Source organism: Theropithecus gelada, chromosome 8 (assembly GCF_003255815.1).
Source record: "Theropithecus gelada isolate Dixy chromosome 8, Tgel_1.0, whole genome shotgun sequence".
In the NCBI taxonomy this organism is placed as follows: domain Eukaryota; kingdom Metazoa; phylum Chordata; class Mammalia; order Primates; family Cercopithecidae; genus Theropithecus; species Theropithecus gelada.
This window is the reverse complement of record NC_037676.1, coordinates 132081984-132370341: the sequence shown is the minus strand read 5'-3', so window position 1 is coordinate 132370341 and position 288358 is coordinate 132081984. Positions and strand designations below refer to the sequence as shown.

The following is a 288358-nucleotide window of genomic DNA, read 5'->3' as shown; positions in this document are numbered from 1 at the left end:
AGTGTGAAAGCAGCCATAGACAATGTGTAAACAAGCAAGTGTGGTTGTATTCCAATAAAGCTTTATTACTTTATTTATAAAAACAGACAGTGAACCAGATATGGCCTACAGGCTGTAGTTTGCCATCCCTTGGCCTTTATAAATGTAAAATTATGTCTGTATGCAAAAATCTGCTGCACAGATTGGACACATTTCCTAACCGTTAGGAGACGTTAAAAGAGAGAAGACTTAACAGCACAGGTCAACCAGATTTGTAAGTTTTCATTGTTCATAAATTCGTAAGACAGCAGCAATGTGTGTGGCTGGATCAGTAGCTCATTCAAGTTTGGGATATACTGATGGGAGTATAAGAGTGAACATAGGAAGTTTGGACTTGCTGGATTGTTTATTCTTTATCTGTTCTGTAAGCAACAGATTATGAGAAGGAACTAGAGCTCATCCAAAGAAGATGATCAAAATAGTGAGGGGATTTGAACCCATGTAGGAAGAGTGGTACATAGACACAAGCCAAATTGTATAAAAGTCCAGGTTTCTTCCTCAGAGACAATATAGCATAGTGGCTCAAAGCATTGGCTCCAGAGACAGATTACCTGTGTTCAGATATCTCTGCTTCACCATCCCTATCTTAAAAATCTTGAAAGCAAGCACTTCAGCCTCTCTGCGCTTCAGGTTTTTCTATCTGTAAAACAGGTTATTATTAGTACTTACCCCATCAGATGGTTGTAAAGATTCAATGAACTAATACATGCAAACGTTAAGAAACAGTGTCTGTCCCATAGTACCTGGCACTCTGAATAAATGCTGGCTGTTATCACTGTATTGCTTATAAATCTAGGTTAGAAACATCATAATTTTCTCTTATTATAATAATTAGGTCTCAAATTTGACTCAGTCGTCAGCACAAAAATAAGTGGCTAATCTATAGTTTTAAGTTATAGAGTAAGTCATTTTTTTTCTAATAATCATCTAATTTTTCAGTGGGAACCTGGATAAGCAGACGGCCCTGGGAAATACAGTTCTACACTACTGTAGTATGTACAGTAAACCTGAGTGTTTGAAGCTTTTGCTCAGGAGCAAGCCCACTGTGGATATAGGTGAGAGTGTGTCCCAGTGTCTTCATGACTGTATTAAAAGCATGTGTTGTGTGTTACATCGTAATTTGATTATTGTTCCTTGCCTTCTTAAGGTGTTTCCTAGATAATTATGCAAATTAATTTTTTCCCTGTTTCAGTTAACCAGGCTGGAGAAACTGCCCTAGACATAGCAAAGAGACTAAAAGCTACCCAGTGTGAAGATCTGGTAAGCAAAAATGGATGTGGGAGATTTATTAGACTTTGGCTGCCTTAAAAGTGTCATTCTGAGAAGCTAGAATTGAATATTTAAAATGCATATTTTTTTTTAACATTGGCTAAAGAAAATCAGATAAGCAATGTGCTACATTAGAAAAAGTGGTAAATTGATAAATTTGTCATCCACATGTTTTTGGAATGCAGTTAAAGGAGATGAAAGGCATTACAGAAGTATTATTACCAGATCAGCTTGTGGATTGAGGTCATGCTTTTTATTTCCCAGACCCATAAGACTTTCTTTGCAGCTTAACAGTAAAGAATTATTTGAGAAGCTGCTCCAAAAATTGGGCAAGTAAAGCTCAGAGTGCAGTGGTCTTCAAAATGTTAACACACTGTTCTCCCAGCCCCTCCCCTTCCTGTGCACACTCACCTTTTTTGACCCCACTAGTTCTTGCTTAGCAAGTCAGGGCCTTCACATTAGTGTGATTCTCTTGAGTTTCTGCTAAGTGCCAGGTTCCAGGCTCACCAGTTGGGCCTTTTTATTCTTAAAGAATCCTTTGAGACCATTATCCCTGCTCCCATTTTATGAATGAGAAAATGGAGCCACAGATTGGACTGGGACCTTAAAAGCCTACCTCTTAAACTTCAAAGACTCATTTTGCCGTTCAGCCAGGAATTTGCAAGTTTGAAGCCCATTTAATAAGAAGAAAGCTTTTAATTTTGGAGACAAGTCATCAAAATAAAGAAGGCTCTGCCTCCAATTGTTTGCATTTCTTCTTGAGCCTGTCACATAGCAGTGCAGCTTGTCTAATCAGAGTGTTGCCTGTAGTACACCCAGATGATTCATTGAAAACTAGGAATAAGGTGGGATTTGCTCAGTGTTTGTGTAATATTGGGATGTTTCAGCATTTAAATTAAAATGGTGCACATTTGCTGTTCCTTCCAGCTTTCCCAGGCTAAATCTGGAAAGTTCAATCCACATGTCCATGTAGAATATGAGTGGAATCTTCGACAGGAGGAGATGGATGAAAGCGATGATGATCTGGATGACAAAGTGAGTATAAATTATGTCCTCAAATTCCTTAACACTTACCCCAACTTTTCTACTCTGTATAGACAAGATCCATTTTTGGTGAGATTGATTGATTGTGGTTTTATGATCCGATGTACCAGGGCCATTTTTGTTGTTCAGTCCTTATTGGGCACCATTTAACAGCTATGTTAAGGTTGTCCAGAAACAGAGCCAACAGGATAGGGAGAGAGAAAGAGAATTTTTTTTTTAAGGAATTCTCTCACATGATTGAAGGGGCTGTCAAATTCAAAATGCATAGGGCAGGCCAGCAGGCTGGAAATCCCAGCAGGAGTTAATGTTGCAGTCTTCAGGCTAAAGACAGTCTGGAGGCAGCATTCCTTCCTCTTTGGGGGACCTCAGTCTTTTCTCTTAAGGCCTTTCTTTGACCGATTAGGTGAGGCACACCCGTATCATGAAGGGTAGTTCCCTTGACTTGAAATCTACTCATTTAAATGATAATTGCATCTAAAAAATTACTGTAACATCCAGACTAGTGTTTTACCAAACACCAGGACACTGTAGCCTGTAGACACATAAAATTGACCATGAGGCTGGGCATGGTGGTTTATGCCTGTAATCCCAGCGCTTTGGGAGGCCAAGGCAGAACTATTGCTTGAGGCCAGGAATTTGAGACCAACCTAAGCAAAATGGTGAGACCCTGTCTCTATAAAGTAAATGGATCAATCAATAAAACGTGATGGTGCTACTGGAGAAGCTGAGGCAGGAGGATTGCTTGAGCCCAGGAGTTTGAGGCTGCAATGAGCTATGATCATTGCACTCTGGCCTGAATGACAGAGCAAGACCCTTTATCTAAAAAAAAAAGTAAACAAAAAATTAACCTTCAAAACAAGTAATTAGTAAGTAAATAACAGTTGTTATTTATTGAACATAATCGCGCACCATATAATGTTTCGGCTCACAACACACTACGTACTCAATGGGGATCCCTGTAAGATTAAAATGGAACTGAAAAATAGCCATCACTTAGTGATGCCATAGATGTCGTAATACCATAGTGCAACGCATTCCTCATATGGTTGTGGGGATGTTGGTATAAACCAGCCTACTGCACTGAGTTGTATAAAAATGTACGATAATATCCTAGGCCTTCACTCACACCCGGAGCAGCTTCCAGTCCTTCAAGCTCCATTCATGGAAAGTGTCCTACATAGATGTACCATTTTTTAATCTCATATACCATATTTTTATTTTACCTCTTCTATGTTTAGATACACAAGTAATTACTATTGTGTTACAGTCATTTACAGTGTTTAGTATAGTAACATGCTGTACAGGTTTTAGCCTGGGAGCAATAGGCTATACCATATAGCCTAGGTGTGTAGTAGGCTCTACCATCTAGGTTTGTGTAAGTATACTCTTATGATGTTTGCATAAGAATGAAATCACCTAACACATTTCTCAGAATGTATGCCCGTCATTAAGGAATTATGTTCATTAAATATGGATTAGACGGTTTTAAGTGCTTATGTTATCTCAGATCGTCTTTATTGAAAGTCCATAACCAGGTGCGGTGGCTCACACCTGTAATTCCAGCACTTTGGGAGTGTGAGACAGGTGGATTGCTTGAGCCCAGAAGCTTGAGACCAGCCTGGGCAACATAGCAAAACCCTCTCTCTACAAAAAATACAAAAATTAGCTGGCCGTGGTGGTGTGCACCTGTGGTCCCAGCTGCTCGGGAGGCAGAGGTGGGAGAATCACTGGAGCCCGGGAACTCAAGGCTTTGGTGAGCCAAGATCGTGCCACTGCACTCCAGCCTGGGTGTGGGTGTTTGAGTAAGACCCTATCTCAGAGAAAAAAAAAAAAAAAAATAGTACATAAGGGACATTGTTATCCCCATTCTACAGAAGAGAAAACTTACAAAGAGAATTTAGCAATTTGTCTAAAGTCTCTCAGCTAGTAAACACAGTTTGGAGGATTAAACCCAGTTCTCACTGAGTTTTCCTTATAGGCAGTTAACTACCTCTGAAAGTTCATTCATGCATTAATTGATTGCCTATGTATTGGACTTTTCCTCTATCCCAGGCAGGATGTAAGGAATAGCCAAAGAGGTCCTCAAAGCCTTAACAACTTTAAGAGGAAATAAATTATAATACAATGTGATAATCATTATAAGAGTTTGGAAAAATTCCTGAGAAGTATTCAGAGGACCAAGCAGCCGCGTCAGTCTACCTTCTCAAGGACATTGGAGACCGGTTTCTAAGGATAGGTAGAAGCTTGCCCGGGAAAGAAGTGGGGTGGAATGCATCATTCCAGAACACCATGTGCCAAGGGAAGGAGTCGTGGTAGAGCCTGGATGTCTGAGGAATGGAGAGAACCACTTTGTGTGAGACACATTCACCTGGCTGGCTGGGGAGAGGCAGGCAGCTGCCTTGTAGAGTCAGGCAAACCAGATCAGGATAACTTTGTGGGCCAAGTTTGGCCTTTGGGTTTTTGTGCAAGCAGTCAGAAGCCCACAGAGGTTTATTGTCTAAAGAGCAAGGTTTCCCACCAGCTCTCGCTGCAGTGTGGAAAATGGACTGGGGGAAGGAAACTGGAGAAGGGGCCATTCCAGAGGCTAGAGCTACAGTGGGAGCTGGTGAGCACCTGCACTAGGAGTGGCTTCCAGGGGTGTTTCCAAGGTGAATACAGGAACCAGGGACTCCAGGTGACACTGAGGTTTCTAACTTGGGCAGTTGAATGGATCCTAATGCTATCACCACAAGCGCAAATACCAGAGACACCTCATGGGCCATTGGTTTGGAACACAAGTCATTGGGGTTGGATTTACAGATCTGTAAGTCATTATTGTGTAGGGGGCAGTGGGTGTGAATCTGTTCACTTTGCAGGGGATATAAAATGAGAAAAGAGGCAAAGAATGAGAACTTCAACATTAAAGTGTTGAGCAGAGAAGAAAACTTAATGTAGCAAATTAGAAATAGGTGGAAATACTATTCAAATGTTGCTAAAAAAAAAAAAAAAAAGTCCTGCATTCTGAAAGTGTTTGCTAATTAAAGGTTAAATCTACCTGTGACCTTACTGTGCTTCTGACACTGCTGCTGATCCTAACCAGTGTTGCACTAGTGTGATTATTCATAGTGGTGAAAGATATAAAAGTGTGGTATCTAGATCCTCCCCTTGTACTGTGTCACCACCATGAGGCTCGTTGTGGCCGACCTCATAAAGCTCAGAGAGCCACAAGAACCCAGATTCCCACCTGCACCTGCCCTGCAGAGGCCCTCTGTACACCTGAAGGGTGGTCCTTGATTATTATTTCACCTTCTTATTTCATCTGCCAGCCAAGCCCCATCAAGAAAGAGCGCTCCCCCAGACCTCAGAGCTTCTGCCACTCCTCCAGCATCTCCCCCCAGGACAAGCCGGCACTGCCAGGATTCAGCACTCCAAGGGACAAACAGCGGCTCTCCTACGGAGCCTTCACCAACCAGATCTTCGTCTCCACAAGCACAGACTCACCCACATCACCAACCACAGAGGCTCCCCCTCTGCCTCCTAGAAACGCCGGGAAAGGTATGGGCTTTGAGAAGGGCTTGTGACTCCATTCTCAGAGCTGGTAGTCTAGCCAGCTTTGAGGTAAGAATTGCAAGTTACATTTGAGTGGCATGGATCGTGTTGTCAGGAGCAGCTTGCAATAGGGACCATGCCATTTGCCAGGCACCAAGAGCAGGACAGGCAGTGCTGTGGGCACTCATTGTGCATTATTTGTGTTAACCTCACAACAACCCTGTGAAGTATGTGCTTTTGTGCCCATTTTACAGAAGAGGAAACTAAGGCTCAGTGAGGTACACTGACTTGCCCAAGGTCACACCACTGGTAAGAGGTAAAGTTGAAATTCAATCTGAGGTCCACGTGGCTCCAGAACCTGTACTTTTTATATTGTGGAGTGGAATTTCAGTTCTCTGGAAAGTTACTTTTCTCTGCGTTAAAATGCCTCTCTTTTGAAGATGCTAGTAATACTAGTGGTAGTTAATAGTTATGAAGCACTTGCCTGTGAGAGGCTCTACGCCTAGTACTTCTCATGTAGTGGTCTCAAAATGAGATAGGTACTATTATGTAATTACTGGCATCATGTAGATTAGGGGATTTGTTCAGAGATACTGAGTAATTGACCTATAGTTCTCAGCTACTGGGGATTCTAACCCAGGTTCTGTGTGACCAAAGCCCATTCTCTTGTACTCTCTAATGAGGATCATTTTTCCAGAGACAGTACTTGGAGAGGAATTTCTTTTCCCTTGAGACAGGTCTTGCTCAGTCGCCTCCATCTCCGGGGCTCAAGTGATCCTGATCCTCCCACCTCAGCCTCCCAAATAGCTGGAACCACAGGTGCGTGGCACCATGCCCAGCTTTTTTTTTTCTTTTTTTTTTTTTTTTTTTTGGTAGAGACAAGGTCTTGCTATGTTGCCCAGGCTGGTCTTGAATTCCTGTACTCAACTGATCCTCCCACCTTGACACCCCAAGGTGCTGGGATTACAGGCATGAGCCACTGCGCCCAGACGAGGAATCCTACTCAGAGGAGGGTTGTTGTGCTGTGTGTTGTCAAATGTCTCACAGGGCTGGCGCCTCAGGCTAACATTAAAGTGTTACCCTAGCCAGTAGGGATAATTGAGAGGTACCCAGAGCTATAGCTTCAAGTTTGGTCTTCGCCAGTGAATCCAAATGCAGGGTTCTCCCTGTGTTCTCAGCTCATGCTCCCACAGGTTTCAAGGCCTCTCGCTACACAATGCCATGCCTATTTGAATCACACTAGGGCTATTTTCTGGGAAATGTGAGCTTTATTCAAAACAGTGTTTTTTCAGAGCTTATTCTCTATTGAAATAGTGTTATAAATGGGAGCTGTGTTCTTAGAGAGACCCCAAATGGCCTCATAGATCATAATGTAACGGAGAAAAGTTAAAATAACGCTTTGCCATGAACAGCTATACTCAAACATAACCAGTGGCCACACAGTAATAGTGCATGTAAGCCAAAGGTCTAACCCACTAGTGTTTGCTTACCATTCCATGCATTGTACTAAAATGTATGTTTTTAAATCACTCACATATCAAGCTGCAGGTCTGTAGTATAAGAATGCTGTGTTGCTGCTTAGCTGTGGGTAATGGCATTCCCCATCAGGGTAGCAGTCTGACGTAGAGCAGAGATTCTCTTTCTACACCCTACAGAGGACTGTGAGAAGCCTCCAGACCAAATACAGTAATGAAAAAAGTGACTGAAAGATTTCATATCCCCTGAGTGTGGTTACCAACATAGCAATGGGGACCTGTCTAGACAGGCACAGCCTATGCCTGTTCAGAGAGCCTCTAGGTCATTGAGAGTCCTGAAAATTGTTTATAGAAGAAAATGACACCAGAGTCCTAGGGGGCAAGAGACCCCCTCACTTCCCTCCACTCCCTTCTGTCATTTTATCTCAAGGGGGACACAGAAACTCATAATATATACTGTCTGACTTCGTGCCAAGCATATCTCTCATGCCTTGAATAAATTCTAACCAGCTCTTTACCAAAGACCCAGAAGACAAAGACTAAATTTATTTAGTGTTCCAGCTGCTAAAACAAGTGTTTCAGACTTGGCCACAGCAACCATGGTCATCTAAGGATAGAGTACTTTCCCCACTTCCCCCACAAAAAGCCCATAATTGAAAATAGAAATCCTCCCTACAAAAACCAAGAGTGTTCTTCATGGCTGTTTAGGACATCAAATTCAGAGATTTGGCCTGTCTGCTGTTATGACGTAGGGAGTACAGCCTTCTCATGACTTTTATGAGGGATTTGAAATGTGCAATATCCCATAGCTAGCTCAGCTCACATGCGCTTACATTTGGAAAACTGATAATGTTTAGAATGGAGCTCTTAGAAGACATTGTTAAAGATCAGCTGATGCTCTCTGTGCAGAGATAATTCTTCTCTGTTTTTTGGCCCCTATTTTTTTTCATTTCCTTCTGTTGAACTGATAGAACCATTTGCATGAAAACAAGGATGTCTTGGATCTCTCATTTGAGTTCCTTGTTCTCCATGACAAATAAAGCAGAGGTCTCTATTTGCAGCAGAAGTCATTTCCTCAACTGTGAATTTAGTCTTCCGGTGAGACAGAAACAGACACTTGAGATAAAGTCCCCACAAAGGGGAAGAGGAGAAAGAATTATTCTGAATCTAGCTGAGGAATATTTTCAAGAAACTCCAGCTGCCTCATCAAAATTCAAGGAAGCTTGACCTAAATTACCATCAAGCAAAGCCCCCTTGTGCTTATACGTGAGCAGTGCCCCATAGTCTCAGAGGAGCTCAGTAGCTCAGAATCCCAAAATCACTGTCCTCAAGCCCCATACAGAAACATTTCGCTGCCTAACCCCTCTTCAGATGTGGGATCCAGAGAGACTAAATCAAAGCTATAAAATTAATTTAAGTGTGAGGCAGTTTCTCGTTTGTGATCGGTAGCTTCCCCCTGCCCCCACCCCACTTCTACCGTACGTTTATTAACTGTGGCTCTTGGTCTGGGTGCGGTGGCTCATGCCTATAATCCCAACACTTAGGGAGGCCGAGGTGGGCGGATCACCTGAGGTCGGGAGTTCGAGACCACCCTGACCAACATGGAGAAACCCCGTCTCTACTAAAAATACAAAATTAGCCAGATGTGGTGGTGCCTGCCTGTAATCCCAGCTACTCGGGAGGCTGAGGCAGGAGAATCGCTTGAACCTGGGAGGCAAGAATGGAACTCCATCTCAAAAAAAAAAAAAAAAAAAAAAAAAACCAAAAACCGGTTCTTGAGGCTTGCCAAGATTAGTTTCTTTTTAATGTTTAATTAAAATAGTATCACAGAACCTAGGTTTATTTATTTTTTAGAAGTGGAGGCTTGCCCTGTTCCCGAGGCTGGAGTACGGTGGTATAATCATAGCTCACTGCACCCTTGAACTTCTGATCTTGAGCAATCCTGCTGTCTTTTTGACACAACGTCTCACTCTATTGCCCAGGCTAGAGTGCAGTGGCGCAATCTTGGCTCACTGCAACCTCCACCTCCCTGTTTTCAAGCGATTCTCTTGCCTCAGCCTCCCAAGTAGCTGGGATTACAGGCGCCCGCCACCATGCCCAGTTAATTTTTGTATTTTTAGTAGAGACAGGGTTTCACCACATTGGCCAGGCTGGTCACGAACTCCTGACCTCAGGTGATCCACCTGCTTTGGCCTCCGAAAGTGCCGGGATTACAGGGGTGAGCCACCATGCCCAGCCAAGACTGTTAAATTAACAAATGCTCTGGATAATGAGACTGGGCACTTGGTAGGCATCTTAACTCAGAGAAAGGATGTGTTAAGTAAAAGAATGATAATTCCAATCTCAAGAAGCTTCTTTAACATGCTTAAAAGAACTAACCTTTTAAGCTTTTAGAAAGGCAAATGACTGATATACTAATTACAGTTCATTTCCATCTATTCCTGAAGCCAGGCCTCTAGAATCAGGCGTTATATAGCCCTTCTCAATAGCATGTGAATACCTGTAAGTATTAATTCTGCATTTCATACATATTTGCTATAATGTAGACTTCCTACCTTAGACAGGCTCTGGCTTGGAACTAATAAACTAGCAGATAACCTGTGCAAAAATAACATGGTGCCTGGCATACTGAGAGCCTCAATAGATGCTTGTTGATGAAGGGTTGGTGCCACAGAGAAAATTGAATCAGTTGCTACCTTGCCAACAGCTAGGTGAAGAAAGAGACTAACTACTCTCATTAATGAAAGTATGTGCAGTAGTTTGAGAGTAACAAACTGAGGCAGAGCAGTCTGTGTCAAGCCAAACCATGGCTGCCTGGACAGCTGTGAACTCCTGAAAAGCCTTTCAAGCATCACCTTCTCCTCTTCCAAGAAGCCTTCTTTTCTCTGCCATACAAAAGAGACTGTGGTCGGGTGTGGTGTCTCATAACTGTAATCCCAGCACTGTGGGAGACCAAGGCAGGCAGATCACCTGAGGTCAGGAGTTCGAGACCAGCCTGGCCAATATGGTGAAACCCCGTCTCTACTAAAAATACACAGAATTAGCCAGGCGCTGTGGCCTGTGCCTGTAATCCGAGCTACTCAGGATTCTGAGGCAGGAGAATTGCTTGAACCCAGGAGGCAGAGGTTGCTGTGAACCAAGATCACACCACGACACTTCAGCCTGGGCTACAGAATGAGACTCCATCTCAAAAATACATACATACATACTTCTTAAAAAAAGAGAGAAGAGGGTGCCCAAGATGGCCGAATAGGAACAGCCCCAGCCTCCAGCTCCCAGCGTGAACGACACAGAAGACAGGTTATTTCTGCATTTTCAACCGAGGTGCCGGGTTCATCTCACTGGGGCGTGTCAGACAGTCGGTGCTGGTCAGTGGGTGCAGCCCAACCAGCGAGAGCTGAAGCAAGGCGAAGCATCACCTCACCTAGGAAGCACAAGAGGGAAGGGAATTCCTTTTCCTAGCCAAGGGAAACTGAGACATGCAACACCTGGAAAATCGGATAACTCCCTCTCTAATACTGCACTTTACCAAGGGTCTTAGAAAACGGCACACCAGGAGATTTATATCCCACACCTGGCCCAGAGGGTCCCACACCCATGGAGCCTCCCTCATTGCTAGCACAGCAGTCTGAGATCTAACTGCAAGGCAGTGCATCTCCCCCTCCAAAGGAATGCAGCTCATTGCCAGCAACGGAACAAAGCTGGACAGAGAATGACTTCCACGAGTTGAGAGAAGAAGGCTTCAGTCGATCAGACTTCTCAGAGCTAAAGGAGGAACTGCGTAACCAGCGCTAAGAAACTAAAAACCTTGAAAAAAGAATGGATGAATGGATAACTAGAATAATCAATGCAGAGAAGACCTTAAAAGAACTGATAGAGATGAAAACCATGACACGAGAACTACGTGACAAATGCATAAGCTTCAGTAACTGACTCTATCAACTGGAAGAAAGAGTATCAGTGATTGAAGATCAAATGAATGAAATGAAGTGAGAAGAGAAGTGTAGAGAAAGAAGAGTAAAAAGAAATGAACAAAGCCTCCAAGAAATATGGGATTATGTAAAAAGACCAAATCTAGGTCTGATTGGTGTGCCTGAAAGTAGCGGGGAATATGGAACCAAGTTGGAAAGCACTCTGCAGGATATCATCCAGGAGAACTTCCCCAATCTAGCAAGGCAGGCCACCATTCAAATTCAGGAAATACAGAGAACGCCACAAAGATACTCCTCAAGAAGAGCAACTCCAAGACGCATAATTGTCAGATTCACCAAAGTTGAAATGAAGGAAAAAATGTTAAGGGCAGCCAAAGAGAAAGGTCGGGTTACCCACAAAGGGAAGCCCATCAGACTAACAGCAGATCTCTGGGCAGAAACTCTACAAGCCAGAAGAGAGTGGGGGCCAATATTCAACATTCTTAAAGAAAAAACTTTCAACCCAGAATTATCCAGCCAAACTAAGTTTCATAAGTGAAGGAGAAATAAAATCCTTTACAGACAAGCAAATGCTTAAAGATTTTGTCACCACCAGGCCTGCCCTACAAGAGATCCTGAAGGAAGCGCTAAACATGGAAAGGAACAGCCGGTACCAGCCATTGCAAAAACATGTCAAAATGTAAAGTCCATCGATGCTAGGAAGAAATTGCATCAACTAATGAGCAAAATAAGCAGCTAATACCATAATGACAGGATCAAGTTCACACATAACAATATTAACCTTAAATGTAAATGGACTAAATGGTCCAATTAAAAGACACAGACTGGCAAATTGGATAAAGAGTCAAGACCCATCAGTTTGCTGTATTCAGGAGACCCATCTCACATGCAGAGACACACATAGGCTCAAAATAAAGGAATGGAGGAAGATCTACCAAGCAAATGGAAAAAAAAAAAAAAAAAGCAGGGGCTGCAATCCTAGTCTGATAAAACAGACTTTAAACCATCAAAGATCAAAAGAGACAAAGAAGGGCATTACATAATGGTAAAGGGATCAATTCATCAGGAAGAGCTAACTATCCTAAATATATATGCACCCAATACAGGAGCACCCAGATTCACAAATCAAGTTCTTAGAGACTTACAAAGAGACTTAGACTCCCATACAATAATAATGGGAGACTTTAACACCCCCACTGTCAACACTGGACAGATCAACGAGACAGAAAGTTAACAAGGATATCCAGGAATTGAACTCAACTCTGCACCAGGTGGACCTAATAGACATCTACAGAACTCTCCACCCCAAATCAACAGAATATACATTCTTCTCAGCACCACATCACACTTATTTCAAAATTGACCACATAGTTGGAAGTAAAGCACTCCTCAGCAAATGTACAAGAACAGAAGTTATAACAAACTGTCTCTCAGACCACAGTGCAATCAAACTAGAACTCAGGACTAAGAAACTCAATCAAAACCACTCAACTGCAAGGAAACTGAACAACCTGCTCCTGAATGACTACTGCATACATAGCGAAATGAAGGCAGAAATAAAGATGTTCTTTGAAACCAATGAGAACAAAGATACAACATACCAGAATCTCTGGGACACATTTAAAGCAGTGTGTAGAGGGAAATTTATAGCACTAAATGCCCACAAGAGAAAGCAGGAAAGATCTAAAGATCTAAAATTGACACCCTAACATCACAATTAAAAGAACTAGAGAAGCAAGAGCAAACACATTCAAAAGCTAGCAGAAGGCAAGAAATAACTAAGATCAGAGCAGAACTGAAGGAGATAGAGACACAAAAAACCCTCCAAAAACTCCATGAATCCAGGAGTTGGTTTTTTGAAAAGATCAACAAAATTGATAGACCACTAGCAAGACTAATAAAGAAGAAAAGAGAGAAGAATCAAATAGATGCAATAAAAAGTGATAAAGGAGATATCACCACTGACCCCACAGAAATACAAACTACCATCAGGTGTTTACCATTTGCTGTAAACACCTCTACGCAAATAAACTAGAAAACCTAGAAGAAATGGATAATTTCCTGGACACTTACACTCTCCCAAGACTAAACCAGGAAGAGGTTGAATCCCTGAATAGACCAATAGCAGACTCTGAAATTGAGGCAATAATTAATAGCCTACCAACCAAAAAAAGTCCAGGACCAGACAGATTCACAGCCAAATTCTACCAGAGGTACAAGGAGGAGCTGGTACCATTCCTTCTGAAACTATTCCGATCAATAGAAAAAGAGGGAATCCTCCCTAACTCACTTTATGAGGCCAACATCATCCTGATACCAAAGCCTGGCAGAGACACAACAAAAAAAGAGAATTTTAGACCAATATCCCTGATGAACACCAATGCAGAAATCCTCAATAAAATACTGGCAAACCAAATCCAGCAGCACATCAAAAAACTTATCCACCATGATCAAGTGGGCTTCATCCCTGGGATGCAAGGCTGGTTCAACATACGCAAATCAATAAACGTAATCCAGCATATAAACAGAACCGAAGACAAAAACCACATGATTATCTCAATAGATGCAGAAAAGGCCTTCGACAAAATTCAACAGCCCTTCATGCTAAAAAAAACTCAATAAATTTGGTATTGATGGAACATATCTCAAAATAATAAGAGCTATTTATGACACACCCACAGCCAATATCATACTGAATGGGCACAAACTGGAAGCATTCCCTTTGAAAACTGGCACAAGACAGGGATGCCCTCTCTCACCACTCCTATTCAACATAGTGTTGGAAGTTCTGGCCAGGGCAGTCAGGCAAGAGAAAGAAATCAAGGGTATTCAGTTAGGAAAAGAAGAAGTCAAATTGTCCCTGTTTGCAGATGACATGATTGTATATTTAGAAAACCCCATCATCTCAGCCCAAAATCTCCTTAAGCTGATAAGCAACTTCAGCAAAGTCTCAGGATACAAAATGTGCAAAAATCACAAGCGTTCTTATACACCAGTAACAGACAAACAGAGAGCCAAATCATGAATGAACTCCCATTCACAATAGCTTCAAAGAGAGTAAAATACCTAGGAATCCAACTTACAAGGGATGCAAAGGACCTATTCAAGGAGAACTACAAACCACTGCTCAGTGAAATAAAAGAGGACACAAACAAATGGAAGAACATACCATACCCATGGATAGGAAGAATCAATATAGTGAAAATGACCATACTGCCCAAGGTAATTTATAGATTCAGTGCAATCCCCATTAAGCTACCAATGAGTTTCTTCACAGAATTGGAAAAAACTACTTTGAAGTTCATATGGAACCAAAAACCCTCATTGCCAAGACAATCCTAAGCCCAAAGAACAAAGCTGGAGGCATCAGACTACCTGACTTCAAACTATACTACAAGGCTACAGTAACCAAAACAGCATGGTACTGGTACCAAAACAGAGATATAGACCAATGGAACAGAGCGGAGCCCTCAGAAATAATACCACACATCTACAGCCATCTGATCTTTGACAAACCTGAGAAAAACAAGAAATGGGGAAAGGATTCCCTATTTCATGAATGGTGCTGGGAAAATTGGCTAGCCGTAAGTAGAAAGCTGAAACTGGATCCTTTCCTTACTCCTTATGCAAAAATTAATTCAAGATGGATTAGAGACTTAAATGTTAGACCTAAAACCATAAAAACCCTAGAAGAAAACCTAGGTAATACCATTCAGGACATAGGCATGGGCAAGGACTTCATGTCTAAAACACCAAAAGCAATGGCAGCAAAATCCAAAATTGACAAATGGGATCTAATTAAACTAAAGAGCTTCCGCACAGCAAAAGAAACTACCATCAGAGTGAACAGGCAACCTACAGAATGGGAGAAAATTTTTGCAATCTACTCATCTGACAAAGAGCTAATATCCATAACCTACAAAGAACTCAAATTTACAAGAAAAAAACAAACAACCCCATCAAAAAGTGGGTAAAGTATATGAGCAGACACTTCTCAAAAGAAGACATTCATAATACAGCCAACAAACACATGAGAAAAGGCTCATCATCACTTGCCATCAGAGAAATGCAAATCAAAACCATAATGAGATACCATCTCACACCAGTTAAAATGACAATCATTAAAAAATCAGGAAACAACAGGTGCTGGAGAGGAGGTGGAGAAATAGGAACACTTTTACACTGTTGGTGGGACTGTAAACTAGTTCAACCATTGTGGAAAACATTGTGGCAATTCCTCAAAGATCTAGACCTAGAAATACCATTTGACCCAGCCATCCCATTACTGGGTATGTACCCAAAGGATTATAAATCATGCTGCTATAAAGACACATGCACATATATGTTTATTGCAGCACTATTCCCAATAGCAAAGACTTGGAATCAACCCAAATGTCTATCAGTGACAGACTGGATTAAGAAAGTGTGGCACATATACACCATGGAATACTATGCAGCCATAAAAAAGGATGAGTTTGTGTCCTTTGTAGGGACATGGATGCAGCTGGAAACCATCATTCTCAGCAAACTATCGCAAGAACAGAAAACCAATCACTGCATGTTCTCACTCATAGGTGGGAATTGAGCAATGAGATCACTTGGACACAGGAAGGGGAACATCACACACCGGGTCCTATTGTGGGGAGGGGACAGGGGGAAGGGATAGCATTAGGAGATATACCTAATGTAAATGACGAGTTAATGGGTGCAGCACACCAACATGGCACATGTATACATATGTAACAAACCTGCACATTGTGCACATGTACCCTAGAACTTAAAGTATAATAAAAAATAAATAATAAATAATAAAATTTAAAAAGAGAAACTATGGGCTCGGCATGGTGGCTCACACCTGTTATCCCAGCACTTTGGGAGGCCGAGGCGGGCGGATCACGAGGTCAGGAGATCGAGACCATCCTGGCTAACACGGTGAAACCCTGTCTCTACTAAAAATCCAAAAAAAAAATTAGCCAGGTTTGGTGGAAGGCGCCTGTACTCCCAGGTACTCAGGAGGCTGAGGCAGGAGAGTGGCATGAACCTGGAGGCAGAGCTTGCAGTGAGCCGAGATTATGCCACTTCTCTCCAACCTGGGCCACAGGGCAGACTCCCCTATGGTTTCTTCCTCATAAGGCCCAATCCTGCTCCGTACTTGTCTCATCCTAACATTGAGCCAATCTTTCTGATTTTCAGAGTCTTCAACTGAAAAATAAGGATTAGATGTCTACCTTGTTTAGAGTGCATGAAATAATGTCTGTGAAGTGACTGGCACATAGTGAGCATTCAGTAAATACAAGTTTGTTCAATCCTCTTGCATGTGTTCAGGTTAACAAACATTCTGGGCACTGGAAATGTAAAGAAGGAAGAAGTACCTCCCACTCTTAGGGCTCCAGGGAAAGAGGACACAGTAGAATATGCCCCTGGGGCCAGTTAGGGAGCATTCCTGGAGGAACAGGAAAGAGAAGTGCTGTTCACAGCTTCAGAGAGAGGGTTAGGGAAGTCTTCAATGCACTCTTCCAGTTAGGAGTAGAACTCCTCAAGGACAAAGGCTGTGAATGAGCTGCCTTTGCATCCCTGGTACAGAGTAGGATGCTCATTATTGCTCGTCGAATGCATAAACAACAGCAGAAAGAATCAGTGAAAGCGTGTACAGCAATAGGTGGCCAGGGTAAGGAGGGGACACTTGTAAAACTAAACCAGATGTCCATGGGTATTATAGTTGACTTGCTGAAAATCTAATAAATGTTTGCAGCAGTTGTGTCCACACACAGCTGTGTGTGCATTTTAGACATTTCTCCAACTTTCCTTGGAGATCGGTGGCAGTAGATAGGAAAAAGAGTAGAAAGGGTGAAGACTTGCTCAGTGTATGACAGCGCCTGCCACCATGAAAGCGCACTACTGCATGATTCAGACTCGCATGGGAAATATTTTCCTATCAGTGGTATTATTCATATATTGATGACTTTACAGTTTCCTGCGGTTTTTTATCTCATGGGAAGACAGTCATTTGAGTGGCTTGATATTAAAGCTTACCATAGGCTGTCACCCTTGATTTGTGTTTTGTTTTAGGGTGTTTTTTTTTTTGTTTGGGTTTGGTTTGCATTTGGGTTTTTGGCCTTTTTAAATCTTTTCCCCCTGTCCTTCGAAAGACATTGCACGTGAATCACCTAGTGCTGACCCAGAGTATCGTCTGTGATTTTTGCCCTGAATATTGACCTTGACTGAGGCTCTCTAGCTAAGTTACCTGACTGCCAGGGTGTGGAAAGGGAAGCAGAGGAAATCCTTGTTGTGCCTCTGGCATTCAGGGGTGGGTGAGTAATTGTTAAAGAATCAGCCATAAGTCTCTTGAATCCCAGTACTTTCTTCTTTTTTTTTTTTTTTTTTTTTTTGAGACGGAGTCTCGCTCTGTTGCCCAGGCTGGAGTGCAGTGGCCGGATCTCAGCTCACTGCAAGCTCCGCCTCCCGGGTTCACGCCATTCTCCGGCCTCAGCCTCCCGAGTAGCTGGGACTACAGGCGCCCGCCACCTCGCCCGGCTAGTTTTTTGTATTTCTTAATAGAGACGGGGTTTCACCGTGTTAGCCAGAATGGTCTCGATCTCCTGACCTCGTGATCCGCCCGTCTCAGCCTCCCAAAGTGCTGGGATTACAGGCTTGAGCCACCGCACCCGGCCCTTTCTTCTTAATTATCAGTGTCATAGAAGGAGGTGGAAGGGACAGATGGATAGCTAATGCTGTTTCCTGTGTGGAAATCAGTTGACAGAGCAGTGTGGCACATATCATGGACACCAGCCTGTCCTGTAATCCTGGCCAGCCCTGCTGACTTACTCTAGTGTTCCAGCACACACTACTCCACCATGGCTGTTTCTCCATCTGAATGTGGAGATAACAGCTCCTCCCTTCTACACTGAGTCTTTCTTTGTATAAATATAAGGTTAATTACTTTTTAAAGTAATTAACATAAGCTTTCCACTCTTTTAAGCTTTATGCTATGAAAACCATTAGATCAGTTAGGAGGAATAAGTTCAAAAGATCTGTTATACAACCTGGTGACTCTAGTTAATAATGTACTGTATTCTTGAAAATTGCTAAGAGAGTAGATTTTAAATGTTCTTGCTACAAACAAAAAGATACATACGTGAAGTAGTTCATCTGTTAATTAGCTCAATTTAGCCATTTCACAATGTACAGTTACCTCATCCCATGCCAAAACTCCAGGAATGCTCAAGTCCCTTATATAAAATGGTGTAGTATTTGCATATAACCTATACACATTCTCCTGTGTACTTTAAATCATCTCTAGATTACTTCTTATACCTACTACAATGTAAATGCTATGTAAATGCTTGCTATACTATATTGTTTGTTTTTTGTTGTTGTTGGATTATTCTTTATTGTGGGGTTTTTTTTTCCTGAATATATTTAATCCAGGGTTGGTTGAACCTGCAGATGTAGAACTCCCAGATGCAAAGGTCCAACTGTATACTTATTTCAAAACGATGTGTTACACGTAATAAATATATATGTTATCAATTAAAAATAAATTTAAAAAGAAAACTATAAGAAAGTGATAAAATCTTCATGTGTTTTGTCCCAAGTTGGATAGATATAACTTTTGTCATTACCCTTCCTATGTGGCAGTTTAGAATGTGTAAATTATATTTCTACAGACAACTTTTTCAGAAACTGTCAAGGTAATTTTTAAGCCATCTTCTAGGTCTTTTCTTTTCTTTGAAACTTCAGTTATACTTTTATTTGGTCTCCCAGTGTAAGAAACCTTTGGTTTTTCTGTGTGTAACTAAAAACCAGATATACAAGGATATTGAAAAAACATCTTCCTGACTTACACCATGAATTATCTTTATAGTCGTTATTTGAAATGCTTATTTCCCAGTGCTAAAGAAATAGCACTTGAACATAAATTTAATTTTTTCAGGAAGGCCCTTTTTGTATTTTCTGTAGAAAGCGTACACTTGCCAGCAGTTTTGCCACGAGAATACACCAAACAAATGAGACAGGGTCATTTATAACCTGACATGTCCATCCTATTGCTGTGTCCAGTTTCCACTGGCTGGAACGGGACCTCATATTTTGTATTTGTCCTAATTGTCTAGTAACTTAGAACTTTTTAAAAGAGGCAAAGGCAGAGAAGAACAAAGGAAGGAGGAAGTAACTTGTGGAATGCTGAGAAAGGTAAAAACACCTTCAAATAAGGAAGAGGAACAGGCCATGACGTGATGCTTGCTTAAACCAGTATAAGCATGCCAGGGCAAATTTTCAGGCTAAATTGTGGGAGCTAAGAACATAAAGTTCATTGATTTCTTTATTATGGCTAGTAGATATTTAAGAATGTTAGCACAGGTCTTTGAATAAATTTTGCTTCTAAGAGAAGTTACTATTTATTCCTAATTAGACAGGGAGGAAAGTCTTTGAAGAAGAACCTCTACTGTACTTTTTCAGTCGTATACTGAGTACCCAGAACGTGCCGGGCCCTGGCATGAGAGCTGTGGAGATAATACAGATCATGCCCTGTGGAAGCACACAATCTGGAAAGGAAGAGAAATTGTAGCTGTAATGTATAGTAGAGAATATCTAGTGCCATTAAGCCCTGGAAGCTCGGAGATAGAGCAGGTGTTCCATGGAAGAGGGGATGGATTAGAGAAGGATTCTGGATGAGGTTACATTTGAACTGACCCTTAAAAAACGAAGATGTATCCAAAATCTGTGGGATACAGTAAAAGCAATACTAAAAAGGAAGTTTATAGCAGTAAATGCCTACATGGAAAAAGAAAAACATCACTGGGTGTAGTGGCTTATGCCTGTAATCCCAGCACTTTGGGAGGCCGAGGCGGGTGGATCACCTGAGGGAGGTTGGGAATTCGAGACCAGCCTGGCCAACATGGTGGAACCCCGTCTCTACTAAAACTACAAAAATTAGCTGGGCGTGGTGGCACACGCCTGTAATCCCAGCTCCTTAGGAGGCTGAGGCAGAAGAATCACTTGAACCCGGGAGGCGGAGGTTGTAGTGAGCCGAGATCGCGTCACTGCACTCCAGCCTGGGTGACAAGAGCGAAACTCCATCTCAAAAAAATAAAAAAATAAGAATGTCAAATAAACAGCCTAATGACGCACCTCAGGGAACTAGAAAAGCAAGGACAAACCAAATCCAAAATTAGTAAAAGGAAAGAAAAAAGATCAGAGCAGAAATAAATAAAGTTGCAACTGAAAAGACAATACAGAAAAGCAACAACTGTTGTGTTTTTTTGAAAAGATGAAAAAAATTGACAAGCCTTTAGCTAGAAAAGAAAAAAAAGAAGACCCAAATAAATAATACTAGAAATGAAAAAAGAGGCTGATACCACAAAAATACAAAGGTCATTGTAGGAGACTATTATAAATAATGATAGGCCAGCAAATTAGGAAACCTAGAGGAAATGGACAAATTCCTGGAAACAACCACCAAGATTGAAGCAGGAAGAAATAGAAAACCTGAACAGATTAATAATAAGTAACAACATGGAATCGGTAATAAAAAGCCTCCCAGCAAAGAAAACCCCAGGACCAGATGGCTTTATTACTTGAATTCTGCCAAATCTTTAAAATTTAAACAACTAGGCCGGATATGGTGGCTCATGCCTGTAATCCCAATGCTTTGGGAGACTGAGTTAGGAGGATCACTTGAGGCCAGGAGTTTGAGACCAGTCTGCGCAATGTGGTGAGACCCTGTCTCTACAAAAAATATAAATAAAAAATTAGTTGGGCATGGTGGCACCTACCTGTGATGCTAACTACACAGGAGACTGAAGCAAGATGATCACTTGAGCCCAGGAGGTCAAAGCTGCAGTAAGTCAAGATCACACCACTGCACTCCAGCCTGGGTGACAGAGCAAGACCCTGTCTCAATCAATAAATAAGTAGTAAAGAAAAACTAGCACCAGTTCTTAAACTATTCCAAAAAATTGAAGGCAAAGGAATTTTTTCCTAACTCATCCTATGAGGCCAGCATTGCCCTGATACCAAAACCAGACAAGGACACAACAAAGAAAACTACAGGCCAATATCCTTGTTGAACATAGATGCAAAAAATCCTAACCAAATACTAACAAACTGAATCCAACAACACATCAAAAGATAATACACCATGATAAAGTGTGATATATCCCAGGGATGCAAGGATGGTTCGACATCACTAATCAATAAATGTGACATACCACATCAACAGAATGAAGGACAAAAGCCATATGATGATCTAAATGGATGCAGAAAAAGTATTTGATAAAATTCAACATCCCTTCCTAATAAAAACCTTCAATAAATTAGGTATAGAAGGAACATACCTCAAAATAATTAAAGGCCATATGTGACAGACTCACAGCTAAATCATCCTGAATGGGGGAAAGCTGAAAGCTTTTTCTCTAAGAACTAGAAGAAGACAAGGATGCCCACTTTCACCATTCCTGCTCAGATAGTACTGGAAGTAGTCCTAGCTAGAGCAGTCAGGCAAGAGAATGCAATAAAGGGCATCCAAACTGGAAAAGAGGAAGTCAGATTGTTCCTCTTTTCAGATGACATGATCTTCTATATAGAAAAACCTAAAGACGCCACCAAAAACACACTTAAAACTGATGAATAAATTCATTAAAGTGACAGGATACAAAATCAACATGCAAAAATCAGTAACGTTTCTATACACCAGTAACAAACTAGCTTAAAAAGAAATCAACAAAAAGTCGGGTGTGATGTCCCACACCTATAATCCCAGCACTTTAGGAGGACGAGGTGGGTGCACTGCTTGAGCTTAGGAGTTTGAGACCAGCCTGGGCAACATGGTGAAACCCTATCACTACAAAAAAAAAAAATATATATATATATATATGTGTGTGTGTGTGTGTGTGTATACACACACACACATACACACATATACACACACACAAAGAAATTAACCAGGTGCGGTGGCACATGCCTGTAGTCCCCAGCTAGTAGGGAGGCTGAAGTGAGAAGATCACTTGAGCACGGGAGGCTGCAGTGAGCTGTGATCACTGTAACTGCACTCCAGCCTGGGTGACAGAGAAAGACCCTGTCTCATTAAAAAAGAAAAAAAAAAGAACGAAAAATTGAGAAAGCAATCCCTTTTATGATAGCTACCCCCCCAAAAAAAACAAAAACCTAGGAATAAATCTAACCAAGGAGGTGAAAGAGCTCTCCAATGAAACCTTAAAAAACAGTGGTAAAAGAAATTGAAGGGGACAGTTAAAAATGGAAAGACATCATATGCTCATGATTGGAAGAATTAATGTAGTTAAAATGATCATACTACCCAGAGCAATCTACAGATTCGATACAATCCCTTTCAAAATACTAATGATGTTCCTCATAGAAATAGAAAAAAGCAATCCTAAAATTCATATGGAAGCACAAAAGACTTCATATAGCCAAAGTAATACTAAGCAAAAAGAAAAAAACTGGAGTCAATACACTATTAACTTCAAAATATACTACAAAGCTATAGTAACCAGAACAGCTTTGTATTGGTGTAAAAATAAACCCATAGACCAGTGGAAGAGAACATAGAACCCAGAAATAAATCCACATATTTATAGCCAACTGATTTTTGATAAAGGTGCAAAGAACATACATTGGGGAAAGGATCCTTCTTTAATTTGCTGAGAAAACTGGGTATCTGTCAACTGAAGATGAAGTAAAGACTTAAACATAAGACCCAAAACTATAAAACTACTAGAAGACAACATAAGGGAAACACTTCAGGACATTAGTCTTGGCAAAAATTATATGTGTAACACATCAAAAGCACAGGCAACAAAAAAATAGACAAAGCAGACTATATCAAACTAAAAAAGCTGCTGCACAGCAAAAGAAACAATCAGAGCAAAGAGACGACCTGTTGAATGCAGAAACTGTTTGCAAACTATTCATCTTACAAGGGACTTTTATATCCAGAATATACAAGGGACTCAATTCAGCAGCAAAATAATAATGATAATGTGATTTTAAAATGGGCAAAGGATCTGAATAGACATTTCTCAAAAGAAGAAGTAGAGGCCGGATGTGGTGGTTCATGCCTATAATCCCAGCACGTAGGGAGGCCGAGGCGGGTGGATCACCTGACGTCAGGGCTTCGAGACCAGCCTGGCCAACATGGTGAAACCCCATCTCTACTAAAAATACAAAATTAGCTGGGTGTGGTAGCATACACCTGTAATCCCAGTTACTCAGGAGGCTGAGGCAGCAGAATCGCCTGAACCCGGAGGCGGAGGTTGCAAGGAGCTGAGATCACGTCATTGCACTCCAGCCTGGGCAACAAGAGTGAAACTCTGTCTCAAAAAAAAAGAAAGAAAAAAAGAAAAGAAGATATATAAATGGCTAATAAGTATATGAAAAAATGCTCAACATCACTAATCATGAGAGAAATGTAAATCAAAACCACAATGAGATATTATCTATTTCCAGTTAAAATGGCTATCATCAAAAAGACAAGAAATCAAATCCTGATGAGGATGCAGAGAAAGGGGAATTCTTATATACTGTTGGTTGGAACATAAATTAGTACTAATGACAAACCATATGGAGGTTTCTCACAAAACTAAAAATAACACTATCATACTACTGAGGAATTCTGCTACTGGATAGTTATCCAATGGAAAGGAAATCAGTATATTAAAGGGATACCTGCACCCCACGTTTACTGCAGTGCTATTTACAGCAGCCAAGATATGGAATCAGTCTAAATGTCAATCAACAGATGAATGGATGAAGAAAATGTGGTGTATATATACATATGGAATATTATTCCCGTAAAAATGAATGAAATCCTGTAGGCTGGACACAGTGGCTCACACGTGTAATCCCAGCACTTTGGGAGGCTGAGGTGGATGGATCACCTGAGGTCAGGTTGCAGTGAGCCAAGATCATGCCACTGCATTCCAGCCTGGATGACAGAGCAAGACTCTGTCTCCAAAAAAAAAAAGAAAAAAGAAAAAAGAATGAAATCCTTTCATGTGCTGCAACATGTATGAGCCTGAAGGACATTATTTTAAGTGAAATAAGCCAGGCACAGAAAGATAAATACTGCATGTTCTCACTCATGTGGGAGCTAAAACAAAACAAAACAAAAAAGCTCAAGCCTGGACAACATAGTGAGACCCCATCTCTACAAAAAGTTTTTCTTAAAAAATTAGCTGGGCCTGGCCGGGCGCAGTGGCTCACACCTGTAATCCCAGCACTTTGGGAGGCCGCAGCGGGCGGATCACGAGGTCAGGAGATCAAGACCATCCTGGCTAACATGGTGAAACCCCGTCTCTACTAAAAATACAAAAAAAATTAGCTGGACGTGGTGGTGGGTGCCTGTATTCCCAGCCACTCGGGAGGCTGAGGCAGGAGAATGGTGTGAACCCAGGAGTCGGAGCTTGCAAGTGAGCCGAGATGGTGCCACCGCACTCCAGCCTGGGCAACAGAGCGAGACTCAGTCCCCCCCTGCAAAAAAAGAAAATTAGCTAGGCCTGGTGGCATGCACGTGTAGTCCCAGCTACTGGGCAGACTGAGGTAGGAGCATCACTTGAGCCCTGGAAGTTGAGGCTGCTGTGAACTGTGATCATACTGCTGCATTCCAGCCTGGGCAACAGAGTGAGACTCCGTCTCAAAAAAAAAAAAAAAAAAAAAAAGAGCTTATGTTAGTAGAGAGTGTAAGAGAGGTTATTAGAGTCTGGGAAGGGGTTGAGCAGAGGACGGGCCAGATTAATGGATACAAAATTACAGTTAGATGGGAAGGATAAGTTCCTGTGTTCTGTAACACTGTAGGGTGACTGGTTAAAAGTAATTTAGTGTGTATTTTCAAAAAGCTACAAGTGAGGATATTTGAATGTTCACAACACAAAGAAATGATAAATCTTTGAGATGATGGATATTAGCTACCCTGATTTGATCATTACACGTTGTACACATGTATTGAAATATCACTATGTATCCTATAAATACGTACAGTTGTGTCAACTAAAAATTTTTTAGGCCTGACACGGTGGCTCACACCTGTAATCACAGCATGTTGGGAGGCCCAGGCAGGCAGATCATGAGGTCAGGGGTTCGAGACCAGCCTGGCCAACATGGTGAAACCTTGTCTCTACTAAAAAAATACAAAAATTAGCTGGAAGTGGTGGTGGGCACCTGTAATCCCAGCTACTTGGGAGGCTGAGACAGGAGAATCACTTGAACCCGGGAGCTAGACATTGCAGTGAGCCAAGATCATGCCACTGCACTCCAGCCTGGGCAACAAAGAGCAAAACTTCATCTCAAAAAATAATAATAATAATTGTTTAAAGATGAGAATGTGGAAGTGAAGTGATAACCGGTTATGTCCCTGAAAGTTCTAGCCAGAAAGGATATGATGCCATTTAGAGAAAGGGAAGCAAGCTGTTGTCAAGGCTGAGAGTCTGGTCTTGCTTGAGTCAGACAGAACAGGGTTCTGCCTGAACAGAGCTGCTCATTTGCTGTGACTCGCTAAGTTCCTAAACCCTCTGAGCCTTGGGTCTTTTTATCCTTCAGATGGATAATAATGATGACAATAATGATAATTATATTTTACAATATAAATTTTAAATACTGTGTTTTAGCTCAAGCACATAATACTCAGTAAATGGTAGCTCCAGAAAATGCAAGATGAGGAGGAAGAGATTTGAAAAGCATGCTGATTATGATTTTAGGAATGAATTTTCGTTTTTTAAGGTATATATATTTAGGTATAGGTGAATGATTTCCAGGAGATTTTTTTCCGGGCTAAGTGGAGAGATTGCCTTGTTGTTGAGTACTGTTTGGGGAGATATTCTCAAACCACCTTCATAGTTTAAGAATGTATCGATTTCCCATAAGGGAGCTTCAGTGAGAAGAGAATGTCATTTCCTGGGAGAGTCTCAGGAGATAGCTGCCACCTTGTGAGAGACTAAATTGCTGGGCCCAGGAATGTGGGACAAGAGCTTTGGCCTGAAAACTGCCTGTGGGCCTGCTAGAGTGAGCATAGTCACTTCTGCAATGCACTGCCTGGGTGCACTTCCTGAACCCTGGCCGTATGCCGGGCACACTTCTGACATAGACCTCAGTCAGAGGCATCCCCGAGGCTGACATTGAGGTGCTCTGGCAGCACATCAGGTAGGTTCAGTGGCGACCACTTGAGTTGAAGGCACAGCAGAATGTCCAAATGGAGTGACCAAGAGGCTGTTGGAGATGTGGGAAGAGACCCAGGCATAGCCAGGGTCAGGGCTGAGGATGCTGTCTGTGCAGGGAGGGCCATTAACAAGGGAGGACGGTGAAGAACAGATCAGAAGACACATTTAGAACTCCTAGAGAACAGGGCGGGTGAGGAGAGAAGCCACAGAACAGAGTGCCTTGAGGACAGGCCTGTGTCCAGAGCACAGCACCTGACACCCAAAAGAGGACCCAGAAGTGCCTCAAGGATGAAGGGTGGTGAAAACAGGCACCAGTAGGTGTCCACAAAAGGACTTTTTTTTTTCAAGGACTTTTTTTTGTTTTTTTTTTTTGAGATGAACTGTCGCTCTGTCGCCCAGGCTGGGGTGCAATGGCATGATCTTGGCTCACTGCAACCTCCACCTCCCAGGTTCAAGCGATTCTCCTGCCTCAGCCTCCCAAGTAGCTGGGATTACAGGTGTGTGCCACCGTGCCCAGCTAATTTTGTATTTTTTAGTGGAGACAGGGTTTCATTATGTTGGCCAGGCTGGTCTCAAGCTCCTGGCCTCAAGTGATCCTCATGCCTCAGCCTCCCAAAGTGCTGGGATTGCAGATGTAAGCCACCATGCCCGGCCTCAAAGACTTTTTCTGATCATGGATTATTTAAAAATAAATATGTGGCTTGCCTTCTCACCCTGCAGAACACTAGTCCTGTCATCCACCTCTGTTTAAGGGCGGGGGATGCTTTCTCATGGAAAATACATGCTCCTAGATGATTCAGCTTCTTTGAATGTGACAGCTGACGCTAAACTAACATGTAAACCCTCAGGAAGAATGAGGTGTACTCTGTCTCCTCTTAGAAGACCTTCTAATTATTTAACCTCAGATTTATTCATAGAAGCTTTGGAAGACTAGACCCATGTTTTTAAGAAGATATAGACAGTTATTTCACATGGTAGCCAATATTAGTGGCAAATGAGGTTTGGGGCACTTTCTTCTTAACTTCCACAGGCCTCTGGCAGAGTTCAGGAGAGAAAATTGCCTCTTAGTCACCTCTACATCTCCGTCACCACTCACTAATCTTGCCTCCCCACCCTTTTTTGTGTTGCATTTGATGCTGTGTTCCATTTTATTTTGTTTCCACTTTCTTTATCTTACCAGAATTGCTTTTTTCCTGACTGAAACAGTACTCAGATTTATTTTGCATAAAAGATCCCTTTTAATGCTGTGGGACTGGTTACTAATTTTGGAAGTCTTCTGAGCTCTTTAAGTCTTCAAACATTTTTTAAGTCTGCGTTTCTGGGGTTTTATATATAGTGTTTTTCAACCTTATTTTAACTCATGCCTTGCCAGCGAAGATTTTGTAGCATCTTCCTTTCTGTAGCTTCTACTACAAAACAATAGATAGGTCTGTGTGTTTGTTTTCCAGGTGTAAGATTATAAAATTGAATATCCCTTTTCACACTTAACACTGTTCCTTCCTGCTAATTCTCCCCACTTGTTTCTGATCAGTCACCCTAAGTGAAACGTATTGGCCTCCTTAAGAATTACTGGCCTGGCCAGGCACTGTGGCTCATGTCTGTAATCCCAGTACTTTGGGAGTTGGAGGTGGGTGGATCACCTGAGGTCAGGAGTTCAAGACCAGCCTGGCCAACATGGTGAAACCTTGTCTTTTCAAAAAATACAAAAATTAGCCAGGCATGGTGGCACACACCTGTAGTCCCAGCTACTACTTGGGAGGCTGAGGCAGGAGAATCACTTGAACCCGGGATGGGGAGGTCACGGTGAGCCAAGATCACACCACTACACTCCACCCTGGGCGACAGAGTGAAACTCCATCTCAAAAAATAAAAATAAAAAAATCACTGGCCTAAAAAGATGGAAGTAGTGGTTGAGTCATCTACACAAAACCAGAGAAAAGCCTAGCACTAATAGAACTCTCCCAGTCTTGTGGGAGAGTCAGGTAACAAATAAGTAAACAAAGACTTAAATAGTTAGAGATTATAATTAGCAATATGAAGGAAGTCAGAAGTATATAATGGCATAGGACGCACTAATTCCTTAATTTTTGAAATGATTCAGGAGGTTGGATTTTGCGTCGTTTATGGTTACAGGATGCCTCTTTGGTCTAATATCTCCTGGAGTCTCATACATATATAATGCAGTGTTGCTCAGAGACATGGCTCCAATAGCGTTTTGTCTTTGACAATTTTTGTTTCCTGGAAGGGAACTGCATCTGCTTCAGAAAGTCCCTAGATGGCGATAAAGATGAAATTGCTAGAGAACCTCACCATTGTCTATTATCTATTATCCATTTATTTCCAAAAGGAAAGTTACACTTCCTGATACTGAGCATTTGTTGTTGTTTTCCTCATGTGCCAAGCACAGGAAATGCTGCCCTGGCTTTCAGGAACCAGCAGCATCATTTGATGGGGTGAGTGCCTCGCCAATCCTGGACACCTGCCTTATCCCAGCTCTGCCCCTCATGGCTTGTGACTTTAATCATGCTTCTGAGTTCTTGGCTGCAAAATTAGGGCAATACTGTCTGACCCACATACTTCACAGAGTTGGTATGAAAATCAAGAGGTACAACTATTAGTATCCATAAACATTTTTTTTTTTTTAATTTAGACTAGGTGTGGTGACTCACGCCTGTAATTCCAGCACTTTGGGAGGGTCGCTTGAGCTCAGGAGTTCAAGGCCAGCCTGGACCACAGAGTGAGACTCTGTCTCTACAAAAGATTTAAAAATTTTTTTAAATTATCCAGATATTGTGATACACACCTGTAGTCCCAGCTACTGAGGAGGCTGAGGAGGGAAGATTGCTTGAGCCCAGGAGATCAGGGCTGCAGTGAGCTGTGATCGTGCCACTGCACTCCAAGCAGGATGACAAAGCAAAACCTTGTCTCAAAAAAAAATTGCTTTAATGATAAACCTAGGAAAAAAGTCGAGAAATAGCATATATAAACACATTTTGAAAACTACAAAGCATTAGGCAGATGCAAGGCCATAATAACAATCTTTGTATTGTTATAAAAGTAAAATAGTATCTGAAAGCTGCTGTGCCTGATACTCTAATTAAGTGTTGATTTGGGGCAAGCATCAGGCTTCCATTGTGTATCACATCAGTGGGACAAAGAAGCAAATTATATAGCCTGGCAATTTAAACCTAAAGCAGATGATAATTTTACTGAGATTAACAGTATTTACTTTCAGAACTAGCCTATCTTAGAGAAATGATGGTTTAAGTCAATATGGTAGGGACTAGTAGTTGACAGTGGGAAATACGAAAGCTTACTTTATACCAAGGAAGGAGACCAGCAGCTAATTAGATTTTTTTTTTTTTTAGTACAAAGAATGTATAAAGCTCTTTTGGAGCCCTTCTGGATTACTAGATATCTACTAATCTGTGTTAAACATTCAGTATGACAGTCTTCTTAGCTTTTTTTTGTTTTTGTTTTTTTTGAGACAGTGTCTCACTGCGATGCCCAGGCAGGAATGCAGTGGCATGATCTTGGCTCATTGCAACCTCCACTTCCTGGGTTCAAGCGATTCTCCTGCCTCAGCCTCCCGAGCAGCTGGGACTACAGGCGTGCGCCACCACATCTGGCTAATTTTTGTATTTTTAGTAGAGATGGAGTTTCACCATGTTGGCCAGGCTGGTCTTGAACTCCTGACCTCAAGTGATCTGCCCACCTCAGCCTCTCAAAGTGCTGGAGTTACAGGTGTGAGCCACCGTGCCTGGTCCTAGCTTTTTTTTCTTAATGTTTGCAGAAGCAGTTTTGCCATGAACACAGTTAAACCATACACCTTAAATAAAGCAATGGTAGTGAAAGTGCCCAGCACAGAATACCTGGCACACACCAACCACTTCATTGTCACTTTGAATAAAGAAAATTAAGATCAAATACACTACTCCCTTAACAGCTTTTAAAAACAAACCCCATTTTTGTGTGTATGTGGAATATTACTATCATTTCTGCTGTCTTGTCTTTAGCTCTGGAGAAAGTTGAGTCTTTTTTTTTAGTTTATAAAAATCAGTGTCTAATTTATATAAATGTTGTTCAGGCTTCCAATATAACAGATGGTTTGGTTTCTAGAGCAAAGGGTTTTTGGATTTCTCTTTTTTCCAGGTAACGCTGTACGTCCAGTTCTTTCTTCATTATTTAGAAAAGCCTTTTTTTTTTTTTTAAAGAAAAACTTAAGGCAGTTTGCTGACTAAAAGAAAAAGTTGTAGGGAGAAAAATTCTATTATATGAACCATTTCATGTTTCAGCTTGTGGCCCAGTGAAGGCTTAGCCTGTACCCTGTTCTTTCTCTGTTGATTTTGCTGGTAGTGATGTGTGATTTCTCCCTCAGTAGATTTTGTGATGATTCTAAGGAGTTACTGTTTTAAGATGTGCGTGTGTGTTTATTTTTCCCATTGTACCTAAATGATCTAAACCCAGTAGCATTGTGTTGACTGGCATTTTGTTCCTTAAAGCACACACTCCTCTTACCTTTGTTGTAAATTTTTCTCTCTGTTGCCTAGGCTGGAGTGCAGTGGCACAATCATAGCTTGGTGTATCCTCGAACTCCTGACTTCAAGTGATCCTCCTACCTCAGTCTCCCAAGTAGCTGAGACTACAAGCACACACCACCACGCCCGGCTAATTTTTTAGATTTTTGTAGAGACGGAGTCTTGCTATGTTACCCAGGCTGGTCTCAAACTCTTGGCCTCAAGCAATCCTCCCACCTCAGCTTTCTACAGTACTGGGATTACAGGCATGAGCCATTGCACCTGGCCATTTTTTTTTTTAACCAAATTTTTAAAACCCTATTTGTGAGTTATTAGATTGATGGACTTAGCCATATCCAGCCTTTTGCTTTTGTCTTTGTGTATCATACCACATTTTGATGTGTGGAAGTGATTGCATACTGGCTGTTTTGTATCTGTGAGACTGGGATTAATCTTCCTGCCCCCATTCAATTTCCTTTCTAGGTCCAACTGGCCCACCTTCAACACTCCCTCTAAGCACCCAGACCTCTAGTGGCAGCTCCACCCTATCCAAGAAGAGGCCTCCTCCCCCACCACCAGGACACAAGAGAACCCTATCCGACCCTCCCAGCCCACTACCTCACGGGCCCCCAAACAAAGGCGCAGTTCCTTGGGGTAAGTTATCCTAAAGTCAGGGCCAAAGCTGCTGGGGCCAGGCAGCATGTGGGGTTCCACTGGGCAGTGGCCCGTTAAGCACATACATGCTGGGTGCTGACTCGGGTATATATGACATGATTCTACCTGTCTCTTAAGGCAAAGTAACATTTTGAAAACTATTTAGGCCAATAAAAGCTAAAAGGTGCTGAGCACTTCCTAAATCTTACTCAATTATAATAGCAACTCTGTGAGGTAGGTATTATTAGTCTCTCTTATATATAAGGAAACAGAGGCTCAGAAAAGCAAAATAATCCATTTTCCTCACAACAGCCAGAATGGTTTTCTTATATAATATAAATCAGATCATCGTCACTCTTCTCCTTAACACCCTTTTAAGATTTCCTCCTGAGCTTCAGATAAATGCAAGCTCCCTATACCAAGGCCCACAGGGCCCTGCACGATCGGACTCATCTCCGAGACCCTCTCCTGCCACTCTGTCTTGAGGGCTGGCTGCCTTTCACTTCTTGGATACACCATCCTCTGCCTCCTGAGGGCCCTCCCACTCCCTGGAACTCTGTCATGCTTTCTGAACAGCTGCCTCCCTTTCATCCTTGAGTTCTCAGCTGGCATGTCTGTCTCCCTGACCCTCCTCTCCAACGCAGCTCCCTCCCTACCTGTTTTCTCCCAAACACCTTATCACAGAATGTAAGCTGCCCCACTAAAATGTAAGCTCCATGAGAGCCAGAACCTTGTCTGTCTTGTTCTCACCTGTGTTTACTGGAACCGTGCCTGACACATAGTGAATATTCAGTAATCACTTGAGAATGAATAAATTTGCCCAGAGTCAGCTTGTTAATCACTTCAGTGACATTGATTGCACATGACAAATTCCCGTCTACAAGGGACATAATTTCCATCTTTACTACTGGCCTGCTAGCGACTTAGGGGTCACCCGATCACCAAACAGGGTCTTGGCCCATGACAGACAGACACAGAAGCTTTGCTGAATAAATATGTTAGTTTGTGTGTCTCACCTCTTCCTGCTGTGGAGTTTCATTGTGGCTTTCTTCATATTTTTTGTGTTTCGAGTTTTGGGGGAAAGTTACATTGTGTGGTTGCTGATTGTCACCTGTTCACCATCTGGTCCAGACACCCTGGGTTATGTGTGTGGCAAGCATGTGTGTGCATTTAGCCATTCATTCTCTGAGTCTGTTTGCTTCCTTGAGGCACTTACTATGCCCCTTGCTTGGGCCTTCTCAGTCCATATGCTCATGGAGCTCATGGTCTAATGCAGTACACATGTGGGTAAATCATTAGAGCACATGTTCTTTACTATCAGGATAGACGTGTTGTCTAAACACTGGAAATGCTGGAAAACTGAGTGTCAGACTTTGGAGGAAAGCCAGGGAAGGTTTAGAGAGGAGGAGACATTGGAGTTTGGTGTTAATGAATGAGTTCCCACAAGCCAGGCAAGAACAATTGAGGTATGTTAGCACGTGTGTACATAAAGACTAAGGATGTCCTTGACATTTTCAGAGGCTGCTGTGTAAGGCCTTCAGGATCCCCAGATTTCGTCAGAAAGGCCTTTCCCCCAAATAACATTCCATGAAAGTCACAAGTTTCACATGCAGATTTTCATATCACAAATTAACCTCCTTTCCAATTTTCTCTAAATTTTAATCCTCTTGTTTAAGTGGTTTTATTTCTTGTAAGCTTTAAAGTGCCTTTTTTCACGTTGTATAGACTCAAACATTCGTCAAATAAATGTACCAAATTTCTGCTTTCCGGCTTGAAAATCATCACTTTTTTAGATTTTCACATCACTCAAGAGCAAGACTAGCAGCTGGCCGCTTTTCCCCCCATTGTTGGTGGGTCAGGGAGCATTTTTTATTAAACAAAATTTACTTTGTAAGCATACCTGACAGTGAGCTGGGGGCATTAGAACCTTTTCCAGATGAGGACGCTGTTCTGTCTGTCAGTTTGTCACCAGCTCAGAGCCTCTCACCTACAACCAGCCTTGAAGGACAAAAATCATCATCTGTCCTCAGCCACAGTGACAGTTTGCCACGTGGCATGGACTTTTGATTTTTGAAATCAAAATTTTAAATTTAAAAAACAATTTAATTTTTATTTTAAATTTTGATTTTAGAAAGCATATGTTGGTGTACATGCATGTATGTGAGATATACTATCTACAGACGCAGGTCAGTAATGGGCCTGTATGGGTACGTTCATACACAGCTGGACTTCTCCTTAGAAAGGTTATAGTTGCTCTGATCCTGGTGCTTGCAGTCTGCGTTGTATTATTACTGCTTGGTTTTATCCCTCCCCGCCTCCTGCTGACATTGTATTCTAGAAGCCAAAGGCAGGGCCCGACAGGTCATCAGCAAGGCATTTAGGGGATCAGCCTCCTAGACAACCTTCCTCTCTGATGCCTGCAGCTTCCCTCTGTGGATGCACCTTTCTAGCGCTCTTATGTTCCCCTAAACCTCCCATCTCTTCTCAGCCCGTGAGGATCAGGGCCTTTGAACTGTGAGAGATCAGGACTGGGGAGTAGACACCAGGCATGAGCAGGTAGTGAAAGAACAGACCCTTAGCTCTCACCAGGCCTTCCTTCTCCACCCCCAAAGCTGAACATGCCCACCACCTTGAGGTACACCACATTCCCCAAAGTTCTATTTTTTTCTCTCAGATCTGAGCCTCACAGTATGCCCTCAACCTAGAATCTTCTTCCCTCTACTTCTTTATGTTAATGTTTAGTCATCTTTCAAGACCTGCTCTCCTGGGATCTACTTAAAAGGCCTTCCACAGTCCAATAAAACTCCCCACTCCCACCCTTTGCCCCCACTGGTGTAGTGGGTATCACAGTGGCTGTTTCCTTGCCTGTCTTTCCCAGTACATGAACTCCTTCTGAGGGCATGTGCTGCTTCTCTCAGCAAAGTGCTCTAAGGTGGACTCAAGCGTCATGCTCTCTGGATTCTCATTCCATCTCTACTACTCAATAGCCTTGTGATTTTCAGCAAGTATCTTTGAATTTTTCAGTGCCAAAGCTTCTCTAACCATAATATGGGGCTAGTAATAGTGTCTGTATTGCATGTGGAGTTATCATGAAGATTAAATGAGAAGAACACATGAAAAACAACCAAAACATAGGCAGCACCCAATAAATGTTAGCTACTGTTACCCTTATTCTCAGCCTAGCATTTTGCTGGATAGCTGGAGAAACCTGCATTAGTTTCCTGAGGCTCCTGTAACACATACCGCAAACTGGATGTTGTAAAGTAACAAATTTATTCTCTCAGTATTAGAAGCTAGAGGTCCAAAATCCAGCAGGGGGTTGCTCCTTCCAGAGGCCCTGTGGGAAGAATCTGTTCCTTGCCTCTCTCAGCTTCTGGTGACTCCAGGTGTTCCGTGGAGTGGTGCAGCCCCTGCCTTCATAGTCATCTCCCCACTGCCGCCGCCTCTCTGTGTTCTCAGAACTGCCTTTGCCTCTCTCCCATAAATGTACATGTGATTGTATTCAGGACCCACCTGAATTTTCTGTGATAATCTCCTTGTCTCGGGAGGCCGAGGTGAGCGGATCACTTGAGGTCTGGAGTTCAAGACCAGCCTGACCAACATGGAGAAACCCCATCTCTACTAAAAATACAAAATTAGCTGAGCGTGGTGGCACATGCCTGTAATCCCAGCTACTCGGGAGGTTAAGACAGGAGAAACGCTTGAACCCAGGAGGCAGAGGTTGTGGTGAGCCAAGATCGCACCATTGCACTCCAGCCTGGGCAACAAGAGTAAATCAACTCCATCTCAAAAAAAAAAAGATAATCTCCTTGTCTCCCTTTTTCCTAGTCAGGTGACATTTACAAATTCCAGAGATCAGGATTCGATATCTTTGGGTGGCCATTTTTCAGCTTACCACAGCTTGTCCTTTGACCCCCAAAGAGTCACATCCAACCCACGTGCAAAATATGTTCACCCATACCAACAACCTCAAAAGTCTCAAATCCCTGTCTTGGCCATTGTTTTTTCTAGTCTTCTCTGAAGACTAGAAAAAGCTGTCATGTAACTGCCAGATGTACTCCTCTCCCCACTGTGCCCAGGATTTCTTCCTCCAGATTCACAGGGGAGATTTGGGGGTTATGGTTATTGTCAGCAGCTCTCCATTCTGTAGATCAATGGGTTCATGCTGATCGCTTGCCTAACATTAAATACAGAATCAAACTTGTAAACTAGGCAAGACTCGAGGCCTCCTGTCCCAATCTGTTTTAGGCCACCTGTTCACACCACCACTCTGTTGTACCCACTAGTCTCACTAGCCATCCATACAGCAGCACTAGCATCACTCCCATGACCTCTGCCTGCTTCACAGCAGCCTCTTTCCTCAGCCAGGAGGAGGTTTCTACCTGTCAAGTTCTCTCTCTTGTTTTTTTGGGTTTTGTTGTTGTTGTTGTTGTTGTTGTTGTTACCCAGGCTGGAATGCGGTGGTGCAGTCCCAGCTCACTGCAACCTCCACCTCATGGGTTCAAGCAATTCTCCTGCTTCAGTCTCCCAAATAGCTGGGATTGCAGGCACCTGCCACCACGTCCAGCTAATTTTTGTATTTTTAGTAGAGATGGGATTTCACCATGTTGGCCAGGCTGGTCTTGAACTCCTGACCTCAAGTGATCCACCCATCTCGACCTCTCAAAGTGCTGGGATTATAGTTTTGAGCCACTGAACTCGGCCCACCTGTCAAGTCTGAAGCCTGTACCCTTGGTTGGTTCCCCGCTATTTGTGTTTCTGGTCTCGGGGCACCTCTGACATTCAGCTTCTTTGCAGAGTAGCCATGACTGACAGGTCTTGGCTCCGCTGATGATCACACTTTCTATGCTGATGATTAGCCCCACCCAATCCTCCATGTTGACCTTTAAGAAGGAGGTAGAAGGTGGTTTAAGAAGGAAATAGATCTTGCATTTGGCCTTGGAAGATGAGTGGAATAGGCAGGAGGAAATAAGCAAGGCAGCTGATGTTGAGACTTTTGTGAGACCGAGGACCAGAGATTGTAACCTTTAATGCATCTACTTCACAGAAGGCCACACTTCCTTCATTACAAAGAGTCTATCTTTCCCCCTCTCAAATTCCATTTCGTGCCTTCATAAACTCCTTTTTCTTTGTGTTTGAGACAGGGTCTTGTTCTGTCACCCAGGCTGGAGTGCAGTGGCGTGATCATAGCTCACTGCAGCCTCCACCTCACAGGCTCAAGCTATCTTCCCACCTCAGTCTCCTGAGTAGCTGGGAGTACAGGTGTGCACCACCACGCCCAGCTAATTTTTGTATTTTTTGTGGAAACGGGGTTTCACCATGTTGCCCAGGCTGGTCTCAAACTCCTGAGTTATGTGATCTACCTGCCTTGGCCTCCCAAACCGGAGACTACCGGCATAAGCCACCACACCCAGCCCATAAATTCTTAATACAGGTTTATGGCTTGTAAGACAAAAGAAAATGACAATTCTTCATTATTTTAGAATCTTTGGATAAAACACTGCATACGTAATATTTTATAAGACCATCACTTGTAAGCGCCTCACAGAGTGCTAGGCATTGTGTTGAGCACTTTGCATGTGTTAACATACCTCATTCTTAACCATAGTTACACAGAGAGAAAATGCTATTATCTGAACTTCAGGGCGCAGAAAGGTTAAGTGATTTACACTCTTTCTCACAGCTAGTACCTGTGGGCCAGGATTCACCTGCAGCCTGTGTGGCTAAGAGCCGGCCCTCCTCACCCTCCCCACGCACCACTCTGTGCTCGCAAAATGCAGGCCCACCATCCCTTTCTCCTCACAGCAATGGTTTCTGTGCCCATGAAACTGAGGTGTGGAGAAGGCGATCAACTTAGCATGGTTCACCTGGCAAGCAGCACAAGCTCTGCTAGCTGTGCCTCCTCATCCATCTGCAGCATGGCACTCTGGTATGCCATTCCCATGCTGTCCAGGCAGGGAGGGCCACCCCAGGCTTTTTCCCTGCCAGAACCACAACATCCACAATGCCCAAAATAGCCCCAGCATTACATTACTGAAGTCCTGCTTCTGTGATGAATCCAGCCATCTGTCTCAGGAGACTTCTAACGCAGGCTTTTGATAGCAAAACAAATAGTCCTGTGGACAGATTTGGGGTTTGTAGGGACTTTATGATTTTTGAAGTTGCATTTCATTGAACCTCTTTTTTCTTTTTCTTTCTTTCTTTTTTTTTTTTTTTAAGACAGCATCTTGTTCTGTTGCTTCAGCTAGAATATAGTGGCACAATCACGGCTCGTTGTAGCGTCAACCTCCGGGGCCCAAGTGATCCTCCCATCTCAGCCTCCCAAGTAACTTGGGACTCTAGGAGCATCACACTATACCCAGCTAGTTTTTAATTTTTGTAGAGACAAGGTCTTACTATGTTGCCCAGACTGGTCTCGAACTCCTGGGCTTAAGTGATCCTCCTGCCTTGGCCTCCTAAAGTGCTGGGATTACAGGTGTGAGCCTCCTCACCCAGCCTTCCTCTTTTTTTTATAACCTACTTTATAACAGACTCACATATTTTAACACAATTTAAATAATAAGAAATGAGGACGAAGGGAGAATAAGGGTAGCAGAGTAAGGTGAATTCCAGGAGTGTGATTTCTCCACAAAGTGAGTAATAAAAAGTCACATACAGTGTGTGGAAGTAAGCCATGGATTTGACCCTAAGATTCTTACAGGCAAGAGCAAAGAAAGAAATACAACTAATTGTTAGGTTCATGATAGCCTGAAGACTAACGCTATTCTCACACTTGAGACTCTTGTAATTAACACCTGAGAGCAATTTCCCCCCTCCCCCTGGCCCTCCATCCTTTGGCATTTAGAGAAGTGTCTGCAGTGCACGTGGGAAACCATAACATGCACTGAAAGAACATTCCAGAAGCCCAAGTTCTGATCCAGGTTCTACCAGTCCTTGACAAAGTGACCTCTGGGAATCACTCACATTCCTCATCTTTGGTCACTGGGAGTTAGAATTGTATTTTTATTTAATATAGAGCAAATAATGGATGAAAAACTATACCAAAAATTGGTTTGCTGCTTATATTGCAGGCCTGGGACTTCCAGGTAAAAAAGCTCAATATTTGAAATGTCTGAGACATGGATATTTACTTCTTTTTTTTTTTTTTTTTTTTTTGCTTTTTTGGTTTTTGCTTTTTTGGTTTTTCTTGTTGTTTGTTTTATTACATATCTACTTTTTGGAAGTGGGACTGTCATTGTCCCAGTTACTGATGAGGAAATTAGGCACAGAGAAGTCAAATGGCTTGCATAAGATCGCAAATCCAGGAACTGCAGAACTGAGATTTGAACCCATTTCCAGCTCCAAGGCCTGTATAGTAATTCACTATTCCAGAATACTCCTGTAACAACCAGGCCATTCGCTGCCCCCTCTCTTTCCACAAACTGTTCTCCTGTAGCTTTGAAGCTATAGTAGGTGACCAGGAGTCTTGGCCACACTTTCTTCCATTGCCTGTCCAGGATGTATCTCCAGGTCTCTCTTAAACACATCTGTATGATACACTAAAATCGTTTTCCAAATTGCACAGAGAGAAAAAAGGGATTGAGTTGCTTCCATATTTTTGCTCCTCATTGTTCTCTTTTCAGTACTATTTTATTTTCAGAATATTTTCTAAGCCATACTTTTCTTCTCAAGCGCAGCAGGTAGCCTTTGCATAGCTATGAGAGTGACAGGATTCTTGTCAACCAGACGCTGGCAGGGACTGTTGACTGCTCTGTGCCAGACATTGTGTTAAAAAGTGGTGTTATCGGCCAGGCGCAGTGACTCACCCCTGTAATCCCAGTACTTTGAGAGACTGAGGCAGGTGGATCACTTGAGGTCAGGAGTTCAAGACCAGCCTGGCCAACATAGCGAAACCCCGCCTCTACTAAAAATACAAAAATTAGCCAGATGTGGTGGCACATGCTTATAATCCCAGCTACTTGGGAGGCTGAAGCAGGAGAATCAGTGAACCCAGGAGGCAGAGGTTGCGGTGAGCTGAGATCGCGCGCCATTGCACTGCAGTCTGGGCAATAAGAGCAAAACTCCGTCTCAGACAAACAACAAAAAAAGTGGTGTTACAAAGACATAGAAAGCAGGGTCCATTCTTTGAAGTGACCACTCATTGAGTTATATTAGCATCATTTCTGTTTCATGCCATTGAAGAGCTTTGAATAATATTACCTTGTGTCAGGCTTCCTGTGGTCTAGCACTGTGTCCCATACTTCATAGTTTATTTCCTTTAATACTCATATCCATATAGTGTAGTAGGTACCATGGTTGTTCCCAGTTTATGTATGAGGGAATTGAGGTTTAGCAGAATAAGAAGTCGCCCAAACTCATACCCACTGGTCAGCAGTACAGCTAGAATTCAAAGCCACACTTGTCTAGGTCCAAAATCTGCACCCCTAATTAACCACTCCTGGTAAGAAGCTGGTTACAAGGGTTGGTCAAGTCAGCTATGGAAAAATTCCCAGAAAGTGACTCTAAAGGTGTTCTTTGAAAGTTGTATAGGAATTCACCAAAACTGGAAGGAGACAGGCCTTCCTTGCAGGGGAAAGGAACGTAAGGGGCAAGGTGACAGAGACATAAAAACTCACACCATCTTTGGAAAATGGAGACTCATTTTGAGAAGCCAAAGAGTAAGGTTAAATGAGGACTCTGGACATTTGGGCCTGTGCGCATTAGGCAGCAGCCCCTGACATGATGACTCATCTGTGCGACAGCAGAGTGAATGACCACAGCAGAGCCAGAGGGCCTCTGCAGCCCTGTTGGTCTCAAATTTACTCATGTATAGCTCATGCAACCTGCATTAGTAATCACTTGTTTGGAATGTTTTCTACCTGGAAAGGGAATTAGTGGATGCAACAGTTCGTTCCCCAAACATAAAATTGACCTTGACGTTTTGATTGTTACAGCTCATTTAAGTGGGAAAGTGTAAGATTTGATATCTAGCCCTGAAGACTCAGCATTGAGCACAGTGCTAGAAAGAAATGCCTACCAGGCCAGGTGCAGTGGCTCACACCTGTAATCCCAGCACTTTGGGAGGTCAAGACAGGAGGATCACTTGAAGCCAAGTATTTGAGACCAGCCTGGGAAATACAATGAGACCTTGTCTCTACAAAAAAAAAAAAAATTAAAATTAAAATTAACCAGGCGTGGTGGTGCATGCCTGTAGTCCTAGCTACTTGGGAGGCTGAGGCGGGAAGATCAGTTGAGCCCAGGAGTTTAAGGCTGCAGTGAGCTATGATTATGCCACTGCACTCTCACCTGGGCAATAGAGCAAGACCTTGTCTCTTTAAAAAAAAAAAAAAAAAAGGCCCATGTGTGGTGGCTTACACCTGTAATCCTAACACTTTGGGAGGCCAAGGTGGGAGGATCAGTTGGTCTCAGGAGTCCAAAACCAGCCTGGGCAACTTAGAACTTAGTGAGACCCCATCTTGAAAAAATAAATAAATAAAAAATAAAGAAGAAAATAAATGCCTACCTTAAAGAACATCACAGCTCAGAGGATTTTATAAGAGTTACCAAAGAAGTCCTTAAATATTAAGTTATATGGGCTCATGGCCATATACTGATGGTTAGTTTAATTAAAATTAAATAAAACTAAATGTGAAAGCCTTTGGTTCTTCTGGTAATGCCAGTTTATCTCATTTCTTCTTGTATCAATATCATAGAATTACAGCACATTCTGTCCAGGAGGTAAGCCAGCCTCTCCATCTTCAGTAGGTGCAGTCGGACCAGGAGGCGATAGGTGCTAGAGTGTGGTGATTCACAGTACAGACCCTGGAAGAGGGCTGCTGGCTTTCCATTCCAGCTTTGACCCTTACCAGTGACCTAACCTTGGGCAATTGACTTTACTTCTCTGTGTGCTGCTTCATATATAAAATGAGGGGTGATTATACTATTTACCTCATAAGCATAATTACTGTGAGTATGTAGCATAGTACCTTGCTCACAGTAAGTGCTCAGTAAACGATCGTTGCTGTTAATGTTACTATCAGGGCGTCTTGATGGATAATGAAGAGCACATTGATTTGTGGTCAGGACTCCCAGGTACACCACTTCCCCATGGGACCTGCAGCCATTTATTCATTTAGTCTCATTTCCTTATCTTTGGAAAAGGAGTAATGATGGCAGCCTCATGCTGTGAGGAAGGAAGGCTGGATGAATATAAAAGCATGTGGGCAATCGGGCGGTGCTGTTGAGCAGATTCATGGTGTAGTGAGGATCAGTTAGTTTTTTTTCAGTCCTGCCCTCTTCATCTGCCCTCCTGTTGCTCACCCTCCTCAGCCAGCCCATTCCCAGTGCCACCTAGGCAGTGTTATAGTCTTCTAGGCAGAGGAGGAGAGGAGGCTGCTGAAGGAAGAGAGCAAGAGTTTCCAGAGCAGTCACAGGAAGAAAGGGCAAGGAAATGAACTAGAACCCCAGAGACAGGGTGCCCATGCAGGGTCCCAGGGAATCCTCCTGGGTGCCCGCAGCTTGGGGCTCCACAACTGCGCTGCACTCCTCCCACCACGAAATGAATCATAGAAGAGCCCTCATTTATTGTCTTGTGACCCTCTCCTGGACATAGCACACTTACCTCCACCTGTGTGCCTCTGGTTTTGCTGCTCACCCACTAGAAAGTTCTTCACCTGTCCAGATGCTGTGTCTTCCCCAGACGGCATTCCCTACTCCCTCTCCCCCGTTCCTGCCAGCAGTCAGAGTTTAGAAAGTATTTTCTCCTCAATTGACAGCAACTGATGTTCATCTCATTACACATTGTTAGTATATTTCCTATGTGTAAATCTCACAGGCCAGAGCATAAGCTCTGTGAGAGCAGTGACGTTTTATTTGTTTTTGTGCCTTCTGCTTCACATTTATGCCTTGCACATAGTAAATGCTTAATACATCTTAATACTTGGCCGGGTGTGGTGGCTCACGCCTGTAATCCCAGCACTTTGGGAGGCCGAGGCAGGTGGATCACTTGAGGCCAGGAGTTTGAGACCAGCCTGGCCAAGATGGTGAAACCCCGTTTCTACTAAAAATACAAAAATTAGCTGGGCATGGTGGTGTACACCTGTAGTCCCAGCTACTCAGGAGGCTGAGGCAGGAGAATCGCTTGAACCTGGGAGGCAGACGCTGCAGTGAGCTGAGATTGCACCATTACATTCCAGTCTAGGCAACAGAGCGAGACTCCATCTCAAAAAAAAAAAAAAAAAAAAAAAAGGTTAATATTTGAATGAATGCCCTGTAGTCCCAGTTACTTGGGATGCTGGGCAGGAAGAACATTTGAATCCAGGAGTTCAAGGCTACAGTGAGCCCTGATTGTATCACTGCACTCCAGCCTGGGTGACAGAGTAAGACCCTGTCTCGGGGAGCGGGGGAAGGGGAAAGAGGAAAAGAGAATGAATGATGAGTCAGTAAGTGCCTGAGGGCTTGGGCCAGCAGATGACCCCTTATCCACCACCCTGCTAATGGTGTTCACACACACACTCCACTTGTGAGTTGTGTGTTTCTTCTGAATCTGGATACTAGGGGGTGGTCTCCTAGCATGTGGACCTCTTGGTGAACCTGAAATGTATTCTTCTTTCTCTACCCTCAAACTAAGGACAGGATCCTGAGCCAGTGGGAGCATCACCAAGTTTCTATGCTGTTTGAGGTCTTGCCACAGAGCAGCTGCTCACCTCTTTGATACACTCCTTTACCAGAAATAAAAAACCGCAAAGCCCAAAACAGTGCTCAATTTTGTTTTGGTCTTATGCCAGAAATGCATACTGTTTTGGCTTGGGTCTTTTAAATGCCATTCTGGAACTTGAGCAATGCCTGTCTATAGGCCAACCCCATATATTCTCATACTGCATTTCCCCATCTAAAGACATACCTTTTCACATTAAATTTTCCTTGTAGGTAACGATGGGGGTCCATCCTCTTCAAGTAAGACCACAAACAAGTTTGAGGGACTATCCCAGCAGTCAAGGTAAGCCATCTCAGTGCTTCCTTTCCCCTGTTGGATCCATTGATGCAATGGACAGAATTCTAGAAATGAGTTTTCATGGATTTCCCAGCGCTGCTCAAAGCTGTGGTCAGCCAAGTGGGGCTGGCCACGACGAGAAACCAGACATTCACTCTTGGTTTGCGTGAACATCTTGTGGCTGGACTGGACACAGGTCTGCAGACCATTCTCTAAGCAACACCGCTGTCTACCCAGTTCACAGACAGGAGCTAACCTCACTTCCCGGTGGTCACAGGGTTGTGCAATGGTCTTGAACAAAATTCCTGTCAGAATGAGTTTTTATTTTTGATATTTTAATCAAGTAACTTTGTTACTTTCCCTCTTGACTCTTTTTGCAGATTTGGAAATGAAAAGATAATCCTTAGGGAAATCTGATTGCCCAGAGATTTTCAAACATAAAAATATCACTGTTTCAAGTTCTGTTTCTAAGATTTTTTTTTTTAGGCTAGGCTGACAGCAATGTTCTTTTCTTCCCTTTTTTCACTGAAATTGTATACTTGAGGAGATCTCTTACGGGCAGTTTTTATCCAGCCTTACCCTAAAGTGTTTTCTCTGGAGGTGCCATCCAAGAAAAGGATAGAGAGCCACTTCCAGACCCCAACTTCAGGGAAAAAGAGTCAGCTCTTTTCCAGAGTTTCTGAAAGGTGAAAAAACAAAATCTCTCTTTTTTTGAGATAGGGCCTTGCTCTGTCACCCAGACTGGCGTGCAGTGGTATGAGCACAGCTCACTGTAACCTCAACCTCCTGGGCTCAAGAGATCGTCCTGCCTCAGCCTCCCGAGTAGCTGGAACCAGAGGCATGCAACACCATACTCAGCTGATTTTTTTTAATTTTTTTGTAGAGACGAGGTCTCAGCATGTTGCCCAAGCTGGTCTTGAACTTATGGGCTCAAGCAGTCCTCCTGCTTCAGCCTGCCAAAGTGCTAGAATTTCAAATGCAAGCCACCATATCCATGCTTTTAATACCACTATCTTACGTGCTGTTTATAACCCTGTGAGATAGGCCCAATTACTACTATCCTCAGTTTTGCAGGTAAGGAGAGCGAGGCCCAGAGTGGTTAGGTGGTAGGCGCAGATGTCAGAGCCAGCTCTCTGGCCTGCTTGTTCTCCTGACTCCACATTCCACGCCCCTTCCTTGCCCTTGTTCCCCGCCTTTCATTCCTCACTCACCTTCCTTCAGTCCTAATTTGGGGACCCTGTAGAACTAAAGTTCTGGTGTTCTTTTTCCAGAATGAGGAGAATATCTGACACTCCAAAAGCACTCATAAAATATTTTTAAAGGCCGGACACAGTGGCTCACCTGTAATCCCAGCACTTCGGGAGGCCAAGGTGGGAGGACTGCTTGAGCCCAGGAGTTTGAGACCAGCCTGGGCAACATAGCAAGACCTTGTCTCCTAAAAATAAAAAAAAAATCAGCCGGGCATGGTAGTACATGCCTGTAGTCTCAGCTATACGGGAGGCTGAGGCAAGAGGACCACCTGAGCCCGGGAAATTGAGGCTACAGTGAGTCATGATCGCACCTCTGCACTCCAGCCGGGGCGACAGCAAGACCCTGTCTCAAAAAAAAAGTTTTGGCTGGGCACAGTGGCTCCCGCCTATAATCCCAGCACTTTTGAGAGGCCAAAGCAGGTGGATCACTTGAGGTCAGGGGTTTGAGACCAGCCTGGCCAACGTGATGAAACCCCATCTCTACGAAAAATACAAAAATTAGCTGGGCATGGTGGGGTGCGCCTGTAGTCCCAGCTACTCAGGAGGCTAAGGCAGGAGAATTGCTTGAACCTGGGAAGTGGAGATTGTAGTGAACCGAGATCACACCACTGCACTCCAGCCTAGGTGACAGCGAGACTTCGTCTCAAAAAAAAAAAAAAAATAGTTTTTAAACAAAATCAAGCTGATTGTGAACTAGAGCCTTTGGCAACTCATTAAGTTTGTTTGTTTGTCTGTTTTTGAGATGGAGTCTCTTTCACCCAGGCTGGAGTGCAGTGGTGCGATCTCGGCTCACTGCAACCTCTGTCTCCCAGGTTCAAGCAATTCTCCTGCCTCAGCCTCCCATTAGCTGGGACTACAGGGCACACCACGATGCCTGGCTAACTTTCTGTGTTTTTAGTAGAGACAGAGTTTCACCGTGTTGGCCAGGCTGGTCTTGAACTCCTGACCTCAGATGATTGGCCTGCCTCAGCCTCCCAAAGTGCTGGGATTACAGGCGTGAGCCACCGCGTCCAGCCAACTCATGAAGGTTTCAGTACCCTTTCTCACTGCACACAGCACCACCAACAGAAGGGTCCTGTGTTCATTTCTGATAGGAACAAGCCCAGGTTCCGCAACATTGCACAGGAGCTTGTGCAAAAGAAGCGTCTGAGCCTCTAGACTTTGGCCTCAGTAGTGTGGGCAGGAACAGTCATCGCCCACACACCGGTAATGGGCAGCTGGGCTTGCCTAGGAAGATGCTGAGGCATAGCACAAGAAAAATGCACCCCAAAAATGGCAGAAGCAAAGCCCTCTCATGTTTACTGTTTCTTGTTTAGTGGTGGCTTTATCTCAGCAATATCCCCCAGTTGCCCAGAGGCAGGAGGATTTCAAGTGAGCTGAGGAAAGAGCAGTGAAGACCAAGGGTGTCTAAGAGCCAGGACAGAAAGGAACACACACTTTTCATCTTCTTTCTTTGACTACTTTTTGTTTCATCGGTTGGTTTGGCTTTTGCTTTTCTTTTAAATGCAGTTAGCTGAGGCACAAGAATCACTTGAACCCGGGAGGCGGAGGTTGCAGTGAGCCGAGATCGCGCCTCTGCACTCCAGCCTGGTGACAAAGCAAGACTCTGTCTCAAAAAAAAAAGAAGAAGAAGAAGCAGCAGCAGCAACCAACTCTTAGGACATCAGGGCACAGAAATGGAGAGATGAGATAATAAAGGGGTTCTTGGCAGATGGGGCTCAGGCACTTGGCTGCTGCTGCTTCTCAGGCATGCAGGCCTCCTGGTGTCCTCTGAGAATCGCCAGAACCTCTTGTTAAAGAAAAATAGTGGCTTCCACCTAATGCAGACCACTGACGGTACTGGGGTTTCAGTTGCAGAGATTACGTTTGATGATTCAGACAATGTGGTGTGGACCTGTATTCCGGGGACTTGGGCCTTTGTCACCCTCATTTACCTGTCCCCCAAAAGGAGGGCAAGGCTTAGGAGAGCCTGGAGGCCCAAGAACCAATCTCTTTGCTATAGTGGAAGAAGTGAGGGCTCTGGAGGCCAAGGGAGGTAGGGCCGAATTTCCACTTCTACCTCTGACCCATGCGGGACCTTCTGCCGGCCACCAACACCCCCATTCCCTTCCATTTCCTTGTCTAGAAACACAGAGCTGCTTTGTGGGATAGGTGGGAAGAGTTACTTCTGTGCACTACATTGGGGTCACCACTTAGTATGTGCCAGGTGCCTTCATAAATGCTTTGAAGTGGAGGAGTCGGGCTTTATCATTAAGTGGGACTTTTTTTCATCCTTTTACTGTGCCTCCTCAGCCAGGCAAACCGAAATATGGAAAATAGACTATAATCTTTTGTTAAAGACATTTTGAGGCTGGACACTGTGGCTCATGCCTGTAATCCCAGCACTTTGGAAGGCTAAGGTGGGTGGATCACGAGGTCAGGAGTACAAGACCAGCTTGGCCAAGATGGTGAAACCCCATTCCTACTAAAAATACAAAAATTAGCCGGACTTGGTGATGGGCGCCTGTAGTCCCAGCTGCTCAGGAGGCTGAGGAAGAATTGCTTGAACCCGGGAGGCAGAGACTGCAGTGAGCCAAGATCGCGCCACTGCACTCCAGCCTAGGCGACAGAAGGAGACTCCGTCTCAAAAAAAAAAAAGAAATTTTGAAAGGATTCTTTAGATGATTATGTAAATGCCTTTGATTTGATTTCCTTGAATAATATTTCACTATTGATATTCTAGCACTTTTAGATACTAAATGATTCTTATTTGTTAATTAGCACCAGTTCCGCAAAGACTGCCCTTGGCCCAAGAGTTCTTCCTAAACTACCTCAGAAAGGTAAGATCTATCATTTTCACATTTACATGTAATTAAAGCGTCACTACCTGCTCCAAGGGGCCCAAGGTTTTTATCTCCCTTGTTCATTGATCCATCCCGAATGCCTAGAGCAGCACCTGGCATGTAGTGGATGCCTAGTAAATAAACATTAAATGACGAAAGGTATTTATAAACTCAAATTTGGTGATTAGCAAAGCACCATACTTTTCCAGAATACGTAATACTTTTGTAGACATCACATTATTATAATCCCCAGATACCATTCTTTCTCCCCTTATAAACATAATCAGAGAGACCTCGGAACCAATAGCACCTCTACCACTTAGTAGCTGTGTGGGCTTGGGCAGGTGATGTAGTAGCTTCACTAAACCTGAGATTCCTCGTCTGTAAAATGGGGGAAATAATACTTACTTTGTGAGGTTTTGTAAGGACAAAATGAAGTCATATTTCAGAAAGTCCCTAGCAAGTGGGTGGCAAAGGAATCCTTCCCTGGGATGGCATCTGTCATGCAGAGTAGAGATACCCATGCTCTGCAAAGTACAAGAAAGCAGTGTCTATAAATACTGTTTGTTTGCCAAGCTAAGACACTCAGCTCTTTGACCGAGTCTTCTTTCATGCTGACAAGCTTTTCATTTGTAGAACCAAAATTTCAGTCTTATTACAACACAAGTGATAGTTCTGCCTTTTTTGTTACCATACCTTACCTTAGAGCTGCAAAATACCTTTAGGGGCATCTAGATCATTCCATCCTTATATAAGCCTGCAAGGCCAGCAGGGCCCACCTTGGATACAGACGGAAGCTCAGAGGAGCTCAAGGCCTGCTCCTTGGATTTTCAGTGCCAGCAGCAAGACTTGTGACCCCAGTCTAGTGCTGCATTGCCTAGTTTGAACAGAAGTCAAACTGGGGGTTAGTATCGGGAAGCTGAAATTCACCACTCTCTAGAGTTCTTCAGTGAAGTAACACACTTTGAAGAGCACTGACTGGTCAGGCCAGGCTCCTGTGTAGTAAGATGAGGGGACTCCCAAATGACTGCTGATTCACCCTCCATAGAACAGATACAAGACTTCCCCTGGGTTTGCTGAATCTTTATCTAGGATTGGTTTTTGTTGTCTTTTATTTTTAAACTCTGCCCAAGGGGCTGTTTTGATCTCAAAGGAGTTTGAAACAAGTTTCTCAGGCATGTAACCCCATTTACAATGTGCCCAGACTCTATCCCAGATCACTCACATATCACCCCTTGCCTCTCCAGCCTGATTCCTCTAGCAGCAGACCTCAGCACTTCTCAGTGCCCATAGGACTTTACCGCAACTGCCTTCAGCTCTTCGCTGCGCCCATCCCCTCTGTGCCCTCCCTTCCCTCGCAGCATGGCGTCAGCCCATCACCAAAGTCACTCCCTGATGTGCTCCCTCAGCTCCTGCCCCTCCTGTGCTGGGTTCTGCCACTCAACTGACTTCTGAGAGGCATAGTCAGGATGGTGGTTTGGCTGTCTCTATGACTGCTGACCTCACATGGTCATCTGGGGCTGCCCAGCAGTCCCAGCACCGTGACCTTTCAGCCCACTCCCCCACACTGTCTCTCCTCTCCTTAGGAGCACCTTGTTTCTGTTCCTCATTGAGTCAGCACAGGAGTCCACCCCTACCACCACCTGCCTGGTATGGTGGCCGTGGTCCTAAGGTAGACCTTGTACCCTCCCACCCGCTCAGGGACAGACTCCAGCAGGTGTCCCTCCCTCTTTTGCACTGCTGTTTCCTTCCATCTGACAGGTCTGCTGTCAATACCCATCAAGACCTGTGTCCCTCCCACTACCACCCCCTTGCTGTACTCCCATTCTTTTTCTGTCTTTCGCACTCTCGCGCTCGCTCGCTCTCTCTCTCTCTCTCTCTCTCTGTCTCTGTGTGTGTGTGTGTGTGTGTGTATGTGTGTTTACTATTTGGAATTTCCCATAATAAACATACACAGAAATACAAAAAAAGACATAGAATAGTATCCTACAGCCTCCTCTACCACACCCACATACTTATCACCCATTCCAGCACTTAACAGTTTATACCTGATCTTGTTTCATTTAGTTCCATACCCAGCTACTCTCAGTAATTCTGTAGCAAATCCCAGCCAATTTCATACATATGCAATTCTATTACATCAAAAAATTTCATCATGTCTAAAAAATCAAAAATTTCTTAATATCATCAAACACCCAATGTTAACATATCCAGCTGTCTCACAATTGCCCTTTTTTTAAAAAAAAAAAAAAATTGTTTATTTGAGTAAGGATTAAAATAAAGTCCACACAGTAGAGTTGATTGATTTGTCTGTAAGTGTCTTAGGCTAAAGTTTCCCCTTCATCTCTCTCTTTATTTGTTGAAGAAACTGTGTTATTCTTCCTATAGATTTCTCCAGTCTGGATTCCATCCCCTCATGTTTGTTCATCTAACATGTTCCCCTGTCTGTCGTATTTCCTATTAATTGGAAGTTGATTCCAGAAACCTGATCAGATAGATTGAGGCTTTGGCAAAACCACTTCATAGGTGGTAGTGTGTTCTATCATGAGGTGTACACCATCGGATTGTCTCTGTGTGTGAACTTCACAGCTGTTAATGCTCAGAGCCAAGATTCATCCGTCCGTCCTCTCTTCCTATCCCTCTACAAGCTGATGGGCCAGTGGTTAATCTTCAGCCCTGTCTTCCTTGGCCGTCTGCAGCTCATGGCACCGTCACTGCTTCTCTCCTGCCTGGAACATTATGCATTTGTGTTCTGGACGCCACCTGTCCACTCTCGCTGCACTGTCAGTTCCTTCCCGACCCCCTTAGCTGCTTTCTCATATCCTCCACCTCTGCGTGTTGGGCACCACGGGCCGTGCTCATGAACTGCTTCTGTTCTGCATCTTCCCTTACTCCTTAACTCATCCAAACAGTCCCACAGTTTTACACCCATCTGGAAAGCTCCACATTTCTATCTCCTGCCAAAGTATTCATCCATAATCCGAATTCAGCAACAACAGCCTATTTCACACTGCCACTTGATGCCTGTGGGGGAAAATTCTCTGTGTTTTTCCTCTGCTCTCACATCACAACAATCATCAACACAGAAGACTTCTGTGACAAACGTGTGGGGATTTTTCCCCACGCATCAAGCGACAGACACCAGCTGGGTGTCCTGTAATTTAGTTCCGACACTGTCTACCTGGAGATAGTGCCAGTCCCACCGGGTGAGAGCTCAGTCCCCAAAACTGCCCCCCCGCCACACACACATACCAGTTGCAAGTCCAGGCCTTCAGAACTTCTAACTGACTGGCTACAAGTTGGGGTTCCTACAACTCCCTGTTTGGATTCATTTAATTTGCTGGAGCAGCTCACAGAACTCAAGGAAATGCATTTACCGTTTTATCATAAAGGATATTGCAAAGGATACAGATAAAGAAATGTGTAGAGCGAAGTATGGGGGAAGGGGTGCTGTATTAGTCTGTTTTCACACTGCTGATAAAGACATACCTGAGACGGGGTAATTTATAAAGAAAAAGGTTTAATGGACTCACAGTTCCATGTGGCAGGGGAGGCCTCACAATAATGGCAGAAGGCGAAAGGCACGTCTTACATGGCAGCAGGCAAGAGAAAAATGAGAGCCAAGCAAAAGGGGAAACCCCTTATAAAACCATCAGATCTTGTGAGACTTACTACCATGAGAACAGTGTGGGGGAAACCGCCCCCATGATTCAATTATCTCCCACCAGGTCCCTCCCACAACATGTGGGAATTACGGGAACTACAATTCAAGGTGAAATTTGGGTGGGGACACAGCCAAGCCATATCAGGTGCAGAGCTTCCAAGCCCTTTCTGGAAACTCCAGGAGCCTCCACATGGTCAGCTCTCCAGAAGCTCACTGAACCCTGTCCTCTTGGCTTTTTATGAAAGCTTCATGATGTCAGCATTCCTTCCCCCAGGGTATAGGGTAGAATCCTCTCATGGAAGGTGCTTAAGACCCACAATAGGATTAGAGTCCTGCCTTGGGATAGGTAGTAAGAGGGCAAGAGAAGGTCAGAGGCTGGCCCCTGAGGCCTGACATACCCAACATTGTAACAGAAGTCTATAACAAGGGTTATAAGCCAGGAACCGTGGACGAAAACTAATACATTTAACACCACAGCCTACTCCCTGGTTTTCTGCTGTGGATCCTTTACATCAAAAAACATATATGTACACAATCATTAGTAATCAGTCCCGTCCATCATAGTGTATGAATACCTCCCAGGATGATGAGGACACTCAGGTTTGCAGGCTTCCTCTCAATATTGTCAGGTTCCACAAGCAGGAGTGGCCTGGGTAAATACACAGCTTCACCCTCTCAGGCATCTGGAATCATTGAGCTAAAGGCAATGTCATCTCTTGCCCTGAGACTCTTGAGTTGTTTTGAATTTTCCTCAATTACCCATTTATTTGTTTACACTCAGCTACTATTTCTCCTTCTCTCCATTAATCTCCAAACTTTTTTGAAGGGACATTAGAATCACCATGTGCTGGTCTAGATTATAGGCAGCAATACAAGTCTGGCAAGTAGCTTCTCAGTCCACTCCCAGATAGGGTGAGGCTACATAGATGTAGAAATAATGAGCTATTTTTGCCACCAGCCATATTCATTGTTAGCCCCAGTTTTGCTAGAAGGGGTGAAGGCACATCTCACCCCCATCATGCCCTCAGGAATTTTGACATAAGGTTTAAAAAGATGGTTACAGTTTTTTACTTAGCATTCCTGCTAAAAATGTTTTGAAGTGTTGGGCGCAGTGGCTCATACCTGTGATCTAAGCTCTGTGGCAGGATGGGAGGATGGATTTAAGTCGGGAGTTAGAGACCAGCCTAGGCAATACAGTGAGACCCCCTAGCTAAAACACAAAAATCATCTTTGCTGTCCCAGCAACTCCTATCCTAGGATCACTGCATCAGGTAAGGGAGAAGAAATACGTTTTTTTCTTAGATGATTTGGGAAAACTGCTCCAGAGTATCTCTTCCTTGCCTTCCTCAGGTAGCATGATCCTCTATAAACCATTTCCATTTTATTGTGGAACTCTTCTAGGCTCTGCCACCCCCATTAGAATGTTCTCGGACATCACCTGAGACAGCATGGGTATTTCAGATGTCATAGGGGTAACTTCAAGTAACATTTCATAGCAAGGTCCCTTAAGTGAACATTCTCTATTCCAAAGTCCCAGTAGTTGTTGCTGAGAGGTGCTCAAACACTTTTGCCATAAGCCCCAGGAACTGCTCCACAGGGGTTATCAAGTGGAGAGTTTGTCCCTGCCAGCACTCTAGCTTCTACTCTGCACTCTGCGGACTTGGACGTGTCCAATTAATATTGCTTGGAGAGCAGATTTACATGCCTTCTGGTTTATAGTACCAGGTAGGGGAAACATTCTCCGGTGTGATACTATGTTCATTACCATGATACAATCAGATAAAAGAGATGCAGTCGGCCTGGCGCAGTGGCTCACGCCTGTAATCCCAGCACTTTGGGAGGCCGCGGTGGGCGGATAACAAGGTCAGGAGATCAAGACCATCCTGGCTAATACCGTGAAACCCCATTTCTACTAGAAATACAAAAAAAGTAGCTGGGCGAGGTGGCGGGCGCCTGTAGTCCCAGCTACTCAGGAGGCTGAGGCAGGAGAATGGCCTGAACCTGGGAGGCGGAGCTTGCAGTGAGCTGAGATCGCGCCACTGCCCTCCAGCCTGGGTGACAGAGCGAGACTCCGTCTCAAAAAAACTAAAAGAGATACAGTCACTTCACATAAAGTGTGTTCAAATATACCAACTTTCATCATCCTATCAACCCTTACATTTTTTATATTCTAGTTTCAGGAACTTCTTTACCCCCAGACCATTTTACTCTGTTTTGTGCAAAAAGCTTTGGGTCTTCTGCCAAGGGTTGAGCCAAAGGACCCTGGACCTTTTGTCAGTCTTTATTTTGATTAGTCTGCCCCACTTTTGCCCCAGGCAATTTCAGATCATACGTTTCATTGTAATCTCTACCTTGCAATTTTTAAAATTCCTTCAAACTGTGAGAAATACAGTAAACTGGGTTGGGGCCCTTTAATGTTGGGAGAGCAGAGGGGCTCCCTTTGGTCCACCCACCGTACGATGATGTTGTATTAGGACCTTGGTTTTGCTCACTTCGGCAGCACATATACTAAAATTGGAACCATACACAGAAGATCAGCATGGCCACTGCTCATGGATGACACGTTATTTTTTTAACAACAGCAAAAAAAGACCTTTGTTTTGGTAAGCATGGTGGCTCACGCCTGTAATCCCAGCACTTTGGGAGGCCAAGGCGAGTGGATTGTTTGAGCTCAGGAGTTTGAGACCAGCCTGGACAGCATGGAAGAACCCTGTTTCTACATAAAATACACAAAATCACCCAGGCATGGTGGCACATACCTGTAGTCCCAGCTACTCAGGAGGCCGAAGTGGGAGGATTGCATGAGCCTGGGAGGCAAGAGATTGCAGTGAGCCGAGATCACGCCACTGCACTCCAGCCTGGGTCACAGAGCAAGACCCTGCCTCAAAACACAAAGACCTTTGTTTTAACTCTATCAACTTCCATTTTATTCATTCCGTTTCTTAACCATCTAAAGAGATCCACCCTGCTGGGATGAGTCCCATGACTCTCCCCTTTTTCTTCTTCGTTTTATCCTATCAGTGTTTTCTTTTTTTCACCTTATTTGTTAATAACCATTTTAAAATTTCCACCTTCCTGGGAGGAGTCCTTTGGCTCTCACTTTTGCCTTTACCTGTTCTCTTGTTAATTAATCTAATATTTTTATTAGCATCTATAAGACCCATGAAGGGAAGCTGAGACAGCAAATTTGATAAGGCTTCTCGAACTGTTCATTTCTGTAGGAGTAATATCACATGGGGTGCCCATGTAGAAGGGCCCTCTTAACCACACATTTACCATGACTTGGGGAACAGGCATGTTCAGTGTGTGAATAGTCCTGTCATCATAAAGCCAGTCCCACATGCATACAGAGCATGTCAGCTACTGCATCTGGGGTGTCCCACTTGGCATTTGTAGGTAGAGCTGGACAGTCCCCCTTCTCAGGGTGAACAGACCTTACAGTGGCTTTTATCTATTCCACCAGGCTGGCAGTTACCACAGGAATAACCTCCTGTGTATCTGGATCTTATATACCCATATGCAGTTGTTCAATAGTGAGGTGTGGGTCCCATCAATCCAAAATGTACTTATACTCTGTAGTGTTTAAAACCAAAGATACTGCCCCTAAATTAGTCACTCTTATAATCCATTTTAGTAAAGGTTCCTCAGGAAGCTGATGATACTGATCTACAGAATGAAACAGTTCCTTCACACTCTACCCTCTAGTTTCCATAGTTACTTAGTTTTGCCCGTTCTTCACATTGACTACCTTCTTGGTAACCACAGGTCTCAGAGGTACTTTCTGTTGTCCCTGCATGGTTTTCTCCTTTGTGGGTAACTTAAAGGCTAGTGGACTGAGCTCAGGCAGACCCACATCTGAGCTTAGTCCAGCCTCAAGTCCTGACCCAGCACCCTCTTTTATTTTAGCCATTATGGACAACAATAACCAAGGTATTAAATATTTCACTTTTTTCTTAGCTTGTATCTCTTTATGCATCCAGTGCACCAACTCCCAGGGAGTTGGATCCATCTCTGAATTCCACTGGTAACTTTTACCTTTAGTAACTTATCTCAACACAGCTGTGGCTTCATACCCCGAGTGACCACATGGCCACATAGGAATCCAAAGATTCCTGATCCCCCACCCTTTTATCCTTTCTCGTCTCAAACCACATGTTTCTGTGAGTCAGAGCTGTTCCAACAAATCCTGCTTCACTGATACCAAATGTGTGCTCCCAGCAGACTGATTTTTATGTCACTATCAATATAAACCTTGATCAGATGCTTAGAAAGATATTTGGGTATAAAGGACAAAATGTAATGGTAGCATACACAACATGCCATAGTGTGCTATGTACACTCTTATCACCCTTTTGTGTATGAAAAGCTCTTAAGCAGAATAGGGGAAAACATTGGGTTCTTAATGAGATTAAAGCAGTGGGGCTGGGCACAGTGGCTCACACCTGTAATCCAAGCACTTTGGGAGGCCCAAGCTGGAGGATCACCTGAGTCCAGAATTTTGAGACCAGCCTGGGCAACAGGGTGAGATGAGACCTTGCCTCTACAGAAATTTGAAAAATTAGCAGAGTGTGGTGGTATGCACCTGTGGTCCCAGCTACATGGGAAGCTGAGGCAGGAGGATCTCTTGAACCCAAGAGGTCGAGGTAGTAGTGAGCCATGTTTGCACCATTGCACTCCAGCCTGGGTGACAGAGTGAGACACTGTCAATCAATCAATAAAACAGTGGGCACCACATAGTGGATCTGAGTTCCTTTAGGGAATGGTCCCAACCTGACACAAGGAAAGCTGTAGGAGGCCTTGTGGCAGACTCACACTAAACTACATGTAGGTGTGACCACCACTCATCTAACTCTAGTATGGGGCACCCAACATTTCTGGGTGCAAAACATGTATCCTAACTGTACTCAGGCCTTTAGTACGCACTGCAGCAACATGCATGTTGCGTTAAACAACACTAACCCACCAGACAGAAAAGGGCCTTATAGGAGATAGGTGCAGGTCTGGGTATCCTGGAATAAGCTGAGTTTGCTTTCAATGAGGAGCAGAATTCAGAGGAAAATGCAGATTAGAGGGAGTTCTCTTCCAGGAGGAAGGCAAAAGGATAGGAGTCAGCCTGGAAAGATAAGGAGGTTTTGGCAGAGTGAGCCAGGCCGACTCAATAAACAGTGCTGAAGAGAATGCTAAGATGCAGCTTTGGGAAAGGGCCTGTACCCAGACCCAACAGGTCTTCACAATTTTAACACAAATAGAGGCTGAAGTGGCCATGGGGCAGTGACCCTCAGTCTTGGCTGCTGAGGCTCAGGGGCACACCTGTGGGACTCTTACGGCCTTCTGAATTTATGGAAGTTGTCTGAGGGCACTTGCAGTTTACATCAATGTACTATGACTGCCCGTGCCTTTAGATTAGGGCAAAGTAAAACATGTTCTGCAGTGTCGTCGGTAGGTATAGGAACTATTCTAAACACCCATCGAATGAATGAAAGAAAAGAAGGAAGGAAGAAAGGAAAGGAAGGAAGGAAGCCAGGTATTGTGGCTCCAGCCTTTAATCCTAGCACTTTGGGAGGCTGAAGTGGGAGGATCACTTGAGCCCAGGAGTTCAAGACCAGCCTGGGCAATGAAGTGAGACCCTGTCTCTGTTTAATTAGTAAAATTAACACCACCCATGTCCTGCCTGCAGGAGGCAGGTGGGCTGTGCTGTAACTAATAGCACCCAGTGGAAACTAGTCTCAGTACAATCCTGTGAGATGAGACATAGTGATTGGCTCTGCCTCTAATTAACTTTGAATCCAGAAATGACTGAGTCATGGCCATTGTTAACAACACCTGTCCTTAATAACATTTGTTATATGGCCAAGGGGAGATTTTATTGGGAAGGCAAAGGAAATACCTCTGTCATTCTTACTAATCTGTAATGAAGCTAAATTGTACCATGATTGTACCACAATATGGTGTAATACTGGAGCCGTTGGTAAGGTTCAGCTTCCTCGTGTAAATAAGCCTTATGATAATACTGATACGATCAGATGTATTGGGAGGTTGAGTTGAAGCCCCCTCAGGATGGAATGCCTGTGGAAAATGGCCCAAGAAGGAACTGGATCTAGCTAACCATCAGCTGATCTCTGTGCGAAACAGCTCTGCACAAGTTTATCCTAAGGTCCAATAGCCGTAGAACAAGGCAGGAAAGAACAATGAGGACCAAGGCAGGAAAGAACAGTGAGGTTAGTACACAATTATGAAAGTGTTTGTATGACTTCATAGGACAAATTAGTTATTTCTTTAAATCCATCCCTACCCACACTGACTTCTCCAGATTTTAGGTGGCAGCATTTTTGTAACTGTTTTATAAATGCTACAACAAATGTTCTGATAGACACATTTGTTTTGGTATAAGGGATCTGTGGTTGAAAACCAAGGAGCAGCCTATGGTGTTTTATATATATATATATATATTTGGAGCTGTAGGTATATATGTATTGGTATTCATCCACAGTTCCTAGTTCATAATGTCCACATCCCTTGTTACAGTCTTTTGTTGTAATGCTGGATGTGTTAGGCCTCAGGAAACAGAAACTCTCCTGCCCTCCTTTATGTGCCCAAGGCAGGACTGTAATCTTTTCCCATCTTGCCGATTGTGGGTTTGAGATCCTTCCCTAAGAGAGTCCTACCCTATACCCTGGGGGAAGGAATGCTGACGTCATGAAGCTACCATTAAAAACCCTAGAGGACTGGGTTCAGGGAGCTTCTAGAAAGCTAAACCCGTGGAGGCCAACAGGAAAGTGAAGAAGAACTCGTCCGCGTGCTGGGAGGGCGGCACGCCCCCAAATCCACAGGTTCAGAAGCTCCTGTGCTCAAGACCCTTCCAGACCTCACCCTGTGTATCTGTTCATCCGGCTGTGTATTCTTTAAAATATCCTTCTTAGGGCCAGGAGCTGTGGCCCTGAGAAGCCTCACACCTGTAATCCCAGCACTTAGGGAGGCCAAGGTGGGTGGATCACTTGAGCCCAGGAGTTGGAGACCAGCCGGGTAACATAATGAGACCTTGTGTCTACAGATAATAATAAAAAACAGAAATAGCTGGGCATGGTGACACGGGCCTGTAGTCCTAGCTGCTTGGGAGGCTGAGGTGGGAGGATAGCTTGAGCCTGGGAGACCAAGGCTGCAGTGAACCATGATTCTCACACACACACACACACACACTTCTTAGTAAACTGATAAACTTAGGTAAGTGTTTCTCTGAGTTCTGTGAGCCACTCTAGCAAATCAGTCGAACCCCAGCTGAAGCCAACTGGTCAGAAATTCCAGAGACCTGGGCTTGCGACTGGGCAGGAAGGTGGGAACATTCTGGGGAACTGAGCCTCAAGCTATGGGATCTAATGCTGTCTCCAGGTAGATGGTGTCAGAATTGGATTAGAGGACACCTGGCTGGTGTCCACTGCTTAGTGATGGGGTGAGACCCCCACACATTTGGTCACAGAAGTTTTCTTCTGTGTTGATGATCGTTGTGGTGTGAGAGTGGAGGAAAAAGCACGGTTAGAGGAGCGAGCTTTTCCCCACACAATGTCTCACAGGCTTCTCGACTTAAAACTGGAATACGGACTCTGATTCCACTCCAGACTGTTTCTCCCTCAGTGTCCCCGTCTGTTAAAGGCAGTGTCATTCTTCCAGATGTTCAGGCCTTAAAGCCTGACAGAGGTGCTTAATTAACTCTTTTTCTCTCACACACCACATCCTGTGCTTGCACAAATACTGTTTATTCCCCCTTCCACATCTATTTAAAACCCAGTCACTTCTCACCATCTCCACCGTTGTCACCCAGGATCAAATGAGTATCATCTCTTGTCTGGACAGTTGGAGCCTCCTACCCTGTCTGCCTGGAACCTTCTAACCTGGTCCTGCAGTCTGTTCTCAGCAGAATACTGGAGCCTTCCACATTCAATCACGTCACTCCTCTGTCCTGAGCCATCCGGTGGTTCTTCTCCCAACCCCCACCAGATATCAACATGGCTGATGTCCAGACCTCCTGCACATTTTTGACCTATTCTTGCAGTATCAGAGTGGCCTTCCCTGACCACACCCTCCTTGGTGGTCACTCTCTTCCTCCACACCCAGCCAGCACTCTGTTCTCCCTTCCCCTGCTTACCTGCCCTCACCCTCTGGTAACTGCATGTTTACTTGTCACCCTCTCGCAGAGTGTGAGCTCCCAGCAGGCAGGGGCCTAGTCCTTTCCATCTGCTGTGTCCCAAGTGCCTGAAATGGTGCGGGGCACAGCATATGCCCAGCAAATAGGGGTTGAATGGTAACCCTTTTCCTGTAAGTCTGAACTATCATTGGGCTAGGAATCAACCATCCCTTACTCACTTTGTGACTTGGGAGGCTCCACGGCCTCCCTCGGTATCTTGGAAGATGGAGATGATGGTGATATCCACATCACGGGGCTGTTAAGAAGGTGAAGCTGCGTCATGCAGCACATCTCAAGGCCAGTCTCCTCTCCTTCCCTGCCCTGTGGTCCCATCTCTCTCCTGCCCAGAGTTGTATCACCTGGGCCAGTGTGCATTGAGGCCCTGACCAGCCTTGCCTCTTCCCTTCAAGGGTCTCAGACTGGTGCCAGCAGTCACATTGTCACACCAAAGCCAGGAGTGTGGAGAGAGGATGTGGGACAGGGTCTAGATACCTGAAGCTGGGGACAGCATGGCCATGTACATCTCTACTAAAAAATTAAAAATTAGCTGAAGTGTGGTGGCACATACCTGTGGTCCTAGCTACTCAGGAGGCTGAGACACGAATATCACTTGGAGACTGGGAGGTCAAGGTTGCAGTGAGCCCTGATTGCACCACTGCACTCTAGCCTCAGTAACAGAGGAAGACCCTGTCTCAATAGAACTAAAAAGAAAAATAAAAACTACCTGAAGTCTTACCACCCAAGATAACTGATGAATTAGTGTATATCTTTGGTCTTTTTTTCTCTGCTATTTTTTAAAGTTTCTGTTTAATATTTTTGACATAATAAAAACATTTTTCATGCTATTAATTACACAACAATATAATCTTTATTGGCTACATATCATTGTCGTTTGTTGGTTTGCTTTTTAAGACGGTCTCACTCTGTCACCCAGGCTGGAGTGCAATGGCACCGTCATAGTTCACTGCAGCCTTGGACTCCTGGGCTCAAGCGATCCTCCAGTCTTAGTCTCCTGAGTAGCTAGGACTACAGGCATGTACCACCACACCTGACTAATTTTTATTTATTGTCCATACAATCCTCTGCATTGAGATGGGTGGCATTTTTTTCGTTATAAGCAGTACTGTGCCAAACACTGTAGCACAGACATCTGTGTATGACTTTGATCACTGTTTTAGGATAAATTCCTAGAGTTGGTGCTGCAGGTGAAGAGGCTGGGATATTTTGAAGATTTTCCATGCCTAGCACTTACAGTTTCTCTTGCCCCATCAGTGTGACTCACAGCCAAGGCCTTTCTAGCCCCACCACCGCAGGGATTCCCCCTAGCTTTTTCCCTCTTGACTGCCTGGCTCAGATTGTTTCTTAGCCAATTTCAGGCTTCCAAGAGAAGAATGCGATTGATGTAAATTTACTATTAGAGCCAAACCACCTCAGCTGAAGCTTAGGAACCAGCCCGTGAGCAGGGTGCCCCTTGATTTTGATTTTTTTAGAGATACAACTAGACAGGTCATGGGCAGAAACAGCCCCAGTACAGCCTGTGACATTTACAACATGAGGTTTATCTGTTTCTTCTCCTTCTTTAAGAATGTCTTTCTGAATACATTATATTTTTAGGATCAAATTCCTAGTGTGAGTCACTCAGTGTGCCTTAGTCAGCTGTTTCCTCCCTGAGAGCATGGTATGTGCTTGGCCCCTATGCCAGGAGCCAAAGTTACAAAAATGAGTGAAACAGGAATGTAATACTGTAATAGGGCCTTAAAGAACCCTAACAGTGATGGTAGTGCTACTACATAATGCTTACAGCGTGCCAGGACCTGTCAGTAAATTCTTTGCATATATTAACCCATGTAATCTGCATGCCAACCCTTTGAAGTAGGGTTTTAAGAGATGAGTAAATTGCAGCACAGAGAGGTTGTGTAATTTGCCTAAATTCACACAGCTAGTAAGCGGTAGAACTAGAATTGGAGACATGTCCATAGTTTTCTAAGTACCAAGAGCTGTGCAAAGAGCTATGGGAATGGGTCAACAAATTGATACATTTCCTAAGCTGTGCATACTATGCAGCCATTAAACAGAACAAAAAAGAACTGATTTGGAACTCTCCTAAACATATTAAGTGGGAGAAAAGCAAAGTTTCAGACAAAGTATGTATCCCTTGTATGGTTTTTAAAAGACATAGCACATGCATGTGTATCACCAAAATGTAACCGAAGTTAAGAGACAGGGGCACAGAGAGAGAGAAGCCTTTTGCTGCTTCTCTTACATACTGCATGAATCATGTAAAATGGGGAGAAATCATAATAAATTATGATACAGCTGTAGAATGGAATAGAATATACCATTCAAAATTATATGTGACTAGTAAATAATTTTTAGTAACATGACAAATACTGTTGCTAAAATAGTATTAGATAAAAGCAAGTAACAGTTGTATCTATAGAAAATATATAGGAAAATTAAAAGGAACTATATAAAATAATTTTAAATGGCTACATTTAGGTGTTAGGCTTAAGAACTCTGTACTTTCCGATTCTCTGCAATCTGTTTCTGCGTATTTTTTTAAATTCTGGATAAATGTAGACATCTTGTTCTTACATGATTGAAGCCTGAAGTCTTGAATTGTAGCGCTTTCCAGGCTTACAGACACTGTCTTTGTGAAGCGCCTGGGGGACCTGGCCCCTGAGTCCATCCATTTCAAGTGCTCACTGTAGGCCAGTTCCCTTCGTGATGATGGCGCCTCTTTTAGGTGACTGACAGGAAAGCAGCCCTTCCCACCAATGACCTCCCTGTTTTTGATTGCTTCCACAGTGGCACTAAGGAAAACAGATCATCTCTCCCTAGACAAATCCAACATCCCGCCCGAAATCTTTCAGAAATCATCACAGTTGGCAGAGTTGCCACAAAAACCACCACCTGGAGACCTGCCCCCGAAGCCCACAGAACTGGCCCCCAGGCCCCAAGTTGGAGATTTGCCACCCAAGCCAGGAGAACTGCCCCCCAAACCACAGCTGGGGGACCTGCCACCCAAACCCCAGCTCTCAGACTTACCTCCCAAACCACAGATGAAGGACCTGCCCCCCAAACCACAGCTGGGAGACCTGCTAGCAAAATCCCAGACTGGAGATGTCTCACCCAAGGCTCAGCAACCCTCTGAGGTCACACCGAAGTCACACCCATTGGATCTGTCCCCAAATGTGCAGTCCAGAGACGCCATCCAAAAGCAAGCATCTGAAGACTCCAATGACCTCACACCTACTCTGCCAGAGACGCCTGTACCACTGCCCAGAAAAATCAATACGGTGGGTGGGACCAGTGTTCGGGCCCTTAGGAACCCTATGCCGCACTTTGCAAGTTGGTGGGAGGGCGAGTGCTCCAGCTTACACAAGAAAAAGCGAGAGCTTGCTCACCTGACCCTTATGTGCTCTGGTTCAAGCATGATGGTGGATTGGAGCCTGTGGGTTACAAACTCAGGCTTTAGGCTCCAGCAGACGGCTTCAAGTCCTGGCTTCAGTGCCTAACATAGCTGTACAACCTTGGCAAGTTACTTTCTCTGAGCCTTACTTTCTTCACATACAAAAAGGAGCTAATATAACATCTGAGCTCATAGATGATTAAATACAGTGACAAATGAGTAGCACTTGGCTGGCACCTAGACCACTCAGCAAGTAGTCACTCTTATCTAGGAACCTTGAGGATGAAACTTTTCTTTTCCTGAGGGTCGTGAGAAAGCAATTTCCCTCTCAGATGTCTGGGTATTTTCTTTTTTTTTTTTTTTTTTTTTTTTTTTTTGAGAAGGGTTTGCTCTGTCTCCCAGGCTAGAGTGCAGTGGTGCGATCACAGCTCACTGCAGCCTCAATCTACTAGGCTCAGGTGATCCTCTTACCTCAACCTCTTGGGGAGCTGGGACCACAGGTGCGCATCACCACACCTGGCTTTTTTTTATATTTTTGATAGAGATGGGGTTTTGCCATGTTGCCCAGGCTGGTCTTGAACTCCTGGGCTCAAGCAATCCTCCCACCTTGGTCTCTCAAAGTGCTGAGATTACAGGCGTGAGCCACTGCGCCTGGCTCCCTGAGTATCTGCTGAGTCAGACCTTCTCACTGCCTCTTCCTAAAGGAATTGGAGATAGAGCTCTCGATATGATAGAATAGCATAGAATTTTGTAGAAATCTCATATTCTGTCATTTTCATGAAGTGTTTCCTACTGTGTATCAATTTTATTTTAATATAAGTGATTTTATTCCTCACATTCTTTGTGGAGATGTGGTACTCCAGGAAGATGTCACATGCTTTTTATCTGGAACATAGCTGCCCTCCCACCAGGGCACCAGCTCCCCAGGAGGGGGAACACAGTCAACAGGGAAACCAAAAGTTCTCCCACTGCACATGGCAGTTCTACCCCCCTCACATTCTGTTATACACAGTACCCAGCACTTTGGGAAGAGGTAAGTGAATTGCTTGAGGCCAGGAGTTCAGTGATCACACCACTACACTCCAGCCTAGGTGACAGTACAAGACCCTGTCTCAAAAAAATTAAAACGAGGCTGGGTGCAGTGGCTCACTTCTGTAATTTCAGCACTTTGGGAGGCCAAAGTAGGAGGTTCCCTTGAGCCCAGGATTCATGAGCAGCCTGGGCAACATACAGAGAACCCATTTCTTTAAAAAATAAAAATTAATTAGCTGGGCATGGTGGCACATGCCTGCTATCCCAGCTACTTGGGAGGCTGAGGCGGGAAGATTGCTTGAGCCCTGGAGATCAAGGCTGCAGTGAGCGTGATCATGCCACTGCACTCTAGCCTGGGCAACAGAGTGAAACCCCTTCTCAAAAAAAAAAAAGTTACAATAAAAGTATGTCATATCAATACTTAAATTAAGAAAAATAAAACCCATCTTCCTGTAGGTTGGAGGCTGCCGTGTCTGATGGTAGATACTTCTAGTATTCAAAAGGGAACTCTTCATGACTCCCAAGCACCACTTACGCAAAATTTTCATTTCATGCTACACACTATACAGTTTTATTATGTCATTTAATCTCCGCGTTATAAATTAACACACTACAGGCCTCTCAGTTGCTCACGCAGTCACTGCCATGGTTCTGCCAGGCTTCTCCAACCCACTCGCACAGGCCCTGAAGGGAGCTCAGAAAGCAGCTGGAACTATCAGGGTGATTAAAGGAGAAACCAGGGGACAGAGAGGAAGAGTCACTCCACCCAAAACATTTAAACAGACAGCTTGCTTTTTTTTAAATTGCCAATTAGCCGGGTGCAAAACAAACAACCCATCGCTTAGAAGGTGACACCTCTATTTTTACTTTTCTGTTTGCAAAGAACTGGAAGTTCAACAAATAAATGCTCAAATCAAAACTGATCAAAAATTAAAACTGTTTTAGGAACTACATAGACTTCTCCTAGCCCCAGGCCGATCCTGCTGTGTTTAACCAGCATGTACTGACTTGCTGTTTTGCATGAGGGGACTGACAAATTTGTTTATGCTGCACATTCAGTATGCCGAAGCTGCACATTTTGCTTTACGTCATGTTTCCTAAAAACATTTTTAGACTCTGCTGTCATTCTGCAAGCTGATGTGGGTTGGGGGGGTACCGAGTGCTTGATGTTTTTTGGTGAAGCTGAATTTTGATCCCTACCCATAGTGTTTGCTTTCTGGTGAAAATAACTTGTTGATGCCCAATCACCAATGCAGGGCCACACTGATGATGAGGGGAGAGGAAGGGCCTGTGGTTCCTGAAGAGCACACAGTATACCGGGCACCTGGCAGGCATTCTTCTTCCCGCCCTTCAAGGGTGAGGAAATCAAGGCTCAGCGAGGTTAAGTTACTTGCCCAAGGTCAACCATTTTACAAAGAACCGCTGCTCTTTTTTTCCATTCAGGCCATTCTTTCAATTAAAACCCAGTTTCTTTCTTTAAGGGGAAAAATAAAGTGAGGCGGGTGAAGACCATTTATGACTGCCAGGCGGACAACGATGACGAGCTCACATTCATCGAGGGAGAAGTGATTATCGTCACAGGGGAAGAGGACCAGGAGTGGTGGGTACGTACGAATCCATCCACTTCATTGGTACATTCATACAGCATGCCTTGGCAGGCACCACATGGGAGCCGACAAACAGTGCAGTAAAAGAGGGCCCTTGAGCTGCATCACTCACCCAACAGCCATTGAATGCAGTATTCTCAATTGTATTTTCTGTGTCACACACTATTACATGCTAGAAAAACAGCCATGGAGCTGGCCGGGCACGGTGGCTCACACCTGTAACTCCAGCACTTTGGGAGGCCAAGGCAGATGGATCACGAGGTCAGGAGTTCGAGACCAGCCTGGCCAGCAGGTGAAACCCCGTCTCTACTAAAAATAAAAAAAATTCGCCAGGCATGATGGCGTGCGCCTGTAGTCCCAGCTACTCGGGAGGCCAAGGCAGGAGAATTGCTTGAACCCGGGAGGCAGAGGTTGCACTACACTACAGCCTGGGCAACAGAGTAAGACTCCGTCTGAAAAAAAAAAAAAAACAGCCATGGGGCTTTGAAGACAGGTCAAGAGAATTCACATTTGTATGTGCTTTACCCACAGTATCATGTAACCTTGTGAATTGTAGGCATTTTCTGATTTTTCAGATAAAAAACTAAAGCAGAAAAAAGTTGAGCATGTTGCCTGTGCTCCCTCAACCAGTAAGCAGGCTAAGTCAAGATTCTGGATCAGCCCTGACCCCAAAGCCTATATGCTTTGCTCACCATTCCACACTGTCCCCAGGCTGGGAATCAGAAGGCCGGAGTTCCTGCTCAGGCTCAGCAGTTGACAAGTCCTCAGGCTCCATTCTTAATCCAGTCTGCAGTTCTTTCTTTGTCAAATAGGCCAAGACACCTTCTCCATGTAATGTTAGGAAAAGATTAAATGAAAATATCTATGAAAACTCCTTTTACATTAAAACCTGCAGCCCAGGCATCAGGAGGGAAAGACATCAGCATCCTCATAGGCCTTGCTGGGTACTCAGGCTATCAGTGACCTGTGAGGGCAGTCCGCACATCTGTTAATTTTCAGGTTGCCAGGGAGTAAGTCCCGATGGGAACTGCTAGTCCAAGGTACAGTGAACAAGCCCCCTCTTCTGCTTTCCTTGTTGATCATTTCCTGCCATCAGGCTGAAAATTCCCCTTCCTTGGCAGCCTGAGCCCCCTACTGCCAAGAGGGATTCAGTTTTGTCTGCCAGGAAGGGACCTGAGGCTCGCTGTTGAGCCAGCAGTACCTAAGAATGCCCAGAAATACATGTGTATATAATGTGTGCACACACCCATATGCATGGACACACATTCACCTTGACTTTTCTTCCTTCAGGCCTAAACAGTGATGTCAGATTTTTTTTTTTTTTTTTTTTTTTTTGAGACGGAGTCTCGCTCTGTCACCCAGGCTAGAGTGCAGTGGCTGGATCTCAGCTCACTGCAAGCTCCGCCTCCCGGGTTTATGCTATTCTCCTGCCTCAGCCTCCCGAGTAGCTGGGACTACAGGCGCCCGCCACCTCACCCGGCTAGTTTTTTTTTTTTTTTGTATTTTTAGTAGAGACGGGGTTTCACCATGTTAGCCAGGATGGTCTCGATCTCCTGACCTCGTGATCCGCCCGTCTCAGCCTCCCAACGTGCTGGGATTACAGGCTTGAGCCACCGCGCCCGGCCCAGATTCTTAATCACAGCTCTAAGGATTTTGTTTGGACTCACCTGGGGCAATTTTGCCCTCCAGGACATTTACAACATCTGGAAATATTGTCAGGACCAAGGAAGGGGGTTGCTACCAACACCTAGTAGACGGAAGCCAGGGATGCCACTAAACATCCTCCAGTACTCAAGGAGCCCGCACAAGCAAGGATGCCAGTAGCACCGTGGTTGAGAAACCCTGAACTGAAGGGATCAGCCTAGGGGGGCCCAGGGGGTGCCTTCAGCCTCTGTCAGCAGAGTGGGGCCTGCCCCTGGCATGAAGCCTGTCAGAGAGCCCATTTAGTCTCATGACGAGGAGGTGGGCTCTGAAGCCCCCCGCGTGAATCAGTTACAAGCTCTGTGGGCCTTGGATAAATAAAGCATGTCCCTTCTGTAAGCCTCACTTTCCCTCTGAAAAATGGGACATGATTATTCATTTCTCACAAGGATGTTGAGGAACTCACTTTGTAATCTGTTAATATTATTAGAATCAGGCAGTGATCATGTTCTTTGCTAAGCAACTGATGACTACAGCAGAGATACCTGAGGGCAGTCGGAAGCTGTCATTGGTGTCCCTAGCATCATTCCTAGGGGACATTGTGTGTGCCACCATTACATGCCTCGCCAGACGTAAAGATGGTGCCACACACATCCTAACTGTGATGTGAAATTCACAAAGACCTCACACATGCACGATGCCAACTAAGACCACATGTGGTAGGTAGGCAGGCCTTCAGGAGAGCTGGGCGGGCCTGGTTGACTCTGTTCCACTCTTAAAACCACCTTCCTCTCTATCGATTTGGCATTGGAAGCCAATGTGCATGATTTTGTTTCTTCTGTTGAAGGCCCATTACGTGATTTTCTTTAGTGCAATCAATACTGATCTAATTGAAGTAATTAGAAAATTTTTACAGGTAACTGTGGCTTACAGGCCAATGCAGCAGACAATAAGATTGCCATTGGCCACCATCAGTCTCAAACTTTCACAGTATTCTTCCTCCACAGTAACCGGAAAACAAGTGATATTACATAGCGGCCTTTTCATATGTTTTTTTTTTTCTTTTTTAAATGTATCACACAAGCCTGGAAAGAAGGGATTTTTGTAGCTCCACTTTACAGAGAAGAGACTTAGCAAGGTGTGTCTGAGGTCACCCAGCTGTAAAGGCAGCCAGGCACCCTGGTTCAGAGCAAGGACTCTAGAGCCCCATGCCTGTGGGAGAGCATGTCACCTCTCTGGGCCACTGTCCCTTCATCTATAAAATGAAGATTGTAAACTGTGTAAGAAATATCCACCTCTGGGAGTTGCTGTGTGGGTGCAGCAAGATCCACATAGAATGCTGAGCATATTGGAAGTTCTGTCGTTTGCTGTTTCCTTATGTAGTTTATGACCGTTAAGCTCTCTGTAGTTCACTGAAGGGTGGGAAGAAGGGTAAGCCTGGGATTCCACCCCCAGGTCTGTGGGCAGACTGGGCTGGGCTCTTACCCATTGGGCTTGTCATGGGGCCACTGCCTGCTGCCTCCATCCTGACCACTGTCTTTTCTCCCTGCAGATTGGCCACATCGAAGGACAGCCTGAAAGGAAGGGGGTCTTTCCAGTGTCCTTTGTTCATATCCTGTCTGACTAGCAAAAAGCAGAACCTTAAGATTGTCCACATCCTTCATGCAAGACTGCTGTCTCCATGTAACCCTGGGCACAGTGTGTATATAGCTGCTGTTACAGAGTAAGAAACTCATGGAAGGGCCACCTCAGGAGGGGGATATAGTGTGTGTTGTAAATATCCTGTGGTCTTCTGCCTTCGCCAGTATGAGGGTAGCCTCGGACCCGGCGCGCCTTACTGGTTTGCCAAAGCCATCCTTGGCATCTAGCACTTGCATCTCTCTATGCTGTTTTACAAGCAAACAAACAAAAATAGGAGTATAGGAACTGCTGACTTTGCAAATAGAAGTGGTCTCAAGCAACCGTTGAAAGGCATAGAATTGACTCTGTGTTCCTAACAATGCAGTATTCTCAATTGTGTTACTGAAAATGCAACATTAGCAAAGAGGTGGGTTCTGTTTTCCAGGTGAAACTTTTAGCTCCATGACAGACCAGCCTGTAGTTATCTGTGTACACAGTTTACAGCTACAAAAACCTACTTTGGTATTTATTACAGAAAAGTGCTCAGTTAAATGTAAGTATTATTCCTTCAGCAAAATATTCACTGACCCAAAACTCTTTGTGGCATTTTACAATGCACACAGCCTCATGCAAGTTTAGACAAGTGGATTTATACTGTCTTATGAGTGCCCGCCCCTGATATATTACCTCATTATGCAAAAATAACATATCTTTCATGACTATTTTGACAAAAGTTTAAAACACATATGAAGTTCAACTTTCAGGAACCAAGGACTGCCAGAAAATATTAGCCTCTACATTATGCATGCATTTAGAAGCTTACCTGAAATCTGCCTTTTATAAAGGAATAGTATGGATAAGTGGAATTGTACATTTTTTAAACTTGATTGCCATTAAAGCAGAAATTATAAGGTTGCAACAATATTTGTTTCTAGTCATTGGCTTTCTCAAGAGTATGGATTGACATTGTGTTATGAATGCACATCCCTCAGATGTGTTGAAGCATCCATTGCATCCATTTTCTATTATTTCTTTAGTTTTGTTCTTGGACAAATTTAAACTTTTAAAAGATTCTTGAAGATGAATTTAAAAGTCAACCCTTCACACAGTTTCCCTACTGTATGTAGAATCCAGGTGCTGAAACCAAGTGTTTCTTTTCCCATGCTCTTTGTTAAACCCCAATTATAGATAATTTTTCCAGTCTTAAGCTCTGTCCACCTTCAAGTCAATTCATAACCAAGTTTTTGAACGCTGCTATGAATTGCACTGTGAAAAGCACTCTTCGCTCTCAGTTTTCTTTTCATCTCAGCCATGTTTATCAGATCCTTAAGAACACTGTATTTCAGTCTTTTACATCAGTCTGAATTTTGGAAAAGAACACAATAGTTGTACTCCACAGTCAGTGAAACTGTTCCCCGAGTCCGAGGCTCATGTGTCATTCTGGCACTACATTTGCTTAAATTGCTATTTTGGCAACAGCACAGAAAACTAATATTTTTAAGCAGAGAATCTTGGCAATGAGTGAGAGATGTTAATTTCACAGAAGCACAACTCCCAACCCAACCCTTAGGAAAAGCCGTCTTCCATCGTTACAGTGCTTAGTGAATATTAATTTAGTTCTGCTTAAGTGGTTGCTATACAAACTTTGAATAGCCACCTAATAAATAAACCTTGCATGACAAACCTGCAAAATATTTTATCAGCTGTTATTGGAAAGTGATTTTAAGCAATTGCTTCCTCAGTGTCAGGGCACATGTGAATTTCCACACCAAACTGAGAGCATGAGGAACCAGTTGACATGCTGGGGTGACTGGCAGCTTTAGCAGCCTCGGTACTGAAGCCACACCAGTGTCAGGATGGAAGTCAGAATCTGAGGTTGCTCAGTGTCCCGGTCATTCATTTACACATTTTAACTTGCATTAAAGAGCTCTTCATTTTTGTGGCCTAGACTCTTTTCACTGATCTCAAAATAAACTTTTTTTTTTTTTTTAAAGAAAAAAAACACACATACACAAAAGCTGCATGTCTAAAATTACATGGAGTTAGTGTCTATTCTTTTTCCCCTTTTGCAGCAACTTACACAGCATTTTTAATACATTTTTTTTCTAGTTTTTTTGTTCGGTTTTGTTTTCCATCAGGAATTTGAGTTCTCTCTAACCCAGCTTACTGTGGGACATGTGGGACATAGGAAAACTCGGTAGATATACCTTTGGTGATCTTGTTGAGTTTAAGTCTGATCTTGATCTTAAACTCAGTAAGCCACTATCTGCAATTTTGTACATTATATAGTATTTTGAAGATATGGAACCTTATGAAAAAAAATAGCAAATTAGTTCTTTTTCCCCCAGAGGGGAAAGTTATGTTCTGCAAATAGTGTGTATCTTATTTTACTGTTGAACAGCAATTGCTATTTATTTTTTTATTGCCTAGAACTTCAACATGTTGTATAGGAATCCTGTAGTGCCACTAGGTAAATGCCGAATTCTCATCTGGATGTTACCATCAAACATCAGTACACTTGTCATTTCACATGTGTTCAATGTGACAGTTTTTCAGTACTGTATGTGTTAATTTCTACTTTTTTTAATATTTAAAATTGCTTTTAAATAAACATATTCTCAGTTGATCCCAAACTTCTGAAATCAGGCCATTTTGTGAGTTTTTCACTACCCTGCTGACAGGAGAGAATCAAGGCTTCCTCTGGCTGTGCTTTCGGGTGTATACATAACACAGCAAACACACGGCAGTGTGTGTGTGTCACTCCAACCCTTGTCAGCAATCACTCTGGATACATAAAAGTTTGTGGTACTTGCCCCAGCTTACAAACTGTGGGCCTTCGGACCCTTTCTGTCCTCCACCTTCCGCCTTCCGCCTCCACCACGTCCACTTCTGTGCCTGTCCATGTGAACAGAGCAGGAAGAAGGTGGAGGGGCACGAGGTTTACATGTTGCCATGTGGACAGCACTTAGACTGAGCGCCATGTGTTTGCTTCTGTCACATAGCTGTCACGGCTAGTGCTGCCACGCAGTGGAGCAGACCTGGTCCAGCCACTCTGCCTGCATTAACCCCCTGAATCCTTTGCAAGCCAGGAGAGGCGTGAACCCCTCAGCTTTACAGAACTTACAAATGAGGCTCAGAGACAATTCATTCACACACAAGAGACGTGTGGCTTGTAAATCACTAAGGCGGGAGTGCACACAGGTGGTTCTGGCGCCAAGGCCATACTCGGGATTCCCACTGCCCGGAAGACCCTCTCTGTTATGGAGAACCACTGTGGCATGGAGGACCCCGAAGTTCTGGTCTCGGCATTCCTTCTATCGTCTTTCATGAAAGTTGGTAGACGTGGCTGGGCGTGGTGGCTGACGCCTGTGTTCCCAGCACTTTGGGAGGCCAAGACAGGTGGATCAGCTGAGGTTGGGAGTTCGAGACCAGCCTGGCCAACATAGCAAAACCCCATCGCTACTAAAAATACAAAAAGTTAGCTGGGTGTGGTGGCTCACACCTGTGATTCCCAGCTACTCGGGAGGTTGAGGTGGGAGAATCGCTTGAACCCGGGAGGCAGAGTTTGCAGTGAGTGAAGATCATGCCACTACACTCCATTCTGGACGACAGCAAGACGCTGTCAAAAAAAAAAAAAAAAAAAAGTTGGTAGACATAATGTGCCTATTCACAGTCCAAGACAAACCCTTCAAACACGTGCTACCAGGGGAAATGGGCTTGGGCATGGAAGCCAGCGGCTTTCTATCGGGATATTTCTGGGAAAAGCTAACATAGTGACCTGGATAATCCAGGGAGAGGCGAAGCCAGCTTTTTCATCTGATGACAAAACGTTCCTTCACGTCGGTTGTGTGGTTTTAAGCCTGAAACAGTGTCTGTTTGGAACTGGCGTCCTCCCTCGCCACCCGCTGAGTCTGTTGAAAGCAGCCCCTGCCTTATCCACCAGCTCCAAGGTGAGGCCTGGAACTGGAGGCCTACCCCTGTCTCCACCTCAGGTCCTTGGAGGGCTTACTGTGCTTGGGCTCATGTTTCCTTTACATGCGTTTAGTCTTTGGCCGGGCGCGTGACACCATTAGGCACATTCCCACAGTTGAGTGATGGGCAGCCATGTGGACCCAGGTCCTTGTGGCCCCAGCCACAGCCCCCTACTCTCCACACCCTCTTTCTTCTCCCCTCCCCTAACCCTGTGCCCACTTCTATTGGTTTTTTTCCTTTTTGTAGACAGGGTCTTACTTTGTTGCCCAGTCAGGTCTTAAACTCCTGGGCTCACATCATCTTCCCACCTGAGTCTCCCAAAGTGCTGGGATTACAGGCATGAGCCACCATGCCCAGCCCCAGCCCCCTGCTGGGTACTGTTGCAGGCTTGAATGTGTGTGTGTGGCAGGGGTGCAGTGGTGGTGGCAGCAATGATCATTACTGAGATCATTCAACCTGTTCTCCTCTGCCCCCCGTGTGTTCTCTGCCCCCCGTGTGTTCTCTTCTGCCCCCCGTGTGTTCTCTGGCCCCCGCCCCGTGTGTTCTCCTCTGCCCCCACCCCTCCCCTCCGTGTGTTCTCCTCCGACCCCATGGAAATCTTTTATTCTCCCCGTAATGCACTATGTGGGTAATTTGGAGTGAATGGGCTCACATCTCTAGCAGGGGTGTCTGAGCATGTGTCCCTCCCACAGAGGAGTGGCCTCTCCAGCCAGTTGCCTGGGATGGAGGTGAAGTCCACTAAATTAGGTCACCTTACTGTTACACACCTGAGGCTCGCATATTCCACAAGCATTCCATTTTTGTCTAGACAGTGCCAGGCCTTTGATTGCAAAGACAGCCCCATATTCTGTCCCTGAGAAGTGGAGAGAGACAGGTAAGTAATGACTATAGAGTTCACCTGGCAGGGAGCTGCCTGGAGAAAGGGGCGTAGCTCATCCTAGGGGCCTGCACACATTGAGCTCCTGCAAAGCTGCTGGGACAATGTGGCATCCCTGCAACAGATGGAGCAGACAGGAGAAGGAAACGGCGGACTAAAGGCAGGCAGGCCCAGCCCCAAAGTCCCTGTGCTGTACTGAGGAGCACTCCATGGAGGCAGATCCATGGACCAGCAGTGGCTCATCCTACTGAGGGGTCCACGGGGGCTGAGCACCAGGCCAAGAGCTTTAGCAGCACGATTGCAGTTCTCAGCAGCACTGTGAGGCAGGAACGATTACTCTCCCCGTTCACAGATTAGGAGACTGATGCTCAGAGCAGCTGAGTCGTGACTTGCCAAAAAGTCAAGTCACTCATGAAGGGTGGAGGCAAGAATTTTGAGCCCTGACATCAGGGTTCAGCCATGCAGCTCCTGGCCACAACCCTGTGCTGCCTCTTGGCTGCTGCTGGTCAAAGCTGGCCTGTCCCGGCCCTCTACCATTAGGTCAGCACCAGGGAGGGGTGAACCATGAAGTGTAATGAAGTTCCAGACTCGGAAATTAAGGCGTTTCTCACAACATGTCATGGACAGCCACTGGGCACTTGGGAGCTAGAGGTGGAGCTGGCACACAGGGTGACCTGGTGCACGCACAATGTGAGTGACTGAGAAGAAAGCAGAGTGTGCGTGTCTGTGTGTGAGCACAGCAGCCCATACAGAAACACTTGAGCTCCTGAAAACAGGAATTAAAGCTCAGATAAACAGCTGTTTTGCAAACTCTTACCACACAGCAAACCCTAGTCTGAGGCTCAGGAGGCCAAAACTTTGACCTTCTGCAAAACCGCCAGGGGAGAAGCCTTATTTGGCTTCACACTTCAACAGAATTTAAAGCTTTATAGCTCTGAGAAAATTTGAGGGCACAAGATGGCAAATGTGTCACATGCACACTGGCCTAAAATATATTAGGGCCAGGTTTTCACATTTTGGCAGCATCGCCTGAGGTCCCCAGTGCCGGCAGATTCCTAGTCTCAGGAAGGGCTCGAGAATTTGCATTTAGTCAGCATCCCTGGGTGGGGACTCAGGTCGCTCCTGGCCCACCTTGAAGTCCCTGAGACTCTGGAACTGACATCACAAGGGAGGATTACCTGGAATCCATACGGGGCCCCTTCTAATAGTGGAGAGAACCCTCATCCTGGGTTCAGTGCTTATAGAACTACAGCTGTCTTTTTCCTGCTTTGTTAAGATGCAGTGAAAAGAACAGAGAAGCCGGGTAAAGTGGCTCATGCGTGTAATCCCAGCACTTTGGGAAGCTGAGGCGGGAGGATCACTTGACCCCAGCATTCAAGACCAGCCTAGGCAACATGGTGAGACCTCATCTCTATGGAAAAGTTTTAAAATTAGCCGACCTGGTGGTGCACACCTGTGATCCCAGCTACTCAGGAGGCTGAGGTGGGAGGATTGCTTGAGCCTAGGAAGTCAAGGCTGCAGTGAGCCATGATCGCACCACTGCACTCCAGCCTGGGCAACAGAGCAAGACCCTGTCTCAAAAAAAGAAAAGGACACACAATTTGGAGTTTGACAGACCTAGTTCACCTTCTGCTTTGGTCACTTACCAGCAAATGTGCGCAACAGATACTTATTGAGACGTCCACGTGTGAACAGCCATCTCTGTAACCTCCGGCACATGGCTTAAGCTCTGAGCCTCAAGCTCCCTTAGATGTGACACTCAGCTTGGGAGTCTGTGGGCTGCAAGTGGAACAGTGCTCAGTGACCCGCGCAGTGCTGTGTGACCATCTGTACAAAGCTAGACACACGCTGTCCATGCCTGGCCACTGGCTTCTCCGTGGAGTGTGAACTGGATGCTGGGCCTGCGGCCTTTCATCGCCAGCAGCATAGCTTCTGTTCATCCCTAAGTGTGGCAGCTTGGTAGCCTGGCTGGGCCAGCCACAGCCATTTGTTACCTGGGTCCAGAGGGATTGGATCAGGGGAGGGTAAGAGTCTGGACTATGAAATCAGAAAACAATGCGCTCAGCCTTAACCTCTTCAAGCCTCAGCATTTTTCCTTTGCCCCAATGGGATAATGGTAGTCTTAGTATCATAGAATTAGTGTGATAAATGACATCAGTTATGGGATGCTGCATGTAACCTGCTTGTCCTAGTGCCTAACACAGTAGCACAGAATACTAATCCTTAGCACTCACCACTTCAGAAATGATGAGAACTTGCACACTGACCACCATGTGCAAAATAAAAAGAATAAAATGACTAGAGCTTTGAAAACGCCTCACCTTCCCCAGTGACAAGTGAGAAATTACAGACATAAACCTCCTCCCTGCTTGACCTGCAGTTGGTGAGTATTTCTTGAATGAGTGAGTACAGGAAACCAGTCAGAAATAACGAGCAGAGCGCCCGCTGTTGAAAGGGGTGGAGTCTGGGAAGTCACGTTAGCTACTCTTTCAAAGGCATGGGCAGCACCCGCCCCTAACCGAGGGCCAAAGCCGGGGAGCCTCTGAGCCACATTGGCTCTACCCACTTAGGCTGCATATTGCTGACTCCCACCCAGGAAACAGGCTGCTTGACAATGGACCTCTTTTTATGGTGCATTAAGCCACTGAACAAAGATTCACAAGAATACATTGTCTGAATGTGCAAGCCCGGTTCCTGCTCAGCTGGAAGCACTTAGAAACGTCAGACACCGAGACTACCCTGGCTGGCTCCACCTCCAGTTACCAGATACTTCCCTATCTGAAGCTCCTTTTATGGCTCTGCCACCCTAAATGAGCTCTGAAGATGGAGGAACAGCGGTGCCCCCAGGGTTACCCATCAACTAGTTCCAGTGGCCTGGGGTTTACTTTCCCACGCAAAACCCAGGCCCAGTCTGGTCTGCACCAGAGTGGAAGATGCCAGGGTGGTGACCCCGCTTGCTTGCAAGGAGAGGGAAGTTAAGGGCATGGAACAGGAGACAGAACAGGAACAGAGTCACAGTGAAGTCAGCTACATAGCTACTCAAGCTGAACATACTCGTGTTCTGTGACCCATAGATTCATGAGTGGAAATGTGACATACATTGGCCAAAGACGTGCACTAGAATGTCCGTAGCAGTCCTGTTTGCAACAGTAAAACCTGCAGGTTACTCGAATATCCACCCACAGTGAAATATATAAATATATATAAATTGGGGACTATTCATACAATGTATTCAGTAACGAGAATGAGCACTCTCTAACCACATGCAGTGACGTGGATGAATTTCCTAACATTGCATGCAAGAAGTCAGACTCAAAAGAATTCCCTCTTCGATTCCACTTAATGTGGAAAAATAAGCCATCTGTGCAGTTACAAGTCAGAACAGACCGGACGCAGTAACTCACACCTGTAATCCCAGCACTTTGGGAGGCCGAGGCGGGTGGATCACCTGAGGTTAGGAGTTCGAGACCAGGCTGGCCGACATGGCAAAATCCCGTCTCTACCAGAAATACAAAAAATTAGCCGGGCGTGGTGGCGGGCACCTGTAATCCCAGCTACTGGGGAGGCTGAGGAAGGACAATAACTTGAACCCGGGAGGCAGAGGTTGCAGTGAGCTGAGGTTGCATCCTTGCACTCCAGCCTGGGCAACAAGAGTAAAACTCCATCTCGAAAAAGAAAAATAATAAAGTCAGAACAGTTGTTACCTTTGGGTAAACACTAGAAGAGGACACTGGAGGAAGGGTTTGGGGGTGAAGACACTGTTCTCTTTCTTTGGGTGCTGGTCACAAAGGTCAGTTTGTGAAAATTCATCAAGCCATTCACTGCTAATACATGCGCTTTTCTCTACCTGTGTTATCCCCACAGATAAGCTGGTAAATGTTTAACTCTGAAACAAAATGTGTTTTAATTAAAAAGCCCTTAATTGTAGCCTTTGTCAATTCCTGTGGTGTAAATAGTTCTACCATGGTTGGTTGCATGCTGCCAATGTGGTGTCAATTCTGAGTTGGGCAAAGAGACATATGATTGGTTCTTGCAAGTTCAGTTGAGCCAGCTCCAGGAGACGACTGGTTATACTTCAACAAAGAGATCTTTTGTAAAGTCAAGTCTTCGAAAATGAGAGGTGAAATAGTGCTGGACGGGGTATGTTACTTCTTGCTTGGTACCCTACTAGCACACCCATCACCTACTTCCCCACCTCCCTTTACTCTTAAAAAAAAAAAGCTTACCTTTATTGAGATAGAATTCATATATCATACATTTACTCATTTAAAGTGTTTCTTTTGTTTGTTTATTTTTGAGATAGGGTCTCTCTCTCTCCCAGACTGGAGTACAGTGGCACGATCACTGCTCACTGCAGCCTCAACCTCCTAGGCTCCAGCGATCCTCCCACCTCAGCCTCCCCAGTAGCTGGGATTAGAGGCAGGCAGCACCATACGAGGCTAATGTTTAAAATTTGTGTAGATACAGGGTCTCACTATGTTGCCCAGGCTGGTCTCAAACTCCTGGGCTCAAGGGATCCTCCCATCTCAGCCTCCAAAAGTGCTGGGATTACAGGCGTGAGTCACCACACCAGGCCTAAAGTGTACATTTAATGCTTTTTGCTATACATGCAGAATTGTGCAATCATCACCATAATTTTAGAACATTTTCATCACCCCAAAATAAGACCCCTACGCATCTCACTCCCCATCTTCCCCAACCCCTGGCGATCACTAATCTCCTTCCTGTTTCTGTAGATTCATCTCTTTTGGAGACGATTCCTAGAAATGGAATCAGATGATAGGTGGGCCTCTGTGACCAGCCTCTTTCACTCACCATAATGTTTTCAAGGTTTTTCCATGTTGTAGCATTTATCGGTATTTTATTTCTTTTTTTTTCTTCCTCAAATCATGAGACAGTATTTCATTTCTTTTTAGTACCAGATAGTATTTTGTTGTATGCATATACTACATTTTGTTTTTCCACTGATGGACATTTGGGCTGCTTCCACCTTTTTTGACTATTAGGAATAATGCTGCTATGAAATTTGTGTACATATTTTTTGTGCGGATGTTGGTTTTCATTTCTTTTTGGTTGGTTGGTTGGTTGGTTGTAATGGAGTCTCACTCTGTCGCTCAGGCTGGAGTGCAATGGCACAGTCTCGGCTCACTGCAACCTCTGCCTCCCGGGTTCAGGCGATTCTCCTGCCTCAGCCTCCCAAGTAGCTGGGATTACAGGTGTGCACCACCACACCCAGCTAATTTTTGTATTTTTAGTAGAAATGGGGTTTTGCCACATTGACCAGGCTGGTCTCAAACTCCTGACCTCAGGCGATCTGCCTGCCTGGGCCTCCCCAAGCGTTGGGATTACAGGTGTGAGTCACTGCGCCCTGCCGGTTTTCATTTCTTACATACACATTTTAGTAGTGGAATTGCTGGGTTATAGATAATTCTATGTGTAACCTTCTGAGGAACTGCCAGACTATTTTCCAAAGTGGCGACACTATTTTCCCAGCACTTTGGGAAGCTTCCCAAGAAGAGAAATCTTTCCCAAAGTGCTGAGATTACAGGCACGAGCCACTGCACCTGACCCAGAGCATTCTCAATGGCTTATAACTGCTTTTTTTTTTTTTTTTTTTTTCACTTTTTTGATCATAACTGCTTTTAGTAGAGGAAGGCTGAAACTGCTGTCTCTTAGGGCAATGGAGAGAGAGAAAGGGCAAAATATCACTGCTTTTGCTTTTATTGTTACTAAAGCAGAGATAAGCAGAAGTGATTCTCAGCCTGCTGGGCCAGTAAGAAGTTTGCCAAAAGCTGAAAGCAGGAGGAGGTGTCCTTTATTTGTCTCCTCTCTAGGGGAAACAGCCTTTTGACCCCAGTAAGGGGTTTCAGTCTCCCCCAAGGCATCGCGTCTGCCACCCGCCAGCCTGATGGGGAGTGCTGCCTGGATAGATGTGCCTGGAGCCTTTGGGCCCGGTCTGCTCCGGGTTCTGCCACTCCGATGACACCCACAGCCATGTTTTGCTTCCAAAGGCAGGTTACACAGTGGCCTGGGGGAGAAGAAAGGGCCAGGCTGGTGTTAGGTTCTAGAACAGTGGGTCTGGCACAAGGCCCAAGGGTGAACTGTGGGTTTAAAAATAAAAATGAAACTGTTCTGGAAGTTCCTCATTATTTCCCCTCAGGCCCTAACAGTAAAGTCACTCCCTTCCATGAGTCAGGCTGAGAAATGCTGATACCACGATAACGCATCACCTCTACTCAGAATCCTCCCTGCGAGGCAGGATTCCTGGGGCTCAGACACACCCCGGCTGGCAAGGTGTCTGCTCCTCCTTGTTCCCATGATGCCCCAGAGGAGCCAAGCCCAGAGCAGGTACCCTGATGCTGCCCTTCCGCCTCTGCCAAGCAGACCCATTGGTCCCTGCCAAATCTCTGAGTCTTTGCTTTTCCTATTACTTCACCCGTAGGTCTCGAACTTGAGTGCTAACAATGCAAACCCTGCACCTCGCTCTCAGAGACTGAGTCAGCAGGTCGGGTGGAGCTGGCAGAGGCCCAGGATTCTGTCTCTGCAGATTCCCCCAGGTGATTCTGACGTGGGTGGTCACAGACTGTCCTTTGAAAAATGACATTTGCACATTTTGATTTTTTTTTTTCCTTAAAGCAATATGTGGATATTAAAGCAAAAAAAAAAGGGGGGCTTAGATGGAAATGGGCTGGATTCTGGCCTGGCCTCTACACATCGAGTCCTGCGAGGTCATCAGGCCATGTTTTCCTCACTTGCTTTAGCCTTTCCCTCATCCCTGAGGCATCTCCTGCACAAGCCACTCTCCTTGTTCCAGCCACACTCCATCAGCACCTTGTGTAACCTCCGGCGAGTTGTGGGGCTTGGGCCATGACCAGATGTTGAGCTTGCTGGGCATGGCCTGTGTCTGCCCGTCTTACACTCTCTGCAGTGATAGGCACAGTGGCTCCTCAGCATCTTTAAAACCTGACCCCATGGCTGGGCGCGGTGGCTCACGCCTGTAATCCCAGCACTTTGGGAGGCCGAGGCGGGCATATCACTTAGGAGTTTGAGACCAGCCTGGCCAACATGGTGAAACCCCATCTCTACTAAAAATACACAGATTAGCCGGGTGTGGTGGCGCACGCCTGTAATCCTAGCTACTCAGAAGGCTGAGGCAGGAGAATCGAGAATCACTTGAACCTGGGAGGCAGAGGTTGCTGTGAGTCAGGACTGCGCCATTGCACTCCAGCCTGGGTGACAGAGTGAAACTCCTTCTCAAAAAAAAGATAAACAAAAACCTGACCCCATCCTACCAAAAATACACTGAGAGAAAAGGTGAGAATCACAGAAGCCATTCTCTTTCCTTCTGGCCTAGGAGAGGACGTCCAAAAACAACTGATACCTCACCCAATTGGTGTTGCTATCAGTATAATCCTATTTGTGCTTGCACCCAATTAGAAGGGGAGGAAGGAATGAGGAGGGGCAGCCCTGCAGGACAGCAGTGGCAGGAGACAAACTGGAACCTGACTGCTGGGATCACCCACCCCCAGGACTGCTGAACCAAGATGTGGGGGATGCGGCCCGGGCTGTGGCCCTTGCTGGGTGCCTATAGCCAACTGGATGACCTTGAGCAAGCCTTTTCCCCTCTAAGTTTGAGTTTCTTCATCTGGAAAACAGAAATTACATAGTTCTGCCTAGATCCTGGCACTGTTGGGAGCATGTGTGAGTGTGCATGTACATGCATAGATGTTCTTACATGTGTGTGCACATGTGCATATATATATGTATGTAAGCTTTTTATTTATTTATTTATTTATTTTTTGAGATGCAGTCTCGCTCTGTCACCCAGGATGGAGTGCAGTGGCATGATCTCAGCTCACTGCAAGCTCTCCCTCCCAGGTTTACACCATTCTGCCTCAGCCTCCCAAGTAGCTGGGACTACAGGTGCACACCGCCATGCCCAGCTAATTTTGGTATTTTTAGTAGAGACGAGGTTTCACCATGTTGGCCAGGCTTAGTCTCAAACTCCTGACCTCAGGTGATTTGCCTGCCACGGCCTCCCAAAGTGCTGGGATTACAGGCATGAGCCACCGCACCCGGCCCACTTTTTTTTTTTTTTTTTTAAAGACAGAGTCTCTCTCTTGTTGCCCAGGTTGGAGTGCTGTGGCACGATCTCAGCTCACTGCAACATCTGCCTCAAGGGTTCAAGCAATTCTCTTGCCTCAGCCTCCTGAGTAGCTGGGATTACAGGTGCCCGCCACCATACCCGGCTTATTTTTGTATTTTTAGTAGAGACAGGTTTTCACCATGTTGGCCAGGCTGGTCTCAAACTCCTGACCTCAGTGATCCTCACACCTTGGCCTCCCAAAGTGCCGGGATTACAGACATGAGCCACCGCACCCAGCCTGTGTGTAAGCTTTGAACATGGTAAATCACTATTCTATTAATGAGCTGATTCCTCTTCCCTGACCTTCGGGAAGCATTGCTTTCCCGGCTGCTTGGCTGTATGTGATCAGCACTGCAGAAAAGTTAGGAGCAAGGGGGCTTTCGTCTCCACACCAACGAACCCATTAACTCCCCTCTGATGCCCTGGGAATGCTGGGTCAGGCTTTCAGGACACAGCGCTCCCCCATGATGCAGAGAGATACCCATCCTGGCACCTTCCTATGGCTTATCTGACTGACAGCTCAGGTACCTGCTAAAGAGGAGGGCAACAGAAGGATCTGCTGGTCCTGGGAGACCAGAGGCGGCCACGGCCCCTGAGAACATGCAGTCAGGAGGAGCCCTTCCTGAACTTGGGGGTCTCTGGGTCCAGAGAGCATGAGTGACCTGCCCAAGTGTTTGTTAAATGCTATTTTCTAGGCACTCTTCTAAACATTTCAAATACCTTAATGTGTGTAAATCACAAAGCAGCTGCACTAAACAGGTTCCAGTAGCATCTCCACTTTACAGATGAGGCCTCGGGGCTCAGAGGCTGTCATTTCCTACAACAAATTACTGCGAACTTCGTTGTTTAGAATAACACAGATTTATTCTCTTCTTCTTCTGGAGGTCAGAAGTCTAAAACCAAGGTGTTGGCAGGGCTGTGTTCCTTCTGGAGGCTCCAGGCGAGGTTTACTTTCTTGGCTTTTCCATTTTCTAGAGGCTTCCCACATTCCTTGGCTTGTGGCACCTTTCCTCTATCTTCAAAACGTATCACTCCAACCTCTGGCTGCCTGGTTTCCTCTCCTTTTTCTGACTTTGACCCTTTCATTCCCCTTCATAAGGACCCCGTGATTACACTGGGTCCACCTGGGTAATTCACGATAATCTCCCCATTTGAAGATCCCTCAATTTCCCAAAGTCACACAGCTACAGCGTATGTCTCGGGCAAGTGTCACCCAGGTGGCTTGGTCCCTCAAACCCCTTGTGACTACAAGCTTGTGAGCTGTGAGCTCCATCCTGGTCTCACACCCGGCAGCTTCCAGGAGCTGCCTGTTGCAGGCTGGCTCCTGGCTCCTGGCTCTGCCCTTGGCTGGTTTCCCTACCCCACACTCCCCAGCTAGGGACAGGGGCAGCCCAGCCAGCTGACTGCCTGCAGCAGGAATGGATAAGAAGGCAGGCCCAGGTGGCCCCAGGTAGCCCCCAGGAATCACAGCCTTGCCCTCACCACCAGCTCTGGGTCTCTAACCAACTTAGTCTTGAAGCAACCTGTCCTTATACCTGGAGGCCCATCTTTATAGTAGACTGATAGCCATTTATCCTCTGAGAGCCATTTTTTCTTTAATTTTCAGAGATAGAGTCTTGTTCTATTGCTCAGGCTGGAGTGCAGTGGCATGGTCATAGTTTCCTGTAGCCTCGAATTCCTAGGCGCAAGTGATCCTCCTGCCTCAGCATCATTAAGAGCTGGGTCTGTAGGTGTTCCCCACCATGCCCAGCTAATTGTTTATTTTATTTTATTTTATTTTATTTTTATTATTTTTTTTGAGACAGAGTCTTGCTCTGTGCCCAGGTTGGAGTGCAGTGACATGATCTCAGCTCACTGCAATCTCTGCCTCCCAGGTTCAAGCAACTCTCCCGCCTCAGCCTCCCAAGTAGCTGGGACTACAGGTGCACACCGCCACGCCCAGCTAATTTTGGTATTTTTAGTAGAGACGGGATTTCACCATGTCGGCCAGGCTAGTCTCAAACTTCTGACCTCAAGTGATTTGCCCACCACCACCTCCCAAAGTGCTGGGATTACAGGCACGAGCCACTGCGCCTGGCCCCCATTTTTTTCTTTTAACTGTGTACATACTATGTGCCAGGTTCCATTCACAGAAAATAATCAACACAGCACTGCCTATGTGGAGACTCAGAGTCAAGTCAGCAAAATAAATGCATATAAGCTGGGCACCGTGGCTCATACCTATAATCCCAGCACTTTGGGAGGCCAAGGAAGGACGATCACTTGAGGCCAGGAATTGGAGACCAGCTTGTGCAACATAGTGAGACCTCATCTCAAAAAAACAAAACAGAAAAAACAACAAAATGCACACAATACTTAAGTGAAGCAGTTTTCCAGGCAAGAGACAATCCAAATTATAATAATATTTTTGGCAATACATAATAAGCATAAAACGTATTAATACACTGACCAAAAATTTAATTATTGGGGAATTTCCTAAGAAAAATAAAACATTTATTTTATGCAGTTATTTTAAAAATATATGAGTAGTTAATTTTGATAGAGCCACCAATAAAATAATATGTGACCACAAAAAATAGAAGCACAGAACATGCAAACATGCTGAACACACGATGTTTCAGAGCAGAACCCAACATCCACCAACAGAAAACTAATTTGCAAAAGTCAGGTGACTCTTGACAATGGAACACTAACAGCCGGCAAAAAGAAAGAGATGGAAATTCTCGATGTGTCAAACAATAACATACCTGTTTTTTATATGGAAAAAAATTCTGAAAGGATTTGAGTGCCCTGGTTCTGAGGTCAGACTTTTTACTTACTCTCAGTATAACCAGTTTAGAAAGCAGATAGTAATATTTAATAAATTTGAAGCTGCACATAGCTACCTATTACTCAGCTAATCCATCCTCAAGTACATAAAAATTCTGTCCTACACGTGCAAAAGGAGACATGGGAAACATTCCTGCAAAAGTACTGTTTAAATTAGCAAAATACCAGCCTGACCAACATGGCAAAACCCTGTCTCTATTTAAAAAATACAAAAATTAGCCAGGCCTGGTGACACGTGCCTGTGATTCCAACTACTTGGGCGATTGACACACAAGAATCACTTGTACCCAGAGGGCAGAGGTTGCGTGAGTCAAGATCATGCCACTGCACTCCAGCCTGGACAACAGAGCAAGAATGTCTCAAAATAACTAACTAAATAAATAAATAAATAAGCAAAATATTGGAGTAATGAAAGTGTCATCCATGGGAGAATGAGCAAAACAATTGAGCTACATTTGAATGGTGCGATACTATACAGCTTTGATTAATTATTGGAACGAATTAACCAGTTTTTCATGTTACATTATGTGCTACATACTGTTCTAGTACCTAGAAAATAATCTTTGCTCTCACAGAGCTGGCTGTCTTATGGAGGAAGGTAGGTAGTAAGAGTTGGATAGGCAGGAAGACTCGGTGGTTCACGGTGTTCATAAGCGCCATGAATCGCTAAGTGAATAGACCAGGACTACATGTAACAATATGAATGAATAGTGCTGAGTGAAAAAGAAAGTTACCGAAGGATTCATACCAAATGAAACCATTTCTCTGACTTTTTAAGATCTGCAAAAAAATTTTTTTTGAGAATTTCGCTCTTGTTGCCCAGGTTAGAGTGCAATGGTGCAATCTCAGCTCACTGCAACCTCCACTTCCCGAGTTCAAGTGATTCTCCTGCCTCAGCCTCCCCAAGTAACTGGGACTACAGGCATGCATCACCATGCACAGCTAGTTTTTTTTATATTTAGTAGAGACGGAGTTTCAAAATGTTGGTCAGGCCGGTCTCGAACTCCTGACCTCAGGAGATCTGCCCGCCTCGGCCTCCCAAAGTGCTGGATTACAGGTGTGAGCCACCACGAGCAGCCAAGATCTGCAAATTTTTACGTATTGTTTATGGAAACATTGGGATGATTAACTACAAACTCAGGAGACTGGTTATCTCAGAGGAGGGAGGGAGAGCCGTGGGTACCAGGGGACACAGGGTTTCCCTCACCAAATAAAGAAAACAAAGAAAGAAGAAGATCTGATGCAAGCATGGCTAAATGTTAAGATCAGAGAGAGTATGTGGGGAAGGTAGACTGGAGTTGGCCGTAGACAAACAGGAGGCGCCAGGGAGGAGAGAGCCTTCCAGGAGGGAGGGGCTGTCTGAAGTGACCATGTTGTTTACATCATTGTGCTGAAACATTCAGCACTTTAAAGAAAAACCAGGCCAGGCACGGTGGCTCACGCCTGTAATCCCAACACTTCAGGAGGCCGAGGCGGGCGGATCACCTGAGGCCAGAAGTTTGAGACCAGCTGGTCAACACGGCGAAACCCCTTATCTACTAAAAATACAAAAATTAGCCTGGTGGGGTGGTGGGCGCCTGTAATCCCAGCTGCTCAAGAGACTGAGGCAGGAGAATCACTTGAACCCGGGAGGCAGAGCTTGCAGTGAGCCGAGATCATGCCTCTGCACTCCAGCCTGGGTGACAGAGCGAGACTCCGTCTCAAAAAATAAAAATAAAGAAATGAAAATCCAGAATGGTTTTGTTTCCCTGGATATAAGCTATCGGCCTGATGGCCTCCTTTCTGTCCTCCAGACCAGGCCCAACCTCACCTCGGTTCATTTGTTCATTTTTGTCTTTGGTGTCCCCACCTTCTTGTGAAATTTCAGCCAGAGATTGGTAAGAAAGTATTTGGGCAAGGTGCAGTGGCTCACACCTATAATCCCAGCATTTTTTTGGGAGGCCAAGGCAGGAGGATCGCTCGACCCCAGGAGTTAGAGACCAGCCTGGGCAACATGGCAAGACCCCTGTCTCTACAAAAAAAAAAATTGTTTAAGAAAAAAGAAATAATAATTTTAAAAAGTATCTGGATCTCGCCTTTAAAACACAGGCTGCTCCCCTCTGCGTGCAAACGGCAGCAGCCGTGGAGCTGAGGAAGGTCTCATGTTGTCTGACTTCTTTCAGGGCACATTCCCAGAGCCCCTGCTGGGCAGCTGTTCTGGTACTTGGAATCCCACAGGGAATCCAAAGTCCAGGTTTTCCTGGCACTCGCATTCCAAGGGAGAAAACAAAATAGACACAAGTAAAACAAATAAGAGAAGAGCCGATAAGTGTCATGGAGAAATCAAACAAGAAAACTCGATAGTGACTGGTGTCACTTGGTAATGCCAAAGTAATTTAGAGGCTTCTTATTTTTTTCTCAAAAATGTTTAAAATAAACTTTCTCAATTAAAAAACCTGTTTTAGCATTATGATCCTCTTTTTCTTAAAAAAAAAAAAAAAAAGTGGGGGGGTATTCAAGTTAAAACAGTGCCATTTTTCCCAACTGTTAGTTGTTGGAAGGAATCGCTTTACTCTTTCCATCCCTCTCAAATACCTTCGATGTGCCAAGAATGTGGCTTTTACGAGCTGTATTCTCCCGATGATAATGTCTGTTCTTGCCGCAAAAAGTTCGCAACAACTATTGTCGGCAGAAAAGCCAGTTCTTTCTCTCATCAGTCAGGCGGCTTATCCAAAGATCCACTTATTTAAACTGCAAAACAAAGATATCAAGGCAGGGCCAGGCGCGGTGGCTCACGCCTGTAATCCCAGCACTTTGGGAGGCCGAGGTGGGCGGATCATGAGGTCAGGAGATCGAGACCATCCTGGCTAACACGGGGAAACCGTGTCTCTACTAAAAATACAAAAAAATTAGCTGGGTGTGGTGGCAGGCGCCTGTAGTCCCAGTTACTCAGGAGGCTAAGGCAGGAGAATGGCATGAACCTGGGAGACAGAGCTTGCAGTGAGCCAAGATCGTGCCACTGCACTCCAGCCTGGGCGAAAGAATGAGACTCTGTCTAAAAAACAAACAAACAAAAAATCAAGGGCGTGTGTGTATGATTTATCTCGCGCTTTCTTTTTTATTGTAATTGTTTTTCTTTTTCTTTTTTTGAGACAGAGCCTCACTCTGTCACCCAGGCTGGAGTGCAGTGGCATGATCTTGGCTCACTGCAACCTCCGCCTCCTGGGTTCAAGCAAGTCTCATGCCTCAGCCTCCTGAGTAACTGGGATTACAAGTGCGCACCACCATGCCCGGCTAATTTTTGTATTTTTAGTAGAGGCGGGGTTTTGCTATGTTGGCCAGGTTGGTCTTGAACCCCTGACCTCAGGTGATTCACCTGACTCGGCCTCCCAAAGTACTGGTATTACAAGCATGAGCCGCCACACCCGGCCTGTTTTTCCTTTTCATGATAAACGGCATGGAAAGTATCGTTGCTCCTTCTTTCCAGAAACGTTTTATGAGCACCGATCTGTGAAGTGTCGGTTCTCTGATGTGCGGTGATGGCAGGTGCCCTCCCGTGCTCCAGAGGCCTGGCCATCAGACACCAACAGCCATGCTGGACGACATACGATGGCACAAGTTGAAAGAGAGGCTTCACTGGAGACTTCAGGGCAGAACAGGGACTCCTTCCAGCAGGGAACTGGGGGCCATTCATGGCACTTGTGGCATTAAGGTGGCTTTGAAGGAAGGGATTTCCAGATGAGGAGCAGAGGCTGGGAGTGGCCTTTATTCTGTCTCAGGAATCACCACCCTTGCTGTCTGCTGTCCTGTGTTTGAAAACAGTGGTTTCATTTTTTTCCCAGTTTTTGAGGCTAGAGGATAAATTCAGTCCTTGTTACCACATCTTGAATTGAAGTCTCCCCACATGTGTTTTTCCTGGGGAGACAGTCTCTTCCTCCTGGTAATCCCCACTATCACCTTCATGTGGTCACCCAGCATCAACCTAAATAGCAAACAGAGAGGCTCTCCAAAAGAGAAGATGTTTATTTGGGAATAGACCATGACAATGGGCATACGTGGGCCATTGTAAACTAGGTGCATATTCAGGGAGGTAAAGGAAGACAAAGGTTTTTAAATGAAAAATGAAGAGGTTTATACAATTGTTTTAAGATGATCATCCTTGGCTACAAAGATCAATAACAAGGGTGACGCCAGTTTGAGATTGGACAGGCAGTTGCCGGGCAGATGTCCTTGTAGAAATGTTTGTGTAAGGTTGTGATGGCTTTCGTGCAAAGCTGTGATTTTAGTAGAGTCTTTTTTTTTTTTTTTTTTGAGATGGAGTTTCGCTCTTGTTGCCCAGGCTGGTGTGCAATGGTGCGATCTGAGCTCACCGCAACCTCTGCCTCCCGGGTTCAAGCGATTCTCCTGCGTCAGCTTCCCGAGTAACTGGGATTACAGGCATGCACCACCATGCCTGGTTAGTTTTGTATTTTTAGTAGAGACGGGGTTTCTCCATGTTGGTCAGTCTGGTCTTGAACTGTGGACCTCAGATGATCCACCCATCTCGGCCTCCCAAAGTGCTGGGATTACAGGCATGAGCCAATGTGCCTGGCCGAGTCTTTTTCATTTTAAGGCATACAAGCCTGAGAACCCGCTCTTCATGGCCTTCTCCTCCTCCGTTAGAGTTTTCTTAATTTTTTTTTTCCTTTTTGAGACAAGGTCTTGCTCTGTCACGCAGGCTGGAGTGCAGTGATGCAATCATAGCTCTCTGCAGCCTCAACATCCCAGGCTCAGATGATCCTCCCACCTTAGCCTTCCAAGCAGCTGGGAGTACAGACGCACACCCCCATGCCTGGCTAAGTTTTTGTATTTTTTGTAGAAACCACGTTTTGCCGTGTTGCCCAGCCTGGTCTCAAACTTCTGGGCTCAGGCAGTCCTCCCACCTGGCTTCCCAAAGTTTCGGGATTACAGGCATGAGCCACCATGCCTGGCCAGAGTTTTCTTAACCTTAGTGACTCCATTTTGATTCTGCCAACTTTCACGCCAGTGACTTGGTTACTGTGTATCCAAGAGCGAATTGGAATCCTGGAGTCAGTTCTTGCCATGGGGCTTAGAGTTTGGAAACAGGGTTCAAGCCCAGCTTCTACTACTAAATAGATGATGGGCCAGGTGCTGTGGCTCACACCTATAATATCAGCGCTCTGGGAGGCTGAGGATGGGCGGATCACTTGAGGTCAGGAGTTTGAGAGCCTGGCCAACATGGTAAAACCCCGTCTCTACTAAAACTACAAAAATTAGCTGGGTGTGGTGGTGGGCACCTGTAGTCCCAGTTACTCAGGAGGCTGAGGCAGGGGAATCGCCTGAACCCGGGAGGCAGAGGTTGCAGTGAGTTGAGATTGCACCACTGCACTGCAGCCTGGGTGACAGAGCAACACTCCAACTCAAAAAAAGGAAAAAAAAAAAGAGAGAATGTGTGTAAAATCCCTGTGTAAACTCCAGAGCACCATATCATTGTAAGGTCTTTTCATTAGCCATTTTTACAGGCCCCTTGCTTCTAATCAACCAAACACAGCTAGTGCTCAAGGAATACTTTGATAGTAACTTAAGAAATGTATAATTATAAATGAAAATGAAACACAGGTATAATATTTTGGAAAAATCATAATGTGTTTCAAAGAAAAATGCAAATTGTACATATATGTGGAATTAGTGTTTTCGGGATAATATGTAGGTGCCATTGCCACCTCTCAGTCTTCATTTGTATTTACAACCTAAACTACAGGGGCTTTGCCTTTTGCATGAGTATGACCCAAGAATAGTTCTTTTTTTTAAGAGAGTCTTGCTCTGTTGCCCAGGCTGGAGTGCAGTGACACTATCTCGGCTCACTGCAACCTCTCCCTCCCAGATTCAAGCGATTCTCCTGCCTCAGCCTCCCAAGTAGCTGGGATTACAGGCACCCACCATCACGTCCAGTTAATGTTTGTACTTTTAGTAGAGATGGGGTTTCACCACGTTGGCCAGGCTGGTCTCAAACTCCTGACCTCAAGTGATCTGCCCGCCTCAGCCTCCCAAAGTGCTGGGATTACAGGTGTGAGCCACCGTGCCCGGCCAGAATAATTTTTATATCTGTGCCTCTCCCTACAAATAGTGACAATAAAAGAAGAATGACAGTCACTAACATCATTGGCAGCTTCTCGTGTGCCGTGTGTTACATTAAGCACCTGGGCTGTGTTATCTCATTGAATCTTCACTGCAACCCCATGTTGTGGGACTGTGATCAGCCTCATTTTACTGATGAGTCAACTGAGACATGGAGAATTTGGAGAATGAAGTGGCAGTTCCTGTCTCCAAAACCTTTAACAATGAAAGCAAATCAAGTGAGATTCTAAATAGCCACAATATTTCCAATTAGAGCTTTCAACTAACTTTGTGTGTGTGTATGTGTTTTCAGGCTCAATAGACTTCAAGCCAAAAGAAGCAAGTGACCATAGAAACTTATTTTAAGAATTCTGGCTGGGCGCGGTGGCTCAAGCCTGTAGTCCTAGCACTTTGGGAGGCCGAGACGGGTGGATCACGAGGTCAGGAGATTGAGACCATCCTGGCTAACACGGTGAAACCCCGTCTCTACTAAAAAATACAAAAAAAAAAAAAAAACAAAAAACAAAAAACAAAACTAGCCAGGCAAGATGGCGGGCGCCTGTAGTCCCAGCTACTCGGGAGGCTGAGGCAGGAGAATGACGTAAACCCGGGAGGCGGAGCTTGCAGTGAGCTGAGATCCGGCCACTGCACTCCAGCCTGGGCGACAGAGGGAGGCTCCATCTCAAAAAAAAAAAAAAAAAAAAAAAAAAAAAAGAATTCTTCCCTCACCTGCCTTTTTAAATTTAGAGACAGAGTTTTGCTTGGTTGGCCAGGCTCTTCTTGAGCTCCTGGCTCAACCAGTCCTTCCGCCTCAGTCTCCTAAGAAACTGGCACTACAGGTGTGAACCACCATGCCCAGCTCACCCATTTTTTAAATACAGCTTGAGGGATTATGCTGGAGCCTTTTTACACCAGTGGTCCTACGAAATTCACTTCTGTTCATTCATTCATTCATTTGGCTCATTTACTTCGCACTTACTGACTCCCAGCCACTATGCCAAAGACACAAAAACAACATTCTAAAAAATGACTTTTAGAAAAAAAATATGCTAAAGTGGCATATAAAAGTGACTTTTATGGCTGGGCATGGTGGGTTATGCCTGTAATCCCAGCATTTTGGGAGGCTAAGGCAGGAGGATCACCTGAGCTCAGGAGTTCAAGACCAGCCTGGGCAATGTATCAAACCCCTATCTCAATTTTTAAAATATATAAATATGGAAATAAAAAGAAAAAAAAAGACTTGTAGGGGAAGGCAGCATTAAACTGTGGTGAAGAGCACACGTTCAGGCATCTGTTTGCCTGCTGTGACCCTTGGAAAAATCATTTAGGCCCTCTGCGTTTCAGAGTCTTCATTTGTAAGATGGGGATAATAGCAGTGCCTACTGTTAAATAAGGTCGTGTATGTGAAGCACTCAGCCAGGTGCTGGGCACTTAGTAAATCTTGCTTAAATGTGGCTTTTTTTTTTCCTTTCTTTTTTTTTTTTTCGAGACAGAGTCTTGTTCTGTCAGCCAGGCTGGAATGCAGTAGCTCAATCTCAGCTCACTGCAACCTCCTCCTCCCAGGTTCAAGCAATTCTTGTGTGTCAGCCTCCCAAGTAGCTGGGATTACAGGTGCATGCCATCATGCCTGGCTAATTTTTGTATTTTTAGTAGAGACAGGGTTTCACATGTTGGTCAGGCTGGTCTGGAAGTCTTTCTGACCTCAAGTGATCTGCCCGCCTAGGCCTCCCCAAAGTGCTGGAATTTCAGGTATGAGCCACCATGCCTTGCTAGGAATCTTTATTTTTTTTTTTTTTTTTTTTTTTTGAGACAGAGTCTCGCTGTGTCGCTCAGGCTGGAGTGCAGTGGCCGGATCTCAGCTCACTGCAAGCTCTGCCTCCCGGGTTCCCGCCATTCTCCTGCCTCAGCCTCCCGAGTAGCTGGGACTACAGGCGCCTGCCACCTCGCCCGGCTAGTTTTTTGTATTTTTTTTTAGTAGAGACGGGGTTTCACCATGTTAGCCAGGATGGTCTCGATCTCCTGACCTCGTGATCCGCCTGTCTCGGCCTCCCAAAGTGCTGGGATTACAGGCTTGAGCCACCGTGCCCGGCCCCCAGGAATCTGTATTTTAAACAGGTACTCCAGGGGGTTCTGATGTAAGTGGCTCTGGGATCATGTTCTAGGAAAACTTAGTTTTCTCATCTGTAAAATGAGAATAACAATAAAACTCCAAAGTGTTGTTAGAAGCAATAAATGTAATTAATTTCATAATACACGTTAGAGAGAACATAGAATTGAGGGTCTGGACCGGAGAGCTTTAGTCCTAAATCTGTCTCTAACTTGCTCTGTGACCTTCCGGAAGGCACTGAACCTTTCTGTGATTCAATTTCCTTACGTGTAAATGGAAGGGAATGTCGCTGCTTTATCTCTATCATGCGATTGTTAGGCAAAAGCGCTGAAGACAATGGCTGTGGAACTCCTTTGAGGAGTAGGAAGTGCTAAGCTTATGAAACACAGTCCCACGGAAAATTCGGCAGGCAGGAAAGCAGAGACACATGAAACCCACTCAACAGGTATTTAGGATTTCAGGGAGAACTGGAGACCAGGCGGTCGTGACATGGCGAAGCCAGGGAACATCCTTGGGGAGCTGGGGAACCTTCCTCCACATGGAAGAGAAGAGCCAATGGGCTGGGCACGGTGGGAAGAGCCAATGGGCTGGGCGCGGTGGCTCACGCCTGTAATCCCAGCACTTTGGGAGGCTGAAGTGGGCGGATCACCTGAGATCGGGAGTTTGAGACCGGCCTGGCCAACACGGTGAAACCCCATCTCTACTAAAAACACAAAAATTAGCCAGGTGTGGTGGCGGGTGCCTGTAATCCCAGCTACTCGGGAGGCTGAGGCAGAAGAATCGCTTGAACAGGGGAGGCACAGGTTACAGTGAGCTGAGATCACACCACTGCACTCCAGCCTGGGCTACAGAGCGAGACTTCATCTCAACAACAACAACAAAGGCACTTGAAGAACTTCAAGATTTTCTGAAGCCTGAGCCCGTATTGGAGGTGGAAGAAGTGCCCCAGGTGTTGCTGGAACGTCAGCTGCATTAGAACCACCTGGAATGCTTGTGAAACCCCAGAGTGCTGGGTCCCAGCCCCAGGGCTGCCGACTCCAAAGGTTTTGCTTTTCTAAGCAGTTCCCAGATGCTGTTGATGCTGCTGGTCCAAGGACTGTGCTTTGAGGACACTGCTGTCAGTGCTGCAAGCTTGCAACCTGCAGACAGGAACCTGCTGTGATGAGCACAGGGTTTTGTAAAAGTTTGAATGTGAATATGCCTAAAGACGGGTCACATCTCCTCTTTGCCCCAGTCCCCACTGCTCCCTATTGTACAGTTGGGGCACCTCACTCATTTGTTTCTTGCCTGGCCTTGATGGTGTTTGGGTTTTTGAGTTTGCTGCCCTGGCAAACTCACAGAATGCTGGAGCTGGGGCTGAAGCTGGAATGAAACCCTTTTTTTTTTTTTTTTTTTTTGGAGATGGAGTCTTGCTCTGTCTCCCAGGCTGGAGTGCAGTGGTGCAATCTCGGCTCACTGCGAGCTCCGCCTTCTGGGTTCACGCCATTCTCCTGCTTCAGCCTCCCGAGTAGCTAGGACTACAGGTGCCGCCACCATGCCCGGCTAATTTTTTGTATTTTTTTTTTAGTAGAGACAGCGTTTCACCGTGTTAGGATGGTCTTGATCTCCTAACCTTGTGATCCGGCTGCCTCGGCCTCCGAAAGTGCTGGGATTACAGGCGTGAGCCACCATGCCCGGCCTTTTTTTTTTTTTTTTNCAGGTATACAATTATAGTTCACTGCAGCCTAGACCTATGGGGCTCAAGCAATCCGTCAACCTCAGCTTCCTGAGTAGCTAGGGCCACAGGCATGAGCCACTACACCCGGTTAATTTTTTATTTTTGTAGAGATGTTGCCCAGGCTGGTCTTGAACTCCTGGGTTCAAGCAATCCTCCTGCTTTGGCCTCCCAAAATGTTGGGATTATAGGTGTGAGCCACCATGACCAGCCTGGAATTAACCTTTGAAATCTTTCTAGCAAAGCTCTTTGTTGAATGTGGGGAAACTGCAAAATGTGATTAATTGTCCATAGACATTAACAACAATATGTATAATGAAAGCTATATCAATGGAACTATTCTCTAGCTGTGAGAATAGGACCAAATGCCTTTGCTATTCAATGCATATGTTTTGTTTTTTTTTTGAGATGGAGTCTCACTCTGTCACCCAGGTTGGAGTGCAGTGGTTCAATCTCCGCTCACCGCAACCTCTGCCTCCTGGGTTCAAGCGATTTTCCTGCCTCAGCCTCCCAAGTAGTTGGGACTACAGGCACGCACCGGTCTGGGCTATTTTTGTATTTTTAGGAGAGACAGGGTTTTGCCATGTTGGCCAAGCTGGTCTCAAACTCCTGACCTCAGATGATCCACTGGCCCCCGCCTCCCACACTGCTGGGACTACAGGTGTGACCCCTGCACCCGGCTCAATGCATATGATTTTAATTCTCTTGTATCAGGTGTAGAGGAGGGGGAAATGGCTTCCTTCCACCCTTCTAGGTTCTTTGGCTGGGCTACAAACTAAATTGACATAAGACAGACTAGCAGGAGAAAAATTATTTGAATTAACATGCATACACACGGGAGTCCCACAAAACATGAGTCTCCAAGAAGGGTCAGATGATTGAAGCTTATATAGTATCCTGAGCTGCAGAAAGGAATAGGGCTTGGGGTTTCTCAAGGGGGCTTTGACACAAGTTATGGGAGGGTGATGGGAAGAAATGTATGGTGAATAAAGGTTGTCTTGTTACACAGATAAACAGCCTCTGTAGCCAGGCTCAGTGGCATGTGCCTGTAGTCCCAGCTACTCGGGTGGCCGAAGCGGGAGGACTGCTTGAGCCCAGAAGTTTGAGACAGTAGTGCATGATGATCGTGCATGTGAGTAGCCGCTGCACTCCAGCTTGGGCAGTGTAGCGCAATTTCATCTCTAAAAAAATTCCCTCAGGTAATAGAAGCTGTCTGGAGCAGCCCGCTTCCTGATACAGATAGTTTGACTAATGTAGATTTCCTTCATAGATGTAAATTTATTTTACAAAAGGACAGCTTTTCAGAGCTACTCCTGTGTCTGCAGTTTCTCAGAATAACCAGCTCAAAATACACCAAAGAAGTATATTTTGGGTTGGCATATTCTGGTCTCCTACAGTTATATTTTGGGGTGGTGTGTCCTGAGCCCCACCACAGGATTAAATTCAATAATAAAACAAATTAGGACAGTTCACATTTTGGGGGTTCTGCCCAGTTCTGCCCCTTACTAGCTGTGTGAGCAGAGGACTTAACCTTCCTGATCTGTTGCTTCACTCATGAAACCTCCTTGCCTGAATTACAAATGATCCCTGGTGGTCAGGCGCGGTGGCTCATGCCTGTAATCCCAGCACTTTGGGAGGCCACAGTGGGCAGATCACCTGAGGTCAGGTGTTCGAGACCAGCCTGGCCAGCATGGTGAAACCCCGTCTCTACTAAAAATACAAAAATTAGCTGGGCATGGTGGTGGGCGTCTGTAATCCCAGCTACTCGGGAGGCTGAGGCAGGATAATTGCTTGAAGCCAGGAGGTGGAGGTTGCAGTGAGCCGAGATCACGCCTCTACACTCCAGCCTGGGTGACAGAGCAAGACTTCATCTCAAAGAAAAGACAAAAAAACCAAATGATCCCTGGTAGGCCCTCATTACCCGGCATAGACAGAACCATGATAAATGGCACTGAGTCTGGGGTTATTTCAACTTTACCCAGCCTGGAATCTTCCCCATCTAACCTAATGTTATTTATACCTTCATCCCTTCTCTTCGAGAAGCAACATGGCAAAGTTGCAAGAAACAAGGCTTTAGCATCAGACAGACCAGGGTTCCATTCTGACTCTTCTGTTTGGCTTTGAACATGTTCGACTAGAAGTTGAATGTCAGTGCTTGAGGTACCAATAGGAAGCCCAAGTAGATGGAGGTTTCATGTAATAACATAGGGAGTCTGGGAGCCTCATACAATTGAAGAATATGTGCCCTAATGTATTCAGATGTTCCAAACTTCCTAGTGCTGTGCTGGCAAAAAGAAAGCCATTTATGGGCCCTTTTTCCCTTTAGTAGCCAGTTTCTGTCCCTATGGTAGGTGCTTGCTAAATATTGGTTCTCAGGCGTAGTGGCTCATGCCTGTAATCCCAGCACTTTGGGAGGCTGAGGCAGGTGGATCACCTGAGGTCAGGAGTTCAAAACCAGCCTGGCCAACATGGTGAAACCATCTCTACTAAAAATACAAAAATTAGCTAGGCCACACTCGCACTTGTAATCCCAGCTACTCAGGAGGCTGAGGCAGGAGAATCACTTGAACCCAGGAAGTGGAGAGTGCAGTGAGCCGAGAAGGTGCCACTGCACTCCAGCCTGGGTGACAGGTCGAGACTCTGTCTCAAAAAACAAACAAGCAAAAAAACAAAAACCACAATATTGGTTCTCTCCCACCCTCCTTGGGACGCAATAGGTCTGTGGGCAGCTTCCTGTTCTTAAGCTCTCCTGAGGGGTTGCAGGAGATTGCAGGAGCACTCCTGAGGTTGCTGCAAAACTTAGCTCCTCACTTTTATTTTCCACCAGCATTTCTCTCCCCCGTGAGATGGGGAACTCCTGGCAAGTTAATTGCACACACTGTTTTTATCAGCCCAACTGAGGCAGGTTGCAGGCTTACCAAATCATTGCTGATGGCTCAATAAACAACAATGACAAGTTCCAGCTTTACTCGGATCACAGACAGTCTCCAGGCCAGAATTTCTCAAAGCAGAAACCGCCATCAGCTTGCGGGGCGGGGCAGTGCGGGGGAGGCGGGGGTAGAATGGATAGGAAAGGCAGCTCTCCCAGCCCTATGCTGCAGCTAGTAATCAGACTGTGCCAGAGAGTCTCCACTTTTTCCTGGAGATTCTATGATCGCTCCCTGGGTGATTTTTTTTTCTTTCTTTTTTTTTTTTTTTTTTTTGAGATGGAGTCTCACTCTGCCGCCCAGGTTGAAGTGCAGTGGCGCGATCTTGGCTCACTGCAACCTCCATTGCCCAGGTTCAAGCGATTCTCTTGCCTCAGCCTCCCAAGTAGCTGGGACTATAGGCACATGCCACCACAGCTGGCTAAATTTTGTATTTTTAGTAGAGACAGGGTTTCACTATGTTGGCCAGGCTGGTCTTGAACTCCTGGCCTCAGGTAATCCACCCGCCTCAGCCTCCCAAAGTGCTGGGATTACAGGTATGAGCCACCACGCCTGGCCTCTGGGTAATTCTTACACATCAGAGTTTGAGAAGCACTGACTGACTTTAGCACCTTCTGGCTGGGCTCTAGAACGAGGTGATTGCGAAATTAAATCCTCAAACAGGCAGATTTCTCTGCACGAAGGGTGAGAGCCTGCAGAGGAGACCTGTGGCTGGACCTGTCAGGCAAGGTTGGTGGCCCTTTTATCATTGACATTGTATCTTCTCCCCATTCATCCACCCATTCATGAATATATGAAATTTTGACTTAGCATCTCTATGTTTCTGGTACAGGACTAAGGTCTGAATAAGATAGTGGCAGCCCTGGAGGAAATTACCCTGAAGAGGAAAACAGCAGTTTCTCTCTCACACTCTTCTTCCCCGCCTGGGTTTTGGGCTGCGAGTGGCCTTGCAGTGTACTATTTAAAAAACATATGGCTGGGCACGGTGGCTCATGCCTGTAATCCCAGTACCTTGGGAGGCCGAGGCGGGCGGATCACAAGGTCAGGAGTTTGAGACCAGCCTGTCCAGCATGGTGAAACCCCGTCTCTACTAAAAATACAAAAAATTAGCTGGGCATGGTGGCGTGTGCCTGTAGTTCCAGCTACTCAGGAGGCTGAGGCAGGGGAATTGCTTGAACCCGGGAGGCGGAGGTTGCAGTGAGCCGAGATCGTGCCACTGCACTCCAGCCTGGGCAACAGAGTGAGACTCTGTCTCAAAACAAAACAAAAAAACATGTCAGATTAGCATCCTCACCTATATGTGCATCAAACCGTGGGATTCCACATGTGTACACAGTGTGATGGCAACTGTGTTAAAATGCATTCCCCAAATACCAGAAGATAAGAAGTTAAATGTTAAGAAGGAATGGCTAGGCCGGGCGCGGTGGCTTAAGCCTGTAATCCCAGCACTTTGGGAGGCCGAGACGGGCGGATCATGAGGTCAGGAGATCGAGACCATCCTGGCTGACACGGTGAAACCCCGTCTCTACTAAAAAATACGAAAACTTAGCCGGGCGAGGTGGCGGGCGCCTGTAGTCCCAGCTACTCGGGAGGCTGAGGCAGGAGAATGGCGTAAACCCGAGAGGTGGAGCTTGCAGTGAGCTGAGATCCGGCCACTGCACTCCAGCCTGGGCGACAGAGCGAGACTCCGTCTCAAAAAAAAAAAAAAAAAAAAGAAAGAATGGCTGGCCCTGGAGCATTATGGGTGAGTTTTGCTTTCTTTCTTATACTTTACTCTTCCTCTGTTTTCTTTCTTTCTTTCTTTCTTTCTTCCTTCCTTCCCTTCCTTCCTTTTCTTCCTTTGTTTCTGTTTTCTTTTTTCTTTTTTTTTTGAGACAGTGGTCCAGGCTGGAGTGCAGTGGTGCAATCTTGGCTCACTGCAGCCTCCGCTTCCCAGGCACAGGTGATTCCTGTGCCTCAGCCTCCCGAGTAGCTGGGACTACAGGTGCCCGCCACCATGCCCGACTAATTTTTTGTTGTATTTTTGTAGAGAAGGAGCTTCACTATGTTGCCCAGGCTGGTCTCGAACTCCAAGCTCAAGCAATCCACCCAATTCGTCCTCTGAAAGTGCTGAGATTACAGGCGTGAGCCACCACACCCAGCCTCCTCTCTTGATTTTTCTATGATTAACATGGGTTACTTTCAGAATTAGAAAAAGTAACTCACATAAACATTGTCTTCTTCCTGTGAGTATGCACGTGGGCGTGCATGCATGTGTGTGTGCACACGCCTATGCTTGTGGACCAGGATACAGAGATGTTTTATGCTTAGAGAAATGATTCATATTAAGTGTAGGGGGTGGTTTTATTTCACTGTGATCAGAGGGAGATAACTCCTATTTCTTATCACATAGGGCCATTTGATGTCTCATTCATCGTCGCTGACACAGGATGCCAGCAACACCTCGGTGGGGAATAAGGTACCCCCGACCTCCAAAAGTGAGTTTATCTGGACAACAAAAGTTAAACTAGTTACGCAATTCTTCTCTCTGTAAGTGACCATTTAACAGGCTGGGTGTGGTGGCTCACACCTGTAATCCCAGCACTTTGGGAGGCTGAGGCAGGTGGACTGCTTGAACTCATGAGTTTGAGACCAGCCTGGGCAACATGATGAAACCCTGTCTGTACAAAAATACAAAAATTAGCCAGGTGTGGTGGGGTGTGCCTGTAACCCCAGCTACTTGGGAGACTGAGGTGGGAGGATGGTTTGAGTCCAAGAGGCAGAGGTCGCAGTGACCCATTTATTTTGCCACTGCCGCCAAACTGGGTGACACAGTCAGACTGTCTCAAAAAAAAAAAAAAAAAAAAAAAAAAAAAAAAAGTTAAGCATTTAACAGCAGTGTCTCCAAAACAAATCACGTTTCCCAGCTTTTCTTGAGGATTTAGGCTCTTGGTGGAGTATGAAGGGCTAGGGGCTCTCCCACTGAGCCATCCCAGGGAGTTGGCAGTGTTTCTGTTTGCTTCCTTGCTCTTACTGGTAGCTGTCACCTTGTAACATACCAGTAACATGCCGGACATCCTCTTCTCAGCTCGTGTCCACAGAGGCTGTGAGGAGCTGACAGGGAGAGGAGGTTGCTGCAGCTGCTTCAGCCATGTCACCACCATCTACCATGTGTGCTCTGTGCCAGCACGGGTGTGGGGAAATACCTCTCAGAAACGTTCTGCGTCCCATCAGTAACTGTAGCGTGTACAGTTCCAAGTCACTAGGCTGTAGATAGCAATTTCTGAAGTTACCCTGAGATGAATTGAATGTGTCCCCCGACAATTTGTAAGTTGAAATCCTAACCCCCACTGTGATGGTATTAGGAGGTGGGGCCTTTGGGAGGTGATGAGGTCATGAAGGTGGGGCCCTCATGAGTACACAGTGTCCTCATAAAAGATACCCCGAGAGCTCCTCTGGCCCTTCCACCACTTGAGGACGCAGCGAGGAGGCAGAAATCTGCACCTGGGAAGAGGACCCCCCACCATAATCTGACCATGCCGGCACCCCAATCTTGGACTTCCAGCCTCCAGAACTGTGAGAAAGAAACTTCTGTCCTTCATAAGCCATGCCGTCTGTGGTGCTTTGTCATAGCAGCCCTAATGGACTAAGATGTACCCGGTTTTTCCCATGGGGCCGTGTTCTGAAAGATTTTCTATACCGTATAGTAACAACAACGATAGCGACAATGACAACAAAAACAATAGCTGCCACTGATGAGGCACCTTCCGGGTGAATGTCACCTATGCTATCCCACCCAGTCCCCACCACAGGCCTTTGATGATGGTGATGCAGCATCTCCGCCCCATTTTACCTGATGAGGAAACACAAGGCACAGAGAGGCTCAACGCTTTTCCAAGCCCCTGCAGCAATAGGAACTAAAGGCAGGATTTGAATTCAGCTTTCTCTAAATTGAGCCTGGTTTTTCCACTGTGTTATACTCTTCTTCAGAAACACAAATTAGTGAGCGGGCTGTGGTGGCTCATGCCTGTAATCCCACCACTTTGGGAGTCTGAGGCAGGAGGATTGCTTGAGGTCAGGAATTCGAGACCAACCTGGGCAACATATTGAAACCCTGTCTCTACCAAAAACAAACAGACAGACAAAAAAACCCTCAAAAAACAAAGAAAAGCACAAATTAAGTTATAATAATAACAATAATACCCAAACTGCATTATTCAATACCAAATCCTTTTACTTTCCATCGTGAAAGGATTAGTTACATAAACCGGCTGCTCTGAAGTAGTTACTGCGCTCTGTTGCTATGATTCTGACATATTGGTTCATTTCTGCAATGCTATTGTGGATATATTGAAATACCAAAAATACAGTTAAGGTTCTGCTCACTAGCTTTTTATCCCTCAAGTTATTCTTTCCTTAAAATTCAGGTGAAATTCATATAACACATAGCTAACCATTTTAAACTGAACAACTGGGTGGCATGTGGTACATTCACTAATATGCAACTACCACATTTGATTGAATTCCAAAATATTTTTGTCACCCCCAAAAGAAACCCCATATCCATTAAGCAGTTACTCCCCATTCTCCCCTCCTCCCAGCCCCTGGAAACAATCACTTATCAGCCTTTGAAGCCCATCTCCCATAAAGACCCTGTTCCAACTTGAGGGTGAGCTCTGTGTGTCATGGGGAGTCACTCCACCTCACTAAGTGGGATTCCCAGCCTAACGGGGCTAGATGAGTGAAGCGTCTTCCAAGGGCTGTGCTCCAGTGCGGGATGGCATTCCCTAGTGGGCTTGGGGGTGGTTTTCCCTTTTGGTTCCCAATGGCCGGAGGTGTGAGGAGACTGCAAAGCACTAAGCCTAATGCCACTGAGTGTGCTTTTATCGCGATGGGATGTGGAGTGGGCTTAATTGCAAAATACTAACAGTAGGACAAACGCGGAGTCTCTCTGTGTCTCCTGACTTTACCTTCTGTTACCTTCTACACACAATAGCACTCTTGCAAACGCTCAGCAGGGAAATGCATTTTGGAGGAATATTTTTGAGGGGCATAGCACATATGAAGGAAATAGCTATTTTTTGCTTGAAAGATGTGTGGACCACATGTGCTATGAAAGCACAAGCTTCTTTTTTCATTTTTCATTTTCAAAATCTTGGTTTTTCCAGATTCTTTGCTTGGCCAATGAAAGCACCGGATTCTAATGTTGAAAGTAAAACGTGCATGCTGCTTTCCAGTTATAAAGCATGAAAAATTAATTTTCTTATAGTCCTCACAACAACAGAAGATAACATTATTATTCCCACTTTACAGATAAGAACATTCCAGAAGGCAGAGGTTAAGTGACTTGCCCAGAATTGCACAGATGAAAATGGCAGGCAGGCCTTCCCAAATCCAAAGACAGTGCTCTCTATAGGATGCGGGACTTCTGCCTACCATTGTCAGGGCTGACACCCCGGGGAAACAGAGCAGTCACTACAGAATGGCCAGAGGTTTCCCTGGGTATTATTTCCAGGTTCCCACTGGCTTGAGTTGGTCAAACCTATCAGGATCAGAGTGAGCCTAGGCTCATTCTCCTCAACCTCACTGTATCCAGTGAATGGACACTTTCCCCTCTGAGACACACACATCTGAGTTAGACTCCCGATCCCAGGTATTTCAGAATTCAGTGGAGTGCAGGCTAGCAGGGATCCAGGCTCTGCTCTTACCTACACCTATTCTGCCCTGCTTCCTGGACCCCCAAATTTGCACTCCATGTTAGTCACATCAACTATTTACAGATCCCGAGCTTGCCTGAAAGTTCCTTACCTCATGCCTTTAAATAATTTTTTTTTTTTTTTTTTTGAGGCAGAGTCTCGTTCTGCCGCCTAGCCTGGAGTGCAGCGGCGGGATCTCGGCTCACTGCAAGCTCCGCCTCCCGGGTTCACGCCATTCTCCTGCCTCAGCCTCCCGAGTAGCTGGGACTACAGGCGCCCGCCACCACGCCTGGCTAATTTTTTGTATTTTTAGTAGAGATGGGGTTTCCCCGTGTTAGCCAGGATGGTCTCCATCTCCTGACTTCATGATCCGCCCACCTTGGCCTCTCAGAGTGCTGGGATTACAGGTGTGAGCCACTGCGCCCCGCCGCCTTTAAATATTATTACGGTAGGCCAGGCGCAGTGGTTCAAGCCTGTAATCCTAGCACTTTGGGAGGCCAAGGCAGGTGGTGAACACTTGAGCTCAGGAGTTTGAGACCAGCCTGGGCAACATAGCAAAACCCCTTCACCACAGAACAATACAAAAATTAGGCTGGGCACGGTTTTTGGGAGGTTGAGGCGAGCGGATCACCTGAGGTTGGGAGTTCGAGACCAGCCTGGCCAACATGGTGAAACCCCCACCTCTACTAAAAATATAAAAATTAGCCAGGCGTGGTGGTGCACATCTGTAATCCTAGCTCCTTGGGAGGCTGAGGCACGAGAATTGCTTGAACCCGGGAGGCAGAGAGTGCAGTGAGCCAAAATCGCACCACTGCATTCCAGCCTGGGTGAGAAAATGAGACCCTGTCTCAAAAAAAAAAAAAAAAAAAAGGAAAGAAAATTTTAACAGTTATGATAATAATAACAATAATGGTGATTGCTTTCTCCTGGGTCCTATCCATATTAGGTTCTATATACGTGCTATTCGATTTAACCCTCACCATAGCTTAATGAAGTCATTATTATCCATTCCATTTCACAGATGAACAAACTGAGGCTCAGAGTGGCTAAGTGCTCGGGCTCTGGAGTCAGACAATCGAGGTACATACCCGGCTCCACCGCTGTCTAATCAGTGTGACCTTGGGCAAATCTCATCTCTCTTTTAGCTGCAGTATCTTCATGTATGATACTGGGCCATGATAAACCTGCTTCATGGGCCTGAGCACATTTGGCACCTGGTTAGTACTTTATAAACGTTCAGAATTGTTAACGCTCATTTTATAAGCAGCTCAGCTCTGCCTGCTTCCAGACTCTTTTCCTGCTTCTCCTCAAGGTCATAGTTCAGGACCCAGTGGTTTCCCACCTGCTTCTCAGTCCCCACAGCAAGGTGGACATTAGTTCCCTTCCTTTAGGAATGAGGGCACTGGCGCTCAGATAAGATTAGAGAGCAGCCCAGGGAGTCCTGCTAAAATGGCACCATCTCAGTGCCCCCAGCTCCGAGCACTGGGCCTGGCCAAGAGAAGGCTCAAGGCACCTTTGTTAAAGAATTGGCGGGCTGGGTGCGGAGGCTTATGCCTGTAATCCCCACACTTGGAGAGGCTGAGGCAGGGAGGATCCCTTGAGCCCAGGAGAAAGAAGCCAGCCTGGGCAACACAGGGTGACCCACCTCTACAAAAATTTTTAAAAGTTAGCCAAGCGTGGTGGTGCATACCCGTGGTCCCAGCTCCTCAGGAGGCTGAGGTGGGAGGACAGCTTGAGCCCAGGAATTCGAGGCTGCAGTGAGCTATCGCATCACTGCACTACTTAGCCTGGCCAACAGGGCAAAATTCTGTCTCAGACAAAAAAAAAAAAAAAAAAAAAAAGGAACAACTGGCTCCTAATCAGGTAACTCAGCACTGAGTATGATGGGCGCGCACCCCAACTCCCCCATAGCTGGAAGTGGAGGTGGAAAGACAATGGAAGCTTTTGATGTAACCCTTTTGATACGCTGCTAGAGGAGAGCAGAAAGATACTTGAGAGAACATTGTCTATCTTCCTGAGAAATTTCTGGCTGAATGTCAAGATGATAGGATGGGTTTCTGGGCCAGGGGAGCAAGGCAGAGGGAAGGAGAGTATCAGTTTCCTAGGCACGTCCTGTTACAGGGAGAAAAACACAGTATTCTCCATTCTAGACCAGGGGAAAGATGAGGTCTCCCATAACACCTGAAACTGGAATTACGGTGAGGAGCTTTTTATGTGGGAATTTCTGTACTAAATTTAAAGTCCTTGGAGAACCGCTTAGGGTAGCACTGACAGCCCACACCCTCCCCTCACCCCGCTTTATTTTTCCTCTGGCATAGCACTTAGCACCATCAGACCCATCAGATATTTACGGCCTATCCCTGCTGCCCCTCCCGGGCAGGGATTTTGTCTTGGTTCGCATCTGCAGCTCCAGGGCCTAGAGCAGCCCGGGCACTTAGTAGGCCCAGTGAGTATCTGCGGGAGGGCTGAATGGGTGCGTGGACAACATTCCTCTTACTGACCCCCCTGCGAGGTGAGCCAGCCAGGGACTGTCACCATTCCTGAAGTCCAGGTGAGGGGGAAGCGACCCAGGGCCAGGAACCTGGCCGGTCCGAAGGTCTGGAGACCGGGACTCGAGCCCAAGCCCTGCCTGACAGGCCGTGACCTTGGGGGCCACCCCTGCCCCTCTGAGGGCCGGGTTTCCTCCTCGCACAATGAGGGCAATGACCCCCAACCGCAGCGCGCCCCGCGGTGACTTGCCCAAGGTCACCACCATCCCGGGCCCGTGGCGCCCCGGCTCGGGAGGACATGGGCCAGGCGGGCGCGGGGTTCTGGGGTGGGGGCCGGCGCAGGGCGGTCCCGGGGCGCGGCGCGCGCTGACGCCGGGGCCCCGCGATGCGGCGGGGACTGGGCGCGGGGGGAGGCGCGTCGCGAGGCGAGCGTCCTCCTTTTGTGCGAGCGCCGGCGGCTCGGCTTCTCGAAGGTAAACAGCGCTTCCTCTTCCTCTTCGCCGCGCCTCTTCCTTTTATAGTTATTTCTCGCCTGGCACTCGCCCGGGCCGCTGCTGCTGCTGCTGCCGCCGCGGCGGGGGCAGCTCGCAAACCTGTGGCGGTGACGTGAGCCCCGCCAACCCGGAAACGGCGGCGGCGGCACCGGAGGCTCCGAGTCTCCTGCGCTCCCGCGCCGCGCTCCCCTCGTCCGCCCGGGCCGCCAGGTACGTGGCGGGGCTCTGAAGGCGCCGCCGCCCGGCCAGCCCGCGCGCGCGCCCCTGGAGCCGATTTGCTCCTGGAGAGGGCGCGGGGTGCGGGGCGCGCGCGTGATGGGTGCAGGGAGAGGCTGGGGTGCAATCCGGGCCGCCGGGCCGGGCGCTGCGGCGGGTGGACAGGGGGCGCCGCCGGGGTGGGGGCGTCCGGGCCGGCGGGCGCGGGGGTCCCGGGGGAGGCTTCTTGAGTGCGCGGGGGGTGGCGGGCGGACGCGAGAGGAGCGCGCAGCGGGGCCGCCGCCCGGGTTCACCCAGCTGCGGGGCCGGCGCCTGGTGCGCCTCGAGGCAGGGGGCGCTCAGGTCGGGGTGGCTGGTCCTGGGCAGACCCTTCCTGCGAGCCAGGTGTCGGCGCGGGGACTGACCCAGGCAGCAGCGCTGGCCCCCGGCCACCACCCATCAGGGGCTTGGAAGGCCAGTGGCATTCGATTTGAGGAACTAGAGGGGGTGAACAAAATCTCCATTGGCCTCAAGACTTCCTCCTGGGGTGGCCACCCGCCTATGTTTAAAGAGCACTTCCTCTTCGTCTTTTATCTTTTCATCATCTTTCTTTTTAAATGGAAGTTCAGTGTTAACGGGTGGGTACCCTTGCAGCCTGCAGGGCTTTCGTGGGGCTGTGTACACATACACTGGGGGTGGGAGAAACCTGTGTGCCCTTTGAAACGTGTGTCCTGTGTCGGGGTGGAAGGAAGGAGGTCTTCCCATGCTGGAGCTTCTTGGGGTGTGTTTTTGCTACCCACCCTGCTGCGTGAGGTGGAGGGGTGCGGAGGGATAGAGTGGGAAGCTGGGGCTGCGGAGGAGTGTCACGTGCACTTTGCACCCATATTTAATTCCTGGCCCTGCCGTTTACTAGCTGTGTGACCTTGGGCAAGTCGCTTACCCTCTCTGAGGGTCCCGTCTGTAAAATGGGCTGCTGCGAGTAGGGCCTTGAGAAAACCAGCGTAGATTTCCTGGCCTGGAGGGGGCGCAGTGATAGAAAGTGTCATTGCCAGTCACCTTGAATTTCTGCATCCCCAGCACCTAGAAAGGGTGCCTTGGAGCACGTGGGAAGCACCCCATGGATAATTGTGAGATGAACGGGTGGGTGGTGAATTTTGAGAGGTGAGCCAGTGTGCTTCCACATTTTGGCTTCCTTGCCCTGTAACTTCCATCCACCATCCCCAGGGAGCAGTTTTGCCATGGGAGTTGGATGGACTCCTCCCCTCTCTGAGGAAGACCATCTTGTGAAAATATATTGACTCCCTTGTGAAAAAGGGCTTAAACTCTGACTTTGAGATTCTCCCATTCTTGGAAGATTGCATTGGGGGAAAAATAAAAAGAAGGCGTCATTTTGATTGCCACTGCCAGATGACTGACTGAGGCCAGCAGCCAAGGCTGAGCCAGGGCTGACGGCTGGGATGGTTTCCCAGGCCTGGGGTTCCTGTAATGTGGGGGAAGCCCGGAAGAGGTGGCTTTTCTACCTTGGTCGGCATGCAGAAGTGGTCAGCTGGCTTGAGTTTTCTTCCTGGGGAGACACGTTGGAATTTGCACTCTAGATCCTTGTTGGGCTCACAGCACGGAGAAGGGCAGAGTGTGTGATGCAGGAGGCTGCCGTGGGTTCTAGCACAGGGAGACTTGGAAATGGTTTTCAAATAAAGGCCGATATATGTTTCTACCCTTCACTTTGGGATATTTTCAAGTAATTTTGCTCTCTCTGACAGCCACCCCTTCTCCTTTCTCAGCTCCCAAAGTCTTCTGTGTACCTCTCTTAGGATCCTTAGCTATGTGGGTCCCCCAACTCCCGAGCCCTGTAAGTGCTACTATTATTTTTAAGAGACAATAGCAACGTCCTGCAGTTTGAGCCTGTGCAGATTCATTTTGTTTGTGTTTTGGAGAAAGGGTCTCACGGTATTGTTGAGGTTGAAGTCGTGCGGTGGTGTGATCATGTCTTACTGCACCCTTGACCTCTCCGGCTCAAGCCATCCTCCTACCTCAGCCTCCCAAGTAGCTGCGACCACAGGTGTGCGCCACCATGCCCAACTAATTTTTTAATGTTTTGTAGAGACGGGGTCTCCCTGTGTTGCCCAAACTCCTGGGCTCAAGGGATCCTCCCTGCCTTAGCCTCCCAAAGTGCTGGGATTACAGGCGTGAGCCAGTGTGCCCGGCCCAGGTTCATTTTTAATGACTGAACTGTGGAGTGGTCAGGGTTACCTGTAAAGGAGAGCTAGGGTTCTCATTTTCCTGAGACTTAGAGAGAGTGCAGGACTTGACCCAAGACCTTCAGTCAGGAAGGGGCAGATTGAGGGTCCTCACCTAAGTCTTCGGCCTGCAGAGCTCACGTTTCTTCTTGCAGACCCTGAGTGATCTTTGTGCTTCCTCTGGCACCTGACTTGCTGCCTGGCACATGCAGGAAACGGTATGTGTCTTTGACAGAATGAGCAGAAGAATGATGGGTTCCCCTTTGCTCTTTGAGGATGGACATTCGTTTTCCATCTCAAGGTCAGCACACTGGCCTGCAGTTGACCTTGAAATGGTTCTCCTGTGGTTCCTCCCTGTGTGGAATCCTGGTCCCTGACAGCTCTTCTATCAGGATCCAGAGACCCATGCACAGGAAGCACAGGAAGGACGCCCGAGGGATGCCGGTGCCAGGAGGTTGTGGCCTCACCCGTGCTCAGCATTACTGCCATCTCGTTAATTGAAGAGACCACCATTCATGTGGCTTTGGCGGTCTGGGACTTGGCTGTCTTCAGCAAAATCATCCACCACTGAGCATTGTAAAGGAAAATTCATTTTAATCTGAATTTTCACTATCTCTTGGCCGTGCAGCCTTCGAGAGGTCACTATACTCTCGGCACCCTCTTTTCCTCATCTCTAAACAGGCGAAAGAATCCCCATCGGTTTCCCAGGGCTCCTGAGTAAGACAGTAAGATCCAAATTCATACCTCGGTTTTCTTTCTCACTGCTCGTGTGCATGGAACCAGGTTTGTTCCCTTCTTGGAGCCTCAGTGTTCTCATCTGTAAAACGGACACATATGTCATGGGGTTGTGTTGCTCCTGGCAGTAACGTAAGCGAAGCCCTTAGCGTAGGCCCCTGTTCCCATTGCATAATAGTGGTCCCCATCCATGATTTTTGTTAACAACAGTAATAATCACTGTTTCCTCAGCAAGCATATGGGCATCTCAAAGGCCAGATTCATCTCTCTGTTTTAGCTTGAATTGGAGCTTCTTTTTTTTTTTTTTTTTTTTTGAGACAGAGTCTCGCTCTGTCGCCCAGGCTGGAGTGCAGTGGCTGGATCTCAGCTCACTGCAAGCTCCGCCTCCCGGGTTCCCGCCATTCTCCTGCCTCAGCCTCCCGAGTAGCTGGGACTACAGGCGCCCGCCACCTCGCCCGGCTAGTTTTTTCGTATTTTTAGTAGAGACAGGGTTTCACCGTGTTAGCCAGGATGGTCTCAATCTCCTGACCTCGTGATCCACCCGTCTCGGCCTCCCAAAGTGCTGGGATTACAGGCTTGAGCCACCGCGCCCGGCCGAATTGGAGCTTCTTGAAAGAAAGAAATTCGGGTGGGAGGAGTGAAGGGTTGATTTTTTTTTTTTCTCTTCCCTAAAGGGGATACTTGATAAAGGCCTGTTGAAGACAGACTCCTTCTGATCTTGTTTTTCATTCATTTCTCAGGGTAAGGGCTGTCCCCCGTCCCTGTTTTTCTGTCTCTCTTGTAAAGTCCCCTCTTTATGTGTCTGTGACACTCATTTCCTATCTTCTCATAACCTTTGCATCGACTTCTTCCTGCATTCGGTTGAGACTTTCCTTCTCTGGGCTCTCAAATGGACCAGGTCCTTTTGCTTCAGTAGAACTTTGGCAATTAAGTCTTTGATAGTCTTAAAACAGGTGATTGGCCGCCCCAGGCTGAAAGAAAGGCCTAGGATGCACGAGGTTAAGAGCAATTTTTTTTCCTCTCCTCCTTTTCTCCTTCTAGAGGCAGTGAAGGTTTGGGGGCCCTGCAGCCTGTGTTCACATCCTGGCTCTGCCACTCACTAGCTCTGTGGCCTTGGCCAAGCGACTTCCTTTCTCTTTGTCTTTCTCTTCATCTTTCAAATGAGGACTAACAGTCGCCACCTGGAAGTGTTGTTGTGAAGATCAACCCAGAGGTTGTATGGACAGTGCCCAGCAGAGAGCATGGCACCTAGTAGGTGCTCAGCAGTGTCTGTTTCTTCCCTCGGCCCCTGGTGCTCTTTCTGTCCCTCCCCTGGTCCCATCATCTGTCCCCACATCCATCGTCTTGCCGTCCCCGGACAGAGCTTCAGTTTCCTTTGGGAATAGAGCCTTTGGCTGGCAGGTCATTCCTAGATTAAAGTTGGAACCTCCAAGCTTTATGAAGTCCAAGTGTGCTATTTTAAACCAATTGTGGACTTTTGTGTGGTGCTTCTGCTGAATGGAAAGATAATTGTACCAGAGCTTGTCGAGAAGAGTAAATGGGCGAGTCGTGGAGCTTACATTCTGTCCCATTGATTTTTTTTTTTTCCTTCTTTTGGAGGACTTACTAGCTGCCATCTGCTCCTTGAACATCGTGTTCATAAATATATAAATAATCGAAGTTGATGAGGAGGTTTGCTTAAAGAAGTGTTGCTGAGAGTGATTTTTATAAATATTTAAGATAATCTGAAATCATTAAAGGAATTGCGGGGTTTATTAAGAAACTGAAGACGTGTTTTGGAAAGGATCCTTTTCTTTACAAGCTGAATAAATGTCAAGAGTAGAGAAATGAGGGAAGAGAGCTTTCTGAGCGTGGACATGAGACCCATGCTGGTGAGTGGGCAGCCAGTCTGTCTGACTCTGCCAGGCCTCAGCGTTCTTTTTTTTTTTTTAATTTTTTTTAATTTTAATTTTAATTTTTGAGATGGAGTCTCGTTCTGTCGCCCAGGCTGGAGTGCAGTGGCACAATCTTGGCTCACTGCAAGCTCCGCCTCCTGGGTTCACGCGATTCTCCTGCCTCAGTCTCCCGAGTAGCTGGGACTACAGGTGCCCGCCACCGCGCCCGGCTCATTTTTTTTTTTTTTTTTTTTGTATTTTTAATAGAGATGGGGTTTCACCGTGTTAGAGACAGTGTTTCTCCATATTGGCCAGGCTGGTCTCGAACTCCTGATCTCAGGTGATCCACTCGCCTCAGCCTCCCAATGTACTGGGATTACAGGTGTGAGCCACTGCGCCTGGCCGCCTCAGCATTCTTGAAAGCTGCTTGGGCTTCCTTGAGGGTTGGAGAGGGCCAGTGATCAATGTGTGCCAGGAGTCCCCCCGGGGAGCACACATTTCATATTCTGCTTGTGAGAGTCAGTGGCGGGCTTCTAGAAGGTTCTTAAGGCACATCTCCTTTGGTTAATGATGGGCTGTGTTTTAGTAAGACCTACTAAGGCCCACAGTTCTGGAGGCTTCTAGGTGGTAGAAGCAAGGGAGGGAGGAGTTGGAGGATAACTTTCCAAACTTGAGTGTGCTGTGCATCACATAGGGATTGCCTTGGAGGTTCTGAGCAGGGACTGGGGCGGGCCGAGATGCTGCATTTTGAACACTTTTGCACATAGTGTGATGCCTCTGGATTGTAGACCATACTTTGAGTGCAGTGGGCCAGGAAATCATCCAGCCTGACCTGCTCCCCCTCATTCATTCGGGACCCGGGCTGGTGCTGATGGTGCAAATCTGTATATGACCCTGGCGGTTCCCGAGGTAGCTTAATGGAGGAGGCAGGCATGCGAAAACACATACGATAAAGTGATGAAGGCCTAGGACGGCCCTCAAGACAGGCGACAGTGGGAGCAGGAAGGGGTGGTAGAGAGACCGCCTCTGCCTGCCAGCAGGTGCTGAATAAGCCCAGGGGGGCCTAGATGCTGTGAGCCATTGAGATGGGGCTGCCTTCAGGGAGGGGAGGAGGAGAGGCAGTGTGAGCTGAACATCTCCTCCACGTGATGGTGGCCTGTGAGGACTGAGCAGAAGAAACCCCATTCTCAGAGTTTCAGGCCTAAGCATCCAGTACATCCACACAAGGGAACTGGGACTCCCCAGGGGGAGGCATCTTGACCAGGAGGCACAGTCAGGACTGGAACCTAGGCCACCGACTTCTGAGCCTGGTTTTTGCTCACCGCTCCACAGTGCCGCCGTCTGCATCCACTGCTGTGTTTAGCAGTAAGGCTGTGAGAGCAGGAGGATGCTGAGGACCGGAGTCTTTCCCTAGTTCAAAATGTACCGCTGTCCTTGACCTTCCTTCAGCGGGGGACCAGACACTTAAATCCATGGTGAAAAAGAAGGCCCAACGTGGGAAAAGTGACAGCTTTGAAATCAACATAAACTGTGCCAGAGACTAATCTTCGTTCTGTCTTTTCCCCTTCCCGGCACCAGCATCCTTTGATAAGAAGGTGGGGGAAGGACAGTGAGGGCCCCGTTGTGCAGAGGAGTTAAGGATGGGAAAGGCTTGGGCGGCAGGAGGAAGAAAAGTGCCATTCTTTCCTCATCTGCTTAATAGAGTCTCCTGCCACTGGCTCTGTCTGGCCGATTTGAGTTCTTTGAAATTTACATCCAGTGCTCACTCAACGAAGCCTATTGCGTGGCAGGGCTGATGGAGCCCTGGCCCTGCTTCTCAGTGCTGCATGACCTTGGACAAATCACATCCCACTGCAGAACCAGAATTGTCATTGATGAAACTGGCCTACTATCACCTGCTTCCCTGGAATGTTTGGAGGATTGAGTGTGATAATGTGTATCAAAGCATCTAGCATAGTCTCTAGCAGAAACCCTCCATATATACATCCTTCCTCCCATGGGACGTAGTCACGGCTGGGTGGGAGCTGTATGATTTGTCCAGGCCTATCCTTCTGGCAGAGATGGGATCTGAATTTAATGCAGGGGGGAAGTTCTTCAAGATGCTTTTGGGCCGGGCACAGTGGCTCACATGTGTAATCTCTGCACTTTGGGAGACCAAGGCGCATGGATCACCTGAGGTCAGGAGTTCAACACCAGCCTGGCCAACATGGTGAAACCTTGTCTCTGCTAAAAATACAAAAATTAGCTGGGCGTGGTGGCGGGCGCCTGTAATCCCAGCTACTCAGGAGGCTGAGGCAGGAGAATTGCTTGAACCTGGGAGGCAGAGTTTGCAGTGAGCCAAGATTGTGCCATTGCACTCCAGCCTGGGCGACAAAAGGGAAACTCCGTCTCAAAACAAAACAAAACAAAACAAAGATGCTTTTGAACTCCTCAGGTGGCTTTATGAAAAATGAAACACTGCCATGTTAGTGGTTGGCACCTTTGAAAAAGGACAGTGGCAGGTTGAGAAGCAAGGACCTTGGAACCAAGGAGGTCTTTGATTCAGACCTGATTCCCTGTGAAGTCTTTTGCACATTGCATAACTTCTCTTGGCATCTTAGTGTCTGTTTCCCCGCTTGTTGTGGCTGTTAGGTCAGAAAATGTCTGAATGTACCTGGCATAGGGTCTGGCATCAGTGGATGCTCAGTACTTTGAGTTCCTGGTCGGAAGAGCCTCAGTGCTGGGACTCGGGGAGAGGAACATGTAGACTAAGGGAAGTTTCTTTACCAGCCCCAGCTTTGCTCAAAACCAGAGTTGAAGTAGAATGCAGGAGACGACGTGGAAGTGAAACTTGGGCAATAACTTCCTAAAATGTCTGCTTTGCTCCCCTGAACTCTGGTTTTGTGTATTGCCCTCTGCTCCTGGGACACCAGAGACCAACCAGTGTGTAGACAGATCAAACAGGCGTGCAAATGAAAGAATCAAATGGAGATTTCTGTTTTCTGAAAAGTGGTATTTTACAGTCATTCCTAAACATGCCTTCATAACTCTCAAGTTTTCAGGTCTTGAGGGAGCAGTGAGATTCATCCTGCCATTCAACAACAGAACAGTCACTGAGTGAGCACCTACTGTGTGCTAGGCCCTGTGACGGATCCACGTGGGGAATGATACTGTGTGCCCCACAGCCACCCGACACACGTCCCTGAGGCCTGAGCAGCCTGGAGAGTGAAGGAGTTTGGGTTTATTTCTTTGGGTTAACTTAAACTCAGCCCTTCTAGGCCCATTCTTCTCACTCAGGAATTGGAGAAGTTTTTCTGAGGGGTTTGGAATGGGATGGCAGGGAGAGTCACCAGACACCATGAATGACAGGCCAGTGGGTTGATGGTGGCGAGTGGAGCAGGAGCTAGGGGGTGAGGTCACATTTCTAGACTATGTGTGCAGGCAGCTATGGACCTGGCAGAAAGCCCCTCTATTTTTATTTTATTTATTTATTTTTTTTGAGACAGAGTCTCGCTCTGTCACCCAGGCTGGAGTACAGTGGCACGATCTCAGCTTACTGCAACCTCTGCCTCCTTGGGTTCAAGCAATTATCCTGCCTCAGTCTCCTGAGTAGCTGGGACTACAGGCACCTGCAACCATACCTGGCTAATTTTTGTACTTTTAGTAGAGACGAGGTTTCACCATGTTGGCCAGGCTGGCTTCGAACACCTGACCTCAGGTGATCTGGCTGCCTTGGCCTCCTAAAGTGCTGGGATTACAGGTGTGAGCCACCATGCCTGGCCTGAAAGCCCCTCATAACAGGGCTCCCATCAGGATCACATTGTGGGTTTCTGTGATTTTTTGGTCTCCTTTATGGCAATATTAACTTTCTTTTATGGAGCATGGAGCAGGTGTCCTATACTTTGTTTTTGTTGTTGTTGTTTTTTGGAGACAGAGTTTCGCTCTTGTTGCCCAGGCTGGAGTGCAGTGATGCAATCTTGGCTCACTGCAACCTCTACCTTCCGGGTTCAAGCAATTCTCCTGCCTCAGCCTCTCAAGTAGCTGGGATTATAGGCATGTGCCAACACGCCGGCTAATTTTGTATTTTTAGTAGAGACAGGGTTTCACCATGTTGGGCAGACTGATCTCGAACTCATGACCTCAGGAAATCCATCTGCCTCGGCCTCCCAAAGTGCTGGGATTACAGGCGTGAGCCACTGCGCCTGGCTGTGTCATGTACTTTGAATATTTTATTTCTTACTTTCATGGTAACTCTTGTGAGGCAGGTCATATTATTCCCATTTTACAGATGAGAAAACTGAGAAAACCTGGAGGCTAATAAAAAGCAGAGCTGGAATTCAAATGTGCCAGGCCAGCTTCAGTGCCCACCTCCTGTGTTTGCTACCTCCTTTGGGTGAACCTTGAATGTAACTGGAAAAGTCTATGAATGGAGTTGTGTAGCCAAGAGCAGACACTGCTCCTGCTGGACCCTGCTGGGAGAGGGCGGTGGGTTTCTCAGTGGGCATCTCATAACAACGGGCATTTCAGCAGCCCTCAGGGCCAAGAACCACCTACTGCAAACTTGTCAGCCAAGGAAGCTCAGAATTTATAATTGCGGTTGTAAGTAGATTACTTGAGCTAATTTGAGCGGTGAGGTTTTTGGTAAAGTTAGTGTGAAACTGACTCATACTAATAATCTACTTCTTGATGCATTTGGTGTTGGGATTTGTAGCACTTTGCATTGTCTGCATATATGCATCCGCACAAGAAAAGATTTGGGGGAAAGAAAGGTCCTGAGACCTTACACTCTGGGGGATTGAATTTGAAAGGAAAATTTCAATGTTTGGATACTGGTCCATGTAGACTTGAGCAAATAAGGTGCACATGGGAGTTAGACCTCTGCTTTCAAGTTCCCCCACCCATTTTCTATTTGTGACCTTGCCAGCATACTCTGTGCACGTGTTCCCTCTTCTGCAGGATTTCTTTAATCTGCTCATACCTTGGGTGTTCTTATGCTTCCTGGGTGGGAGGGTCTATATATATATATGTGTGTGTGTGTGTGTGTGTGTGTGTGTGTGTGTATATATATATATATTTGTGTTTTAGTAGAGATGGGGTTTTACCATGTTGGCCAGGCTGATCTCAAACTCCTGACTTCAGGTGATCCACCTGCCTCAGCCTTTCAAATGAATAAATATATATATTTATATATATATGTGTGTGTGTATGTGTAAATCTCTCTCTATATATATTTATTTTATTTTATTTTATTTTTTTGAGATGAGAGTCTTGCTACGTTGCTCAAACTGGACTCACTCTCCTGGGTTCCAGTGATCCTCCCACTTCAGCCTCCCAAGTAGATGGGACTCTAGGTGCCACACCACTGTACCTGGCAAGCCAGGGTCTTTGTGTTCTTTTCTTTTTCTTTTTTTTTTTTTGAGGCACAGTGTTGCTTTGTCACTCAAGCTGGAGTACAGTGGCGCGATCTCAGCTCACTGCAACCTCCGCTTCCTGGGTTCAAGCGATTCTCATACCTCAGCCTCCCGAGTAGCTGGAATCACAGGTGTGGACTGCCACGCCCAGCTAATTTTTGTATTTTTAGTAGAGACAGGATTTTATCATGTTGGCCAGGCGGGTCTCAAACTCCTGACCTCAAGTGATCTGCCTGCCTCGGCCTCCCAAAGTGCTGGGATTACAGGTTCCCAGCTTTTAATTTTTAAGGCACAGTTGGAGCCGTGAAAGAGGAAGCATCTCCCAGCTAGAGGTGACCCACCCAGGGGCCCCATCAGCCTAGATGCTGAGGAGGTCAGTATCTCACACAATGTAATCTCTTGTTAGAATCTCGCTTTGGGGGCTCTGATTCCAGCCGAAGGTGGAAGACTGTTCGGAGGCAATGGAGGCCCAGAGAGGTGATGTGTGTTGTCCAGTATCACACAGGAGTGTGACAATCATCTAGGCCAGTCTTTGTTTAAAGAAGGAGGGACCAGGCCAGGCATGTGAAAGCCCGCTAAGGGACCCAGCAGTGAAGAGGGCGAGTTCTCTTGACCAGACAGCCTGCCCCTGGGAGGCGGGTTGTGAAGCCACAAGGCCCTGCCCTGGCACCCGCCAGCCTGGGTCCTGGTTTCCTGTTCTGATCTGAGCTGGGCTGGTTTTCTGCTAGTTCCTGACAGACAGACACATGCCCCCAAGACCTAAAAGCACCCAAGGAGAAGAAACTCTGCTGAACAGAGTCACATCTTCACGGTGAAGTTCAGAAGTCAGCACAGTAGGCAAAAAAAAAAATAAATAAATAAATCCTGGCTGGCCGTGGTGGCTCATGCCTGTAATCCCAGCACTTTGGGAGGCCGAGGCAGGTGGATCATGAGGTCAGGAATTTGAGAACAGCCTGACCGACGTGGTGAAACCTTGTTTCTACTAAAAATACAAAAATTAGCCGGATGTGGTGGCACGCGCCTGTAATCCCAGCTACTCGGGAGGCTGAGGCAGGAGGAACTCTTGAACTGGGGAGGCAGAGGTTGCAGTGAGCTGAGATTTTGCCACTGCACTCCAGCCTGGACAACAAAGGCGAGACTCTGTCTCAGAAAAAAAAAATTCCTGACAATCTCCCGAGTTGCTCCTGAAGGCTGGTTTTCCATGCACTGGTTTTGTGTGTCGGGTGCTGTACTGAAACATCAATGAGTCAGTGCATAATAGAAACAGCAGTAGACAATCTACAATAAAGTACAATGCACAATATACAAAAAATGGGAAGCAGAGTGCTATAGCTCTTTTAGAATTTGTCCAGCAGGCTTTCCAGTTTCCCTACACTAAAAAACAAAACACAAAAAAACCCGTAGAAACAAATACAAACAAATACAATAGGCAAAATACACTTTTATATTATTTAAAGTTTTTAAAATTGAAAAAGAAAAGCATTTGGCCCTTTGAGTATAGCTGAATTCGGCTCAGTGAAATGAGGGTATGGCTGGGTGGCACACGTCTGCCGTCCCAGCTACTCAGGAGGCTCAGGTGGGAGGATCGATTGAGGCCAGGAGTTTGAGACCAACCTGGGCAACAAAGGGAGACCCCTGTCTCTAAACAAACAAACAAAATAAAAGAGGGTACAGTAGAATCCCACTGTATGTTTGATGCACTGAGGACATCTTCAGAATGTGCAAAGTTGTCTTGATACCCAACGGGGGTGTTATCTGTGTAGGTGTGATTATCCCAGGGTCTCTCATGCCTGAGTGTGATAACCTTGGAGAGAGTTTTTGGATATCTAGTTGTCTGATGTGAGAGACAGAGTGGACAGGGGGAGACAGCCTTTCCTGACCTGGTGAGGCCTAAATAAATAAACAAACAAATAAATGAATAAATAAATAAAGCAGAGTCTCTTTGGTTACCGCAGCCCCTAGATTTAGGCCCCTTCTGACTTTGTCATTGTTCCTGCACGTTTCAAGTCTGCAGTTGAAGGCCCCATCCAGGAGTTGATGTGAAAGGGCTTCGGCCTCCTGGGTCTTTGGATTTGATCCCACAGTCCCTGAGGCCCTGCCTGAGTGGACCTGTCTCAAAATAAATGAGTAATAAACGAGGTGTGACCTGTGAATGTCCCCCCACGGTCCTCCATGATCGATGTGGTTGGAAAATGCTTCTCTCTAGATAAACGAATCATTGGCTCAACACCTTGGACACCTAAAACCAAAAGAAGAGGAACCTGATTTTTCGTTTTCTCTGATCATCCCCAAATAGCTGCTGGGTGAGGAGGGAGCATTTGATTCCACCGTGGAGCTTATTCTCGAGTGCATTGTGGAGCTCTCATTCAGCAGGGCAGAGCTGAAAAGCACCTGAGATTGTGCAGCCGATGTGCAGAGACCAGAATGTTCCATAAGCGCTTACTCCAGAGAAAACCCAACAGGTGTCCCTGACCCTGCCCTGTGGTGACTGTGAAAGGTGTCACCCCAGTGAAGGTACATGCATTTTCTTGCTGGTGGCCAACCAGGTGACCTTTTGAGTCACCCTTCTGGGCAACTATTGCAATTGATGTCAAGAGCCATGAACATCTTCATAACCTTTGGCCCAGGGAACCCACTTTGGGAATCTTTCCTAAGAAAAACAGTAAAAAATATGGACAAAATGTTGCATAAATATTTTTAGCTCAGCTTTATGTTATTGTTGTTAAGACAGGGTCTCACTCTGTCAACTAGGCTGGAGTGTAGTGGCATGATCACGACGCAGCCTTGACCTCCAGGGTTCAAGCAGTCCTCCCACCTCAGCCTCCCAAGTACCTCAGTTTTCAATTCAGTTGGGAACAGCAGTGGTTCCCTAATCTGATTCCATAGGCTTCTTCAGAATCCCCTGTAATAACTACAGATACTCACATAGATTGGCAAGCGTCATCTCTAGAGGCAGAAGCTGGGACCACAGGTGCCCGCCACCATGCCTGGCTAATTTTTTTATTTTTAGTAGAGATGAGGTCTCACTGTGTTGCCCACACTGGTCTCAAATTCAAGCTGAAGCCACCCTCCCTGCTTGGCTTCTCAGAGTGTTGGGATTACAGGCGTGAGCCATCGCACCTGGCCAGCTCAGCTATTTACAGTAACAAAATAAATGGGAAATAATCTAAGTGTCTGACAGTAACCACCTACTTAAGTTATGCTTTAGCCGCGTGGTGGAATATTACACGGCCACGCAAAGTCAGGGCCATGGAGGCTGTGAGAAGACTTAGAAAACCATCTGTCATTTATAGGAAACAAGACTTTGAGTAAATAGACCAAAATGGTGTCAGAAGTTGTGTTAGGGAGATAAGAATATGGAGATATTCTTTCCCTTTCTCTCATTTGCACATTTTTTTTTGGAATGTGATTATGTTACTTTTATTGTAAGAAAACCTCCCCTTCTCCCCTTCTTTTTTCCTCTCCACTAAGAGTCTCCTCTTCCTTTCTTCTCTTCTGTTGCCCAGGTTGGAGTGCTGCGGTGTGATCACAGCTCACTGCAGCCTCGACCTCCCTGCCTCAGGTGATCCTCCTGCCTCAGCCTCCTGAGCAGCTGGGACCACAGGTGCATGCCACTACATCTGATTAATTTTTAAATTATTTGTAGAGGTGGGGTCTCCCTATGTTACCCAGGCTAGTCTAGAACTTCTGGGCTGAAACAGTCCTCCTGCCTTGGCCTCCCAAAGTGCTGGAATTACAGATGTGAGCCACTGAGCTTGGCCTCTTTTCTTCTTCTCTAAGAAACCTAGAATACTACTGCTTTCAGGAAAACAGAGAAAACCAAAGTTTAGATTACTTCATAAAAGATATAAAACAAAACAGTTCAATTAATAAAACTTAGGCCCAGGCATCCCTGAGGTAGAATACTGACAGGTCTGATTAAAGAAAAACAGCTAGCAATTCTTGAATATATCAGCCACCATGGACCATCTCCTAGATCTATGCAGAAGACATTATTGTTGCCATTTTATAAATGAGGAAACCTGGCGTCAGAGGGAGGTCACAAGATTTTTCTAGATTTTTCTAGAATCTCATCATTCCTTCCAGTCAAGCAGCTGATAGGATGAAGGAATCTAGAGACACCCCCATAGCAGTAACCGTCTTCAGGTCCTATAGAAATTATTTGCAGGGCCAGGTGTGGTGGCTTGCGCCTGTAATCCCAACACTTTTGGAGGTCGAGGTGGGCAGATCACTTGAGGTCAGGAGTTTGAAACCAGCCTGGCCAACGTGGTGAAACCCCACCTCTCCTAACAATACAAAAATTAGCCAGGCGTGATGGCGCACATGTAGTCCCAGCTACTCGGGAGGCTGAGGCAGGAGAATTGCTTGAACCCGGGAGGCGGAGGTTGCAGTGAGCCAAGATTGTGCCATTGCATTCCAGCCTGGGTGACAGAGTGAGACTCTGTCTCAAAAAAAAAAAAAAATTATTTTCAGGGAAAGGTAAGATGAATGAGAGCCACTAATGAACAGTTGCCAAGCGTTTTCTGTTTGGGGACTTTATGTAATTCCAAAGCAAAGTGAACTTTGGTTCAGGCGGTGGGAGCTGTGTTCTGTGTGTTCTCAACGGAAGATGAGTGACCTTATGGCGCCAAGCACCTGACCAGTCTCTCCGCTCCTGCCTCCTGGACGTCTGGGAGCAAGGGTGCAGAGGGTGTGCGCAACCTCTCTTGGGGAGAGGGGCCACTTTTCAGAACCCTCTTCCTGTGCTCTGTGATGGGAGGCAGGGGCAGAAGAAAAGGACGCGTCTGCCTCTGAGAAGCCCATACGGAGCAGACAGGAGCAGACAGACGAAGGCACCCCAGCGGGTGGCTGAGCTATAACCGTTTATGGGATTGCAAATTTCGAGACAGACTCTTAGGGTGTGTGATGCAGCCCACTTGTCATCTTTGCCTGTGTTTTGGAAGGGTTAGGATTCAATGCTCCTCAGCCATTTTTTAAAGGGAGGCACCAAATAGAGAAAGTACCTGGTAGGTAGGTACCAAACATATGTTTGATGAATGAGTATATGAGTTAATTTTCTACTTTGGGTGGACGGTTATATTTTTGGGTGGACAATTTTTTATTATTAGATTTTTTTTTCTTTTAGAAACAGGGTCTTGCTCTGTTGTCTAGGTGCAAGCATGGCGCACTCCAGCCTCTAACTCCTGAGCTCCAGGGATCCTCCCACCTTGGCCTCCCAAAGACCTGGGACGACAGGCTCTCTCCACTGTGCCTGGCTGATAATTTACATTGACATCTTCATTTATTTATTATTTTATTTTGAGACAGAGTCTTGCTCTGTCACCCAGGCTGGAGTGCAGTGGTGCAGTCTTGGCTCACTGCAACCTCAATCTCTTGGGTTTAAGTGATCCTAGTGCCTCAGCCTCTGAGTAGCTGGGACTATAGGCTTTGAGCCACCATGGCTGGCTAATTTTTGTGTTTTTAGTAGAGATGGGGTTTCACTATGTTGGCCAGGCTGGTCTTGAACTCCTGGCCTCAGGTGATCTGCCCACCTCAGCCTCCCAAAGTGCTGGGATTACAGACGTGAGCCACTGTGCCTGGCTTAAATTGGCATCTTTAAAAATATTCATTTCATGCCCAGGATTTATCATTTTGATGTGTGTATGTAAGTATTTCTGTGATTAGATGCAAAAGGGGGACATGTCTTAGCATCTCAAATAGGCATTTATTGAATGTCCAGAAAAAAATCGTAGGTTTGCCCATTGTCTTCCCTGTCTGTATCCCCTACCCCACCTTTCTCTTGTCCTCACATCTGGGCTCTCTGCTCCTCAGAACCTGGGAAAGGAAGTGATAATTAAGTCAGCTGCTGTGGCTGAAGGAGTGAAGAATGAACCCAACTACTTGCTGAGCTGGGCCCTGGGCTCACCAAGCTGAGTCATGCCGAGTCATGCAGGCTCCTTGTCCTTACAGTTTCGAGGGTCAGAGGAAGAAAATGAAGGACTAAAACACAAGGGGAACACGGTGACAGTAGAGGTTTCTGCTGAGTGTACATCATCTCATTTAATCCTCATCAAAACCTTATGGGAGGCTGGGTGCAGTGGCTGATGCCTGTAATCCCAACACTTTGGGAGGTAGAGGCAGGAGGATCGCTTGAGCCCAAGAGTTCCAGAGCAGCCTGGGCAACATCAGGAAGCCCCCATCTCTACAAAAAAATAAAAATATTATCTGGGCATGGTAGCATTCACCAGTAGTCCCAGCTGTTCGGGAGGCTGAAGTGGGAGGATTGCATGAGCCGGGAGGTCGAGGCTTCAGGGAGCTGTGATTGTGCCACTATACTCCATCCTGGGCAACAGAGTGAGACTGTCTCCAGCATATTAAAAATACAAAAGCACAAAACCTTGTGGGAGATTCCATTCAACTTAGCCAATCGTTGGGGGTGCCCACCAGGCAGGAAGCAATTCTGGTTAAAGGTTTAGTCCTGGGAGGAGCTGGGGCCTGTGGCAGTTCCAAGCTTTTCATCATCTGAGGTGTCAATTGCATCTGCTCCTTGGCTGCTTGGTGCACATGGGCCTGTGGGTGCTTGGTGCTCATGGCCTGGCCTCTGCATCGTGTCACCAGCCCTGCCATTTGCTCACTCTGTGTTGCTGGCGGGTCATGTCACTTGTCTGAGCCTCCCTTTCCTTCCCTGTGGACAGCAGTCCTGAGACGGGCCTGGTGAGTGCAGTTCAGCATGTTTGTTGCAGGCCCTGGTGTGTTGTGGGCCCTGGTGACTAAGGTCGGCTCCTCCCCACTGGCCATACCTGGAGGGCGCTGTCACCTTGCTGCTCTCTCAGAGGAGTATGGCTGCCTACTGGGAAGCAGCTGGGGTCTCCTAGTCTGTCCCTGCTCCTCTGCCCCTTCTGCCTCCCACCCTGCCCCATGTTATTCTCAGAGCATGGGACAATTCCTCTGTTAGGGTGAATAATTGAGCGTTAACTCTAGGAACAGACGGCTATGAATAGATGTGAGGGAAGAAAGCGTTTTGCCAAGTTTGAGCTGAGCTGAGGATTGTCGGCGCTGAATTAAAGATGAGTTTCCTGGCTCTCTGTTCTACTTAGCATTGATCAAGCACCATGTCTTGAATTTTCAAAAAAAGAAGGAGAAGAAAAAAGTCAGAAAGGGGTTTAGATATTTCACCTGAGGTCAGGAGTTCGAGACCACCTTGGCCAACATGGCGAAACCCCGTCTCTACTAAAAATCCAGAAAGTAGCCAGGCAGGGTGGCACATGCCTATAATCCCAGCTACTTGGGAGGCTGAGGCACAAGAGTTACTTGAACCTGGGAGGCAGAGGTTGCAGTGAGCTGAGATCATGCCACTGCACTCCACCCTGGACGACAGAGCAAGACTTCATCTAAAAAAAAAAAAAAGAGAGAGATGAGTTTCCTTGAAGACACTGCAAAGCCAACAACTCCCGGGGAGCCAGATTAAAGCACCAATGGGAAATTTCATCAGCAGTGCTTCATCAAAGGCTTTCATTGTTTTCTGGGCCTCACTGGTTCCTCTCCCATTGTTGTCCTTAATTGTGGGAACTTGTTCATTAGGGTTTCATTAAGGCTGGCCCTGGCTGTCACCCCTCCTTTGCTCTCTTTGATCACTGCAAAGTCATCCACTTCCTTGTGGAATCCTCAGGGTTCCTCAACATCTTTGCCACTCATGTTCAAATTCAGACCAGACCTTCATATATTTCAGAACAGGGTCCTCCTCTGCACCCAGGTACCTGCTTGGAAGGACCTAGTGTGTGAGAAGCTATTATTGGGAGGAACCTTAGCCCGTATCTGGTGCAGTGGCCAGATGTGGACACTGAGGTCCTGAGAGGAGCTGACAGTGAGTGCTCTGGAAGGGGCAGCCTCAGTTTCTGAGGTTTGGTTTTTTTTTTTTTTTTTTTTTTTTGAGACAGAGTCTGACTCTGTCAGCAGGCTGGAGTGCAGTGGAGCAATCTCAGCTCACTGCAGCCTCTGTCTCCCGAGTTCAGACAACGATTCTCTTGCCTCAGCCCCCTGAGTAGCTGGGACTACAGGTGCGTGCTATCATGCCCAACTAATTTTTGTATTTGTATTAGAGATAGGGTTTCACCATGTTGGCTAGGATAGTCTCGATCTCTTGACCTTATGATCCGCCCGCCTTGGCCTCCCAAAGTGCTGGGACTACAGGCGTGAGCCACCGTGCCTGGCCTGTTTCTGAGCTTCTTTAGGTGCCTCTTGTAATTTGAGCACAGTTTCTTCCTCCAAAGGCTGTCCCCAAGGAACCTGCAAATCCACAGGATTTTAAATGCAGTCTTGACAGGCTGTGTGGCAACCTAGTGGCAGGGGGGGGAGGGGACCCACATTAGCTGCATCGTGATTCTCTGGCTCTGTCCAGAGGAACTTAGCACGTATCTCCCACCAGGGACCAATTAATTCTGCAGGAAGTTATGGTTTACATTTTCCCCTGGAAGCTCAGGCCCTGCACACATTTATGTGCCTTGGCCCTCAGAGCATCCTCCTGCAAGTTTTGTTTAATCACAGTGATGATTGAAAACGCACAGCATTTTCCGTGATTTTATTACTAGTCCTTACCCACATTTCATCTGCTTTCCCTTAAACACTTTTTTGGGTCTGTGTTTATAGACCCTGAATAAACACAAATCCTTGACTTTAATTAGGAAGCCAGCAATGGCCAAAAAAGGAGGCTTATTCTGTCTGTTTCTCTTCTACTGTGGATATTGAAAGGAAAGTGAATGACGACAGGGGATCCTGCAGTAGACAATAGAGTGGTCTTGGGGTGAAGGATTGTTGGCGTCTCCTCATCCCCAGTAGACCATGTTCCCTGGGTCAGCTTAAGTGACATCTTGAATAGATCACTTGGTCTCCCTCCCTCCTTCCCTCCCTTCCTCCCTCCCTCCCTTCTTTCTTTCCTTCCTTCCTTCTTTCATGAAGGCATACCAGCTTTTCATAACACCATTTCATGATGGTATCTTAGAGGGCAGTGATTTTTGCCTGTGTTCACGCTGGTATCTCTGCACTTAGAATAGAACATACTCTAGGTGTTCAGTAAATATTTGTTTAATGAATAAGTGAGTACCTGCCATTCCATCATTAGGAATCCTTTTCTTTCTTTTAATCCCAGGCTTCTATCTTCAGGGTATCTTAAAAAAAATACCCCGGAGGGAGGGTACAGAATACATTAGATCCCAAACAGTAAGTTGGTCACAGGAAGAGAGATGGAATTCTACGGGCTGCGGGGGAGGGAGGACTCAAAGCTGTCTGATATGTAGAGAGTTGGTTTGGAAATTGGTATAAAGAGAGTGAGAGTAGAGGTCCAGCTAGTTTACTGGCAGTAATATTGTGGGCAAGTCACCCAAGCTCTCTGAGATAAATGTCCTAATCCACAAATGAGGAGGGAATGATAATGCCAGATTCTTACCTTGAGTCTCCCCTGCCCTTTCCCACTTGGCTTCTGTTTCCCCATGGCCCGTCTGTCCTCCTGGGTCTTCCCACTCGCACTTCCTCAGGACATCCGTTCTGCTTCACTGTGTGCCAGGCACTGTACTAGGCTCAGGGACTGCAGTGGTGGATGGAGTAGATGAGTCATCCCAGGACCTCAGTGTCCACATCTCGCCACTGCACCAGAGACTGGCTAAGGTACCTCCCAATAATAGCTCCTCACACACTAGGTCCTTCCAAGCAGGTACCTGGGTGCAGAGGAGGACCCTGTTCTGAAATATATGAGGGTCTGGTCTGAATTTGAACATGAGTGGCAAAGATGTTGAGGAACCCTTTTGCATCTAAACCAGGAAGTTTAGATAGAAAGAGACCCAGGGCTGATACAGGGAGCTGTGATCTAGGAAAGTCTGGGCTACCGTGGGCCTGTGGGGTGTGAGGTAGGGGTTGGGGGACATTGATCCCAACCTGATAGGTTAAGGAGGGCTTCCCATAGGAAGTGACAACCAATTGGGTAGCAGCTGTGTTTAATTACTGTTTAGATTATTAGCTCTAAGCAAAGTGCCTTGGTGTTCAATGAATGAATGAAGGAGTGGATGCCTGTAAAAGTGTCTTATAAACTGGAGTGTGCAGTGCAAATGGTAAGCACTGGTATTATGATTGTGGAGGGTGGAGCAGGGGCACCTAAAACAAGCTTCATCTCCCAGTTTCCTGAGGACCAGCTGCTGACAGAGAGCTAAGGTCTGCCCAAGAGCACAGCCAACTGGCATGTTGGGGTCAGCCTCTGTCTCTTGTCTCCCACCCAGGGAAGCAGATTGCCATCTACCATGTTGACATCTTTAGCCTACCCAGTAGCCCGCAGCCCTTCCTAAGAGGACCTAGGTTTGCACATCAAGGCCTAGTCCTCTGGACTATGGTCCTAGGATTGGTGGCTGACTAAGGAGGTAACTGACTGGAAGGGTGTGTGTGTGTATGTGTGTGTTTAGAAATGTGTGATGCCCAGCAAATGCTAAAAAACATCTGGAACGTATATTCACATCACTAACCCTCCATGACAGTTGCCATCCCCAGCGAAGCCTTCCCTGTTGTCCTCTCCTCCAGCTTACTGAACTTGTGGTCAGGGATGGCAACTCATTCATCTTTGTAACTCCAGTGTCCAGCATGAGGCCAGGCACATCTGGGTCTTGGGACAGTTTGCTGAATGAATGAACAAGCTTCAGATAATGTTATTCAGAATGTAGCTGATGCTGAATGGCTTCTAGGGTAGGGGAAGAGGGATGTTTCTGGAAATGACCTTTTGCTACTACTTTAGATGTTTTGCAATAGCAGATGCTTGAAATTCTGCTTCACACTTGTTCTCTGTGGTGAGAGATGAAGAAACACTTCCTTTGTTCACACTTGGCTCTGAGGCTGTGTAGACATGCAGAGGCCTCTCCCTCACTTCCGCCACCCTGGGAGCCCGAGTCCATTCTGTAGGACTCTGTAGGACTCTGTCATGGCGTGTTGGCGCTCAGGGGTCTACCTTTACTGAATTCTGCAGCTTTGTGGGTTGGTGGGTCTTATGGGTACTTTTTATATTTTGGGGTGCTCAGCCTCCCACCCACCTTCCTTGTTGGGGGTATCCTCAGTGTGTAAGTCTTGGAGGGAGGCAGAGCCTCTTCTGCCAGTATGGAAGCTGAGGTGGACAAGACATTCTTTTTCGCAGCCTGTGGCCTGCTGAGGCTCTGCCATGTGACCTCAGCTTGGCCACATGACCGCTGCTACCTTCAGCTCTGACCCTGGGCTAAGTACTGCACAGATGCAGGGGCAGGAAGAGGTTGTTTAGAGTCAAGGCCCAGTAGGAGTGGCAGTGTCTGCAGCAGACGTCCCCTGACGTGGCCTTGGCCACATTCTCCCCCTGCACAGTATCCGTGGTCCTTTGAGCATGGCTCTGCACTTTGCCTGTTGGTTCTGGGAGTTTCTCATATCTTCTCATCAAAATCCTCTTTTCCATAAAATAGTCATATCTGATTTCTGTTGTCGATGTTCCATAGCCTTGACTGGCGTATGCCACCAGGCTGTAGCAAGGCGCCCTGTGCCTGCTGTGGGCCTTGGTGACATGGTGAGACGGGGAGCTTGGGTGCCTCTCTGCACCTGCCTCCCATTCTGGGAGGTAGATAGCCCCCCAGCCTGATGCCGTGCCTTGAACACCCAGGCTTCTGTGGTTCAGTTCCATAGAGGTGAACCCATCTTCTGTGTGGCAGGCACTGTGCTAAGCACAGGCATGCAAAGATAAAGAAACCTGTATCAGCTTCCCAGGGCTGCTTTAGCCATCTCACAAACTGGGGACTCAACAGACATCTAGTGTCTGAGAGCTGTTCTGGAGGCTGGCAGTCCAAGGGGAAGGTGCCAGTAGGGTTGGTTCCCTCTTGGGGATGTGTGGGAGAGTCCGTTCCATGCCACCCCCCCAACTTCTGGAGTTTTGGGGCAGTGTTTGGCGTACCTTGGCTTGTAGGTGTGACACCCTCTGCCTTCGTGTGCACGTGGCCTTCTCCCTGTGTGTGTCTGTGTCTTCACGTGCGTATCATCTTACTGGGGCCCACCCTACTCTTCTGTGATCTCATGCTAACTCATTACATCTGCAAAGATCCTAAATCCAAATAAGGTTACATTCTTTGACATTAGGGGTCAAGACTTCAGTGTATGAATTTTGGGGGACACAATTCACTATATAGCCAAGAAGTAATCCTGGACTTTAAGGAGCTTACAGTCCAGAGGTGGAGACAGACACACAATTGGATGATGGCGTCCAGATGGTGGGAGAATTGAGGGAGGTAGGCAGAGGTGCTGTGGGGGCACAAGGACTCCTTTTATTTTTGAGACAGGGTCTGGTTTTGTCTCCCAGGCTAGAGTGCAGTGGTGCGATCTCAGCTCACTGCAGCTTCCATTTCTTGGGTTCAAGTGCTTCTCCCACCTCAGCCTCATGAGTAGCTGGGACTACAGGTGTGAACCACCACATCCGGCTAATTTTTTTTTTTTTGAGAGAGTTTTGCCCTGTCGCCCAAGCTGCAGTGCAGTGGCGTGATCTTGGCTCACTGCAAACTCCACCTCCTGGGTTCCAGCGATTCTCCTGCCTCAGCCTCCTGAGTAGCTGGGACTACAGGTGCCTGCCACCACACCTGGCTAATCTTTGTATTTTTAGTAGAGCCTGGGTTTCCATGTGTTGTCCAGTCCGGTCTCAAACGCCTGACCTCAAGTGATCTGCCTGCCTTGCCCTCCCAAAGTGCTGGGATTACAGGCGTGAGCCACTGTGTTCAGCCAGAGTTCTTTTTTTTTTCATTTTTTTTTGAGACAAAGTCTTGGTCTGTCACCCAGGCTGGAGTGTAGTGGTGTGATCTCGGCCCTCTACAACCTCTGCCTTCTGGGTTCAAGTGATTCTCCTGCCTCAGCCTCCCAAGTAGCTGGGATTACAGGTGCGTATCACCACACCTGGCTAATTTTTGTATTTTCAGTAGAGACAGGGTTTCACTATGTTTGCCAAGCTGGTCTGGAACTCCTGACCTCAAGTGATCCGGCCGCCTTGGACTCCCAAAGTGCTGGGATTACAAGTGTAAGCCACCACGCCCGGAGGGGAAGATGTTAAGTTCTATAATGAACAAGATGAATGAGAGGGTGTTTGCACCCACGGTTACCCTGGTGACCCCAGCCTTGCCCATCCACAGTAAGCCCTACCTTTGTTTTGTAGAATTTAAAGGTAGCCAGGAAACGCTGTGTTACCAGAGAGGAAAGGTTGCTCTTCCTTCTTGCCGTGTATTCCTTTCGGCCCTGGCTGCCAGGAAGCTCAGAGCCGAATTTGTGCTTGGTCACAGCAGCTGTCACCAGCCTGCAGGTTCAGGCCATTTGCTTTGTCAGGAAAATACTGTCATATTTTCTTCTGTTTGTAATCCTCGCGGGTTCTTTTCTTGTTGTAAGCGATCTCAACTGTCTCTTGGAAAGAGGCAAGGTATAATGAACATACACATGATAAAGAAAGGTGGAGATACGGACAATGGGTGATCAGGGCTCCGGAGCTCTGCTGTCTTCCAAAAGTATTGGTCTGAGTTAAATGCTTCTCTGGAAAGACTGGCTGATCTTGGAGATTAGGGATTTTAGGCTCTTGGAAAACAAGGCCTGTGTGTCCTTCATCTCAGGGTCTCCAGCATTTATCACAGTGCCTCACAGTGTTCGTTAAAGAGCGATGAAAAACAGTGAACTAATAGTGATGGCTGAAACCATGTTATCTTTCTGAGCACTGTTCTGAGAGGGGGTGGCAGTACGGTCATTTCTTGCTCTGACAATTGGCAGGGTCCCGACGGGACATTTTCCCCACTTCCAATTCATTTTCAGATTGTATCAGATTTTTAAAAAATGTTTTCATTTCATTTCATTTCATTTATTTATTTTATTTTATTTTTAAGGCGGGGTCTTACTCTGTTGCCCAGGCTGGAGTGCCTTGACTGTCTGAACTCAAGCAATCCTCCCACTTCAGCCTTCTGAGTAGCTGGGACCACAGGCATGCATCACCACACCTATCCAATTTTTCTATTATTTGTAGATACAGAGTCTCACTATGTTGCCCAGGCTGGTCTCCAACTCCTTGGCTCATGCACTGTGCGTGCCTCAGCCTGGCCTCCCAAAGTGCTGGGATTACAGGCGTGAACCACCATGCCCGGCCTAAAAATTATTACTCGGATCATACCATCCCTCTGCTTAAAACCTTCCTTAATAGCTTCCTGATGTCTTTTTTTTTTTTTTTTTTTTTTTTTTTTTTTTTGAGACAGGGTCTTACTCTGTTGCCCAGGCTGGAGTGCAGTAGTGCAATCTCAGCTCAGTGCAGCCTCCGCCTCCCAGGTTCAAGCGATTCTCCTACCTTAGCCTCCCAAGTAGCTGGGACTAAAGGTGTGTGCCACCACACCCAGCTAATTTTTGTAGTTTTTGGTAGAGACAAGGTTTCACCATGTTGGCTAGGTTGGTCTCAAACTCCTGGCCTCAAGTGATCTGCCCACCTCGGCCTCCCAAAGTGCTGGGATTACAGGCATGAGCCACTGTGCTCGGCCAGAAATTTATTTCTTACAGTTCTGGAGGCTGAGAAGTCCCAGGTGGAGGGGCTGTGTCTGGTGAGTCTTTTTGCTGGTGGGGATTCTCTGCAGAGTCCTGAGGATAAATTAAAAAAATTAGCCATTACACCTGGCTGATTTCCTTTTTATTTTTTTTAGAGACAGGGTCTCACTATGTTGCCCAGGCTTGTCATGAACTCATAGCCTCAAGCAGTCCTCCCACCTCAGCCTCCCAAGGTGCTAGGATTACAGTTGTGAGCCACTGTGCCCAGCCAAGACATGGTTTAAAGGTACAACAAGGCCAGGCATGGTGTCTCACACCTGTAATCCTAGCACTTTGGGGGGCCAAGGCGGGCAGATCACTTGAGATCAGGAGTTCAAGACCAGCCTGGCCAACATGGCGAAACCCCATCTCTACTAAAAATATAAAAAATTAGGCAGGTGCAGTGGTGGCCGCCTGTAATCCCAGCTACTCGGGAGGCTGAGGCAGGAGAATCGCTTGAGCCCCTATTTCTACTAAAAGTACAAAAACTTAGCCAGGTGCAGTGGCAGGCACCTGTAATCCCAGCTACTCGGGAGGCTGAGACAGGAGGATCGCTTGAGCCTGGGAGGTCGAGGCTGCAGGGAGCCATGATCCTGCCACTACACTCTAGCCTGACAGAGTGTAACCCTGTCTTGGGGAATTAAAAAAAAAAAAAAATATATATATATATATATACACACACACACACACACAAACACACACACACGCATGCACGCATGGACACACACACACATACACTGTATTGTTCTTTACCTATTCATTTGCTCAGCAGCATGAAATGTTATACATATTATGTATATACCCGTCATTTACTGAACACCTATTATGTGTTATAGATAAAACATACTTTATCTAGATATATAGAGCATGCATATACATGTATGTGTTATGACTACATAAAACAAGCATTTATCGAATGCCAACTATATGCTACAAATAAGTTTGTATGTATAAAACATGCATATACAGTATATACATATATGTATATTCATGTGTTTATGGAGCACCTACTTGGTGCCCACACCGTGCTGGGCACCAGGGAGAGCACAGCCTAGTGGAAGAGATGGAGAAGAAAACTGTGCCTTCGTAGATGGGGAAGTACCCTAAAACTGAGGACGACTTGGAGAGGTGGCCCTCTTACTGCCTCGGAAAGTCAACGATATGAAATAAGAAAGGGCATCAGGCCTGCGAGGTCCTGAACACGTCCTGAGGCTGGGGTGGGAGTGAGTTCTGGTTGCGCTGCTCTGCTGCCTTGATGAGGACCCTCTCTGGTCATGCACCTGCTACCTACACCGCGGTCCCTGCAGAGGGAACGACTCAGAGTGCCCCTTATGTGCTGATTTAGGTGCTTGCCAAAATCAGAGATTGTCTGAGGAGTAACTTAATTTGAGTTCCTTCAAAACAATCAGTGAGATAGAAACTTGAGAAGAGCCTCGGTAGGCTTTGGGAAGTAGAGACCGCCTTTCACTGCTCAGTGGGCAGCTGCTATCTGTGCTGCTGGTGTTGGCAATGTTTACGGGTAGGAGAGAGGGTGAGAGACCACAGGAGGTCTAAGGCCTGCAAGGCTCCAGTCGTCCTGCCAGTAAACAGAGACCCCATTTTCCAGAGACGCACTGAGAGGTGGTGCAAAGAGCAGAAAACACATATGCTTCTCTGTGGCTTCCAGTCTTAAGTGAGTGTGTGATGAGTGTTATGATAATGAAAAGTGAAAATGAAGATGCTGTTATTAATACATGTTATGGGGAAAAGACAGAACCTGGTGTTTGTCCTGGCAGGTCAGCCTCCTAGCTGTGTGATGCTGGGCTGTGATTTCACTTCTTGAAATTTCAGTTTCCACTTCTGTAAAATGGGCAGGTTGTACTAGAAGATCTCCAGAGTCTATTTTGAAACGAACTCTCCCAACGTTGCAATGATAAGTGCTCTCAGTTCATGTGCAGTGTTGAGAGAAGTTTTCTTCGTAGACTTTTTCTCTGGGCTCTTGCTGAAATGTACACATCTGGCTGTTTTTCAATTAAATCGAGGAAAAAAACCCCCATCCACCATACTTTACGTAACAAAGACATATTGAACTCTGCCTGTTTCTGTCCCAGTGTGGGTGTTAGACAGCTTGCGGGGTTATGGGCCTTGGTAATCAGGGAGGGGAAGAAGCTGTGTTTATGAGGTCCTTTCAATATTTATCCAACGCCCACAGGGAGCGGAGGCTTTGACCTCAGTGGACTGGATGTGGGTTAGAGAACATGAGGGGTTACCCTCATCCTCAGAGAGCTTATGGTATAAAGTGGGCTTGCTAAGACTCCTAAACATTTGGAAACACTGTTCCTGTCAGGTGACGCATGCAAATGCCTGGAGATGGGAAGGATCTCAGCATAGTCAAAGAACATTCACAGGTCCACGTGGCTGAATTAGAGGGTTCCTGAGTGTAAGATTCCCCCCCGGGCCTGAAAACTTAAGGAGATGAATAACTCCTTCCTTCTCAGGCCCAGTCCCTGGGTGCAAGGCCACTTGGGTCAGCAGCGTGCCTCAGCAAGATAGCAGAATCAGAAACAGAGCCAGCCGGAAGACACCTACCCTGGCCGGAAGACAGGTACCCCTGAAGATCAAGAAAGAGGCCATCCGGGTACAACGTAGCAGTTACTTCCGACTAGGAGACTTCCTGTTACAGGAGACTATGAAACCTTTGCTCCGTCCTCACTTGGGGCCGACGCCATTTTAGGCTTCAGCCCGCCTGCACCCAGGCGCTGATTAAAACAGCATGTTGCACCACACTGCCTCATGTTGTCTATTGGTGCACTCTTGGGGTTCCAACCGATACAAACACCTTACATCGAAGACATCAGGGTCAGGTGATGGTGGCTTTGTAAGCTGTGTTAAAGGGACTTGCGTCCCAATCTGTAGGCCGTGGGAGCCAGTGGAGGATTTGTGTACTAGAAACGGTGGGGCTGGGCACGATGGCTCACGCCTGTAATCCCAGCACTTTGGGAAGCCGAGGCAGGCGGATCACTTGAGGCCAGAAGTTCCAGACCAGCCTGGCCAACATGGTGAAACCCCATCCCTACTCAAAATACAAAAATTAGCTGGGCGAGGTGGCGCCTGCCTGCGGAATCCCAGCTAGTCAGGAGGCTGAGGCAGGAGAATCGCTTGAACCTAGGAGGTGGAGGTTGCAGTGAGCCAAGATCGTGCCACTGCACTCCAGCCTGGGCGACAGAGCAAGACTCAGTCTCATAAAAAAGAAAAGAGCCGGGCGCGGTGACTCACGCCTATAATCCCAGCGGGCGGATCATGAGGTCAGGAGATTGAAACCATCCTGGCTAACACGGTGAAACCCTGTCTCTACTAAAAATACAAAAAAAAAAAAAAAAAAAAAAAAAAAAATCATCCAGGCATGGTGGCGGACGCCTGTAGTCCCAGCTACTAGGGAGGCCTGCGGCAGGAGAATGGCGTGAACCCAGGAGGCGGAGCTTGCAGTGAGCGGAGATTGCACCATTGAACTTCAGCGTAGGCGACAGAGCGAGACTCCATCTCAAAAAAAAAAAAAAAGAAAAGGTGGGAGGTGGCAGATGAGAGACTGGAGTCTGGGGCCCACAATGAGAGAGGAATGTTGTGTTTGCACCAATGGAGGGCTTGGGGGACCTAGCCCAGCCTCCCAGGTGCCATCAGTAAGCCACAGTCAGACCTGAAATGGTAGCCAGCGTAGGAAGTGGGGCCTAGGAGCAACCAGCAGCCTGTCATTAACCCACAGAGCATTGTGTCAGTCAGCGCTGTGTTGCAAGTGACAGTAACCAAACTCAAGCTAGCTGAAATCTAGAAAAGATCATTTATTGTGTCAAGTCACTACCCGGTTGGGCATGGCTGATCCAGGGACCCCAACTGTGTGGGCCAGGTTTGGCCTCCTGTGTCCTGGCTGTGGTTTTCTTTCTTGTTTCTCAAGCTGTCTCTCCTTTCAAGATGGCAAGAGGCCATCAGCTTGGATTCAGGTTTCTATCCACTCATGTTTGCAACCCTGTAGGGTAGGGGGAAGGTACCCCTTTCCTAGTGGCTTCAGCCAAGGTATGAGAGAAGTCTCTTATTGTCCATTTAGGGGCACATGGCTGCGTTTGAGCTGTCTATTGGTTCTGGAGGTTCCATGCTTTGACTGTCCTCCTCTAGGTAATGTGCCACCCCTGGAGCATGAGGGGAGGGTTAGGGGATACCCTAGAGGAAAGCAGTGCCATTACCAGAAGGGGCTTGGAGGCTGGCATGCAGTGCTGGGTTTGCTTTTGCCTGGTGTCTTTGTCCATTTTCTGTTGCTTACAACAGAATACCTGAAACTGAGTAACTTATAAAGAAAAGGAAACTATTTCTTACAGTTCTGGAGGCTGAGATGTCCATTGTTGAGGGGTTGCATCTGGTGAGGGCCTTCTTGCTGGTGGGGACTCTGCAAATTCCCGAGGCTGTGCAGAGCATCCCATGGTAAGGGGCTGAGAGAGCTCATGTGCTAGCTCAGGTCTCTCTTCCTCTTATAAAGCCACCAGTCCCACTCCCAAGATAACCCATTAATCCATTGACCTATTAATCCATGAATGGATGAATCCATTCACGAGGGCAGAGCCCTCATGATCTAGCCACAATCTCTTAAGGTCCCACCTCTGAACACTGCCAGATTGGGGATTAAGTTTCTTTCTTTTCTTTTTCTTTTTTTCTTTCTTTTTTTTTTTCTTGTTGAGACAGAGTCTCTCACTCTGTCGCCCAGGCTGGAGTGCAGTGGCGCAATCTTGGCTCCCTGCAAGCTCTGCCTCCTGGGTTCACGCCATTCTCCTGCCTCAGCCTCCCAGGTAGCTGGGACTACAGGCGCCCGCCACCATGCCCAGCTAATTTTTTTGTATTTTTAGTAGAGACAGGGTTTCACCATGTTAGCCGGGATGGTCTCGATCTCCTGACCTCATGATCCACCCGCCTCAGCCTCCCAAAGTGCTGGGATTATAGCCTGCGTGGCGGGGATTGAGTTTCAACATGAGTTTTGAGGGGGACCAGTGTTGAAACTGTAGCACCTGGCTAGGGAGACTTCCGCAGTGGTGACCTGAACTGGGAGAGTGAGTGGCCTAGAGGAGGAGGTGTGGGCAGTTCTGGGGCCTCTCCTCGGGGCCACTCAACTACCACTTGAATCAGTTTCCCTTCTCTCTCCACCCCTCCTGCTTCCCCTCTCTCTTCCCTTAGCAATCATTTATTGAAACCTTGTCCCTCTTCTGAATCCCCCAGAATTTTGTTTGCATCTTCCTGCCCCTTACCGGTGCCCAGGGGTGATGGCCAGAATATTTAACCTTGGGCACAGATTGCAGTACTTTCTGGAAGCCTCTACTGGTGCCCCAACACTAATTCTTTCCTTGCTGCATCCTAGGGGAGGGCCGGGAGTGCTGGGGGAGGGGCACTTACAGTGAAGGCTCCTGGGGCAGCAGCTACTTCCCCGCCTGTGTGGAAGGACTCACTATTTTAACAGCTGGGCAGCCATGCCAGTGAGAAGTGGCTGGTTTGAAAGCATTCAGGGCGGGGCTGGGGTAGACTGTTCTTCCCTTCCATCCTTCCCCTACCCCTACTAACCCTCAGGGGCTTTTCAGTGGGCCTTTTGCAGAGTGAATGTTGCATTGATTTGTTGTGGAGGGCGACTGCTCTGGGCTGGTGTGGTTGTTCAGGACCTGCTGCCCGGTACCCCGAGGTCCCGCCGGACCACCTGTGCCACACTCACTCTATTTGCTCTGAAGCATTTTTTTTTTTGGTTTTGTTTTTTCTGAGAGCAATCAGGTTTATAGGCTTTGGAAAGTGTGCAAATATTTGATTTTAATTAAGGAAGTCTGGAATGGGGAATAGAAAAAGGTTACTTCTCGTTTACTATTTCTGGGGGGTGGGGGAGGATGTGGTACCTCCAGCCACATGGTGGGTCACCATTGTCTCCAGGGTGGACCAGGCACCCAAGAGGAATGGCAAGCGAGAGGCAGTGGGTCACCGGCTCAGGGAGCCCGGGGGATTTTAAGAGGGTGAATAAGGCAAGAGGGTGAGCAGTGTGGAGCTTTCTCCGGCCAGGACGGAGCATAGAGAGGTCATGAGAAAGACCTGCCTCCTGGATAGTGGCACCTACTGCCTGTTAGTACTTGCTGCCAGCCGCTGTGGTGCCCATCCCATCCGCTGGATGATCTCACCTAATCCTCACCACAACCCTTAGTGGTAAATATTATCAGTCCCACTTTACAGCAGAGGAAACTGAGCCCAGAGAGGTTAAGAAACTTGTCCCAGATCACCCAGCTACTGAGTGGCAACCCTGGTGTGTCAGGCTTCAAAGCTGTGCTAAGAACCACCACTCTGGAGTGCTTGGAGGGCATTCCTAGAGGACCCAGGACTATTTTGAGGAGGGCAGGTGGGGTGCCATGAATTAAAGCCCTAGCGTGTGCAATGAATGAAGTGTTATCCTGACTGGTGGAGCCTGCCTGTTTTCTGTAAGAGGGAGGAAAAAAGGTGTTGGGGGAGGGCAGGGCAGTGGCCGCATCCTGGGGTACAGGGAGGAGAATGAGCCCTGGAGCCCAGTGTTCCCATGCCAGCCCTGCCCCCAGCATCATGTGGCCTTGGGTGACTCATCCCATCTCTCTGAGCCGGCTTCCTTCCCAGTGAGATGGGGGTAGCAACCACAGTAACAGCAGTGACTGTGGGCTTCCTAAGTGCCAGGTGCATGGATTAGGCCTCCTGCACTTGGATGCTCAGTGGATGGGGAAGAGGGCCTCCCTGCCAGCCCTGATGGGGAGACACTGGATGGGGAGGTCCTGGGCAACTGGAAAGTGCTCAGCCATCTGCAAGGAGAGGGAAGCAGCTCGTGTCCCAGGTCTGGCTTCAGGCCCCTGCAGCCCTCTGACTGTTGTCCCTGCAGCCAGAGAGAGGCAGGGGACTTTTAAGGATAGGACTTCTTGCCACAGCCCTAAATAGTGCTTCTCTCTGCTGGTGGGCGGTGCTCCCCGCCTTGGCGGCTCAGCAGGATCACCTCCTCAGGCATTCAGAGGAAAAATACAGAGGCCCCAGCTGTGCAGCACCATCACCTGGGAGCTGTCTGTAAACCCTGATCTCCGATTCTGGGGAACAATATTTTAAAAAGCTCCCCGGTGATTCCAGTCAGAGGCTGGCTTCTCCTAGGACCTGCTGCGGGTTCCTGCCAATTGGATGTATTCATTAGGGCCTGGGAGGGGCCCCAGAGAAAATCGGCTGTATGGGGCAGCGCTTCGGCCTCTTGTGCCCAGTCCCGCACCCCGCGGGAGAGAGGGCTGCGTCCTCTGCAGGCCTCGGCGGAGCCCGGCGATGCGCAGGACATGCTCCCGGGCGGTCCCAGTGTCGCCGCATCCCCGCGTCCCTAGCTTCCCCGCATCCCTGTGGCTGGTGCAGAGCGCACGTGAGCGCTGCCTCCTCCCTGCTCTGGGACTGGCCTGGATCCCTCCCTCCCTGCCCTGGATCCCTTCCTGCCGGTGGGGCTGTGTGCAGCCACGCTCAGGGTGACCTGGCACAGTAACTTCCACCCAGTGCCTGCTGCCCAATGGTGTCTTCTTATTTAAAAATTGTTTTTGTTGTTAATTTAGCAGGGTATTATTTATTTATTTATATATTTTTTTAACAGAGACAGGATCTTGCTGTGTTGCCCAGGCTGGTCTTGAGCTCCTGGGCTCAAACGATCCTCTGTCTTCTGCCTCCCAAAATGCTGGGATTACAGGCATGAGCCACTTCCAAAGGTATTTTTTTTTTTAACAGCTCCACTAAGGTATAATTGGTATACGAAAAAAATTGCACATATTTAATGTATACATTTTGGAGAGTTGGACATGCATGTTTGTACCTAGACTGTGTTGACTGCGGTACTTTCTGAAGTGGCTTGGTGACAGCCAGCTGAAGGCCTGGGGACAGAAATTAAGATGTGGTGAGCCCAGCTGGACAGCCATGACGATTTAGAATGAGAATTTAAAACAGGCAAGGGTTTTAGAGATCTGCTGGAAATGATGTTCATGCATTTGCTTTTTTGGTTCAGAATCAGATTTTTCTCACATTTGTTACATGTATTTGGTTTGGTTGCTTCTAGAGAAATACTATTTCTTGACATTCTGCTATTGGCCAGTCACTTCACTTTCCATACATTGTTGCAAAGTAAGTTTGTGAGGATTACAGATGAAGAAACAAGATTCCTTAAGAAGTGCTGTGTGGGTAAATGAGTCAGGATTTGGATCAAGGTCTGTCTGGCTTTAAAGTTCATCCCTGTGTGCAATGATGGCACACTAATTCCATAAATGGAAAACCAGAATGGAATTGTCCAACAGAGTAGCCACTAGCCACGTGGGGCTATTTATGTTTCGGTTAATTAAAATTAAATCAAATAAAAAATTCAGTTCCTCAGTTGCAGTAGCCAGAGTTCAAGTGCTCAGTAACCACATGTGGCCTGAGCTAAGGTATTGGACAATGCAGATAGAAATCATCTTCATCGAGGCAGAAGGTTCTATTGGACAGGGCTGAGCTGAAGGGACCACATGGCACAGATAGGGCTCTGGGGCCTGGGCTGGGTGTTGGAGGATGGTTAGAGAAGGGGAAAGTGTGACCAGGCTGTCTGATTCTGTTAATGTCACTACCAGTGGCCAGCCATCTTGGTTGAGGGGTTTCCTAGGACTTGGGACTTGCATTGCTAAAGCTGGGAAAATTCCCTGGCCAATGGGGACAAGTTGGTCACGCTCTTCACTACACACAGTATCTATGTGGATGTCATTACTGCACTCAGTACCAGGACACAAAAAGGAATGCCCACTCGAGCTACTCTCAGTCCAGTGGGGAAGCTAGGTGAATATATGATGGCGTCCTTCACCTATGGCGTGAGGAGTGCTCTGAGAGAAGGGGACAGGGGTTGGGTGGACCAGCAGGGTCACCCATCTGGACAGCCGGCTCCCTGAACTGAGACGCAAAGCCCGGGAAGCAGTTCACCAGGTGAAGGGCTTTGGAAATGGGGGGAGGCTAAGTCAGGAAGCTTAGTCCTGGTCCTGCTCTGCTGTGATCCTACTCTCAGGCCCCAGGCATGTTCTTTTCTTGCAGACTTTAGATTCCCTCACCTACAGAATCAGGGAGTTGGACCAGATACCCAGAAATAGTATTCTCTATCTCTGCAAATGTCAATTTCCAAGTAAATAGTGACATACCTTTAAAAGTGATACATCCTTACACTGAGGAAGTATTTGATAATTAGTTCTCCATTGTTTCAGAAACATCATTTTTATCTTGCTCATCTATTAGTGAGCTCCTCTCCATGTCTCCACTTAAAAAAAAAGGTGGGGCTGGGGCCAGGCACAGTGGCTCACACCTGTAATCCCAGTGCTTTGGGCGGCTGAGGTTGGCAGATCTTTTGAGTCCAGGAGTTCAATACCAGCCTGGCCAACATGGTGAAACCCCATCTTTACCAACCAGCCAACAAAAAAACAAAAATTAGCAGGGCATGGTGGCATGTGCCTATAGTTCCAGCCATTCTGAAGGCTGAGGTGGGAGGATGGCTTGAGCCCAGGAGGTGGAGGTTGCAGCGAGCTGAGACTGCACCACTGCACTCCAGCCTGAGCGACAGAGCCAGACGCTGTCTTGAAAAAAAAGGTGGGGGGCGGGGAGCTAACTCTACCTCTCAGTTTAACTGAGATAGTATTGGGATCTGGTTTTTCAGTACACAATAGTTCGTTTCCTTCCTCCCCTATCTCCTTCCCATCTTCATATTATGTTGTTTTGTTGTTTGTCTTGTGAGTGTGTGTGTGTGTTTGAGATAGTGTCTCACTCTGTTACACAGGCTGGAGTGCAGTTGTGCCACCTCTGCTCACTGCAACCTCCACCCCTCAGGTTCAAGAGATCCTCCCACCTCAGCCTCCTGAGTAGCTGGAACAACAGGTGTGCACCACCACGACCAGCTAATTTTTGTGTATTTTTGGTGGAGATGGGATTTCACTATGTTGCCCAGGCTGGTCTTGAACTCCTGAGCTCAACTAATCCGTTTGCCATGGCCTCCCAAAGTGCAGGGATTACAGGTGTGAGCCACTGTGCCTGACCTCACATTAGGTTTTTTTTTTTTTTTTTTGAGGCAAGAGTCTCCCTCTGTGGCCCAGGCTGGAGTGCAGTGGCGCAATCTTGGCTTACTGCCTTACAACCTCTGCCTCCCAGGTTCAAGCGATTCTCCTGCCTCAGCCTCCCGAGTACCTGGGATTACAGGCGTGAGCCCCCGCTCCCAGCGCATATCGTTTATTAAAGCAATAGTGTGCTGAACTGGGCTTCTTGAAAAACAAGACTACATATTAAAGTACACAGTAATAATTAATGTTATTGGTTTAAACAGATGATTGACTTAAAGCATCAAAAAACTTCTTTTGAACATTTTATCAACATGTTAAGCACCATACTATGTAGTTGTCCTCCCCCACCCCAAAAATCAGATTTCTTGAAGGCAGATTTATCTCTTGGACATAGACGTGCAAGTACTTCGATGTTTTTTTTTGTTTTGTTTTTTGTTTTTGAGATGTTGTCTTGCCCTGTCGCCCGGGCTGGAGTGCAGTGGTGCAGTCTTGGCTCACTGCAACCTCCTTCCCTGGCCCATTGAAAACAATTTTAACTATGTAAGCAATAGATCATGATACTGTGGAAAAATGAAGATGTGTGTCTTAAGCTGTGATCAGCCTATGCCAGGAGAATGGTAGGCAAAATGTAGAAACTGTGTTTTTATTTTTAACATGCATCAGAATTTGTTCTGAAAAATGGTTCATGTTTCCAGGAGAGAATGAGTTTAAAGGGAAATGATAGTTTTATTTTATTTTATTTTATTTTATTTTATCTTTTGAGACAGAGTCTTGCTCTTATCACCCAGGTTGGAGTGCAATGGCATGATCTTGGCTCACTGCAACCTCCGCATCTTGGCTTCAAGCAATTCTCCTGCCTCAACCTCCCGAATAGCTGGGATTACAGGCGCCTGCCACCATGCCAGGCCAATTTTTTTTTTTGTATTATTAGTAGAGACTGGGTTTCACCATGTTGGCCAGGCTGGTTTCAAACTCGTGACTTCAGGTGATCTGCCTGCCTTGGCCTCCCAAAGTGCTGGGATTACAGGCTTGTACCACCATGGCCAGCTGGGAAATGATAATTAATAGACCCTTCTGCTGTTTATTATCTTTGAAAGAGAATGGCCCAGTATCATAGCAGTATCTCCCCAGATCTTGGGCTCCAGTTCTGGGCGAAAGGTGTACTCTGGGTGCTGTTCTCACTTATCCTTCCAAAAGAAGTTTCCAGCTAATAGTGGTTCAACCTAAAAGGTTATTGTCTCAGAGAAGACAGTTTGTGAATAAAAGAAGCTCTAGTAGGCTTTATTCCTTATGTTAGCATAGCAAAATGTTTGACATTAATCTCTGCTACTATTGACAGAAAAGCCAAGCCAGAGAATGTTTATCAGCTTGTGGTGGAACCAAGAATCAGTTGTTATTTCCAAAGCACCCCAAAACGTGTATGGGATTTGCATCTTGGTAGTAAACATGCATTGAAAATCAGAAGTACTTTGTGTTTTCCTGGTATTAGGATGGTAAAACATTGATATTTATTTATTTATTTATTTATTTATTTATTTATTTTGAGACAGAGTCTCGCTCTGTCACCTAGGCTGGAGTGCAGTGGCACGATCTCCGCTCGCTGCAGCCTCTGCCTCCCGGGTTCAAGTGATTCTGCTGCCTCAGCCTCCTGAGTAGCTGGGATTACAGGCGCACACCCAGCTAATTTTTTTTGGTATTTTTAGTTTGAGATGTGGTTTCACTATGTTGGCCAGGTTTGGTCTCGAACTCCTAGCCTCAAGTGGTCTGCCTGCCTCGGCCTCCCGAAGTGCTTGGATTACAGATGTGAGCCACTGCACCCGGCCAACATTGATATATTTTTAAAAAGGTGTGTGTGTGCGCGCGCGTGTGTGTGTGTGCACGCACTTAGCTGATTAGCACTAGTTATGAATAGGAAATTCAACACCTGTGAATGTGTTTCAAAGGACACCCCCTAACCCCAATGTATTAGCATCTTTTCTGAACTGCATACTTGGGAAATAATAATAATAACACACATTGACAGAGCAGTAAAGAACCTGGCTAATATAAAAGGACATGTTCTGAATGGATCGAGGGGTACTTTAGAAAACTCTAGCACAGGGGAGGATTCCTCCAAATGCATTCATTTTCGAGGTGCATCTTTTGTTCTGTATGATCCTGGAACATGCCTGGGGAGATGGTGCCCACAGTGCGAGGCTCGGGTCTCTAGGGATTCTCTCTAAATCTGTTACTGTGGAGGTTTCAGACTTTGCGGTTTTTCCAACAAGTTCAAATCAACCAAGACAAATTGGAATCACTTTTGAAGCCTGCCCCACAGCCATCTCATGGTAGTCATTTAGTGCTTGACTGACCGAATATTAAATGAAAACATAAGAAAGTTTTATTATTCAGGTAATCTGATTGTCTAGCTATATAACATGCTATAGACAATTCGATTAAGAGGATCAAAACTACAATTAGACTGGGCATGTTGGCCCACTGTGGCTTTGGGAAGCCTAGATGGGAGGATTGTTAAGGCCAGGAGTTCAAGATTGACCTGGGCACAATGCAAGACCTCGTCTCTACATAAAATAAAAAAAATTAGGCATGGTGGCACACGCCTGTACGACTGAGTAGTACCCCAGCTACTTGGGAGCTTAAGGCAGAAGGATTGGTTGAGCCCCGGGCCACAGTGAGATATGATGGTGCCACTGCACTCCAGCCTAGGTGACAGAGCAAGATTCTATTAAAAATAAATATATCAATAAAATTAATACTTCTACTACTGCTAATACAAGATGTCCACCCTCAAGGTGCTTATGATCTCATTGAAAGAGTGAGGACAAATATTAGGTGATAATACCAAATGGTATAGGATGGAGTTGGCCCGTGTGTGATCATTTTGTACCTTATTATTGACATTTACATACAGAGATGTGCACATCATTATTATTTTTGGCTGGGTGTCGAGTCCAGTTGATTTAAAACATGAAATGGCAGACTTTGGGAACTGGATGGCCTTAGGAAGTGAAGCATAGCAGAGTTCATGTATGAGCCATACAGCGGTCTACTGTGAATGAGTGTGAATCTTGAGCTGAACATGGCCCAACTTCCCACATACCTGTTAGATGCCTTCTCTGTCTGGACAATACAAGAAAAGATGACTGGACTAGAGCAGTTTGTGCCAGCAAGGCAAGACATTTGGAAATGGCCTTAATAAAACCTCTTTGTTCTGGCCGGGCACAGTGGTTCACACCTGTAATCCTAGCACTTTGGGAGGCCAAGGCGGGTGGATCACTTGAGGTCAGGTGTTCCAGACCAGCCTGGCCAACATGGTGAAACCCCATCTCCACTAAAAATACAAAAATTAGCTGCGCATGGTGGCACATGCCTGTAATCCCAGCTACTTGGGAGGCTGAGGCAGGAGGATCACTTGGACCCGGGAGGTGGAGCTTGCAGTGAGCAGAGATCACACCACTGCACTCCAGCCTGGGCGACAGAGCCAGACTCTGTCTCAAAAAAACAAAAAACAAAAAACATACACACACAAACTGTTTGTCTGATTCAGAAATTCTATTTCTTTTTTTCAAACAAATGTTTGGCTTCTCAGAACTGAGGGGTAATGTAAACATTAAGAATCACCTTCCAAATTCACACTCAGAGAGGCAGCTGTAGGGAGAAGTTGGAAGGAAAAACCACTTATAACTAATTGCAGTATTAGCCTCTCCAGGTAACTATGGGAACAGCTGAGCAGGGCCCCCTTGAATGGGGAGATAAGTTTACCTGTGTAATGACTGCATTTAGTTTTTTCCCAGGAAATTATAAAAAAGAATTGCTTTGCTTAAAGGTCTGTTTTCATAAGTTTGTTAAACATTGCCCTAATTTTTTATGTTAATGCTAACTGGTCCTAATAATGTGAAATACATTTCAGTCTAGTTTAGAAAAACGGTCATGAATTCTGAATTAAAATAATTCCGAATATCCATTATTATAAATAAATATAAATATTATTATTATTATTATAAATAGCGAATGTTTATTGCATATTTATTCCCCCACTGTACTGGGGGAAAGTTTTATTAAATAAAGCGATAAATGGTTGTTAGAAATATTACAGAGCTCTTGTAATTGAACAGGATTCTAGGTATAAGTTTATAATTTTATTAACAGGGATAGAATGAATCATGGTAAAGGAAAAAACAAGTGATAAACAAGCCAATAAAATAACAAGGTGAATCCACTGAGGGGAGGGAGTAATTATTTAAATTATTATTTTTTGTTTAATTAACATTTATTGTCTTCTGGGTAACAGGCACTGTTAGGGACTTTTACATCTGCTATTTTATTTAATTACAAGAGTTCTTCATTTCCAGATAAGATTTCCCATGGGTTTCCTTTGACTAATGAGTTATCTTAGCCTGGTGCTTCTCAGTCCCAGCTGCACATGAATAGCACCTGGGGAGCTTTGGCGCAATATGGCACTGGGGTGTATCCCCAGAGAGTCTGTTTAATTATGCAGGGTGGGGACCCTGCTGCAGTATTTTTAAACTCTGGCCAAACCCGAGATGTCATTTCACCTGCAGGAAAAATACAGCAGTAAGCAACTGCTGCAAACTTCGGCAGTAGAGCATGCTATGCCAGGTGGAATAAGCAAAACACCTGTTTTCCTTCGTTTCCTATTAAGTGGGATGTGGAAAATGTCAGAATAATTATGGAATGAAGCAGGCTAGAAAATGTAGCTTTAAAAGTCTCAAGCTCAGAATTTCCAGGTGCTCTTAATTTGTAGCCTAGGTTTTGCTCTGTGGCGTTTATCAGAAACATTGTGCCAGTGACTTGCATAATAAAAGTTTTTGTCTTTTTTATTTTTTAAGATAAAAGGAAACTATTTAACAATGTTTTTATACTAAAGGTAATGTGTTTTAATGAAATACATACATATGTCCAGAGTACAGAACTGTGGATAAAAAAGTTTAGGAGGACACAGAATTGTAAGGATTTCTTTCTTTTGGTGGAGGGATTATGAGTAGACGTGTCTTCCTTAAAAATCATCTGTTCCGGGTGTGGTGGCTTACGCCTGTAATCCCAGCACTTTGGGAGGCCGAGGTGGGAGGATCGCTTGAGGTTACGAGTTTGAGACCAGCCTGGCCAATATGATGAAACCCTGTCTCTACTAAAAACACAAAAATTAGCCGGGCATGCTGGCAGGTGCCTGTAGTCCCAGCTACTCGGGAGGCTGAGACAGAAGAATCTCTCGAACTCGGGAAGCAGAGGTTGCAGTGAGCTGAGATCGCACCACTGCACTCCAGCCTGGGTGACAGAGCGAGATTCTGTCTCAAAAAAAAAAAAAAAAAAAAATTAGCTGGGTATGGTGGCGCGTGCCTGTGGTCACAGCTGCTTGGGGGACTGAGGCAGGAGGAGCACTTTGAGCCCGGGAGGTTGAGGCTACAGTAAGCCGTGTTTGAGCCACTGTACTCCAGCCTGGGCAACAAAGTGAGACCCTGTTTCAAGTTTAGTAAAGTAAGACCCTGTTTCAAGTTCTAGTAAAGTTGTTTAATAGCAAAACATTTTTAAATAGCAAAACATTTTTAAAAACCAGGAAGGAACTAAGTGGTTTGGGAGGCTCAATTGTTTAAAAAATTGTTATAGCCTTAGATCACATAATAGAGAATTAACTTTAAAAATGATCCATAATCAAAAATATACCCAATCCCTAAAGCAATTCCTGGTCACCTTTGTAAATAGATTTGCTTCAGTGGGAGCTTTTAGTGCTGCCTAGAGCATCCCAGGAGTCATGAAAGTGTGGTGACATTGGTCAGAGAAAGGAAAGCTTCCATTCGATTTGCCAACATTAAGAGTTTTCCTCTTAAAATAAGCAACGTTTCTGGTAGGGGTGATAGATAGCCTTCCATTTTAAGCGATGTTTTGCTCCTTTAAAAAACTTTATATCACATTTTCTGAGAGACCTTGGGCAAGTCATATCATTCTTTTGGGCCTGAGGTTCTTTGCTGATAAAATGAGGGAATTAGACTAACATAGCTGTCGGTGTTCAGGTTGGGATTCACAGGGCAGCGTCTCCTAGAGCATGCTGGGGGAGGAGTGTTGGGTTGGCTTGATTCTGGGTCTCCTGCTTTGGCCTCAGACAAGCTGCCCTGTGGGTGGGCTCCGGGCAGGGCTCATTTGCAGGGAGGGGAATCAGTTTGGTTCCACCTGCATTTGGGGGATCTGCTAAACATCAGGCATAGTACCAGGTGGGGGGGACACTAGGATGACCAAAACCTAGCATGAGCCCCCAGGGAGCTTAAAGCTTAAAGTCTCTTGGAGGAGATGGATAAAGACACAGAGAAATCTAGCATTTCTCAGCTAGGTCAGGGACTGGGTGGGAGAAAGGAGGGAGTTTGTTAGAAGGCTAGTTGGGTATAGGAGCCCTGGGTGTTTTTAAATTTTTATTTTTATAGAGACAGTTCCTCACTATGTTGCCCAGGCTGGATTTGAACTCCAAGGCTCAAGTGATCCTCCTTTCTCAGCCTCTAGACTAGCTAGGACTATAGGTGAGTATTTTTTAAAGAACTAAATGACAAATAGAGGACAGCTCCCTTCCCTGAGTCACTGTCTGGTCACTGCTGAGAGGAGAAGAAAGAGGAAGGAGCAGGAGTCCACGGGAGGTGGTTGGGACTCCCCTTGTCCTCTGGAGCCGACTTCAGCATGCTAGTGAAAAGGCTATTAGGGAAAGAGAGGACCTGGGCTCTCAGAAGATGAGAGTATAGACTCTGCCTTGAGGACAGGGAGGGACCTTAGGGGGGCACCTAGCCCAGGCGGGTTACCCTGGCAAGCCCACCCCTGCATACCCAGGCCCGTCCCTCTTCCACCTCCTATGCTTAACTGAATGGACCAGCAGTCTAACCTGCTGGCCTTTGCATGTGTTGAGAGCTCTGCTTGGATCCCTTCCTGCCTCTGGCCAATTCTAACTTAACTTTTACTGCTCAGCTTCAATGTCACCTCCTTGGGGAAGCCTTTCTTCGATTATCCATCATTTTCCATCCCCTGCTGAGTTAATTAAATACCCTTTTCAGGGATTGCCTCATCCCCTTTCCTTCAGAGCATTCATCTGCCTGTAATTGCTCCCTTAATCTTGGAGAGTTCCTGGGTGGCTGGGACGGTTTAATTCATGGAATTATTTCCATGGCCACAGTGCTTGGCACACAATAGGTGCTCAGTAGCTGTTGAGTGAATGAGTGTCCTCACTTTATAACAGAAGTTAAGTGACTCGCCCAAGTTAGACACTCCGAAAGACTGAGAAGGAATGAGACCCATGGTATGAGTCTGAAGAGGAGGCGAGATCTGGTTTCTAGAGCTGTAGTCAAGGCTTTCTGTCCATAGCTTGGAAATGAAAAGAAGCCACGCTTGTTTAGAGGCCCACGTTACTTCTGTTAGAGCCACACTGTATGCCTTGGGTGTGCTGGGTGTGTGTCTGAGAGATGTGGGTTGTGTGTGGGGTGTGTGCATGGGATGTGTGTATGGTGTATGTGTGGTATGTATACATGGAATGAATGTGTGGTATGTGTGGAGTCTGTGTGTGTACATTTGAGGACATAGTTTGTGAGTATGCAGTATGCTTAGATGGTTCTTTTTTTTGTTTTGTTTAGAGACAGGGTTGCTCTGTCACCCAGGCTGGAGCACAGTGCACATCATGGCTCACTGCAGCCTCGACCTCCTGGGTTCAGACGATCCTCCTGTCTCAGCCTGCCAAGTAGCTGGGACTACAGGCATGTGCCACCATGCCCAGCTAATTTTTAAATTGTTTGTAGAGATGAGAGCTCCCTAAATTACTGGGCTCAAGTGATCCTCCCACCTCAGCCTCCTAAAATGTTGAGATTACGGGCGAGCCACCATGCCTGGCCTAGATGGTTCTTAAATCCTCTCCTTGGCCACTGAGCAGTTCTATGATTATTATTTAAAAGGGAATGTTAAACCACACTCATGCCATAACAAGGAGAACAACAGAAAGAAAACCTACACTGGCAAACAAAAAGAGAGTTGCAAAAGCAGCCGAAGTGGCTGAAATTATCAGCAGATAGGGTTCTCTCTGGACAATTAGACATGGCCCCTAAACCTTTTGTGAATAAAACAAGGCCGATTAAGTGGCTTCCGGTAGTTTCAGCACCCAATGAAAAGCAAAGAGAAAACACTAAGACAGCTAAAGATTTAATCAGAATAAAGGCTAGAGAAAAAGTCATCCTGTTTCTCTTCCATTCAATAGTAAGAGTGTCTAGACAGTACAGACTTTGCTCTGATCTTCACACTAACTGCTGGCAAATGCATTAAAAAGGGATGTTAACTATGGTTTTATGAAAATTCTCTTTAATTCATCAGCTTTTGTTGCTGTAGGAGATTTTGGAGGGTGACAAGGCGGGCGTAATGTACCTGTTTGTGTTTCTTTCTCCGCAAAGTAGAAACCTGAAACAGGAAGTGATTCAAGGGACAGAATGACTAAGACCATTTCAGACTCAAGTTGAACTGAGCATTTTGCTGGGACCAAGACTTGCTGCTGCAGCCAAAGGTCCCAATATCCTTTATACTGAATCTCCATGGATAGCCCTGGCCCCACCATATGCGCTCCTAAGGACAACACAGTCCAGCCAAACTGTCCTTCAGTCATAGGAGTTTGGTTTAGGTCTTTGTTCTTTACTTGCTATGCAACCTTCAGCAAATTATTCCACTTCTCTGAATCTCTATTTATTTGTAATACACCAGACTATTTTGAGCATTAAATGAGAAAACTGTTTGCAAAACAATTCAGTGATATCATGGACTGTACACATGCGATCTGGGGCCGGGTGCGGTGGCTCATGCCTGTAATTCAGCACTTTGAGAGGCCGACACTGGTGGATCACTTGAGGTCAGGAATTCGAGACCAGCCTGGCCAACATGATGAAATCCCACCTCTACTAAAAAAAATTAGCCCGTCGTGCTCGCTTGAACCTGGGAGGCGGAGGTTGCAGTGAGCCAAGATCGTGCCACTGCACTCCAGCCTGGGCGACAGAGCAAGACTATGTCTTCAAAAAACAAATAAACAATCAAACAATTTGGAGTTGTGCCTCTACTTTGGGAAAAAAACAATAGCTAGGATTTACTGGGGGCTTTCTGTGTACTGAGGACTGTTGCAACTTGCTTAATTCTGGCTATAACTCTTTTACAGGAGAAGAAACTGAGGCCTGGAATTTGATTAACTCGTTCAAGATTACCCAGTTGGTAAGTAACAGAGCTGGAATTTGACCATGGCCATCTGGCTCCAGAGCCAGCACTCTTAACCACACTTCCTATGAGGAAAAGTTAAAGTGGATGGGAATGGCTACAAGATGGATTTCAGTTCCGTAGAAATAAGAACCTCCTACCTCTGTTGAAATCAGAATACACATACGTCCCTTCATTCATTCTATGAATATTCATTCACTCCATGAACCTACGAGGTTTTTAGGTCACATTATTAGTTTAAATAAGAACTATAGGCTGGGCGCAGTGTCTCACACCTGTAATCCTAATGCTTTGGGAGGCTAAGGTGGGTAGATCCCTTGAGGTCAGGAGTTCAAGACCAGCCTGGCCAACATGGTGAAACCTTGTCTCTACTAAAAATATAAAATTTAGCCAGGCATGCTCACTTGAACTCAGGAGGTGGAGGCTGCAGTGAGCTGAGATTGTGCCACTGCACTCCAGCCTGGATGACAGAGCAAGACTGTCTTTAAAAAAAAAAAAAAAAAGAAATAAGAACAAAATTTTGGAGGGAAGGAGACATTTCCAGCATACCGTCATGAGTAATGACAATAATAGCTAGTACTTTTTGAATATTTACTATACGCAGACCCTGTGCTAAGAGCTTTTTAACTTGTTTAAGCTTCACAGCAGCTCCCACAAAGTTGCAGTTCAAAGAAGACAAGTAACTTGCCCAGGGTCGCTCTGTTGGTAAGGGATAGAGTTTGTATTCACATTCAAGCAGTCTGGATTGAAAGTCAGTGCTCTTGCTGGGCGCGGTGGCTCACGCCTGTAATCCCAGCACTTTGGGAGGCCAAGTGGGGCAGATCACAAGGTCAGGAGATCCAGACCATCCTGGCTAACACAGTGAAACCCCCGTCTCTATTAAAAATACGAAAAATTAGTCAGGCATGGTGGCAGGTGCCTGTAGTCCCAGCTGCTCGGGAGGCTGAGGCAGGAGAATGGCGTGAGCCCAGGAGGCGGAGCTTGGAGTAAGCTGAGATCACGTCACTGCACTCCAGCCTGGGCAATAGAGCGAGACTCCGTCTCAAAAAAAAAAAAAAAAAAAGAAAGAAAGTCAGTGCTCTTAACCAATGTGGTCTTGTCAACTGTCAACCCTATAAGGCCCTTCACGGAAAACCATTGACTCTTGGCGCCTGGGTGCCCTCTGTCTGTGACAGTGCACTTCCCTTTTCTGCTTCTTTTCTCCCCCAGTTTCCTAGACTCCCTGCTACCCTCATTGGTGAGGCTTAACCATAGGATAGGGACCTGTGGCAAAATACAGCCATCTCTACTTAGGCATGCTTTTAACTTTTATTTTAATCGGACTATCTTACGTGCTGTAAAATGCACAAATCTTAATCTTAATCATACAGCTTGGTGAAATTTTAGTATGTTACACCAATCTAACCATCACCCAAATCAGCATATACAATATTTCTAGAAAGTTCCCTCATGACCCTTTGCACTTAGTATTACGCCAGAGATAAGCACTATTCTGACGTCTGTCATCATAGATTCATGCTTCTACCTTAGCCATATACAAATATACTTGCTCAACAAAAACAAAAGGATAAAAACACCACTTTAAATAGTGTGGGTGATCCTATCATTCCACCCAATGAGCGTCTCTCTTGGAGTGGGTGTGAATGGCAGACATGGATCTGCTGTTCCGTCTGTTGGTCTTTGTTCTCATGGCTTTTTAGGATGTGAGCATCTTGTGCCACCAAGTATATTTCTCATATTTGTGGATTTTAATTATCACACAACATGGCCCTTAAATCTAAGCCAGTTATTACATATGGTGCTCAACCCTAAGAAACCAATCCAGTGCTAAAGCAAAGACTGGCTGTGTTGGACTTCATGAAAGATGGTTTGTTTGTCTCTAACCTGAGACCTTATTGTGGGATTTTTCAAGGGGAATTTTGGCTTCTTTCAATTTTCATGCTGGCTTTAGAAGCTAACCCTTGAGTAGATACAATTTTAATGGGGGCAGAACTCAAGTGTGAATAAGTGGTTATATTAAATTTAGTGACCTGGAATACTTCTGGCAACGTGGTGGACTAAGCTGACTTGTGTGAGTCCTTCCTGCTGTGAGTACAGAATTGATGGAAATATAAGAATTTTATCTAGGGGAGCGCTGAAGAAAGGGAAACCTGCAAATGTCACAAATGAGGATAGGCTGGCCGCGGTGGCTCATGCCTGTAATCCCAGCACTTTGGGAGGCGGAGGCGGGCAGATCACTTGAGGTCAAGAGTTCCAGACCAGCCTGGCCAACACAGTGAAACCTTGTTCTACTAAAAATACAAAAATTAGCCGGGTGTGGTGGCACGTGCCTGTAATCCCAGCTACTCAGGAGGCTGAGGCAGGAGAATTGCCTGAACCTGGGACGGGAAAGTTGCAGTGAGCAGAGATCACACCAGTGCACTCCAGCCTGGACGACAGAGCAAGACTCCACCTCAAAAAAAAAAAAAAAAAAAAAAGGGTGGATACGTTTAAGCTAAATGGTGGCATGTGAGCTGAAGCCATGACTACTCCTGGGGCTTTTGCACAGAAGCTACAGAGCCTGGGGGCTCAAGGTGGAACTGAGTGCTCTGGAGCCTTGAAGGTCTGACTTTTTCATGAAAAGGGGCTAGAAAAACTTCGATACTTGGAGAAATAGAGAGGAAGCTTGCCTTGACTGGAAAAAAGTTACCAGCAAGAACTTAAACGCATGGGATTATACCATATGTGGTTGTGGAATCTGTATTTTTATTACTTATGAAGTATGAGAGCCTTCAACCTGAAAAATTAACATAAAACTGGTCTAGTACCATGGAAACCTCTACTGCAAACACAAAGTCATTCCATAGGCATATTTTAACAACCCATACCTAACAGCACTCCCACAGCGAGAATGACCTCTGAGGACGAGTTCACAATGAAAAACTATAAACTATTCGGGAAACCATTCCAAGCTGGAAATAATACAGTCATTTAAAAGAAACTATAAAAATGGTATATTTAAAATTATTAAGATGTCTTAGTTTGGGTTCACAAGAAAAAAGAAATAAAATGATTAAGAACTAAAGATAAGGCCGGGCGCGGTGGCTCAAGCCTGTAATCCCAGCACTTTGGGAGGCCGAGACGGGCGGATCACGAGGTCAGGAGATCGAGACCATCCTGGTGAACACGGTGAAACCCCGTCTCTACTAAAAATACAAAAAACTAGCCGGGCGAGGTGGCGGGCGCCTGTGGTCCCAGCTACTCGGGAGGCTGAGGCAGGAGAATGGCGTAAACCCGGGAGGCGGAGCTTGCAGTGAGCTGAGATCCGGCCACTGCACTCCAGCCCGGGCTACAGAGCAAGACTCCGTCTCAAAAAAAAAAAAAAAAAAAAAACAAAAAAAAAATACAAAAAAAAAAAGAACTAAAGATAATATAAAAAATGTAAAGAAAGATGGAAAAAGAATAGGTTGACTTGAAGAGCAGCTGAATTAAAAGGAAAAATAATCATTAAAATTGAAATCCAACAAAAGAGTTAAATGACAGATTAGGCATAGCTAAAGAGAGAATTAATGAGATGGAAGACAATGACAGTTAAAATTTGTTAAGTGCATAGTAAATGCCATTGTTCTGTGTACTTTATTTGCATTAACTCATTTACTCCTTAGAACAAAATTATGAGGAGGCATTATTATGATCATCTGAATTTCATAGACAAAGAAACTAAATAGCAGTTTAAGCCACTAGCTCATGGTCACATAGCTGGTAAGTGATGGATCTGGGATTTGACTCCAGGCTATCTCGGGTAGCCTTGAGTCTGTGTTTGCAAGTATTATACTATGGGAAATCATCAAGAGTAGACACTAAGTGATAAAGAGATGGGTATATGAAATAATGGTGAAGAAGTATCAATGGCACTACTTACGTCTACATAGAGGGACTAAGGGAGAGGCAGTATTAGAAGACATAAAGATTAGATGTCCTTTCAGACATCTTCCAATCCTTAGGTTCCAAGAATTTGAGACCAGGTCACCATCAAGGGCAAAATATTCAAAGGAGGGTGGTACACCCTCTACAGGTGGCACCTGTAGTCCCAGCTACCTGGGAGGCTGAGGTGGGAGGATTGCTTGATCCCAGGTGGCAATGAGCCAGTGCCATTTGGCACTGTCTACCATTTTAAGTGCACATACCCTGTGACCCTGCAATTCTGCTTCAGGGATTTTGTCTTATAAATTCTATCTTTCCTATAGTTATATATGTGTGTGAAGATGCATGTAATATATATTCATTGCAGTATTGCTAGTAATAGACTGTGGAAACAACTTAATGTATATCAATAAGGAATTGATTTAGGCCGGTCGCAGTGGCTCATGCCTGTAATCCCAGCACTTTGGGAGGCCGAGGTAGGCAGATGACTTGAGGTCAGGAGTTTGCGACTAGCCTGATCAACATGGTAGAAACTCTGTCTCTACCAAAAAATACAAAAATTAGCTGGGTGTTGTGGCCCACAGCTGTAATCCCAGTTGCTCGGGAGGTTGAGGCAGGAGAATAGCTTGAACCCGGGAGGCGGAGGCTGCAGTGAGCCGAGATTGCACCACTGCACCACTGCACTCCAGCCTGGGTGACAAGAGCAAGACTCTGTCTCAAAAAATGAACAAACAAACAAAACCCCAAAAAACAAAAAATAAGGAATTGATTGAATGTGTATTCTTAAAGTAGATTGCCCCGCCACTGTTTAAAATAGTAGGTCATATCTGCTAAGAAGGAATGATTTTTAGGATATATTCTTAAGTTTAAGAATAAAGCAATTTGCAAGAAAGTATATGTGGTATGCTGCCAGATGTAGGAAAACAAGAAGAGGGTATAAGTGTTTATACACACCCACCCACACACATACTCATACTTGATTACGCCTAGGCGATTGCTGGAAGGACACACACACACAGTATCTGGGGGAATTCTGTATACCTCTTGAAAAAGCTTAGGGGATTGTGGGTCTTGGGTGGGTGGAAGATATCCTGCCATATGCCCTTTTATGTTTCTTTGAATGTTTATAGAGGAGATTTAGCAGATCTCCTAGGTGTGGTTACATATCTCCCACGGGAAACCAACATTTATTGAGCATTTGACAAGCACCAGACCATTACCTGTGTTATCTGTTCACAGGTAAGACAGGTCACACAGGTAAGGATGTGTGGATGTGTCCTCACACATCCCTAACACTGGAGTTCTCTCTATTGCCTGCTGATACCTGGACAACAGAGCTGCACAGTAAATGTGTGATAAATGGTAATCTCATTTTCTTTTTCTTTTTCTTTATTTCTTTGGAGACAGGCTCTTGCTTGATCACCCAGGCTGAAGTGCAGTGGCACGATCATGGCTCACTGCAACCTCGACCTCCCAGACTCAGCCTCCTGAGTAGCTGGGACTACAGGCATGTGTCACCACACCTGGCTAATTTTTTTCATTTTGTAGAGACAGGGGTCTCCCTGTCTTGCCCAGGCTGGTCTTGAACTCCTGGGCTCAAGTGATCCTCCTGACTTGGTCTCGCGAAGTGCTGGGATTATAGGTGTGGGCCACTGTGCTTGGCCTGATAATCCCATTTTCAAGAAAATGGGTGGTACCTTCGTTGTGCAAAGTCCTGTGGCATGCAGGTAGAGGAAGGGAAATTCCGTGACAGCCTGCAAGGTGTTTTGGAAACAGGGGTAACCCAGCTGCTTCATAGAAATCTGAGTTATCTGGGAGGCATCTCAAACCTTTTGTCTCTCCTGACTCTAGTCCCTGGCACCTCTCTTGAGACCACATGGAAGTATTCAGTCAGTACTCATTTTTCCAACTGTAAGATTCTTTGTTCTGGAAAGCTGTAGCTTGTGTTTCTGGACCATATGAATTGCTGATGTGTTTAGAAACAACAAAGGCAAGGAGAATTTGTCCTGCGATGTCCTCCTTTTTCGAATTATTTTATCTTTACAACTTTCCCGTTGAGTATGCATCATCAAAGGTCTAAGAGACACCAACTTCTGTTCACTTAAAAAGAGTGACCTTTAGGGGCCTTTCTTCTCAAAATAGATGTTCCCAGAGGTGCTTTTTATTGTTGTTATTGTTGTTTTCTGCAATCAACCACATTTCTAACCCATCAGGAAATGTTTTATAGAACCAGAGGCTTTCTCTCTTCCCCTTCCCTTGATCATCTGGAAATAAATTCAGTTAAGTAGGTTATTCATCTTGAAAGGGCTGTTTTGATGCTGTTGTGATGTGATCAACACACAAATGGACAAGAAATCCAAATGGTCAAGAAAACTGGAAGGAAAATTTAAGCGTATGGAATCAAAATCACAAAAACTGACCTGGGTAGTATTTAAGAGCGTAACGTATCTGCACAATTCAGATGAAACACTTGCAAGTGAGAGTTATTTGACCTTAGCACTTTGCTGGTCTCTTGAGGCAGTATTTTGTAGGCTCAGAGAGAGCTGTTAAGAGCTTTAAGTATCGTTGTCCTTATGTGCAATGTGGGATGTAATGGTTTTAGTTTACTGTAAGATGAATGTGAATCAAGGGTGTTATCTGACTCCTCCAAATAGTAATTCCATCTTCACTGCCTGAATAGAGATAGGGAATAGGTTTAATTGCCATTGCTGTGTGAGGCCTTCCTGGACCCAGGTGCTTTGCTGTGCTCATATTGCACTGTGTAACATTTAATTAAAGCAGTTATCTTATTGGCTTTAAATAATTGTAGTTGTTTGTAGCTATCTCCACATCAGCCTGTGAGTGCCTAGAAGGATGGTATGGATCGCCTTGCTTCATCTGTGTATAGTCAGCATGCAGCATACACCACAGCACTTCGGATTTCATTAGTCAGGATTCTGTCGACCTTGACACAGAATCTCACCTCGAACTGGCTTCCACAGAAAGGGGATTTGTTGGTTTATGTAATTGAAGAATCTAGGAATGAAACATAAGGCATGGAGGATCCAAGGCTTAAAGGGTTGCCAAGGCTTGCACAGTTTTTCACCATCTTCAACGCTGCCTCCCTTTTCTTTTGGATTGTGCTACAAAATGGTTGTCAGCGATTCTAGCAGGAGGTAAAAAAGGCCACTGTTCCGGTAGTTTAACAAAAGTCTTAGAACCGAGTCCAACTGTCTCTCTGATTGGTCTTTTCTGGGTAACATGCACCGCCGTGAACCAATCGCTATGGCTGGCAAATGCGGTGCTCTGATTGGCCATCTTGGATCAAATGCCCTCCCTCTGAGGGAGATTGGATGCAGCCTGCACCTGCTCAGGTACAGAGACTGAGAATGAGGGAAAGACTGCAGGTCCCCAGGGAAATGCGGGTACCATTTGTGAATGGTGGGTAAGCAAGAGCCAAGGATGTCCAATATAGTAGGTGTTTAATCAGTGTTTACTCAGTGAATGAATTAACAGATGAATGAGCAAACAGGAGCGTGCTGCTGATTCTGTGAGCTGGTTATGCAATACCCCGAGTGGGGTTTTAACAGATGGAGCCTTTGCAGAGAGGAGGGATAGAAGAGGGCTCTGAAATAAAGTCATTTAAGGATACCATTAAATTAGCTGAAATATTTAACAAGAAATAGGAGACAGGGGAGACATGTGATAGCTGTTTTCAAACGTAAAGGGCATTCATAGGGAAGGGACATTTTCTGGGTCCCTACTTTATGCCATAGATGCTGGGCTAGACACTTTAATTGACATCACCGCACTTTTATTTTTATTTTATTTTATGTTATTTTATTTTTTTGAGACAAGGCCTTGCTCTGTGGCCCAGGCTGGAGTGCAGTGGTACCATCCTAGCTCACTGCAGCCTCAACCTCCCAGGCTCAAACAATCCTTCCGCCTCCCTCCTGAGTAGCTGGGACTACAGGCACACATCACACCCAGCTAATTTTTTTCTTTTTCTTTCCTTCTTTCTTTTTTTCTTTTTTTAAGCAGGGTCTCACTCTGTTGCCCAGGCTGGAGTGCGGTAGTGCAATCACGGCTCACTGCAGCCTTGACTTCCCAGGCTCAGGTGGTCTACCTCAGCTTCCCCGAGTAGCTGTGACCACAGGCAAGCACCACCATGCGTGGCTAATTTTTTGTAGGTTTAGAGAAGGGGGTTTCCCATGTTGCTCAGGCTGGTCTCTAACTGTTGGGTTCAAGCCATTCTCCTGCCTCAGCCTCCCAAAGTGCTGAGATTACAGGCACGAGCCACTGCACCTGGCCACAATTAAAAAATGTGTATTTAATCTTGATAATTGTGTTTGTTAAAGAAACTAGCTCAGAGAATTTAGAAACTTGCCTGAGGTTGTAGGCCTGGGCTCTGACAAGGCCAGAAATCAGTTTAGGTCTGCTAGTTTCAGAAGCCCCTCACATTGCCTGGTATTTGATTTAGCTGCCACGTAGCCAGCAGACTGTACTAAATAATAGGGTTTTGCTATAGTTCTTTTCTGAGACCTTGATTTCATCAATATTTGTTTATCCACTCATTCATCTTCACTCATGTACTCAGGAAATATTCCATTGATTGTCTACTGGGTACCAGAGATAGACCAGTGAATGATTAAAGCCCCTGCTCTCCTGTAGTTTACAGTCTGGCCGAGTTCCATATTACTTCTAAACGGTTAAATGACAGCCTCTAAGGATGTACAGATCTATGATAATGGGAGTTGCACTAGTCCCACCCCTCTGTAAGGAGGCAACCAGCAAAACCAAGAAGCTGGATGGCCCAGTTTTATCTATGCTGTCTGCCTCGGATGCTGCTCCTAAAGGGACTGATGGATGTTGAGGTATGGGAGGCTTAGGGTGTGCCTCATCTGTTCTCATCCTCCCAGGGCTGGCTCTGCTGGGTGATCTGGGCTGTGTCCCACCACTCTGTCATATGATGTCTCCCCTTTCTGAACCCCGGAGCAGAACCCATGGAATGAAGCAGGGTTAGCTGAACAGGAGGGAAAGAAATATTTCTTGAATGAGGCCTCCCCCTGGTTCTTTGACATGGCTCCCCCTGCCCGGGGAAATAGGTATTATTGTCCCCATTTTTCAGGGGAAGAAGCCGAGGCTTATTTAGAGTCATGATTTGAGCCCAGGCCTGTCTGATGGCTCCAAAATCGTATGGGCTTCCTTTTGACCTTCCTTTGATCCAGACAGGTCTGGGGAGTAGGGCTTTCAAAGCTTCAGAAATTGGAGGTGATTTGGTAAGTTAATTCATTCCTTTCCTTCCCTCTCTCCCTTCCTTCCGTCCTCTTGCTCTGTTGCCCAGGCTGGGGTGCAGTGGTGTGATCTTGGCTCACTGCAACCTCCGCCTCCTGGGTTCAAGCAGTTCTCCTGCCTCAGCCTCCCGAGAGCTGGGATTACAGGCATGTGCCACCATGCCCATCTAATTTTTGTATTTTTAGTAGAGATGGGGTTTCACCATGTTGGTCAGGCTGGTCTCGAACTCCTGACTTTGTGATCCACCCACCTCGACCTCCCAAAGTGCTAGGATTACAGGCATGAACCACCATGCCCAGCCTTTTTTTTTTTTCCTTGAGACGGAGTCTCACTCTGTTGCCCAGCTGGAATGCAGTGGCTGGATCTTGGCTCACTGCAACCTCTGCCTCCCAGGTTTAAGCGATTCTCCTATTCTCCTGCCTCAGCCTCCTGAGTAACTGGGATTACAGGTGCCCACCACCATGTCCAACTAATTTTTGTATTTTTAGTAGAGAAGGGGTTTTGCCATGTTGGCCAGGCTGGTCTCAAACTCCTGACCTCAGGTGATTCACCCACGTTGGCCTCCCAAAGTGTTGGGATTACAGGTGTGAGCCACTGCGCCTGATCGTGATCTGTTAAGTTTCATGTCATTCATTTATTTAAGAAAGTACTTATGGAGGGCCTGTGTACAGAAACTCTGTTAGGCCTTGGGTGACCAAGATTGACCAGGGTTTCTGCTCCCAGGGAACTTAAAGTCTGAGTTAAATAATTGGAAGTGCGCAATCTTTCATTCAGTGATTTATTCAGCCATGCACCAGGATGTATCAGATGCTTTGAATCGCAAGTGTCAGAAATCCCAGTTCAAATGGGATAATTGATAAAAGCAGTTAAGTGGCTCACATAACCAAAAATTGGAGAGGTAGAATATGATCCTCCCAGCTCTGTAATTCTGTCTGTGGGCTCTATTCTCAGGTTGACTTCCTTCATAGTCATGAGAGAAAAGAGCTACCATCTCTCCCTAGAGCCACTGAACAAACTTTCTGAACTTCGTCCTGATTGGATCATTTCAGGACATGCATTCATCTTTCAATTAATTGTGGTGGCAGGGGAAATGGGATAATACTGATTGGCTTAGACCATTCAGGACCTGTCCTTGGAAGTGGAGGTGAGGTGTGCTTGACTGAAGAATGCCCCTCGATGGGGAAGGAGTGAAGTAGATGTGGTAGGATTGGCGTACAAAGATCGGTAAAAGTATTATCTCTTATTAGACACTCACCTTTTTCTTATTTTTTAAAATATTAATAATAGAGATGGGGTCTTGCTAAGTTGCCCAGTCTGATCTCAAACTCCTGGGTTCAAGCAATCCTCCCACCTCAGCCTCCTAAAGTGCTGAGATTACAGGTGTGAGTCATCACACTGAATCAGAAACTCACCTTCTCTCGTGAGGTTCCTGAGAAGGGCATTTTGAATGCTAGGTACTCTACATGTATTTTTCAGAGTGAATTCTCATAATATCCCTGTCAAAGAAATAAATATTTCCAGTTTGCAGATGAGGAAACAATTTCAGAGAGCTGGAGTTGCTTGCGGGCAGTCACACACCACACACACCTAGGAAGCAAGCGGGGTGTGGCTGTGGCTGTGGCTCCTACGCTACTTCCTCTGCTATTGTTGCGATGGGGGTAGAGAAAATAAATCGTTAATAGAGACCCTAAAAAGATTTGTTGAATGACTCTTCTATGATAAGCAAGGCCTTGGGAGTAGTTACTGCTTTTCATTTCAAGCTTTTGTTAGAGGAATCCTGCCTGCCGTTTTTTTGTTTGTTTGTTTGTTTGCTTTTGAGACAGAGTCTCTGTTGCGCAGGCTGGAGTGCAGTGGCACGATCTCAGCTCACTGCAACCTCCGCCTCCCAGGTTCAAGCAATTCTCTGCCTCAGCCTCCCAAGTAGCTGGGATTACAGGCGCCCGCCACCACAGCCGGCTAATTTTTGTATTTTTGGTAGAGATGGGGTTTCACCATCTTGGCCAGGCTGGTCTTGAACTCCTGACTTTGTGATCTACCCGCCTCAGCCTCCCAAAGTGCTGGGATTACAGGCTCGAGCCACTGCCCCGATCTTTTGTTTGTTTGTTTTTTGTTTTTAAACCAGCTGTAGATGGGAGGAAAACTCTGCTTCCAGGTTCAGGTAAATAACAGAAATTGAATGAGCTTGAGAGAAAAAGCAGAACCATTGTCAACTGACAATGTCTCCAAAGAGATGATTGCATCAGATAATTTTACAGAAATGGTTTCTCTCTCCTTTTGACTTTTCTGCCTGAGGCTGCCATTAGGTTTTAAAATAATAGAGTAGCTATTATGTAATTGTATACAATGCTTCCTTCCCTTGGGCCCGTGTTAACTTGTGCCTTCAAAATACAGAATACAGTTTTTTTTTTTGGTAAAGAGTTTATGTAAAGCCAGTGTGATTCCTAAATTAAACTGCCAAAATGAGGGCAAACAAGCTGGGTTTTCTGGTTTTCTCCAGGTTCTGCAGAGATGTAACATCCAACAGATCAGGAAGATGTGCTGATCAGTCACTTCTGTGCTGGTGCAGAATGTTTGCACACCGCTCTGCCCCCAGTGTGTGTGTACCGCAATTCACTGCCCAGTGGAAAGGCTTTCATTTCTTCATAGGTCCTCCACCCTCACCTACTTCCATTCCACCCCAGCAGATACAATTTTATCCAGGGAGAAATCAATTTTTTTTTTCCTAGAGACAGAGTCTCACTCTTTGCCCAAGCTGGAGGGCAGTGGTGCGATCGTGGCTCACTACAACTTCGGTCTCTTGATTTCAAGCGATCCTCATTCCTCAGCCTCCCAAGTAGTTGGGATTACAGGTGTGCGCCACCACGCTTGTCTGATTTTTGTATTTATTTTTTTGAGACAGAGTCTCGCTCTGTTGCCCAGTCTGGAGTGCAGTGGCACGATCTCAGCTCACTGTAAGCTCTGCCTTCCAGGTTCACACCATTCTCCTGCCTCAGTCTCCCGAGAAATTGGGAGAATTGAGTAGCTGGGACTACAGGCGCCTGCCACCACCCCCGGCTACTTTTTTGTATTTTTAGTAGAGATGGGGTTTCACCATGTTAGCCAGGATGGTCTTGGTCTCCTGACCTTGTGATCTGCCCGCCTCGGCCTCCCAAAGTGCTGGGATTACAGGTGTGTGCCACTACGCCGGCCAATTTTTTGTATTTTTAGTAGAGATGGGGTTTCACCATGTTGGCCAGGCTGTTCTTGAACACCTGACTTCAAGTAATACGTCCACCTCGGCCTCCCAAAGTGCTGGAATTACAGGCATGAGCCATCGTGCTGGCAATAAAAAAATTTGAAATCCACATGGTGGTTGGTGACAAGTTGATAAATAAGGTTTTCATCTTAGATGCTGTGCTTTTTGAGTTCATGTGTCTGCTTTTCTTCTAGGTTATTACTGATGATAATTGATGTAACTATCCAAATTTCTACCACATTGTGTGCTATGTTTTAAGTCTTGGGGACAGAGAATTGAGTAAAGCACAGCCTTAAATACTAATAGCCTTTAATGGCCTTCCTCTAACCAGATTTCCCCTAAGTCTGTCCACATTGGTGTCATCTTTGGGTGCTGGTTTACTCTGGGCCAGGCAAACTTTTACTGGACCTGGGGGAAGGTATGAAGTAGAAGTAAATAGAACATGAGAAAGGTCTGAGGATAAAATGCAGAGGCTTAGGCCATGCACGGTGGCTCATGCCTGTAATCTCAGCATTTAGAGAGGCTATGGTGGGAGGATTGCTTGAGCCCAGGAGTTTGAGATCAGTCCTAGCAAGACCCTGTGTCTACACACACAATAAGAAAATAGAAAAGAAAAAAAATCAGCCAGGCACGGTGGTGTGTGTCGGTAGCCCCAGCTACTTGGGAGTCTGAGGTGGGAGGATCAGTAGAGCCCTGGAGGTCAAGGCTGCAGTTAGCCATGGTCATGCTACTGCACTCCAGCCTGGGTGACAGAGGAAGAGCCTTTCAAAACAGGAAAAAGAGAGAGAGAGAGAGAGAGAGAGAAGGAAGGGCTTAAATGTCAAGTAAAGACTAGAAAAACAGGGAAAAACAGGGCTTCTGGGCTCATTGTGAGGAAGGAAGGAAGGAGGGAGGGAGGGAGGGAGGGAAGGAAGGAAAGAAGGAAGGAAGGAAGGAAGGAAGGAAGGAAGGAAGGAAGGAAAAGAGAGGAATAGGCTTAAATGTCAAGACTAGAAAAACAGGGAAAAACAGGGCTTCTGGGCTCATTGTGACCCTGCATGGGTGATCAATTGGTTTTCACTAGGAATGGGATTCAGGGGCTCTGTTACCACAGCATAACCCAGCTCACCTTAAGTGGTATAACCACTACTGTCATACAGGGAGCACGATTCATGGAACTTGGGAGCAGGTGTGTGTGTGTGTGTGCAAACACAAAGACATGTTTGTGTATATATGAATCTTGCTGCCTCTTGAGGCTGGTTTCCAAACTTGTCTACACTTTAGAATCACCTGGCAATCTTTCAAAATCTCAAGCCTAAGGTCATACACTAGATGAATTACTTCATAGACTCTAGGGGTGGGACACAAGCATTAGTAGTTTTTTTAAGCTCTCCAGTTGATTCTAATGTTCAGGACAAGTTAAGTTCAGGAATCACTGCTCTGTGAGAATTATAATATCATTATTATTATTTGAGGAGGGGTGGGGATAATGGAAATGACAGTGGTAGTAGCCATCATTATTATTTAGTGGCTGCTACCTATATGCCAGGCAGTATCCTGGGTGTTTTACAAAGATGAGCACTTGTGATTCTCACTGTGCTCTACGAGACAATTTTGTAGGTGGTTGGAGAAGGAAAGGAGAGGGTCATATCTTTCAAACTGATGTCAGCCACAGAGTTGGCTAACCAGATTGTCAGGTGAAAATGAGAAAGATGGGGTTGCTGGGCTTACCTTCTTGATCCCAGAGGGGCTGTTGTGGTCATCCTTAGGGCGGAGATTTAGGTGTTCTTTGTTACCACAGCATAACCTATCCCATCCTGATGGATGCAACCATCCTTTTAATAACCACAGTGGATTCAGGCATCAGTGCTCAGAAGCACATTTTGCAACATTATAAATCGAGGGTGAGTTTATTTTGGCTTGTGGCTTGGAAAGAGAAAAGAATGCAGTAAACCAGGCTATTCGTCTTGGGTTTGTTGGTTCATCCATCAAAACCACTTTGTATGTGTCTCAAGGAATCAGATTTAATAAATTAATAAAATGCTACCTTGTGTGTGGCACTTTTCTCAATGGAATACACAATGCTATGCAAACCTCTTACTGTTGTTAGTCTTTTTGCTACACCATAGAACACTTGTAAGAGGTAAATAGGGCTGTTACCATAAGGTAAAATGAGGAAATAAGTTACCTTGAAATCCTTATCTAACATCTCTATGTATTTCTGATGTCTGTAGAGATTTCTGGTGGGAGCCTTGATGTGGAAGTAGGAGTTTGGGTGGGAAATGTGGGAGCATTGTGAAAGATGTTCCTAGCAGAGGAACAGCATAGACAAAGGCGGAACAGCAAGAAACAGTATTTACATGAACTCTGTAAGCAGGTTAGTGTTATGACCGAGAAAGATACCATTCCTCGCTATTATGGGTGATTGGGAAATCTCATAAAGCCTGCATTCCCACTTATTTCTTCATCATGCAGCATATACTTTTTTTTTTTTTTTTTTTTTTGAGACGGAGTTTTGTTCTGTCACCCAGGCTGGAGTGCAGTGGCACGACCTTAGCTCACTGCAGCCTCCACCTCCTGGGTTCAAGCGATTCTGCTGCCTCAGCCTCCCGAGTAGCTTGGACTACAAGTGTGTACCACCATGCCCGGCTAATTTTGTGTTTTTAGAGACGGGGCTTCACCATGTTGGCCAGGCTAGTCTCGAACTCCTAAACTCAAGTGATCCGTCTGCTTATGTCTCTCAAAATGTTGGGATTACAGGTGTGAGCCACTGCACCCGGCTGCAGCACATGTATCTTCTAACATTTTGCAATGGTGGAAGAGATTTGTGTGTTGTGTGTAATAAGGGCCAAATAAAGACAACAATTAATTGACCTACTTTTACCCTGAAAGATTATACCAGATACCATACCAAATGTTGCACACTGCTTATTAGTATAGATATTTCACAGGACTTTACTGATGCCTCAATGATGTAGACTAACCTTTAGAAATACAGACAGTATAGACATAATTCCCTCTGATTTTCCTCTGGGTCCAGAGTTCATGACTGGGGGACTGTGCCCCTAGGCAAGTTCCTTAACCACGTCGACCCTGCATTTTCATAAGTAAAAATGTTAGATTGAAGGTTAATTCTAAAGTTTCTCCCACATCTAAAATTAGTTGATTTCATCCAGAAACTCTGATGCAGGCGCTTATAAGTACGAGCGGCCTATTAAATTAAAAAACTAGGCCAGGCTCAGTGGCTCAAGCATGTAATCCCAGCACTTTGGGAGACTGAGGCGGGTGGATCACCTGAGATCAGGAGTTCGAGACCAGCCTGGCCAACATGGTGAAACCTCATCCCTATTAAAAATACAAAAATCAGCTGGACATTGTGGCGGGCACCTGTAATCCCAGCTATTTGGGAGACTGAGGCAGGAGAATCGCTTGAACCTGGGAGTGGAGGTTGCAGTGAGCTACGATCACATCACTGCACTCCAGCCTGGGGACAGAGCGAGAGTGTGTCAAAAAAAAAAAAATTACAAAGCTCGGTAAATATCAGTATTTGGACCATAGTATAATGGACTGTAGACATTTTCTGCAAGTCTGTGAGTTGAGATAAGACCAGAGCTTGGGCAAGGTAACATTCTCCCCTTTGCCCTCTTCTGTGCATTACGACTTGGGGAGAGGGATGCATTCTCATTAAACCTGTGTTCTAACATGAAACCAGCACCAGGATTTTAGAACGGAAGCTTGCTAAACCAGTTACACTTCTTCTTAACTTGGACCATATTTTTTTTTAAGAATTATGCAATATCTTTCCTTCTGTAGCCTCGAAAAATGACTGTGAGAACCTAAGCTCTTTCAGACTTTTAGTTTATGTTTGACTTTTCCCCCATAATTCTGTCTTAATCTCTGTATTTCAAATACTAGGTTACACAGTAGTGACCTGATCATTTAGGCTAAATTTGGGCGAAGGTTAAATCTTACCTCCTTGTCTTGCTTATCTGATTCCCTGGTTCCAGCTCTGTGGCCATGTTGGGAATTCACAGTAGCGTTAAAACCTAGGCCTGTGCTGATTCAGCCTGGACCAATGCCATCTCCTTGACCAGCTGCAGCTGTTTGTTGAGTACATGCCTTGTGCCAGGCTTAGTGCTCTCACTGTGGATACAGTGGTGACAAAACAGTATGGCTGCTACTGTCCTGGAGCTCACGGTGTTCAAGAAACCACACAATAACCATACAATTACAGTGATGGTGTGTGCTGTAAACAAGAAGCACAGAGGTTGAGAGCACCTGCACAGGGGATCTGACCTGGTTTGCTCAAAATGGCAAATGCATGGCCGTGATGAGGAACCTAGGCAAGCAGCTGGGGGCTGGAGGCATTAAGAGCAGCAAGCGATCTCAAGTACAAGTTGGGACCAGGTGGAGGGGTCAAGAGTCAGCTCACGAACAGCACTAGGGTCCCTGTTATTGGATAAAGTGCAGGACAAGTCCTTCCCTGGACATCTGCCTGCCCCCTCTCCCCTGACCTTCCCACGCTGGAAGGAACTCTTCTAGCCCTTTAATTTTACAGGACATATCGTCCGTGTCATTTATTTGGCAGTTGTGTGTTGCTTTGTATTGGAGTAAGTGATGTGCCTTTCATCCCCTGGAAAATAAATCTGTTTCCTACACTCTGTGTTCCCCCAAGTAGGTGGCCCTAGATGGAATGCTTGATGGATCAGTTGGCTAATGAAAATGTCTGTGGTACTCAGTCCGTCTTAGAATGTGGGCCTCGTTCTTCTTACCTCCAAAGCAGCAGATCAACAGAAGGTTCAGAATGAAGAACAGTAACACATAACAGGTCCAAGTGTTCCTTTGTGCTGAAATTTACCAAAGCTTCTGTGGATTGAGGCAGTTAATGGGGAAATTCTATCAAGCTAGGAGTAGTTTAATAGATATTAGCTTGTAATTAAAAGTTCAAGGTAAATTGTCTTTCCTTTATCTACCTACTTTTCTTTCTGCCTGTGTGATTCTATTTCCATTAATAGAGTAACCACCAGCCATGAGCTTTCTGTTTGCTTTGGCCCCTCCTATCTTTCCTTATTTTCTCCATCAGGTTCTCTCCCTTGGCCACTTCTGATTTCTTTTCTCTTCCATTTTTCTCCTGTTCACACTCTTCCTTTTTAAAATGCCATCTTTTTGGACAAACAAAATGGTTCAAAACATTAAAGGAAAACGAAAAAGAATATTATTTAATTCCCACATTCATCTTGTTATCATTGAGTTTTACCTTCTCTTACCCTCTCTACCATTTCCCCATAGGGGTACATATTTTATATTAATTATATATATACTTTTGCATTCTATTATATGTATAAAACTTTATTACATATTTATTATATATATACATATACATGTAATATACATAATTATAAATGTAATTTTGCATTTTATGATATATGTAGTTTTGTATTTTGTTCTTTTAACTTAATATTCACATTTTTAAATTCAGCAAATGCTAACTGAGCTCCTACTATATGCCAGACATTGTTCCAGGGGCTGGGGACACATTCGTGGACAGACCAGCCATAAACTCCTACTGTCATGGACTTAGGTGTAGTTCATGGAGAAAGACAATAAACATAATACAAATGATGTTAGGAGGTGACAACTGTTATGGAAACAAAGAGTAGGGTGAAAGAAGATTGGGAATATTCATAAAATAGTATCTTGTGTTTCTACCATTTTTTTTTTTTTTTTTGAGATGGAGTCTCGCTCTGTCACCCAGGCTGGAGTACAGTGGCACAATCTTGGCTCACTGCAACCTCCGCCTCCTGTGTTCAATCAATTCTCCTGCCTCAGCCTCCTAAGTAGCTGGGATTACAGGCACATGCTACCACGCCCAGCTAATTTTTTGTATTTTTAGTAGAGATGGGGATTTCACCATGCTGGCCAGGCTGGTCTCGAACTCCTGACCTCATGATCCGCCTGCCTCGGCCTCCCAAAGTGTTGGGATTACGGGCATAAGCCATCGCGCCTGGCTATTTCTACCATTTTCTTATGTCCTCAGTTTTATGTTGTCCTTGATGTTGATGGATTTTAATTTATTGAGAACCTTAGGACTATATAACTTACTTTTTTGCTTTGTTTTGTTTTTGAGATAGAGTCTCACTCTGTTGCCTAGGCTGGAGTGCAATGGCACAATCTCAGCTCACTGCAACTTCTGCCTCCCAGGCTCAAGCAATTCTCCCGCCTCAGCCTCCTGAGTAACTGGGACTATAGGTGCCCGCCACCACACCTGTCTAATTTTTGTATTTTTAGTAGAGACGGGGTATCGCCATGTTGGCCAGGCTGATCTCAAGCTCCTGACCTCGAGTGATCTGCCTGCCTTGGCCTCCCAAAGTGCTGGGATTATAGGCGGGAGCCACCGTGTCCGGTCAGGACTATATAACTTTAAATCACGAGAGGACATGGAGTCATTGAGAGCAAACCCTTCATTTCTGAGGTGAGGAAACAGGTCCAGAGAAAAGAAATGACTTGCTCAAAATCATACTGCCCCCAAGTAGCAGAGCAGGGGCTTACATTTTAATTAAAGTGATTTTCATTAATTCTAAAGATGGTTCTTTCAGAATCCTACTATGCCATTTCCCTATAGTGAGAAATTTAATTTGTGTCTGGCTTTTATTAAAAATAATGCTGCAGTGGGCAGCTTTATACAAATAGCATCTTAACGAAAGCAAGTCTATTAATAAAAACAACAATAATAATAAATAATAGAAAATGTTAATATTTACTGAGCTCTTAAATTTTCTATGCCCTGTGCTGAGCATTCTACATGAAATAATATACATCTGATAATGAGTACCATAGTTTCTTCATTTTTTTTTTTTCTTTGAGATGGTCTTGCTCTGTCACCCAGGCTGGAGTGCAGTGGCGCAATCTCTTCTCACTGCAACCTCTGCCTCCTGGGTTCAAGCGATTCTCCTGTCTCAGCCTCCCAAGTAGCTGGGATTACAGGCACACATCACCACATCTGGCTAATTTTTGTATTTTTAATAGAGACGAGGTTTTGCCACATTGGCCAGGCTGGTCTCGAACTCCTGACCTCAGGTGATCCATCTGCCTTGGCCTCCCAAAGTGCTGGGATTACAGGCATGAGCCACCGCACCCGGACACTTTATTTTATATTTGAGAAAATGAAGGGATTAAAACTTAAGTCTGACCAAGCCCGGGGTCTGACTGTCAGCTTCTATCGTATACAACTTTCCGAGTCTGAATATTAAAACAGCGATTGTCAACAAAAATCCCCCAAACTCTCCAATTAAGATAAAAAAAGCAAATGTCAAAAACCAAGATAATCAAGTATATACATTTATTTAAGAGTTTACCAAACATTTAAGTTTTACCAACCTTTTACTGATTATGTTTCATATGTAATTGTTGCTTTGTATAGCTAAGGACAGTTGGAATTGGCAATTTCCTAAGTTCTAGTCAGTTCTCACAGTAACACAGTGAAATAGGTGATAATTGTGCCTGTTTTATAGATAAGTAGTGTATTATTATTATTATTATTTTTTAAGATGGAGTTTTGCTCTTGTTGCCCAGGCTGGAGTGCAATGGCGCAATCAACCTCCGCCTCCTGGGTTCAAGCGATTCTCCTGCCTCAGCCTCCCGAGTAGCTGGGATTACAGGCATGCGCCACCACGGCCGGCTAATTTTTGTATTGTTTTTAGTAGAGTCGGGGTTTCTCCATGTGTTGGTCAGGCTGGTCTCGAACTCCCGACCTCAGGTGATCCACCCACCTCGGCCTCCCAAAGTGCTGGATTACAGGCATGAGTCACCATGCCCAGGCTTAGTGTAGTATTTCAGGTGGAGCTTGGACACTGAAGGATTTAGTTAATGTTTACAGAAAGGAAAAAGGAGTGGGGAAGCAAGGCAGATGGAATTATTTATGCAAAGCAGGGAGCTAAGACTTGGTCTAGAATCCTGGTTCACTTCCTCGTAGGTATGTGACCTATGGCAAAGTACTTGAACTGTTTGTGCCTCCATTTTCTCACCTGAAAACAGGGAGGTAATAAAATATCTTTCATAATGTTATAAGGATTACATTATAAATGGGTAGAAATCACTTTCTATAATACTGGCAGAAACTAAGCGATTGATCAGAGGTTATTGGTGGTAATAGTTCCTTCTGTCGTTATATTTCAGATTAAATCCTTTTGTCTTCTAATGATGGTATTATTGTAAAACACACAAAAAATCTTTTTTTTTTAAAGGGCATTGATAAATTAGTGTAGTTTATCAATCTTTTAAAATGTCATTGATAAATTAATGACTCTGGACACAATTAAGAATTATCTTTTTCTTTTCTTTTGAGACAGGGTCCCACCCTGCCGCCTAGGCTGGAGTGCAGTAGTGCAATCACAACCCACTACATCCTTGACCTTATGAGCCAAAGCAATCCTCTTGCCTCAGCCTCCCAAGTAACTGGGACCACAGGCTTACACCACGATACTCGGCTAATTTTCCTTTGTTTTTAATTTTTTTCTACAGACAGGGTCTCGTCATGTTGCCCAGGCTGCAATTCTGGGCTCAAGCAGTCCTCCCACCCTGGCCTCCCAAAGTGCTGGGATTACAGGCATGAGCCACCACCTGGAATTCTCTTTTTCTATAGGCAAAGACTTCATCTAATTCTGATGGTGTACTATGTAAGGTGGGTGGAAAAGCAGAGATGAACTAACCTCTCTGTAGGTTTTGGGGTCACAGTGGGGTGAAGCTCAGAAATGAATGGCCCGCCCAGCCATTTTTCTCCCTACTGTTCCTCTGGAGCCATCTATGATTTTATGGCATCTTGTCCCTTCCTTCAGGTGACGCCCTTCTGTGCCTGTGCCTTTTCCTGATGGAAGGAATGGGATTGTCAGAGCTAAACATGCCAAGTGAGCAGTCCTTTGTGCTGCTGAACCACAGCAGGGGCTGAAAGAGCTGTTAGTGGAAGGGGTGGCACATTCTGAGCATGCCCTCTTGGATTTTTATGCAGCCAGTGAGTCTGTAAATGGAGCCATGGGCTTGGTCTGCAAACTGCTTACAGCATCAGTCAGCATGGGGGAACAGCCTATCCCTTGGGAAAAAACTCTCCTCGAGGGTAGGGCTTGGGAAAAAGTGAAGGCGTGCAGAAAATCTTTTCCTCTTCTCCCTATTCAAATCTTGGCAAGAAAGCACACTCTTCATTTCTGTTTCCTGTATCAGCAGCAGATTCCCAATTTGAACTTCAAGGCATCGTCCTTGCTTCGTCATACGTCAGCTTTTCCGGCTGCAAACAATTTTGCTTCTCTAGTTGACAAGAACTCTAATAACTCCAGGTGGTGAATGGGCGGTGGGGAATACAGTTCTGTAGAAATACAGCTCTAAAGCAATACAAACACAGAGGGAAAAAATGGGAAACTTGGCAAGGGGGAAGTGCTGGAATAAAGCATTTTACCTTTATTGACATTGAAGAAACCTCCCCTCAGCTGAACTCCAGATTCATTCAACACTTCATGGTTTAGCCGCACAGGGGAGTATTATATAGCCTTTAACAGCGGTGTGGCTGATGTTCCTTTATTTTTTATTTTTTATTTATTTTATTTTTTTTTTTTGAGACGGAGTCTCGCTGTGTAGCCCAGGCTGGAGTGCAGTGGCCGGATCTCAGCTCACTGCAAGCTCCGCCTCCCGGGTTCACGCCATTCTCTGGCCTCAGCCTCCCGAGTAGCTGGGACTACAGGCGCCTGCCACCTCGCCCGGCTAGTTTTTTGTATTTCTTAGTAGAGACGGGGTTTCACCGTGTTAGCCAGGATGGTCTCGATCTCCTGACCTCGTGATCCGCCCGTCTCGGCCTCCCAAAGTGCTGGGATTACAGGCTTGAGCCACCGCGCCCGGCTGATGTTCCTTTATTAAGGAAGGTTGATAAAGATACACTGTGAGATGAAAGACAGCAGATTACAATTCAGTAAATGAACCATTTTAATAAAAATATGTGCTGCGTTTATCTAGATATAGACAGGAAAAACATTTGGAAGGTTGTCCATATGGTGTGGGTGGTTGGATCATGGGTGTTTATATTTTCTTTCATTTGCTCATATGTATTTTCAAATTTTTTTGCTGCAATCAATATGTATGACTCATATAATCAGGGTGCATAGTGCATCGGGGCACCTCATTTACTGCTTGGGTCCTCCCTTTTTTTATCCATTCATTCAACATATTTAGGGAGGCTCTCCTAGGGGCCGGGCACTGTGGCAGGAACTGCAGTGGGCACAGTGATGGCTCCATCTCTGCCGTCACAGCTGACGTTGTAACAAGAGGTGGTTTTTGGTTGTTTATTTCTTTGTTTTTTTTTTAGTTAAAACATTTTTAAGCTAAAAATATAAAATAATTAGAGGCTGGGCGCGGTAGCTGACACCTATAATCCCAACACTTTGGGGAACCAAGGCAGGAGGATCACTCGAAGTCAGGAGTTTGAGACCAGCTTGGCCAACATGGCAAAACCCCATCTCTACTAAAAACATGAAAAAATTATCTGAGCATGATGGTTTGTGCCTGTAGTCCCAGCCACTCGGGAGGCTGAGGCAGGAGAATCACCTGAACCTGAACCTGAGAGGTGGAGGTTGCAGTGAGCTGAGATCGCACCACTGCACTCTAGCCTAGATGACACAGCGAGATTCTCTCTCAAAAAAAAAAAAAAAAAAAAAAGGAAAGAATTAGTGTTTGTGATAAGCGCTGTGAAGGAAAAACACCAGTGACATGCTAGGGAATGAGTGAAGGTCGGGGGGGTTCACCTTTGGAATGGTGATGGGGGAACCACTTTGAACCTGAAGGCTGACAAACAGCCAAGTGAAGAGACTGGAAAGTGTACTCGAGGTACAGAAGAGAACAGCCAGTGTGAGGCAGTGGGACCCTGTTTTCTTCCTGCAGGTTACCTGAAGGGTTGGGGAAATGAGACTTGGAGTTGCCCCACTTGTGAGAAATATGTTAGATTTGCAAATGTGATAGAGGCTCATAGATAAACCTTGTAACTCGGGGGACAGCTTTATGGCTCCTGTGAGATTGGTTAATGTTTTGCTAAATAACAGGAAGGTGTCAGTTTGATTGGTTGCCTTCTTACTTGGGTTCTTTTTGAATAGCGGCTCTGATGTCATCTTTCAATGCTGGATGAGCTTCTAGCCCTTCCCAGGAGATTCTCAGGCCTCTGTCCCCTGTCCTCTTCCCCTTTCTTCATTAAATATCCATGGAGTCTTCATCCCTAAGGCAACACTGGAGTCCCTGACTCTGGTGGAAATGTTTGGAGATGTCTCTTTCCTCAAGGATTTGGTGTTCATTCATCCTGTGAAAAGGAAGAGAGTATCAGTTGATAGAACTCCCTGAGTGTTCAATTGAGGAGTGAGACTGGATACAGAGGCAGCAAAAACTATTCTCTAGGTGCTGAAGTGTACTGAAAGATGTCTTTGAGTGAAGGCTGGCAGCAAAATGTAGTTTTCTCTAAGGACAACTGGGCAATAACAAATCAGGAACCATAAAAATGTTCAGATCCTTTGACCCGGTAATTACAATCCAGGGAGCTTATGCTGAGGTCAGAGTTTTTTAAAAGGAAAAACAAAGAAAACAGAATGTCTCTAATAGCAGTTAACAGTCAATAATGATATAGTGCTTTGGAGCCTTGAAAGTATTTTCTTATACAGTCTTCATGAGAGCTTCCCAACATTTCTGAGAAGCAGACAGTCTTATCCCCATTTCACAGAAAGGAAGCGAAGATCAAGTGAGTGGGTGTACTTCACTCTGGCAGATTCAGAACCTGAGCTCCAGCTCATGAATGGTTGCCCAGTGGGTTTGGTCAGAAACTCAAGGTACAGCCAGGCACAGTGGCTCACGCCTGTATTCCCAGCACTTTAGGAGGCCAAGGTGGGCAGATCAGCTGAGGTCAGGCGTTTAACACCAGCCTGGCCAACATGATGAAACCCGTCTCTATTAAAAATGCAAAAATTAGCCAGGTGTGGTGGCACATGCCTGTAATCCCAGCTACTCACTCAGGAGGCTGAGGCAGGAGAATCACTTGAACCCGGGAGGCGGAGGCTGCAGTGAGTGGAGATCGCTTGACAGCCCTCCAGCCTGGGGCGACAGAGCAAGACTCTGTTTCAAAAAGATAAATAAATAAAAATAGAAAAAAAGAAACTCAAGGTACAGTGGTGGGAGTCAAAAAAGCCTAAGGAGAAAACCAAGACTGAAAACAGTTTTTGAGCTTAGTCTGTGCCTAGTTCAGTCCCTAGCATTTTACAAGTTTTCTCTGAGTTAACACAACAGACTTGTGGGGGAAACTGATGCTTTCAGATGTTGAATAACTTGTGTAAGCTGTAGAGCAGGTTTCAAAGCCTGACCAGGTTACATTCAGAGCGTAGAGGTGGTTTCAGCTTTGCTGTGTTGCTCTCTGCATTCACAGGAATGCTTAGAAGGAGTGAATATATGAACACATGGATGAACAAATGGATTAGGGAGGTTAGGACATGAGAACCAGCTTCTGTAGAGAACTGGACCTCAGGCTCCCCGTGGATGACAGGTTCTTTTCCATAGTTCTGCATTTTCTACCTGCAATACAGGAATGCGGTTGCCCAGGCCCCTCCCAGGAGAGTTGCAGCTTCCCTGGCCCTCGAGGCCACACTTCTCCAATACCTTTTGCCTAAAGGCTCTTTTTCCCTAGAGGCTCAACTCATCCCTTGCAAAATACCCAAAGCCAAATGAGTCTAGGGGGTAAACCAGCCATGTAGGGTGTGGAACTTTAGCAACTGAAAGAAACTGAGGTATTTCAGTATGATGAAATACTCTGTAGTCATTAAAATGATAGATGTGAGTGTGTAGAAATATGAGAAAGTATTGGGAAAGAGTTGCACATATCTGAAGAAACCAGTGAAAGCAATGTGCCTTTATTTATTTATTTATTTTTGTTTTTTATTTTTTTGAGACAGAGTCTCACTCTGTTGCCCAGGCTGGAGTGCAGTGGTGGGATATCAGCTTACTGCAACCTCTGCCTCCTGGGCTCAAGCGATTCTCCTGCCTCAGCCTTCAGAATAGCTGGGAATACAAGCGTGTGCCACCACGCCTGGCTAATTTTTGTATTTTTAGTAGAGACAGGGTTTCACCATGTTGGCCAGGCTGGTCTCGAACCCCTGGCCTCAAGTGATCTGCCCGCATTGGCCTCCCAAACTCCTGGGATTACAAATGTGAGCCACCGCACCTGGCAAAGCAATGTGCATTTACATGGATAAAGATTGGAAGATAAGAGGACTGAAAACTGTGTAAAAGTATTGATATCACGTGGTGTCACCATCCAGTTTACTAAGCCAGGAGCCTCTGGGTCATCCCGACAACCCCAGTCTCCTCTTCCCCCAGATTGAACTTGCAGATTCTGCATCAGTTAGCATCTTAATTCCGGTGCCTGTTCTTCATCTTCACTACCAGTTTCCTTGTGCAGGCTCTCTCCTTATCCCTCTCCTGGACCCCACAGCAGCCTCTTAAGTGGTTTGCTGGCCCTATGTTCTCTCTACCACTGTAGTCCATATTGGACCCTGTGGTCAGAGTGATCCTGATATAAAACATATCTGATTATGTGTCTCCCTTGGTTAGAAGCGTCTCTACTTGTGGTTGCCTTCAGAAGGCAAGCTCAAATTTCTTAGTGTGGTGTGTGATGTCCTTTACAATCTCAGTGTGTCACAGCACCCCCACAATCCCCCCCAACCCTTGGCCCCCGTATTTTCTTCTTGGCCCTTTCCCCTTCCCTTCAAGACCAAGCTCAGAGGTCCCATTCTTTTTTTTTTTTTTTTTTCCTGAGACGGAGTCTCACTCTGTTGCCCAGGCTGGAGTGCAGTGGTGCAATCTTGGCTCATTGCAACCTCTGCCTCTTGGATTCAAGTGATTCTCCTGCCTCAGCCTCCCGAGTAGCTGGGATTACAGAGGCATGTGCCACCATGTTCGTTTAATTTGTTTTTGTTTTGTTTTGTTTTGTTTTGTTTGGTAGAGATGGGGTTTCACCATGTTAGTCAGGCCATCTCGAACTCCTGGCCCAAAGTGACCTGCCTGCCTCAGCCTCCCAAAATACTGGGATTATAGGTGTGAGCCACTGCCCCTGGCCAAAGGTCCTATTCTTTGTGAAGGCTTCACAGTTGTCCCAGGGAAAATTGGTTCCTCTACCCTTCTGAATTACAAGGAGTCATGCTTTGTTTTAAGTGCAAGAATGACAGCCTGTCCTTTCACTAAACTCGCAGCCCCTCTGGAGCAGGAACTTGATGTCTTACTGTCCTTCTTCCCAGACCCTCAGCCTGATGCCTAGGACACAGTAGCGGGGTGGTGGGGGGGGGGGGCAAGAATGTGTGTTGATTGAATGAATCAATGATTGAGTGAAACCATTTATTCTCTATAGTGTTTTAAAACTGATTTAATAATAAATAAAAGTTTCCAAGAAAACAGCACTGCAGGAAAGCCACAGGACCTTGTGACATTTAAAAAAAATAGAGACAATGCAGTGTCCATAGAAACTGTGGAGTTGACAGATTGGGTTTGAATCCTGGATCTGTCACATATGGAGTTTCGGTTGCCTCATTTATAAAATGGGCCTGATAATAGTACCATATAGGATGGTTGTGAAAAAGCAAAAGAAGAAAACAAGTCAAGAGCTTAGAGTTTAGTACAGTGCCTGGCACATTGTAAGGACTCACAAAATACAGCTATCTACAATGCGTAAATCATCATTAAGAGACTAGTGCTCTTATGTAAGCCTTTTTTTTTTTTTTTTTTTTGCATCTTTTGTTCAATTTTTCAACATAAATCTTTGAAAGCTTTGACCTCAGAGAAAATGTGATTACATTCATGCAGAATGATGAAGAAAGGATTGCAGAAGAATAAATTCAGCACCTCTCGTAGGGGTTTTGTTTTCTGAGCCAGCTTCCTCTTTCAGGGAATTCCCACATGGGATAATGGAAGAACTTGTGAGTTCTTGTACATGGCAGGAATGGGCCCAGGGCAGCTAAGAAGAAAGGTGCATCTGAGAGGGGCATTCCATGTTCCTCACAGGACTCATCGTATTTTGTTACTATTATTATTTTTTGAGATGCATTTCGCTCTTGTCATCAAGGCTGGAGTGCAGTGGCAAGATCTCGGCTCACTGCAACCTCCACCTCCTGGGTTCAAGCGATTCTCCTGCCTCAGCCTCCTGAGTAGCTGGGATTACAGGCTCCTGCCACCACCCCCAGCTAATTTTTGTATTTTTAGTAGAGACGGGGTTTCACTGTGTTGGCCTGGCTGATCTCGAACTTCTGACCTCGTGATCCACTTGCTTCGGCCTCCCAAAGTGCTGGGATTACAGGCATGAGCCACTGCACCTGATCCAGTATTTTATTATTATCGCTTCTCAGTGGACTGCTTCTTTGCTGGACTGTAAGCTCCCTAGGCCAGCGTCATGTCTATATTGCTCTCCATAGATAAAATTAGGACAGTGGATGAAAATTGTTGTGCATCAGCTTACTGTAAAAGAGGTTTCCCATAGTCAAAGGCTGATGATTGCAGTAATGAGCTCCCTATAGTTGGAGATATTGGAGCTGAACTAGATAGTCACGTGTTAAAGATACTATGAAAGATTTCTGCTTTTGGTGGGAGATAGGGTTAGAGGTTTGTGGTTACTCAGAGCTCATATCTAAGGGACTGTGCACGTGTATGAACTCCTCCTCTGGTTCACATTGAGGACAGTGGTTCATCTGAACCCAGGTTATCTGAGGTTGGATGTCAGTATGTCAGACAAGTGGACCAAGCTTCTTGGATTATGAGGACTTTTCTATCAGCATCAACATTTGCAAAACATCATCTCCAGCCAGGCGCGGTGGCTCATGCCTGTAATCCCAGCACTTTGGGAGGCTGAGGCAGGTGGATTGCCTGAGCTCAGGAGTTCCAGAGCAGCCTGGGCAACATGGTGAAACCCCGTCTCTACTTAAATACAAAAAATTAGCCGGGCATGGTGGCGTGCACCTGTAAATCCCAGCTACTTGGGAGGCTGAGACAGGAGAATTGCTTCAACCTGGGAGGTGGAGGTTGCAGTTAGCTGATACCGCGCCACTGCACTCCAGCCTGGGTGACAGCAAGACTGTCACAGAACAAACATCTCCTTCCGTTTCATTGAAATTGACCAGAATTATAAGAGCTACAATATAGAACCCCTGAATCCTCCTGAAGTACGATAATTAACGTAAAAGTCTGAGGCCTAGGAATGTTGCCCCTAGTGTAGGCCTTGAAAAAGCCACTTCATCTCTCCATGACTCAACACGTTTCTAAGTAATATGCCCACCATGTTACATACCATTTGGTTTCTACATAACTCAAGAGGAAGACAAAAAGGCTAAATAAGGTAAGGGCTGCCCTTCTGTGTTTTGTGGCAAGGAGTGATTTCTTGGCCCATACAGTAAGGCGCAGATAGTTACTGGAACCTTAGCGCTTTGACTAGAGCTTCATTCATAATCAGGATTTCATGGATAGGCTCCTTGGTTGCATGAAACTCTTGATATGTTATGCAAACGTGTGTGCATGTATGTGTTTTACCGGGGCGAAAAGTCTATACTTTTATGGGATTTTCAGTTGGGCCTGTGACCCCAAAATGTTCATAATCATTTACCTCCATCTTAGTGATCTGCTCGGCTGTCAAACTGAAAACAACCCTGGGAGAGATAACATTGTCATCTTCTCCCCTTTAGTGTTAATGAAAAAAAAAAATCAGCTTTATAACAGGATTAGGAGAAGCTAGCTAGATGGAATGTTCTGTTTTTGTCTGTAAAGGGGAAGGGATCATTTATGTTCAAAGAGTTAAAGGAGAATTAGGGAATTAAGAGGCTGCGCCCTCTGTCACATCCAAGTTTCTGCCCTCTAGATATTTTTGCCCAGAGTCGACCCCAGAACAGGGGTCTGATTTATCTGAGAGTGTTGTAAGTGGAGTCTAATTGTTGTTCTCAGAATGATCATTTTTCACCTCCCAAGGGCGTCTCCGCGATACCATCGCAGGCGGTAACGGTGCAGTCTCCTGGCGCTGGGCGTCTGCCAGGCACACGTGCCGCGCTGGGAATCGCGGGCGAGGCTCAGTACCTGACCCGAGGGGGAAAGGCGGGCCCCGCAGCCTAGCGGTTCCAGGCGTGGGGTATGGCAACTTCGCAGGGCTCAGCATCGAGTCCTGATGTCCAGTTCCTGCCATTTCCAAGCCCGCTGACGAGGCAGGTCACCGCCACCTCTGAACCTCCGTTTCCCATCTGTACATCAGAAAGGCTGGAAGACTCCAACTCACTCAGAAGCTATCTCGGCGCGAAGGTGCTGCCCCTTTAAGTAGGCGGGGGGGGGTGCAAGGGGGTGGCCACGCCTCCTTCCACAGCACGCCGCGCCCGCCGACCACCTGTCTCCGGATTCGCCCCGCCCCTTCGGGAGGGGCGGGGAGGAGGGGCGGAGAAGATAGGCTACGGATTTACCTTGCGGGGCGGGCGTGCGGCGCATGCGCACGGCCGGACAGGTCCGCGGCGCCCTCACTTCCTGGCATTCCCCCCTCCCCCTCCTCGTCGTTACCCTGTACATCCGGGTCACTTGCCCTCCCCGCTCGGAGCCGCCGCCGCTGCCGCTTGGCTTGTCGCGGCTCCGCCACAGGGGCAGGTGCTGAGGGGCTCCCGGTCCGGCTGCTGCCGCTCCGCCGCTCCGGACCCGGGGCTCCCCCTAGCGCCGCTGAGGAGCCGCCTCTGCGGCTCGAGGAGGGCGGAGGAGCGGGACTGAGAGCGTCTGGAGGCTCGAGCGGAGGGTGAGTGATTGGTTTTTGCCATTTTCCCCTCTTCCCTCACACTCCTCGCTTTCCTGCTCCGCGACCCCATTTTGGCGAAGAGGCGGGTGCGGCGGGGCCCGCGCTGGCGCGGGGCTTCCTCCTTCCCAGGCGCGCTGGGCCCGCCCCCGGCCCCGCGGCGCCCCGGGGCCGCTTCCTCTCCGGCCCTGCGGCCCCGGCCTGCCCCCGGCGCTCATTCATTCGGGTCTTCCTTTCTTCCGGCCCCCTTCCTTCCACTGGCACCTCCAGCGCGCTCTCGCCGCCCCCTCCCACCCCAGATCCTGCGCCCGCCGGTGACTCCTTGCTCCCCGGCTCGTCCCTCCCGCATCGGCGTTGTCCCCCCGCCCCATCCCGACTCCCACCACTCCTTCCTCTTCGCGGCCGCTTTTCCTCCTCCTCATCCCCTCTTCCTGTCCCCAGCTCCACACCCCCTTCTCCTCCGGTCTTCGCCACGCCTCGACACCCAGTCCTGGTCACTGGTGTTGAAGTTGGTGTCTTTATCGCCCCCCATCACTTCGCCTTCCACCTGCGCGGCCAGACCTTCCAACTTAGATACTGTTGTCCTTTTAATTAATGCTCAACGTTTAAAGTCCAGATTCTCAGTCTTAGGGTGTGGTGTTAGTTTGTTTCCAAACACGCAATTTCTACTATAAATACCCAAATCTATAACTGTCAAACTGTAGTGAAAGTGGCGATTGCTCTGTGTGTGTGTGTGTGTGTGCGCGCGCGCGTGTGTGTTTTAACCTTCTGGCTATTCTGGGTCATACTGAGTACCTTTTTTCTTTTTTTCCTGGAAGACTTCTATGATGGATTAATTTCCTCTGAGTGTAAAATTTGGCAGATTATTATTCTTTCTACTCCTCTGGATTCCTCCTCACTTGGTCCCTTGACTGATTTGCTACATTACCTGTTAATACATTGCTGTAGAAATGTTTGTTGGTGATATTTCATGTCTCATCTGTCAACAACATTTTTTGAGTACCCCCTGTGTGCAGAATATTGATGAAATGCCCGAATACTTGGAGTACCACAGAGTGCCATTCTGGATAAGACAAAGGTTTTTGGAATTTGCTTACACATTTTTTCCTACTTCTGTGTAAGTGTATTGAGTTTGCCACCTTTTTAATCTCTATGTGAAAAATGTGTGTCAATCAGTTTTGTGTGTTTTAAGTCTTATTGTGTGGGAGATCGGCATTCCAGAGGAGTGTTTTATATAGCTAAAGGAATTTCAATCACTCGCTGTTTGGTGACTTACTATCGCAAATCATTTTAGACAAATATACCTCAAGAAAAACACACTGATCCTTTTAATTCTTTAATTGTATTTAGTAATAGAAACAGAAGCTTTGTGTCTAGAACTGCTTGATAACTGGGGCTTATTTGATAGCCTGTTTGTAGAGTGTTGCAGTTAACTGAAACTCCCTAATCAGCATTCATAAAATGAAATGACAGCAGTTTTTTTTCGTGTGACTTTCATATCCATGATAATGAACTCCAAGAGAGGCTCGTAGTCCTAAAGCACACCTACCTGCATATTATGATGATGATACTATTGCTGTCAGTATTTATGGCAGCATTTTCCAACAGCTTCGTTTTATGAGAGCTTGGTGTTAAAAAGGTACTTGACTGTGTGTCCCTGCTTAGGTTTTGGATAACCACTTCAACAGTTAGATTTTTTAACGAGAGAGAGAGAGAGAGACAGACAGAGAGAGAGAGAGAGAGAGAGAGAAAGAATATGTATTTGCAGAACAGTTTTGCTAGATAGTAATCTTTAAACATCTTTAAAACTTTAATAGTGATGTAGCTGTTTGTGAGGAACCTCTTGCTTTGTAAAACGTTCTAGACTATATAGTATGAATTTTAGATTATGTAATTGGATAGAGGCTAGATTTTTCTCTCCCAAGAAAGTGGTTGGTTGATCAGAGGGAGGCGTGGTCAGTAAGTTAATTCTAGTTGCCCCAGAAGAAGTATAATTTCAGATGTTGAGTAAAACTAAGTGAATGCAGTTTATTTTTGATAGATTTTTGATTGACATTTAAACTAATTGAAGTTAAAATTCATTTCTCTGAATTCCTCAGGAATAAACAGGTTTTAAAAATTTACAGGTTAAATTAGTGTCCCTCTTGAGAGTATTTCACTCATATCTGAAATGGTCATTTATCTTTATATAGTAAATAACAATTGATGGAGAAGTATAGAGGGGTGCTTATTTTACTCCTAGTCCCCGTGGGGGAAAATACTGGATTGTCACTTATTTGAGGTTACTTGACTCTTACTAAGTGTTAATGCATTCAACTGTAAGAACTTACAATTTTCTCTTACATTGTTTAAGGAAAACAAGACTGTAATAGTTGGAAATAACTTAGTGGCATACCTCCTATTTTTGGTCTCTTCTGTAACTACACCAGAGTTTAGCACAGTGCCTGCCTGGTGCATAGTGGGTACTTAATAATGATGTTTTGAACAATTGAGTTAATGGCAAGGTCAAAGAATCTTAGACTGTAACAGCATTTTGTAATTATGTGGCAAAAATTTTTGAAAAAGATGTTGATTGCTCTGAACTGTAGTTTTTTTCAGGTATCTTGTATATTTTTAAGACTGCTGGCCGGATGCAGTGGCTCACGCCTGTAATCCCAACACTTTGGGAGGCCGAGGCGGGCTGATCACGAGGTCAGGAGATCGAGACCATCCTGGCTAACACGGTGAAACCTCGTCTCTACTAAAAATACAAAAAAATTAGCTGGGTGTGGTGGTGGGCGCCTGTAGTCCCAGCTACTTGGGAGGCTTCGGCAGGAAAATGGTGTGAACCTGGGAGGTGGAGCTTGCAGTGAACCAGGATGGCGCCACTGCACTCCAGCCTGGGCGACAGAGCAAGACTCCATCTCAAAAAAAAAAAAAAAAAGACTGCTGTATTGGGTTATTTAATTTGCTTTGAGATCTTTGGGTGAGGAAGTATAGATACGATTTTGTGTTGTACTTTAGTGCATAGAATGGATTTGTTTGCTTAGAATGGGCATTTGATATATGTATCTTATCAGCATTCATGAACAACAGTGAATTCAAATAATTTCTTGTGCCTTTAGAGTTTCTGAAAGTCCACATAAATGTTGTTGGATGTGTGAGCTCATTCTGTATTATGATCAGTTCACTAAATCCTAGCTCTTAATTATGCTGTAATATTGAATACCTACTATATGCCAGATTCCTTTTAACCATTAGGGTAGTTTTATAACAACTCTGCAATGTGTAGTTTAACTTCTATTTAATTCCTAATTAACATGAGGAAAGTAAGGCTCAGAGAGCTTAGGTTAGAGGTATGCCATTAATCATAATTAAATATTTCCAATTACGTATACTTGTCAAGTATACTCTCAAGTGGGAGATGTTGAAGACCGGCATTTGAACCCATCACGTTTACTTAAATTCTATTTCAATGTACTAATCTTATATTTTATATGAAGTATTTGTAAAACATACTTAAAACAGCAAATCTCAAAACTTTCTTTTTCAGCTGCCATGGAGGATGGATAATGTTCACTTGTTCTGTACTCTTCTGTAAGCATATACAGGACTGACAGCTAGCTGTAGTTTCACCCCTTTCCCACTTGTGCAAGTAATTAGAATGCAAATGAGTCACATTTGTAAACTTTTTAAACAAAGAAATCATTGTTAGAATTTTGATTATTTAAATATAAACATTTCTTGCAACACACCTTCACATCTGGATAATGGTACCGTGGGTCAGAATGACTACTTTTAAAGATATTGTGTGATTTTAAGGAGAAGACTTAATGCAGAGATATATTTTTGTAGCTATTTAATTCATTTTGAAAAGATTGATCATCAACATTAAGGTGCTACTGTATGTGACACTGTGAAGCCTGAGTCCTGTACAGTTATTTTTTGCTAATACAGTAATCTCGTTATATTTTAGTTGATGCATTATGTATGATATATATTAAATTCTAGATTGATACACACCCTTTCTACTGTGTTTCGAGCAGGGGTCCCCAACCCCTGGGCCATGGCCTGTTGGGAACCAGACTGCACAACAGGAGGTGAGCGGCATTACTCCCTGAGGTCTGCCTCCTGTTAGATCAGCAGAGACAGCGTTAGATTCTCATAGTAGCGTGAACCTTGTTGTGAACTGTGCATTAGAGGGATCCAGGTTTTGTGCTCCATGTGAGAATCTAACGCCTGGTAATCTGAGGTGGAACAGTTTCATCCTGAAACCATTCCTTCTGTCACCCTGTCTGTGGAAAAATTATCTTCCATGAAACCATTTCCTGGTCCCAAAAAGGTTAGGGACCATTGATCTAGAATATTTATTCCTTCCAATCATAAATTGGCATGTCCTCAGATAATCCAGATTAACCTGAATACTACTTTAGGTCAAGCATTTTCAGAAAACACTTGATAAGAAAGAAATTATGACATAGTCCCAGATGTCATAATGTGACATATGTCATATTGTTCCCGGACCAAACTGAGGGTCAGGCTGCTATTTCTCATGGCCCAATAACGAGATGCAGGTGAACTGGAGAGGAAGAGAGTTTTTATTTTCTGCAACCAGTTATAGGGAGAAGGCCTGGAAATTATTGCCAGACCAACTCAAAATTACAAAGTTTTCCAGAGCCTATATGCCTTCTAAGTTATATGTCTACATGTAAGTGTGCATTCATCTAAATTAACATGAGTGATTAACTTCTTTTAATCTATAACTAAGTTTGAAGTCCTGAAGAGCTTCCTCTGGAGCCTCAGTAAATTTACTTAATCTAAATGGGTCCAGTTGCTGTGGGTGATTACCCTTATATTGTCTCCTGCAAAATCACAGAGGTTTGGGGAATTCCTTCAGACCCCCAGTAAACTTGTTTGTAGAGGCCTAGGGAGTTTCTTCAGACCCACAATAAAACTTGCTTAATCCTAAATGAGTCCTGTTAAGATTTCGTTCATTGTTTTATCATGCTTTAAGGCCCAGGAAAGGCCTAGGTAAAACTGGTGATGGGCTTTTGTTAATCTCAATCTTTGTATAAGGGCACTGGCTTTTAATATTTAATTGAACCACTCAGTCAGTACTGGAACAGTTGTTGTGGAGGCCTGCATGAGTGAGACCTGGCCTGCCGCAATATGACATCATATATCGTAATATATATTATGACATATCATAATATGACATATAATGTGATAATTTAAGGATTATTTATGCCATTTATCTTAGTGAGGATAATAAAGAATTGAATTCTGTGAAATCTGTGACCTGAGGTACACTTTTATAGTTTGTTGACTTGTTGACTTGACCTTTGCCAAATCCTCTAATCAGTAAAAATCCTCTAATTGAGAGATTCTTCTCATTGTAACGTTCTAGTATGTATGGACAAAAACATTGAATTCAGTTTGACAAATTTGCTTTATATGATAATGTGAAGATCCTCAGATTATTAAATGGGAATAACGTCCCTATTACATGCCTCACTAAACTGTTGTGAAATTTTTATGTTAATTTCAATTCAACATAACAAGGAAGGCAGCATATAATTTTACTAATGTATTTCTAAGTCAAATGATTATTAAAAATAATTTTGTTTTTGATCACCTGGCACAATATGTGGTATATAGATTGCCATTAACTACCCAAGTAGTTATCGAGCACATAAGTAGGGTTATATTACAGTGAATAAATCATTTGTGGTTCTTCCTTACAATAGAATAGAAGATACAGAGAGAGTGTGAATTCAGTGATATGTGTTACATAGGTACCTAATCTTTTTTTTTCAAGATGGAGCCTCACTCTGTCGCCAGGCTGGAATGTAGTAGCACGATCTCGGCTCATTGCAACCTCCAACTCCCTGGTTCAAGAAATTCTCCTGCCTCCACCTCCCCAGTAACTGGGATTGCAGGCACATGCCACCACGCCTGACTAATTTTTGTATTTTTAGTAGAGATGGGGTTTCACCATGTTGGCCAGGATGGTCTCGGATCTTTGGACCTCATGATCCGCCCGCCTCTGCCTTAGGTACCTAATCTTAACTAGTTCAAGATAAAAGACCCTGTTGTAATGTCATCTAAACTCTGACCTGAAGAGTAGACCAGTCAGTGAAGAGGGAGAGTTTACATGGGGGTAGGAAGAGAGAGAGAGGCAAAAAGCCTGAAGATAAGGGAAGTCATGTTAGAAACTGATACTGGTTATAGTATGACAGTAATGGAGACTGTAAAGGAAGAGTGGGAAAGATGAAGCTAAAGAGGTAGATGAGAAGTAAACCATCTGCATGAGTCATGTTAACAAGTCCCATTCAATTCCAGCTGAAGGCAGTGGGGAAACCATTATAGGATCTTAATAGAGGAGAGAGTAAAATACTCAAGTTGTCTTTTGGAAAGATTGTCCTGACTGCTTTTGGAGAATGTATTAAAGGTGAAGTGAGATTGGATACAGGGAGGCAAATTAAAAGGCTGTTGCTAATATCCAGGAAGGAATATTGATGATGTCAAATCTATAAGATGTGATGATTTACTGGATGCGGGCTTCACTGAGCCAGTAGCTTTGCCTCCAGTGGTAGAGTAGGGGATAAAGTTTTCCCCAAAGGGCTAGGTGCCAGCCCTTTTTTATGTAAAGTTGAGATCCTTCTTGGGGCTAAGGCTAAGCCAGGTGTGTTTCACGTAAGCATTTTCCATTGATCTACCGCATTGTTAGTCATTGAGTGTAAGCTGACCCTAGGAACATCAGGCTGGACACTCGTGAGGCCTCCATGAGTTGGGCATTCAGTTGCCACTGGAATCCAGAAGCAAGCTAATAGCTGCTTTTCAGAAGGCGTAAACCTGATCGCTGTGTCAGGGAGGCAAAGCGTTCAAAACCACAAGGGGCACCTGTAGGTGGAGGCTGCCTCTTTTTGCCAGATCCTCTCATCAGCGAAATCATGAGACTTATGGCTCAGAGTGGTCCTTAGGATTGTGGGGCCCCAAAGGTACTAGTGCACTTTTTTACATACAGCCCTTTCTGATTGGAAAAACCCTCACTGGCTCTTAAGTGAGTCTTTTAAGTACAAAAAGATAACACATCAGTTCTTCTTCTTTTTTTTTTTTTTTGTTACCGAGTCTCACTCTGTTCCCCAGGCTGGAGTGCAATGGCGTGATCTTGGCTCACTGCAACCTCCGCCTCCTGGGTTCAAGTGATTCTCCTACCTCAGTCTCCTGAGTAACTGGGACTACAGGCACATGCCATCATGCCCAGCTAATTTTATATTTTCACTGGAGACAGGGTTTCATCATGTTGGTCAGGTCTCGAACTTCCAACCTCAAGTGATCTGCCCACGTCGGCCTTCCAAAGTGCTGGGATTACAGGTGCGAGCCACTGCACCCAGCTTTTCAGTTCTTACTATACATTGTGACGTAGAGGCAACAACAGCACATTGAATTGGTCCAAAACATGCCACCCATAAGTCACATTTATTTTCCTAACCACTGTAAACCCTGCCCAGACCCTGTTAGCTTAATCTGAGTATCTGCCTGACAGGACTAGATAGAATGGTTACCTGGGTGCCTATTTCCAAGAGAACCAAAAAATTTTGAGCCTCTCCCTGAACTTCTCTGGGCAAACCTCCTGGTATGTCTGGCCTTCAGTCCATCTTGGGGATCAAGGAGACCTCAGCCCCATTCCTAACCGTCTTTTCTCATTAAAGCAGAAGAGTTTGGGGGTTGGGGCAGAGAGGGATCAGGGAGTGGGGAAGGGGAGAGAGCAACTCGGTGCTGGTAATCAAGGCTTTGTATTCACTTTGGATCATTCTCTCGCAGTTTAATGTTTTTGGTCTACTTGAAGCTCTGTACTTGGCAGCAAGGCCATCATTACTTACACCATTTCTTTTAGTTTGGGGGATTTGGCTCAGCAATCACAGCCACAGCCTTTCACCTGGGACCATGGGGCTTGTTGCCCTTATTATGATCTTCCCCTCCTTCCACCAGCCCAGAGGATAGTGAACAACTACCAAGCCACCATTTGGTTTCAGCCTCACTTCTCACTGCTCAGTTTCTAAACATTAATTCCACTCCTGTTCATTAACAGGTAAACAGGTGGGGGAATCTTTATTCCTACCTTCTTCCCATCCACCACTAGGATCACTCTCAGATCCCAGGGTGTCTTCCCTTGTCCCAGAACTCAGTCTGCAGAGCCTTTATCCTTTCTCTTAGAGAGTTTTGGCTATGTCAGCATCCCACCCTCTTTCCCCAGAACTGTCAAGAACCATGATGGTCTGAGATTTTATCCTACTTGCAAGCTAATAAGTTATCCTGCCACATTTTCATGGAATCTGGTAGAAGACATGAAACTCCTGTGTTAAAGATCAAGGGCAGATGATTATTCTCTATCATAGTAGTAGCCAGAGTATCAGCATTTGTGCTGGTTTTCTGAGCCTCATTCTACAGGATGACATGAAGAGGACCAGGAATATTTGTACACACAGTGGGCTATCTTGTTGGAGAGAAGCCCTGAGTTAAGGGAACCCAAATCTTTTCTAATGAGCAATAAGCATGCCTGCCCTTTGCTCTGGAGGGATACATTGTATTTATTATACTGAACAGACAGTAAGCATGCTTGTCCCTTGCTCCAGAAGGAGATACTATCTTTATTTCTCAAGGCTGTTCACTCTACAGACATTCTTGAAAAGACACTCTCTAGAGCAAAGGGCAGCTGGTACCTCTGCCTGTACTGTATGCAAAAGAGATACCTATGAAGCAGCCTGCCGTACATGGTGAAACCCTGTCTCTACTGAAAATGCAAAAAATTAGCTGGGTGAAGTGGCGAGTGCCTGTAATCCCAGCTACTCAGGAGGCTGAGGCAGGAGAATCGCTTGAACCTAGGAGGCAGAGGTTGCGATGAGTCGAGTTCATGCCACTGCACTCCAGCCTGAGCAACAAGAGTGAAACTCCGTCTCCAAAAATAAAAATAAAATTGAAAGATACGTATGAAGAATTATTTCCTAACATATCTAAATTATACTTCATTAAATCTGACATTTAAAAAAGTGCCAGGCACACTGACTCACGCCTACAATCCTAGCACTTTGGGAGGCTGAGGTGGACAAATCACTTGAGGCCAGGAGTTTGTGACCAGCCTGGTCGACATGGTGAAACCTTGTCTCTACTTAAAATACAAAGATTAGCTGGATATGGTGGTGCTCGCCTGTAATCCCAGCTACTTGGGAGGCTGAGGCACAAGAATCACTGGAATCTGGGAGGTGGAGGTTGCAGTGAGCCGAGATCATGCCACTGCATTCCAGCCTGGGGGACAGAGGGAGACTCTGTCTCAAAAAAAAAAAGTTCCTGGCATATGATAAGAACACAACACGTATTATTATTGTTGGTGCTGTTCATTTTTTGATCTGTTTTTGAGGGAAAAGTTATATGTAATGACCTTGGTGGAAATTTGAGATTAATTTCCTCAAAGATAAGTTGGTCACTTTAATAACATTTACTCAAAAAGTAATGACTGGCATGTGCAGACATCTTTCAATTTGAAAGAGATCACAGAGTTTTAAGAATTTCAGGGACATTGAATTTAAGTGAAATATGAGAAAACACCTTAGGATGCAAGTTGTGAGATTAGTTTGCTTTCTTTATATCAAACCACAGTTCTCTACTTTAAATTCTGGCAAATTCCAGCAAACTAAAAGATGTTAATTAAGCACATTTTCAGGGAGGCTTCTTTCCCTTTATATAAAGGGACAGCATAGATTTAGGTAGATGAGAGGCTAGCATAGTTAGTGAAGGGAATATTCAAATTCACAATTTTTCTTTTCTTTGTGTTTTTTTTTTAGGGGAGTAGGACTCCATTTTATTTATTAGCATCTTATAAATGATCCTCCCTTCCAGTTATTTTCTGTAAACAAGTCTTCTAAAAATGTTATTTTGAAAGCTAACTTGCTGAAGATTATTTGTTATGTTTGAATTTATTTTGATTTAAATGTTAAATACTAAATGTGTCCTGGTATTTAGTAAATACGTTTACCGAGTTTTTTCTAAAAGTATGGAGAAGCTAGCTTCATTTATTCCATTCATTTGGATTAAAGCATACATGAATTTAGAGACTTGGAAACTTAAAACAATCTTCTAGCTATGGAGCTAGTTCTCAGTTGCCAGTGGGTAAAAGCAGGTGGATCCCTGAAAATGAGGGATGATGCATTTTGGAGTCTTCCTGATAATTGGAACTTCCTGTATTAAAATGTGAATGTGGTTAAACTAAAGCTTTGTCTTTCTATTTATAGAATAGTATGTTGAAGCAGTAGTCAAAATATGTAGCCTGGTTGGCAACCTTTTGAAATGGGTGTGCCAAAGTTCCATTATGGTATGTGCGATGGTGACAACTGGCCGGTTTTCAGCCTTTGGTATGTGGCACTGACCTCTTAGTGTCTATTAACGTATTAAATGTGTGTCTTTTAAGAACCTAGTTTTAGCAGATTTTCATTGTTCATGCCTTATAAGCAACTTTTAAAAACAGTGTTTTATTAAAATTAAAGTTTTTAAACCATTTTCAGTATGCCTAGTTTGGGTAGGAAGGTAGCCTATGGATTTAAATAATTTTTTAAAAAAATATGTAAGCACTTCACAATTCTTTCTAGTTGAGATCTGCAAGTGGAACTTTTTGTGAAATTCTTTCACTGCCCCTTGTCTCTCAGATCCCTTCTAGGATCTTGATAGGGTCTCATAAGTAAGAGATGAATGAACAGTTTTGTTTATTTGTTTTTTGAGACAAAGTCTTACTCTGTTGCTCAGGCTGGAGTGCAGTGACTCACTGCAAGCTCCACCTCCCGGGTTCAAGTGTTTCTCCTGCCTCAGCCTCTTGAGTAGCTGGGATTACAGGCGCACACCACCAAGCCTGGCTTATTTTTGTATTTTTAGTAGTGATGGGGTTTCACCATATTGGTCAGGCTGGTCTTGAACTCCTGACCTCATGATCCACCCGCCTTGGCCTCCCAAAGTGCTGGGATTGCACACGTGAGCCACCGCAGCTGGCCAGTTTTGTTTTTGAAAGCATAACTGGTTAACTGTGTTATGGAAACTGTCCTAAGTCATAAAGTAGGGCTAAACAGGTACCGGTACCCTAAGACAATTTATTCCAGGTAGTTTTAACCACTGTATCTAGGTTACGTTGCACATAAAGTCTTGTAGCAAATTCCTGTACCTAATCTTTAGATATATCGTTTCCCTCATCTTCTGTAAAATATAAACTGTAAGTCACCATTTCATGAGTTATTTGAGAATAGTGGAAAGGAGACTGCCAGGAACTATTTACTCACTACTTGCCTTCAAGCCTCCTCTCTTTAGGTATGATTTTGCTGGATTTCTATCCAAAGAAAGTTCTAGAGATGGCTTTGGATAACTCTGCTTTATTTTTTAGTTTCTAGTGTAGGAATATACATATATAATATACATACTTGTATTCCCATTATGATTCTGTATATCGGGGGGGCATAATTAATATGGAAGAAATAGGCGACCTTGTTTTTACACCTCAGTCTTTCTTGGTAAAGATGTAGAGCCAGTGGTTAATCAGATAAAAAATATGTGCTCTAGGCCGGGCGCGGTGGCTCAAACCTGTAATCCCAGCACTTTGGGAGGCTGAGACGGGCGGATCACGAGGTCAAGAGATCGAGACCATCCTGGCTAACACGGTGAAACCCCGTCTCTACTAAAAAAATACAAAAAACTAGCCGGGCGAGGTGGCGGGCGCCTGTAGTCCCAGCTATTCGGGAGGCTGAGGCAGGAGAATGATGTGAACCCGGGAGGTGGAGCTTGCAGTGAGCTGAGATCCGGCCACTGCGCTCCAGCCTGGGCGACAGAGTGAGACTCTGTCTCAAAAAAAAAAAAAAAAAAAAAAAGTACTCTCATGACCCTTAGAAGTACTCCACTAAAAGGTAGAAAGTAAAAATCACTTATAGTATTGATAATGGGGATAAGTGGCATGTGTGCCATTTTGGTATGCTATTTTAATTTATGTTTTCATTTAAAATGTTTTGTTTTCTCACTGGTTTTTGACTTTGGCATCTAGAAAAACCTAATCATTCCTTCAGTAAACATAATTATGTACTAACTTTTTTTCACCATCTTTTTAAAAATAATTTTATTGAGGTATACTTTATACACCATAAAATTCACCAATTTCAAATGCACAATTTAGTGATTATTAGTAAATTTATTCAGCTTTGCAACCATTACCATAGTCTAGGATATTGTCTGTTAACCCAGTAAGATCCCTTGAAATCGTATTCGTCTTTCATACTACCCCCAGCCCCAGGCAACCACTTTCTTGTCTTCTAGCTCTTACCCAATCCCTTCTCCCTCTCCCTCTCCTTCTCCCTGTCCCTGTCCCTGTCCCTCTCCCTCTCCCTCTTCCTCTTCCTCTCCCTCTCCTTCTCCTTCCCTCTCCTGTCTCTCCCTCTCTCCCTCTCCTTCCCTCTCCTGTCTCTCCCCTCTCTCCCTCACTCTCTCACTCTCTCACTTTTGCTTGATGATTCTTTCCTGGACATTCTTTCCTGGACACAGTATCTTTTGTGTCTGACTTCTTTCATTTAATTTACGGTTCATGCATGTTGAGTGTATCAGTAATTTGTTCCTTTCTATTGCTGAGTAGTATTCCATTCTGTGGATGTGCCACATTTTGTTTATTCATTACCAGTTGATGGGCATTTGGATGGTTCACAGTTTTTGGCTGTTATAAATAATGCTGCTATGAACATTTGTATGCAGATATGTGTGGACATATGTTTTCTTTTGCATAGATGCCTAGGAATAGAATTATTGTGTCATATGGAAAACTTACATAATTTTTCAAGAAGCTGCCAAAACCAGACTGTCGGTGTGATTTTACGTCCTATGAGTAGTGTATGAGGATTTCAGTTTCTCTAAATCTTCCCAACACTTGTCATTATCTTTTTAATTATAATTATTCTACTGGGTGAGAAGTAATATACATTGTGGTTTGAGTTTCCCTAATGACTAATGATGTTGAGCATCTTTTCAAGCCATTTTCTTCTTTTCTTTTTTCTTTTTTTTAAAGAAACGATTTTACTTTGTCACTCAGGCTGGAGTATAGTGGCATAATCACACCTCGCTGCAGCCTAGAACTCCTGGGCTCCTGTGATCCTCCTGCTTCAGCCTCCCAAAGTGCTGGGACTACAGGCATGTGCCACCAAGCCACTTTTTCCATTTGTTTGGTGAAATGTCTGTCAGGTCTTTTTGACCATTTTTAATTGGGTTGTCTTCTTACCGAGTTGTAAGAGTTCTTTATATATTTTGTATCCAGGTCCTTTGTCAGATACATTATTTGCAAGTATTTTCTCTCAATCTGTGACTTGTCCTTTTGTTTTCTTAATAGTATCTTTTTTTTCTTCTTCTTCTTAAGAGATGGGGTTCAGAGTCGAGGTCTTGCTGTGTTGCCCAGGCTAGACTCAAACTCAGGGCTCAAGGAATCCTCCTGCGTCTGCCTCCTGAATAATTGATGCTATAGATGTGTGCCACCACACTTGGCTGTTAATAGTGTCTTTTGAGGTGTAAGGGTTTTGACTTGGTAGACTCTAGTTTAAATCTTTTTTTTTTTTTTTTTTTTCTGTTAAGAATGGTGGCAGTGTGTGTCATATCTAAGAAATCTTTGCCTAACCAAAGATTATGAGATTTACTCTTGTGTTTTCTTCTAAAAGTTTTCTAGTTTTGGTCCTTACATTTAGGTTTATGATCCATTTTTAGTTAACTTTATGGTGTAAGTTACTGTTTGCATGTGGTTATCCAGTAGTCTCCATACCATTTTTGAAAAGACTGTCCTTTCCTCTACTGAATTGCCTTTGATATCTTAGTTGGTAATCAGTTGACCACAAACGTTTGGGTTTATCTGTAGACTTTTATGTCTGTTTCATTGATCTATCATTCTGCTAGTACCACCACATGGCTTGATTACTGTAGCTTTCATACTGTATTTTAATAATGAAAATTTTTGTAAACACACATGTTCATATTTATTAAAACAAAATGAAACAATATAGAGTAGTAAAAGAAAAAAGCAAAAATCACCATCTAGTAGTCACTGTTTTGGTGACCATCTTTCCAGGCATCTTTATGCATATATATGTTTGATGAGTACACACACATATTCTCCACATTTATTCATAGAGACACATCAGTATTTGCCTACACTCATTGTTCTTGTGTACTTTTTGAGTGAATACATTTATTGTCAGCTTTAAGAGAGAACTGATTATTTTTCTTTCTGCAGGGACTTTTGTAATTCTGTGCATTTTTACTGACTTAAACTTCTCAGCAGACCGAAGCCTCTTTGAACTAAGAACTATGAGTGCATTTTTCTTGGTAGCATGTTTAAATGGAATTTACTTCTCACTTCATCTGGTAAAAGATGACTTTAAAACTTTGTTGTTGTTGTTGTTTTGTTTTTTGGAGGCAGAGTCTTGCTGTTGCCCAGGATGGAGTACAGTGGCACGATCTCAGCTCACTGCAACCTCCACCTCCCAGGTTCAAGCGATTCTTCTGCCTCAGCCTCCCGAGTAGCTGGGATTACAGGCACACACCACCATACTTGGCTAATTTGTTTTTGTATTTTTAGTAGAGACAGGGTTTTACCATGTTGGCTAGCCTGGTCTCAAACTCCTAATCTCAAGTGATCCGCCCATCTTGGCCTCCCAAAGTGCTGGGATTATAGGCATGAGCCACTGCACTGGGCTCTAAGACAAATTTTTAAATGTGTGCTCTATGAATGGAGCACATTATGTGTAGAACTTGTAACAAAATTAATTCCCAAATCCAGTTTTGACATTTAAAGTTTTTATAAATCTGCTCTTGAGTATTGGATTAACTTTTTGGCAGTTGGTGATAATGACTGTGGAGCTAGTAGATACATGTGTAGTGATACAGAATTTTATTTGCAATCATATGAGGTCTGATCCCCACTGCAAGCTTAGTTCTATGCTAATAAAGGAATAACCACCTTTGTTCTTTTGCATTTCAGAATTTGGTCCCAGTTCCTGTTGAAAATATCTCAGGATCCAGCTTCATTGAAGGGTTACAAGGTCGAATTCACAAATTCTGAAATATTTCTCTCCTGCTAGTGTAGGTCACATCCCATTATTAGGAACTCCTCTGACACCTGCATTTTTCTTGTAGCATGATTTTATATGGTGCATACATGGTTCAAAATCATATTTAGAGATGTAGCAGCTCTAGGAGACTGTATAGATTATGCTTCCTTTTTAAAAGATTGAAGTTTAACTTCTGGTGGTAGGGAGCCATTAAAGGGTTTGGACTTCAGAGTGGCACAGTGAGACAAATTTTAGAAGAGCAACACACTAGTTCAGTGGAAATTTGATGCTTGAAAAAGGTAATGTGCTTAAATTAGGTGATAAACTGGATTGCTTGATGAAATTATATAAATGAAGTGTTATTGTACAAAGTTCTAAGGAATATAAACTTAAATTTTTAAGTGGCATAAAAGGAAAGTGTTAACAGTGGCTGAGTTAGGTAAGGTTGAGGATTTTTATTTTCTTCCTACTTTTCATGGAAAATTTAGAAAATACAAAATATGAAATAAGGTGTTAAAATGGGTAGAACTCTTGTATTCTGAGTTTGACCCTAAGTCAACATGCACATTTCTAAAGTGAGTTTTAAGGACACCCTGCGGGTGTTCAAAAGAGAGCCAGAAAATGGATCTTGTGACTTCTAATACCTATCCATCTGTTGGTGTAAAAGGTTTCATTCAGAAAGTTGGAAATTGGAAAAGAGTTTTTGACACATGTTGGAAATTGGAAAAGTTTTTTAACCCAGTTGTTGGTATTCTAGGAGTCTTTCCTAACCTCTTTCCCCCATCTTTGTGGGAGGGATGGGAAGTACTGCCCCTTCAGTAAAGATAGAAGGGCTTTATAGTGACCGCTTGGGGGACTTAATATGTAACTTCTGCAATTTGGGGGACACAGTGGATTGATGTCTCTCTAACTCATACCTGGAACTTTTCAAGGGTGAAAGAGAGACTATGCTTTCGCAGCACAGCAAAAGAAAGCAAGGTTGCTGTGTGGATGGACTGCCAGTCCTCTCAAAGATTTTGGACTAAGATATCTGTTTCCCATAGATCACATGAGGGCTACCTGAGAGAAGTGAGACCACATAAGGGAAAACCCAAACAAAAAAGTAGAGTATAACGGGGACAGGATGGAGGCTGGATTCCCAGAGGAGATGCATTACAGGAATTGGGAGTGAGAGCTCTCAACTTTCAAGGAACCCCTGAAAGCATTCCTGAAAAAAATCAGCTTTAAACTTTATGATTATGATTATGATTATTTTTGGGACGGAGTCTCGCTCTGTCACCCAGGCTGGACTGCAGTGGCATGACCTTGGCTCACTGCAACCTCCCTGGTTTAAGCAGTTCTTGTGCCTCAGCCTCCTGAGTAGCTGGAACTACAGGTGTACACCACCATGCCTGGCTAATTTTTGTATTTTTTAGTAGAGGCAGGTTTTCACCATGTTGGCCAGGCTGGTCGAGAACTCCTGACCTCAGGTGATCCATCAGCTTTGGCCTCCCAAAGTGCTGGGATTACAACCGTGAGCCCCCACGCCTGGCCTGAACATATTTTGAGTCATGAAGATGTCTAAGCTCTCTGATAGCACATAATTGCCCCACCCAGGGTTAACAAGGTGGAAAGGAGAGGGGTAAAAGCATAATGCTCTTGTACTGTGTAGGGCTGAGCTGGGAAAGCAGAGAAACTAACTTCAAATGAGAAAAATTTGACGATTATACTAAGGATCTTTCAGTCATTGCAGGCTCGACTTCTCAGGCCTGAGCCATCCTCCCACGTCAGCCTCCTAAGTAACTGGGACTATAGACATGCACCACCGCATCTGGCTAATTTTTAATTTTTAAAAAAATTTTTTTTGTAGAGACAGGTTCTCCCTGTGTTGCCCAGGCTGGTCTCCAGCTCCTGGGATTAAGTGATCCTCTGCCTCAGCCTCCCAGATTGTTGGGATTACAGGTGTGAGCCACTATGCCCAGCTGGATCTTTCAGTTTTAAAAGTCAGATTGTTTTTATAACTTGGGAGTGACCAAAGTCATGATCATTAGCCTAAATGAAAGTTCAGGGACATTAACTATGGCTACAGAGTAACTTTAAAGGCTAGTCGTGGACAAAAAAATTGCTTTTTATAGTTACACCCCACAGATTCAGCTTGTTCAGTGTAATGGTTACAATTGTTTTTCTAATAAAAAAAATTAATGAGAATGAATTTTTAGAAGAATGTGCTCATGGAGACATTTTGTTGTAAATAAAGTGGCATCAGCTTTGGAATAGGCAGATCTGTTCCGGAAACAAATCTACCCCTTATTGACACTGACCTCTTACTAGCACTGATGTGAGGTAAGTAACCCCCTCCCCCCCGGCTGCCTTTTCTTTTTGAGGCAGGTCTTACTCCATTGCTCGGGCTGCAGTGTGGTGGCGTGATCATAGCTCCCTGCAGTCTTGACCTGGTCTCAAGTAGTCCTCCCATCTCAGCCTCATGAGTAGCTGGGACAGCAGACATGTAGAACCATGCCTGGCTAATTTTTTTTATTTTTATTTTTGGTAGAGATAGAATCTTGCTGTTGCCCAGGCTGATCTCAAATTTCTAGGCTCAAGCGGTCCTCCTGCCTCAGCCTTGCAGTGTTGGGGATACAGGCGCGAGCTACTGCAGCTGGCCTAAACCAGTATTTGAAATTCATTTTCCTCATTTACTTTTTGTAAAATGGTAACATCACCGGTTTTGCAGCGTTCTACAAAAAAAAAATTATCGTCTATAGCAGAATGCATGGTATATACTAGATATTCACATATATTAGTACTTTTTTCTTCCTCAAAGCAAATATTTCCTATTAAGTGTTTTTACTCTTTTTCATGTTTTACTTCTTCAGAATGTATTCCTTAAAAATACTAAATAGAGGTAAGGAGTTTAGTACATAAATGGTGTACTACTAAGGATGTAAGAAATGTCTAATCTTTATTATAGCCAAAAATTCTACTTTTGATTTGAAATGTGAAAAGTTTTCAGAAAGAAGGAAAAGTAGTTTTACTGACATGTGTAAGGAAAGTGTATGAAATAAGAGACTAAAGGTAGACTTGGCTGGGTGCAGTGGCTCACACCTGTAATCCTAGCACTTTGGGAGGCTTAGGTGGGTGGATCACCTGAGGCCAGGAGTTTGAGATCAGCCAGTCCTACGTAGTGAAACTCCGTCTCCACTAAAAATACAAAAATTAGCTGGGCGTGGTGGTGGGCGCCTGTAATCCCAGCTACTCAGGAGGCTGAGGCATGAGAATCGCTTGAACCTGGGAGGCAGAGGTTGCATTGAGCCAAGATTGTGCCATTGCACTCCAGCCTGGGTGACAAGAGCGAAACTCTGTCTCAAACATACATACATACATACATAAATGTAGACTTAGGTGGAGATTTTTTTCTTTTTCTTTTTTTTGAGACAGAGTTTCACTCTTGTCGCCCAGGCTGGAGTGCAATGGCGCGATACCGGCTCACTGCAACCTCCGCCTTCCAGGTTCAAGCGATTCTTCTGCCTCAGCCTCCCGAGTAGCTGGGATTACAGGCATGTGCCACCACGCCCTGCTAATTTTGTATTTTTTTTTTTTTTTAGTGGAGACGGGATTTCTCCCTGCTGGTTAGGCTGGTCTCGAGCTCCTGACCTCAGGTGATCTGCCCACCTTGGCCTCCCAAAGTGCTGGGATTACAGGTGTGAGCCACCGCACCCGGCTGGAGAATTTTTTCGTTACTGTTCTCAGTAGGAGTAGTTTGGAATGTATGAAACAAAATAAAGCATCTTTTTTTTTTTTTGAGATGGAGTCTCACTCTGTCTGTCGCCCAGGCTGGAGTGCAGTGGTGCAATCTCGGCTCACTGCAAGCTCCGCCTCCCGGGTTCATGCCATTCTCCTGCCTCAGCCCCCCGAGTAGGTGGGACTACAGGCGCCCGCCACCATGCCTGGCTAATTTTTTGTATTTTTAGTTGAGATGGGGTTTCACCGTGTTAGCCAGGCTGGTGTTGATCTCCTGACCTCGTGATCCGCCCGCCTCAGCCTCCCAAAGTGCTGGGATTACAGGCGTGAGCCACTGCACCCGGCTAAAATAAAGCATCTTATTACAGAGAGAACACTTTGTAAAAACCAGTGTCAGTCTTGTGTTCTAATATTCTCAAAAATTTTTTTAGTTCTCTGTTTTATTTTATTTTATTTTATGTTATCTTATGTTATTTTATGTTATTTTATTTTGTTATGTTATTTTATGTTATTTTATGTTATTTTGTTATGTTATTTTATGTTATTTTATGTTATGTTATTTTATTTATTTTATGTTATTTTATGTTATGTTATTTTATGTTATGTTTTATGTTATTTTATGTTATGTTATTTTGTTATTTTATGTTATGTTATTTATTTTATTTATGTTATGTTATGTTATGTTATGTTATGTTATGTTATTTTGAGACGGAGTTTCGCTCTGTCGCCCAGGCTGGAGTGCAGTGGAACGATCTTGGCTCACTGCAAGCTCCGCCTCCGGGGTTCACACCATTCTCCTGCCTCAGCCTCCGGAGTAGCTGGGACTACAGGCGCCCGCCACCACGCCCGGCTAAGTTTTTTTTTTTTTTTTTTTGTATTTTTAGTAGAGACAGGGTTTCACCATGTTAGTGAGGGTGGTCTTGATCTCCTGACCTCGTGATCCACTCGCCTCGACCTCCCAAAGTGCTGGGATTACAGGTGTGAGCCACCGTGACCAGCCTTTATTTGATATTCTTTAAATGATCTTGGTGTTTTGTCATCTTTTCTGGATATTCTACTTTTATATTAATGTTCAAATTTTGTGTTTTGAAACTTAAAGTTTTCTTTTTAATTACCCTGGACCTCTTAAATATCTCAAAAGACTGATCTATACAATCTTTAATTTTGGAATATCTTTATTATCTGTATTTATACTTCAGAGTTATATTTGTAACATAAATTCTGCTTGTTTGTAGGAATGGCTTTAAATTGGGAAGGGAATTACAGTTAGTTTTCTATTTGAGACCAGAATATTCTTTATAATTCATTAACGAGTCCTCAGTTGCAAATAGCAGAACCTGACTAGGTAATTTGGATATGAAAAGAATTAATTGGGATGATGACAGGTAGGTTACAGAATTGATGGAGAGAGTGGGAATCCAGGTTCACAAAATCAGCAATAACCAGAGGCAGCTGAGCAGCAAGAAAATACTGCCCAGATTATGTTACCATAACAGTGTGGTTAGTGCACTGTGGCCACTGGTCTCTTACTGTTGCCACTGTGAACCATTTCAAGTGTCCTTGGTCTTTGGATACGAAGTCCTGGGGTATAGATAAAGTATTTGTGATCTAACCTCTTCCCTGAACTCTGTACTTCTGTATCTGTCATTGCCTTCTCAACATCTTCAGATTGGTGGCTCATAAGCCTCTCAAATTTAACATGTCCAAAACTGAACTCCCTCTTCTTTTTTTTAATCTTCACACCTGCTCATTTTCATCCAGGCAAGCTGTCTGATAGAAAATATTTCGTAGTCAAAATTTGTCTGCTTTGTTTCCTGATAAATAGAATCAGGTTATATATACCCGACAAGCTTTATTACATAGGGTAATGATGAATACATCCCATTGCCTTACATCTTCAGGCATATAATGTCTGTCACATTTTTGGTGATACTAAATTTTATCCCTCAATTAAGATGGTGTCAACCAGCCTGGGCAACATACTGAAACCTTGTCTCTACAAAAAAAATACAAAAATTAGCCAAGAGTGGTGGTGTGATCCTGGGAGATTAAGGCTGCTGTGAACTGTGATCGTGCCACTGCACTCCAGTCTAGGCGAGAGAGTGAGACCTTGTAAAAGGTCTCGGTTTGGTGATACTTTCAAACCATGTGAATATCTGGTTGCCCAAAACTTATCACTGAATAGCCTAACATAGGAGAGGACACTCAAATAATGGCTGTTAATGTATATCTGAATAATAGCTGTTAGTTATTATCAAGAAGTTAGGGAAGAAGAAAACCTTCCTGTTTTAGTTTCAGTTTTTAATAGTGTAGAGGAAAGATAAGTAAATTATTATGAATCTCAAATTCTGAAAAGCGTTAACAGTCCTTCTCCAATATGGACTGCGAAGGTGACAAATGATGGCTATATACAGTTTAACTTGTTTTAAAATAGATAAGACTCATGTCTGAGTAAAAGGTACATTAGGAAGGAGACTGAAAGATGGCTACAATAAATATTGATCTGTTCACTTCAGTGATCAGTACTTTCTCATACATCATTTAGCATAGATCAACATTTTTCTCCATTTTTGTAGTTTTAGTACTTACAATTTTCTTCCTATTCTTGCACTTTAATATTTTTTCTGTTAATTCAAGGAAGCAAGGTCTACTTCCCAAATGACTAAAAATTGTCTCTTGTTATAAGAAATCTATCTCTGTAGATGAAATAAATTCCTAGATACTACAAATACTAAACTAAACAATAAAATCTAGAATATATAAGTGCTCCTACATTTGGTGGAAATCAAATGAAAGGGGAAAGGGGAAATTTCTAAAATGTACAGGTTTTTGTAAGGTGTTAAATTAACGAATGAGTAGGGTAGCAGAAAGTAAAACATCCAGGATGTTATGAGTTAATGGTTTCAGAATTTATCTTAAAATTGTATTTCGTTTATCTTTTCCAGTCTGAAATACCTAGGTAAAAATTACTGATGATACGGAAGTCTGTCACATAGCAGTTGAAGTACAGTTATGGCACTCATTCTGTTTGTGGGTGACTATGTTGAAAATCATTTAAGAAGTTTAAGTCTAGGAAATAAAGTCAAAATCTGAAAATACTGAATGTTTTCTACTTAATTATCTCTGTGAAACTTCTCAATGTTAGCAAAAATAGAGTTCTACTGGAGAATTATGAGCTCTTTTGAGAAATGAGCCTATCTGATATGATATATTTATAGTTGAGTGTATTGATGTCTTGTCTGTTGAACCCATTAGATTCCATGTTGCTACTAATGAGCGCTTGGGAGAAAAGCTCATAAGACATGGTAATGTCGTTTTTAAAAGAGGAGAAGATAGACAAGAAAGAACCACTTCATAGGACATTTAACAGGCTGGACTTAACGTGTGTTAAAGAGAAAAGGTTTACTACATAAATATATAGTCTGACCATGAAAGAGTAATTTTTAGAATAGTACATGTTTTTTTTTTTTAAGTGTTTTCCCCTGATTTGGTTTGTAAGTTCAGACTTGATAGTCCAAATTTGGAATTATATACACTATCCAATAAGTAGAAATAACAGAAGGGCAAACAGATTAAGATTCTTACATAGATAGCAAATGGGATAGAAATTACTGAAGAAATCAGTGCGGTTTTGTATTTATTAGGACTAAAAAATCTTATCTGGTGTTCTTCTGAATTCTTGGAGTTGCCTTAGTCTCAGTTTAATAAAGCCTTTTTCTTAAGGATTTTAGTAGTATTATGTTACCCCATTGTTAACAATCATAGGTAGTAATTAAAATGCTTCTTATAGGAGATTTTCCTTTTCCAGTTTAGTGTAAATGCTAACGTAAATCCTAAAATTAAGTTATTTGACTTAATTTGAAGCATATAAAAATGTCTTTGGAAGTTGTTAGTACTGGTGCTTTTTTTTTTAAGTATATAAGGCACCCAGATATCTCACTTCTCTAGCTTTCTCTGACATTCTTCTCTAGACATAATTAAATTACTCCTTCATCTGTTTTCCCATAGCAATTTAACCACAGAACTCTAGCATAGCGTTTTATTTAATTGTACTGTATTGTAGTAATTTGTTTACATGTCATCTTATAGAATATGAGCTTTATGAGGACAGGTCTTGTTTTTACACAACATTTTGTACTTTGCCATACATAGAATGTCTGTCCTATTGGGAGTCTGTAACTGATCTTTGTTGAGTTTTGAGGACATTTTAAACGTGTGACGAAGTATTTTTCATAGTCTTAAAATCCATTGTTTTATTGCTAACCAAGACATGCAGTAATATATATTACCACATATCAGATATATAGTATATCTCCAAAGTGGTTATCTATGCCTATTGTTGCAACTGAGTTTTATCAGTCCAGAAAAACTGTATCTATCTGTAGGCTGGGTGAGCACGGTGGCTCACACCCATAATCCCAGCATTTTGGAAGGCCGAAGCCAATCACTTGAGGCCAGGAGTTCAAGACAAGCTTGGCCAACATGGCAAAAACCCATGTCTTAAAAAAACAAAATAATTTAAAAACTGTGTCTGTAAAACCATGGTGGACACACCTTAGAGCATTTCATTTGAAGTCTCTTTATTTAATTTTTAATAGGAGAAATGTTATCAGTTTTCTGCTAGTGATACATTGACCTCTCCTTGTCTCTCTTTTCCCCAAACAAATCATTTTAGGAGAATGACAGCCTTTTGGAACCTTAACTTTAGATGAGTTGCATTTATTCTAATGTACTTACATCATTTATCTTGTTTGTTTATTCACTCATTCAGCATCTATGCTTTGGAGACTGTGATGTGTCAGGCATTGTGCTTAGTGCAGAGCGGAGTATAATAGCAATGAACAGGCTGTGATAGCCACTTTGAGTCATGGGAAGGGGTCCAGCGTTTTGATGAGTGATATGATGTGCTGTGGGGCCTGTTGAGAAGATTTTTAACTCACACGTGGAATATACCTTTCATACTGTTGTGTTCTCTAAATTTCTATAGTAATTGTAGTCTGTAACAACACTTCGTTGTTGACAGAATTATTATGAATTTGTTACTTTTTATATATGCAAGTATTATTTCCACAGGAAGTCATTACCTGCTTTCAGGATAAAGATTGTTGTTTTCTTTTTTCAACCCTTAGAAAATGTAAAAAGCATTCTTAGTGTGCAGGTAGAACAAAAAGCCATGGGATTAGGCATGGTCTGTGGGTGGTTTGCAGACCCTTGCTTTAGATAGACACAGCAGTATCATCATATCTGGGGTTGGTCACTTTTCTTTGTAAAGTTTCTTAATCTGGGATTGGGCAGTCCTGGCTATATATTAGAAACATTGTGTGGCTTCTTAAAAAAACAAATACCATGGCGTGCCGTAGACTTGGTGAATAAGAATCTGTTGTGGTAGCTCTGTGGCATGCATAGTTAAAAACTAGTTAAAAACAGGGTGGTGGTGGTCCATGGATGATTGTGGTGGGCAGCCATTATTGATAGTACGTACTGGCCAGTGGTCACTCGTAACACGTGAAAATGAAGTAATACGAGGTAGATTTTCTTTTTTCCAATTTTTTTGTTATAGATCACTGCAGTAGTAGGGTGGATTTTCTAATAGAACTAGAGCTGAAGTATTTAAAGAAATAATTAAATTTCTTAAAAAGCTGCTTTAACAATACATAAAAAAGACTTTTTTGCTTTTTTGAGATGGAGTCTCACTCTGTCACCCAGGCTGGAGTGCAGTGGTGCGATCTCAGCTCACTGCAACCTCCGTCTCCCAGGTTTAAGCGATTCCCCTGCCTCAGCCTCCTGACCTAGCTGGGATTACAGGCATGCGCCACCACACCTGGCTAATTTTTGTATTTTTAGTGGAGACAGGGTTTCACCATGTTGGTCAGGCTGTTCTCAAACTTCTGACCTCATGATCCACCTGCCTCTGCCTCCCAAAGTGCTGGGGTTACAGGCGTGAGCCACTGCGCCTGGCCAAGATACTTAAGTGAAATCTTGGAAATTTTTTTTAAAGAATTGAGTCAGCCTGAGATCTCTGTGTCCTATGCCATTACAATTACAGATCTAGACTAATGGGAAGGATGATGTGTAGATATGTGATCAGGTTTCTGCATTAGAAGGATTAGTCTAATAACATTATGGAGAATGAATTAGAAAAGGTTAGAGTTGGAGCAGTGAGACCCAAATAGGCTATAGTAGGAGTCCTGGCTTGAACTGCTAGTTCAGTGGTTGTGTGCGTAGAGATCTTCAGGAAATAGAATGGTCGATTTTTCAGGTCCTAAGTATAGGTAAGAATAATGACTGGTGTTTTCTAACTTAGATGGATGAATGGTATCGGTATGTATTAATACATAAACTTTTTTCATATCAGTGCTTAAATCTTAAACATTTTGGTATTTCTAGAACCTTGTACAATATCTGCCACATGGTGGATATTTAATCTGTGTTGCTAATGATGGCCACAAGTAAGTGAATGTTTGTGATTTTTCCTAAGCACTAAACATGCATTCTCATTGAATCTTATTTAATGCTTGCAACAGTGCTGTAAGGTCTGTTAACTCCATTTGACAAATGAGGAAACTGATGCTTACTAGCTGTTTGATCCTGAGTTATGGTAATTGTCAGAACTAGGATTCAAACTGGTATTTGACTGGTTTCAAAGCCTCTAGACTAAAACTTTTCTACCTATATATGCTATGCTGTTTCTCTTTGTTGTAACATACTTAAGTACTGCGTATTAAGTAGGGTACAGAAGACTTGAGAAACAAATTTTATCTTCCCTCAGTTATACAACTAACATCTGCAACCAATGAGTAGCAGTGTACTATTGGATGAAAATGCTTTAGAATTATAGGGATTGATGTGGGCTGGAGTCCTCGGGAAGAGCCTGTTGAAAGTAGGAATAGCTTTAAATTGGCCTTTTAAGGATAAGAACCTTTTTGGGAGGAAGAAAGGAATGCCTTTTTAGGAGGAGGAAACAAATTTCAGGACTGGAATGGGCATAGGCTGTTAGGGGGCTCTGCTCTAATAGCATGTTTATTAGGAGTAGCCTGAAATCAGAATGGGTATTCATTCCTAAGTGTGCCAGTTTGAGACTGTATCCTGAAAAGTATTAGGAGCTATTAGAAGTTTTTTTTTTTCTTCAGTAGAGCAGTGATGAGATAAAATTAGTGTCTCACAGTGCTTGACTAATATTAGGTACTCAGGTATTTGTGTGATAGAAATAAAGTGGAGAGAGAACTACAGAAGTAGGTTAACCATTTAGGAGATTATTGCAGTAGTTAGGAGTGAGAGCATAAAAACCTGAGCTACGGAAATGACGAAGAATAAGTACGAATTTAGGAGAAATTGAAAGCAAAGGAATAGAAGCCTTTTTAGAAGAAAGTTGGATAGAATTTCATTTCAGAAGAAAGTAGAAGATTTGCATTTTATTACTGACTCTGTCCAAATTTAACCTTTCTGGGTCTCAGCTTTCCCATTTGTGAAATGGAATTGGGATAGGATATGATTTTAAATTGAAATCATAAAGCTTATTTTTAGCTTTAAAACTTTTGCCTCTATGGGCTTTTCTTTTATTGAACTATTTCAGAGATCACCTGTATACCAGATTTCAAAGTTAAAATATAAATACGAATGTAATAGGATGTCTTAAGTTCTAAAGGTCTGAAATTATGGGCTTCATACTAATAAGTTGTTAAGTGCTAATTAAATTAGGGTTCTTATAGGAAATTTTGATGCACTAAAGTTCTAAGTGTGTTTTCATAGAAGATGAGTGAGATCATTCTTCTGGAGACTCTAGGCATTAGATCCTCTAGATTACAGAGTAAATACATACATTAGAGTAACGTGGATCTTGGAAAATGCAGTTTCTCAGGCTTGACCCACAAAATTTAGTGGGTTGTGGCAAGCCCGAGAATCCACTTTTTTGGCAGATGCAGATCGTCCATGGACCATTTTCAAAAGTTTTATGAAGCATACAGTTTGTTGAGCTTCAACATAGTTAATCACCCATGAAATCATCACCACAATCAAGATAATGAACATAATCACCTTCAAAGTTTTTCCCTGACTCCTTCAAATCTGTCCACCCTACCTGCCCCTAGACCCCAGTCAACCACCTATGCCTTTTCTGTCTTTATAATATTAATTTGTATTTCCTAGAGTCTTACTGTTTTATTAATTTTTTTTAGAAACAGGGCTCACTGTTGCTCAGACTTGACTCCTAAAATCTTATATATGAGGACTCATACAATATATGTTCTTTCATATCTGGCTTCTTCAACTCAGCATAGTGATTTTGAGATTTATACTTAATATTGGCTGTGTCAGTAACTTGTTTCTTTTATTGCTGAGTAGTATTCCAGCGTATGGAAATACCACAGTCTGTCCATTCATTTGCTAAGGAGCATTTGGGATGCTTGCAGTTTGAGACTACAAGTAAAGTTGCTATGAACATTAGTGTATGATTCTTTGTATGAGCATAATGCTTTCATTTTTCTTGGATAAATACCTTGATGGAATGACTGTTATATGAAAGGTGTATATTTAACTTTTTAAAGTGGCTTTGCACAAGTGTGTAGGAATTCATTTGCACTGTATTCTCACCAGCACTTGGTATGGTCATTTACAGTATTTTTTTTAGCCATCTGGTGTGTTTTCAGTTTGTATTTCTCTAGTGCCTGATGGTGTTGAGCATCTTTTCAAGTGCTTATTTGCAATCCATTTAACTTTGGTGAATTATCTGTTGAAATCTTTTGCCTGTCTTTAAATTCATTTGCTTTCCTTCTTAGGTTGTAAAAGTTCTTTATACAGGCAGTTCTCATTTTGTGCTGTGGAATGTAAAAATACTTGTGCAGGCTTAAATTTTGTAAAGCAATCTTAGAAATTATGTTGTTCCATGATTTTTAGAAATTTTCGTCAAAACATACTCTCATTGTTGCAAAATGTATAGGGAAATGGATAAAATAGTAAAACTAGTATTTACTTAGTACAATTTAATTTAAACCTTGAGAATTAAAGTGTTTTATTTCTTTGTAAAAATCTTTTCAAGAGTGATTGGAACTGTGCCTCGTTTCTTCTTCCCTGTTATATAGTGTGGAGTGAGCATCATTTCTAGGCCTTGGACAAGTTAATAATACTTGTAAGTTTGGATCAGCTTCAAACATTTTATCCATTACACCGTGAATATCAAGAAGTATATGTAAGAATTCCTTTAATATGAAGGTTTCTTGCTGGCATGACTTCCTCTGAGACATTGTCATCCTTTTCACCATAACTACTCTCTTCTTTTATATTGATCAGTTTACCTTCAGAAAGTTCCTCTGGCTGCATGTTTAGTCTCTCTGTTGGCAGCAGTGTCAACATTCTCACAGTCAACTCTTTCTTTTGTAACTCCATTAATATTTCATTAGAATTTTATTTCCAGCATTATCACTTTTGTTTCTTTGCTTCACTTTCATCTTCGTTGGCAAATCCTCTCCTTCAGTTACCCATTTTAAAAAAAAAGTATCTCATGGGTTTGTCACTGGGGGACAGGAAGTAACACAGCTACATGCTCTTCAGAATGTGCATTTAGTGAATAACAGGTGTGCAGTGACCAGTGACTGACTTTAAAAGAAGTGATATGATTGGTCATGGATCAGGATATAAAAAATTGGAGAAAAGTATAAAACTATAAAGAATTCTGTATTTTCAGTATCTTCATTTCTCATTACATTTAAAAAAGACAAAAACTAGACATTTTAGAAAAAGTGTATCTATGGTTATGGTCTATACAATAGTAATAATAATATCAACTTTTTTATAGAGTCCTTATCTGTCAGGGACAGTTTTAAGTGCTAGACATATTCCTAGTTAATCCTCATAATAACCCAATTAGGTGGTAGGTATTACTATTATCCCCACTAGAGACAGAGAAACTTGTCCAAGGGTGAGCCTCACAGTTTGGCTCCAGAACCTGTGCTTTATTTATACTAGTGCTACTTAAAAGAAACACTTTGCAGACCAGCACTGGTTCATAAACTGACTGTTAACACATAGTCTGTGAAGAATTGGAATTTGCATTTTGTAAGCTTTTAAAAATTAAAAAAAAATTCTTTTTTTCCTCTAGTAATTTCTACACAAGCATTGGATCGTGGTGGCTGGAAAATACTCTAGCAATTGCTTGTCACTGAAGAAAGTGCTTTGGTTTTCTTTAAAAGGATTAGCTAATGAATGCACGTGTATGTATTTTAAATGTTTCAAGAATTGCAATTAATTGAACAACTTCTAGTTCTGATTATTACGGAAAAACTTTTACTGTAATTACAACACTGTGGGGAAAGACAAGGTTTATCTCAAGAGCTTCTGCTTATACAGTCATGATTTTGAAAGCGGAGCAGATTCCTGAAAGTCAAGGTATTGCATTGTAGGATTCACTTTTGTGCTTTGTTTTTAAATGTATCAGTTTCTTTAACAGCAGTAGAGAACGTTCTTGTTTTCTGTCACCATAAACATGACACACAGATTAGGAATTCACTGAATCATTTTACCTGAACCACTCTTTAATATGCCTTCATTAGTTCATCCTGTTGATTATCATATAGAATTGTTTGAAAAAAATGACTTACAAGAAAAGAAAGGCCCAGCCTGGGCAACCTAATAAGACTCTGTCTCTAAAATAAAAATAAAGGCAAATTTTGAAAAACCCGTCTTTGTTTTCATTCAAATGCACCTTCTCTGTTCCCAGTCCTCCCCTTTCCCCAACCTCAGAGTGCATCTCTGCATCTTTTGAGGTAATTATATGGCTTTTTTTCTTTTAATCTGTTAGTGTGGTGAAAACAGTAGGTATTCTGAACCAATCTTGCACTTCTCAGATAAGCCAAACTTGGTCATAATTTTTTTAAAAAAAATTTTGCCATTTCAGATCATTTCAGCATAGGACTAGGGGTGGAGAGAGTGGTGAAACAAGGTGAGAAGCTGGAAGGAATGGTCATTTCAGTGCTAGTGCAATTTGCAACTTCAGATAATTCTGGAGCATATATATATATATGTTTAGCAGGATGTATAAATTCAACTGTGTATTTGATCTTTTATAAAATTGACCCCGGGATAAATTTGGACCGTGTATACACACACACACACACACACACACACACACACACACACCCCTGTAAAGCTTTATTTTCCTTATTACCTCTGCTTGTATTTAACATTCCTTTAAAATTATATGTGTAAATTTTATAAGGGGTTTTGAACATATGGGGTAGATTAAATGAACACCAAAAACTCTATCTTTCCTTTTAACTAGCATTTAATTTTACAGAGTTTGACCTTATAGAACCTCACCAACTTGTTTTCACATAACATATCTTAAACCTGTGGAATCTTTAGGTTAGCACGATTAAAGCACCTGCCATCAAAAATACATTTTACAGTCTCTCCATGGCTGTATGTTCCAAAACTTAGCTGAGTTGAAGTATCAGAAAAGTTCCATTGTAGATGGTCAATAATCCGGGCAAGATGTTGACAGTAACCAGGAGATCCAGAAGTAAGAAGGTTCTATATAATGTCCTCAAAGCCTGGTGAGCCTCTTAATCTAGCTCTTGGCCTTTTAATTTAGCCCTTGTCTCAGGTTTTTCAATTATGCTGTTGTAGGTTTTGTTTGTTGGTTTTTGTTTTTGTTTTTGTTTGTTTTTATGCACACAACCAGAGCTGGCTAATTTTGTATTTTTAGTAAGGACAGAGTTTCACCATATTGGTCAGGCTGATTTTGAACCCCTGACCTCGTGATTCACCCACCTCGGCCTCGCAAAGTGCTGGGATTACAGGTGTGAGCCACCACGCCTGGCCGTGGGTTATTTTTTTAAAGAATCATTTTTAATTTTACAATAAAAGAAGTTAGTGGGAAAGTAGTATTTGTTTTACAAGAAATCATATTTACAGAAAGGAATATTGTAATAAATATTGAACAAGATTGTTTCCTGAAAAGTAATTTTCTCCCTCTGTTCCCTTCCTCATTTCTGTCCCTTCCCCTTCTTTTCCTAATTCCTTACCCTTTAGTCATGACCTTGGACAAACTACTTTTAAAGCCTCTGATTGCTCATCAATGAAAAGGGTTTAATTTTAACCTATTAGATTGACAGACTTCAGTGAAATATATCATGCAGTACAGTGTCTAAAACATAGGAAGTACTTAGAGAAAGGCAGCCGAGTAGAAAGGGACAATTTTAAAAGACTATGCCTCGCTTTATGCATTTATATTGAATTTCTGATCAAGGAAATTCAGATTTGATAGTTACTTCCTTGAAAATACATAAGGCCTTGATAGAAAATGGGAAGGACTAAGTTACACAATTGTGGAGAAAAAAATAGTTGGCCTCAGTAGTTAAAAAAACAATGGGAGAGAGGCCGGGCAACGTGGCTCATGCCTATAATTCCAGTGCTTTTGGAGACCAAGTAGGGAGAACACCTTGAGGCCAGGAGTTCAAAGTTACAGTGAGCTATGGTTATACGACTGCATTCCAGCCTGGGCGACAGAGCGAGACCCTGTTTCTTTTGTTTGTTTTTAGAATTAGGTTCTTGCTTTGTCGCCCATGTTGGAGTGCAGTGGCACTCATAGCTCACTGTGGCCTTGAACTCTTGGACTTAAGCCATCCTCCTGTCTCAGCCACACATGTAGTATGTTACTAGACCTGGCTGTTCATTTTATTGTTTTTATGTATATGGGTCTTGCTGTGTTGTCTCGTCTGTTCTCAAACTCCTGGTCTCAAGTGATCCTCCCACCTCAGCCTCCTGAAGTGTTGGAATTACAGGCATGAGCCACTGCACCTGGCCCCTGTCTCTTAAAAAAAAAAAAAAAGACACCACTTGTCAAGGATGCTGGGAAGTTGGCCAGTGCATCATTCTGATGGTAATGTTAATTAGAATGTATCTTTGGACAGCAATTTGGCACTAGGTATAGAGACCTTGATGTATCCTAAACATTTTTAAGTTATTTCAACAAAGATTTATGTTCATAGCTAAGATAATTATTCAAGGTGTTCACATGGCCCTCTGCACAAGAGGTGCCACACCTGTGGGTATATCAGGCATGAGATAGACATGTCACATTTGAGAAGATTGTCTGGTGAATGAAGCGATTCTGGGCCTTCTGGCCACATCTTGGAGCCAGGAGTTCAAGGTTACAGCAAGTTGCCTGGTACATAAACCCATACTGGCACTTATGGCATGCCAGGACTCTGGAGAGCTCCTGTGAGGACACTCTGTCCGTGCAAGTGGTTACAGCATGGTCTTGTCCAGACTGAGCTCCAGACTCCAGGCATCCCCTGAGGTGATTCCTTTCGCTTACTTGCCCACCACTCCAGTCTGACAGAAACTGATCTGGTAGTCTCATTTGAGAAATTTGGGGCAAGGGTGCCTGGCACTGGCTTAGATATGTTTTTGTGCCTTAATGTTCAGGGATTATGTTTGTCAGTAGGCAAGAGTGTGACCCTTGCGTGCAGGGACATGTGTGTGCACAGCCAGGGTGTTTGCTTGCTGGGGTTCTTAAACCCCAACCCAGGCAGAGCTATATTGTGTAGTTGTTGAGGTTGTGTAATAAAGTAATAGTTCATAAACATTTTTATATTAGACTGGGATAACTTTTTCTAATCTCACAAAGTCTTTATGTGCTTATGGAAGTCTTGGGCATAGCATTGTTTATAAGAGCAAAAGGTTAGAAAAACCTGAATATCCAACAGTGAGAAAATGCTTGAAAAAATGTGGTATAACCATATGATGAGTTGGTATGTAAAGACTAAAAGTGGCATTTTGGCAGAGTTTTTAATCATGTGAAAATATTGCTCATGATACCAATGATTAAAAGCAGTACAAATACAAAGAAATGGTGTTAAATCATATAAAAATATACATAAAAGAAATTAGAATAAATTGTTAAAGCTTTGGTTGTGGGATTATAGGTAGTGGTGCTTGTTTCTTTCCACTTTATGTATTTTGCATAGTGAATATGTTTCACCCTTATAATAAAGGGGAAAATTAAGGTTGTAAGAAATTTTTAGACTACAAAAATCAAGTCATGTTCTGAAAACCTGGCATTACCTAGGCAACCATTACTGGCAATTTACTTTTCCCTGGAGGTAATTTAAAAAAAAGGTTTAGAGATAATGAGAAATGTTGGTATTTCAGATCTTCTGGAGCATGGATTTACAACAGAGATTAAGAATTTCTTGGCCAGGCATGGTCCAGGCTCATGCTTGTGATCCCAGCACTTTGGGAGGCTGAGACGGGAGGATTGTTTGAGGCCAGGAGTTCGAGACCAACCTGGTCAACATAGCAAGACCCCATCTCTATTTTATTTAGAAATGTTTTTTAAAAATCTTTAAAAAAAAGAATTTATTGATATTGTATTAATGTTTAGTATTAATATTTGCACAATATCAAGATTTATATGTATCATATATGCCTTGATATTTGTTTTTATATAGAAAATGTAGTTCTAGGCCGGGCGCGGTGGCTCAAGCCTGTAATCCCAGCACTTTGGGAGGCCGAGACGGGCGGATCACGAGGTCAGGAGATCGAGACCATCCTGGCTAACACGGTGAAACCCCGTCTCTACTAAAAATACAAAAAAACTTAGCCAGGCGTGGCGGCGGGCGCCTGTAGTCCCAGCTACTTGGGAGGCTGAGGCAGGAGAATGGCGTGAACCCGGGAGGCGGAGCTTGCAGTGAGCTGAGATCCGGCCACTGCACTCCAGCCTGGGTGACAGAGCGAGACTCCGTCTCAAAAAAAAAAAAAAAAAAAAGAAAATGTAGTTCTAGGTATATCAAGGTGGGAGGCTCTTAATGAACCATTGTACTTTCTTCTGATCAAACTATTTTGTGATAGTAAGCATGGTGTAGGATGACATAGAGGAAGCCTCAGGCGTTTGAGTTCTGGTGCGTGTTAGACATGGTTTTCTTAAGAGTACTATACTTGAGATTTAGTGCCAGTAGAGAGATACACATTATTGTAATTTTAATATTAAATACAAAAGGTAATGACCATGTTCAGCAAAACTAGCAGTTCCATTAATCTACACACTTTGAGTTCATTTTTGCTCTTTTACGAAGGAAAAGGATGCATCGATAACCTAATTTAAATAAGTGGAAATCTGCATTTTACAAATAAAGCATGCTCAAATAACTTAATTTAAATAATTAGAAATACAACCCAAGTCTATCTCATTTCAGAACCAGTTCTCTAAACCATTTTACTATATTTGCTTTTTATTATTAGGGAGTATACATTGTTTTCATAATTTATTGTTTTGCCTCCCTGTTACAAATTATCAAGTTATTTTTTTCTGTTGTCTTCATGTGATTTATATACACTCCCATGAACTATTTTAAGACATTTTGTTATCCTTTAATTTTTACATGATTGATCTTTCCATTTTAAATTTCTTATAGTGCTTTATATTTTAGCATGTTATTCCTTCAAAGATAAGTATGATTCTTTGTTCTGTTTTCTGAGATTTAGTTTTGAGAAATTAAACTCGAATTCATGTGTAATGTATAGTTTGAGAAGGGTCTGTCTTAGTTTTCTGTGGAGTTATTTCAACACCATTTAGTTATTTATTTATTTTTTGAACAGAGTCTCATTCTGTCACCCAGGCTAGAGTGTAATGGCATGATTTCAGCTCACTGCAGTCTCTGCCTCCCAGGTTCAGGCAATTCTTGTGCCTCAGCTTCCCGAGTAGCTGAGATTACAGGCATGCACCACCATGCCTAGTTGATTTTTGTATTTTTAGTAGACACAGAGCTTTGCCATGTTGACCAGGCCGGTCTCAAACTCCTGACCTTAGGTGATCCACCCACCTTGGCCTCCCAAAGTGCTGGGCTTATAGGCATGAGCCACTGCACAAGGCCAGCAGTGAGATTTATGTACCATCATATGAAATACTACAAAGCTATAGACATGGTTGACAGAATGGTCTGGAGTCATAACTCATGTCTTGCTGGAGGCAAGTAAATTTTAGCACTTAACTTGAAGAATCTCTAGGTTTGTAGATTTTAGGTGCCTGGATTGTCCAATTTAAATATTAGTTCATATTTACTACTTATGACCTGATACTTGATTTCTAAGGATGAATACAGTTACAAGTGTTTTATTGTGTCTTGATTTATTAATTAAAATTTTATTTTAGTAGATTAATAATTATTAATTGAATTAATAATTGAATTTTCCCTCATGGTTTTATGCAAAGTAGCCCTGTTTTTTCTGCTATTGTTTATAAAAGTGGTCAGGCAAGCCACTTGTTTTGTTTATTTCTGGGTGCCTGCAGTGGGCCTTAGGGAAGGAAGTTTTATCTTTGGCAGAAAAAGCAAAAAAGTGTTTATTCATTTCACTTCTGGTAATACTGATCCAAGGCAAGCTTTTGAGGAAAACTAGAGTGGTTAGGCTTTGAACGTGACTCCTGTTTGTGAACTAACTCATAGAGAAAAGTGAAAAATTGTAATCCCAGCACTTTGGGAGCCGAGGCAGGCAGATCACGATATCAGGAGATCGAGACCATCCTGGCTAACACGGTGAAACCCCGTCTCTACTACAAATACAAAAAATTAGCCAGGAATGGTGGTGGGCACCTGTACTCCCAGCCACTTTGGAGGCTGAGACAGGAGAATGGTGTGAACCCGGGAGGCGGAGCTTACAGTGAGCTGAGATCGCGCCACTGCACTCCAGCCTGGGTGACAGAGCGGGACTCCGTCTCAAAATAAATAATTAATTAAATAAAATAATAAATTGTAGACAACGTGAAGTTCTACAGCAGAAGTCTCAAACTGATAGCTATTCCACATATAGCCCTTAGACGGTTTCATTTGGCCTATTGAGTGTGTCTGACTTATTTCATTAGTTGCTCATGTCTAAAACCTGTTTCACATGGATATTGAGCTCTGGATCACCTGTATTTTTAGCATGGCATGTTGACAACAGTGGCACCATTTAGATAAACACACCTGTTTGTTTACCTGGTTAACACTTACCTAAGATGGCCCCAGCCAGCCAACTCCATATACATTTTTGCAACCTCTCTTCTAGTTTCTTGAATATGAAGTAGTAGTAGATCTGATAATGCTCAGGCAACAGAATCTTCCGCCTTGAGTTAGTAGGAAATAGTAGGCACAAGGATTTTAGGTAGTGAGAGTTTGGGTGGGATATGGGGTGTGCAAGAAAGTGTAGTCTTAATTAAGAAGGAATGTCCAGTGAGGTAGGATGAAAAGGGATTATGGTATCATGGAAATCAAGTGTATTGACCTAGTTTCACCCACAAAGCAGAAACTGAGACTGGTGCTTTCTTACAGGTAATCATTTGCATACCTGTTAGCAAGAAACAGAAGTTGAAGGACTGGAACAAGTGAACTAGGAAAGAGGGAACGCCAATCCAAGGGTGCGTTATTGAGCTGCTCACTTTTGTGAGCACCTGGGGCTTGATCCTGAGGAAGCCCTCTGAGAAAGCAATAAAGATATGCCTTTTGCTGGGAAGAAGGTGGTATTTATTTGCTAGATCCCATCTCTCATTGGTCAAGGGTTGCCCATGGTGTTAACACCTTCAAATTTTCAGGTTTGTTTATGTCTCTGGATAACTGAAGAATTCCTGTAGACATCTATTGCAAAGCCCCAGAGCAGAAAGTGAACCACAGATAGTACAGTCAGGAGGAGGTACCTCAGCTAGAGTGAAAACATGAGGCTTTTTCCTGATAAGAGTGATCCATACCTTCTTCTCCAAGGGGTTAATGTCTTTATTTGCTTCTTATAACCTTATTTGCACAGTTATACTCATTCTGAAGATTCCATTTTACCTAAAATTGTGTGTTTGAAATAGTAAAACCAAGCCTGGCATGGTGGCTCATGCCTGTAATTCCAGCACTTTGGGAGGCCAAAGCAGGAAACTCACTTGAGCACCAGGAATTGGAGATCATCCTGGACAAAATAGCGAGACCCTCTCTCTACAGAAATGAATGAATGAATGAATGAATGAATGAATGAATGAATGAAGTAATAAAACCAATCCTAGAGAGGGCTTTGTGGTTCACTTGAATTTTGCCAGATGTGTCGCTGGCAAATAATAGGTTATTGTCATGGAATAAGGATTTTAGTACCTTGAGTAAACCTGATTATTAATACATTGAAACTGAATGAACTTAAACTGTGATAAGAATATATAAATATGCCTCTTTTGATAGTTGTAGGCCCCTGCTCTAAGACTAAAGAGGAATTACTAACTTTCCTTTTCTTACCCTTTGCTTCATAAGCTGTGATGAGATTTGTGTACTTGTCTTTGTACACTTTGTACTCTCTGAGTATATTGACAGTGACAACTGGGTTGTCTTAACCTATTGTTGTTTTCAGGGCTTAATATGATGCCTTACTCTAAATAGGTCCTCCATAAGTGGTGGTTGAGTTAATCCAAGGAAGTAAATAAATATATGTGTGTATGTATAAAATGTGCATGTGCATGATGGCATTTGTGAACTTCAGAGTTAACTGTAATAAAAACTTGTTTTAAAATATAATAATATTTTAGACTGTCTTCCTTTTTTTTCTTTCTTTAAACAGATAGAAGGACAAGGACAGAATCACCAGCACTGGCTGAAGGTAAATATGTCTTTGGGGGAAATGATTATTCAAATGTATGATTTCAATAAAAGCTTATATTAACTACATATAATTTAAGGGAAATGTTCTATACACAATATTGAGGTACTAAAAATGTTGTTAGGAAATATCGATTGGTTAGTTTTTGACTTAGAGTAGGACCTGGTGGGGAAAATGTAAATTAATTAGAACTTTTTTTTAACAGCTTTCTTTCAGTAGGAGAGGTATGTGTTTTCCTTTGAATTAAGTCATTTTAGCTATCACCAGTGTAGTTGATCAAGAAAGTTCTAAGCCATAATTTTAATAGTTTAAAGTATATGTATGTACATATATATATTTTTTCATTGAAAACAGAAGGGAAGACACTTTACACATAATCTTAAGAATTCTATCCATTATTAGTTTTGGTCCTTTTTTAAAAAAAATTTTTTAAGAAGCAAAGAATCGTTACCATAAAAGGTAGTTGCTGTTAAAGGGTCTTGAGTACTTAAACATTTGTAATTCTGCAATTGTTTTAATTATGACAAGTTATTAAGTATTCGAAACGTAATTTTTTTTTACAGACAGAGTTTGTGTTCTTAAGTGAAAATGACTGGCTTAAAATCCCTTTCCATGTTCTTCTTAGTTACAAACAGAGTATATTTTTTCAAAACTAGCTCATCAGGCCAGTCATGGTGGCTCACCTGAGCCTGGGGTGTCCAGGTTGCAGTGAGCCATGATTGCATCACTGCACTGTAACCTGGGCAACAGAGCCAGACCCTGTCTCAAAAAACAAAAACAAGGATGGGCATGGTGGCTCAAGCCCGTAATCCCAGCACTTTGGGAGACCAAGGTGGATGGATTACCTACCTAAGGTCAGGAGTTAAGAGACCAGCCTGGCCCACAGCCTGGGCAACAGAGTAAGACTCTGTGTCAGAAAACAAAAACAATAAAAACAAAAACAAAAATCCAGCCCATCATTTTGTTAGAGCTGGTACAACAGTTACTACTATGACAGTCCTTCAGAATTGTTATCACCTTGCTTACTCTGTATTTTACAGATCAGAGGTTCTTAATGAGTATTTTTTGTGCCAAGGACCTCTTTGACAATCTTATGAAGCCTATGAATCCTGCCTCAGAATAATGATTCTAATAATGATTCATGATTGTATGAAGTAAACTACATAGGATTAAGAAGGAAACATTACATTGAAAAGCCATTAACAAATAGTAATATGTGTGCTTCTTACATTAATATGTGTGTTTCTCATGTTAGAGAACAAGCATTAGGAGTAAATATACTGCATATCATAATTTTAAGTAGATGTTGTATGCAAAAATTGTAATATGAAAATACCCATGGTTTCTCTTAATGACAAATTCATAGGTTTTCTAATACTACTGTGGTTTGTTACTTATATTCTTGATTGAAGGAATTGTTAATTTTTGTATAGAGTTTAGTGAAAAGGTTCCCATCCATATTCACAGATCCCTGAATTCTCTATGGACCCCCATATTAAGAACCTCAGTTAGTGAAAATTCAGCTAGACCTTTCTGCATCATACTTCAGTAAGTGTAGTTTTTCATGTTCTATATAACTAATCTTAAAGAAGTAGTCACAGGCTGGGCACAGTGGCTCATGCCTGTAATCCTAGCACTTTGGGAGGCCAAGGCTGGTGGATTGAGGTCAGGAGTTTGAGACCAGTCTGGCCAACATGGTGAAACCCTGTGTCTACTCAAAATACAAAAATCAGCCAGGTATGGTAGCACCTGCCTGTTGTCCCTGCTACTCAGGAGGCTGAGGCACGAGAATCACTTGAACCGAGAAGGTTGCAGTGAGTGAAGATCTCACCACTGACTCCAGCCTAGGTGACAGAGCTAGACTCTGTCTCTCAAAAAAAAAAAAAAAAAAAGTATCCTAAATGGTGTAGGCTAGAAGTTTGTGAAATAGCTTTGAAGAAGCTTCTATTTGCTGGTCCATAATAACAGAAACAACAAATTTTGTGGAGAAAGGGAGTAGAAAATAAATATTGAGCCTTGGCGAGTGCCTGCCTTCAAAGAACATGAAGTAAATATGTGGAAAACAAATATCAGGACTGGGCGCGTGGTGGCACATGCCTGTAATTCCAGCACTTTGGGAGGCCAAGGTGGGTGGATCACTAGAGGCCAGGAGTTCGAGACTAGCCTGGCCCACATGGTGAAATCCCATCTCTACTAAAAATACAAAAATTAGCCAGGCATGGTTGTGCGCACCTGTAATCCCAGCTACCCAGGAGGCTGAAGCACAAGAACCACTTGAGCCCGGGAGGCAGAGGTTGCCATGAGCTTAGATCATGCCACTGCACTCCAGCCCAGGTGATAGAGTGGGACCTTGTCTCAAAAAAACCGTCTTCCCAAAGCCCAAATATCAGTATGAGACACCAAAATTTTAAGAAGAGAAATGCCATCATTGCCATAGGAAGGATACAAATAGTAGTGCTCTGATAATTGTGTTCTGAAAACAAGAAAAAGAGACTTACAGAAAGTCACCAACTGTTTTGCAGTTCCATCAGTAGTATAAGCTGTATGGTGGTAAGTGTCAGCCCGATCTAGAAAGAGACTGGAATGATGTCCCTGAATCCCAGTGTTTGCCCAGCAGCTGACAGCTGACTACAAATTGAATGGCAGGTCTGTTGAAGTTTGATTAATGGCAACAACAGCATTAACAATCATTTTAAAGGGGACATAGTGGGGAACCTGATTTTCGTTTTTGTTTCCTTCATTGTGGTGGTACTTGATTCTTTTGATGTGATCTGGCCCTGATGCCGTGTTTTAAAGAGATTCTCAAAAGCTGCACTGCCAGAGTCAGTGGATTAAGCCCCACATTTTTACTCATTTGCTGCTTTGTGCAAGTCAACAAGTTTCTCTAGTCTTTATTTCCCTTCTTTCATAAAATTAGGGAGTTTAGGTCATTCAAGTCATTTCACAAACCCTTTAGTCTGGGCTCAGATTTTCTATCCTTTGTCATCCCCTTTCTCCATTTCTTTTCTCCGTTTTTTCTCCCAGCAACTTTAGACATGTGGTAGTGAAAGTCTTCAGAATCAAAATGGAGTTACTAATGTTAAGGAAACCCAGGGAAGCTGTGTACAGAGCCAGGGAAGGCTGTGAAGAGTGTTCTCACACTCATATGCCTGATAATGAAAGAGACTACAAAAACCATATCCTTACACAAAGGCCATCACCACCTTACACAAAATAATACTTCTGCAAGGACATCTGCCCAGCATCTGCCTGTTCAACCTCCAACTAGTGTCACCCTTGTTACCGATCTTTGTAGCTAAGGATATTTATTTCAAAACTATTATATAACCCTTGTTTTTCCTTTGAAACCTTTGTCTTCCTTTACCTCCCTAAATATGTATGGCATAGTGTACTATGTCATGCATATTCCTATTGCAATGCTCTGTTCTGAAATAAACCTTTCTTTGTTTTACTCTCTTTCTGTTATTTAGGTTGACAGTAAAAATTCAAAGTGGTTTAGTGATTTGGACTTTGATTTATATAAACATTTCCTTTTTATGTGCTTTGTGAAACTAAAAGCTGTAATAATTAATGGCATACTTAATTCAAAAAATTTGCATAAGCACATACTGTATTTGGTCCTAATAATGACCTCAACATTTCATTTACAATTAGCTTATTCCACAGTTTTAAGAAAACATAGGTTTCTTCCTATTTTGTATAAATCAGCCTTTAGAATAAAATGAACCAGCTTTTACAAAACTATTTACAAAGGTATCTGGCCTTGTCATTTGTCATTTGAAAATAATTATGGAACCTGCTTTTTAAATTTACCGAGTGGGATCTCTTTCTGCTGTAAAATTTTACTTCTTTCTGAAGTAAAATTGTATTTTAAAAAAATGGTATAATGAAAGGCCAGTCACAGTTGTTCATGCCTGTAATCCCAGCACTTTAGAGGCAGAGGTGGATAGATCAATCACCTGAGGTGTCAGGAGTTCGAGATCAACCTGGTCAACATGGCAAAACTTGGTCTCTATTAAAAATACAAAAATTAGCCAGGCGTGGTGGCACATGCCTGTAATCGCAGCTACTCAGGAGGCTGAGGCACTAGAATCACTTGATTTGGGAGGCAGAGGTTGCAGTGAACCAAGATCGTGCCACTGCACTCCAGCCTGGGGGACAGAGTGAGACTCCAAAAAAAAAAAAAGGCAAAGCAAAAATGTATATATTCAGTTATATTTACCACCTCCTTGGCTACATCAGAATGTAAATGAATGACCTCTGCTGGACTCTTTTTAGCACTGTAAGAGATACTGATTTATTAATGTAGAAAATTATTCAAGTACATATCTTTAAAATTCTGTTACTAAGAGAAGAAAAATATGTTTTTGTATTCTGTTTGGTTATGATAAGCCTGGAGGAGATACATTTAAGATAATGATTTTAATTTTAGTCTCGTTAAATTAAGTTGAAGAACCAGGAAAACATTTGTGCCCTTCTGTAATTTCACTTGCATTCAATTCCGTTAGTGTACAAGGCTAGAACAGAAAGACCTGACAAACTGTAGAAAACTATTTAAGAACATTTCTTAACATCTTCTTCTTTTCCTGATAAGCATACTTTTTTCTTTTTAAAATTTATTTTACTTTTAGCTTCTGTGTCCAACTATCCATAACATACTTACTGCTTTTCTTAAGAAAGTTTTTTTCCAGTGAAATTTTTTTTCTAACTTAGAAGTTTTAGTACTAATTTCTTTTAGGAACACTTGAAATTTTTCTTAATTGTTTTTGGATGAATTGTATGTGCCACAGTAAGCGTTCATTTATTGACCTAACATTAGCACTAACGTCATGCAAAGCCCTCTGCGGGGGGTACTTTGGAAACAGAAGTTAAGATCACACTCAGGGAAAAAAGTTTCCACTGCCCTTGGTTCTTTAGCCTATAATGTTTAACAAGGTATTTGTGATGAGTATTCCCTTAAAAAAAAAAAACAAAAAAAAAACTTAAAAAAAAGTTTTAGATGGGGGCCAGGCACAGTGGCTCATGCCTGTAATTCCAGCACCTCGGGAGGCCGAGGCGGGTGGATCATCTGGTAAGGAGCTCAAGACCAGCCTGGTCAATATAGAGAAAACACATCTCTACTAAAAATTCAAAAATCACCTGGGCGTGGTGGCAAATGCCTATAATTCCAGCTGCTTGGGAGGCTGAGGCAGGAGAATCACTTGAACCCAGGAGGCAGACGTTGCAGTGAGCCAAGATTGTGCCACTGCATTCCAGCCTGGGCGACAAGAGCGAAACTCTGTCTCAAAAAATACAAATTTAGATGGAGTTTCGCTGTGTTGCCCAGGCTGATCTTGAACTCCTGGGCTCAAGCAATCCTCACCCACCTTAGCCTCCCAAAGTGCTGGGATTATAGGCATTAGCCACCCACCATGCCTGTCTCTAGCTAGAAAATCACTTCTGAACTCTACTTAGAGGCTAAATTCTTGGTTGACATTACTAGATAGGAGATGTCTTGTTTGTAACTTTGCAAATGTGAACATACATGATATGATGGGTAACTTTTCTTTTGACCTCATTTGTCTGTTGTTTTAAGATACTTCATATATTTAATGGTTTGTTAAATAGCACAGGGATTGTGTGCAGTTTATTTCTAGGAGGCCAAAGAGAATTTAAACCAAGGAGGAGAAGTTAACAAATGGGTGAATTTCAGTTTAATACAAGGATTGTATGATTTTCGAGGGTAGAATTCATGTCTTAATTGTGCTTATTCAGTCATTGGCTTAAGTTTCTACAAATTTTTCTAAAAATTGACCAAAGTCTAAAATTTAAGTCATACAGAGTATTTAAGCAATGGTGAGATGGCTACTTCGTGTGGATAGGTTGTAGAATAGATTCATACTAAGGTTAAATAGTCAAGGGTGAGTCTTCCATTTGACTGTGAACTGTCCCTTCCTGGTCTGAGATTCTCTTGTTTATTGGGAATGGGATATAAAGCCATTCTGCCTGTTGTCTTTCACTCTTCACAGTGGCTGTAGTGTTGAGAAGAGCCCCTAGTCAATCCCAGAAATTAAGGGATACTTAACTTCAGAGAATACCTTCTTTTAAGTCAAATTATGAGAGAAAGCAGAACAATTTTTAAGAATCTCTAATCTATTTCAGTCATAGTGAGGTGACTAGGAATGACACTTTACTTCTATATGCCAAATTCTGGCAGATTTCCTTTCGATTGTAGGCCTCCTGTTTCCCTCACTTTCTCCTTTTCCTGTGAAATCTCCAAGGAGAAGAAAGAATGATGGACAGTTTATCCTTTCACTGCCACAGGGCCTGTTTCCTTGGCAGTCGGTCCTTAAGTTCCTTGCTCTTTTGCTGCTGTTTGGTGACTGAAAGAGGCACCAGAGACTCTCACTCTGGGGAGGTGGGTGGCATGTTTATAAGTAATGGATGAGAATGTCTCTGTAGCCCTTAGTTATTCTCTGTGCAAAAACAGAAAACTAAAATTGCTGCTTCTGAAGATGACTGTTGGTCATCAAGATTTTTAAGGATTTGTGCTCACATTGTGATAATGCATAAGAACATGAGAAACACCATTGGAGATTAGTTCAGAGGTGGTAAAGAGTATTGTGGGAAAATATCATTGCTGCCTAGGCTAGCTTTAATGTTTTAGCAATAAACCTTTGCCTGTTAACCTTGTCCTTGATTTTCTTGATGTTTATAGAGGTTATATTTGAATTATCCCTTCGTAGGTAAGACCAAGGGATTATAAACTTACTCCCTAATTTATTAAGTTACACTTTGTTTCATTTGACCTAAACCTACTCTATGGGATGCCCTTAGTTTACGTAATTTCTTTTTGGATAAATAAGCTGCTTTTTACTTGAATTGTTCATTATTCATTAATTTGACAAATATATATTGAATACCGGCTGTGTGATGGAATGTCTGTTAGAGGCTAGAGTTTAAAAAATGAAACAGATGTAGACTTCTTAAATGTTTGGAAGAACTTTCCTATAAAAGTCATTGAATAACTGACACATTGTATTGTTTATAAATGGTCCCAAATAATAGAAAAAGTCTATGTATAAAAATAGGCTTGACAGCAAAACCAGACAGGAACAGAGAAGAAAACTACCAGTCAGTCTTACAAAATAATCCAAGGTGAAATGTTAGCAAAACCAAATCTAGGAATATATTTTTTTAAATGACCAAATAAACCAGGTACAGTGGCTCACGCCTGTAATTGTAGCACCTTGAGAGGCTGAGGTAGGAGGTTTGCTTGAGCCTAGGAGTTCAAGACCAGCCTGGGCAACAGAGCAAGACCCTGTTTCAAATTTATTTATTCACCCTCATTCATTTATTCATAAATAAATAACCAACCAAGTAGACTTGATCTCAGGAATGCAAGAATGGTTTAGCAATAGAAAATGAATTTATGTAATCTGTCATATTCATATATTAAATGACAAAATGATTGAAATTATAGAGATGGCAATTATATATTTAATGCAAAATCAAGTCAAAATCCCATCAGAATTTTTTGTAGAATTTGACAGTCACATGAGTGAATAAAAGGGCAAGAATAAGGCAATTTTGAAGAATTTTTGTTTAAACAGTACGCACAGACCATGAAGATGAAAAACTGGACTGTTACAAAAAACACCATAAAGAAAGTTAAGATGTGTTAGAGCCTAGGAGAAAGTATCTGCCTTGTATATAAGCATTAAAAGGTTGATATCCAAGATTTCTGAAGCTGCCAGATGTGATGGCTCATGCCTGTAATGCCAACACTTTAGGAGGCCAGGGTGGGGGAGGATTGCTTAAGGCCATGAATTTGAGACCAGCCTGGGCAACACAATGAGATCCTGTCTCCACGAAAAAAACAAACAGCAGCAATATTCCCGCCACGCCCCTCCCCCACACACAAATTAGCCGAGTGTAATGACATGGGCATGTAGTCCCAGCCACTCAGGAGGCAGAGGTGGGAGGATGGATTGAGCCAGGGTGGTCGAGATCGCAGTGAGCCATGAGCACACCACCATGCTCCAGCCTGGGCGACAAAGCAAGACCCTATCAAAATAATAATAATAATAATAATATATATATATATATATATATATATATATATATATGTTTTGGTTTTTTTTTTTTCCCAAAACTCAGTTTGAAAAAAGAAAGAGTGGTATGACAGTTGAAGTTAAGTTAGGAAAACTTACCACTCTGGATATTTCAAACAATTTAATATAGAAGATTGGTTACAAAGATACTAGAAAAGCTGGAAGAGCAAAAGGAACAAGGGAGAGAACAGAGTAGCAAAAATGAAATAAGAAATTGTGATACTGCTTTTGCCAGAGACAAGCTGCTGCCACCACTAGGCTGGAACCTACAGGCTGCACCTGTCCCTAATTAGGGTATTGGATACTATTCACACTGTTCCTACAACAACTACTAGCCTGTTCTAATCAGTAAATTCTCTCTTCCTCCTGTCTTCTCGCCCTCCAGTGCCTCCTGTTGACATAATCTAACAGGAACCCAGCTGGCAAAGATGTCTGGGAAATGTTATTTGAATTCTCAGCCCCAGCAGTGCAGAAAGGTAGGAGTGGGGCTGAGAAACAACAGAAAAATAAAGACCATAGGTGGCAGAGGAAATGCATATACACTTCACAGATGGCCCATAAACATATAATACAAAAAGGTGCATGTGTTTACTGATAAAAAATGACAAATTTAAACATCAGAGACATTTCAGACTCCAAAAATTAAACTTGAGGTTTTGGAGGACAGGAAATTGGAACTCTTTCTACCTGTGGAACAGAATTGATGGATGTACTTGGGAGAGCAATTTAGCACCATGTAAAGTTACAGTTGCCTTTTCATTTTCAGATAGCTGTCCTATAGGACTCTTGTACATGAGCTTAAGTATATATAGTGTGTGTATGGGGGTGTAAAGCATAACTGTTAATATTTAAAAGTGGAAAACAATCTTATCATTCAGTAGAGGAGTGAATAAACTGGTTTCTTTGAATAATCGAATAGTATGTAATAGCTAAAATGAATGAATATTAATAATTTTTAAAAACCACTGAGTGAGAAAATCGAGTTTTCAAAGAATATGCATAGTATATCATGTATGCAAATTGAAAAGCAGAACAATACTGTATTGTTTATGATGAATATATAACTTTGGAGTAAAAAAAGTCTTAAAATATGTCTGGCAGGAAAACCATGCTGGAAAAAAAAAGACCTAGTGTGATGACTCATGCCTATAATCCCAACACTTGGAGAGTCTGAGGTGGAAGGATTGGTTAAGGCCAGGAGTTCAAGACCAGCCTGGGCAAATAGGGAGAATCCATCTCTATCTAATAATTTTTTTAAGAAAGATACTAATTATCTTCAGTGAGAGAGGAGGGGAGGGGAGGAAAGTTGATTGAAAGAGATTGGGAGGTCAACTGCACACATAGAAAAGTAGCCCATCTAAAGCAACTGTTGCCAAATTGTTACAGCTTTAATTTGGGTGACAAGACTGTGAATAGTGTTTTTTTATTTTGGTTTTTTTTTTTTTTTTTTGTATTTTATGTTGGAATTACTTCCTAATTTAAATAAATAGCAAACAAGAAAGAATTAAGAATCAGCCCCTCTGGGAAGCTTTTATTTACTTTACCAAAACTGGGTTAGGTATTCCGTTTTCTGTGTATTCAGAATGCCCTTTGCTTGTTTCTTTATGAAAGTATACCCACACTTGCTTGTCTGGTCTCTTCCACTTGTCTGTGAATTCCTCAGCACCAGATATTCAATATTTATCATAGCCATTGGCAGACAGGTGCTAAGTAAACGTTGTTTGATTTAAAACAACTACTACCACTGATACTGTAAAAGCTAAATATATGGAAGTATCTGAGGCTTTATAATGAAACATTTAAAAAAACTGATCATCCATGTATTGTAGCATGTGTGTTAGAAAGAGGTAGGCACCTGAATTCCATTCTGAGCTTTTTTCTTGGGCATCTTTCAGTGAGACATACGTGTTCTCTCAGCATCAATGGCTTTACATTTTTGAACATTTAAAATTACTGATTCATACAAGAGTGTGCATACTTCATTTGTAAATTGTGAAGCCTAAAAATAAGACTCCCACGAATCCACCACTAATTGAGGAACTAGAATAATTCTCAGGTCTTTAAAGTTGCCCAATCCTATGATCGTCTCCCCCTACAAATAACTAGTATCTTTAATATGGTGTTTGATTTAATGGTATTATATTGTGTACAGTTTTCCGATAGCATTATAATTCACTTATTCATTTTTATTGCATGTAGCTGCAGTTAATTTGTTTGCACAGTATTACAGTTCATTGTGTGAATATTGCACATGAACTTCAGAAGGAGTATCAGACTGATTTCCCAAACTTGTCATAGTAGTTTACACTTCCACCCGATTGTGCCCATTGCTCTTGCATTTTACATCAGCCTAGTATAATTTTGAAATATTTAATGAAACTTTTCTAAAATATTTCCATTTCTAGTCATTGAAACTATTGACGTGTATTTATTTTACAGCATGATGTATAAAGAAAGCCATAGTTAAAAGCAGAACGCTACTCCACACACAAAAAAAGTATAACAATTTTGGTAATTAAATGTGACAGTGGACTTGTGTGACTAGGCTTTTCTTTTGAGTTGTTGACATGAAATAAAATTTATTTTGCATTCATGGATTTTAAAATAATGTACGCAAAATGAATTCAGAATACTGTATTTGTCTAATGATAACGTATTTTCAAGAGAAACTATCATAGTAAGTCCTTACAAAATAGGTCATTTTGAGTTGTGGTTTTGCATATTTCCATCATATTCCATTCCAGAAACTTCTGTATTACTTGCCTTGAGCCTTTGTAGTAGCCCTTCTACATACTTTTTGTCTGTGCTTGATGCAAGCCATTGTAACAGGATGTGTTTCTGTGCTTTCATGGTCTAAATATGTGGCTCTGACAGTAATTTGCATTGGTGATTAAACTCTTCTTTTTCCTATCTCCTGTTATACAGAAGGTTTTTTAACTTTTAATGCCTGGAATCATGGAAGAATGGCAGTAATCTTTGAATCAGACTCAAAGATACCATGACAATCTGATCTAATACTATTTTATTGTGTTTCACTTCCATGTAAGGAACAGTATTAGTCTCCTAATTTATTATATCCATTGCACATGGCCCAACAGAAATAGGTGAAATAAGATTTTTCATTCTATAATATGAAGTCTAAGTGTATCCATCCACTAGATGTCAGCATTAGGCAAGATGCAGTGGAATGGATATAGAATAATAGCCAGAAGCTCAGTAAGAGATTTAGTCTAACAAGTAAACTGACTTGCATAAAGTCACACATTTTATGATAGGAGTAGAAATCAAGCCTCCGAATTTTTATTCCTTTGTTATATCACATTTCTTTAAGTCAAGTGACTTAACTGCATGTAATTTAGTAGCCAAAATTAAAATATATGGATCTTAACATTTGCTAGGGCTTCATGGGGAGATTTTAGTACTACTATGTTGATATTAACACTGGCACCCAGGAATACCTGAATCCTGTTGTACTGATCTCTCTGTCTCTCTTTACATTTCACAAAAGGATCACTTTATTAATAGCTAAACTAGTACTTGATAGCAGTGCGTTAGATAGTGTTAGTAAGGTTAAGGATTAAGCTGTTCTGTAGAACTTCCCTGATATCAAATTCCAACCAGGAAAGCAGAAATCATTTTAAAATGAGGAATTTTAATATATGTATTTAGTTCACAAGTGTTGGAAACCTGAGCCAAAAGAGACTGCTGAGGTAACTTAGATATTAATAGAAACCACAAGAAACAGCAATTACTTTTAGGGCTCAGGGAACAAAAGAGAAGAGATGGATTTGGGAGAATTTAGGAGCTTGAAGGAAGAACCCCATAGGCCTGGAGTCTCAGACCTTTGAAGGGGGCCACATAATGCACTGCTGCTGGGAGTTCCACAAGAAGCTAGAGCTTGGAGCCCTAGCTGTCCTACCGCTGGAAGAAACTATGACGGGACTTCAAAGGTCCCTTTTGTTTTTCTTCTTCCCACCTTTTCATTCCTTTTGGTGACATTTGCTTGCTTCCTGTCTCCTCTCCTCTCCTCCCTTCTCCTCTTTTCTCCTCCCTTCTTCTCTCCTCTCCTCTTCATTTTTTTCTTTTTTTATTTTATCTTTTTTGGGACAGTCTCACTCTGTTGCAGAGTGTAGAGTGCAGTGGTGCAATCTTGACTCACTGCAACCTCCGCCTCCTGCATTCAAAAGATTCTCATGCCACAGCCTCCCCAGTAGCTGGGACTACAGGTATGTGCCACCACGCCTGGATAATTTTTGTATTTTTAGTAGAGATGGAGTTTTGCCATATTGGCCAGGCTGGTCTCAAACTCCTGACCTGAAGTAATCTCATCACCTCGGCCTCCCAAAGTACTGGGATTACAGGCGTGAGCCACCGCGCCTGGCCTGCTTTCAAGTGATGGTACAGTTTCTTAGAATCAGTTCAGTAAGCAGACTTTGGGCAATAGTTGATGAGGGTGGTGCCTTGAATATTTTCAGAAGGGTTACTGGGATTATTGATATGATTTATATCTAAAAAACAGTGTACACACCTTAATTTATAAATACTTTATTGATAAAAATGCTGACAATTATCTGAGCCGTCATTCAGCGAGTCTTAACCTTTTTGCTGGTGGAGGGTCTTGCCTGGATGTTAATGGCTGCAGACTGATCAAGGTAGTAGTTGCTGAAGGTTGGGTGGCTGTGCAATTTCTTAAAATAAGACAACAGTGAAGTTTGCCACATCAGTTGACTCTTCCAGGAAAGATTTCTCTGTAGCATGTGATACTGTTGGGTAACATTTCAACCACAATACAACTTTCAAAATTGGAGGCAGTACTTTCAGACCTTGCCAGTGCTTATCAGCTGTGTTGATGTAATACTCATTTTAACAGTCTAAACAACATCTTCAGAGTAGATTTCATCTCAAGAAACCATTTTTGGCTCGGCATAATGGCTCGCGCCTGTAATCCTAGCACTTTGGGAGGCCGAGGTGGGTGGATTGCCTGAGCTCAGGAGTTTGAGACCAGCCTGGGCAACATGGTGAAACCCCATCTCTACAAAAATACAAAAAATCAGCTAGCTGTGGTGGCTTGCACCTGTAGTCTCAGCTACTCAGTACGTTTAGGCACGAGAATTGCTTGAACCCGGGAGCTGAGGTTGCAGTGAGCCAAGATCGTGCCACTGCACTCCAGCCTGGGTGACAAAGTGAAACTCTGTCTCAGAAAAAAAAAAAGGAAAGAAACCATTTTCTTTGCTTACCCATAAGAAGCAACTCCTCATCCACTCAAATTTTTATCATAAGATTGCAGCAATTCAGTCACATCTTAAAGGCCCTTCTAAGATGAACTTCTACGCTAGTTTCTTGGTATTTCCACCACATGTGCCATTCCTTTCTCCACTGAAGTCTTGAATCCCCCTCACAGTCATCCGTGAGAGTTAGAATCAACTTCTTTCAAACTCCTGTTGATATTTGACCCCTTCCCATGAATCACAAAGGTTCTTAATGGTGTCTAGAATGGTGAATCCTTTCCAGAAGACTTTCAGTTTCCTTTCTCAGATCCATCAGAAGAATCCATATCTGTGACAGGTTTAGCTTTAAGAAATGTGTTTCTTAAATAATAAGACTTAAGAGTCAGAATTACTCTGTGATCCATCAGCTGCAGAGTGCGTATTGTGTTAGCAGCGTGAAAACAACATTAATCTCCTTATACATCTCCATTAGAGTTCTTGGGTGAGTAGGTGCATTGTCAGTGAGCAGTAATTCGTTGAAATGAGTATTTTTTTTTCTGAGGAGTAGGTCTCAATAGTGGGCTTAGAATATTGTGTACACTATGCTGTAAACAGATGTGCTGTCATCTAGGCTTTGCTGTTCCATTTAGAGACCGCAGGCAGAGTGGATGTAGTGTAATTCTTAAGGGTCCTAGGATTTTGTTTTTATTTTTATTTTGAGACGGAGTCTCGCTTTGTTGCCCATGGAATGCAGTGGTGTGATCTTGGCTCACTGCAACCTCTGCCTCCCAGTTGAAGCAGTTCTCCTGCCTCAGCCTCCTGAGTAGCTGGGATTACAGGTGCCTGCCATCCTGCCCAGCTAATTTTTGTATTTTTAGTAGAGATGGGGTTTCACCATGTTGGCCAGGCTGGTCTCAAACTCCTGACCTCAGGTGATCTGCCCACCTCGGCCTCCCAAAGTGCTGGGATTACAGGCGTGAGCCACTGTGTGCGGCCTGTCTGTCTATTTTTAATCATGTATTTTTTCAGCTAATACTTATGAATACCAACTACATCCCAGGCATTGTTCTAAGTGCTCAGGATAGATAGAGAGTGTACAAAGCAAAACCCCTGCCTAGTCAGAGGAAGACAAAGTAAATAGATAAGAGTAATAGGAATGTGTGTTAGATGGTACAAACCATCAGTTTGGGAAGGGTATAGAGAGGAGGATGGAAGGGGCATTTATAGATGGGTAGGTAGCTCAAGGATTCTCTCTGAAGAGGTGAGGCCTTACTGAGCAGCAGAAACTGCAAACAGGCTTTTGTGGTTAGATGTGCATGTGTGCAGTGGAGAGTGAAGGGAGATGAGACCAGAGTGTGTCAGGGGCCGATTATGTAAGATTTTGTAGGACCCCTGTATTAGTTTGTTCTCACATTGCTATAAAGAACTACCTGAGGCCGGGCGCGGTGGCTCAAGCCTGTAATCCCAGCACTTTGGGAGGCCGAGACGGGCGGATCACGAGGTCAGGAGATCGAGACCATCCTGGCTAACACGGTGAAACCCCGTCTCTACTAAAAATACAAGAAAATTAGCCGGGCGAGGTGGTGGGCGCCTGTAGTCCCAGCTACTTGGGAGGCTGAGGCAGGAGAATGGCGTGAACCCGGGGGGGCGGAGCTTGCAGTGAGCCGAGATCGCGCCACTGCACTCCAGCCTGGGGCACAGAGCAAGACTCCGTCTCAAAAAAAAAAAAAAAAGAACTACCTGAGACTGGGTAATTTCTAAAGAAAAGAGGTTTGATTGGCTCATGGTTCTGCAAGCTGTATAGAAAGCATGGCTGGGGAGGTCTCAGGAAACTTTGAATGGCGGAGGGCAAAGAGGAAGGCAGCACGCCTTACATGGCCAGAGCAGGAGGAAGAGAGATGGGGAGGTGCCCCACCCTTTACAAGAACCAGACCTCATTAGAACTCACTATCACAACAGCAGCAAGGCGGGGAAGTCCACTCCCATGATCCAGTCTCCTCCCAGCAGGCTCCTTCTCCAGCACTTTGGGCAGGGACGCAAATTCAAACCATATCATTCTGTTCCTGGCTCCTCCCAAATCTCATGACCTTCTCACATTACAAAATATAATCAGCCCTTCTCAGTAGTCCCCCAACTCTTAACTCATTTCAGCATTAACTCAGAAGTCCACAGTCCAAAGTCTCACCTTAGGTGAGGCAAGGCCCTTCCACCTATGAGTCTTTAAAATCAAAATGAAGTTAGTTACTTCCAAGATACAATGAGGGTACAGGCATTGTTTAAATACTCCCCTTCCAAAAGGGAGGAATAAGCCAAAACAAAGGGGCTTTAAGCCTCATGCACATCTGAAACCTAGCAGGGCAGTTGTTCAATCTTAAAGCTCCAGAATAATCTCCTTTGATTCCATGTGTCACATCCAGGCCACACTGATGTAAGGGGTGGGCTCCTAAGGCCTTGTACAGCTCTGCCCCTCTTGCTCTGCAGGGCTCACCTCCCATGGCTGCTCTCAAGGGCTGGCGTTGAGTGTCTGTGGCTTTTCCAGGTGCATGGTTCGAGCTGTTGTTGGATCTACCATTCTGGGGTCTGGAGCACGGGTGGCCCCCTCCTCGCAACTATGGTAGGCAGTGCTTTGGTGAGGACTCCAACCCTACATTTCCCCAGTGCACTGCCCTAGGAGAGGTTCTCCATGAGGACTCTGCCCCTGCAGTGTACTTCTGCCTGAACATCCAGGCATGTCCATACATCCTCTGAAATCTAGGCAGAGACTCCCAAGCCTCAACACTTCTTGCTGTCTGCGCACCTGCAGGCCTGACACCCATGGAAGCTGCCAAGGCTTATGGCTTGTACCTGCCTGAACAGCAGCTTGAGACATAATCTAGGACCCTTTTAGCCATGGCTGGAACTGGAGTGGCTGGGATGTAGGGAGCAGTGTCCCCAGGGCAGCCAGGCCCTGGGCCTGGCCTGTGAAACCATTCTACCTGCCTAGACCTCTGAGTCCGTGATGGGAGGGGCTGCCACAAAGGTCTCTGAGATACCTTCGAGGCATTTTTCCCCATTGTCTTTGATTTGTCACTGAATTTGGGTGGAGACACAAATTTGAATTATGTCAACCTGGTAAGGGATTTGGATTTTATTCTGAGTATGTTAGTGCGTCATTGCATGGCTTTGAGTAGAGAAAGGATGATTTATATGTTTAAAAGAGTGCTTTGCCTCTTATATGTGGAAGAGATTATAGGAGGAGGCTGGGGTGGAAACAGGGAGACCAGCAACCCTGGCAAGAAGTGAGGGTGGCAAGAAGTAGGGAGGTGTGGCAGTTGGGGAGGTGAGACGTGCTGCCCTTTAAGCTAATGATAAAAGTGTGTTGAGGAGAATGAGGGGAGTGTCAGGGCAGATGCTCCTGACAGGCAAGGTAAGGTGTGAGGGCGGAGTATTGACATTGGAATTAGCAACATGGAAGTTACCTGATGGCCTTCCCGTCCCACCAAAACCTGATGCAGTTTTGGTGGTGTGGGATGGGGATAAAAGCCACATTGCAAGGGGTTTAACAGAGAATGAAAGGAGAGAAATAAAAGAAGCTGAGTGTTAGACTATTCCTTTTGAGGAATTTTGCTGCAAAGAGAAGCAAGGGAATAGGGTGGGAGCTGGTGAGGGAAATAGAATCAAGGTACATTTCTGTTTAAGATGGAAGAAATAAATGTATGTATGCCAAACAGAAGGGTACTGAAAAGAAAAACTGAAGTAGGAAGGAAACTCAAGACAATATATTGTTCAGAATGTCAAATTTTGAAGAAAGTGTTTTCAGGAAGGCGTGGGTGATTAACTGGGTCAAGAGCTGCTAGTTCAGTAAGTTGAAGTGTGAGAATTGTCCTTTAGATTTAGCCAAATGCAAGTTTTGGCGACCTTGACAGGGACAGCTTTATTGTAGTGGGCATAAAAGCCAAACTGGAATGAGTTGAAAGAATAGAAGTTTGAAAAGTGGAAAGAAACGACTATCAACAGTTCATTTGACAAGTCTTTCTATAAAGAGGACAAGAAAGATGATGTTGTAGTAGAGGGAACATGAAGTCCTTGAGGAGACAAAGGCAAGTGGGAGTAGTGCCCCAGAGGAAAGGTTGTCCTTCAGGAAACAGGTACAGAGGGTGGGTGTGTGGTTACTAAAGAGAGGGTGGTAGAAAAGATAGATGCTTCTGTGTGTTGTGTGTGAAAAATACAGTGAGGTCATTTCCTGCAAGTGAGAATGGAGGATGGGTTGTTGGGGTTTTGTGGTTTTCTTCTTCTTCTTCTTCTTCTTTTTTTTTTTTGAAGAGATCATGAGGAAGGTAAGAATTTTTTAAATGTGTGGAATAATCACCTGGGAAAGTGGGAGAGGAGATTGAGTGAGGTAGCAAACTGAGGGTGCACTTCAGGTTGGTGGTAATATGTTAAAAGCAGCAGCTTTCAACAACAGGCAGTTTTGCCTCCCAGGGGACATTTGACAATGTCTGGAGGCGTTATTGGTTGTCACAGCTGAGAGCAGGGGTGATAAGAGGTATCTAGTGGGCAGAGGCCCAGAATATTGCTAAACAAACCTACAAGGCACTAGACAGTCCCTCAAAGAATAGTACATTAAAATGTTAGTATTGCTGAGTTTAAGAAACCCTGATTTAAAGTGAAGCTGGTCAGTGTGTTTGTTACTTTTCTTTCCTCCCCCTCCTTCTCACTGGCCACTCACAAATCTTTAATACGTTTATAAGCTGGATGTGAGGAAAACTGACACTAAACAATTAAGACAAAATCAGATTGTGATAAATATGCTTAAGAAATAAATTGGGTGAAGCAGTAGGTAGAAGATTATCACTGGTAGAAGCTGCAGCTGGTGCAACTCCTTTGAAGAGGTTGGCAGAGAAAAGCCTCTTCAAAGAGAAACCTTTTGAGATGAGCCCTGAAGGATGGAAAGAAGCCAGTCATGGGAAAATCTTTGGGACTAGCATTCTAGGAAGAGGAGACAAAATTAAAAAGTACCTTGAGGAGGAAAAAGTAAGTGAAGTAATAACATCTCTTAGGAAGTTTCTGGAAAGTTAGAGGAAGTATTATAGTAATGGTAGGGTATAGTTGTTTCTATTGGCTATTATTCTGTAAGGAAACTTCTTTTCAAATGTTTTATGGGAAAATGGTCTAATGTATTTAAGTGCCTTTTGTTAGCTTAAAAATACATTCCACAGACTACCGGCCAGGAAGGGCGTGTTCCTTTCCAGATAAGTTGTCAACGTGGAAACAAATGTCTAATGTAAGGGCTCATAGTAAAAAAAATTCCACCAGAAATAGGACAACTCTTGAGGTAAACCGTGTCTGGTTTCTGTGTATTAAATTTGTGTTAAATTTATTTTTAGCTTATTTAGTAAATACAATATTTAGTTTAAATCTAAAGATTACAATAGAAAATAATTTGAAAGAGGATTCTTTAGCTTTTTCCTTCTAAATTCAGATAGTAAGACTTAGTTTATTATTCTAAGTGATAATATTTTTTACCTCTAAAATATATTAATAGTGTTTTGGGTTAGTTTTTATATAGTCTGCTTTAAAATCTTAAATCTGGCTGAGCATGGTGGCTCACACCTGTAATCCCAGCACTTTGGGAGGCCGAGGCGGGTGGATCACCTGAGGCTGGGAGTTCAAGACCAACCTGACCAACACGGAGAAACCCTGTCTCTACTAAAAATACAAAATTAGCCGGGTGTGGTGGTGCATGCCTGTAATCCCGGTTGCTCGAGAGGCTGAGGCAGGAGAATCACTTGAACCTGGGAGGCGGAGGTTGCAGTGAGCCAAGAACGTACCATTGCACTCCAGTCTGGGCAACAAGAGTGAAACCCTGTCTCAAAAAAAGTCTTAAATCCTTTGGTATCTTTCATATCAAATGTATTTATTCATCCAAAACTTAGAAATCTTACTAGTCTCCTTTAGATGGCAGAAATCCAGCTCAACAGCTAAAAGGGATATTGGTTTAAAAAAACTAGGGTATCTTAAAACCAGAGGAAAATCAAGCAACTGGACTGAAAGAAGTGACAGCTGGAACTCAGGAATGAATGGAAATTAATGACTCCAGGACACTTTCTGAGACTTTGCACTGTAATATTGGTTCATTCTCTTGTGACAGACTGCCATCCTCTGTGGCAGGAAGTATGACTGCCACATCCGCCCACGCCTCACATTCCATAAGTTCTGCTGCTGGGAACAGAGCCCGTCGTTAGGTTGCTCTGACAGCTGCAACAGTAATAGTAAATAAACTGCCAGGTATGGAGCTAAATGTGGTGCTTATTTTAACCCATTTAATGATTTTAGGAACCCTCTGAGGTGAATATTATTAATATGCACCTTTTACACATGAGAAAACTGAGGAATGGAGAAGTTAAAAAACACTTGACTAAAGTCACAAAGCTTGGAAGTGGCAGAGCTGGGTTTCAGACCCAGGCAGTCTGGTCCCACCTAAGCTGATGATTAACCACTGCCATATTAGTTGAAAACAGTCACAGTGAGAGGACAGGAGGGTTTGTTTGTTTGTTTGTTTGTTTGATTTTTGGCCAGGTTAAAATATAGCAAGATAGGGTTATGGTTTTAATTTTTTGTTTATTCTTATAAAGGATAGGAGAACTGATAATGTTATAATGGGACTGTTTTTAGAGCTTTGAAAATTGCATGAGTTTTTGTTCAAAGAGACATTGTGCTATGTGCTGCCTATGTAGCATCTGTCCTGTGTGCTATGTGGTAGAGCGAAGTTTTGCACTGGACAACAGGTGTTGTAGTGATTCTCAGTCGGGTGATTTTGCCCCTAGGAGACATTTGGCAGTATCTAGAGACATTTTTAATTGTCGCAGCTTGTATGGGGAGTAGCTACTGGTATCTAGTGGATTGAAACCCAAGATGCTGCTGTATTTCCTGCAATGTGAGACAGACTTCAATAACAAAAGAACTCCTCAGACCAAAATGTTAATAGTGCTGAGACTGAGAAACACTGTGTTAGATAAACTGAGCCATTTCCTTTTTTTTTTTTTTTTTTTTTTTTTTTTGAGAGGGAATCTAGCTCTGTTGCCTAGGCTAGAGTGTGCAGTGGTGTGATCTTGGCTCCATGCAACCGCCACCTCCTTTAGTAGAGACGGGGTTTCACTGTGTTGGCCAGGCTGGTCTCAAACTCCTGACCTCGTGATCTGCCCACCTTGGTCTCCCGAAGTGCTGACATTACAAGCATGAGCCACCGTGCCCAGCCAACTGAGCCATTTTCAAACTAAGTGTCTGTGTATGGGATAAATAGGCAAGAAATTCTCAATCCTTATGAGAGTAAGTAGGTCAGGACGAAGTCTGATGTAGTGGTCATACTCCCAAGTATGAGGAGGGGAGGATCACATTAGCCTTGAGTGCCTGGAAAGAAGAACCATATACAGAGGAAGAAGTTTACAGAAGGAGCTGTAGGACAATGGAGCTGACATACCTGGCTAGTTCCAAAATTTTTCCCAAGGTTGGACTGTGTGCATACAGGTAAAAAGGTAAGGAAGCCTAATCTCCCTCTTCTCCATGCATACCTGATGATGGTTTCCTGTTAATAGAACTAATTTTAGGACAACATTTCAGCAATATTCTTGACAAATATGGGCTTTGTTCTAATTTATAACATTGGAATGTGTTGATAAGGACTCAGGTTTATATTAAAAGAAATAGAGCCATTATTACTTTTAAAAGGTTATTTTGTGATATTTAGGTTTCAATTACAGCAACAGCCAATATTTATTAAATGTTTTCTGTGTGCCAGACACTAAGCTGAGTCAGTGCTTAATCTCACTTAACACTCATAATAGAAATTTAAGATAGTTACTAAAATTACCTGCATTTTACCAATCAAGAAATGAGTCCCCAGAAGGGTTAACTACCATCCTTAAGGTCAAACAGCTACTAAGCTGGAGTCCAATTTCTGGTTTGATTCCATAGATTAAACTCCTAAAACCAAATGGTGTGCTGCTTTTTTCCTACTAAAAGTAATTATAGTCCTTTCTCATGATATATTTCATCTGTAGTTGCAGTATTGATACCACTAGGTAATTTTTTGTGTATTTGGTCTCAGTTCTTGTTAATGAGAAAATTTATATATGTTTGGAAACAGTCATTCCATATATGTTGGAAAGCTTTTAAAAATTAAAGCTGTGAAGTATGCTACTTCCAAATGGTTTCTTCCAACATCTATTGAATAACTTTAGTAACCAATTTGAGGTTATTATTTGGGTGTGATGATTTAGGAAAAATGTTTATCCTTTCCTTTAATATAAAAGCTTGATATTATTAAATGTGTTACAATGTATAAGGTAATTAAGATGAAATACTAAATATTTCCCTCTTAGCTTAATGTCACCTAATCCATTTGTGTAAAGTATTGTACAAAATCAGGCCCTTGAAATTCTGTGTAATAGAAATATTAATATAAAAAGAAGATAGATCTCCACCTCCCCCATTGGAGGAATATTGTTTCAAAAGGGAAGAACCATTCAGTACTTACCACATGTGAATAAATTAGATTGCTTTTAACATTTTATAAGAAATTTTTGTCTCCGTACATCGGACTTTGACCACTAAAGCAAGTAACTGTTACACACTCATATTTATTTCCTCACGGGACGCTTACAGTTAGAAACATATGCTGATGTTGGAGAGTAGGTGGAAGAAGGGGTTGCCACAGGTGACAGGAAGTGTAACTTTTTTCAAGCTTCTTACAATGAGAGTGAGTGGCAAGTTGTCTTTTTTTCTCAATAAAAGTATTGTTTTATGTTTTGCTTTATTTACATTTGCCAGCAACGGGATCTTTGGAGAAAAACACATAGCAATTGGAGGAAAAGTACAGCAGTTGGAGGGAGGAGGATGTGGGTAGCCGTGATACCATAGTTTGCCTCCCCTTTTGTTACTCTACCTTTGAGGGTTGAACCTGGTTTCCTGGGTGTTTCTGACCCCATTTCCCACTTTCATCCTCACTGTATTATGGAGATCTTGGGCAACATTTATGCCAATGCCGTATTTTCACTTTTTTCCCTCTGCAAACCTACTAAATTGTGATAATTGCTGGCTCCCTGTTGTGCTTGTTTGCTGTGTTAACTTTTAAGTTCCATACATGGTATAGTTGTATAGAGTTGATTATTCAGTCTAAGAGTTAAATAATAAAAGTTTGATTAATCTTAAGAGATAGAAGATATTAAAAATATTTTATGTGTGGTAAAGTTTTTTTAGATGGGTCATTAATTGATAACTTTCTTTAGGCTTTAATGGTTAAATGTGGTTTGAATACTTTCTTCTTTGTATTCCCAATAGGATTTGACTCTGCAAGAAGGAAAATATCCCTATTGTTTAAAAAAATGGTTTCTGTATTTACTTATTTGAGAAATCTAGTTTTGCTGTTAATTTAAATTGAGAAATATATGCCTCAAATTTTAAAGGAGTAACATGTCAAAATCTAATCTTTTTTCCCATCTTGCTTTATGTAATTTTTTTGATATGTGGAAAAGAGGGACAGGAACTATAAACTCAGAGCCAAATGTGCTTTTGTTGTTCCAAATTCTCAGTGCCAAAAGCATATAAACCTGCACCTGTTGATAATTATGAGCAAGCCAGCCTTTGCCAAATCCCAGGCCTCTGCTTAAAATTTTTTACTGGAACTAAATGATGTTGCCATTTTTATTTTTAGGTTTGCTGGCATGGGTAATCTCATTAAGGTGCTAACCAGGGACATAGACCACAATGCAGCACATTTTTTCTTGGACTTTGAAAGTAAGTCTCTTTAGCCCTTCACAGCTGGTGCATAATGGTAAAGGTGAAAGATGAATTATACTCACCACAGTGAAGGCCAGCCAGAATATTTGTTAATTAAACATGGGAATCAAACGAAGGTTGCATGATTTTTTCTTAATCGTAGGCAAACATCACCATCATATGTATAATTTAGTTTTTCATTTGCTAAAATCATGTTGAGTCTGTAGCCAGTGCTGTCCTTTCATTAGTCCATGAAGCAAGTAGCCTTATGATGAACATTCTAATAGTATGCTTTAGTGACTATGTCAAACAATGTTTGCTTATAATCCTATAATAATTTTATTTTAAAAATCAGAATTGTGCTGCATATCTTGAATCAGTACTCTCCGTAACCTCCACAGATTATTAACAATCCAAATTTGGTTAGAAATATATGCTTTATTTAATTGCATGCAGGAAGAAAGTTTTATACTGTTTTGAGATGCAAAGGTGAGCCGTGGCCAAATGTATTAATATTTGGCTTTGAAATAAATTGTTGTTTCAGTGCTATACTAACAATACTACATGTAAATAATTCTTCATCAGAAATTTCTTTTTCAGAATATTAGCACTATTGGAATACTTAAAGAATTTTTCATTATAAGGCCATTAATGAAACTTGTCTTGGGAGAATTTTGAGAAGAATTAGAGCATCAGTTGTGCCATTGTGTACAGGAAAACCACATTTCACCTCTAGGTCCTACATATCAACACCTTGAGAACCCGATTTGCTGTCTGCCAGAGCACAGTCTGGGTAACCTGAAGAATGAATTCATGGCCTAATGAACATTTTCCCTGTTACTATTTTTCTTTAAGTAAACTTCAGATGTTCTTTTTTATAAAGGGATATTTTCTCTTTTCTCATTCTTGTCTTGACAGGTACCTTAACATGGGGAATCTTCTTAAAGTTTTGACATGCACAGACCTTGAGCAGGGGCCAAATTTTTTCCTTGATTTTGAAAGTGAGAAGATGATTTTATACCTATTTCTCTTTGCCTGCAGTAGACTGCGTTTGTCTTGCACTAAATGAATGTTTCCACTTTGCCATCTTTTTAACTGCTTTGCATGACTGAGCTATGAATTGTTTGAGTAAATTTCTGGTGCCTTCTAGAACTAGAAGTCCTGTTTTATAGATTAAATTGTGATGATAAAATGTCTTTGAGTTTTTGTAAGAGATTTTATATCTCTTAGTTGGAGATTATTTTGTAATTTGAGATCTATTCTCTAATGAAAACATTTTTATGAAAAATATTAGAAAGGAGAAGTACTACCTCAAGATTTATTAATAGAAGCAGTATTTGGGGAAAACTTATATTGCAGTCAAGAAAAATCGACCAGGTTTCAGTTATTCTAGGGTACATATTTGAGTATTTCAATTATCAATCTGTTCATGAAGGCCATTCAGAGCTCAGTAATTTGGGCATAATATTAAAAGGTAAGTGTGAACCTAAATTATTTAATCTTTGCAGATAATTTGAAAAGTTAAAAAAATGGAATGTATTTATTTCAGGAATTTATTTTTTCTGACTCTAAATAAAAGGAAAAATAATGGGTTCACAGACCTTTAAGTAATTTGCCTTCTGTTTGTTTTATGTTGCATGACCTATTGTAATATGGTCTAAGAGTGGCAGGTAAGTGTCATTGACCTCGGTGCATGTTGCAAAGCTTTTGCTTTTTTTGGCTGTTGATACCGCTTTAGCTTGTCTGGTTGTCAAATTGAGAAGAATTATTAAATTGGTGTTTTAGTGTGAATGATGCTATTTTAACTGATCAATAGAAAATTGTTAGGAAAGGGTGAAGAGGTATTCCTTAGGTTTTAAATCATGTGATCCCTTGTATTTTTATTTGAGGTTAAAGTGTTTGAACGTATTTTTATATACTTAAAGTTTAAGACGTTTTCTGATTTTAAAAACAAAACAAATAAATCATTTAAAATAAACCCCCAGAAAGTCACTGCCTTTTCCTCCAACTTCAATTTAGTTTTTATGATTTAATGTGGTAATTCATTCTATTTTATGAACCATTTTAAACCATGGCCGTTCATATGAACACATCAATTTATAGCTATCTCCATTTTGTAGAATAATTTGTGGTCTCTGGTTATTTTCTACTTTTATTCCATTTCTATAAAGAATCTGTTATAGTTTGGGTACTGTGTACAGGCTAGTAAAGAGTAGTAATATCAATATCAGGTCTATATGAAATTGAGTTTCAGGGGAAATCGGGTTTTTAGGGGAAATACTATTATATATTAGATGAATATTAGTTTTCTTGACCCTTCTCAACAATTTACCAGTGCTATGTTAAGTGCATGTTTAGCATGACTTTTAATCAGCTTGAGGATGTTGAGCAGATTGCTGACTTGAAGATACTCTTTCAGATGAGGCAACTTACATTAGAGCTGTATTTTAGTTTATTTGCATCTGTTTCAAACTTGGTCTTGTGTCTTTTTCTGCCGTTCTGTCTCCCTTTTCCTCTTTGTCTCAAATTCCTTACATTTACAGAATCTTGACTTTGATACAGTCAAGATCTTGTTCAAGACTTGGCACTTGATCTTTTTGTAAACCTAGCGTTATATTATGGTCAAGTGAGAAGCATGAATTTAAATGTAGTATTTAAAAGATTACTTGGTCTTGGCTTTCCAATCTGTGGGAGTGTTTGGATCATTTTATACACACATACACACACACACACTTTTTTTTTTTTTTTTTTTTATACGAGGTCTCGCCCTGTCACCCAGGCTGGAGTGCAGTGGTACGATCTTAGCTCACTGCAACTTCTGCCTACCTGGCTCAAGGGATCCTCCCACCTCAGCCTCCAGAGTAGCTGGGACTACAGGCACATGCCACCAAGCCCAGCTAATTTTTCATATTTTTGGTAGAGATGGAGTTTCACCGTGTTGCCCAGGCTGGTCTCAAACTCCTGAGCTCAAGTGATCCACCCACCTTGGCCTTCCAAAGTGCTGGGATTACAGATGTGAGCTACCGCACCCAATACATTACTATAATTTAATAATAGTGACAGGAAAAGGTAAAAATTGCAAACAACAATAATAACCAATAATGCAGAAGTACATATAAATGTTAACTGTAAAGGCAGATATTGTTGCCTATATCAGCCAATGTAGATCTTTTGGTTTTATACTTACTGGTATACTATAAATGAAATTTAGTGGCGACATACTGTATACCAAAGTAGAGTTTACCCATTGTTATTTCTTATTTAGATTTTTAGATACATTTTCTTTTGATTCTAACATTGGCATTATCTTAATTTAATCTCCAGTCCATTTCTATATTTTTCTTCTTTTTGGAAATAGGCATTTGTAAAAGCTTACCTTATCATTAAGCTACTACAGTGACCTTGGCCCATCAGATGGGTGCTCTCTTAAACTGTTGTATACTGCTTTATACCAGACTCAAAACTGCCAACATTGTTGATCTGCTAGTTCTCAATAACTTAAAATAAAGCCACATTATTTTTGATAGAGTAATTAGTACTACATTGTTTATTTCTAGGTGCACTTTAATATTCATGTCACCAGAGTAATTTAGTTTTACTATTTCTATTAATCTGATTGGTTAAGTCTATCCCAATATGTCTCTACAGTTGGGTAACTATAGAAATAATTCATGCAGATTACCTGGCTATTTGTGTCATGTTATATACAAATGATATATTCTAGTGCATTTGAAATGTAATTTAATGGAATCTTGTAGTTTACAAAATTAAGATTGTCTTTAAAGTAAATCATTATTCCCTTAACTTACTACTCCTCTCACGACCCCCGTAACTGTTTTTCACTTCAGTTCAACATACATTTATGCCTTGCCTCCTGTATACCAGCCAGTAGGTGCTGGGGATGCAAAATAGAACTAAGATACAACCCATACGTGCTGGGAGCTCTCAATCTAGTAGGAGAGGATAGAAACGAAAGCTCATAATTTTGTTTTGTTTTGTTTTTGAGACAGGGTCAGTCTCTGTCGCCCAGGCTGGAGTGCAGTGGCATGATCTCGGCTCACTGCAGCTTTGACCTCCCAGGCTCAAGTGACCCTCTCACCTCAGTCCCCAAAAGTAACTGGAATTACAGATGCCCACCAGCCAGAAAACTCATAGTTTTACTTATTTATTTTCAACATGTAGCTTATGAAGATACTAACTTTAAATGGCAGTGAGTAGAATGAGAATCATCATGGAAGACCCTTTTTTTTTCTTTTTTGAGACGGAGTCTCACTCTTGTCACCCAGGCTAGAGTGCAATGGCATGATCTTGGCTCACTGCATCCTCCACATTCTGGGTTCAAGCGATTCTCCTGCCTCAGCCTCCTGAGTAGCTGGGATTACAGGCATGCAGCACCACACCCAACTAATGTTTTGTATTTTTAGTAGAGATGGGGTTTCACCATGTTGGCCAGGCTGGTCTCAAACTCCTGACCTCAGGTGATCCACCCACCTTGGCCTCCCAAAGTGCTGGGTTTACAGGTGTGGGCCACTGCACCTGGCCCATTATGGAAGACTTTCTGATGGTGATGTTTGAATTGGTTTTTGGAGAGTGAATTAGAATGTTTTGAACTAATATAGTGAAGGACAGTAGAAAGAAGGAACAACATGGACAGAGACCTTAAGGCATGAAATGTTAAGTCTGTATTCAGTCGAATGTTTACTCTTGATAGAAGGATTTTTTTCCTTAGAACAGATTACTCCTAGATGATAAGATTTTATTTTGTTTTTATTTAATAATAGTTCAGTTAAAACATAAGCCCAAAATTGCTCCATAAAATTTGGCAGCAGTTATGCTATTGACAGCGTATAAAAAGCACTCAATCGAGCTAGGTTCAGTGGCTCATGGCTGTAATTTCAGCACTTTGGGAGGCCACAGCAAAAGGATCACTTGAGTCAGGAGTTTGAGACCAGACTGGGCAACATGGCAAGACTCTATCTGTACAAAAAAAATTTTTTTTTAATTAGCTGGGAATAGTGACGTGTGGCCCTGCAGTGAGCTGTGATTGCTCCACTGCACTCCACCTTGAGTAGCAGAGTGAGACTGTCTTTGGAAAAAAAAAAACAACACTGAATGGGGGCCTGTATACTCTTCTAGTTGTTGGAATTTCCTATTTTATAACAACAGTGTTAATTTATAGCTTATTCTAATGACAAATCTCTAGCCTAAGTAACTTCTGTATCTTCTAGCTCACTAAATTCTAGTTCTTGGGAGAAAAGTGACTTTTATTTATTTTTGTGTCCTTTCCCAATCTTAGCATAGTGCTTTTTAAATGATAGAAGTTCAGTATGTATTTTTTAAACTTGATTTACTTACCTCCAGGTAGATCAGAGTAGGAGAGTAAATAGAGGTAGTCATTTGTTACGGGAGAAATAGAATATATTTTCTCTGATTCTGTTATAGTGCCTTTCCATTGAGTCATGCATTTCCTCTATTCCTTGTGTCCTTTGTGTTACTTGTTTCCCCCTTATCACTTAGAAATATTGGGACCTACTCTAATTTTTTCAATTATCTCTTGCATAGTTTCAGTTGGTTTTGCCCTGTACTTTGAAATATCTTTATTCTGGTGTCATCTTTCTTATTTTTTTTAAATGATATAGGATGATATTTATTCAGGGATCAAAAAGCATAGTAGTCTCCTTTAATTCATGCTGGAGACTTATTTATGTCTCTCTACCCTCTCATTCATTCAAAATGTATTATAGAAAATCTAGGAACTGAGTTTTACATATGTACCAGTGGTACATACTCTACATTCTAGTCTCTGTCTTGATGTAACTTACAGGGATAGATTGCATAGGTTTATTAAATGAATTAATGTAAAATTAAAGCAGAAAGACCCCTTATCACAATTATAATTTTTATGTTGACTTTTTATTTTTTCATTCATAGTTAGTCCTTCCTTCTTTTTATATTATAATGACTTCAATTTTAGCAGTTATATTTAGTGACTCTTTTTCTACCCTCCACCCTATAGGAAATTAGTGTGAAGTTACTAAAATTTTTAATTTACCTTCAATGAGAACAATTGAAACATGCCTTAATTTCCCTTGAACAGCTTTAAAAACTAGGCTTGATGAGTAGTATGTCTACTACTCTCAGTAGTAGATACATTATTTTGCAATTTTGAATGTCCTTTTGTAAGCTGACTAAATGGTACTTTTTTTTTTCTTTTAATAGTAAAGCCATTTTTTTCTATGGAAAATCAAAGTGACAAGTCTTGGTTGCATTATATAGTACCGTTTTTTGAAAAATAAATAAATAAATTAAAAGCTTTATTTTATACAGCTTTTCCCCCTTCCTAGTATTTCACCCTTTTGCATGACTTGCTTTCAGTAAAGTAGTGCTTACTTGTCTGCTATTTTCTGTTTGTCTTCATTTCTACAGCAGTCTTCAGCAGCTTTCAAAATTATAAATGTGACTTTCCTGTGACAGTCTAAAAAATGTTCAATCATTGTGGTGCTGGGTGTTTTTCTCACCCCAAAGGGAAACTTAAATCTTCTCCTCTATTTTTAAATTTCTTGGTACTTATTAAACCTTTACTAGTTATTAACCACTTACAAGGTCTACTTAAGTCTACTTGATAATGTTTCGTTTGTATGTTAAGTCTCAGTGTCACATTTTTATGTTAACAGCTAGTCACCACACCTAAAATACATAGTCTAGCATTTTCAAACTTCACAGATACCTTTGATGTATAATAGCTAAACTGTTGTCCTTTGTCATGAATTCCCACTTCATGAATTCAAACTAGATACGTGTCTACTATTGATGTTATGTCTGTAGTTTCACAATTCCATATGAAAAAGTGTAAGACTGTCGTTTTTTGCATGTAAAACATATTTTTCTCTACTGCATCTGATGTAAGTATAAAAGTTATGAAGTGTGTTTTTTTAAAAAGAGTGTATGTGTGACTATTACATTGGAAAATATGGTCTGGCTAAATGTAAAATATTTAGCAGTAAATTATTCCTGCTAAATAACAAAGCTTGATCTATAAGAAAGCTAACCATTTAGTTGCAATATCAGTATTTGTTCCTAGTAATAATACCTTTCTAGGCTTGGATAGAGAGTTTTTTTAATTTTTCAATTGGCTCCTCTTGTGTAATTATTTTGTCACAGTATTTTCTTCCTAAAAAAATGATTTCTGAAAAGAAATTTGAAAAATAAGGGAACAGATCACATTCTTAAGTTGACTTATGAATGTTACTTTATTGTTGCTGTAGTACTGTTTTACATATGTTGAGTCTAAAATTTGGTAATGTAATTATTGAATTTTTAAAAAATATGTTGTATATTTTTTACTATTTGGTAGGTTTAATAGGTAGAATTGAATTATTACTTGCTCCAAGCACAAAATAAAGTTATAGTTTTTAGGGATCTTTACTCCCAGTTTCATGTGTAACAAAGTTTCTTTACAATGTTCTAAGTAAAGGAATAAAGAAGTCATTGTGTATTTGTGGTGAGGTGAAAAGGAGCAGAAAAGTCTAGTTAACTAATTTTATATGATTGGTAGACAAAGATTTACCAAAAACCTTCTTTTTTAGTTTGTTAAAATATTTTTAAACTTAAAGACCAGTGTGATAGTGTTAAAAACGTTCTTACTTCATCTTAAATTCGTACTGATTCCTTTTCCCTCATAGGAGAAAATTTTAGCATGGAGGAATTCTGCCATTTTTCTCTAAAACATGATAATCAAATGTTTATGATTTTACGTGCTTTATGCCTTACCTGTGGTGCTGAATGTGGCTTAGTTGGAAAGATTTATGAAGAAACCTTCATTTCCTCTTAGAGTCCACCTTTTTTCTTAAAATATAAAAGATTTGTCCTTAGAGAAACAAATGACCAGTATTATTAAAAGCAAGATTTCTGTTAACTTGAGTCAAGCAGAGAGAAATCCAGATTTAGTCATTCATTAACATATGTTTTGCAGCTAACACCACAGGTGGTGAAAATGCCCATATTTTGTGTCCTTGATTCTGCTTTTTATAACTGTAATTCTTCCTTCATTTTTCTCTTACTCCCAAGTGTGTAGGAACTCAGATTTTCTTTAGTATTTCAAAATTTCAGTAATAGTGTTGTAGTGTAGCTTAAAGTGTCTAGTTTTCAGCAGCTGAGTAATTGTGGAGCAGTTTTATAACTTGAACTCCTCTGCATAGGATTCTTGACCTTGTATTCACCAACAGAATAGTGCAGTGATACTCTCTTGGGTTTGTTGTTAAATATATATATCCTCCCTTCTTTAACCTATAGTATTTATGTTGAGACACTTTCGAGTGATTCCTGGCAAAGGGGGTGAGCACCTAAAAACTATTCTTTTAAAGTTTTTTACTTTTTGATATCAAAACTCAGTCATTAAAAGTAAAATGAACTTTATAGGAAAATGAAAATAGTTTGTCTTAAACTATAGATAAGCAACATGTTTTAGTAGGCTTTCTTTTGCATTAAAATCTATCATTTCTGATGCATTTACAGTGATAGTGATGGATGTAGTAGAAAAAGTGATTGTTAAAACTATCACAATTAAAAATTTTAATTATAATTATCAGATTGGTTTAATACACCAAGTCCTAATTTGGAACTTAAACTAAGTTAATAATGTTTGGTGTTCCCTTGTTTTCTGTAATATCTATAAACTTGAAACTAGTCATTTAAATGTAGAACTATGGAAAAAGTATTAGTCTTTCCTTAAAAAGTTCAAAGTTAACATTAACTAGAATTAACTCATCTTTGGAAATTTGGGTTGTTAATTGCTTATAGTTACACATGTATTTAAAAAAATTCATGTCACTGTAAATTTTCTTGTGCTTTCCTGCTATTTAGATGCCCAGCCTACAGAGTCTGAGAAGGAAATTTATAATCAGGTGAATGTAGTATTAAAAGATGCAGAAGGCATCTTGGAGGACTTGCAATCATACAGAGGAGCTGGCCACGAAATACGAGAGGTAAATCACATTTATGTATTTTCTAGTTAACTAAAACTTACTGTCCCACCTCTTTGTAATCTCTATTGTTTTCTAGACTTCAGAATTCTATATTTCATACTAAGTATTATATTTGAAGGATGCTCACTTGGCATTGTTTCAGAAGTGATAGCAGTGAAATGAGCATGAAAGGAAAAACTGCGTTCCATAAACAGGTAGTTTTTGTACATTAAGAAAATGTTATTTACTTTTTGGGTTGCTCTTATACCTGAAATTTGCAATATTTATATGGTGCTTCCTAGGAGAAAGTTGAAATCATCCTTGCAGTCAGTACACCTTCCCCATGACTTTATACCACAAAGAAAATATGTAGTGTGGTCTCTCTCAACTTTCCTCTCCCAAACTTGTGAACTTTTTCAGATTTCTATTCATCTCATTTTTTGTTTCTTTTGTTTTTCAGAAGAAGCTGTGTCCTTGCTTCTTTCCAAGACTAACTTCTTTACCTTTGTTCTTCATCCTGTTCTGAAACTTTACTCTTTGAATTATTTTTTCTCTTAGTTAAATCTTCTATCTTTTTTCTTTTACTGAATTCTTCCCTGTAGCATAGCCATGTGTAGGTGTCCAGAACTACACAGAGGAAATCCCTGTCCCCTGGGTCTTCATCTTTCCCCTTCTCATTACTGCATTTCTTGAAGCCATTGCCCGTGCTGTGTTTCTTGATTCTTCCCATCCTCTGGTTTGTTTATTATTCTCTATAACAAAGAGTGCAGAGGTCATCAAGGTCACTCTTTGGGACATACATTCCATATCCACCTTGATTTCTCTTCTGACATTTTGGAATACTAAGTGAAGGCAGAATCAAGTGCAGACACCAGAAGGTGGTGATTCAAAACATGTGTTGGTGATTGACCAAATCTTTAGGGTAAGGGAAGAGAGAGAGTTAAATGATTCCCTGGTTTTTATTTTATTTTGAGACAAGGTTAGCTCTGTCACCCTGCCTGGAGTGCAGTGGTGCAACCACAGCTCACTGCAGCCTCAACCTGCTGGGCTCAAGTGATCCTCTTGCCTCAGTCTCCCCAGTAGCTGGCACTCACCACCATGCCTGGCTAATCCCCCGCCAAATAGAGGCAGGGTTTTGCCATGTTGCCCAGGCTGGTCTTGAACTCCTGGCCTCAAGTGATCCCCCCGCCTTGGCCTCCCAAAGTGTTGGAATTACAGGCATGAGCTACTATGCCTGGCCCTTGTTTTTATTTTACATTAGCAGATTGTAGTGTCATTACCTGAGGGAAATTCTGGTGTGAATTCTGTTTCTTGATATGCACCCTTCCTTTGTTTTTGTCTAGAATGCCCTTCCTTTTTTTCTTCAAACCCCCCAATAATCTCCTACTTCCTCTTACTGTTTTGCCCACTTTACACACATATCTTTTGTGGGAACCATTCTTTTTTTGGGGAGGGTAAACCATTACTGTTGAGTGTTTATCTCTCTACCACTGTACTTCCAGCTTGAGGAGGGTAAACCTGGTTTCTTATATATTTTGTTATTATCAGCACCTAATACATTGTAAACTTACAGCACTTAGTAAGCAGTTAGTTGTTGAACAAATAAATACAAGGGCTTTAGTCTTGGCAATGTTACTGGCTTAAGTAAAACCCTAAGATTTCAGTAAACTAAGGCATACAACCATTTCTGTGAAATTCAAGTTCTCTAAACATTTAAACGTATTTTGAAAAATCAAACATTTGTGGAAATGAAAGATTTAAATGATTTAGTAGGATCTTAATTAACTAATTGGTAAATTTTTTATGATGGTTGTTAGTGCTACACATTCATTTAAATTGTTTATAAGTGTTAGGTCATTAAACTTCTTTAAAGCTTGTTGTTATGAAGAGAAAAATCTTGCTATAGAGAGAAACAATATTCGTTTCCTGTTTGGTTGGTTTTTTTTTTTTTTTGTTTTTTGTTTTTTGAGGCAGAGTTTTACTCTTGTTGCCCAGGCTAAAATGATCTCAGCTCACTGCAGCCTCCACCTCCCAAGTTCAAGCAGTTCTGCCTCAGCCTCCCGAGTAGCTGGGATTATAGGCACCCACCACCACGCCCAGCTAATTTTTGTATTTTTAGTGGACACGGGACTTCTCCATGTTGGCCAGGCTGGTCTCGAACTCCTGATCTCAGGTGATCCACCCACCTCCGCCTCCCAAAGTGCTGGGATTACAGATGCGAACCACCTCTCCCAGCCTTTCTTTCTTTCTTTCTTTTTTAAAAAAATATAGAGTGAAACCCCGTCTCTACTAAAAAATACAAAAAACTAGCCGGGCGAGGTGGTGGGCGCCTGTAGTCCCAGCTACTCGGGAGGCTGAGGCAGGAGAATGGCGCAAACCCGGGAGGCGGAGCTTGCAGTGAGCTGAGATCCGGCCACTGCACTCCAGCCTGGGCGACAGAGTAAGACTCCGTCTCAAAAAAAAAAAAAAAAAATAGAACACTTAGGCCTTTTTTAAATGGGGTTTTGCTCTGTTGGCCAAGTTGGTCTTGGACTCTTGGCCTCAAGCAATCCTCCTGCCTCAGCCTCCCATAGTGCTAGGATTACAGATATGAGCCAGTGTGTCCAACCTGGGTTTGTTTTTTTTTTTTAATTGCAGTACTTCCCGTTTGGGAGAATTATTCTGCTTCTGTGTGTGGGAAGGCTTTCTACAATATGATAATAATATTAATAATACTGTTTTCTCTAAAGTCTGTTTATAGATTTGATTGAATCCATATTAAGATTCGTTTGTAATCTTCTGGAATAGAGTATAGTGGTAGAAAAGTTTATATATAGGATATATCAAAGAGACCTTCTAGGACTGTGAAGCCAGGATCTCCTAATGCTATGACCAAAGATTGAAGTTTTGCATAGGATCCCATAGTCACTCAGCAGTGCTGTTTTCCTAAGGAACTATAAGACATAGCCACACATAGTTCACTCAAAAATAGTCCATGATTGGTGATGTGAGAAAGTGTCTCCAAGTTGAAAAGAAAAGAGAAGGTTTACATAGAAAAATAACACTGGAGAACACAAAAAAATATAAGGGAAAAGTAATAAGCAATGGTAAGTGATTCATCTTACCAGGCTTGAAACAACTTACAAAGGTACCATTGTTGAACATTGATAAATGAAGTAATAAAAGATAAATAAGCATTGAAATATAAAATACGTAAGCTAGAAAACTGAAAAGCTGTATTTAAATCTACTGTAGATGGGGGACAAATGTGTAACTATTCAGGCAGTTGAGATTTTTGTTGAGAAGTTGATGCGGGTTTAATGATACAAAGAGAAAAGATTTCTGAAGAGTAGAGAAGCAAATTAAAGGAAGGTACAAATAAAAGATGGATATATACCAAATATACAAATAACTGATGTGTTATAACAGTCATAGGTCAATAATTAAATTGCTGATAGTGTTAATTAATAAGACTTAGAGCAGCCAACTCTTCTATCTATGAAAAAGCCCAGACAACAGAAAAAATGGTCAGCTTTGCTAGTAAGTGCACATCACTGTGAAGAAGTTTTAGTTGGTTTGTGAAGAAATGGTAGTCTCAGTCACTTCAAGAAGTATTGTAAAATGGGTGGTCTTTTTGGAGGTCGGTTTGGCAGTATGTTAAAAAAAACTATAAAATTGTTTATGCTCTTGCACCAGGTACTTACATTTTATAAAACATTCCAAACAACTGTAATTTAAGAGGAAATGTCAATGTAAAAACTGGTATGGCTGCCTTATTCATAGTAGCAAAATGGGGAAGCAATTCACAGAGTTATTGTGAAGATAAAATTAGACAACCCATGTAAACAGCATAGCACCGTGTCTGATGCAAAGCTAACATAAACCGAGAATTTTCTTATTACTACTATACTAATGATGTTGCATTATATATTAATATATTTTAGTTTAAATAATTTTTTTAAACATTGCAAAACAGAATAAAATTTGATTTAAGATAGAATCTATTAAATAAACAATGCTTATTGTCTAGGATTAACTGCCTAGAGGGAAATAAATACTTTCCATTAATGTAATATGTCCATAACCGCCTTAACATTTTTTTTGTAAATTAAAAAAAAAAAAATAGCCGGGTTTCGTGGCGCACTCCTGTAATCCTAGCACTGGGAGGCTGAGACAGGTGGATCACCTGAGATCAGGGGTTCGAGACCAGCCTGATTAACATGGTGAAACCCCATCTCTACTAAAAAAAAAAAAAAAAAAAAAAAAAAAAATTAGATGTGGTGGCGCATATCTGTAATTCGAGCTACTTTGGAGGCTGAGACAGGAGAATCACTTATACCTGGGTGGCGGAGGTTGCAGTGAGCCGAGATTGCACCATTGTACTCCAGCCTGGGCAACGAGAGTGAAACTCCGTCAAAATAAATAAATAAATAGAGAGAGACTTGCTATGTTGCCCACACTGGTCTTGAACTCCTGGCCTCAAGCGATCCTTCTGTCTCAGCTTCCCAAAGTGCTAGGATTACAGGCGTGAGCCAGTGTGCCCAGCCAGTTTTAACATTTTTGAAAATGAGTTATACCTGCTCCATAATAACCTCACCACTGACATTTACTAAATGCCCTTTCCCTTTTACATGTTGGCTATAATGGGTGTTGACCCAAAACCTTACCTAACAGAGTGAAATTATTGTGAGAGGACAAGGAATTAGAAGTATAAGGAAGAACCATAAAATATTTATTATAAGGGAGCAGCCAGTGTCTTCAGTTCTAAATCTAGGCAAGGCAGGGCCAGGGAAATAGTTATCTGTGCCCAGTTATGAAAATGGGTGACATTTGCTAGAGCATTTTTATATTGTGAGAATGAATTGATATTTAGAAAAGCATTTTTAGATCCTTGCGAGAAAAATAGGATCGACTTCTTTAAGAGACGAAAATAAAATTTTAACTTTTATCTATTTGCTTTTTTGTTGTTACTGTTTTTTAGTTTAATAGACATTTATTCCTTTAGTTGAATAATCTCCATACAGTCAAAATGTATGGTTTAAGTTACTATTATTATTATTTTTTAGTAGAAAGGAATTTAGATCTCAACAACTTCTGTGAACTTTCTATGAATATTTCCTGGAAATCAGTTAACCAAGCCTTTTGAATCCCATAGAGAAGATAGGAGAAAAATTGGTCCAGAGAAACCAGTATTTAAATTAAAGCCAGCAAATCCAGAATTTAGAATTGTGCAATTCCTTTTCTGCATTTCCTTCGCACTCAAATTTACCCTGGGAGACAGTAGCCTAGTCTATGGGAAAACATGATAAAGACAAATGCAATGCACTGTGTTGGTATGTAAATGTTGGCACATATCTGATGTTCCAGCTTTGTGGAATGATAAGGATTTTAGGGTAGTTTGAGCAGGGACAAGAGAAGTAACTGCAGACAACACATATGGTTAGATTGGAAACCAGGAACTTCTGTTGGCTCCATTATGACTTTTCTCTGTAGCCTGTGAGTGTGGACAGAGTGGATTGGCTCAAGATGTTTTTATTTGTAAGGCTGACTGGTCTAAGAATGATGTACATACTTCTAATTAGCCAACTATTTTCCCCTGATGTGGCTGAAGGATTCATAATGGTCACAAGTTAGTGTTACTGATAAGTATTTTACAAACTTGATTAAAGTTGACTTTTTCTACTCTCACACTTCAAAGGTATTTATCTAAAGCCTACTGGCTTCCCATCCTAGCATTGATTAGTAGTTTGCAAAAGTTAAGGTTAATAATTCATACTTATATAACATTCAGTTTCACAATACACCAGTGTCAGTAGCGCTACTGACTACTATCCATTAATTTGTATAGAGCTGTGGCATTGGAACTTTTATGTGAACTTAAAATGCTACTGTGGAGACTGAGGCAGTTTTGTTTAGGTTAACCCAGATTTGTTTCATTCCTAAGAAAAGCCTCTTGCAACACATTTATTATTCTGAGAAATGGTGGCATTTCTGCATACTTTTCTCTCAGAAACAGCAGTCATACAAATGGAACAATAAATTAAATTCAAAAATGTGGATTCTATTTGAGCCCATATTTTTCTACATATGGTCACAACATAGGGTTAAAGTATCATCCTCCCACTCTACAAATGTCTAAAGCGAAACTAAACTTAAAAAGTCTGTACTTGCCGAACCCAGCCACTTCAAAGTAAATCAGCACAGCGTTGCCATCACCCCAATAAAACTGTAGGATTAATCATGTGCACCAGACAAATCTGCAGAGCTAGTTAAAGAATTTATTTTAAACCTCCTGTATCACGCAGTGTGTTTTAAACACTTGACATGTAACTCCAAAGTTTATATTACTAGAAAGAAGACATACTATCACTTTAAGTTTTATGATTTGACAAAGCATTCAATAATCTGCAGACTGTTTTTAACAGACAACACCTGTAAACAGACGTAACTGTCCTACGTTGTTAATTAGATATTAATTATACAAACATTACATATATTAGTGGTGAAGGTGGAGCTGGAGAGCATTATACCTTCTCCAAGCTGCATGGCAAGAACCAGATACAGTTTTTGGAATTTAGGGACCATCCAACCCATTGCTTTTTCAGCCTGCAGATGTCAGCCCATGCATCACCATGTGCTTGTAGACTGGTTTGGTGATCTGCTGGGTGTCAGGACTTCTTCTATAGCTTTATGGAATTGATCAATGAGGAAAACCTCAAAAATGTGTACGTGGAATCTTCACCAACCCAGTAAGAATTCAGGACACGGCCCCACAGTGGCGTCCAGCTCACTCTTTTGCAGTGTACTGAAGGCTTCGAGCAAACTTCAGCAGATTAACACCATAAAGGACAGGCTACCTGTACGTTGCACCCTTAGGAACTGGGCATTTTCAGCCGCCACAGTACACACGAATCCTATATATGACATAACCTTGTGTGACTTAGTCTGCACACTTTATTGGGCTGGGTGGGTCCAGGATCTCTGTGGAGAGAAGAGAACTGATGGTAGTGCCAACGGTGGACCATCAGTGAAAGCACACTGCATCAAACTACTTCTGCCTCCATGCCTCCTGGATGGAATTGTGTGTACCCATCTTGGCTTATTTGGTGGCTGCCACTAGACAGAAAGGCTTATTTACTTGTTTGCTGAATAACAAATACAAGAAACAAATTTTTACTACCTGATAGAAATCATTACCAAGTCTGGGCCTGAGGCCAAAGGATTTTTTTTTTCATATATATCAGCATATCAGGGTCTCTTTGAAATGTCCTTATTACAGTAGAATGTGAACAAAGGATTGTTACATTTTGTAATGTCAGATTTTCTTCAGTATTACAGTATTTCTGGATTAATGACATAAGTAGGATTGACTTCAGGCTTCTATTGGGTTTAAGCATCATTTAAAAATATTGAATAAAACATCAATTTGAAAATGATGCCTAAGCTTATAAAGTAAATTGCTTACCCAGTATATAGCCCATTAATTCAGTTTGCAGCTAATTTGTTCAGAGCATCCTTTAGATCTGTCTGGGTTCAATTTTATTTTGCTTTCCTGTTTTTTTGTTTTTTGTGTGGATGGAGTCAGAGTACTAGTGCCTTGGGAGTATTGAGACGTGTCATGTAACATCTTCATAGTGTGGATAAGCAGGTCCCTGGTTTAGTTCTGAATTTCAGATGGTATGTTTAGTTTGTTTCAAGATGTTAGAGAAAGTAAATCAGGTTGTTAAAAAATGTGTTAACTTCTGTAAAGCAGTACAAAAAACATCTATAGGCAAATGAAAGAGACAAGAAAATATGTATTTTTGGAAATAACCCTCTATATTCAGAAAAGATTGCTTAATGATTTGAAAGACTGGGTATAGAAGAAGTCATTTATATTAAGGATCTCTAGATTATATTTTCTTCCCTTTCAGATTTGAAACTGGTTTTTTCCTCTTATTCAGGAAAGCCTGAGAAAAATTGGTATCTAGAATAGGATTTTAGTTATAGAGAATAGGTGTCTGTGACAATTCTTTTTTTTTTTTTTTTGAGACGGTCTTACTCTGTCACCTAGGCTGGAGGGCAATGGCATGATCTTGGCTCACTGCAGCCTCCACCTCCTGGGTTCAAGCAATTCTCCTGCCTCAGCCTCCTAAGTAGCTGGGATTACAGGCACGCACCAGCATGCCTGGCTAATTTTTGTGTTTTTAGTAGAGACGGGGTTTCACTGTGTTGGTCAGGCTGGTCTCAAACTCCTGACCTCGTGATCTGCCTGCCTTGGCCTCCCAAAGTGCTGGGATTACAGGCGTGAGCCACGGCGCCCAGCCGACAATTCTTAAATCACAGTTTCAGCTTGATTTAGGTTCTTAAGTCGTAGGTAGTTTTCTTAATGCTAGTTTGGACCCTGGAATTTTAATTATTGGAAATTTCTTAGCCTGTTCCCAGAGTTGGCATATTATTGCCTTACTTTTTGAGTTTTATTTTCTTCTACTAAAATAATACTTTGACAAAGAAATACTAAGAGACTCTGTGCTATGGGAAACATACGCAATATTTTTTTTGTGGATCTGTTGGGTACCAAGGCATAATATATTTCACAAACATATTGGACCATTTTAAAATTTTCATTATGTTCGTATCTATTGCAAGGATAACTAAGAATTTAATAGGTTGAAGTATCTATAGAGTTGAGAAGACCCACTCTTAGCACTCCTCTGTGGAGTCTGTGGAGTTGAGAAGACTCACCTTTAGCACTCAGTAGAATATTCAACACTGAGCTGTGCGTGGTGGCTCACACCTATAATCCCAGCACTTTGAGGGGCCAAGGTGGGTGGATCACCTGAGGTCAGGAGTTCGAGACCAGCCTGGCCAACATGGCGAAACCCCATCTCTACTAAAAATAAAAAAATTAGCTGGGCGTGGTGGCACTTGCCTGTAGTCCCAGCTACTTGGGAGGCTGAGGCAGGAGAATCACTTGAACCTGGGAGGCAAAGGTTATAGCGAGCCAAGATCACGCCACTGTACTCCAGCCTGAGGTACTGTACTCCAGACAGAGTGAGATGCTCTCTCAAAAAAAAATAATAATATTCAACACTCCTAGGTTCAATATTCCGTATTTTATAGATTATACCAGGGTTTCCTATGTTTGCTAAAGCCTGCATTTTAATGTAAAAATGAACCGTTTTATTTTTTTTTAAATCTAACTATTTTTATTCTTTGAATTTTGAAGGCAATCCAGCATCCAGCAGATGAGAAGTTGCAAGAGAAGGCATGGGGTGCAGTTGTTCCACTAGTAGGCAAATTAAAGAAATTTTATGAATTTTCTCAGAGATTAGGTAAGTTGAAAGTTTTGTTAATTGTGACTTGCCTAGTGAAAAAGATGTTTATTCATTCCAGAAGTTTAGAGTATTTTATGTTCATAATGCTGAATTTGGTTTAGTATCTGTTTATAAGTAAAGTAAGTTTGTTAGACTGTAAAATTATAGTGTAATCTTCTTTCAGCCCTGGCCTTTTAATTCATTTAGACCATTTTTGTCCACAAGTTATTTTCCTCATCATCTGTGATTTTACATACATGAATCCGAGCATTGATTTTAAATGATTTTAAGAACGCAAAAGTTTAACCAAGGGCCTGAGGATTACTTTCCCATATATGGGAAAAGGACTTACTGTAGAGATGGAGAGAGATTCTACCAAGTGATTTCTCATAATAGGACCCTTTAGCATCCAAAGAAATCAAAGAGGTTTTCTTGAAATTTTCACTGGTTACGCTCAATTCATGTATATAAAACTGTAGAAGATGAGAAATAGGCTGGGCGTGCTTGTTCCTGTCTGTAATCCCATCACTTGGAGGCTGAGGTTGAGAGATTGCTTGAGCTCAGGAGTTCAAGACCAGCCTGGGCAACATGGCAAAATCCCGTCTTTAAAAACAAACAAACAAACAAAAATAAGCTGAGTGTGGTGGCACTTGCTTGTGGTCCCATCTACTCTGGAGGCTGAAGTGGGAGGATCACCTGAGCCCAGGAGGTCAAGGCCGCAGTAGCCGTGATGACACCACTGCACTCCAGCCTGGGCGACACAGTGAGACCCTGTCTTGAGAGAGAGCGAGCAAGCGAGAGGGCTAGTGATATACCCAAAGTTTGGGAAAAATTATTCAAAGTTCAGAATTGTGTCTTCAATATGAGCAAGCAAAATTGGAACTCCCTTTGTTGGAGGAGGAAGAGGCAGAGCAGGTAAGATTTAGCCAGTTAGCTCTTTGTGTGATTTTAAAGTTGTAAATTTGAAGCACTTTATTTTGTACAGTTATAGGCACAGGAGAGGAATAGTATAGATGTGTGTCAGAAATTAGAACGATTTGAATGTAGTTAAAACACATACTTTCATAAAGTTTGAATTTTTGAAACGTATAAATGTTACTATAAATTAATCATAAGAAAATCATACTGTGATTGTTTGTTTTTTAAATCCATAAGTCAGAAACCAGGGGGTATATACTGTAAGACTGAAGTCAAACTGGGGACCCAAAAGCTAAATTTAAACTTGAGATTTGATTTGTCTGGCCCACATAATTTTAAAATTTTCTAATTAGTTGCCAGGTTTAACACTTGGTCACTGTATGGTTTTGGTTTTTTTTTTTTAAGCCTCCAACTAGCAATAATTAATCTGCATGTTAGTGAGCCAGAGCCACATGGCAAACCATCTCTGTCTCCGTTAGTTAGGAATTGTGCTTTCTAGTTTGTAGTAAGTTTTTATTGTTTCATGTTTTTTAATATCTTACTCTATATTTGCTACTTGGCCATTTGTATTTGTAACTTCTGAAGTTTAAGTTCCATTTTAAAAAAATGTCTATGTTCTGAAAAAAAGTGAGATAATTGCTGTTATTCCTTTAGATGCAGTACGGCCTGTTAAATGTAATGTTAAGACAGACAATAGTTTGGATAGAAATACTGTGTAAATTATCTTTTTCTTGCTGGAAATAAGAATTGTAGTTTATTTTTCCAATTTTAGAATTAGTTATTTTACATTATTTGTCTTTCAATCAAGTGTCTCCATAGTCTGTAGCTTTGTACTTTATAACCCAATCAGCCTAGGTTTTCTGTCTTGGTTGTCTTGTCTACTATATACAGCTTTTCTTATGCTGGTTTCTGGCTGCATTTATAGTTAAATTGCTTTTGATGGTGCTCAGGTGCTATTCAAGCTCATCTTGGCCTTTTAGCATATCCCAATAAACAAAGAATACTTGTAAAATAGGCCAAACTAGTTGAACATAAGTCCCATATTTTTACCATGGGAATTGATTGGTCTCATGGTGTATGTCCCATCATGGGTGCTATTCCAGCACAGACAGCACTGTGGAGCAGCATGCAACTGTGAAGATGCACATGATCCTTCAGAATCTTGCAGTTCTAAGGAGAAGGTTTCTTGGCCTGAGCACTACAGATACACCAGGGGTTATACTTAGAAGAAGGACCCTGATCCCTTGCCAGTGTGCATACTTATAGTGGGACAGGGCAAGGATTACCTGCTTAATTTGAAGATACTCAGTTTTGCTGACAGGGTCTAACCACACTGCCCTGGTAAACTTGCCATACTTGCTTGTTCTGTACTTGCTTGTTTTGTTCTGAGGCCTTGGAGCCCCTCCTGTTGAGGCAGATACCTAAGGGAAGGTTGTATGGTCAGGCAGTAGGACAAACTGCTTTGTCTCCCCTCCTCAGTCTTCCTCATGCTTTAGGGGCTTACATTAGGGACTGCCTCCAAGGGTCATAATGAATAAGTCCCTCCAACGTGTTAGCTTCTTTTCACTGGGCAGAATTTATCAAAATGTATTTTAAAGGCCCCAAATGCCCACCGTAATTGTGGTCATGACTCTTGGTTGTCTTAAATCCTTTACAATCCATGTCCTCAGGTTCTCTTCTGAGGATTTGAGAGTAGATAGATGGCAGTTGGTGAGAATAAACGACTTATCTCTATAGGGAAACTCTCCCCAGGGGCCTCCTCTTTCTAGTCAACTAGTTATTCTTCCCTGTCCTAGCTTGTGGACTGATTTGTCATCTTTATCATTCCTTCTGGTTGTCTTTTCCTTGCAAGCACCTTCTATGGTTTTGGCTCCTGCACTTATCTACCAGCTTCCTTTAGTTCTTCCAGAATTTAGGGCTTAATAGCCTATTAATTTTCTCCTGGTCATCTGCTTTTTAAAAAATCATAATCTTATGGTTTTGTTTTAGGAGCTTCATCTGAGTCCAATCCCAGTCATCTTTTCTTTGTTCTCTCTTTCTCTCCAACTCATCCAGAGACCTCTGGGACATTTTCTGTGGGTTCTTTGTCTCCAGTTTCTCTCTTGAGACAGAGCATTGTAGGCTAGTAGGACTGACTTGTGCCAGCACAGGCCTGCAGGGTGAGGCTGATCTAGCGGCTTCAAAGGCAGATTAGCAGATTTATCATCTTGAGTTTCCCTTTCATCGTAGATCTACCATTGAGGGCCTCAGCCATTCATAGACAAAAGTTCTGCAACTAATGGTCACTGACCATCCCAACTTAGCCAAGCAACCTGACTCCAATCCCAAAAGTGATAGAGAACTTGGAATGCTGAAATTAACCCTGAGACTTGATAAAGTCTAGGCAAATGCATTTTTCTTTTTTTCTTTAACAGACTTTAATAATACTTTGTGAAAATGTTTTTTCTGTTCTGTGTCTCTCTTAGTTTTCCACTTAACACCAACACATAGACTGAATCTTTGGAGAAGTAAACCATTTTTAAAATATAACCCAAAATGTTTGACTTTTAATTGATCTTCTTCACATCCACTGTTACACCTCGATACACCATCCATACCCCTACAGTCCATGCTCCACACTGCAAATGAAGTAGCATTTTAAAATGCTAATCTGATGATGCCACTCCTCTGCTTAAATGATTTCTCCAGGGACGTTAGGATGCCAAAGCTGGAGTACTTAATGTGGTACACAAATTATGTGTGTATTAATTATCTTAGTCCTAGTTACCCTCCTGATTGCCCTCTGTACTCTCATATTGGTGGTCTTGCAGTTCCTCAAGTATGTCATGCTCTTCTCAGTTCAGGGTCTGGCTCCCTGCCTTTCTGTCTGCAAACCCATGTTCATCCTTACTACATACTTCAGTCTCAGTCCAGGAGTCACTTATTCAGGGAAATCTTTTCCTAGGCCTTCCATTAGATGAGGTCTTATTTTTATACCTTTCCACTGTACTGTGTACTTATTTTCAGCACATATCACAACTGTAACCATTTGTCTTCTCTGTATATAATAAGGCTCCATATGGGCACAGGGAGCATTTCTGTCTATATCCATTTTCCCAGTGCTTGGCACAGGGTAGCCAGTCAATACATTTTCTGACTTACTGGAAAAAAAAAGGATAATAGCTGTCATTTAGAGTTATTGTGTGGATGAGAAATAATGTCTGTGAAGAGATAGTTCAGTACCTGGTATCTAACAGACACATAAGTACCTACTGTTGTTTTTAATCAGTAGATTAATGTTTTGTAGGGTTACAGAAGTAATTGGTACTATTGGTAGTAATCAGGAGGTTAATGTTTTATAAGGTTACAGAAGGCTACGTACAATGTTGCTTTATTTCAGAGAGTTCATTGTGGTAGAAAGAATAGGGCTTTGGAGTCAGAAATACGTAGCATTTACTAGCTATAACTTTGGGCTCTAAGCTCTTTGAAACTCATTTGATCCATCTGCAATGACCATGTCATAGTTGATGGTGAAAATCAAATGGGAGACTATATTCATTGTACAGTAGATGTTGACTCATATGTAAATCTTCGTAAATAGGAAAGCTGGGTTTTTTTTTAAGTTACGGGCTGATGACCTGACATAAAGTTTTAAATTTATCATTAATATTTGTTTATTAATCTGACATTTATTAACGTCAGATCATAATTTAACTCTGTAAGCTCTTACTTTCTCTGACCGGAATCTAGCAGCATTTTCCAGTTCTGTGATCTGTAACTGAATTCGTTTGATTTCTATGGCTTTTTGAAATATTGAAATGAAATATTAGTATTTAATATTTAATATTAGTATTACTATTTAGTATTTCCATTATCAAACACGGTATTTATTAGCCTAGCATCCCAAAAGTAGCACTTATTTCAAAGGGACCATTTTGCTCATGTAATGAATTAGAATATATATTGTAGCCTTGAAATGTCAAGTTCTAAGACAAGAAGTTTATTGAACCACATATTTTGTTTTCTTTAGTAACGGAAAGCAAACAGTTTGTGTTTATAAATGAAAAACATATTCAAAGTATGAGAAATTGGTAATTGATTCATAGGCACATACAAACAGTGTGGACACAGTGCCATTGAAGAAAGTTACTCAGTTGTAGATAATAGTTAACCATTTCATAAAACCAAATTCCACACTGTGTGAAATGATTAAAGTAATATAAAATTTGCCCTTTGATTCTGGTGTTGAATTCAAATTCACTTCTGCACTATTTTCATTCTGGGTTTACAGAATTATAAACCCTTGAATTAGTCCCTTTAAGGTATTTTGTTAAACGGTATTCATAATGTGTGCAGTACATTAGTAATGGCAACATTTAAACTTCTTAATTAGTATTTATTATATTTAAAGGGAACTTTTCTGGGAATTAACATTTATGAATTGTTCACTTTTTAATAAACAAATATCACACAGATACAAACACTTAATGTTTTTTTCAATTTTTTTCTTTAGAAGCAGCATTAAGAGGTCTTCTGGGAGCCTTAACAAGTACCCCATATTCTCCCACCCAGCATCTAGAGCGAGAGCAGGCTCTTGCTAAACAGTTTGCAGAAATTCTTCATTTCACACTCCGGTTTGATGAACTCAAGGTAGAATTATCTATTGGCCCTGATTGTTATGAAAATCATGAATCTTTTAATGAGTACTGGGAGAAAAAGCTGGGAAACGTTGTTAAAACGTATTTAAATGATGTCTGCTAGACCTTAATAAAAATGGAAAACTGGATTTAGAAATTATGACTGGTCTTTTGATATATGGCAAAGAGCAAATTACTGAGTATTCAGTCTCAATCTTTTTTTATTTTTTGAGACAGAGTCTTGCTTTGTCACTCAAGGTAGAGTGCAGTGGCGTGATCTCAGCTCACTGCAACCTCTGCCTCCTGGGTTCACGTGATTCTCCCACCTCAACCTCACGAGTAGCTGGGATTACAGGCATGTGCCACCATGCCTGGCTAATTTTTGTATTTTTAGTAGAGACAGGGTTTCACCACGTTGGCCAGGCTGATCTGGAACTCCTGACCTCAGGTGATCCACACCATCTCAGCAGTCTTCATTTAACTTTGTTTAAACATTATCTCTGAAACAAAATGTTGAGCTTCTTTTCTAATGTTTTTTCTTTTCTGCTCACACCCCCTGCCCCCGTTTTTCAACACTGTTTTATATTAAAATGTTGCTAAAATTTGTTTTTTTTCCCTTCCTTCTTTCCCGCTTTCTTCCTTTCTTTCTGTTTCTTTTTTCATCTGTCATTGTTTATAGTATTTGGAACTATAAATACCTTGTTGTTAAAAAGAATGAATGTAGAGGAATAAGCACTAGGTCTCATATCAAGAGACCTGAGTTCCAGTTTGTACTCTGCCACAGTAACCCCAGTCATGAGATGTTGGGCAGGTCCTTTGGTTTTTCAGGGCCTCTGGTACCCTTTCTAGAAAATGGAAGAGCTGGATTCCAAACTTCAGCATTTTATAATTGTATCACAGTCAAATTTGTATGTAAAATTCTAGGTTGAGGATTGCTCTGTTGACCATATCTACATTCTTTTATCGTAGTAACTAAAAACAAGTGCCTAAACAGTCCTTTTTGTTTTTGTTTGATAAACAAGCTTTTAGTACATTACCTGAAATTAACTGAAAAGAAAAGGGAAAGTATACTGCCTATGGTCTTCCGTTTTATATGTTCAGTAAGGACTGAATACAGTTACAAGCCACCTTAGATTATACCAGTTCTAGTTCTTAAAATGATACTATGAATTATGCAATGTTTTGTACTAATTAAAACTGAAGATTTTTCACTTAATTTTTTACATTAGCATTTAGTACATAACATTTTTTTTTCCCACAAATGTCTTATTCAGATGACAAATCCTGCCATACAGAATGATTTCAGCTATTATAGAAGAACATTGAGTCGTATGAGGATTAACAATGTACCGGTAAGTTAATGCTTTCAATTAGGGGGATGGTAAGAATAACTTAGAACCTGTTCATTTTATTATTTTGTTTGTTCATTCAGATAGCATTAAAGCTAGTAATAAAGATAGTAATTATGGGCAGCCACAGCTGTAGGAAGAAAAGCAAACTGTAACAAACCGTATGGTATTTACCTATTTTTCTTCACAGTCTCTTAAATTCCCACAACTACTTCAATAAAATTGCTTGTCTGTATAACGTTGATGCTTATAAAATTTCGCGATGTACTCTCATTTTAGCTGTACAGAAATTTTGTGAGTTCATAGTTACGAGTGTTTTGTCTCCATATTCTTAGAATGGAAGTCTTAGAGAGAAATTATCGTGAGTTAATTTCTCGGAGAGAAATCTTGAATCCAAGTCAGTTTTCCTCCGAGAAATTAATGGTTAATGTTGGCACGAGGGCATAGTGAGGTCATGGCCTGTTAACACATCTGTGCCTGATATGGCTGTTTGAGAAAATGGCTTGTGCCTGCTCCTTGGCTAGTATAGCATTTCTTCTGGCTTCTTTAGGTCTGTTAACCTCTCACCATCCTCCTCTTAATCCGTTTATTACTCTTTTCTACCTCCAAGGAACTAAGTACCGTAAGTAAAACTAGAGTGGAAGAAAATATTAGCTTGTTCTCTGTGTATTCTGAGAACCTTATAATTGTTCTGAAAAATTTCAAAGATCAACCCTTGTTTCAAATAGATAGTTTAATAGAGAAGTACTATAACTATGTAAGGAGTGATAAGTGGCGTAAGAGATTTAAAAAATATTTATATCAAAGACTATCATTCGTTTTCTTTTTCCTTGAAAGAATATTTTAGGAAGCACTTGCACTAAGGCACTGAGTTGGAGGAAAAGATTCCTCTTTACGAAACATCTGTTACTTGCACCAATTTGATTTTTGCATTGACCAGTTCCTGGTGTGAGACTGACCTTAACATCTGTCTTTTTCATACCTACCATGTAAAATAAGATAAAAGCAAAGCAGCCAATCGTATACTGTACCTGTCCTTGCCATCACTTAGGGCTAAAGACATTAGTCATCTTGGTTCTTCCTTTTACCCTCAATAATTACAGGTAAAAGCCAATTGTTTTCAGAAATATCTCTGAAATGTCTTCTCCATCCCCCTTTCCATCTCCTCCTCCCACTGTTCCAACAGAGAGCCTAATTCCCACTCTTTCTGCAGTCATTCTGCACAGCATAACTCATTTTTCGGACCTACAAGTCTTTTTCCATTTTCTTACAATCCACCCATGATGATCAGTTAATTTTCTTTAGGAAATTGACTTAGTTGTCATTCCTTTCATCTAACACTCTAAATGGCTCCCCATTCCATATGGAAGAAAAATATGAACTTAAGCTAGCATTTAAGGTACTGTACAATACAGTCTGACCCCAACCTGTATCTTTCATTGGTTGCAGCCACATTACACTGAATATGCTGAATTACTCTCTAGGGAGTCATTTGAAAACATACTCTTTCCCCTGCCAGATTGGAATACCTTGTTTACCTGCCCAATATCACCTCAAAAGGATAACTCTTCTTCTCCTTAGTTTCTTCTATTCCAACTTAATGTTCCTCTGACTCCCTTTTTGTGTTATCACCTGTTAGAATCTTACCATGGATGTTGTATGGATACTTAATTGTTAATGATGGAGGACAGGGTACAATTTTATAATCATTTTTCTGTCCTCCATAACATTTAGAATCTCTTGTATGTAGTAGTTCATCAAGGTTTTATTTAGATTCCTTAATATCATTTAAAATATTTTTGAAGAGGTTAATCTTTAAAAAAAAATAACTTCAGATCATTTGTAGTCTTTTTTTTTTTTTTTTTAAAAGAATATTTAAGTATTGTCGATACATGAGAGTCTAAAATGTAATTGAGGCAGGCACCCTGCCTGGGTCCTTTTATAATTGTTATTGTGTGTAATAATTTGTGAACTAACATCAAATGCTTTTACCTTCCCCACAGGCAGAAGGAGAAAATGAAGTAAATAATGAATTGGCAAATCGAATGTCTTTGTTTTATGCTGAGGCAACTCCAATGCTGAAAACCTTGAGTGATGCCACAACAAAATTTGTGTCAGAGGTAAGCATTGCCTAGGCAGCTGCTCTGTGTTGTTACTCATCCTCCTGTTGCAGACGTGATCTCAGCAAGCCCAAGACATTAAATACCGTCTTGAAGCCATCAGACTCCCAGATGGATGTGTTGAGTCCTGACTTTTTTTCTGAGACCCACGTGTGCACACCTGTCCACCTATTTGCAGTGTCTCTGGAGTGGTCGACACCTCAGTGATATCTGATGGTACGGCCAAACCAAACTCTGGGTTGCCTTTTGCAACCCTGCCCTTTCTTTAGTTTTTGCTTTTTCAATTAATAGTACCAGTGCAGGCAAAAACTTACAAGTTATGTCATCCTAAATTCCTTTCTTTCTTTTTTTTTTTTTTTTTGAGACGGAGTTTCACTCTTGTTGCCCAGGCTGGAGTGCAATGGCACGATCTTGGCTCACCACAACCTCTGCCTCCCGAATTCAAGCAATTCTCCTGCCTCAGCCTCCCTAGTAGCTGGGGTTACAGGCATGTGCCACCACGCCTGGCTAATTTTGTATTTTTAGTAGAGACAGGGTTTCTCCATGTTGGTCAGGCTGGTCTCAAACTCCCGACCCCAGGTGATCCACCTGCCTCGGCCTCCCAAAGTGCTGGGATTACAGGCGTGAGCCACCACGCCTGGCCATCATCCTGAATTCCTTTCCATACCTCACTCCCTACATGTATTCCATCAAATAGTCTCGTTGGCTTTCCCTCCAAAATATTAATATATCATGAATATGAAAAGTTAGTTTCTTGCCACCAGTCACATCAGACTTCTCATCTGGATTTCTGCATTTGTGTCCTGACCATTCTTATTTCCTCCACTCTTGCCCCAGTACAGTCCTTTCTCCATAGAGCAGCCAAGTAATCTTAAAACATAAACCACGTTCGGCCGGGTGCGGTGGCTCAAGCCTGTAATCCCAGCACTTTGGGAGGCCGAGACAGGTGGATCATGAGGTCAGGAGATCGAGACCATCCTGGCTAACATGGTGAAACCCCGTCTCTACTAAAAAATATAAAAAAAAACTAGCCGGGCGAGGTGGCGGGCGCCTATAGTCCCAGCAACTCGGGAGCCTGAGGCAGGAGAATGGCGTGAACCCGGGAGGTGGAGCTTGCAGTGAGCTGAGATCTGGCCACTGCACTCCAGCCTGGGCGACAGAGCGAGACTCTGTCTCCAAAAAAAAAAAAAAAAACATAAACCAAGTTCCCTCCCTCCTCCATGTACTATGTTCCTAGTGACTTCCTAGTACCCTTAGGATAGAATCCAACTATTGCATAGCCTGTAAAACTCTACACCTTTGACCCCCGTCTGCATTGTTGCAGTTGTTCTTACACAGCTGGAACGCAAGTGCCTTTCGGAAGAGTACTGCCTTCGCTATCTTGCTCGTAGCTGTATCCCCAGTGCTTGGAACAGTTGCTTAGAGTCTAGTGCATTATTTAGAAAATTAGGAGTAGGAACCAGGTTTTAAAGTTGCTAATTTTTCACATTATGCTAAATTTTTAATTGTGCTTAATTAATAACTGTTTGTTACTTTTACTTTTTTTGTTCTTCATATACTTCTACAGAATAAAAATTTACCAATAGAAAATACCACAGATTGTTTAAGCACCATGGCTAGTGTATGCAGAGTCATGCTGGAAACACCGTGAGTATCAGCTGATCTTTTTCACTTTAACAGTGCTGTTGAGATGACTGATATTTCAAAACATGTTCATATATGAACATGTTTTATCTGGAAAGTAGAAAGTAAGTATATTCCAAATATTGAATATTAATATGTGAACAAACAAAATAATTTGGCTATTTAATGTAACTTCTGGTTAAGCATAAAATAGAGTTAGTTGGTCTTCAGGTACCTCAGACTAGTCAGTCTGACTCAGACTCTTAGTTCTCTTCTCAGAACAGAAATGTGGTGGTGGTTTTTTGGTGGCTGGAATGTAGGAGAAGAGCTTTAAAGCTCCTTGGTTATACTTACCATAAATGTTATTTTTCCATATTTAGTAAAGAATCTTACCCTTTTGCCAAAGGGCTGGAATTATTCTTCTGTTTATCCCTTTGTCTCTCAATTATTCATTGTCACTCTTTTTTGTTTTTTTCAACGCGAACCTGAATTCTTTTTTTTTTTCTCTCCTCTCTAAAGCATTTATGATGTAGGATACAGTGTGTCCTGGCTAGATTTTTCCTGTTAGCAGGCAGAAAGAATCCCTCCTGGATTCCAGAATTATAAATACAGTCATGTGCTGCTTAATGACGTTTTGGTCAACAATGGGCCACATATACGATGGTCCAAAGCACTATACTGTACATCTTCTCATTGGAAAACCTTATGAAATAGGAGGGCAACTATCAGCATAATCCTCTTCCTTCCCCCCACCACCAGCTTCAGGCAGTGAGGTCCTGGGAAATGAAGGGACAGTATCCATGTGCTTGGATTTCTCTATCTTGGTTCCGTACTCTTTCTGCTGTGATATACTGCCTTCTGTATATAGATAAAAATTCAGTTTTCTTTTTCACAAATGAGAGGAGAATATGATTGAGTTTTAGTAAAATTGATATCCAGTAATACTATAATTTATTTAGATCAAGTTAGCCCCTAAATAGCAAATCTGCTTGCTCTATTAAGCTAGTGATTTTTCATCATAGGTGGTAACAGCCTTTATGTAGCACCCATTCTCTAAAATTGTTGCTATCAGTCTAGCAGAGGAGTAATACCCTAATGTGGGTGCAGATATTATAGAAACCAGAATACATGGGTGATGACTGCTCCACTCACCATCTTCTCATATCTCTGGGGATCTCATTGTGGAGTAAGGGGCATAATGTTAGTATCCCTTTTAGAGATCAAAGCGGCAAGTCAGTGTCAGCTTAAAGTAGAATCACCTCATTAAAGAATTTTGTATCTCTTTCAGGGGGTTGGTATGGAAAGGAAAACAGGCATAAGATTTGAATGTATCAGTGTGGCTACTTGTGAACATACTGCATTCAACTGATTGATAGAAATTTGAATAAAATATTCCAGAAGAGGTTTTTCTTGTGCGTGTGTTTTAAAAAGAATTTTGTAATGCACTTCTTCCATGCATATCTTATCTACTCTTCAGGGAATACAGAAGCAGATTTACAAATGAAGAGACAGTGTCATTCTGCTTGAGGGTAATGGTGGGCGTCATAATACTCTATGACCACGTACATCCAGTGGGAGCATTTGCTAAAACTTCCAAAATTGATGTAAGTTATTGTTTTATGTAAGTAATTTCAAACGAGTTTCTCCATGGAAACCATAGGATTTTATTTTATGATAAGAGCTAGCAAACTGTCACAAAACTCAGATTTATAGTTTGTGAAATGGTGGACTTTCATCTCCTCTGTCCTTGTGCTGTATTTCTTGTGGCCTGTATTCAGGTGGAATAGAATGATCAAAGGATGACTGTACTGTCTATTGAGTACCTCCTGGAAGGCTTCTACTACGTATTTGGCAATATAAATAAATAATTAAATATAAGAAATTTTGAATCATGTCCTTTGGCCAAAGGCCGTTTCAAATATAAAATGTTTATTTCAGAATACTTATAAAAAGTCAGTAGTGCTGCCAGGTGTGCTGGCTCATGCCTGTAGCCCAAGCACTTTGGCAGGCTGAAGCAGGGGGATCACTCGAGCCCAGGAGTAGAAGACCAGCCTGGACAGCATAGTGAGGACCCCATTTATACAAAAAAAGAAAAAAATTAGCCAGGTGTGGTGGCACACATTGGTAGTCACAGCTACGTTGAGCGGCTGGGAGTCCAGCCTGCAGTGAGCCATGATCACACCACTGCATTCAGTCTGGGTGACAAGAGAGAGACCCTGTCTTGAAATTAAAAAGACAACCAGGAGTGATGCTCCAGTGGAAAAAAATGAAGACTTTATGTATTTTCCCTCCCCTACCCAGTCATAATAATTTGTGACTATAGTTGGCTCTCTGCTTTTCTTCTCTCTGTAAAAGTTTGTATTAGAAATAGTTTTCTAATTTCTCTACTTCATAGTTTCTTTCCCCACCCTCTCACATCTAGTTCTTTAATGTTTGGTGAGAATTGTCTTCCTGTTTCCCTTTCATAGCTAGTTTAGGCTCTTAGCATTTCGGATCTCGATTACTGATTGCTAGCCAAGCTTCCTGCCTTCATGTACACCTGTCATATGTAAAGAGAAATGAGTTAATATTTACTGTACGGTTGCCATGTCCCAGGAATTTTACATTTGTTCTCCCTTGTGACTCTGCAAATACTCTAAGGATGTTAGGTGTCATCTCCCTTTACTGACAGGGCAACTAAAGTTTAGCAGATTAAGTAATAGAATTGCTAGTAGGCCGGATGCAGTGGCTTATGCCTGTGATCCCAGCACTTTGGCAGGCCGAGGCAGGCGGATCACCTAAAGTTAGGATTTCAAGACCAACCTGGCCAACATGGTGAAACCTCATCTCTATTTTAAAAAAATGCAAAAATTAGCTGGGCATGGTGGCACACATCTGTAGTCCCAGGTACTCGGGAGGCTGAGGTGGGAGAATCGCTTGAACGCAGAAGGCAGAGGTTGCAGTGAGCTGAGATCGCACCATTGCACTCTAGCCTGGGTGACAGAGCGAGGCTCCATCTCAAAAAAAAAAAAAAATTGCTAGAAAATGGTAGAACCCACATTTCTCTGGCTTCCAAAGCCTGTGTTCTTTCTGCTGTATTATGCTTTTTTACACTAACCAGGCTAATATATGTTAAATACCATTGTCATCAAGTGGTTACCTTTTAAAATAACTTGTGAGTCCCCTGCTGCCAGGCATAACAGTTCATATGACTCTTCCTGGCTTTCAGCCTCTCATAACTCCAGGTCCAGCACTGAAAAATTCCTATCTGTGCTCTGTGTGATACTTTATTCTGTGGGGTTTCTCTACCTGAAAGCTCCTGTTTTCTTTAACATACTCACTCTGTCCTTTCTTTTTTATTTTATTATTGTTTTTTGAGATGACGTCTTGCTCTGTCACCCAGGCTGGAGTGCAGTGGTGCAATCTCGGCTCACTGCAAGCTCCACCTCCCGGGTTCATGCCATTCTCCTGCCTCAGCCTCCCTAGTAGCTGGGACTACAGGCGCCTGCCACCACGCCTGGCTAATTTTTTTATATTTTTAGTAGAGATGGGGTTTCACCGTGTCAGGCAGGATGGTCTCGATCTCCTGACCTTGTGGTCTGCCTGCCTCGACCTCCGAAAGTGCTGGGATTACAGGCGTGAGCCACCGCACCTGGCCCATTCTGTCCTTTAAATCGCCACTCAGCACCTTTTCCAGGAAGTCTTCCCTTAGCAAACCCTTTGTTTTTCATTGCATGTGTGGTACTTTAGCTTGACTGATTCTGTTCTCACTGACTAAGTGAGAATAATAACGCTTAGGTTGGGTTTTTTCTGTTCTAAGAATAATTAATTTGACATAGTATGTTATCTCTTGGGTTCCATAGTTACGGTCTTGGTTTATTTTACTATTTTGAAAAGGAATGTTACATGAAAAAAATGGCTGTTTTACCTTTTCTGTTTTCTTTTTCTTTAGATGAAAGGTTGTATCAAAGTTCTTAAGGACCAACCTCCTAATAGTGTAGAAGGTCTTCTAAATGCTCTCAGGTGTGTATATGTACGCATACATATGTACAGAAAAAATCTGTAAGGAAAATGGTTTATGTAAAGAAAATGCATTAAGTGTGAATAGGATATAAAAGTAAGTGTTCAAGCTGGAAATATGAAGATCCTATTTTGTTTACTGATAATCTCGCTTCCAAACACTGGTGACAGTATTTACGATGAGGAATGTGTGGGACACATGACAATAGCATCTTCATTTTCTGGTTGAAGATTTTGGCTTTTACTTGTTGCTTCTCTTGAAACAGAGATTGCTTGTTTTTTTAATAAAAGTATTATATGCCAGTTATAAATGCAATTCAGAAAACATAAGAAAATGTAAATAAAAAGAAATAATGTAATCTCACCATTTTGAGATAAGCCACTATTAGCCTATAGCCTTCCAGAGTTTTTTCTTTACATATGTAGATAATAGCTCTATGTAGTAGTTATCTTTTTACAAAATAATATCATACAAAGTGGCTTGTAACTAACTAGCTCTTTCCTCTTAATAGAACGTAATTATATTTGTGTTCAGACTTGTGTTCTGTTATTTTTACGTATTTCTTATAATAAAAATTAAGTAGTCATTATTTAATGTCTGTTCTTAGTTTTACCTAATTTAGTTGCTCAAACTTCTACGAATGCTAGAACATTATTTATTTCTTTATTTAGAGATGGAGTCTTGCTCTGTCACTCAGGCTAGAGTACAGTGGCACGATCTTGGCTTATTGCAACCTCCGCCTCCCAGGTTCAAGTGATTCTGCTGCCTCAGCCTCCCGAGAAGCTGGGATTACAGGCATGTGCCTGTATTTTCTAATTTTAGTAAAGATGGCATTTCACCATGTTGACCAGGATGGTCTCAAACTCCTGACCTCAAGTGATCCACCCACCTCGGCCTCCCAAAGTGCTAGGATTACAGGCGTGAGCCACTGTGCCCAGCTGCTAGAACATTTTTAAATGAAAATCTCAGTATTTTATAATATTTGACTACAGAGATTTAATTGGTTGTATTCACATGACATAAAAGATGACATCCCATTACTTGATTTTTTTGGGGGTTTAAACACAAAAATTACATGAACACAGAAATATTTATAGAATGATATTTACCACATAAAATGTAGGCTGTATCATTTCAGCTAAGTGGAACTGTCAAATGATTTTATTAAGATTATGAAAAAATGTTTAAAAATAGTTTTTAAAAGATTATGAAAAGTGTTGCATAAGCGGTTACTGCCTGAATAAAGGTGATCTATTCTAAATTAACATCAGCAAGATTAAGGAACATAATTTAAAATCCTTATAATGTCAAACTATTGTAACCATAAGCTTAGTTTTCAGAATTCTGTATTCTTGGGGTTTTTACAATGCATACTTCAGTGGTTTTGCCAATATTTAATGATATCATGAGTCTTTCCTCCTTGGTTTCTTTCTGAATACTCCCTGTGTCTCAGGCAGCCTGATTTTTCTCCCAAGCCTTTGTCTTTTTGATTGGTCAGGCTCTTTGAAGCCAGCAAGTGGCAGGAAATCTTTTTCAAAAACTTAGAGGTAATTGAGATCTAGGAGGTTTTAGGATTCTTTCTTCAGCTTGAAGGTAGTATGCCTAACTCAGAATCCTACTTTTCACTTTAAGGGTAGTTCAGTTTCCTTTTCCTTAGAATGAAAGCAGAGGAGGGCAGTGATGGCGAGTGAAAGACAGGGTTGAAGTCTCCCACAAAGTAATCTGTGTTTGAGGGAGAGGGGAGGGAAGGAAAGCAACATGGAGGCAAGAGTCACCTGTCAGTTTGGTACATTTTCTTTCCTTTGTAATAGATAATGGAAACTAGAAAATAAAATGTTGCTTTTAGAAACAACAAAATCAGGTCTGACTTGGGACTCAGGCACTTTCCTTTTAAACAAACACCCTAGCTGATATAGATAATGCTGATACTTTGAAAAATATTTCTTAAAGTAAATCCATCTAGCCTTTAATATGTTTTACTGAGAGCACATGTTTAGAAAGCATTTTGTAACCCCCAAAATACTACACAAGTGTTACACACCTCCACCAAATAGAACTTAGTGACCAAAACATTTTAAATGAGAGAATAATTCCATATGCATATATATGTTTGTTTTGAATGCTTTTCTGTAGTAATTATTTATATAGAACTTCCTGTGCTACTAAGAGAAGGCATCAAGTCATATGTCCATTTTACAGGTGGAAAAATGGAGCTAAATACATTTAATCATAAGAGGGAAAGAAAGAGAACTGGGAGTTCAGGTTCAGTAGTAGATAATTGTCTTCTTTATTAAATGTAAGAGTAAAGGTAAATAATAATTGGTTTGTTTTTAGTAGAACAGTCATGCATTTGGAAAAAATTTTGTTTTTGTGCACAAAGGAAAGTAACGCCATATATCTTCATGTTTTATTTTAGCATGTATTAGATAATATTGGCCTTTTCTTGATAAATGAGTGTGGTGATGCAGTGTGCTCTGGATTGGCTTTGTCCAAAGAAGGAAGCTAAGATCACATCCCACAGAAGGAGCGAGAACTTGCGTCATGGGTAGAGAGGAAAACACTTACCACTCTTCAAATAGTATAGTACATTTAATTACTCTGCAGTAGAAACTTTACTGTGCACATTACTTGGCTCTTTCCACTATTTAGTTGTATAAAGAAGTAGGGGAGAAACAAATGAAGAAATGGATTTTGAGAACTTCGAGACATCTGTAGGATTTCATGTAATTGCATATACTTTACATAAAGAGAACAAAAAGGTTAAATCCTTGCAACATCACTTAGCATTTAATGTAAACATTCCTTTATGGATTTTTTTTTCCCTCCAACCTGGCTGCTTATTTTGTCTTCCTTCCACAAATATTTGTTGAGCACCAGTTATGTGCCAGGCACTCTGATACCTATTCAAAAACATGAGAACAGTTTGGGAGTGACTTCTCAGTAACATTGTAGACAGTATATCAGGTACTTAATAAGCATTCTTCAGTTTTTAAATTAATTTGAAATGAACCTAATAGGAATTGGGTTTAAATTTCTTAAACACAGAAAGATGATCTGTGTGGACCTGCTGAAAAGGATGTAGTCCTAGCTGGGCATGGTGGTACACACCTGTCATCCCAGCTACTTGTGAGCCCAAGGCAGGAGGATTACTTGGGCTCTCAATTGCCCAAGCCCAGGAATTGAAGGCCAGCCAGGGTAATATAGCCAGACCTTGTCTCTAGAAAAAAAGATCTAGTCCTTAAGATTATATGTGGAATTCTTGTGAACCAAATTAGTCTGTCTGGGTTATCTCCAAAATACAGTCCACACCCACACATTGAACACCTGTCTCCATTGCTGCTGTAATCTGGCCCAAGCCTTGACATCTGATCATCTCACACTTGGTGCTCAGTAACAGCCCCCTTATTTAATGCCTCCCTGCTGCTCCTTCTGTTCCCCACAGCTTGCCCTCAACAGCCAGAATGATAAAACTTAAGTGACATCACACCCCTCTCCTGCTTAATATGCTCCACTGGCTTTTATTGCACTTAAAATAATCTCCAAACTCCTTACTATGTGTGACCTCTGGGTGTCCATGTGAGATGGTCTTTCCCTGTCTCTGTATGTAGCCTCTTCTTGTTATACTTCTCTTCTTGTTATACTCCTTTGCTGCTGGGCTTTACCTTGTCACTGATATTAGTGTGTCATTATCTTTCTCCGTCTGCTGGGTTGTAAGCTCCTTGAACACTGCCTGAGACATAGGCTTGCTTAGTGGATTTTTACTGCTTAAGGGAATACTGTCGTGAATCTTTATGATTATCACTCTTGTTTTTTTTAATTCTTACGTTGGATTTGCATGCATGTAGCAAAACACATGCCTAGAAATAAGGCACTTGGAGAATTGAGACATTTTAGAGATATAACAGCTGTAGTAATTGACACATCTTAAATACAGAATAGAACAGGGGTTGGAGTACTTTTCTGTGAAGAGCCAGGGAGTAAATAGATATTAAAGGCTTTGTGGGCCACATGGTTTCTGTCATAGCTCCTCACCTCTGCCACCATAGCAGGAAGGTAACCATAGATGGTACATGAATGAATCAACATGTGTGTTTCAATAAAATTTTTATATGTAAGCACTGAAATTTGAATTTCGTAGAATTTCCACAATAACACATGAAATATTACTATTTCTTTTTTTTGTCTTCCTTCCCCCCCCCCCCCCCCCCATCCAAAAGGTTAAAAAATAGACTTAGCTCACAGTCCATACAAAAATTGGTGGTTTGGATGGCCCATGGGCTATAATTTGCCAGCCTCTGGGGTAGAACAGCATTTTCTTCTGAGTGAGAAGTTACAGCTAATTGTTTACTTGAGAGGTTAACCAATCATCTCAGCAATGTAGTTGTAACTCAGTTAAATAGCTACTGGCTATTCAGTTAGAAAGGGAGTGAGGATGACAGGCTGTGCAGAACCTGAACAGGGTTAAAGCTACAATGAGAAGCCATCATTTTGAGAGTTTTGCTGAGACCAGTTTCCCATCCTGTCATAATTAGAGAACCTGATACTGATTCTTTTTTAAGTTCCTAAAACCGATCTTTTTTCTTTCCTCTTTTTAGGTACACAACAAAACATTTGAATGATGAGACTACCTCCAAGCAAATTAAATCCATGCTGCAATAACAATTCTGGAATAAGCACCTGCTGTAGACAGAAGACAGTATTCTGCAATGACTGAGAATGCACAGTTTTTTAGTGATTGCAATTACTATCTCATTTATTCTTGCTTTTATTTCTTTCCTCTGTTCCTCTTCCCTCTTTTTTAATCATGTTCTTGTTCTTAAGACTTCTTTTCTGTGCCAAAATTAGTAAAGTTACACTCTGAAGGGATATCATCCTTTCAAACAGGCCATCTAAGGCAGCTAATTATGCATTGCATTGGGGTCTCTACTGAGAAAAATTCTGTGACTTGAACTAAATATTTTTAAATGTGGATTTTTTTTGAAACTAATATTTAATATTGCTTCTCCTGCATGGCAAAACTGCCTATTCTGCTATTTAAAAACCCTCAATGACTTTATTTTCTACTGCCGCCTTTTTCATGTGCAACCAAAATGAAAATGTTTAAATTAACTGTGTTGTACAAATGGTACCCAACACAAACTTTTTTTAAATTAGTAATACTTTTGTTTAAAGTTTTAAGTTTGCATTTTGACTTTTTTTGTAAGGATGTATGTTGTGTGTTTAACCTTTATTAACTAACGTTAAAAACTGTGATGTGTGCGTAGAATATTACGTATGCATGTTCATGTCTAAAGAATGGCTGTTGATGATAAAATAAAAATCAGCTTTCATTTTTCTAAGTGTGGCTTGGTTTACTGATGTTTTGTTTTTAGGCTTCTAAAGTTTTCCCCATGTATGTTTTTATGGAATGCATATATACATTACATGATTTTTTTCTTTTAGGGGAGAGCCGGGTCTTTTCATTAGAATTTTTATCATTGTCTATGTATATAATTTTAATTGCCTTTAAAATTTTGCTAAGTATATTAAGACCAGTGATCTTTTCATTAACTGGACTTTTATTGATTTACTCTTGTATGGATGTAGTAATGAAAGGAAAACCGCATCCTAGCTTGATTCTCCATTTCCAGGAGAGTGGGTAGCAACGTGAAGGCAGAGTAGCCCTTTAATCCTGGGAAGAGAGTGATTATAAGAGGGACTTCCTAGGAGAAAAGCAGAGGCCATGGTCTCACTAGTGGAGGAAAACTAACATGTTTTTCAGTCTGAGATCATAAAACCTAAATCATGAAATCTAAATCTCACGGTTGGAAGAAACTGCTTAAAGGTTGTCTAGTTCAACCATGCCAGTGTTTTAAATATTTAGGAATATCCGAGGTATAATGCAATTAAAATGCTTAACCATGGAAGAGAATCACAGAGGCTTCCATCAGACCCTTCTGAATTAATAGGGCCAGATCATGGCACACACAGCTTCTCAAGATCACATCCCCGCTGATCTCTCTGGCCCTCCCGCTCACTGCTTCCCCACTTCACACCCTGTTCTGCAGCCAGGCCCTACTGCTTGCTATTCACAAATTGTCCCATGCGATGTCACTTCCTTAACTCTGGTCTGGCTGGTACCTGAACCTGACATTCCCTTCCTTCCCTTGTGACCATCTAATGAACGCCAACTTTCATCTTTGAAGGGTTATCTTCTGTTACCTCCTTCATGGAGCCTTCTGGATAACATCGGCCATATCCTTCTAGGCATCTTCTAAGAATAGTGTAATGGGCTAAATAGTGACCCCCAGGAGATACATTCACTGGGAACCTGCACGTGTGACCTTATTTGGGAAAAGTTTTTGCAGATGAAATCAAGGATCGGGAAATGAGATCAACCTGTAGTAGGATGGGCCCTAAATTCAATGACCAGCTATTAGAAAAGAAGGGGAAAGAGACGTACAGAGCTGAAGGCCATGTGAAGATGGAGGCAGAGATTAGAGCAATGTATCTATGAGCCAAAGAACCCTAAGAATTGGAAGTCGCTAGAAGCTAGGAAAGAAGCTTGTCACAGATTATCTCAGAGTCTCGAGAAGGAACCAACCCTGCCAATATCTTAATTTCAGATATCTGGCCTCCAGGATTGTGAGGGAATAAGTTTCTGTTGTTTTAAGCCATGCGGTTTGTGGTATTTTGGTACAGCAGCCTTAAGAATCTGATACGTGTATCTCGTAAAACATCTCTGATACTTACCTGCGCTTGTGGCTGTGTTGTCTGATTCTATAAGAGCCGTAGTATCTGGATACTAGAGAGTCTGCAAACTTGAGAGAAGGGCCATGTCTGATTTTCCTTCAGTGTCCCAAGGAAGGATCTTGCACAGTACCCGGATTTGGAGAGGTGCCAAGTGAATGCTTCGGTGGACTGAATGAATACAAATCAAAAATAATGACGCAGCTGGAATGGATGTAGTAAGATTGCTGTGGCCTATGCAGTTCACATAGTTCACACTCTGCATGTTGAAGAATAAGTGGACAAATCTCTTTAGCCCAGGGGCTAGCAAACCGGTCTTTGGGCCAATTTATCCACCATCTGTTTTTGTACAGCTTGTGAGCTAAAAATGGTTTTTAAAAAGGTTGAATACAAAATGAAAAGAATAATATTTTGTGGCATGAGAAAAGCATATGAAATTCAAATTTTAGTGTTCATAAATAAAATTTTATTGGAACCTAAGCCTCACTCATTTGTTGACACATTTATCGAGACTTTTGCACAACAACAGCAGAATTGAGTTGTGACAAAGACCATATGGCCCTCAAAAGCTAAAATATATTTACTGTCCGACCCTTTCCAGAAAGAATGTTCCTCTCCCTCCACTAGATCCAAGAGTAGGGTTATCTGACAACGTAGTGTGATGGAAGCCGAGGGCTGCAGTGTCATCGAAGGACACAGCACTGCGGCCACAAGATGATTCAACTTCAGATCTAGTACTTGCCATTCAGATTGCCAGAGAGAGCAAGCAGGCATCTTCTCTGCCAACTCTATCTGTAGTTCTCATGTCTGTCCTTATTCAGGAGTAGGCATGGAGTCAGCCAGTGTATTAGTCCATTTTCACACTGCTTATAAATACACATCCAAGACTGGGCATTTATGAAAGAGAGGTTTAATTGACTTACAGTTGCATGTGGCTGGGGAGGCCTCACAATCATGGGAGAAGGTGAAAGGCACATCTCACTTGATGGCAGACAAGAGAAGAGTTTTTGCAGAAAAACTCCCCGTTAACCATCAGATCTCATGAGACTGTCATGAGAACAGTACGGGAAAGGCCTGCCCTCATTATTCAATTACTTCCCACTGGGTCCCTCCCACAACACGTGGGAATTCAAGATGAGATTTGGGTGGGGACACAACCAAACCTTGCCAGCCAGGATTAATTACTGCCCACTGGAGGAAGGTATGAGTCTGCTCTGGTGTAGGAAAATCCTTTGAACCCCAGTCTTGTCTCTAAAACGCACCTGGTTAGTGTGTCTCTACTCATCCTATGCCCCAGCTTTTCTTCACAATTTAGAGAAATCCATTGCCTCATCTCTTCCACCAAACATGCCCGTAATTAACTCACCACTGCCCCATTTCCACAGCCCTCAACATAGATAAGTGGAACTTCTCAACTGGCTGGCTTCTCACTTTAAAGATTTGGGCTAAGAAGCATTCTGGACCATTTTAAGATTGCTACAAGTATTTTAGACTTGTCATAAGGATTAATGGCATTTTTACTCAAATCTAGGTCTTTTGAGTTGAAATGTCATTCTGATTCCATTTGAGATTGCAGTTAACTGCAGTTTTGAAGTTCTTACTGTTGGAAGCACATCTCAAACTTCAGAGTAAGATTCAATCATAGAAGATGCAATGCAAAGATCTGTGGGTCAAGGGTCAGGAGACCCAAGCCATTATCTCTTCTTTGAAACTCTTATTTTCCTCATCAGTAAAATGAGAGAATTGAAACAGATGATCTCTAACACTGATTCCATGTCTTATATACTGTCTGCAAAGGCAGTAGTAGTGTGAATACTTAAAAGACAGGCTTTAGGCAATGGAGTGTAGTTTATTCTGGTCTCCCTCTTTAACTCCATGTGACTTTGGGCGAGTCTCATGTGTCCTCGTAACAGGGAATACTCAAAATACCTACCTCTCCAGGGTGGTCCTGAGAATTGTGCTAGTTTAATGCCCACAATGTCCTATGCATATCAGAAGTTTTATTCTGGCCATCATGACATTTGACTACATTAAACGCAGTAGGTATTATATCTATTAACATGCATTGTTTCCCATTCTAAAGTAATCTACAGTAGTAGTTTCACTACTTTCCTCAGTCCATGTGGGTGCTAGGCAAACCTGCACAATTTTTTGTTTGTTTTGTTTTGAGACAGAATCTCGCTCTGTCATCCTCCTGGCACATACAGTGAAATGTTCTGGTTGGATGTATCTAGGTGAGTCTCTAATCTCCTCTCCTCTGAGCTGTGGTGGCATTTTGTTCACTCGTCTGTGATAGCACTGGACATTGAAGCAAGCATCTTACTGCAGTGGGCACCAGGGAGCCACCCAGTGCACAGGACCCAAGGCCCACAATATATATTGAAGGACCATGAAAACATTTCACTATATTTTAAAATCAGAAGGGAAAAAAATACACTTGTAGGTCTAAGAGAATGTCTTAATGCCTAAGAAAAAAAGTATTAATGTATTTATACCAACACAGTCTTGTGATAATTTTTCATATTTTTCTAGAGGAAAGGTCCCACGAAGGCCAAAGTGTTTGGGGTCCCTGAGAGTCACAAGCATGGGGAGCAGGAGGCAACGACCCAAGTGGGGCCTGTTTCTGGGGGTGCCAGAGGTGTGCCCGCTGGGCAGTGGGGAGGAGTCAGGGAGGGGACAGCTGCACAGGTGCCACCCAAAGTCGGGTTCCGCCTCAGGTGGGCGGGACCAAGGGAGAGGGTCTCCAAAGGCCGCAGGGCCAGAGGGGTGGGGTGAGGGCAGGGATGGGGAGGCGGCTACTCTAATGCCCCTTGGTCTGCCCTCCTGAGAGGGGCCACCTAAAGTACCACCTAGGTCCAGGCCTCTGGCAACCCTGTACCTGAGGCTCTGGGTTGCTGCTCACAAGCCCAGGCTGTGCCTCACGCGGGACCTTGCTGGCACCCCTGGCCAGGCCACTGGAGGATTGCTTGAGCAATCCTCCAGTAGGTAGGACCACAGGCAGCCACCACCACACCCAGCTAACTTTTTTTATTTTTGTGAGATGGAGTCTCACTCTGTCGACAATCCAGGCTAGAGTGCAGTGGCGTGATCTCGGCTCACGACAACCTCTGCCTCCCAGGTTCAAGCAATTCTCCTGCCTAAGCACCCTGAGTAGCTGTGATTACGGGCACCCACCACCACGTCCAGCTAATTTTTGTATTTTTAGTAGAGACAGGATTTCGCCATGTTAGTCAGGTTGGTCTCAAACTCCTGACTTCAGGTGATTCACCCTCCTCGGCCTCCCAAAGTGTGGGATTACAGGTGTGAGCCACCGAGCCCAGCCACAGCTAACTTTTTATTTTTTGTAGTGATGGGCTCTCACTGTGTTGCCCAGGCTGGTCTTAAACTCCTGGGCTCAAGTGATCCTCCTGCTTGGCCTCCCATAGTGCTGGGATTATAGGCATGAGCCACCGCACCTGGCCACAATCAATCTGAGAACATTTCATCACCCCAAATAGACCCTTCTCCCTCCTTGCCATCCCCTTTCCCTCCCGGCCCACCCCATTCTTACTAGCCCTGGCCTTGAGGCAGGAGATCAGCAGGACTCGTTTTCCCCACCTTGGTCACCACCCTGCTGATCAAAGCAGAATGTATTAATAGCAAAGAAACCAGCCCACACCAGCTAGGACCAAGAAGGCCATGAAAGTGACCTCCTGTTGCTCTAATTGTTCATTATACACTAATTATAAGACATTTGCACAAGACACTCCTACCAGTGCCATAGCAGTTTATGATGTCATGGCAATAACCTGGAAGTTACCTTATATGGTTCTGGGAACTCCCCGCCCCTTTTCCAGAAAGTTTGTGAATAACCTGCCCCTTATTTAGCATATAATTAAGAGTGGGTATAAATATAGCTCGCCAGCAGTCCACCAGTGCTGCTCTGGGCCTCTCTGCCTATGGGGTAGGTCTACTTTGTGGAGCAGCTATTTTGCTGTATGCTGTTGCTCTAATAAACATTCTTTCATCCTTTTTTTTGAGACAGGTTCTCTGTTGCCTAGGCTGGAGTGCAGTGGGATGGTCATGGCTCACTGTATCCTCCCACCTCAGCCTCCCAAGTAGCTGGGACTATAGACGTGTGCCACCAGCTGGGCTAATTTTTGTATTTTTAGCACAGACGGTGTTGCACCATGTTGCCTAGGCTGATCTTGAATTTCTGGGCTCAAGTGATCCACCCATCTTGGCCTCCCAAAATACTGGGATTACAATAGTGAGCCACCACGCCCGGCCAAACTTACTTTCTTTCACTGTAAGCTTGTTCTTGAATTCTTTCTTGGGTGAAGCCAAGAACTCTCCCCGAGTGAGCCCCAATTTTGGGGTTCGCCTGCATCAGTCTCTGTGGATTTGCCCATTCTGGATATTTCATACAAGATATGGTCCTTTGTGTCTGTCATCTCTTAAGTAACAAACTTGTGTTGCTGATCAATTGCTGAGTCTTAGAAAGTATCCACGGATTGACCAAGGAAGATGAGGATCTGGGGCCCCCTCTCTCTGTACCATGCACAAGTCCCATCCCTCATCTTTCCAGTGGAGTTACACTGGTTCCCCCTCACCCACCTGGCCATGTTCCAGGGCCCCCAGTGGATGCTGGCAACCACAGATAGTAGCGACCCCTGCATCTGTTGTTTTTTTCTGATCGGATAACCCCTACAGCTACTGAGTGACTGATGGGCAAGTAGTGTAGACAGTGTGAAGATGCCGAACAGAGGGATGATTCATGTCCCCACAGGACAGAAAAGGACAGCACAAGATTTCATTACGTTACTCAAAACAGTGTGCAATTGAAAACTTATTAATTGCTTATTTTTTAAATTTTCCATTGAAGATTTTTGGGGTAACTGAAACCACTTAAATAGAGACTACTATACATCCTAATTTCCTGTGTTCATTATTAAAGACTAAAAATGCTATTCATGTGTTAGTAAACTGTGATTTTTTTCCTTTCTTGGTGAATTTTTGTTTTACTTCTTTTGTCCTTTTCTTTTTGCTTTTCCCCTTGTTTTCTCTGTACTTATGTATATCTAATTAAATTCAAACTCTGCTAATTGCATAACTCTCCTAATATGCTCAGATTCAAGGTATTAATTTTGCTTCCTGGGGAAATCTCTTGGGAACTCAGTATCATCTTGGGAATTCCTCGTCTCTGATCTACATAAATCTCCTTTTCCTAGTGTCCAGTGTCTTCTTATTGGATTTCTTTTAACTTTGGTATGTCACACCCTCTTATAGCTTTCTGGTAATGGAAACATGGGAAGCATTAAAAAAAAAAAAAAAAAAAAAAAAGGTTTGTCTGAAAATGTCCTTATTCTAGCTTCAAGCTTGGTATAGAATTCTAGGTTGGAAATAATTTTCCCTCAAAATTTAGGAAGGGATTACTTCTAGTTTGGTTGTAGTTTAAAGTCGTTCTCACATATGGTCTTTTGTAAGTAACTTTTCTTCTTCTCTCCGGATTTGTACATTGTTTGAATGTTCTGAAATGTCATGAAAATATGTTTTGTTGTCAACCCAACTTCCTCCATTTGTGTCAGGAACTTGATGGGCTCTTAGATCTGGAAACTCATATCTTAAGTATGGAATATTTTCTTGAATTATTTTGTTGATGATTTCCTCTCCATTTTTAAAAATGTATGTGTTCTCTTATTTCGGAACTTGTTTCATTCAGATGTTAGGCTTACTGAACTGCTGCTCTAAAAGTCTTGTTTCTCTCCTATTTTTAATCTTTTGGGTTTTTACTCCACTTTTTAGGAAGCTATCTCAATTTCATCTTCTAACCCCTCTATTGGATTTTTTATTTCTCCCATCAGAGTTTGAATTTCTAAGAGTTATTTTTATGTTCTCTCAGTGTTCATTTAAAAATGACATCTTGTTATTATTGCAATAATTTTTCTTCTATTTCTCTGAGGATGTTAATGATGAAAAAAATACAATATATACTTTCTTCTTTCTGCATGCATTCCTCTGATCTGCTGTTTTGGTTTGTTTTAGTCTCTGTCTGTTTCTGAGATGTCTAGTGATCTTTGTCTGCTCCCACTTTGGAGAGGGGTGTTAAAAAGCATATTGGGAGTACTGAGCAGATGAGTGGTGCTTATTAACAGTGAGCTTCACCAAAGGCCAGTGGTGCCGACTTGCTTGAGATTAGAATCATCTAGTGTTTTTGAACTTTTCAATGCTCTTACCACAGAGCAATTAAACCAGAATTGTGGGGTGGACCCTAGGCATCAGTTTTTTTTTTTTTTTAAAGCTCCCCAGTGGATTCCTGTCTACACCTAGGGCTGAAACCTCTGCTAAGGGTTTCAAACCATCTGCCCTGCTATTTCCTCAGGGAAATCAGATTCTCAGGGAAACCAGATGTCTGTATCAGTTGGTCTTTTTCTTAAACTGAGTCCCCAGGGAGGAATCTTCCAGTCTTCTGCCTGGAAGGCAAAAATCCTGGCTGCCTGCCATTTGGGAACCCAGTAGAAGCCAGGCTGGATGGAAGTAGCCTTACAAGTGTAAATAATTCCTTTCTTTTCATTTCTTTTCTTTTTTTGAGACAGGGCTTCACACCTGTTGCCCAGGCTGGAGTGCAATGGCATGATCTCAGCTCACTGCAACCTCTGCCTCCTGGGCTCAAGCGATTCTCCCACCTCAACCTCCTAAGTAGCTGGGATTACAGGAGCACACTACCGCACCAGGCTAATTTTTATATTTTTAGTGGAGATGGGAGTTTCACCATGTTGGCCACGCTGGTCTTGAACTCCAGAGCAATCCTCCTGCCTCGACCTCCCAAAGTGCTGGGATTACAGGCGTGAGCCACTGTGCCTGGCCTATTCCTTTATTTTCAGTTTGATGACATTGTTCACAGTTGTGCCAGGTGATCCCCAGCCTAGTGACTCTGTCTTCTGCTCAAGTAAGGGAAGGGCAGTCTCCAGCTATGGAGTAAGGGAGATCTGAAGATCTGATCTGTTTCTTAACAATACTTTTTCAAAGCTTATTTTAGCCTCTGTGCCTCTGACCCCCAATTTCCTCCCATGACCCCCTCCCTGGATCCTCTGGATCCTCTGGAGGACTCTGGATCCTACTGGATCCTCTGGAGGACTCTGCAGTCTGTAGCCTGCAAGAAACGGGCTGCACAGCAGGAGGTGATTGGTGGGCGAGTGAGTGAAGCTTCATCTATATTTACAGCCACTCCCCATCACTCACATTAGCACCTGAACTTCACCTCCTGTCAGATCAGCAGAGGCATTAGATTCTCATAGGAGCATGAATCCTCTTGTGAACTGTGCATTTGAGGGCTCTAGGTTGTGTGCTCCTTATGAGAATCTAATGCCTGATGATCTGTCACTGTCTCCCATCACCTCAAGATGGGACTGTCCAGTTGCATGAAATCAAGCTCAGGGCTCCCACTGATTCTACCTTATAGTGAGTTGTATAACTATTTCATTATATATTACAATGTAATAATAATAGAAATAAAGTGCACAATAAATGTAATGTACTTGAATCATCCTGAAACCATTCCCCCAACATCCGTGGAAAAATTGTCTTCCAGGAAACTGGTCCCTGGTGCCAAAAATGTTGGGGACTACTGCTCTGTAGGCTCTAGGGGAGAACACTTCCTTGCCTCTTCCTGGCTTCT

At 43.2% G+C, this 288358-nt stretch overlaps 2 protein-coding genes and 2 pseudogenes across 55 annotated transcripts in view; all 4 read left to right on the top strand.

Moving 5' to 3' along the window:
* Positions 1 to 71459, top strand: part of ASAP1 (ArfGAP with SH3 domain, ankyrin repeat and PH domain 1) — a 399692-nt gene extending 328233 nt beyond the window's left edge. For 3 of the 5 annotated variants that reach the window (XM_025393735.1, XM_025393734.1, XM_025393736.1), the window contains 10 exons: positions 979 to 1094; positions 1232 to 1299; positions 2236 to 2343; positions 5658 to 5886; positions 31458 to 31628; positions 43536 to 43605; positions 47610 to 47668; positions 62323 to 62813; positions 65440 to 65562; positions 68759 to 71459. In XM_025393735.1, the coding sequence (XP_025249520.1) occupies positions 979 to 1094; positions 1232 to 1299; positions 2236 to 2343; positions 5658 to 5886; positions 31458 to 31628; positions 43536 to 43605; positions 47610 to 47668; positions 62323 to 62813; positions 65440 to 65562; positions 68759 to 68833 (1510 nt within the window). In that variant the 3' untranslated portion in view covers positions 68834 to 71459. The remainder of the gene's footprint in view (positions 1 to 978; positions 1095 to 1231; positions 1300 to 2235; positions 2344 to 5657; positions 5887 to 31457; positions 31629 to 43535; positions 43606 to 47609; positions 47669 to 62322; positions 62814 to 65439; positions 65563 to 68758) is intronic. The other 2 variants (XM_025393739.1, XM_025393737.1) reach the window with 1 other exon arrangement.
* On the top strand, positions 53820 to 53932 carry LOC112630834 (annotated as a pseudogene).
* A 34149-nt stretch (positions 71460 to 105608) lies between the features above and the next one.
* FAM49B (family with sequence similarity 49 member B) lies at positions 105609 to 281181 on the top strand. 50 transcript variants are annotated; one of them, XM_025393601.1, is made up of 16 exons: positions 106041 to 106131; positions 150400 to 150452; positions 216759 to 216844; positions 218014 to 218052; positions 241044 to 241126; positions 242027 to 242109; positions 242771 to 242778; positions 249971 to 250092; positions 259259 to 259364; positions 264757 to 264893; positions 266155 to 266232; positions 268233 to 268349; positions 269917 to 269996; positions 271450 to 271576; positions 273904 to 273974; positions 278568 to 281181. In XM_025393601.1, the coding sequence occupies exons 11-16, from the start codon at positions 266155 to 266157 to the stop codon at positions 278629 to 278631; spliced, it is 537 nt and encodes a 178-aa protein (XP_025249386.1). In that variant the 5' UTR covers positions 106041 to 106131; positions 150400 to 150452; positions 216759 to 216844; positions 218014 to 218052; positions 241044 to 241126; positions 242027 to 242109; positions 242771 to 242778; positions 249971 to 250092; positions 259259 to 259364; positions 264757 to 264893; the 3' UTR covers positions 278632 to 281181. The 50 variants fall into 50 exon arrangements, with proteins under 50 accessions (XP_025249348.1, XP_025249389.1, XP_025249386.1 ...); XM_025393599.1 differs by lacking the exon at positions 241044 to 241126; XM_025393575.1 differs by lacking the exons at positions 241044 to 241126; positions 242771 to 242778 and adding an exon at positions 224267 to 224372.
* On the top strand, positions 117905 to 117955 carry LOC112630855 (annotated as a pseudogene).
* Positions 281182 to 288358: the final 7177 nt, after the last annotated feature.

Excerpts from the sequence above, each read along its gene's own strand:
- FAM49B (XM_025393563.1), top strand. The coding sequence starts at position 242,037 with ATGGGGAATCTTCTTAAAGTTTTGACATGCACAGACCTTGAGCAGGGG. Across the intron at positions 264,894-266,154 it reads TCCGGTTTGATGAACTCAAG|ATGACAAATCCTGCCATACA; the intron begins GTAGAATTATCT and ends TGTCTTATTCAG. Across the intron at positions 266,233-268,232 it reads TGAGGATTAACAATGTACCG|GCAGAAGGAGAAAATGAAGT; the intron begins GTAAGTTAATGC and ends CCTTCCCCACAG.